Source organism: Panthera leo, chromosome C1 (assembly GCF_018350215.1).
Source record: "Panthera leo isolate Ple1 chromosome C1, P.leo_Ple1_pat1.1, whole genome shotgun sequence".
Taxonomy (NCBI): domain Eukaryota; kingdom Metazoa; phylum Chordata; class Mammalia; order Carnivora; family Felidae; genus Panthera; species Panthera leo.
In genome coordinates, this window is record NC_056686.1 from 175,599,893 (window position 1) to 175,888,250 (window position 288,358).

Genomic DNA, 288,358 nt, shown 5'->3' on the forward strand with positions numbered 1-288,358 from the left:
CTCAGGAAGATCAGGGGCTGGAGCCAGTTCAATCTATCTGATTGTTAAATTTTCTGGACTTTCATAAGCTGGTTTTTAAATATGACCATTATTTAAAATTAATGTATGTAAATTTACCATTAAATAAATTACATTTAAAATAGTCAGTAAGTACTAAAAATTCATCACATCCTAATTTTTTAACTATATTTTACTACTATCTATGCTCTTTGGCTTTTTATATCTATAGTGTGCAACTGCACATTTCTTCCCAACTTTGCATTCAGTGCTGTCATGCTGGTTATATGGAACAAGGTATTAACATTTTTTTTAATTTAGTATTTCAAATGTTAAGTTTAGAAGTTTTGAGACCTGTCAATAGAGATAAGAAAAGTACTGTTTTCCACTGGACCAAAAAAGTGATTACACAGTTAAGGAACTAAGAAGATGGTTGGTGATTTTGTAACCTAATAGAATAGACTCAGAGTTGACTTTTGGGGGCACAAAATGGTAGAAGAATGGTAATTAAAAAAAGAAATGTTTCATGTGTTAATTTTAGCCATTCTGACAGGTGTGAGGTGCTATCTCATTGTGGTTTTGATTTGCATTTCCCTGAAGATGAATGATGTTGAACATCTTTTCATGTGTCTGTTAGCCATGTGGATGTCTTCTTTGGAAAAAAAGTGTCTATTCATGTCTTCTGCCCAGTTCTTAACGGATTATTTATTTTTTGGGTGTTGAGTTTTATAAGTTCTTAGATTCTGGATACTAACCCTTTATCATTTGCAAGTATCGTCTCCCATTCATAGGCTGCCTTTAGTTTTGTTGATTGTTTCCTCTGATGTGTAGAGCTTTTTATCTTGATGAAGTTCCAATAGGTCATTTTTGCTTTTGTTTCCCTTGTCTCCAGACACATGTCTAGGAAGAAGCTGCTATAGCCAATGTCATAGAGGTTGCTGTCTGTGTTCAGGTGTTATACTTAAGTGATGAATCACCAAATTCTACTCCTAAAACTAATATTATACTATATGTTAACCAACTAGAATTTAAATAACAACTTGAAATAAAAAAAGGAGAAAATGAGAAATGATGTGTGACTATACTGATGTGTTCAAAAAGTAGAACATGGTTGTTAAATTTGAAGAAGGTTGGGGCGCCTGGGTGGCGCAGTCGGTTAAGCGTCCGACTTCAGCCAGGTCACGATCTCGCGGTCCGTGAGTTCGAGCCCCGCGTCAGGCTCTGGGCTGATGGCTCGGAGCCTGGAGCCTGTTTCCGATTCTGTGTCTCCCTCTCTCTCTGCCCCTCCCCCGTTCATGCTCTGTCTCTCTCTGTCCCAAAAATAAATAAAAAACGTTGAAAAAAAAAAATTAAAAAAAAAAAAATTTGAAGAAGGTTAACCTGGAAATGGAGGTGATTATAGGTAATAGATTTTTAAATTGTTCATAATGACTATAGTCAAGGCCTAGGATTCCCAAGGTGCCCCAGGGTGTCAAAGTGAACTCACAGGGACATTGTAGGATATTTTCCTTTTTTGAGGAAAATGGTGATACATGACATCTGTTGGGGACATGGCTTGAATTAGTCACTCAAGGTATTCCATTTCAACATTAGGTCACACTATATTTTGTTTGATGATGCTATTTCTTTGCAAAGTTGTTTTTGGTGGTTGCTAGGATAAAGAACAAGTATCTAGTGAAAATCAATGAAGAACAAGAAGAGACCGCACCAGACACCATTCAAGTCAAGATGAAGAATCCAGCTAAAATGCCAATGAATTGCTAAAAGGCAAATGTGATCTAGAATGAGAGTATAGAACCTCTGGAAGCCATAAATACAAGGGAAGTTCACAACCACCAGCACTCACAAGTAAGATTTGATGCAAGGCAAGAGATCTGAGCAAGCATTCCTCATGGTGCAGGCCTGGGGGAAAGACAAAGGCCTAAAGGATGAAACTCCTTGAAAAGAAAAGACAAAACTCAAGAAGAAATATATAATTTGAACAGTCCTATATATATTAAAGAAATTAAAATAATAGTTTTTTTAAACTGTCTAACAAAGAAAACTCCAGGCATAGATAACATCACTGGCAAATTCTACATAGCATTAATAGGAGAAATAATATTAATATTATACAAACTCTTCCAAAATACAGAAAGGAAGGAATACTTCCCAACTGATATTATGAGGCCAGCATTACCTTGATACTAAAATCAGGAAAAAAATACATTGTAAAGAAAATATAGCTTCAGGCCAGCAGCACTCATGAACCTAGTTTTTTTTAATCTTAAAAAAATACTAGTAAATTGCATTAAAAGCATATTAAAAGGTAATACATCATAACCAAGTAGAACTTATCCCAGGGATATAAGACTGGCTTAACATTTAGAAATGTAATTCATCATAACAACAGTCTAAAGAAATACCATATGATCCCCTCAAAGAAAGAATCTGATAAAATTCAATATCCACTCAACAAACTTTCAACTTTCTCAATCTGATAAAAAAAATCTACAAAAATTCCTACAGTTAATATCACATTTAATGGTAAATGACTGACTGTTTCCCCCACTAAGATTAGGAACAAGGCAAAGATGTGTGTTCCCACCACTCCTAGTCAACACCATACTAGAGGTTCTAGCCAGTGCCATAAGACAAGAAAAAGAAATGGGGCACCTGGGTGGCTCAGTCGGTTAAATGTCCAGCTCTTGGTTTTGGCTTAGGTTATGATCTCGCAATTCATAAGTTCAAGCCCCAAATTGCTTTGGATTCTCTCTCTACCTCTCTCTCTCTGTCCCTCGCCTGCTCATTCTGTGTTTCTCTCAAAAAAAAAAAAAAAAAAAGACAAGAAAAAGAAATAAAACTGTTTATTCACAGACAGACAAAATAATTTTCTATGTAAAAAATCCTGAAGTAGCTACAAAAATATTTCTAGAACCAATAAGTGAGTTTAGTAAGGTCAGAAAACACAAGATTAATTTACAAAATCGACCATATTTCCATATACTAGCAATGATCAATTGGAAAGTAAAATATCAACCAAAAACTACCATTTACAATGCCACCAAAAACCATAAAATATCTAGGCATAAATAGGTGCAAAGGTATGAATTGCTAAATAGGTACAAGCTATGTATATGGAAAAACAGAAAATACTGATGACATAAGTAAAAAAGACCTAAGTCAATGGAAATATACACTGTGATTATGGAATTGAAGACTCAATATTGGCAATACGTCAATTCTTAATCTTGTTCAGGATCTATAGATTCAAAGCAATTCTAATCAAAATCCCAGTAGAGGTTTTGGTAAAGATCAACAAGTTGGTTTTAAAATATATATGGAAAAGCAAAGAAATTACAATAGCCAAGACAATGTAAAAAAATTTTTTAACATTTATTTACTATTGAGAGACAGAGCATGAGCATGGGAGGGGCAGAGAGAGGGGGAGACACAGAATCTGAAGCAGGCTCCAGGCTCTGAGCTGTCAGCACAGAGCCCAACACGGGGCTCAAACTCAGAAACCGTGACATCATGACCTGAGCCGAAGTTAGATGCTTAACTGACTGAGCCACCCAGGCAACCCCAAGATGATTTTAATAAAGAAGAATAAAATTAGAGAACTCATCTTATAGCAAGGCCACTTCAAGTCTTGCTGTAGACCTACAGTAATCAAGACAGTGGGACACAAGGAGAAGGTGTAGTGTTTACTCCTGAGCAGCTCTAGGTGTTAGTTTCTGCAACTGTCTTCTGCCACTGATGACTGTTCTTCTCTCTTCCTTTGGGGTAGTAAGAGGGAGAGGATGCAGTCTGAGTGGTTTCTGAAGAAGAAAGAACAGGGTGGTACCAGAGGAAGTATATTTAGATTAATGGAATAAAATTGAGAGTCAGTAATAGATTCACATGTATATGAACAATTGATTTTTTACAAGATTTTAAAGGTAATTCAGAATACAGATAGCTTTCAACAAATGGTACTGGAACATTTGGATATCCATACCAAAAAAAAAAAGAAGAAGCTTGATTCATACTTCATGCCCATTACAAAAAACTGACTCAAAATGAATTATAAGACAAATGTGAAATCTCAAACTATTACATTTCTAGAAAAAATAAGTTGAAAATTGGACTTAATTAAAATTAAGACCTTGAACTCTTTGAAAGACATTTTTAAGAATGAAAAAGTAAACCTTAAACCGGGAGAAACTATTTGCAAATCACATATTTGACACAGGTCTTGTATTCAGAATATATATTAAAAAAAAAAAACACTCAAAACTCAATAATAAGACACATACAACCCAACGTAAAATAAACAAAAGATTAGAGTAGGCACAATACCAAAAAAGATATACAGATGACCTATAAAAATATGGAAAAATATATTGGACATCACTATCCATTAAAGAAATGCAAATTAAACCACAATGGCATACTACCACATACTTATTAGAATTGCTAATAGAAACAATAAATGGCTATAAATAAGTAATAAATGGCTAAAATAAAAAATAATATCAATTGTTGACAAGGATGCTGAGCAAGTGGACTCTCATACATTGCTGGTAAGAACATAAAATGTTACAGCCACTTTGGAAAATGGTTTCTTATAAGGTTAAAGACACAATTACCATATAACCTAGCAAATACAACAACGAAATATTTACTCAAGTGAAATGAAATCTACACTCACACAAAAACCTTTTTGTGAATATTTACAGAAGCTTTATTTGTAATCACCTAAAACTGAAAATAACCCAAATCTCACTCAACTAGCAATACATAAATAAGCTATATTACATTCATACAATGAAATATGACTCATCAATAAAAAAAAACACTTTACTGATACACACAACATCATGAGTAAATCTTAAATGTCTTTTCTAAGTGAAAGAAGGCAGACTCAAAAGACTATATGAACAAGTCCATTTATGGGACATTCTTCAAAGGCAAAACTAGGACAAAAAATAGACAAGTGGTTGCCACAAGCTGGTGATGGAGCGCAGGGAATTCACTAGAGTAAACGAACTTTTGTGTATCTTGATTGAAGTGGTCATATGACTACACACATTTGTTTAAATTCATAGGACAGGCCACTAAAAATTGTAAAATTATACTTTAATTTTTTAATAAAAAAAGTAATGATTGTCTATAGAGTGAGGTGGGAAATAAAATGGAAAAAGCAGGAATAGAAGCAGCTAAACTTCCCTGAATATAACTTGTTTTGTGTATTTACTTTGGAACCATGTAAATTTTTACATAAATATAAACAAAATTTTAGGGGTACCTGAGTGGCTCAGTCAGTTAGGCCTCTGACTTCGGCTCAGGTCATGATCTCATGGTTCGTGAGTTCAAGCTCCATGTCAGGCTCTGTGCTGATAGCTCGGAGCTTGGAGCCTGCTTTGGAGTCTGTGTCTCCCTCTCTCTCTCTCTGTCCCTCCCATGCTCATGCTCTGTCTCTCTCTCTCTCAGAAAAACATTAAAATTTTTTTTAATAAAAAAAATTTATTTTATTATTTTTTAAATATAATTTATTGTCAAATTGGCTTCCATACAAACCCAGTGCTCATCCCAACTAGTGCCCTCCTCAATGCCCATCACCCACTTTCCTCTCTCCCCCAACCCCCATGAACCCTCAGTTTGTTCTCTGTATTAAGAGTCTCTTATGGTTTGCCTTCCTCCATGGGGGAAGGAAAGGGGAAATAAAAAAATTTTAAGTTGCATAAAGCATTATCTAAAAATCTGTCAAGAGAAACTATTTGAAATTACTTTAAAGCATAGTAATTTAACTCTACACATTTAGTGAGATATTCCCCAAAGGCAAATATAACTCATATTGTTGATAATAGTGTTGGTACTTTTATTCTGAGACTATAAGAATAATGAGGTTAAGTTAAAACCCTATAGTCATGAATTAATTTGGGAACTGTATATGTTCACTTTTGGGTTTTTTGCTTCCATGATGCTTGATGCTTCAGAGATAGAGATAGAGATAGAGATAGAGATAGAGATAGAGATAGAGATAGAGATAGAGATAGCGAGAGAGCTAGAGCAAGAGAGAGAGAGAGAGAGAGAGAGAGAGAGATAGGTAGAGATGGAGATATTGAAACTTGTCTTACCAGGTGGCACGTAGGATTGTGTCCTTAGACACAAGATGAACTTAGATGAACTAGGCCCTAAATTACAGAAGAGCTTTTAAAACTCTAATTCCTGGAAAGTTTATTAATAACTTCTCTTTGAGTATTCCACATCCAAGAAAGTTTCAATGTTAGTTTATGTTTCTTCTTTTAATCCAAGTTATAGTTAAAGTAATCCTTTTAGGGAGCTTCATAACAATCTTACAATGACAGTGCTTATTATTATCCTTATTTTGCAGATGAGGAAACTGAGGCACAGAGCTCTTGAAACTTGCTCAATGAATTAGAACTATCTAGTGAATTAGCAAATCAGAACTATCTCAGATTTGGAAGATAGGATTCCGCATTTTTAGACTAGAATTTACTTATCCTGGGGTGTTGAATATTTCCTATTTACATGAAAGAAGAAACAATGAAATGCCATAGGATTTTTGTTAATGCTGTTGCATTCTGTTTAGTTTATCAATCAGAAACAGATAAACTTTTATGATGAGGACCTTTAATCAGAATTTATAATTTTAAGATCAGAAATAACTAAGCATTAAAAGTAAAAAAGGAGAGAGAGAGAGAGATACTGTAGCGCTCAGAAACAGGGGTTATCACTCCAATAAAGGGCTATAAAATATTACCCCAGCTTCAAATATTTGGTTTCAGGAGGATTTAGTTCTCAGTGAGGACACCCTTTTCCTACCAGTTCCTTTCTGGTTCCTTTCTGGTTCTTTCCTTAATATGTAACCTTCTTCATATATCACAAGGGATATAATATTTAAGTTACTATGCTTAGGAAGTTTATGAAATATTTTATGTTTTTCAAAAAAACAAAATTTGTTAATAAAAGAATTCCTGAATTGAATAAATGAAAGAATGGTTCAGGGTCTTATTAGTCTCATGATAGAAATTTTCACGCCAAGCTAAGATGGCAAAGTAGTAGAAGAACCCTAGGCTTGCCTTATCCCTCAAACACAGCTAAGTATCAAATCATCCTCAATACCTATGAAATCCATCTGAAGACTGACAGAACAAACTGCACAACTAGAGAGAGAGAAGAGGCAACATTGTGGAAGGTAGGAAGTGCAGAGAGATATAGTTTGAGGGAGAAACAGATAACAGGTGCTGTGGAGGGGAAGGAGTGCTGGTCACAGATGGGAGAGAGAGAGAGAAAGAGAGAGAGAGAGAGAAAGAGAGAGAAGCCCACAGGGGATGGCACAAGGAAAACACTTCCCCAAAGCCACTGACTAGGAAAATGAAAGGGGTTGATTTTCACGAATTTTTACAACCAGCTTAAACTCCAAAGACTGGAGTTTTAGAAGTCCGTACTGTAGCAGGTGTGGAGGCTGGCAGAGCAGTGCTCCTGTGGAGAAGGAAGGCAAATAGCCCAAGGGGCAGATGACGTGATCTGAGGATCCCCTGGGATGCACTAGGAGAGAGGGCTCCCTCTTCTTGGAGAGCATCTGGGAGAGGTGGCATTGCCTCTCTGAGGACAAAAGAGCTGGCAGGTTCCATTTCCTTCCCCGCCCCTCAGCACAGGTGCACAGACACCTGCGGAGGATGGCTAACCTGTACACTGATCTCTGACTGTGCTTTACTCCAAATCCACCCCCTTGAGCTTTGGTGCGACTGCCTTTCTGGAACAAACCTGCTATTCTGGAACAACAAACCTACTGCAGGGAGAGCCTCCCTCAAAGGATCAGCACAGGCCCCCACAAAACCAGGTTCCTAAAGAATGGAGTTTTAAAACTCAGCTCGCCTGCCTGAGATAGAGCCCAAAGTGCACTGCACTGCTACATGACCAGACAGCCCGGATGCAGGGTGAAGGCAGGGATCTGAGGGAAACCTGGAACACAGGAGGGAAGACTGTTCACTCTTTTGGGAGGGTTTTCGGACAGGGGCAGGTATGACCTCCCCTCTCCGGGGATGAGGGAAGGGGCTGGCATCATTTCTCTCCCCCATCCCTCAACATAAACTAACTTCAGCAAGCAGCACTGGTGGCTTAAACCACTTACATGAAGCCCCGCCCCCCTGCACTCTGCTGTTGCTTCTTTACTAGGACAAGTATGCCTGAGAACCAGAGAAGTGGGGCCCTCCCCTAGAGGACGAGCACAAACCCCCTCTCCACCTCCCAACCTGCACACATCACATCTACTGACAATAGAGTTCTGCAAAGCTTTAGCTCTAGTGGAGATAGTATCACGTCTCTTTTAACAAACAGACCAGAGAACACCTAGTTAAAATTTGCCACACTCTGGCCAAGGTCCAAACATTCCCCAGTGCAGAAAAGGAGAAACTCTGCAGATGACTAACCTGAGGGAAAGAACAGTCAAAACACAGCAGCAGAGTGCACACAGCACACACCAGGGACATTTCCTGAAGCACCAGGCCCTGGACAGTACATTATCTCTTCTTAATATAGCCATTACTCTCAGTAGCAGGAAACATTACAGGTTTTCCTAACACACGGAAGAAGACAGAGACCCAGACAAAATGCCAAGACAGAGGAATTCATCCCAAAAGAAAGAACAAAAAAGGTCACAGCCAGGGAGCTCATCAAGACAGATATAAGTAATATGCCTGATCCAGAATTTATTGTTTTAATTTTATTTTAATGTTTATTCATTTTTGAGAGAGAGAGAGACACAGCATGAGCAGGGTAGGGGCAGAGAGAGAGAGAGAGAGGGAGACACAGAGAATCCAAAGCAGGCTCCAGGCTCCGAGCTATCAGCACAGAGCCCGATGCATGGCTCAAACTCACAGACCATGAGATAATGACCTGAGCCGAAGTCGGTCGCTTAACTGACTGAGCCACTCAGCTGCCCCAACTGATCCAGAATTTAAAGCAAAAATCGTAAGGCAGCTGAGCTTGAGAAAGGCATAGAAGATACCAGGGAGTCCCTTACCACAAAGATAAAAGACCTAAAACCTCATCATGCCAAAATGAAAAATGCAGTAACTGAGATTTGAAACTGACTGAATGTAATTACCAAAAGGATGGAAGAAACATAGGAACCAATAAGTGAAACAAAGATAAAATTATGGAAAATAATGAAGCTAAAAAGAAGAGGGAAAGAAAAATATTAGATCACAAATATGGAGTTGCTAAGGAACTCAGCAACTCCGTAAAGCATAATAATATTTATATCATCGAAGTCCCAGAAGAAGAGAGAAAAAAAGTGGACAGGTTTATTTGAGAAAATTATAGCTGAAAATTTCCTTAATCTGGGGAAGGAAACAGACATCCAAATCCAGGAGGCACAGAGGACCCCATCGAAATCAACAAAAACAGGCCAACAGATGCAGAAAAAGCATTAGAGAAAGTACAGCATCCATTCTTGATAAAAGCTCTCAAGAAAATAAGGATAGGGGAACATACCTCAATATCATAAAAGACATATACTAAAGACCCACAATTAATATCATTCTCAGTGGGGGAAGAACTGAGAGCTTTTCCTCTACAGTCAGGAACAAAACAGGATGTCCATTCTCACCACCACTGTTATTTAACTTAGTACTGGAAGAACTAGCCTCAGCAATCAGACAACAAAATGAAATAAAAGGCATACAAATTAGCAAGGAAGAGTCAAACTTTCACTATTTCCAGATGACACGATACTCTATATAAAAAACCTGAAGGACTCCACCAAAAAATTGCTGGAACTAATACACAAATTCAGTAAAGTCGCATGATACAAAACCAATATACAGAAATCTGTTGCATTTCTATACACCAATAATGAAGCAGTAGAAAGAGAAATAAAAAAATCAATCCCATTTACAACTGCACCCCAAACCATAGGATACCTAGGAATAAACCTAACCTAAGAAGGGAAAGTTCTGTACCTTGTAAACTATAGAACACTTCGGAAAGAAACTGAAGAAGACACAAAGAAATGGAAAAACATTCCATGCTTATGGATTGGAAGAACAAATAGTGTTAAAATGTCTATACTACTCAAAGCAATCTACACATTTAATGCAATCTGTATCAAAATACTACCAGTGTTTTTCACAGAGCTAGAACAAACAATCCTAAAATTTGTATGGAACCACAAAAGACCCCAGACAGCCAAAGCAATCTGGAAAAAGAAAAGCAAAGGTGGAAACATCATGATTCCAGACTTTAAGCTATGTTACAAAGCTGTATTCATCAAGACTATGTTACTGGCGCAAAAACCGACACATAGATCAATGGACAGAATAGAAACCCCAGAAATGGACCCACAACTACATGGTCAACTAATCTTTGACAAAGCAGGAAAGAATATCCAATGGAAAAAATACAGTCTCTTCAACAACTGATGCTGGGAAACTAAACAGCTACATGCTGAAACTGGACCACTTTCTTACACCATACACACAAAGAAATTCAAAATGGGTGAAAGACCTATGTATGAGACAGGAAACCATCAAAATCCTAGCGGAGAATACAGTCAGCAATCTCTTTGACCTCAGCCATAGCAACTTCTTATTAGACATGTCACTGGAGGCAAGGGAATTAAAAGCAAAAATGAACTATTGGGACTACATCAAAATAAAAAGCTTCTGCACTGCAAGGGAAACCATCAACAAAACAAAAAGGCAACCTACTGAATGGGAGAAAATATTTGGAAATGACATATCATATAAAAGGTTACTATCCAAAATATATAAAGAACTTTTACAACTCAACACCCAAAAAACAAATAATCCAATTAAAAATGGGTAGAAGACATGAACAGACATTCTCCAAAGAAGACATTCAGATGGCCAACAGACACATGAAAAGGTACTCAACATCACTCATCATCAGTGAAATACAAATCAAAACTACAATGAGATATCACCTCATATCTGTCAGAATGGCTAAAATCAAAAACACAAGAAACAAGAGGTGTTGGCGAGGATGCAGAGAAAGAGGAAGCCTCTTGTACTGTTGGTGGGAATGTAAACTGGTCCAGCCACTGTGGAAAACAGTGTGCAGGTTCCTCAAAAAATAAAAAAACCCACAACTACCTACAATCCAGCAATTGCACTACTAGGTATTTACCCAAGGGATACAAAAATACAGATTCAAAGGGGTACATGCACCCCGATGTTTATAGCGGCATTAACGACAACAGCCAAACTATGCAAAGAGCCCAAGTATCCATTGACTGATGCATGGATAAAGAAGACGTGGTATGTGTGCATATATATATAATGTGTGCATATATATATATATATATATATATATATATATATATAATATTAGCTATCAAAAAGAATGAAATCTTGCCATTTGTAACAAAGTGGATGGAGCTAGAGCTAGAGTGTATTATGCTAAGCCAAACAAGTCAGTCAGAGAAAGACAAATAGCATATGATTTCACTCATGTGGAATTTAAGAAATGAAACAGGTGAATATGGGGGGGGTGGTCAGAGAAAGAGAAAGGCAACCATAAAACAGACTCTTAACTATAGAGAACAAACTAAGGGTTGCTGGACACGACAGTGGGTGGGGGGTTGGATTAAATGGGTGACAGATATAAAGGAGGGCACCAGTTGTGATGAGCACTGAGTGTTACATGTAAGTGATGAACCACTAAATTCTACTCCTGAAACTAATATTACCTTATATGTTTACTAAGTGAAATTTAAATAAAAACTTGAAATTACATAAAAAAGAAAGTAAACAAAAAGCAAACAAACAGAAAATGCCGAGATAAAAATTTCTTTAGTTGAACTAAACATTTTAATTAAACCATGTGCCTTATAGAAAAAAAGCCCAGTTACGGGCTTACATTCATAGAGAACCCCACCTAGTTATATTTTATCTTCATCTACATGACTCTAAGTAAAATTACAATTAGTTCAAATATTAGTACCAGTGGTATGATCATAATTTCAGTTATTTGAACAACACAGTCTCCCAAGTTCTAACTGCCTGACTTCATACTCTTTCTCCTCCTCCCTCTTTCCCTGTCCCCTATATATATTCTTCTGCAAAAGCCATCCTCTGCCCCTTCTCTTTTTATTATTACTTATTTTGGGGAAAGCGCAAGTGGGAGAGGGGCAGAGAGAGGGGGACAGAGGATCTGAAGCGGGCTCCGCGTTGACAGGCTGACAGCAGTGAGCCTAACGTGGGGCTTGAACTCACAAACCGCAAGATCATGACCCGAGCCAAAGGCGAACACTCAACTTCGCCACCCAGGTGCCCCTACCCCTTCTTTCAAGAGGCCTAAACCACCAGGCTGGACTGCAGTGGCAGCCATACCTATGATGACAGCAGCATCAGCAGTAAGGCTTTAGTCATCCGGAATTTAATCTCAGCCTTGTGTACTCCACTTCCACTATAAACCATTGGGAGCTATGGACACATATCCATGTGTTGTTTTGTTTTGTTTTCCTAGGGCAAGCCAATAACCACAGCATAGCAGCGCTTTTAATACTAAAACAACAGAACCTACAAGCTAACTTGTAAATTGAACTACCTTGAACTAACTTGTTTGCTTGTTTACATTATGATAATACAAACAGAATTTTCCTGGTAGTTGCTTCACAAAGAAAGAAAAAAAAACCAAGGTAGAGTTACATTGTTACCATAAATAAATTTTTAGTACAGCTTTGTAAAACCTTATTATAGCTAATAGTCAGAACTAGGATAAAAATACCCAGCTATGAAGAGCTCTGCATTATAAAGAAGGCATTCTCTACAAATGTGCTTCACTAATACATCATTTAGATTTTATTTGTTCCTGTTGATTCACTCAGATGGACACATTTCTGCATGTTTTAGAAGCACCTAAATGCAAATTTGGTAACAATAAATGCCTAATCACTTTGAGACTCTTTAGATATTATTTCATAACTTTATTTCATTGACTACCATTCACTGTAGTCTAGCTCACAGAGATGGTTATGTTTAACTTTGCTTCTTCATTAATGTGGAACAGAACTTTTTAAGCACATCCTTAGTCTTTCTTAAAAATTTTTTAGGGGCGCCTGGGTGGCGCAGTCGGTTAAGCGTCCGACTTCAGCCAGGTCACGATCTCGCGGTCTGTGAGTTCGAGCCCCGCATCAGGCTCTGGGCTGATGGCTCAGAGCCTGGAGCCTGTTTCCGATTCTGTGTCTCCCTCTCTCTCTGCCCCTCCCCCGTTCATGCTCTGTCTCTCTCTGTCCCAAAAATAAATAAAAAACGTTGAAAAAAAAATTAAAAAAAAATTTTTTTTAATGTTTATTTATTTCTGAGAGAGAGAGAGAGAGAGCACGAGCAGGGGAGGGGCAGAGAGAGAGGAAGACACAGAATCTGAAGCAGACCCCAGGCTCTGAGCTGTCAGCACAGAGCCAACATGTGGATTGAACTCATGAGCTTTGAGATCATGAGCTGAGCTGAAGTCAGATGCTCAACTGACTGGGCCACCCAGGTGCCCCAAGCATATCCTTAGTCTTTGAGAACATGTGAATATGTGACAGAAGTCATGGAAAAAGCTAAGATAATTTTAACCAACCTTTTTCTTAACTGTCAGACAAGTAAAGATGCATGGGCAGTATAAGAAGCATTTTTCACTGGTGTCATTCACAAGCCACACTGACCCCTACCTAGATTGTAAGATAGTATCACTAATAATGAAGTGTTCAGATCCAGTTAATACAAGAGCAGGGCCGAGACCAGAGTGAGGTGTATGAGATACCTAGAGTGGAAAATCTAAAGAGGTGCTCATTGCAGCACCCTGAGAGTGTGTGCATCCTTAAAATCTGCACCTATGTGTCTCATTTGTCTTACTCCAGTCCCTGCCCTACACAAGATCCCCAAAGTGATGTTGGCTGTAGGAACCAAGGGTGCCCGATCTCCACATTCCATAGCTGAAACTAAACTGCAGAACCAATCTTATCTCTGGTAGAAAGGGTTTACTCATCTTCAGCACAGTGCTTGGGAGACTCAGCCATTTCCCTTAAGTGACGGAGATCAGCCTGGTATGCTTTTCAACTAAGCTAAGACACTGCCTCCTCCCCCACCCCCCACAGTGCCTGTATGATAAGACCCAGGAGTCCCCCTTCCAGATACCAGAGCCCTGCTTATAAACACTAGTCCAAGATCTCAGGCCTTGTCACCTTCTGACAGAATTCCTGATGCAACACACCTACTTAGATTACAGTATTACCTCTTCCTTGATTTTACCTCCTTGTTACTTGACTCTAGAGCCTGGTCCAAATCCCACTCCATGCAATTTCCAGTTCTGTCTGCTGCTGAGACCACCCTCTAGGTGGCTGATGTAGGCTTCTTATAAGTCTGTGGCTCGATGTGTCACCTTTCAATTGGCTTCCAGTAACCCTACCCCAGCAGAGTGAACAGAACTATCTATTTATTGTGACAACCAAAAATGCCTCCAGCCTTAGCCCTGTTGAGAATCACTGGAAGTAGAAGATAGGACCTATCTTCAATAAGGAACAGGCCAAGCATTTTGGAACCTGGTTCTTTCCAATCCATTGGTTCATAAATCTTGCTTGTGTCAAATTCCTTTTTGGGAACTTCTCTTTTTATTATTTTTTAGTTTTTGGGAGAGGGTGCATGTGAGGAGTGGAGAGAGGCAAAGGGAGAGAGAGAATCTTTTTTAAAAATTTTTTAACAGTTTTATTCATTTTTTAGAGACAGAGAGACAGAGCACGAGCAGGGGAGAGGCAGAGAGAGGGGGGGACACAGAATCCAAAGCAGGCTCTAGGCTCTGAGCTGTCAGCACAGAGCCCGACGCGGGGCTGGAACCCATGAACCATGAGATCATGACCTGAGCTGAAGTCGGCCACTTAACTGACTGAGCCACCCAGGAGCCCCAGAGAGAGAGAATCTTGATCTTGCTTGTGTCAAATTCATCTAGGGGAACTTCTCTTTTTATTGTTTTTTATTTTTTGAGAGAGAGAGGGGGTGGGGGGAGAGAGTGTATGTGAGCAGTGGAGAGGGGCAGAGGGAGAGAGAGAGAGAATGTTGATCCCCCGGCCCTGGGATCATGACCTGAGCCAAAATCAAGAGTCAGACACTCAACCAACTGATCCACCCGGGCATTCATCTGGGGGAGCTTCTAACTTACCCTTTTAACACACACTTAAATAGTGTTTACTATGTGTCTTAAACTATTTTAAACACCTGACAAACATTAACTCATTCAATCCTCATAACAACCCTTTGAGTTAGGCACTATTATTATTCCCATTCTACAGATTGGGAAACTGAGGCTTGAGGGGTTAATGACTAATTTACCCAAAGTCACACACATCTAATAAATATAAGCCTAAATTCAAGCTCAGCCCTTTGGGTTATAGGGTAAGTGGTAAACACTATGTTATGCAGCAGACAACCATATCCCATTCCTAAAGATTTGTTTCAGTAAATCTAGGGAAAGAACTGAGATATCTGTATGCAATATGAACAAAATTTTGAGGTGACTTTGTATAGTTAGAAGGGCACCCACCTACTAACTGGTGTTTGAGAACCAAAGCACTATTCCACACCTCATTGGGGAGAGACAGAAAGGAGACTTATGTGGCTAGAAATGTGTGTTATAATATACCAAGAAAGCAAAGAAAAACAGTGGTTGGGGGCACTATTCATTCAAAACCTTGGAAGACAAGGTAATAATACACCTCACTTTCATAAAATAGTCAACAGTGAACTATGTATTGTTAAATGGAATAAAATATATTATGAATGTAGCATCAGAAGAAGAGTAGAATAGCATTAATAAACATGAAATTATCTTGTTAAGTAGATACATGACAGCAATGGACTTAAATGAAGGAAGAACAGCCTTGCTGGTTGCATGGTGAGATACAGATAGTCCTGAACCACCAGTCAGGCAAGACAAATGATACCAGGTAACCCCAAAGTGTGATTTTAAGCAATGCAGTAATTATAGCAGCTGAGGGGGGAAATAGACACGACTGGATATATATGAAAAAATAAGATAAAATGTGAAAGAACTTTGAAAGCAGTTTAGCACCATACTAATATAACTATCACCACTTTGTTTAGTGGTATGTCATCTTAAGTGGCCCCCAGGAATAGAACACACACAACAACAACGAAACCAAAACAACAGAAATATCCAAACCAGGCAGAGCCATAAGCAACAATCCACCACCAAAAGGGAGTGAGCAGCTGTAGACCAATCAGCAGTATTTCTGACTACTCAGTATGGAAATAATTGAGTCAAAGAGTAAACTCAAACCTGAACCAGAACTTCTACTCTGCCAGCCACTGCCATAGAAGGTGGAGTACAAAGAAGCCCAATATACTGAGAACTTGGTTCCTAGCATTATAGAAAAGCTTCACTTTTCCCTGCAAGCACAAATTAAAATCACATCCCATGTGTCAGGAAAGGTGTGTTCCCAGGTTCCCACCATCTCGGCTGTATTAAACCCTAAAAGTGTTGGAGAACCAGCCAGGAGGTGAGTTAAAAGAATGCCAAATTTCAGTTTTTAATTAATATAATATTTGGTAATAAAAATTTTAAAAAATATTATCTGGAGCACCTGGGTGGTTCAGTTGGTTAAGTGTCCGACTTTGGCTCAGGTCATGATCTTATGGTCCATGGGTTTGAGCCCCACATCAGGCTCTGTGCTGACAGCTCAGAACCTGGAGCTTGCTTCTTACTCTATGTCTCCCTCTCTCTCTGATCCTCCCCTGCTCATGCTCTGTCTCTCTCTCTCAAAAACAAGCAAACATTAAAAAAATTTAAAAACTATTATCTTGTGAATATGCCCCTTTTTTCCCCTTCCCCTATGTTCATGTTTCATTTCTTAAATTCCACATATGAGTGAAATCATATGGTATTTATATTTCTCTGACTGACTTATTTCACTTAGCATAATACACCTCACCTCCATCCATGTCATTGCAAATGGCAAGATTTCATTCTTTTTGATAGCTGAGTAATATTCCAGTGTGTGTGTGTGTGTGTGTGTACCATATCTCCTTTATGAATTCATTAGTCAATGGCCATTTAGGCTCTTTCCATAATGTGGCCATTGCTCATAATGCTGTTATAAATATCAGGGTGCATGTGCCTCTTCAAATCAAAATTTTTGTATCCTTTGGGTAAATACGTAGTAGTGAAATTGCTGAATCATAGGGTAGTTCTATTTTTCACTTTTTGAGGAAACTCCATACTGTTTTCCAAAGTGGCTGTACCAGTTTCTGTTCCCACCAACAATGCAAGAGGGTTCTCCTTTCTCCACATCCTCACCAACATCTGTTGTTTCCCATGTTGTTAATTTTAGCCATTTTGACAGGTGTGAGGTGCTGTCTCCTCCTGGTTTTGATTTGTATTTCACTGATGATGAATTATGTTGACCATCTTTTCATGTGTCTGTTAGCCATTTGGATGTCTTCTTTGGAAAAGTGTTCATGTCTTCCGCTCATTTCTTAACTAGATTATTTGTTTTTTGGGTGTTGAGTTTGATAAGTTCTTTATAGATTTTGGATACTAACCTTTTATCAGCTATATCATTTGCAAGTATCTTCTCCCATTCTGTAGGCTGCCTTTTAGTTTTGTTGACTGTTTCCTTTGCTGTGCAAAACTTTTTATCTTGATAAGGTCCTAATAGTTCATTTTTGCTTTGTTTTCCTTGCCTCCAGAGACATGTCTAATAAGAAGTCTCTACAGCCAAGGTCAAAGAGGTTGCTGCCTGTGTTCTCCTCTAGGATTTTGATGGTTTCCTGTCTCACATTTAGGTCTTTCACCTATTTTGAATTCATTTTTGTGTATGGTATATGAAAGTAATCCAGCTTCATTCTTTTGCATGTAGCTGTCTAGTTTTCCCAACACCATTTGTTGAAGAGACTGTATTTTTTCCACTGGATATTCTTTCCTGCTTTGTCGAAGATTAGTTGACCATATAGTTGTGGGTCCATTTCTGGGTTTTCTATCCTGTTCCATTGATCTATGTGTCTGTTTTTGTGCCAGTGCCATACCATCTTGATGACTATAGCTTTATAATGTAGCTTGAAGTCTGAAATTTGATGTCTCCAGCTTTGCTTTGCTTTTTCAAGATTGCTTTGGCTATTGACTGAAATTCCACCAAAAAGTTGCTAAAACTGATACACAAATTCAGCAAAGTCACAGGATACAAAATCAATATACAGAAATATATTGCATTTCTATATACACCAATAATGAAGGAGCAGAAAGAGAAATCACACCAAAATCCATAAGATTTACAACTGTACCAAAAACTATAAAATACCTAGGAATAAACCTAACCTAAGAGGTAAATGTTCTGTGCCTTGTAAACTATAGAACACTTAGGAAAGAAATTGAAGAAGACACAAAAGAATGGAAAAACATTCCATGCTCATGGATTGGAAGAACAAATAGTGTTAAAATGTCTATACTACTCAAAGCAATCTACACATTTAATGCAATCTGTATCAAAATACCACCAGCATTTTTCATAGAGCTAGAACAAACAGTCCTAAAATTTGTATGGAACCAGAATTTCTTTAATATAAGACATTATAATGGAATTTATTAATACTCTCCAGAAGTATGAAAACATTTTACACTCAGCAACATAGAAAGGCTATTCTTAAATATAGACACATGTACACATAGAAAGCTTATAGCTTCAGTTTTACATCTCAATCCCAGGTTGAAAGCAAAACAGAAATATAAACCTTCACCAGCCCAGATCTCAAAAAGCAGTTCTATTTCCCAGTGGGCACAAAGTTCTTAATTAATTTGAGCTCACAAAAGACAAAAAGACCAAAAAACTGGATTCTCTTTCATCTCTCTTCTAATAGAGACTAGATCTCCATCATGCAACAGGTATCTTCAAATGTTTATACCATAAACTCAAATTCCCAATCACTGCTGCTACCAATGTATAATAACTTACCAGACATGCATTAATTAGAAACAAAAACAAATTTTAAAAAATCAGTAAAAAGTAAAAGTAGACAGTTAACTTAGTTCTATAACCACTTTGAATTTACTCTAAGAGCCAATAAAAGATACGCCTGGGCCTAAATAACTCTGAGGTGCACTTCCTTAGCCATACAATTTCACTCCCTCGGTTGAATACACATCAGTTGGCATCTCCATGGAAGCTTGAGAGTTCCTATGTTGAAGTATAATTTTCAAATATACAAAATCATGTCTCTCATGCAAGTATAATATGAACATATGTCATATTATTCAATTTTATTCATTTTATTCAATCCAATTAATGAAGGAACATGTCAAAACAACAGAGTTTATTAAAAATTAGGCATATATTAATAAATAAATCATTAACTGCAAAGTTAGATGTAAAACTGATTAATTTCTTACAGAACAATCAATCACAACCTGCAGCATTATCTGGTCCACCAGATAGAAATTATTTGCATCTCTGCCACAAAATTTACAAGTTAACCTCTGCTCCTGCATAATTGTAAAATAGCCCAGTCAATAGAAAATAAAGTTCAGAAAAGATATTAAAGAACACCTCTTAATCTCTTGCCTGTTTACAAGGTTTGGATAATTTTTCTCATAGGAGACACTGTAAATATTGCATGCAACATACTTATACTAAAAATTTATTCATTTATCAGAAATTTATATTTAACTAGGCATCCTATATTTATCTTTTAACCCTAATAAGCAGTTAGCAAAAATTTTACCAAGTCTGTAGGGTTCTGTTGCCAAAAATGTTACCTATTAAATCTATGCCTAGTTTCATATCCTTCTTTGCCTAGATAATAAATAGGAAGTGGTATTTTTACCGCTCTTCTATTCTTTCTATTTACCACTGGGGGGCGCATATAACTCACAATCCACTGGATTCCAGGTCGTGTGATGACCACAGGAGCGTTTCCACGTCGGATCCGCTAGGGGACCGTTCAGATACCACTCACATTTCGCGAACGTCCTAAGCAACTGTGCGCACGCGCACAACTGCTCCCAAGACAGAGCGGGTTTGCGCAGGCGCTCTAGCAAATGCGCAGCCGCTATCGGTAAGACTGATGGGAAAGTGAAAGGAAGGGGGTGGGGGCCGCTGGGAGCGCGCATGCGCTGAATTGGAGCCTGTTGGGTAGTGGGAGCTAGTGGGGTGGCGTATCCTGAGTTCACCGCTCTCTGTGGAGATGCCCAGCCGTGGGTCTCAACCCGAGGACGGCGCTGCGCTGTCCTCTGCAGATAACTCGACCCCGCACAAGGAGGATCTTAGCAGCAAGGTGAGTGTAGGACGAGTCGCGAAGCTTCGGACTGGGCTCTGCTTGACTCCAAAGAAGATCCACCGCGCCACATGGCCCGCCCTCGACTTTGCCCTGAGTCTTAGCACTTGGCAGCCACAGTTAAAGGGAGATCGTGAAATTTGCCCCAAGAGTAGACCCATTTGGCAGTGGGACAGAGGCTTGGTTGAGGTCTTTTCTCTCTACTCTTTGTAAACCATTAGAAATACGGCCCACCCCAGATCCGGATGCTACAGTATTTCCCATCTCAGAAAATGTCACCACTATCCATTCAGTTGTCCATGCCAATAACCTGGAAGCCATTCTTGACGCCCATCACCTACCAGTTCTACTTCTGAAGTTCATTTCAAATAGATCCCTTCATCACAGTGTACGCTCACCATCCTAAACGAGCCATCTTCATCCACCATCGGGAATCTTCCATAGGTTTCCTAACCAGTCTCTCCGCATCCATCCTTACCTTCTTCCTATCTATTCTCCACTGTAGCTAGAGCAATGATCCTGAAACGTGTATCTGATGGTCACTGTTCTACCCAAAAAGGTCGGGGCGGGGGGGGGGGGGGGGGGTTGGGGGGGTGCTAAGCATTGTAAATCTTAACTGCCATAAACAAACAAAATCTTTAAAAATATGCTGGAGATGGGAATGGTTATAGCCATTCAGGTATTAGATGTCCTAGATTTTACTTTAGTTTTGTCCTAAACTAACAGTAACATCTCAGTCAAGTCACTCATCTCTCCGTATCCGTTTCCTTGTTTGAAGTAAAGTGAAATGTATAATGTACACCTGTCATTCCTAAAATGAATGGGGAAGCACTGTTCAAACGTAAGTCTGAAGGTTATACAAATTTGATCTTGGAATTCAACTCAAATCTAGCCAGTTACTACACTGACTGGAGAGACAGAAGGGTACACACCCATAGGGAGTGAATTTTCTTTTTTTTTTTTTTTTAATATATGAAATTTATTGTCAAATTGGTTTCCATACAACACCCAGTGCTTATCCTAAAGATGCCCTCTTCAATACCCATCATCCACCCTCCCCTCCCTCCCACCCCCCATGAACCCTCAGTTTGTTCTCAGTTTTTAAGAGTCTCTTATGCTTTGGCTCTCTCCCACTCTAACCTCTTTTTTTTTTCCTTCCCCTCCCCCATGGGTTTCTGTTACGTTTCTCAGGATCCACATAAGAGTGAAAACATATGGTATCTGTCTTTCTCTGTATGGCTTATTTCACTTAGCATAACACTCTCCAGTTCCATCCATGTTGCTACAAAGGGCCATATTTCATTCTTTCTCATTGCCACATAGTAGGGAGTGAATTTTCAAACCACATACAACTTACTCCAATTACTACCATAGCAAGCCATTTATGCTGATGTGTGACAGATCTGTGAGGTGTGTAAGGTAGGACAGAGTTTATAAAACCTGCTTTTAGAGGCACTGATAACACAATGTAATCAGTCATGTTCACAGTATAACTGCCCTTACTGAAAAGAGTTAGAAATTCACTTCCACTTAGTTGTGCCCTAGGCTACTAATAAAAAGTGAGGCCTAGTTCAGCAGTGCCAGCACTGTGCTAGTCTTTGAAATGTAAAGAGGAATAAAGCCAAGATGGAAAGTGATAACACCTTAACAGCCCCAGGTAGGTCATTTAGTACTGCTTGTTTGTTCTGCATGTGTGGCTGCACTATTTATACATGAATCATGGAAACCATTGATATTTGAGAGGGAAGAAAAGTAGCCTATTCCTTATGACATTTGCTATTTGTAAAAAATAATAATAATAAAAATAAAACATAACTTCAAAAGAAGTCATTAAAAATACTCTTGGTGCTTATTGTCTATTTTAAATAAAAGGTGCAAACTTAGTTTAGTAACTCTGGTCTTTGCATGAATGCTGGTTACCAACACTAAACCCTCTGTCTGGGTTCAGTGAGCTTTCTGACACCTATCAAGTATAATCACTGTTTCCTTTTTCAACTTTCCCCCAGGCGCACCCTCACACACTGCTGTTGGAAAGAATCTATATGTTCACAGACTGCCCACCTGGATAGTCAGTAAATTATAATCCCATATCCCATCTCCAATTTTAAAGGGCCCTCAGTTGAACATACTTGATAGCCTCTGATTTAAGAAGTTTTTCTTTTATTTCAATAGATTAAAGAACAAAAAATTGTTGTGGATGAACTTTCTAACCTGAAGAAGAACAGGGTGAGTTATTAGAGTAATTCTGAATTGTATGTGGGAGAGTTTGATTATATTAACTATATACTAAAGTTACAAGAATTATATCTAAGATTTATATTTACATTAAAATTTGCAAGATGTCAGCATTCTTTTTAGTTACATTGCAAAAGTGAAAAGTGTCCAAGATTTTATACACATACATACTTATATGTTAATTATAGTTGATAATATTTTATTCCCATCATATACAATTCACATAACCTGTGAACCAAAAGGTACTAATTATACAATGTAATCACTAATGGTATTTATTTTATACTTGAATTTGGTGTTTTCTTTTGAAATAAATAACCTTAAAATATATTAAGGAGACTATGCCTTTAAGTGAACGTGGATAGTTGTTGAAAAACAAAAAGGATAAATTGCTTCTCTCTTCCTCACATTTTTTACACAAATCTGCCAAATATTTAACATGGTTATTTAATGACAATTCCATTAATGTATCTATAAACAAGCAAGCTACTGCTTTATGTGTAGTAATACTGTCAAACATTACATTTTAAAGTTCAGGAAGAAATTATTTTGAGCCCTTTAAAATATTTGATACTGACAGGTTGGTTAGCCCTTTCTGATATTGTCACTTAAAGGAATTTTAGAACTTAAGTCACACCTGATACAAACTTTCTAGAGGGCAAGTTGGCAGAGTATATCAAAGCCTTACAACTATGTAGCATTTTGACCCAGTAGTTCCCCTTATAGGAATTGATACTTATGAATCATGGGATTATACAAAGATTTAGTTACAGAGAAATTCATTACAACTTTGATTTCTAAAGTTGGTTATACCTTAAATGTCTAAAACATGAAGACTTAACCAAATAAACTGTAATGTTATACCCATACAATAATGTTGTAAAAGAATGTTTATTGATAACAGAAACTGTTCCCAATATGTTGTTCCTTGATAAAAGCAAGTAATAAATCTGTATTTATAATAAGAGCCTTTTTTGTTCAAGAAAACTGATATGGTATATACAGAAAAAATATTTCACTTCGGTGTTAATGGTAGCAATTTCTAGATGGTAGAATAATGGGTGACTTTTGTTTACCTGTAATTTGCTCAGGTATTGTTCTGAATATATGTTACTGAAGTTCAGGAGTATATACTAAAAGGGTTCAGAGTTTCGACATAACACTTTTTAGATCAAATCATAATATTAGCCTAAATTATGTTTTGCAGAAAGTATATAGGCAGCAACAGAACAGCAACATATTCTTTCTTGCAGACCGAACCGAAATGCTTTCTGAAAGCAAAAGTAAGTTTATTTGGTATATTATATAGAAATGCATGGAAAGTCTTTTCTAGGCTTTCTGTAGAAAATAATAGTAGTGCCTAAATTATATTGTCTATCTGAATGTTTATATCTGAAGATTGGATGGTGATATAGATATAAGTAAGATTAATGCTGTGGTTTGGTTTTCTTCAAGTTAGCCTAAGAGTGTTAGAAAGCTATAATTATTAATGTGTGCTTTAGAATTTTAGATAGATCTAGGTATGAAAATTTTCTACAACTTTCTCCTTTTATGACTTTGAGTGAATTATTTTGGGACTCAAAAGTTTTGTGGGATTTAAACAAGAAACTGAAAAGAGAACCTGGGTGACTCATTTTGGTTAAGCATCCAACTTTGCCTCAGGTCGTGATCTCATGGCCCCTGAGTTCAAGCCTGCGTGGGGCTCTGTGCTGACATCTTGGAGCCTAGAGCCTGCTTTGGATTCTGTCTCCCTCTCTCTGTCTCTCTGCCCCTCTCCCTCACTCTCTTTCTGTCTCTCAAAAATAAATAATAAAAGTTAAAAAAAATTTTAATTAAAAAAATAAATAGGAAGGGATGTATAGAGTTCATAGTCCAGTGCCTAGGCCAAAGTAAGCATTTAATAAATGGAAATTATTTTCCTAAAAGTTAAACATTGTCATCAGAAGCCTGTTGTAAATGATTATTCACACTAACACAGTGCATACACTCAAGTGCTTTGATCTTGGTAAGTAGCCTATGTTCCTCTATGAATTACTAGGTGAAGGTCCAAGAATTTTTATTTTACTTGACGTATCTTCTCCCCTCCCCCCACAGATATATTGGATGAACTGAAAAAAGAATACCAAGAAATAGAAAACTCAGAGAAGACCAAAATCAAGAAATAATATTTTATTTTATCAAGAAATAACTTGATTTCACATAACAATGTGTGGCATTTGCTGTTCTGTAAGCTTTTCTGTTGAGCATTTCAGCAAAGATTTGAAAGGGGATTTACTATATAATCTTAACCGACGGGGACCCAACAGTAGTAAACAGTTGTTAAAGTCTGATGTTAGCTACCAGTGTTTATTTTCTGGTCATGTCCTTCACTTAAGAGGTGTTTTGACTGCCCAGCCTGTGGAAGATGAAAGAGGCAATGTGTTCCTGTGGAATGGAGAAGTCTTTAGTGGCATAAAGGTTGAAGCTGAAGAAAATGATACCCAAGTAATGTTTAATTATCTTTCCTCTTGTAAGACTGAATCTGATATTTTGTCACTCTTCTCAGAAGTCCAGGGTCCTTGGTCTTTTATATATTACCAAGCATCTAGTCATAATTTATGGTTTGGTAGGGATTTTTTTGGTCGCCGTAGCTTGCTTTGGCATTTTAGTAATTTGGGCAAGAGTTTCTGCCTCTCTTCAGTTGGTGCCCAAACATCTGGAGTGGCCAACCAGTGGCAAGAAGTTCCAGCATCTGGAATTTTTAGAATTGATCTCAAGTCTCCTTCCATTTCCGAATCTGTGGTTTTAAAATTGTACCCTTGGAAATGTATTTCTAGGGAGAATGTTATCAAAGAATGTGTTAATAGCCTGACTCAAATTTCAGGAAACTTGCCAACATTTGTATCAGTGGTAGCAAATGAAGCCAAACTCTATCTTAAAGAACCTGTTGTTCCTTTAAATATGACATTGCCACAATCTCCATTTGAGATTCATTGCAGTAACATTGCTAGTGTCCCACCTACCAGGGAAACGCTTCAGGTCTTTCTTACTGATGGACACATGAAGGAAGTAGTTCAGCAGTTCATTGATGTCCTGAGTATCGCAGTGAAGAGACGTGTCTTATGTTTACCTAGGGGTGAAAACCTGACACAAAGTGAGGTTTTGAAAAGTTGTGATAGGAAAGCAAATGTTGCAATCCTGTTTTCTGGGGGTATTGATTCCATGGTTATTGCGGCCCTTGCTGACCATCATGTACCTTTAGATGAACCCATTGACCTTCTTAATGTGGCATTCATGACTAAAGAAAAGACCATACTAACTGGTTTTAACAAAAAGAAGAAAAAACAGAAAAATCATTGTGAAATGCCTTCTGAAGAATCCTCTAAAAATGCTGCTGCTGCTGCTGCTGCTGCTGCTGCTGCTGCTGCTGGTAACGATGATGATAGTTCTGATAAACAATTCAGCGTACCAGATCGTATCTCAGGAAGAATGGGACTGAAGGAACTACAGGCTGCTAACCCTTCCCGGACTTGGAATTTTGTTGAAATTAATGTTTCTCTGGAAGAACTGCAAGAATTAAGAAGAACTCGAATATGCCACCTGGTTCAGCCCTTGGATACAGTGTTGGACGATAGCATTGGCTGTGCAGTCTGGTTTGCTTCTAGAGGAATTGGTTGGTTAGTGACCCAGGACGAAGCAAAATCATATCAGAGCAGCGCAAAGGTATGGCACAGAATGTCTACTCGAAGAATTTCTGAGACCTAATTTTTACCCTTTAAAGCTATTAGCATTTAGATTGCAAGAACATAGCATATTTTAATTGCATTTAATCTGCAATGCAACATAGAAGACTTTTTTAAAAATTGGGCATATTTTACTACTTTATGACTTGCCATGTGTTTTTTGTCTGAAGATGTTATTTTTGAGATAATTTTTTAAGCTTTTCTTTTGTCTTTATCATATGTCATAAATATGGATTTCTGTAAACTGTTACAGGTGGTTCTTACTGGAATCGGTGCTGATGAGCAACTTGCAGGTTATTCTCGTCACCGTGTCCGCTTTCAGACCCATGGAATGGAAGGATTAAATAAGGAAATCGAGATGGAACTGGGTCGAATTTCCTCTAGAAATCTTGGTCGTGATGACAGAGTTATTGGTGATCATGGAAAAGAAGCAAGGTAATTCAGATTAAGTGTTGTGGGTAATTTTGTAAACAAACAAACAAACAAAACATTAGCCTGTGGAGAATTTTAGGTTCCTTTCTTTGGAGACCACTCAAATGAGTAACAGTAGCAACAATAATATGTTGGCTTTATATTACAAACACCGTCAGTCAGAGGGAGAGTGGGGTGGGCGGGGCAGCCAGAAGAGCACTTGTTGTCCAGAGCTCATTCTGTAAGGAATGTCTTGGCATGACTGTTATTAGTACCACAGCGAAAAAGACTATAAAACCGAGGTAGTGAAATGCTGAGAGAAAGTATTTAACGGGTTTGGTTTTGTTGTAAATGTTTACTTTCCTCCCAGCAAGAGCATAGGCCCTACCCCCACGTTTTGCCCTCCAGTGTTAGAGAACCCAGCTTTGTCTCTAGGGACATATATGCATGCTAGATCCATGCTGATGTAAATGCTGGTTCCAGAACTGGATTCCCCTCTGCTATGTGTGTTTTGAACTCAGTTTGGTCATATGTTGCAGGTTACCTAAAACTTGCCAAGAGATCAAGGCATTTACATATGTATACTTTTTTTTTTAATTCAGGGGTTTATTTTTACCTAACAGTATATTTATGGTCGTAGTGAACAAGTGCTTGAGAATAACTTTTTAAATTATTAAGGATAAAGAAAAATGTGTTATAGTTATAAAAAGCATAAGTTTGTTCAAGTGGGTTAATTTATTAAGTGGTAGTTTATTAAAAGGGTACAGCATGCGAGAACAGGGAGTCCAAATCAGCTTTGTGAGAACATCATAATACACCTACTCTAGCACTTCACCATTTCTTACCTCTATTTCAGTTTCTTATATATATTATATAATTTAAATATATACCACAGTATAAAAACTATAAAAATATTTTCCTTTTGAAGGGTGTGTATATTTGAGAGAGAGCAATATTCAGTCCTTTATTTCAGGTAGGTCAGAGAAAAGGGAATTTATTTTATTTAGTAGAACAGTTAATTCTAAAGGCCCCATATGATACCCTCAGGTAAAAGTGCATATGAGGAATGTTTAAACAGCTAATAGAGAATTGTGATTTAACAAATACCCTGATAGTGGGTGGATATAAATAATTTATTACTAAATTATTATACTTTATTTATTATTTATTTATTTATTTATTATGCATTTGGCATGCTGTTAATTCAGCGATCAATTGATTAGATTATGCTATATATAGATTTGCTTTTGCGATTCATTTTTATAAAATATTTCATATGACGAATGCCTTACCTTTTCCAGTCTCTCCTGGAGCTAAGATAAAATTTAATAAAACAGAAACACTACTGTAACAGTATTGCATATTAAGGAATTGGCAGGAGAGTATTAAAGTATTTTAGGGGCGCCTAGATGGCTCAGTAGGTTAACCATCTGACTTCAGCTCAGGTCATGATCTCAGTTCGTGAGTTCAAGCCCCGTGTCAGGCTCTGTGCTGACAGCTCAAAGTCTGGGCCTGCTTCAGATTCTGTGTCTCCCTTTCTCTGTGCCCTTCTTCCACTCATGGTCTATCTTTCTCTGTCTTTCAAAAATGAATAAATGTTAAAAAAAATTTTTTTAGAAAAAAAAAGTAAACAAACAAAACAACACAGAATTTTCTAGGAAATCAGGGAAGCCAAAGGGCAGAAAGTTAGTTTTTTAAATCTAATACTTTATTCTGTTATACTGATTTGTCACCATTTAAATGGGTTGAATGTAATTAAATAATTTTGATACTGTAAGATTTTACCATAAGTAAACGTTTCACAATTTCAGGATTATAGAGTGTTTCTATATTGATCTCATATTCATTCTCTTTTTATATGATAAAGAACAAACACAGATGGAATAATTGACCTAAGACCATACTTGTTTTCAAGGCACTGCTAAAGATTCCTTGTGAAACAATTTGAGATTATTTCTTACCATAGGCCTAATGTATTTATTTTTTCAGGCAAAATTTATTTTGTAGTATATGTATTAAAATTAGTCACATGAAACATTAGTCAGTGTGATTAAATTTTAGGTGTGAAATTGTGTAAATAACCAGAATATTTTTAGTTGAGAAAAATAGTGCCATAAAAAATTAATTTGATGCTATAAATTTTAACATTGAATAAAATGCAAAAGAAATAATCATAACAAATTGGGTTTTTTTATGTAGTGGTTATGTTTATCTGTTTATTTTAGATTTCCTTTCCTGGATGAAAATGTCGTCTCCTTTCTAAATTCCCTACCAGTTTGGGAGAAGGCAAACTTGACTTTGCCCCGTGGAATTGGTGAAAAACTAATTTTGCGTCTTGCAGCAGTGGAACTTGGCTTAACAACCTCTCCTCTTCTGCCGAAACGGGCCATGCAGTTTGGATCCAGAATTGCAAAAATGGAAAAGAATAACGAAAAGGCATCTGATAAATGTGAAAGGCTCCAGGTCATTTCCTTAGAAAACCTTTCTATTGAAAAGGAGATTAAAACATAATATTTCACAATATAAACATTTACTGAATGATGATTATGTAAAAATAAAACACTCAGCTGCTTTATTATTATATAATGTAATGGTTTTAAGGTTCATTACATGAATTTATATTTAACTATATAGCTTAATATAACCAAGTTAGTCAAATTGACGAGAAAAAGAGAATACTTGAAAGAATAGTTGGGATGTTTTAAACTGTGATATCAACATTGCTTTGAGCTCTTACATGGTAATGTCCCACCAGCAACAAAAGAAGGCAGCTTTTACTGACTCTTGTCATGGTAGCTACACCCAGAAATAACTCAATTTGTCATTGTTGTCAGGGGCCTGGCTTAAACAGGGCCTTCTTTGGCAGAAGAGAGAACTCAGGTTTACAGAAGCTAAGCAATTTGCTTGAGATTCACACTCCTGAGCAATACTTGGTACTTCTGTTACATCTCTTTAGGCAGCTCATTTTCTCAGTCAGAACTTGTGACTGTCTTAAGCATTCTCCTGTCCCACACATCTGTGCCTTCCTCTCTTTGCCCCATTCTCAGCTCATGACCTGAGCTTTTCACAGATCAAAGTCATCAGGACAAGAAATGTGTCCATCCACCCATCAAAAAGCTGTGCCTCCACCTGTTTTCTGTATCCCAACCCTTGCGTGTCTCGTCAGCCCCTCTTTTATAGGATCCTTCCTATCAACGTTTAAAGGGGTCTGGTCTAACCAATGTAAAATGCACATACCTAGTTCTATATTTTGCTCTGCTTACCATCTCTTGCCTCCTATCCATACTCCACCCTCTCCACCTTTTCAGCTCCACTCCAGCCTTACATCCACCCACATTAGTCAGTTGTGACCACCATACCAAGGTCACTGGCGTCTATCCCCAATTAGGGCTGACACCCTTTCTGGATCTGTTCAGAGTACTTTGATTCTTTTAATCTTAGTGGGAAAGCAGTTTCAGGATACTGACAAGCAGAAGTCTGTTGGACACTTTCACATGCCCTGAATTTATCCTCTGGTAAATGCAATGTCTAAACCATATTTAAATACTACTTTAATGGCTTTCATCCCTTTACCTGAAGGCAGACAACTTCCAGTATCTATGTGGTCCTGAGCACCAAACGGACATTGCTCTTTATCAGAAGTAGATAAACTAAGAGGTTTGCCTAGCGGCCTAGATTTGAATATAGTAACAATTTTTAATAATAACAATATAGTTCAACACTAAAAACATCTATCATCTATATTGTGATGACTATGTAAGCAGGCACTACTTTATGAGCTTTACATGTATTGATCCAGTTGAATCTGTAGGGAATTTCCAGGTCATCTCCAGCAGAATACTTGTGTGTAGGTGTTTTGTTTTGTTTATTCCTCAGAGGGCCTGATTTCTTTTTAGAACCTTCTTACTACTAAATTCCATAAACCTGGGATGAGGATCTGTGTTAGTCCTTAAACAATTTTTCCCAAGATTTGAAACAGTTGGAACAAACCATCTAGGTACCTGAGCAAAAAAACTTTTAAGTAGAAGAATTTACCTACATTGTTCATAAGTGCAAACATGCAAATCTCTTAAAGAAGCAGTGATTTTTTCACATCCCCTGCCCTGAACAGCAATCATAAATTTTTAGTACTACCTCCATAGCAGCTGAAATAGTGACATGGTTGGACTAAGAAATTCTGCCCCCAAATGTTATAAAACCACCTTGTTGGCAAACTGTGGGAAAGTTGAAGTTATCCCCCTTGAGGTAGCAGCAACAGCCAGTGAAGTTGGGCATTCCCCTAGTCACAAAACACTTCTCTTGGCTTCTGTGACTAATCTTGGTATTCATGACCGCTGTCTCTCTGTTCTTTGGTAACTCCATCCTCTCCACCCAACCTTTAAATATTAAATTTCTCAGGTCTCCCATCCTAGGTTCTGAGCTTTTTTTCTCAGTTCTTTCCCTCAATTTCAGCCACCCCCTTGGCTTTTGTCACCGTAAGACTGCCCAAATGTATGCATCTGCTGCAGGCTGCCGTTCTAACCCGAGTTGTATATCTACAGCATATATGGCATCTCTACTTGGGTTCTCTTACAAATATATCAAGGTCAGTATGTCCACAGCTGAACTCTTAATCTTGCCTTGATCTCCCATTTCTCCTGACAAATTTGGGTGCCACCTGGACAACCACTCTCTTTTTGAACACTCAACCCCCATTCAGTCTGTTGCCACTTCACTATTTCTCGAATCCATCCACAGCACTGCATCTCCGCTGCCACCGCGCTAGTCTGTACCTAGCATCTACTGCCACCAACCCAGCCTAAACTTTGACAATGAAGCTCAGGATCATCAACTCAGCGACCCGGGTGATCTGGCTCTCATCTGCCTCTATGGCCAGTTTTGTGCCCATGTCTCTCTAGTTCTTTACCCAAGGTTTTGTTTGGTTTCTCAAAAAGTTCAACTTTCTTCTCAACTGGATTCTTCATCACCTGTTGTGCCCCGTATCTGGAAAGCTATTTCTCCAACTCCACTTGGATAGCTCTTTTTCATCTTCCGGGCTCAGCTTAAAATATCACTTCCTCTGGGCACCCCTTCCGAGCCCCTGGTCTTGGTTAGCCTTCCTTCATGTGCTATCATTACATCTCACATTATCACCCTGTTTCAAAATACTTGTATGATCATCTGTGTAACTGGAAGCACCTTGAGGTTTTGTGTGTCCTGCCCTCCAGCGGTCTCCAACTCCTGGCACAGTGCCTGGCTCATAATAAACGTTCCATAAATATTTGCTGACTGAAAGAATGATGATGGAGGTAGGATTCCAACTCAGGACTCCTTCGGGGCCTGGAGCCTTCATCTCTGCCACTCTGGTTTTGTGTTTTCACGGAGACAAATCGTGAAAGGGAAAAGTAATGGGGAAGCACGGTGCCCAGGACACGCAGCGGGACTGACTTTTAAAGAAGGGAGGGGCCGGGACACCTGTACGGAAAATTTAGGCAGTGCCGAGTGACCGCCGAGCGGAGGGAGGCCCTACGCGCGGGCGCCCCCTTGAGGCGCGGCCGGGCTATCCTCGCGCCAGAACTGCCGGCTTCCACACGCAGATCTCCCGCTAGAAGCAGAGGACGCCCGGGAGGGTCGACAGAGTGCGCTGGACAAGCAGCCCTCCGCAGGGAGTCTCTTCAGGGAGACTGCCTTCAGATCCCACCCGCAGCGGTTCCCCCCTGCTCTCGCCCACGCGGGGCTCCGGACGGTGGATTCTGGCCCAGGGAGAAGCCATTCGAGACGGCCACCCTCCCTGGCCTCCAGGAATATTCTAAGGACCAGTGTGGACGCAGTCTCCCTCTCCTGGACAAGAAAACAATCATTTCAAAGTAGGTTTCTTCCCTTCCCTTGTCCTTGCCTTTTTCTCGCGTCCATGTGGGCATAGGTCTTGGACAAACCTGGCTTGGCTCTAATTCCGAAGGTATGAAACCATAGGCACATTCTGTAAACTTCCTAGTCTCCATTTCTGCGTCTACCTAGTGGGGATACCAACGCCTATCTCAAAGAGCTGGGTTCTCCAAGTGTCCTGCCCGAATTAGCAGTATCGACATCATCTCTAATCTTTCAGAAACGCAGATTCCCTGGCTCACTCCAACCGACTGAATCAGAAATTCTACAGCAAGTTCCAACAACCTGTTTTAACAAGCCCTAGAGGTTTCGATACAGGCTAAATGTTGAGAATCACTATATAAGAAGGGCCAATTAAATGAAATAAATAAAATACTATGTAGAAAGAACTGGACAAATAGTAGATGCTCAAAAAATAGTGCTTAGGATCATTATTTTTCCAGGAACAGAAAGGCATTTAGTTACATAGAAGCAGAAAGTTAAGCAGGCTCTTCTTGTCTTTCCTTTTCTTTTAAGCAGGTCTTTATTTTCTTGCTTTAAAAAAAAAACAAAACTGAAAACAAAACAAATCTACAAAAAGCCTTCTCCAACAAAAAAGGAATAGATACACAACAGTAGCTTCTCTATCATTTCTTTTTGACATACTTCTTAGTGTCTTTTGACTTCTTTTGAAAAGCAGAATATGATTAATGTTAAAGGCATTTTCTTTTAATGTTTATTTGTTTTGAGAGAGAGAGAGAGAATGCGTGGGAAGGGGCAGAGAGATAATGGAGAGAGAATCCCAAGCAGGCTCTGCTCTGATAGCACAGAGCCCTACATGGGGCTCAATCTCCCAAACCATGAGATCATGACCTGAACAGAAATCAAGAGTAGGATGCTTAACTGAGCCTCGCAGGTGCCTCAAGGTTAAAAGTTTTATTATTTTATTTTAACTCAAATTTCAACTTTCTTATGGTGTAATTAGCTTAAGATTGAAAATTGTAATAGAACTACCATATGACCCAGCAATTCCACCTCTGGGTATTTAACTGCAGAAAAGTAAAACACTAACTCAAAATGATATATGCACCCCCATCTTCACTGTAGCATTATTTACAATAGTCCAGATATGGAGACAACGTAAGTGTCCATCAGGAGATGAATGGATAAAGAAAATGTGGGTAATGTGTACAACAGAATATTCAGCCATAAAAAAGAATGAAATATTGCTATTTGCAACAACATGGATGGACTTTTAGGGCATTATGCTAAATGAAATAAGACAGAAAGACAAATACTGTATGATCTCACTTATATGTAGAATTAAAACACACACACACATACACACACACACACACACAAGTTCATAAATACAGGGAACAGATTGGTGGTTGCCAGAGGAGAGGGTTGGGGGGTAGGTGAAGTTTGAAGGGAGTCAAAAGTACAGATCTCCAATTATAAAATAAATGAGTCATGGGGATGTAATGTAAAGCATGACGACTACAGTTAATACTGCATTGCATATTTGAAAAGTTGTTGAGATAGCAAATCTTAAAAGTAGGTATCACAAAAAACAATTTTGTAACTATGTATGGTGTTGATGTTAGCTAGACATATTGTGATCATTTAAAAATATCTACAAATATTGAATTGTTGTGTTGTAGACCTCAAACTATTATTGTATGACAACTGTACCTCAATTGTTAAAAATGTTATTAAAAAAAGACTGAAAATGTAATGGTTGATCATGAAACAACCTAATAAAGGTGCAGATTTATTTCTTGAGAAATCTAGCTTCATTACCATGACAAATTTCATTGCCTTTTTCTTTTTAGTCATTGCAGAAACTTCAGAAAGGACACCTGCAATTAATTAGAAATGTTAAGATTGCCCAAAAAAGGATTACCTAGATTTGATCAAATTCAAGATGAAGAAACCTACCTGGAAAACTTATCCGTACAGAGAAATGCTTCTGTTTTTTTTGAAAAATATGATCGGAGTGAAGTACAAGAGTTGCTAACTACTGCCTTAGTCAGCTGGTTGTCTGCCAAAGATGATGTCCGCTCTCAGTTGGACATCCCATGTGGAATTATGAGTCAAATGAATAATGTCAGTTTCTCCACTGCAATCCTTCTGACTCCTGTGGACCCTGTTGCCCTCTTAGACTATAGAGAAGTTCATCAAATTATAAGGGAGTTGGCTGTTGGAATTTATTGCTTTAATCAAATTCCCTCAATCAGTTTAGAAGCTAATTATGATCAGAGTTCTTCTTGTCAATTACCACCAGCTTATTATGATACCAGAATTGGGCAAATTCTGATCAATATTGACTACATGCTGAAAGCACTGTGGCATGGAATATACATGCCCAAAGAAAAACGAGCCAGATTCTCTGAATTATGGCGTACTATCATGGACATTGATCCAGATGGGAAGCCTCAAACAAATAAAGATATTTTTGCAGAGTTTAGTGCAGCAGGTAAGAGAATTTAATATGTTTTATTAGAAGTCATCTTTTTAATTTAGTAATTTATCTTTGGCTCAGTTTTACGTATTTAGTCACATTTCTTAAAAGAGATATTTTGAACTCCAAAGAATCTTTTCAATAAACCTTTCATTTTTTTCAATGGCACCAAAATTATGTTTAAGTCTTGCGTCTTTCATCTTAACCTCCAACTTCTGCAGAACAGATCAGATTTCAAATACTTGATAAAGAGTTTTCAGTTTATACCTTTTCTTGACACAGCCTAAGTAGGAAAATCAGTAATAGAGTCAAGAGTAGAATTGGAATGCAATGAGAAAAATCTCTGAACTTGAAAACAAAATGATTGCCAGTTTGGTTAGTCATCTATAATGCCATTTTTGTAAATCTCAAAAATGAATGATATGAAAGTTGAAGTTAAGGATCAATGTGCATCAATGATCTAAGCTTTGGTATTTTAGTAGCATTTGGTTTAGTAAGTATTTTTGGTTCACCTAATTTTTAAATTCCTTCTTTTTTTTTTTATTTTTTAAAATGTGTAGTTATTTTTGAGACCAAGAGAGGCAGGGGGAGGGGGAGAGAGACAGAGCAAGAGGGAGACAGAGTCTGAAGTGGGATCCAGGTTCTGAGCTGTTAGCTCACGAACCTTGAGATCATGAGCTGAACAGAGGTAGGGTGCTTAATGGACTGAGCCACCCAGGCGCCCCTTAAATTCCTTCCTTCTTAGGGCCTGACTTCTCTAAAGCCTGTATATTCACAATAGGTACCACTAAATCCTGTGCATCTCCTCAGCATATGTAAATTTTTTATTCTTAAAAAAAAAAAAAATTCCTGTAAGTTCCTTTGTAGCAGGCCAGATGGAATGGAGAGTAAAATGGAAAATGTGTGCTCCAGACAGTATTCCCAACTACTTTCGCTGATTAAATATATCTAATCATTTTCTAAATAGATTTCCAGTTTGTGGGCACAGGCTTAAAGAGAAGTCTCAATTTAGTTAAAAATGTACTAGAATTTCACTTGACTGGAGGAGAGAGCACAGCAATAGATTTTATATAGATTTTAATCTCATTGGAAACTGGAAAAGGATGACAATTTGTCTTCAGGAATAAAATGTCACTCAGACGCTTCCTTTCTTGACTATTCTGAGAACAAATTTGTTGATTTGTGTATTGCATGTAATTGTCTGCACTTTATGGGGTTGATATTCAAAATATAAGATTTTCAATCTTTATTCAGTGTGTTTTTATACATAATCTTAATATGGCAATAAGTTTCTGCATAACCTTACTAAGGAAGAAAAGAATTAATATTCTCCCCTAATTAGCCAGATTTCCCTTGGCTAAATAGATCTAATAACAGAAGCTTTTAATGGTCAATTAGGTGGAAAAGAACCACTTTTTATCTCTATTGTACATGTAATTGAGGAGAAAATTACCTGAAAAAGACTTTAGTTTGTCAATATAAATCTGGTTACTAAAGCAAATGCCCTGAAAACAAAATTTATTGTTTCTTAGCGTCTCAATAAAATGTGGAAGAATTGTGATCACTTGAATATTTAATACAGTTAATGGTAAGGTAGTTTCATGGAGTTTTCTTATTTTTCCTTCTGTCATTGATAGCTAGATAAAAAATTATACATACACATACAAAATATACATATATATGTTCATAAAGGACTCTAGTTTGATTTATTCGTTTTACAAATATTCACTGAGTTTTTATTTCTAGCTTAGACACAAAAGTAAGTCTGATGTCAGAACAAGTAAACAGGAAGCTTACATACACATAAGCTCCATGAAAAAGAAGACCCTTACCTGCCCTGTTTATCCCTATATGTTTTGTGCCTAAGATAGTCCCTGATACAAAGTAGGCATCAACAGGGGCGCCTGGGTGGCTCGGTCGGTTTAGCGTCAGACTTCGGCTCAGGTCATGATCTCATGGTCTGTGAGTTCGAGCCCCGCGTCAGGCTCTGTGCTGACAGCTCAGAGCCTGGAGCCTGTTTCAGATTCTGTGTCTCCTTCTCTCTCTGCCCCTCCCCTGTTCACGCTCTGTCTCTCTCTGTCTCAAAAATAAATAAACGTTAAAAAAAATTTTTAAAAAAGTAGGCATCAACAGATATTTGTTAAATTGAATTAAATGAATTGAGTTGAATTGAATCAATGAAGAATTAAATGGGAACAGGGGTGTTACACAGCTTGAGGGGATTTCTACCATTACCAGTTGTTCAGATTGGAAATTAAGTCTAGCATGGATGTCCCAGAGGGATTTAATAACTGAACTGAGGGAGCAAGTCCTCAGCAAGCATGTCACAGATAGATAGATCAGCTCAAAGTTTTGACTAAAGTGTCCAATCAGGATGATGTACAATGACTACAATTGGATGGTCATTCCCCAACCACCACATTCAGAACTATACACCACTGAACACTTCTGAATTTGGGCTAAGACTTAAACCACAGAAGTGCTTGTTTGCTACTTATGCTATTTACTGTATCTACCACTGGACTGCTGTGAAGTTCAAGTGCCTAAGAATAAGATTTGCTTGATGGCAGTGAGGCAGCCTGACTCACCTGCTCTGGGTTGGGTTTTCAGAGATGTTTCAGGCTCTGTAGCCTTACTGTACTAGCAAGCAGTACAGTCTCTTGAAGATGGTATTTCTGTGTCTCAAAGGTAGTTTAGATAGCTAATAGCTCTCATTTCCATGCAGGGTAATCAACTTCTGTTGAGAGCAGTCTCCAAGAGTAGTGAGTATAAGGCAGAAATTCTCCTCCTGTGGGCGAGAATTATTCAATCTGTGGCATTGGTGAAGTAAGGACTAATGCCACCTGGCTTGGTGCAGAGTACCATAGGATTGGAGGGTCACTGGCTTCTAAAAGATTATAGCTATAACTGGAACTAACAAATCCCTTCTTGTTGTTCAAGTATTTGAAGTGAGAAGGCTGAAGCAATGAAAAATATTGCCAGTAATAGCTAGTGAATTCCATTCATTTCTGCATTCTCTTGACAGTTCCCTCTTAAAGGACACTGACACTTTGGCATGACGTAGCTGCATTGTTGAAGAGAATATGACATGGTCAAAGTCTTAAAAACATATTTCAGTGTTTTCCTAGAAGTACTATCATTGCTGGTAGTTTACAATCTCCAAGGCTAGATCAGGTAATGTAAATAAATTAAGATGTCATTTTGGTGGTTGATGACACTTCTATCCTGGAAGTTGTCCACTGATCCATTTGCTAATCACTGGAAGACAGCAGGGAACATTGCACAAGCCAGATGATGTTTCTCTGTAATTGAATTGGCCAAGATGTGTCTGGGAAACTAAGTTGCATGGTTTGCCTTTCCTGATCGAGATGATGGCAAGAGCTTTATGAAGAATTTGAGCTCTACAGATGTTAAGGATCAGCAGATATTGATAGTGGTTTCCAATGATGTTTGAGACTTGACAATTCTGACAAAAATTGGGTTTGCTTTTCTTCCCTTTTCACAAAGATTACTTGGAATCATCATTCCCACCTGGCATTTGTCAAGCAAGGCAAGGGCCAGAGCTGAGAGATTTGACTGGTAAAGAAACAACAAGCCCTTTTGAGAGTCACATATTTAGGTGGAAACTTTCATCATAGAAGTCAAATTCTGGAGAGTGATCTGGGTTAGAGGTACATACTAAGGAGTCATTCACATATGAAAGTCTGAGAAGCCTTTGGATCATTTGGTGAGAATATCAATAATAATAAGGGACAAGGCCATGATAGGAGGGAGCATGCGTCCTACTGTGTAATTAAGAACAGAGGGCTTCTGGTTAGTGGATGACAAAATTGACTATATCATGTGACTTCATGGCCCACCACTGGTCTCTTCAGCCCAACTATTGTATCTGAGGCTACCCCAGTAAGGATCCTCTCACAGTGATGCTCCTGGTTAACAGGATCGGAGACAGGTAGGAACATTCTAATCAAGTTGTCGGGGGAGTGGGGGAGCACCCAGAGACTAACTGCCTACATTTTCAGGGATGATATTAAAAATACTTAACCACCAGTACAGCATGATCACTGAGCAATAAGAACAGACATCAGCCATAATGTTGGAGTAGGATCTCAGAGACCTCTTGTTTGTCATAGGTAGCCTTTGCTGGATCATGAAGCTTTCCAGGAGATCCCGGGGGAGGGAGGTATTCAAACAGCTTGGGGCTATAGCAATTCAGTTTACCAAACAATAAGAAAGGGATCAATATTTTTACAACCGATGTGGCCATACTGATACATGTCAGCTAAATATCAGCTCCAGACAGTTCTACTTAATTCTCCTTTCCTGGCTGGGAACCCATGTCTAGACTATTTGTGACTCTGATCCCGTTTTCACTGTATATAACTGAAGCTGGAAACCTTTCCAAATTCAGTCACTCCACCACCATGTGCCCTTGGGGAAAGTACTGTTACGTTAAAGCACTTTGTAATATTGGCTGTCAGGCAATCAAAGATGAGCATCCTACCAAGACGGAGATTTTTTTCTCCCTTACTATGCTTGGGAGTCTGCTGAAGCACCAGCAGCATCAGCATGCTTCAGGCACTGTAACAATGGTGTAGTGCAAACAACGGTATATGACCAAGCAGAATGCACACCAGACCTTTACGGGAACAGGAACAGGTACGGGGTCCCCATCATGCACCACATTTGGAACATCGCTGTGAAATCTTGCACGGCCCAAGTGTCAGACTTGGGGAAAGGAACCCAGACTCTTAGACTGTGGGGCTTTTTATCCTTCATGATCAGGGAAACAGCAGGTCAGAGGCCAGGTACAAAGGCAATGTGTATTAGCCTATATTACCCCCAAATTAGAGCCTGAAATGGGGGCTTAAATCAGGGTAGATTATAGGAAATAAATCTAAGGAACAGAAGTGGGGGGCAGGAAAAGTGAATAGAAAAGGAGGAAACATCAATCCAAGGATGTGCTGCTGAGCTTTCATTAAGATCCATTTTGTAAGAACTCTGAGGAATCCCATAGAATACACTTCAGAATTGTCAGCCCAAGGGAAGGAAGAGGGCAGTGTGTATCCCCTGACTCCCCCTCCTGGATTGGTCAAAGGTTGCTCCCTCACTCTCCAGATTTGTTCTTGCATTGGAATGACCGGATGGGTTCCATCAGAAGTCTAACACAGCAGTGGTAGAGAAGTCCCAGGGTAAAAATAAGAGCCATGTGGTGCATCTGAAGCAAAGCACAGTTACATCTTTGTGAAGCTGGTTAGTGCAACAACAGCTAGAGTGAAAAATACAGTCTGGGAGGAAGTGAGGTAGAAGTGTCTGATAAACAAAGTGACTCATGGAACCTTGGCCCCAGCTCTATCCTCAGTGTTTGAGGTAGAGAGGGAATGCCACTCCTCCACTGACTTGACCAGGAAACTGGGGTCCAAGCCTTGTAGTTGTGGCTATACAAGGGCAAGCTAGCAGCAAGAATTTCTATATCATTCATATTTGGGGAAGTGGCACCTCCTCTCTTGGCATGACTGAGAGACTGAGTTCAAGTCTTGCAACTACCCATGTCACTGCACTCAGAAAACGATAGCAACAGGGGCGCCTGGGTGGCTCAGTCGGTTAAGCGTCCGACTTCAGCTCAGGTCACGATCTCGCGGTCCGCGTGTTCAAGCCCCGCGTCGGGCTCTGGGCTGATGGCTCAGAGCCTGGAGCCTGCTTCCGTTTCTGTGTCTCCCTCTCTCTCTGCCCCTCCCCCGTTCATGCTCTGTCTCTCTCTGTATCAAAAATAAATAAACTTTAAAAAAAAAATTAAAAAAAAAAAAAGAAAACGATAGCAACAGCAATAGAGAAGGAGAATACCAAACTCCTGTCATATTATCTAGTTTTCTGTAGGGGATTTTAATTTTTTGATCTGAATAATTCTTGGATTCTTCAATGTATTACATAAGGTTTGTAGGATGAGAGGAAAGGAAAAACATATTTTTGTGATAGAAAAATGCGGGAGTGACTTTTAGTTGACACACACACACACACACACACACACACACACACAAAAGACCTTGTTTAATACTACAACTGGAAGTGAATTGGGTTTGTTTGTTTTTTTTGTTTTTGTTTTTGTTTTTTTTATGCCTCTGCTTATTCCCTGCCCTTTTATCTGTAATGCCCTCCTCCTGCCACTTTACCTCACCCTTCCCCATTCTTCCCCAGGTCATTGTTTCCCCCTTCTCAAGACTTGATTCAGACACAGCCTCCTCTGTCGTATGCACACTGTATCATTTTGTATTGAAATTACTGATTTCATCTCTGTCTCCTGTATTAGCCCTTAAGCTCCTCCTCAAGAGCACAGAAAAATGTCTTTTTTGTTTTTAAATTCTCAGCACCTTATAGCGTGCTTGCAGATAGTAAACTTTCAATACTTGTGGAAATTAAGTGGTTAATAACAATAGAATGTGAAAGAAAAGGTACTGAAGGAGACTCTTGGGCTTCTAGTTTGAGGAACTGATAGATAAATAGAATGATTAACCATGACAGAGAATGAAAAGAAAAGCAGATTGGGGGGGAGATCAAGGATGAATTTAGTTTGGGAGTGCTTCTGTGACGTTCAGATAAAGATAAGTACTAGGCATTGAAAAAGAATTGAGTTCAGGAGCAAAAAGCAGGGCAGGAGATAAGATTAAATTAGCATAGTATAGAGGTTAAAACAATGGAATCTTGTGTTTCCCCTCCCTGTCCTCCAAATTCAGTTATATCCAATTTTTCTATTAAATCCTTTTTCATTTTCTACATTATTATGACTTTGTACATATCTGATTTGTAGAACATGCTGTGATCACACTTCCTCTAATAACTTTTTATTTTTTGTGACATGCAAAACTGTGTCACTAAAACAAATTAGTTCAGTTTTCCGATTCAGCCCCAAACTTTTGAACAGCAATATCGAACTCCTCTCAGTACAGCGAAATATCAGGTAGCGCAGCAATTCCATTTTTTCCCTTAGCGATGTCTCAGTCCACACCTTCCTTCGTTCTCCTATGTTCGCGTGAACTGACTGGTATTTTTTCCAGGCAATTTCTCTTCCGGTTCTCCAAAATCCTTTCTCCCTTTCTCAACCCTCGCAGCCCTGCCCGCCCGCCCGCCCTCCCGCCTTTCCTCCTCCCCTCCCCCTTTCCGCTCCCAGTCCCAAGTTTCCCAAGTGGAAACACTTGCAATTTGTTCTCATTTAGAAGTGGGGCAGGAACAGGGCTTGCTGACTGCTACCACTGCACTGTACTGATCGGGAAGAAACCCTGCCCCTTCACTGGGCAGCCTCTCCCAAATGTTGTATCAGTAGGTCTTTTCTCTTTGATCCGTCGGTTTCCCGCAGACTCCCGCCTGGAAGGAGGGCGAGACTGGGGCCAGAGGAGGGGGAGGGGCTGAAGATGTCCCCCTTTCAGCGCGCAGACTCACTTTGCCGGGTTTTCAGCTCAGCCTCTCCTCCCGGCTTTCAGCGGTGCTGCTCAGACCTTTTAGAGAGGAGGGGAAGACGAACTGGGAGTTTCACTGCACCAACTCAGACTTCGAACCAATCTTTTTTTTTTTTTTTTTTTTTTTTTCTTTTTGCTGCTGCTGCTGCTGCTTCTGTTTCTGCTCCGGGGGGGGGGGGGGTCTCCCCCTCCCCTCCTCCTCCCCCGTTCTCCCCCTCCCCCCCGTAAATCTGACATGAAGATCTGTTAGAGATTCTACAGGCTTCCAATTTCTAAGCCTTCCTGACTTTCTGTGGGGAGAACTGACTTGCTGCCTGTTGGCTACAAAGTTTTAGGCGTGTCAACAATACTCTGGCTTATGTTTAGATTTTTTTTTAAGCTGTCAGAAATACTTTAATTTCTTTATAATTTCTTAAATTTTGCAAAAAGGAGGTGAATCATAGTGGCCATTTAAAAATCCAAGTGAGGGGTGCCTGGGTGGCTGAGTTGGTTAAGTGTCTGACTCTTGATTTTGGCTCCAGTCATGATCTCGCAGTTCGTGACTTCCAGCTCCGCATTGGGCTCCGCACTTTCGGATCTTCTGTCTCCCTCTGCCTCTCTCTCTGTCCCTCCCTGCGCGGGCTCGCTCTCTCTCTCTCTTCTCTCTTTGAAAAATAAATATTTTTTAAAAATAAAAATAAAAATCTAAGTGTATTCTGCTTTTTTTGGAGGGTTTTTTTTTTAATAGATTTGAGGAAGGAAAAAGAAGAAGGCAAATTGATGTCTCATTTACACGTCTAAAGCATGTATGTTACAAACGCCACATTTTCTGTGAAGTCATTTTGTGATTCTAAGCAGTTTTCTCAAGCTTAGATTAAGGGTAACATTCTAAGTGTAATTGTCTTTAAGAAGACAATTTGGCAGCAAGGAAGTCCTTAATTTCATCATAAATGGGAAGAAAATGTAACAGGAAATTTGTCGTTTATAATAGAGAAAAATCGAGTTTTAATTCTTATTTATTTCATCACGATTAGTTAGCAGGAAAGTTCTTATTGTATATGTTTAGCTTCTGTTATCAGCAAAAACAAGAAATGTGTAATAATATAAGGCTTGGAAAAGCAAATTATACTTTTGGCCAAGTGAGAAACTGATGCCCTGTTTAAAGGGAAATCACATTTTCTTGTTCTTCATTAGTTAACCCTGATTAAATACGGGACTTAGGTTGTTTCCATGGTATGGTGTTTCTTTCCTCCAAAGACAACGGAAATCTATTCTAATTCTACAAGCTTCCATCTTTCTTTACTCTGCTTAGTTAGCACTCATCAACCTGCTTTTCATCTTTAATAATTTTTTTGGCATCTCATCATCACTTTGTCACTTTAGTAGGATTTCAAGATAAAACCCAGTGTTCAATACACTCTATTTATCCAGAAGCCACATATGATGTTTTCACTATCCAAAATTTTTCTTTTTTACTGTTAAGGTTTGGTTGATATTACAAAGGATCCGGACTTTAATGGAATCTATGATGAAGACATGAATGAAGATCCAACATATGATCCCAACAGCCCTGAAGAAAAAGCTGTTTTTATGAAATATGCTGAAAACATTATGCTAAAATTGACATTCAGTACCATACAAGTTCAACAGTGTGAAAATGTTTTTATATTTGAAACAGCCTATTGGCTTACTAATGCTATAAAATGTAATCAGGATTATCTTGATATTTGTACCTATCAGAGACTACAGCAAAGATTATATCTTCAGAAAAAGGTTATTCAAAAACACTTTGAGAAGAAAACAGACCTCAGAAAAGGGATCGGATACCTAAAGTTAATATGTTTTCTGACTCCATTTCTACTGAGTTTGAAAAAGAAGATGAAAGTTCCATATTTAGAGAGTCTGCTTCCACTTTTTTCAGGTAAAAGTATCACCACAGATCAAATATAAAATAATTATATGTGTATTTAATTTATATTTAAATTTATATTTAAATTCAATTTTGTCTGTAGTATTTGAGTCCACTCATGTAACCTAGCTGTAGCCTGTTAGAAAGAAAAAACAAAATTTAATGTCTCCTAAGTAGTTAAAAATATTTGGTATATGTACTTAGTACTTGGTATACATTTATACTAGTTATAAGGGCTATTGGAAGACTTTAAACATGTTCTGAGAAAAATAGGGAAATAGGCCATGTTCATGATGGAACAACACTGTGAATGTATCATATCTGATTCAAATTACTCTATCAATTCAATGTACTTCTTTTCAAAATCCCTATTGTGTTTTTCACGAAAGTTTAGAAATTGATTCTGTAATTAATATGGAGCAGTACAGGATCATGAATGGTCTTACATTTCTGAAAAGGAGCTGAAAACATATTTTAAAACTTTACTAATGTGTCAGCACTATTATACACAAATAAACCAATGTAAGAGAAAAAAGCTGAAATAAGACCATACTTACATGGAATTTGACAGGACTGCAGGGCATACTGTTCTTCCCACGCAGATTTACACACAATTTATATATTTTCATTGGTGCCCAAACGTGTAGGTTTATTATGGCAGGAGAATTATGGGAGGATGTCAGCCATATCTGTAATGTTTTATTACTTAGATTATTGGAAGCAAATATGACTGTTAATAGTTAAATCTAGGAGGTGGTATTAGGGTGTTATATTATTCCTTGTACTTTTCTGTACCTTTTACCTTTCTCAAAATGCATTATATACTTTTCATTAATGAAACCATATTCTGCTAACAAGTCAAAATATTGAACAAATCTAATCCTTACTGGACTTTTAGAAAATTATTTTTTTTTTAATAAATGTTATATGTGGATTTTATTACTTTCCAAAAAAGTGAGCTGGTTTGATTTTTTTTTTTTTTTTTTTTTTTTTTGTCAGTGAGAGATACCCACCTATTTCTCATTAGTGTCTCTTTTTGCCTAAACCAGCTCAGGTTAAGTTTTTATTTATTTAGCCAAAGATTCTCTGAGGCAGAGTTTCAAATCTTTTCTGACAATTGGAGGTAAGATACTAGTCTTAAGCTCACACATAGAATAATGTTTTAACCAGTCTCTTGAAATGTCTGTACAATGAAACTACAGAAAATGCCCAAAATGTATGATATATTTTCATGTTTAAAATATATACTAAGACTATGATTTTATAGACTGTAACTGCCAAGATTTTCAGTTAATATGGAGTTTTCTTCAGTTGGTTTATGTAAATGAGAATCCAGATCTCCAAAATATGATTGTTTATATGCTGTTTTCACTTTTTAAATAAAAGTTTCTTTTTATTTTGGAGATGACAAGGTCAAGACAGAGCGAGAACTGCCTCCATTTATTTATGGGCGAGATTTTAAATGCCAGCATTTTCACTACAAAGAGGATCAATATTTTCATGTTCATGGAGGAATTGAATTTGATATCAGCACACCTTCAGTTGAGAATGCTTTGGAAGACTTTAAGGTTTAAATTATTATTGTTCCTGAAATGGTTTGTCATTTCCCAGCGCTTTTATCTCATTCTCCATCCACAAAGGGTCTCTTGCTGGCACAGGCACTAGGCAGCTCTCCAAATGATTATCTTCCTAACTCACTAGTTTTTTCATACATTATGTAACACACATGAATTAAGTCCAACTATCCTAAGGTAGTATGTGAGGTGTCAGAGATAAAATGACAGATAAGCTAGGTACAGATATCTTCATAGAATTTATAGATCTCAAATGGACTATATTTGCCCTAAAATTGTTGATCAAAGAATACAGTAGAAATCCCTCAACATTCACTGTACACTTTCCTTGAAGAAATCTTCCATTTTCCTTGAAGATTAGTATTAGAACAGAGATCCTCTAGAGTTTAAGAACAATAATTTCATCTAGAATTTAATATAAACATTATACATTTGAATTGTCATTGCTTTTCTACCTTCTTTATATTTTCTTTTGTATTTTTTCCTCCCTCCTGAAGTAGGAACTGGATACATGCAAATATTATTAGGGTTTTATGGGATATTATATTAAAAATTTATCATTTAAGTGTACAAAATTTCATCTAAAATAAGCCATAATTGATGGGGCACCTGGGTGGCTCAGTCAGTTGAGCACCTGACCCTTGATTTTTGGCTCAGGACATAATCCCAGGGTCGTGGGATAGAGCTCATGTCAGGCCCCATGCTGGGTGTGGGGTCTGCTTAAGGTTCTCTCTCTCTCTCTCTCTCTCTCTCTCTCTCTCCCCCCCCACCCCATCCCCAACTTGTGCATCCATGCATTCTCTCTATGTATCAAATTAAAAAGAAAAAGCTATAATTGTTTAGACTTATTTAAAGATATGTTTTTAATAATATAACTCATATTTTAGAATAATTTAGAAAAAATACGGGATTGTGCTGCTAATACATTTGTAGAAGATTTAGGATACAAAGAACATTACTCAATACCAGTCATGGAACTTAACGGAAAAAGGTAAGGAACTTTTCAGTAATTATTCACAGTAGTGACAACCTGTTGAAAGTTACGAGAAAACAAGGAAAGTGTCAAAATGTAAAGGCTAACTTAATACCTCAGCATGGAGATCCTAGCACAATAACGCCTGTGACTGAAATAGAGAGTCAACAAAATAAATAATATATTTATTACTTCATGCACTTTGGTACATTCTGTGTAATAATCTTTAGAGATAGTGATTAGTTCTTATAATTAACATCTTTATTAAATGGGAATGGAGGTGAGGATCAAATCCTATGAGCCTACTGAAAAACAGTGGACTCAGCAAATACCCCTGTAGTTCCATAACAGATATGATTTAAAATCCTCTTCCTCTGCTGGGTCTTGTTACGCCTGCCAATTTTTGAAGCGGTGTGTTTTTCTTAGTTTTGCTAGGATCTTTATGTCTTGTGTTCTTGGGTTTCCATGTCTTGGTTACTGAAGTTTATGGAAAGTAGAGTAGGGGCATTACTATTAGGAGGTAGAGACTTGAGATTTAAAAGCATATAGGAGAGGTTTTTTTGTTTTCTGTTTTTTTAACGCATGGAAGTGGTTTAGAGACCAAGACCAAGTGTGGAACTCTGGAGAATAGCAGCTTTTAAATAGGGAGATGCAGAAGAGAGAACAAAGGAGTTGAGAAGGAATGATATAAGGAGGAGGACCAAGAAAGTACGATAGCATGGAAGCCAAATGGGGAGGAATTTTTAAATATGGAAATAGATTAAAAGCATCAAATTCAACAGAGAAAAAGGCCAAGTCAACTTAAGACTGAAGACAGCACTCTAAATTCGGCAGTGACTTGGGAAGAGGATTAGTTCTGGCTTTAGGCTATGTTTAGTGAGCTGAAGGGTGAAGTTGGGGAGAGTTCATGTGATGTGAAGAAGACAAAGATTACACATTTCTCCAAGATGCATGGTCGTGAGGAAAATAAGAGAAAGGAGGCAAAGGGAGAATCAGGATAAACAATGAAAGGTGGGTCTTTTCATTGAATACTGTCTGGATGCACACATAGTACTAGAGATGAAGTCAAAGACCATGTGGCTAATGACTTCCATGATTTTGGAGGGAATTAAGTAGTAGACCTCATGCCTCTAGAATGGACAGTTGGTGTGGATCTCGCTCAAGAAGGAATCCCTCATTCAGGGATCCAGCAACTGCTGACACATTCCATGTACAACACCTGCCAAAGTAAATAGTATTTCAGAAGCACCTCTGAATAACACTTTATCCCCCCAGGCTCCAGTGACTAGCTGGACACTAATGATCCTGAGGATGCAGGGAGGCAGCTGAGATAAAAGCTGTACTTGGTGAGAGGTTGTTATAGGTAAAGGAGTATGGTTGGCATAAGCCCACTGTCATTGAACAGTAAGAGATCCAGTCAAATTGTTTCAATGGGATACTATAGTAGAATGGTTCTCTAGTTTCTGACTAATGCACAACATTGGTCATCAATGTTGGTGAATTGCAGATAGATGGATTTGAATTTGCAGACTTGCAAAGGCAGCATGAGCTTGTTTCCCAGACCCAGGCAGCATGGAGTAAAAGTAAAAACCACAAGTGGACTAATAATCAGTGTTTTCTTGGTTCCTGTAACAATTACTAGAGAACCTTCAGTTCCATAATATCCACCCCTACATAGTTATTTTAGGAATCTCATATGCCAGTGGATCAGCTCTCAGGTACTGTGAGATATCTTCAGTTTTCCTCTTTCCTGTCTGAGCAATCTGTAATGATCCACTCCTGGGCCCCTGGAGCTCAACAGACCCTCTGAAGGCAACTCAACATTAATGCCATTGTTGTCTCTGACATCATTTCTACTGGTTGTGGATCTGGGGTCACTTCTGGAACTGGCTTCTCCCGATGCCTGCTAAATACCTTGTATCAACTGTGAGGCATGTTGAAGCCAATCCAGTGAAGTAAGTATTTCTTTCCCAATTTTATTGGTTTCAAGGAAGTGCTACCTTGAACTCCTAATAATTTGATGCAAAAACAGCTCTTTTAGTCATTTTGCTAACAGTTCTTTTCTGTGATGTAGGGATCATTTGGTGAATGATTGAAAACATGCCATGTTAAAATCTCCCCTCTTTGATTTTAGGGGCATTGTTAGTGGACTGAGGTCTTGAGTCTTGATGTTCTCTTTCCTCAAAATGGTTTATCTCCTAGGAAACCCCTGGTCCATTATGAAAATAGTGGAAAAATAGTTCCACTGGCCCTCCAGGCATGCCTGAAAACATCTAAATCCTAGATTCATTTTGGTTCAGGTTGGGCCCTCCTACCATACCAGAATCAAAAAGTAGGGGCCACAGTCAGATACCCAGGATTTGGCCATTCCATTAAAGTACAAGAACTCATGAATTATTAAGGTGACAATGACTGGAGCAAAAAGATTAATTTATATCAGTACCAAAATGTCCTATTTTGGGGACAGTATACCAGCATCATGATGTTGCTGTGATTATTAGGAGGCAGGTCAGAAATCAACTTAATGTGACAATGGTGTATCAGGGAAATGTGGTCCTAGAAGCTCCTCAAAAACTGGGTGCAGATTCCCAGGTAGAAGAATCTGAAGGGAGCTGTTATAGTTCCTGCTATAACTAGAGCTAGGGAGCTAGAAGCTCCTCAAAATCTGCAGATTCCCAGGTAGAAGAATCTGAAGGGAGCTGTTTTAAAAGTGAGGCCCCCTTATAGTTCCTGCTAATATCTACACATAGGTTTTGAGTAAGAGCAGTGATATGTCCCTATGCAGTACTTGAATGAATTCTCCCTCAAAGCACTGGCCATCTGGGCTTTCTATGCTTCCATAGAAAGGGGGCCAGTGCAGATAGTGTATCCAATCTTGGGGGGAAGGGGTCACAAAAGTCTGTGGCCAAAGACTTTCTCAGGGTATAGCCACCTTCACCACCTCTTGCTTCTCCAGTTTCTAGGGTAGGATAGCCCCCTGCTGGTTCTGGAAGCTTGATTTGTATTGGATAAGTAAATTGAATTTCTAGAAGAAATCAACCCACATTCCTTTGGTATTTGTTAAATTTATACATCTGTTTCATTGCCTGAGCAGTGATCTAAGAGTACATCACTAAGTACCAGAGCCCCCAAAGGTAGTCAGCAGCTTCTGACCCCATAGCAAGTTACCACAGCCAGAGGCAGCTCCCTGGAGAAGTACATGAAAAGATAGAGGTTGCTGGCACTGGGGCTCTATGATGTGGAGCTGGGCCACTGAGAGACCAAAGGACATCCTTAGTGTGATCTCCTGGGCCTGTATCCATGGAGGCAGTCTTATGAGACTTGGGGTATCTGTTTGTGGTGTCCACTCTTAGCAGCATGTGTGACACCAAGGGAAGGTGAGCTGTTTTCTTCTAGGTATTTAGTTTAGTCATCCAATGTGAATCAAGCATCCGGGTCTGATTCAGACAGCCCCTTAAGGTCCTAGAGCCTATCATTGCTGTGATGTGAAAGCCTTCAAATCTGAGTAAGATTCAGAATACCTGCTCCTCAATTTTAGAAGCAAGTCCCTAGTGATGAAGTTGGCACCTGTACAAGTTGAGGCCCATGGACAGTGACAAGTTCCACCACCTGGACTGGCGCTGTCTCTGCAAGGTGTGGGTAAAGATGGCCTTTAGTTTATATTTTTATGGTCTAGTTTCTCTTGGGGCGAGAAGATGGTAGACAGGAAGAATGACAACCTCAAATAAATGCAAACAGGTCCTCAAACATGCCTTCATCCATGCAGAAGTCTATATTATTCAGAAAACTGAAGTGGAAGTAAAGGTCAAGGAAGAGAGGATATTAGCCTCTGACCAGTTCATAACATAGCATTTCCCTAAGACTTTCTTTTTCAATCAATACAATTTAAACTACATTTTTGTACTTAATTATTATAGAAAAATAAAGTTTAGCTAGCATAGAAAAAAAGTAGCAAATTACTTCAAAGTCAGAAAGATTGATCTTTTTTCTTTATTTTTTTTTTTATAGCTACTATGTGGTCTGTTTTGAACTTGAAACTTTCTATCATCAACTATATAAGACAAAGTGGTGGGGAGCCATAAATGAAATCGTGAATAATCTGAAACCAAAAAGACTTCCACTAACAGATGCTCAATTACATGAGCAATTTAAGAAAAAATTTGGCTTCAAAAAAGCTATGAAATGCAAGGTATTTCAGTAATCATTACATAATTTAGTATAGGAGGCTATTATAGATAATATGTTATTATAGGTAAGTATATGTCTCAAATTTTTATTTTAGGGGTAACTATTGGGTTAAATGAAGTTTTCAATATGAAATAAAAATTCCACATTTTAGCAGCTTAGAAGCCATACAATTCTGGATAATAAATTTCTGGTAGGGTTCCAAAACAATCTGTTAATGAACTGGATTGTGACCAATCTTAATAAAGGTTAGTATTTATTGAGTGCTTATTTTATATGCCAGGCGCTTTATAAATCCTTTTAACAAACTTTTTCAAGGTACTAGTACTACTGTTGTCATTCTGGTTTTACAAATGAGAAATTTGAGGTGCAGCCAGTTAAGGATCTTTCCCAAATTACACAGCTAGTAAATGGCAGAGTCTGGCTTCAGTCCTGGGAACCTAACCTGAGGAACAAAACCTGGCATTCTGAATCAAATCTCTATATCTGTTTCAACAAACCTTGATGCACAGCTTCTGGAACTGATAAATGAAGTGGTGAGCTCACCAGTTTCAAAGGACACACTGGCATTTATTTACCATTTATTTGTTTCAATGTCCATAAATTTAAGAATTGAATAAACTGTTCAATTTTAAAATATTAAGTGGTCAGAATGTTTCAAAGAAGAGTGTAATATTTTTACCTCTCTATTCTGAGAACTAGAACAAAGAAGACAAATTGTATTTCTATAGCTATGTAATTTTAGTTTCTACATTTCTAAATTAGATTGTTCTTAAATCAGAAAAGGAACCCAGGGATCTTCATTTGCTTAAGTATTTCAGGAAGCAAATTTTCCCGTTTTAAGCATCTACAAAGAAGGAGCTATAATTTCTCCCTAAAAAGTGGGGGGTGGGTAACTTCCCAAAAATATTTTTTAAACTTCTCAATGTTTCTTAATAGTTCTGACAACTTTAATCATTGCCCAGTGAGACACTTTCAAATGGAAAGTGAAAATTCTACTATGACTGAGCACCAATCATGTAATTATATCAATACATACTTATTAATTATATATTAGTATTATATTTATTATAAATATATTAATATATGTTTATCATCCTTTTTTTCCTTAAGCCAAAATTTAGGTGTATTTTAAAGAAACTTATTCTGGTGCTCTTAATCCTTTTAGAGCATCCCATTTGGTATGAAGTCTGCTGTTGAAAGAGGATTATCTGCTGTTTTCCATACATTTAGCCGTAAAACCTCAAGCTTGACCATCAATATTTCAGATGAGGCAGGCTATGCCATTTTCCATCATGCTGCTTTACACAACAGAGTTTCTATTATATGTCAACTGTGCAATGCTAGCTTCAACATCAACCAAAGACGCTTTGTTATGTCTAGCCAAGGTACCATAAAGTTTAAAACATCTAAACTGTTTTTCTTTTACCTGCTCCTACTCAGAGTTAAGAAGACATGTTGATTATAGAGCAAGATAAAAATTTGGTATTGTATCTAGAGCATAGTTGAGGTTTGTGTTTCCCTTATTTCAGAGAGGCTCTTTTCTAAGTATCACTTATTGCTCTCTCATATAGTATTATTTATTTCTTTATTGTGTCTCCCTCACTTGAACATAAGCTCTGTAAAAGGCAATGATTTGCTTTACTTTGTTTGCTATGGTATTTGAACGCCTAGAAGAAAGCCTGGCATTGTAGGTGCTCAGGAAGTAGTTGTTGGATGAATGCATGATTGGATGAACACAAGGTAGCATTTGATAATCACTGGCATAATTAAAACACAGTGGTGCACTATAGAAATTCACAGAAAAGGTAGATAAGTAGAGATCCCAGCAGAAGATCCTTTTTTATCCCAGAGTTCTCAAGCAGGGAATAACTTCTTCACAATATATAAACTTAAATAATATTTAATAACAAAAAATTCTTATAATAATAATTGTTTTTAATTAATGGCCCCTTTAAAGCTAACCCTAATTTTGACTTTTAAAAAGCCACTTTTCCTGATTCTTAGATAGGAATATATATATATATATATATATATATATATATATATATATATATATATAAACATATATATAAACATATATATATGTTTATATATATATATATATGTTTATATATATATATTCCTATTCACTGGAATACATTTAACCAGTATAAAAATAATAATGTTGAAAATGAAAGCAGAAGTTCTCTATAACTGAAAAGGGAAATACAGATTAAATATCAGGAATGGCCGATAAGAAAATTGTGATTTTATATTTTATCTTATATTTTATATCTTATATTGTATCTTATGATATTTTATATCTTAAAAAGCTGTGTTATATTTTCACACACCAAAACATGTTCTGCTTTAATCCTATTGGCTACTAATAAATTATGTACTCTTATCAGTATAATTAATATGTTTTCATATTAAGATGCTTCTATTACTTGATTAAAATAGCACAAATTCGGTTAAATTTAAATATAACAAGTAGCTTATTGTTTAAAGATACATAATATTTTAAGCCTTTCTTGGTGTGAAATAAATCTTTGGTAAATTAAAGTCTCTCATTCATCCTGTGACTGCTTGGATTTCCATTTGCTAAGAATTGGATAGATTTTGACATACGGAAAATGTATAACTCTACTGGCAACATCCACATATGATGACTTACCCAACACAAAACTGCACCAACTGTCAGTTTTGACCAGACTCTAGAGACGCAGCATTCCAGGTCTGCTCTGCCATGATGCCGGCTGTGTGCACCAAGCCCAGATGGCTTGACCAAAACCTCCACTCAATCCTGTCGTTGATATCTAAATATAGCAATTTTATTCTTATTCATATGAATCTATTTTGACTAATCTAGGGAACTCATACATGTTAGTAATCATACTTCTGTGTGTATTCCCCTTTAAAACAGAGTCATCAAAAATGGATGTGAAAAAAGAAAGAAATGGTAAGATATAAATAAAATATTTGGTGCATTTGAAAAGGATATTGCATGTATTAAAACTCTTCTATAGTATATAATCTCCAAAATGTTCTGTTACATGAAAATGTCACATAATGATATTTTCTATATATTTTGAAGTCTAAATTTTTTCTACCCATGGTTGTTTATCCATATTCCTCTTAAGTCTTGTTTTTTTTTCTTTTTTCTTTTTTTTACTGTGGAATTTACAGTTACCTCTACTTATTTTTTAAAAATCAATCCCCAAAGTAGTTTTTATGCAAAAAAAAAAAAAAAAAAAAAAAAAGCAGTTAATATTATTTAGATATGCTGCCACCTAGTGACAGTAACAATTTATGAGGACTGAGGAATGAGGCATTCTTGACTGAGGTGAGAGATTTTACCTAAGTAGTTTTTGTTAAATGTTTATTTAGTGTGTGTGTGTGTGGGGGGGGGGGGGGGCGTCTGGTGCTGAGAGAGAGGGAGAGAGAAAGGATCCTAAGCAGGCTTCTCGCTTTCAGCACAGAGCTGGACACAGGGCTCCATCTCACAAACAGATCATGACTGGAGCAGAAATCAAGAGTCAGACACTTAACTGACAGAGTCATTCAACTCAGGTGCCCTTGACCTAAGTATTCAATATGGAAAATCAGAAAAATTTTTAAAGGGTGTACCTTCCATATCTATATCTAAAAGACTATATACCTTCATACTCTATATAGGATAATTCAAGGAGGGTTTTTTTTTTCTTTCAGGTTTTAGGCATGTTTAATAGATCAACGACAACCAACTTCAGCTTGATTTATCCCCAGAATATTCAGCTAGCAACACAATGAACCTGACATGAAAGTGGTGAATCCTAGCATGATTTAGCCATTCTTCCATGTCAAGAGTTTAACATCTTTTTTAAAATTCCAGTATACTTAATGTACAGTGTTATATTAGTTTCAGGTGTACAATACAGTGATTCTACAGTTCTATACTCAGTGCTCATCATGATAAGTGTACTCTTTAGTCTCCATCACCTATTTCACCCATTCCCCACCCCCCACATCCCCTCTGGTAACCACCAGTTTGTTCTGAATATATGAGTCTATCTTTTGTCTCTTTTTTCCTTTGTTTTGTTTCTTAAATTCCACGTATGAGAGAAGTCATATGGTATTTGTGTTTCTCCAATCTACTAATTTCACTTTGCATTGTATCCTCTAAATCCATCCATGTTGTTGCAAATGGCAAGATTTCATTCCTTTTTCTGGCTGAATAGTATTCCATTGTGTATACAGTAAAACCTTGGTTTGCAAACATAATTCATTTTGGAACCATGCTCGTAATCCAAAGCAGTTGTATATAAAAGCAAATTTCCCCATAAGAAATAATGGAAACTCAGATGATTTTTCCACAACCCAAAAATATTCATACAAAAATGATTACAATACTGTAATATAATACAAAATAATAAAGAAAATATAAAATTAACCTGCACTTAGTTTGAAAACCATCGTGGCTGGTGTAAGCGAGATAAGAGAGAGGAAAGTTATTGTGTAGGACAATTTTTACCATCACTAATGGAATCACTGCTATCTATTGACTCAATGAAATCTTTTTCTTTCCATGCAACTTTAACAAGGAACCTATCCAATGACACTTGATTTTGCCTCCTTTGAGAATTTTGTGGAAATGTGACGTTACATTGTTGTTAAACAGATTCATCGCTGGTACTCTTACAGCCTTATTCAGGTGGTGTTTTTCTACATAATTTTGCACTGTTTCCAACACTTTACACATCTCCCTAATCTCATTTGAAGTGAGGGATTCCTCTGCCTTTTTCTCTTCCTCTTCACATGAGATGCAGGCATAGACTTCTTATAAAATCTTACAATTTTGGCCACTCACATACCTCATTCGTACTTTTCGATGATTTCCTTCTTTTTTTTTTAATTTTTTTTAATGTTTATTTATTTTTGAGACAGAGAGAGACAGAGCATGAACAGGGGAGGGGCAGAGAGAGAGGGAGACACAGAATCTGAAACAGGCTCCAGGCTCTGAGCTGTCAGCACAGAGCCCGACGCGGGGCTCGAACTCACGGACCATGAGATCATGACCTGAGCCGAAGTCGGACGCTCAACCAACCAAGCCACCCAGGCGCCCCACGATGATTTCCTTCTTAACTTCCACCACAATCATCTTCTTCTTACAGCCTTTCTTTTCAACATTTTTCCGCACGGGGACCATCGTATATGCTTACACAGATGTTGAATATAGTACAGTATTAATAAACTTGTCATATACTGTATTTAATGTAACTGGCAATAAGGCAGCAGAGGAAAGAGTCTATATCTGCAGGCAGGCTGACCTAGAATGAAGCAAAGTATCCATAAGCTTACTATTGGATGGAAAAGCAAAGGACTGTCCATAGGTGCTTTGAAGTGACAAAAAAATACACTGGTGCCAGTTGTGGGCACCTTCCAATGTTCTGAAAAATCACCGATTTCTGCCAAACACTGCAGCCTGAGACTGAACATCCGAGCATGGGAGATGATCACCCACAATCCCACAGAGGGAGAGAGAGAGAGAGAGAGAACGAGAGAGAACCATTGGCTTAGTTGTGATCATGTGATATTTGACATCACATACTACTCGTATTGCAACACATCACTTGTTTATCAAATTAAAATTTACTAGAAATGTTTGCTTGTCTTGTGGAACACTCACGGAACAAGTTACTCCCAATCCAAGGTTTTACTGTATATGCATACCACATATTCTTTACCCATTCATCTATCAGTGGAGACTTGGGCTGCTTCCATATTTTGGCTATTGTATATAATGCTGCAATAAACATAGGGATGCATGCATACTTTTGAATTAGTGTTTTTGAATTCTTTGGGTAAATACCCTGTAGTGTGATAACTGTATTATATGGTAATTCTATTTTTAATTTTTTGAGGAATGTCCATTGTGGTTTTCATTTGCATTTCCCTCATGATTACTGATGTTGAGCATCTTTTCATGTGTCTTTTGGCCGTCTGTATGTCTTCTTTGGAGAAATATCTGTTCATGTCTTCTGCCCATTTTTAGATTGGATTATTTGTTTTCTTGGTATTAAGTTGTATATGTTCTTTATATATTCTGTATATTAACCCCTAGATGAGGGTTTTCAACCAGACAATAGTTTCTTCAGACAACATAAGCCCCTCCAGAACTTCCCTAATTCTAGTATGTCTTAGGCCAGTGTTTCTCATCCTCAGCACTGTTGACATTGTGAGCTGGATAATTCTTTGTTGTTGGGGGCTTTCCTGTGCACTACCAAATGTTTTGTAGTATCCCTGACTTCTCTACCCACTAAATGCAGCAACCTCCACCCCAGGTCTTACAAACAAAAATGTCATCAGACATTGCAGATGTTGTGGGGAGGGCACTTCATCCTACTATTCTGGGATAAACTTTCAAGTACAAAGGAATCATCCAGGGATCTTGTTAAAATGAAGATTCTGTTTTAGCAGCCTGGGTGGGTGCCAAGATTCAGCATTTCTATTAAACACAATTTCAAGTAGTAAGAGGGGGATATAGGATAGTACTCCTGCCCCTGGATTGTGCTGAAATGTTTTTTGGAGGGAGGTGGAGAGGAGAAGGAGAGGGTGAGTGGGGAGACTTCTGTGTGTGTGTGTGTGTGTGTGTGTGTGTTTAAAAAAACAAAAAAAAATGTTGAGGTCATTTTGATTTTTTTAAGTTTATTTATTTATTTTGAGAGAGAGAGAGAGAGAACAAGCAGGGGAGGGGCAGAGGGAAAGGGAGATAGAGAATCCAAGCAGGCTCTACACCCTCAGCACAGAGCCCCATGTGGGGCTCAAACCCACAAACCATGAGATCATGACCTGAGCTGAAACCAAGAGTCAGATATTTAACCAACTGCACCACCCAGGTGCCCCTTGGTGTTTCTCTTGCTGAGAGCAACCAACAGCCTTTCATTGACTGAAATAAACCAACATATTCTATAGTCCTATGATTAGGTCTCAGTCTTTTGTGAGAGCCTGTGCTCCTGGACTGTGAACTTCACATGTCTTTGTTAGTCCTCTCTCTGACCTTAGCTGTGTCAGGATGGATGAAGAGTGGCTAGAGTTGGGTATTTCCCTTCCCCTAGGTAGGTTAGGCTCTGATAAAACCCAGCAGGTTAGGCTCTGGTATAACAGTTTCTCCTGAGGCCAAGCCTTGTTAAGGAAAATGGAATGCTCTGCTGTATCTCAAAATGGTTCCTTTTTCCCTCCCCCTGCTAGAAGCATGAGGGGATTTTTCTCCAATATCCATTGTGAGATCCTGGTCAAACTCCAGGAGTTAAAACTCACTAAAGCATGGGGGCCTCCTGGGACTGGGGCCCCCAGAGTTTTAAACTCTCAGACTTATCACAATGAGCTGCCAGCAATTCGTCAATTATAGTTCAGATTTCCCTGTTACTGAAACCCAAGTTCAGCTGCCTGCTGCTCGAAAAGCCAATACTTGAGGGGCACCTGGGTGGCTCAGTCGGTTAAGCATCTGACTCTTGGTTTGGGCTGTGTCATGATTTTAGGGCTTGTGAGTTCCAGCCACACATCGGGCTCCATGCTGACAGTATGGAGCCTGCTTGGGATTCTCTCTCTCTCTCTCTCTCTCTCTCTCTCAAAATAAGTAAATAAGCTTAAAGGGAAAAAAAAAAGCCAATACTCAGAGACAGTTTTGATTGAAAAGGAATCTGAGCTTTATTCAGGAGGCCTGCCACTAAGAAAGCAGACTCTTGTCCCCCAAGGCCAACTCTGAGGTTTCTGCCTCACCCAGGGATTTTTTTTTAAGGAGTCTATGGCAGTTAATCAGTAAATCAACTACAATTGTCCATAAAAGTTCTTAATTACACACAGACACAATGGTGTTAGTGACAGATGTTACCTCAGTGCTTGAAGGTTGTGCAAGGTAGTTGTGCAAAGGGGTCTGGTTCCTTACTGCTCAGGGGTTGTACAGGAGGGTCTGATTTCTGTTTTTTGATGTGCAGAAGCCTCTGTTTTTTCTAAGAAAGAATGCATGATCTATAGATTACGAAGAAATGGCAATCACTCACATGGGCTAAGTAAGGATGATTGCTAAAGCTTAAAGACTACTTGGTTGGATGGAAGGGCCCAGGGGGCTTTACTACTCACTGGTTCTTGTGGAAGTTTCTTTTCAGTAAATTTTGATTCTCTGTATCGGCCTGTCCATATCTTCATTTTTGGAGGCAGCGTTTTTGCCCTGAGACCTCACTTCTCTATCAGATCTAAGAAGCGTTGTTGATTTTTCAGTCCGTTTAAACTTTTTACTTGCTCTTAGGACATAGTGATGATTTATGCGCCTTCCATGCCTGACCAGAAACTGGAAGACTAAGCAGTGACCTTAGGTAGATAGATCAGAGCAAATACTGTAGATTACCAAAGGCTGTGATGTAAAGCTTACATGAATAAGGCAGGCCAGAGGTCATTGGAAGTGTCTGAGTTGGGAGAAAACCAGTGCTTCACTGAGGAATTACCATTTAGGCTGAGAAATAGGAGTTAGCTGGACCCTGGTCAGAAAAGCGTGTGGGAGAAGGAAGCTCTCAGACAGCAGGAATAGCCCAAGGTGACTGGATCATTCATCATCCAAATAAGGGAGACTTGAAAATGGAAGAGGCACTGTTAATCATTATGCTCAGGCAACAGGCATAGATGAGTACTTTCCTGGGCAAGCTGGGTCGTGTGGCTGATTACCCCACATTTGAAGAGAAGAAGCAGGCCCAGATGAAGAGAACAAGTTGTGTATGTCATGGGTGTTTTGGGGTGAGGGAGGTAGCTGTTGGTTCAGGTGAATTGGAACCAGTGGATCCTTTTCCTGTATTCATGATCGATGACGTTTTGAAACCTCTGAAGCGTTTTAAGCAAGGAGGTAAAAAGATCAGATTTATATTTTGAAATAATGGATTGGTGAAGGGCAAGAACAAGGTGGGGTACCAGTTGGGCGGCTTGGAGTGGGGAGGTGGTGGCAATAAAGATAAGTTCTAGAGATATTTAGTCTTGGCAATGGACTGGTTATGGAGATGAAATGAGAAGGAGAAACTAAGAAGTCTTTCAGGTGTCTGGTTTGTAGAACTGGCTGGATAGTGATATCCTTCACTGACTTAGGCAGCAGTGAAAGAGGACCAGGTTTGGAGGGGAGTTCAATTCAGAACATGTTAAGTTTGATGTGGTGTGTGGAGACACCTCGTAAGAGGTTAGAGATAAAGATGTGGAGCTTGGAGAAGAAACAAATCTAGAGACATAATCCTGGGAGTCACCGACTTATAGGTGGTAAATGAAGTCACTGCGAAGATAAAAAGGCCAGAGACAGAGCCCTAAGGCTCATGTAGGCATCGGGATAATGAGAACGTCCCAAAGGAGACTCTAAAGGAGTAGCCAGAGAGGTAGGAGAAAAATAGGAGGTTATGGTATCACAAAAGCCAAGGGGGAGAACAAACATTTTAAAGAGGAAGAACCTTACTGTTGAGAGGTAAGATGAGAATTGAAAAACACCCACTGGATTTAGTGACATGGAGGGCTTTTGTGAACATATTTTTCTTTGAATTTCAAAGGATTTTACCTCTTACTACAAAACATTTAAGTAAAATGGAAAATAAACAAGAAATAGCTTATTTGATATCACAAAACTATTTTACACATTGACTGAATTTTTCAAATATTTATTTTCAATGTTATTTATTCTTCATTTATAAAGAAGTACTAATTTTTAATGGTCAGACATCCTGAATTAAAGAAATCTAGAATTGCCTAAAATGATACTTTTTAATGCTTATCTTGCTTATCTTTTATGATATAAAAGCTCCAGATAAGCACTAAAAAGCTCCACAGATGGATATCAAAAAGATATGTTTTTAGATGGACATTTTAGACCTTGACCGCCTAAATAATTGTCCATACATTTTAGGTCCAACACCTCTACACCTGGCTGCACAGGCTTGCTCACTGGAAACAACCATCTGTCTACTCTGTTTCAAAGCTGATTACACGCTTTCTGAAAAAAGAGGTTGGATGCCGATTCACTTTGCTGCTTTCTATGACAATATTGGCATCATCATTGCTCTCTGCAGGAAGGATCCTAGTTTGATAGAAGCAGAGGCGACAGCTGAGTAAGTTATTAAGCATTTGTAAAAACATAAACCTCTGCTTTCATGGCTTGCCCCAAACACTGACAGTAAAAGGAACGGTTGGTATGATCCATGTGAAAGGCTATGTAAGGCTTACCCTCTGGTCCCTATCTTCTTCATCTACCACTTACCTCTACAATGTATAAAGAGAGAACTGCCATTGACCTATCCATGCTATCTGAAAGAATAAGAAGTAAACCCTAGGAAGTTTTTGCTAAACTTTTATTAGTGGTTTGGTTCCACAGAGCAGTTTATCAGGTTATTACTTAGTGCTCTGGAAGAAGCCTGAGACTAAGGAGGAGAAAAGTTGCTCTAAATTGGAATCTACCCAACCAGGAAACAGCACAAGATTATCAAAGGCTGTAGATTACCAGATTATCCAGACCAATGTGGATAGGCCTCAGATAACAGGAGAAACATCTAATGGTATACAGAAGAGAAACACATTAAAAAGAAGAAAATAACTATGGGGGCACCTGGGTGGCTCATTTGGTGGAGCATGTGACTCTTGATCTCGGGGTTGTGAGTTCAAGCTCCACATTGGGTATAGAGATTACTTAAAAATAAAATCTTAAAAAACGTTTTTTTTTTTTAAGAAGAAGAAAATAACTTTGAAATAGAGAAACACCCCAAATACAATTTCACAATTTAGCTTCTGTTTCACAATTCTCTTTCATAATTTAGCAGAGGACCAAACTTTAAGATGGAGGTGTAACTTCTCCTGAAGGGTACATTCTTGGTTATAATTGAAACACAAAGTTATCATTTTGAATCTGAACATGATTTAGGCATAGTTTCATTCAGATATTTCTGGGTCTTCAGATAACCTGGCCATTATGATTAAGTGAAGAAATTAATCCTCCCTCTAGGTTGGGGCAAAGATGTATGTAAAGAAAGCTTTCAGGAAACAATGGTCTCTGGCTAATAGTTTCTCTAAGAGACTCTGGAGAGAGCCATGGAATATAGAGACCCGAATCAGCTCTGCTCAGTCATATTGTGACAATGTCTTTTTTTTTTCAATATATGAAATTTATTGTCAAATTGGTTTCCATACAACACCCAGTGCTCATCCCAAAAGATGCCCTCCTCAATACCCATCACCCACCCTCCCCTCCCTCCCACCCCCCATCAACCCTCAGTTTGTTCTCAGTTTTTAACAGTCTTCTATGCTTGTGACAATGTCTTTGAGTGGAGCGGCATAATGATTAGTGGGTTGTAAAAGCTCAAACAATTGGATATCAGAGGTGGAAGTAAGAAGCTATCTGTGAACATAAGGAAAAAGGAAAGGGTTCATAGAGAGGACAATTACCGAGGTCGGGATCTGTGTGGAGCTAATGAAGAGTGCGACCATGCAGGTGTGTATGAATATGGAGCCCAAATGAAGGTATGACAAGGAACTGAGAGATCAGAACACAGATGGTAATTAGCATGGATGTTAAAGTCACAATCCAAGGGGCATGTTGGTGAGGCAGTTCAGGAGCTAAGATGCTGGAAGAGCACCCTGCAGGGCAGGGGGAATGGCAATATGGAACTGAAAAGAGAAATACAATTTATTGGGTAGTATGCTTTTCATGAGGAAAATCAGAGTGATAGTGTTAAAGTAGAAGTAATCTTTATTCCTACCACTGAATAGGATAAATAAAGCAATAGAACAGTCTTACTGAAGAACAAAAGGGAGAAAGTGAAGAGATGTTTACTCATAAAAGACAAGAGTTTCTCTGGGACCCAGGGAAAATGAGATAGAGGAGAGAGAGAGTTTGGGGGCTAACTGGGCAAAGGTGAAAGAAAGTTCAAGGACAGGCAGCAAGAGAAAGAGGGCTTCACAAAGAGAGAGGCATGGGTATAAGGATAAAAAGTAGGCATGTGACAGTGAAAAGAGAATGAGAGGGAAACTATGTATCGAGACTGTGCTAAGCACCTTATTCATCCCTTACACTAACACTGTGAGCTGAGTGTTGTTATCCTCATTCCTGGACAGATGAAGACAATAACCCAATTTGCTTAAGGTCACACTGCTAGTGAGTAGATCTGTTAAGATACAATCAAAGCCACTGTGACAAACATATCCCAAAATATTGTAGTTTAAACAAGGTACACATGTAACCTTCCTCCTGTTGCTTCTTCACATGTGGCTTCCGTATCCTGATTCAAAATGCCTACTCTTGCTTTCATCGTTATGCCTGTATTTTAGCCATGAAGAGAAACAGAAATGCAAAGTAGTGGCACATTCCTTTTCTCTTTAGGGAATTGCCCAGGTCAGTTCTACTAACATCACATTGGCCAAACTTAGTCATTGGCCAATAGGTATCCATAAAGGAAGCTGGGATGTAATATTTGGCTGGACAGTCATGTGCCCAACCAAAGATCTTCAGTATCTGAGAAGCAGATAGTGAGATTTTTGAGAAAATCTGTTAGTTTCTGCCATGATGAGGAAGCTGGGATTTGAGAACTGGACATGAAGAATAAAGAAGTGGCTTGGAACACTCCCTGGGCTCAGTTTCACTATGTGTACAATGGGTTGATGATACTTGCCTTGCTGTTTCCTTCGCTCATAGAGTTGTAAGGATTAGATGAGGTGGTGTATTCTAAGAACTTTGAGCGTTATCAACTTCTAAACAAATTCTAAGGTGTGATAATTAAGTTGGGAGGAAAAGTAGGGGCAAATACTAAGGACAGCCAAGGCAAGGGAGGCAAATCTATTTATATGTGGAATATGTAGAATAATACCATGTACTGAAGAGAAGGTGATGATATGAATCAATATAAATCAGCCTTCCTCCAACAGCAATGTGGACGGCTTCGCAAGAAGTAAATTTGACACTATACGTGTGCTTAATTATCATAATATGTTCCTTGATTTTTAGGAATCAGTGTACTCCACTGTTGCTTGCTGCCACTTCAGGAGCACTGGACACTATTCAATACCTATTTTCTCTTGGTGCTAACTGGAGAAAAACAGATATTAAAGGAAACAATATAATTCATTTATCAGTGCTAACCTTTCATACAGAGGTTCTCAAGCATATAATAGAGTTAAATATTCCTGAACTTCCGGTTTGGAAAACTTTGGTAGGTGAGTGCACAACACATAATCTCTTTATAAATAAATGTTCTGATTATTATTCAGCTTAATCATTGATACTCTGAAATAGAGCAAATAAAATAATACATGCATCATATTTTAAGCAGTTAAAATAAAAAACTGTTTAGTTAAAAGCAAGAATACAAATAATACTGAACTATATTTTGTGTGTTCAAAAGTACTTTTATTTCTAAATTAAAATCAAAGAATAATAACTCACACTGTACTTTACACAATTATATTTATTTTTATTTTCCAACTTCCTCCAAAAGTCCATCTATCCTCCTTTCTGTCAAAAAAGCAAATTAAAACAAGCAAAAAACAAGGAAAGAGGAAGAAAATTAATTAAAGTGAAGAAAACTCCCTCCAATTTATTCCTTCCTAATTTAAAAGACAGATTCAGGGGCGCCTGGGTGGCTCAGTTGGTTAAGTGTCAGATCCTTGATTTTGGCTCAGGTCCTGATCTCAGGGTGATGAGATCAGGCCCTATATCAGGCTCCATGCTGAGTGTGGAGCCTGCTTAAGATTCTCTCTCTCCCTCTTTCTCTGCCCTTCCCTGGCTTGCATGCGTGTGTGTGCATACTCTAAAATAAAATAAAATAAAATAAAATAAAATAAAATAAAATAAATAAATAAAACATAGATTCAGCAACATTTTCCCTCATATATTGATATATGTTTTATGAAAATTTTTGCTTGAGATGTTGCTCCAGATTTTTGTTTGGTCTAGCCTGAAATATTATAAGCATAAGGGTCTCTAGGCCAATTGAATGCACAAATCTGATTTTACTATCCCTCAAAACCCCACTAAAATTACACAGAGCTTAACTAATAACATCAGCAACAGCAGGAAATAAGCTTTCAAGAGAAAACAGGAAAGGAGAAAATAGCAATAAAATGTTGGAAACAGGCAAGTCTTAGAATTTAGCAGACTAGACAAATCATCCCAAGCTGACAGTGGGAAATCTGAGGACCTCTCAGACTTACACCATAAATCCTCACTAGACACTCTGACTGAGAGCACCAGGCTAGGCCAGAAAGACCGAAAGATGCCAAGGCAGGAATGCTCCTCAACAAACAGGAAACTGGGAGTCTGCACCAAGAGAAAAGCAAAGGTGATTTCAAAGATGACAGCAAATGAAGTCCCCTAATGGAAACTGTGTACCCGGGCCAAAGGCATGTGGGAGGAATTACCTACAGGTACAAAGAAAAACTAGGTAGATGGAATAAAATAAGGTTCCCAAGAAAGACAAAAGTAAGAAAGGAGACAAAACTGTAGTATGCTGCAATGCTAACCTGTGAATAATACCTGCATAGGCATTATAATAAGTATGGAATATTCATTTAACTAAATACTATAAATGTGGGGAAGGGGAGGGAGAGGGGGTGGCAGCAGAGTGGTGGAAGAGCTAACTTCTCATTTACCATAACATGAAGTCAGTCGATGATGTCCAAAATTGACAGAGAAAATGGTCATAGTGTATATAAGCATTTAGAAATATGGAGGTATATTGAAAGTCCAAAGTGGTTATATCTGGAGAGATGAACTCAGAAAAGAGGAGGGTAAAGAGAGACCAGAAAAGGATACTTCTATGTGGCTTCTTCTTGTATGACAGACGTTTAGAAGGATATATGTTTATTTGCATTACCTCCACATGAATTTAGAGTATAAATGCATTTAGGATTTTTTGAAGTTATCTTCTTCATACTCAGGAAATGTATAAAGCTTCCTATGTGCTTTAATAGATATTAAATTTTTATTGACAATAATGTAGTTTACTTTGCCATTCTTGAAAGCTTACGCTTAAATTTTATTGAACAACTGATTTCAGGCAAGAGAGAGGTGTACTGTTTCCCAAGTAAATTTGAACCATATGACCAGTCTATCCAAGTCATTCAGACCAAGTATTAAACATTTCAGAATTTTTCTACTAACTGTATAGATTATAAACCTCAGAGATTATGGGCATTTGCAACCTGTTCAGCACCCCTCAGAAGGCCATGCACAGAGGGAATTTAATGAATGCATTTGGTGTAATAGTCGTTATCTCAACTCACAGCTTCACTTGGCCTATACAGAAGCAGATCAATCATTCCCTTCCCTCTTCTAAAATTACAATATGCGTTTTTCTGTTGAATGCTTACCAGAAATGTTGCAGTGTGAAAGCTATAAACGAAGGATGATGGCTGTGATGTCCTTGGAAGTAATTTGCTTAGCAAATGCTGGATACTGGAAATACATTTTGGATGCAGGTGACGTAAAATCCATTTACTGTCTTTTGCTTACACTATTTTATGTAGAGCTATAATTATATTCAATCGGTTTAAAATCTATTTTTAATTGTAGAGAAAACTTTTTAGTTGATTTTAAGTTTCTATTTTTCTTTTTTCCAAGGTTATTACCTTTACCTGACGATATATGTAAAATTTTTAATTCGAGTATAGTTGACACACAGTGTTACATTAGTTTCAGGTGTACAACATAGTGATTCAACAACTCTATACATTATGCTATACTTACCACAAGTGTAGCTACCGTCTGTCATTGTGCAATGCTATTACAATACCATTGACTAAATTCCCTACGCTGTGGCTTTTATTCCTGTGACATATTCATTCCATAACCGGAAGTCTGTGTCACTCACTCACACCTTTACCATTTTACCCATGTCTCCACCCCCTTCCCCTCTGGGAACCATCAGTTTGGCCTTGTATTTATAGGTCTGATTCTACTTTTTGTTTGTTTTATTTTTTAGATTCTACATATAAGTGAGATCATATGGTATTTGTCTTTCTCTGACAAACTTATATTTTATTTCTCATGTGGAAACTGCACACAATCAAAAAACTATATAAATTCTACTTCTCTAAAACTTTGTAAACTTAAAAATGATACTAAATTACTGTACTACATTTTATATTTACTTTCAATTAGAAATTATCCCTATTCTGTATTTACACAATTTATTTTTTAAATTAAAATGGTGCAGCTGGGATGGCTCAGTCTGTTAAGCGTCTGACTTCAGCTCAGGTCATGATCCCGCGGTTTGTGAGTTCGAGCCCCACGTCGGACTCTGTGCTGACAGCTCAGAGCCTGGAGCCTGCTTTAGATTCTGTGTCTCCCTCTCTCTCTGCTCCTCCCCCAATGCAATCTGTCTCTGTCTCTGTCTCTCAACATTAAAAAAAATAGCAGGGTTTTGTGTATGTGTGTGTGTGTGTGTGTGTGTGTGTGTGTATGTGTGTGTGCTGAGCACCAGGTATTGTATGGAAGTGTTAAATCACTATATTTACAACTGAAACTAACATTACACTCTATATTAACTAACTGGAATTCAGATAAAAACTTTAAAAAATAGCAGTTTTTGTGTCAACCCTGGGTTTGTCACTAGCTCTGCATTTAGAATTTAAGTTAATTGCTCGCCCTCTATAACCCTAATTTCCTTGTTAATCAAATGATTCCTACCTCATTTGGTTGTTTTGAGAATAGCGCTTTCCAATATAACTTTCTGAAATGATGGAAACGTTCTATCTTCATTGTCTAATATGGTATCCACTACTCTAATGTGGATATTGGGCATACATAAGATGCTCCATAAATATTTGTTGAATGAATAAATAAATGAATAAAAAAATTACAAGTAGTACCCTAAAACTAACCGTTAGTATTCCTAAAAACATGTACAAAAATCTGTGTCCAAAAGGTAAACCATAGATAAATAAGTCGTGAGGGAGGTATCATTTCAGGTAGATAAATAAATAAAGCCCTGATTATACAGTTATATTTTCCAACATTTCTTGTGTCTCCAGAGTGTGCTCTTTTCTTTCACAGTGAACTGATATAACAAACATCCGACTGAAGCCAATTTTCTTTTTTCACCATGCCCAGTGATTTCCATCCTTGAACCAATTATAATTAATGAAGCTAAGGTTGCTTTTTACTAGATTCAGCACTTTTTGTTTTTCAGTTGTTTGTAAAAACTATAGGTAAAATATAATAAAATGCTCAAATAATTGTACAAATGCTGCCACACAAATGTAAAGAAATATCCAAAACTGAACTGTATCATGTGGTGGCTCAAAGAATTTATTCATCTATCATTTGAAGCTGAAAATCCATGGTTCCAAGGTGGCTTAGCGTTACCAACATGAAATAATAGGCTTGTGTGCTGTGTGAAAATCAGACGTGTGAACATGAGAGCTGCTTGAATTATGGAAAAGACAGACAGGTGAATTCATATGGTTTCAAATTATAATTTTATAAACATGTTATAGAATTATTTGCTAATTGTTCATATGGCGATGACCACAGCCATTATTTAAATCTTATCATGATAAATTAACTATAAATGGTTACAAATAATTCATGCTTTTTCTTGATTTCTTTATTGCAGGTACAATTCCTGCCTTAATTAATCTATTAAAATGTTCCAAAATAAAATTACAGTGCAAAACAGTTGGATTATTGAGTAATATCTCAACACATGCAAACATAGTGCATGCTATAGTAGAGGCGGGAGGCATTCCAGCTCTGATCAACCTACTGGTTTCTGATGAACCTGAACTACATTCTCGCTGTGCTGTCATTTTATATGACATTGCTCAACTTGAAAACAAGGATGTTATTGCCACATGTGTAAGTTCTTTTCATAGAATATCGTTTTGACTGACATTCCCTGGGTGTCTCAGTCAGTTAAGCATCTGACTTTGGCTCAGTTCATGATCTCATGGTTTGTGAGTTCCAGCCCTGTGTCGGGCTCTGTGCTGACAGCTCAGAGTCTGCAGCCTGCTTCTGTTCTGTGTCTCCTTCTCTCTCTGCTCCTCCCCTGCCTGTGCTCTGTCCCTCTGACTCTCAAAAATAAACAAACATCCAAAAAAATTAAAAAAAAAGAAGCTAGAAAGGTACATACCCATTTATTATGCAGTGGTGAAATTCCCATGAAGAAATCCAATCTCAAAGAAGATGGCAAAGAACAAACCTGCCACAATCCCATGAGTGCTAAAAGTAAACAAGAGCAAGATAGTACCAGAGCAAGCACAGCAAAGGACATGAGCTTCAGCAGAGGTATCCGGGTCCCCTCTTCCTTTCTCCCAAGCAACACAGTAGGCCCCAATGGATGCTATCCACACATTGGGTTTTTGATGTACCTGAAGAACCTCGAGCCTGAGAAACCTATCACTTTGGTAGCAACCAGTAAGCAAACCTGTTGTTTGTGTTATCACCACACCTTTCAAGGTTACCGGCTACATAAAAATCCTGAGGCTTGGCCTAGGTGAAAGAGCTGGCATAGTCTTGATATGCTCCAACATGGGTAGGAATGCAAGAGGCCCAGGGAGGACTGTTTCTCAACAGAAATGATCACCTGAGATAACACAGAAGGCAGGGCAAGGGCCTACTTAGCTCTAGAGTGTGGTTGCTTCTTTTTGTTTATGAGAGGGTATTACAAGAAATCCTACCACTTTGGCTATTTCTGTCCTGGCTGGAAAATGCAGTCCAACTGTACCAGAAAGTTATTTTTTGTGAACACCAAGCAATCTTTGCCATGCTGCATTTCCTCAAATGAAACCCACTATGTTGTGTCTGCTTATGCTTGATTTAAGATCTTTTATGAGATATTTATAAGATTATTTTTATTGTTTTCTTCAGTAGATGCTTCTTCACCATGGATTGAATAATTTAGCATCATAAAATGTACCTTTTTTGTCGAGTGTAATACTTTTTCCCTGAATTCTATATTGTCCAGAATTATGTTTGTGATGTTTCCTTTGCACTCTCATGTTTAATTTGGCTCTGCCCATCCTTTTTAACTTTTCTGAGTCATTTCCTGTTGGTTGGTTTGTTATCTTTGGGAAATATATTGGAAATATAGACACCCCAGACTCACCTCTAGAGTTAGTCTTTACTTATTTAGAATTTATAATCTCCGGTTAATCTAATAATTACCCAGAATTGGGATAAATGTGTCCCTTGAATCAACATATTTAGGTTATGCTTTGCCACTCACTTTGTGTTGAGTGTATGTATTGAGCTCATTTATACTCATTGACATGACATGTTTAATCTTAGTTCTGTCATAGTTTGTTATTACTATCTTTTTAACTTTAATCTATTGTGTGGTCAGTGTTTTCCTTCTCTTTTTATCTTTAAAGTGCAGGATTTACATGTCAACATTCATTACCTGTATTTCCTGGGACTTGATATAACTTTTCAACATGTATATTCATCTTCTTTTATTTTTAGAATGCTTTCCTGAATTCATATCTTTAAGTATTTTTTTCTGTAATATTCTTTTAGTCCATTCACATGAGGACTTTTTGTAAGTTTATTAGATGGCAGATTCTATTCTAGATGTTGGGGTTATAACAGTGAACAAAACAAATAAAACCCCAGTTTCATGGAAATTGTATTCTACTTGGGAGTAGCAAGACCATGAGCAAAGCAAATAAAACAAACATATACGTTAGGTGAAAATAAGTGGTAAGGGGGGCAGTAAAGCAGAGAAAGGGGAGAGGGGAGTGTGGTGAAAAATACTTCAATAAGTATTTGCATTTGAGTGCAGACTTAAAGTAGATGAGAAAGTGTGTCATGTTTTTCTGCTGGAAAGAGTATTCTAGGCTGAAGAAACAAGTGCAAAGTTAATGGAAGTTGGAATGTGCCTGGTATGTTCAAGAAGCAACAAGAAACCAAAAGTAGCTGAGGGGAGAGATACAGGAGATGCTCAGCTGGGTTGGGTAATGGTGGGCCACATCACGGTTGTATGGGCAACTGTCAGACACTGTGCTTTTGTTCTGAGTATGTTAAGCCATTGAATGATTTTGTTCTGGGAAGTTCCATGAAGAGATTTAGATCTACCCTCTATTGAAATAGGTGGGCAAGAGTGGATGTGTCAAGACTAATTCAAAGCTATTATAGTAATCCAGATGACAGATAAAGGTGTCTTGAACCAGGGTAATAAGAGTGAAAATGGTGAGAAGTGATCACATTCTGTATTATATATTTTTTAATGTTTATTTATTTTTGAGAGAGAGAGAGAGAGAGACAGAGAGAGACAGAGTGTGAGCAGGGGAGGGGCAGAGAGAGAGACACACACACACAGAATCTGAAGCAGGCTCCAGGCTCTGAGCTGTCAGCACAGATCTCAATGTGGGGCTTGAACCCAAGAGCTGTGAAATCATGACTTGAGCCAAAGCCGGACGCCCAACCAACTGAGCCACCCAATCGCCCCTACATTCTGTATTATATTTTGAAAGTTAAGTTCACCAGGATCTGTGGGAAAGTTGAAAGATATGGAGGGACCTCAAAGGAGACTAAGAAGGAATGGCCAACAAGGTAGGAAGAAACCTGAAGAATCTGTATCAGCCAAATGAAGAAAGTGTTTCAAAGAGGAAAGAATGATCAATAGTGTCAAAGCTATTGTAAGGTGAAAGTCAAATACTGACCATTGCATTTATTTGCTTGAATTAAATGACCAGCTCTCTTTGGGAATACTAATTATTTGCATATTATATTACCTTTTCCTGCCTTACATAGCTATCATTTTTTCTCTCGTCCTTTTCCACTCATTGTTTCATTTTATTTCATTTTTTTTCCTTAATCCTGTCCTTGTCCCTTGCTATGTTTTTCAGCATTGTTTATTTTTGTGTGGATTAAAGTTTGGCTTTTATATTTCTCCACATCTTTCCTGAGCTTTTCCAGCTCCCATTTCTTCTCCCCTATTTCAAAAATATCTTCCCTGAGCTCTGATGTATCTCCTGTGCACTCTTGTTTTATAGAAGTGATTGTTTCATTAATTTTTTTCATTGATAATAATGTACCACTTTAAGTTAAAATATCATCTATTTTTGTGGAAATATTTTTTTGATGAACATTATCCATTTGTCATAAGTTTTTCTACTTTTTTTCTTAAATATATTTGGACAGATGCTGTTCTAGTTCTGTTTTGATCATTACTCATCTTTGAATTAGGTTAAGTTCTTTCTCGTCCTGCTACTTGCAGGAAGTATATGTGGGAAAGGGTCCAGTTCTAGGCTAGCAAGCATACGACTTATGCCACAGAGTTGTATGCATGGGTTCTTTCAGCTTTACTTTTCCCTAAGCCAAAAGAGACTGGTGCAGGTGCCTCACAATGTAAGATTCTATTTCCTCCACAATGCGGAGTCCATCTCTTCCTTTTTACCTCACCGAGAGTCTACTTCTTCCAAACATATCTTGTCAGTATGATTCCTTGTCAATCCTTGCCTTCCTTCATTTTTGAAACATTATGCCAAATTGACCCAGGAAAGAGCCTGCTTCCATCGTGTATATACCCATTCCTATTATTTCAGACAGGGAATTGTGTATTTCTTTTTCTGCCCTTCAAGGTAAAGGCACTCATTTTGGACAACTGTGGTCTGCCAGCATTTCCCATGGACAGTGGCCATGGGAGATCTCTCTAATTCTTGCTGGTAATTCACACAAACTTATTGTGGCTCAATATTACAGATGTCTCCTAACTTTATTGAAAATGAGGTTACATTTCTGTTTATCTTCCTTAGTATTCTTGCATTATTTCTGTTAGTAGAGAGAAATGCCACCTTTATTCCATTTAAAATTAGGAATTTATATTTAAAAATATTTTGTGTTGCACAAATATAATTACCAATTACCAGCACAATGTTTACAATGGCAAATGTTTCCAAATTGGCAGTGTATTTAGTTGATCTTACTCAATTGCTTTACTTTTTAGACATTTATTAAATGTTACAGTGAACTTGTAGCCTTAACTTATTTTGCTGTAGAGGAGAATATTTTATGCTCAGAGTTAACTGTCATTTAATGTGACATGCCAGTAGAGACATTTGTTTATGGGCAACCATTCTCTCCTATGTAAGCAGATATTTATAGCAAGAAAGATTATAGACTTACGTTTTTAAATAAAGATTGCATAAATCTTAAATAATTCTATTGTAATTAATTTTTTGTTTCCTTATCTTTAGAATGGAATCCCAGCTCTGATAAGTCTCTTGAAGTTAAACATAGAAAATGTGCTAGTAAATGTAATGAACTGTATACGGGTATTATGTATGGGAAATGAACAAAATCAAAGAGCAGTGAGAGACCATAAAGGCATCCAATATCTTATCACATTTCTGAGTTCAGATTCAGGTGAGCCTCGATTTCTATATTAAGTGGCTGGATATACTGAGTGAAGCAAATACAGGTTGGACTTGCCTTATATGAAGACATGTCCTGTTATCTTAGAGTGCATCTAGACATATATAATATAAACTAAACATCTCAAACACTCAAATTCAAACACCAAATTTATAAAAGGAATTGACTCTCAAAGGTATAGTTTTTATAAAAAAAAAAAGTTTAATTGGATTTCTCTATAAATGGAAATACTGGCATAAATAATGAAAATCATGCAGTTAATATGCCCAGGGACTTGAGTAGATGACTCCTTGTATGAATAATACATATATTGATCATTGGAACATTTTATAAGTTACAACAAAAACTTCAGGTTTTCTGTGAGATATTGGTATCAAAATTCAAAGTCATCATGTCTTTAAGCTAATTATCAGACTCTGAAGTACATATCAGTTCTAAGAACATCACAGGCTATGATGTACTGCAGGTACTCTTGCAGGTACTGCAAATGATCTCTTAGGTTCCATAAGTATTGTCTCATTCCAGTGAGCATACACATAACAGGGTAAGCTTCAAATCCATGGTTTTCCCCAAATTTGAGGGGATAAAAAATTGGGGAAAACCTTGTCCTTTTTTTTTTTTTTTTTTAAAGGAAATAGAGCTTCTTGGGGAGCCTGGGTGGCTTAGCTGGTTAAGCATCTGACTCTTGATCTTGGCTCAGGTCATAATCGCAGTGTGTGAGTTTGAGCCCCACATGGGGCTCTGTGCGGACAGTGCCGAACCTGCTTGGGATTCTGTCTCTCCCTCTCTCTCTGCCACTTCCCCACTTGCTCTCTCTCTCTCTCTGTCTCTCTCAAAATAAATAAACTTTAAAAAGCTCTTTTAAAAAAAGTTTATTGAATACACCATAAAGGAGTGGCGGACAGGATAGCAAAGGAGAGACTGTCTGCCAAGCTTGCCCGTTTGTCTTCCTGCTTAGTTTATCATCTTTCTGGTCTAGTTCTCTAGGAGTAAATACAGAAAAAAAATATGGATAAAGGGAAGAAAGAATGGAGAAGAAAATGGATAAAGGGGTTGTTGCAGAAGACTTTCTTTTACTTTAGAGCTTCAAAGTTAAGGAATTATCATCTTCTAAGAACCTCTCTCATATAGGGAAATCATTTGAAAGTCCTTTCCCTTCATCACAAATTCCTAAGGTCATCAGCTTGCCCTCCATCAGTAACTATGCTCTACTTTATCATTTTTAAGAATAGCATTAGAGATTATGTATAGAATCATCCAATCACTATGCACTATGTTGTACATCTGCAACTAATATAACATGGTATGCCAATTATACTTCAATTTAAAAAAGAATAGCATTAAGGAGAGCCAGCTTTTATGCATATTTTAGCCATAGAATTTCTACTTGTTTATAATTACTCTTTAGTTTATTCTTTGTGTTTTATCACCTAAAATTTAAATACAGGGACTACCTTTTCCCTATCCTTTTTCATCTTTCCAACCCCAGATGCTAGAACAAAGCACAAACTGCAGAGAGAATTTGAATGAATAATAAATACATTCATGAAAGAAACCTATAGAAATAAATTGTTGAAATTGTTTCTTTTGGTGCTCTTGCCTTATCTAAATGAAAGTAATTCATCCTACACTATAATCTATATTATCTCCTCATTCCAAGGAAGATAATTTTTGGGAAAAAAAGGAAATTATTTTTTCTCTTTGTTTATAACTTATAAGTACTTCATTTATAATTTTAGTGCTTCAACAAGTAATTCTCCTGACCGTTAGCTGGTTTGGTAAGCTGTAGGGGATCACAAAGGAATTTTGTTAATTCCAATATCCTCTTAAACATTCTCAACCACTCTAAGATCTCATGCATTAAAGTAAAATGGCCCCAAAGCGGAGTCACATGCAGTTTCTTGAGACTATGGATTCATTAACATCTCCTTAGTCTTGACCCCTACCTCCAGGAGTTCCTCAACTTTTGCTGAGTTTGGTTTGTTTTAAGCCTTTGCTTCACCCATCTTTAGCTGCTTATTTCACACTCTTCCACATATGTGTGTGCCTGCATGCATATTCTCATTCCTACAATGCGTCAGATTTCATCTTTTCTGTGGCACACAGTTTTCCTGTTCTGTGCTATGAGGCCACCATGGCAATTGAAATATGTTAACAGAAAGTATACAAAATACTTTTCAACTGCCAACTATCTGAGCAAAACTTAAAGAGCACCTCATCCTTCTTAGAATGATTATTCACACATTTCACTGCAGAAATGTTTTCTCCAGACTCTCCCGGATGTTATGTAATACATAATATATGCACTCATTATCTTCTAAAATCTGAAAATTTCGGAATTCTGTTTGCAAGAGTTTTAGATAAAGATTTCCTCTACCATTAAGCTTCTTGCACCTCTTTTTAAAAAATATTTTAAAAATGTTTACTTATTATTTTTGAGGGAGACAGAGCATGAGTGGGGGTGCGGGGTGGGGCAGAGAGAGAGGGAGACAGACAATCTGAAGCAGGCTCCAGGCTCCAAGCTGTCAGCACAGAGCCAGACGGGGGGCTTGAACCCACGAATTCATGAGATCATGACTTAAGCCAAAGTCAGACACTTAACTGAGCCATCCAGGCACCTCTTCTTGCACCTAACTGTTAAAGTTGGGAGTTCCTTGGGCATCTGTTCTTGGTTTGCTGCTTTTCCTTTTTCTTTTCTTTTTTTTTTCTTTTCTCTTTTCTTTTTTCACACAGCACATTCTCTCAAGCAATTCTATTTACTCTTCAGAATTTTGTTATGGTTAGAATCTATTCTTTCTAGTCCTGTATCCAAATCCCTGACCTCTCCTCTGAGCTTTAGAGCTAGTTTGGATTATTGAGGAGCTAAGACAGCCCTTCTTCCTTTAGAAGAATTGATAATAAACACAGGAATCAAATAGAGATCAAAACTTCAGCCTTATTGCTTGCTTTGAGAAAATAGCAAACAAATAAAAACAGTGCCCAAAAGAACCCAAGGCATGCATTTGCAATGACTCATTTTCCAAGTTAAGAAATTATGTAACTCACTATTCCTTTTATGGGGGAAATGAGTAACATGCCTGAGTGCGATGTGAGAGAAGTAATTTCCACTTTTTGAACTGACATAGCAGTAAGGGGTAAGAGAAAGAATGATCCCCCCACATTCTCTTAATTTTATAACCTATTGGGCTTAACAACATTCCAAGTGTTACTAGAGTGATGTATGTAAAATGCAAATTGATCATATCTTTTCCCTCCTTTATTTTTTTTTAAAGTTTATTTATTTATTTTGAGAGACAGCATGAGTGGGGGAGGCGCAGAGAGAGAGAGGAACACAGAGAATCCTAAGCAGGCTCCACATCATCAGCACAGAGCCTGATATGGGGCTCGAACTCATGAAACTGTAAGATCATGAGCTGAGCTGAAACCAAGAGTCTGACACTTAACTGATTGACTGAGCCACCTGTCCCTCTTTACCTTCCTTTAAGTCATTCCCTAGCTCTTTGTCACCTAGGATAAAGTTCAACTTTCTATCATAGTCTATAAGTCCTTCTAACCTTCCAACTCCAAAGGGAAATGATCTTCCTATCACTCCCTTCCTGTCTTATTTTACTCTAAAGTAGTATGGAACCTATTGATATTTCATACTTCTGGCTTTTGGCTTGCTCCACAAGGTCAAGAACTTTTGTCTTGTTGGTTCATCACTGTTTCCCAGTGCCTAGGACAGTGCCTGGCATATAGTAGTTCCTCAATAAAGTATTTGCTGAAAAAACAAATGACTGAATGATGAAAATATTCATAGCAAAAAGTTAATATATTTGATATAAGTGATATATATAAATTGATATGAACAATAAGGGCTTGCTAGAGAGAGAAAACTAACCCAAATAGTCTATGAAAGAACAAATGCTGGATTGAGTCTGCCTGTTTGGATACAAAAATGACTTCTGTACATTTTTTGACTTTTTGAAACATATGTCTTACATATTAAAACACACACACACACACACACACACACACACTGGATCTATAAGTCTACCAGGGGGAAACTAAAATTGAAACCAAACACAATCAACTGTATTTCAAATTGATGACATAAAGATTTTAAAAGAAGAAAAAATGAATACAAGTGAATTTTGACATAGCACTTCACTATATAGCCTCAGTCTAGGGGAATAAAAAAAACCTGCAAACATATCTTGAATTCTTCTTAGTGGATTTGTATTTCATAGTGATATAGATGAAACAGCTCTGAACTGTTAAAGTATTAAAAGTATTGTAGAAATGAACATGTGAATAAATATGTTGATAGTTTTGGGTTCTCACTGTGAAAAGAACTGTAAGAATGTAGGAAGGCAATAAAGAATCCTGTGAGGTTGGATTGGAATTGGAACATTGGAAATACATACATTTTCCTAATCTTGTCTAGTAAGAGTCTAGAAGAAATGATACTTAAGTAGCAATGAACACATCTAGTACTCAAATCTTGATTTCTTTTTTTTTTTCCAACTTTTTTTTTTTTTTTTTTAATTTATTTTTGGGACAGAGAGAGACAGAGCATGAACGGGGGAGGGGCAGAGAGAGAGGGAGACACAGAATCAGAAGCAGGCTCCAGGCTCCGAGCCATCAGCCCAGAGCCTGACGCGGGGCTCGAACTCACGGACCGCGAGATCGTGACCTGGCTGAAGTCGGACGCTTAACCGACTGCGCCACCCAGGCGCCCCTTTTTTTTTTCAACTTTTTTTTTTTTTTTTTTTTTTTTTTAATTTATCAAATCTTGATTTCTAAGTACCATTCCTCATTAAAAGGAACCAGAACTTCTTGGAAAAATGGTTTATTTCAGGGGTAGAGCAGAGCAGGAATTGGTGAGTCTGAAACATACTGTGACAGAAAGTAAAAAAAAAGTTAAAAAAATGATGGATGTCTATCAATTGTTGCTAAATCTTGAGAGAGTTCTCAGATTTATCCTTGAAACTTTCCTGTAAGTTTTAAAGAGAACAAGTACAACTGGTTAAAAAGCATATATGAAATTGTGTAGTCTCACCAGTAACCAAAAATATGAAATAGGAGATACAATTTTTTGCCTACCAAATTAGCTAAATTTATGTATTTATTCTTAATGATAATATCTATATTTAAAAAGATAAAGCAACATTGAAACGCTCATACTCTGATTATGAAAGGCTAAGATGCAATGGTCAATTTTGGAAAGTAATTTAATGCGATATATTAAATTACTCCAGGAATTCCTGGGACACTATACTAAGGGAAGAAACAGGAAGGAAAAATACCTTATGTGCCAACATTTCTCCTAAACATTGTTTAAAACAGTGAAAAGTTGGAAACACCATGTATTTTTTTTTTTTTTTTTTTTTTTAATGTGAGGTTTTCCTACCACTCAGTGTGCCTGACTGGCTCAGTCAGTTAGGGGTCCGGCTCTTGATTTTGGTTCATGGTTCATAGGATTGAGCCATGTGCTATCAGTCAGAAGCCTGCTTGGGATTGTCTCTCTTCCTTTCTCTCTGCCCCTCTCCCATTCACACTTGTTCTCTCTCAAAATAAATAAATAAACTTAAAAAAATGTGAATGGCTAAGGAAATGTAATACATTCATTAATGAATATTTGGGAGACGATGTTCATAAAGAAAGGGAACATGTTTTACTTGTAAATTAAAATGCAGGATATTGTGCTTATAGTACAACTATATAAAATATGTCCAGAACATTATTTGAATATGTCTTTTCACTTAAAAAGTGAATGAGAATAGGGCACCTGGGTGGCTTAGTTGGTTAAGTGTCCAACTCTTGAACTCTGCTCAGGTCATGATCTCAGGGTTTGTGAGTTCGATCCCCATATCGAACTCTCTCTGCCCCTCCCCTGCTCTCTCTCTCTCTCTTTCTCTCTCTCTCTCAGAATAAATAAGTAGGCTTTTTTAAAAAAAATAAAAGTGAATGAGATTAAACAAAATATTTGTGTTTGGGTGGTGAGAATCTGGATGGTTTTATTTCTATTTTTCTTTATTTTCTAAATTTTTACACACTCTATAAGTTTGATTCTATGAGAATCCAATGATAAGTTGCATTTTTAAAATATTTTTAAAAGATTTATTTAACTGTTCCTTGGATTGATTTGAAGATGTGTTGAAGGCTGTATCTTGTGCAACGATTGCTGAGGTGGCACGTGACAACAGGGAAGTTCAGAACGCTATGGCTTCAGAGGGAGCCATTCCTCCTCTGGTGGCCCTTTTTAAACGGAAACACCTTAGTGTCCAAGTGAAGGGTGCAATGGCTGTGGAATCACTGGCGAGTTACAACCCATGTATACAGAGAGAATTTCTGGAAAAATCATTAAGTAAATATCTTTTAAAACTCCTCAAGGTAGGAATTTTTATGATTACTTGTCATTTTTCTTAGACAAAGTATTCAATATTGACTTTTGTAAAGTGAAAAGAAAACTAAAACCAATTCTAGAATAAACATTTTATAAAACATTCCTACAGTGTTCAATCAATGCTCATTGAAAGAATGGAATATATTTTTTTAATAGGCATTTCAAATAGATGTTAAGGAACAAGGAGCTGTAGCCCTTTGGGCCTTGGCAGGACAAACCCTGAAACAACAGAAGTATATGGCAGAACAGATTGGATACAACTTTATAATAAATATGCTTTTGTCACCATCAGCTAAAATGCAGTATGTTGGTGAGTTCTTTTCTATGCATCCATTTGCACAATGTAAAGCAGCACACTGAAGTGTCGGATGTGTTTCTTTCTTTTCTTTACCAGGAGGTGAAGCAGTCATAGCTCTAAGTAAGGACAGCAGGATGCATCAAAATCAAATATGTGAAGGAAATGGAATTGCACCATTGGTTCGCTTACTAAGGATCAATAAAATAGCTGAAGGCACACTTCTGAGTGTCATCAGAGCAGTGGGGTCCATTTGTATTGGTTTGTAATTATTTCCTCAATTTTTAAAATATCAATAAGATTCTTCCCTTCCTCTCTGTCCCCATTGATAGAGCCTTAAATCATATTTAATTTATTCAAGGATTACCATTTTTTTTATTTCTCCAAGACCTTAATGAGTAAAAGTGGTATAATTAATAATTTTATATCCATTTTTCCCTTTAACTCTGGTTATAAAGGGTAATGAGAACAATGATCCTTGGCTATTTTGAGTTAAAAGAATCTCATTTTTTTTTTTTTTTTTTTTTTGAGTGTAAGAAGAAAACATTTCTTCTTTTGAATCTCAAGAACTGTATGTTTTATACGGATTTTTAATGTTGGGGCACATTTTTCAATTCCAGTCTTTTTCCATAATGATTCTTTCTTTATAAAGTGGCCAGTAGGTCTAGTTGTTCCTTTGATTGCAAAGGAGTTAACCTTTTGGGATATCTGTAAAAGTGCTGTCAGTGGTTGATCAACCAAAAATAAAAAATTTGGGTTCTTTGCTGACCTTCATGAATGTGTGGGGCTGACTGTAGACTGTTTCTTATAGATAAGAAAAAAAGCCCTTTTTTTTTTTTTCTAGTTGATTGTATTTCCTCAAAAAATAGTCTAGCTGAATGAAGAATGTAGGAATTGGTTCCAAAAAGATTTGTTTCTCCTTACTTGAAAAAACTACCTTGCAGAAATTCATTAAACTCCAAGGCAATCAGTCAGACAAAATAATGTGCCTTTTTTCAGTCCAAACCTCTGGTATAAATTATAGATCTTTCTAAAATTTTAATAGATGATAACATATATACAAAGATACCTTGTGTGTGTGCGCGCATGTGCAATTGCTTCTCATTAGTTCACTTCAAAGCTGTCTACATTTGCCATAGACAAAGGATTCTCCAGTAGAACTACAGAAGAAAACTCATTTCAAATTTACTAGTTTAGACTGGTTATACACACACACACACACCTTCTTTTTTCTTCCTTATCATGTTCATGTTTTCTTCTATGGTCTTGAACATATGTAACATATTTAAAATGGCTGTTTTAACTTCTCTGTAACTAGTTCTAGCATCTATATAATCTCTGGGTCTCTTTCTATTGGTTGATTTTTTTTTCTTGATTATGAACCATATTTTCCTACTTATTTACATACCTAGAAAAATTTAAATGTGGGTGTTTAAAGACTTACTGACATAATTTACATACAATAAAATATTTAAATAAAATATATAATAGCATAAAATATAAACATACATTCAACTGGGGGTGTCTGGGTGGCTCAGTTGGTTAAGCATCTGACTCTTGATTTTGACTCAGGTCATGATCTCACAATTTGTGAGATTGAGTGCCACATCAGGCTCCGTGCTGTCAGCACAGAGACTGCTTAGGATTCTTTTTCCCTCTCTCTGCCCTTCCCCTGTGCATGCTCTCTGTCTCAAAATAAATAAACTTAAAAAATACATTAAACTGTACAATTTGATGAATTTTGACATATGCTTTCAGCTGTATATCCATCACCACAATCAAATAAATGAACATAACCATCACCCCCAATGGTTTCATTGTGTACCTTTGTAATCCCTCCCTCTTTATACTCCCATTCCCAGAGAACCACTCATCTGTTTTCTATCATTATAGATTAGTTTGTATTTTCTAGAATTTTATGTAGATGGATATACAGGTATACTTTTTTTCTTGCTTCTTTCACTCAACAGTTATTTTGATATTTATGCATATTATTTTGTATATCAATAGTTCACTTTTATAATGCTGAGTAGTATTCCATTGTATGGTATGATGGATAATTTTATGCCTTATGATATACATACTTATTACCTACCTACCTAACTACCTACATACATATCTTGTTGGTTCTGTTTTTCTGGAAAATCCTGATTAATACAAATGGATATTCTGTGATTTGTTTATCCATGCACCCATTGATGGACATTTAGATTGTTTACAGTTTCTTGCTATTGTAAATAAAACTGCTATGAACATTTGTGTTTAAGTTTTTGTACAGACACAAATATTTTCATTTTTGGGGGGTAAACACCTAAAAGTAGGATTGCTGGATCATATGGGAGGTGTTTGTTTAACTTTTAAACTGCCAGATGGTTTTTCAACATTGTGTTTTAACTTTGCATTCCTCCTAGCAGTGTGTGAGAATCCAGGAGCTTCACATACTCGCCATCACTTACTATTAGGATTTTAGCCATTGTAGTTAGTGGGTGTGCAGTAAATCTCATTGTGGTTTTAACTTGCATTTCCCTAATGATTAGTGATGCAGAACATCTTTTCATGTGCTCATTTGCCATTTGTATATCCTCTTTGGTAAAGTGTCTGTTCAGATATCTTGCCCATTTTAAAAATTGTGATGTCTTATTGAGTTGTAAGCATTCCTTATATATTCTAGATACAAATTCTCTGTTAGATGTACGTTTAGCATATATTTTTCCCAGTCTGGGTGGGTCCTTCCATTTTTGGGACAGGGTCTTTTTTATTTTTTTATTTTTTTTAATGTTCATTTTTGAGAGAGAGAGAGAGAGAGAGAGAGCGAGCATATGTGAGATGGGGGAAGGGCAGAGAGCGAGGGAGACAGAGGATCAGAAGCGGGCTCTGCACTGACAGCACTAACAGCAGAGAGCCTGAAGCAAGGGCTCAAACTCATGAACTGCGAGATCATTACCTGAGCTGAAATCAGACGCTTAACCAACTGAGTCACACAGGTGCCTCTGTAACAGGGTCCTTTGAAGAGCAAAAGTTTTTAATTTTGATTAAGTCCAGTTTATTGATATTGAAAATTTTTTAGTTCATAAGTTTTGTGTTCTCTTTAAGAAACCTCTGCCAAACTCAAGATCATAAAGGCTTTCTGTTCTCCTCTATGTTTAGATGTATGATCCATATAAGTTAATTTTTGCATATGGCTGACATTTATTATTTTTTTTTGCATATGGCTATCCAATTGCTTTAGCCCATTTATTGAAAAGATTATCTTTTCCTCCACTGAATTTTTGTGGGTCTATTTCTGGACTTTTTATTCCATTCTATTTACATATTTGTCTATCTTTATGCTATACTCATTCACTGTCTTAATCATTGGAAGTTTACAGTAAATCTGGAAAGCAGGAAGTATAAGTCCTTCAACTTTGCTATTCTTTTTCAAAGTTGTTTCAAAGTCTCCCAATCCATAAACACAGCATATCTCTCTACTTGCTTAGGTCTTCTTTAATATATCTCAGCAATGATTCCTAGTTTCCAATACACAGTTTTTGTACACATTTTATCTTAGGTATTATTTTTAAGTCATGCATAATAAACTTTGATTGAATGCTGGACATTGTGAGTTGTAAACTGATAGATGCTGGATTTTATGGTCTTCCTGTAAACAGTTAGGTTCTGTTCTGGCATGTGATTATCTTACTTGGGATCAGTTTGATCCTTTTTCAGCTAGCTTTCAAGCTTTGTTAGCACAAGTCTAGAGTAGCCTTTACTCTGGAACTAACTTAACTCCACCATTAGGATGATATAGTTCCAAGGACTCAATTCCTTGTATAATCCCTTGAGTTATGACGTATCTGAACTCTGGCCATAGAGCACAAACCATTCTTAGCCCTGTGTGAGCTGTGAGAATTGTTCAGCTTACTTCTTATAGTGGTTCTTTTCCCAACCTAATGGAGTTTCATCTCATTATTAACATGTGAAAATTCAAAGATTTGAGGGTATTCTTCTTTTCACACCACCATCATTTTATCATAATCATTATTATTAAAGCTATTCATTCTGAGGGGACCTACCTACAGCACCTTAACGCTGGGAAATCTCCCTGCTTACTCCTTTTCCACCTACTCTGAAGTGAGCAATCCCCTTTCTGTGATTCCAGTGTATTTTTCTAAACCTCTGTTAAAGCACTTACCGCATGTATATAGTTGCTTCCCCTATAAACTCCTTGGGGGCAGACATTCTAATTTCTCTTTTTAGTCCTAATTCCTACCTCAATTCCTGGTACATTAGGCATTCAATATCTGTCAGCTGAATCAAGACTATTCATGTGGGGCCCCTGGGTGGCTAAGTCAGTTAAGTGTCTGACTCTTGGTTTCGGCTCAGGTCATGATCTCAGGGTTGTGAGATCTAGCCCTGCATCAGGCGCCATGCTGGGTGGGGAACCTGCTTAAGATTCTCTCTCTCTCATTCTCTCTCTCTCTCACCCTCTTTCCCTCCCTCTACCTTCCCCCCTACTCTGCTCACAAGTGGGCTCTGTCTCTCTAAAAGAAAGAAAGAAAGAAAGAAAGAGAGAGAGAGAGAGAGAGAGAGAAAGAAAGAAAGAAAGAAAGAAAGAAAGAAAGGAAGACAGGGAGGGAGGAAGGAAGGAAGGAAGGGAGAATATTCATGTAATCAGTGTCTGTGTATATTCCTGGGTGGTCAGTGGGGGACTAGGGACAAGGAAACAAACATGTTCTTTGCTCTTTCTATTACCTGCAGTTCCTTCAAACTTCCCCAGATGATATTAAGTAGGTGACTTCCTTCATTGTTAAAAGACAGGTCTGATCTTGTATTTACATTTAAGTATATAAACCCTCAGTATATGTGTTGTGATTTTTGATGGCAAAATAAAAGAATTACAATTATTTATACATGTTCACTAGACAGAGATGACTTTTAAATTGAAATTAGGCCTACAATTTAAAGTATTATGTTATAAAAGGAGACAGTAAGGTTATCTTTTTAGTATGTGTATTTAAGGAATCTAGAATTTTTAACCAGGTGATTTACTCTAGTCATTTTTATAAAAATAATTTTTTATGGAATACAATAGCACCTGTAAAGTACTTTGCAAATAAAAATCTTCAAAAAGTGATAGCTATTATACTCTTATTCCTTGATAGTCTAGCATTCTTATTTCTTTGTTTTGTGACTATTAGAAAAACATCCATACTTCTAATAGTAATTTTTCCATGTTTATTCATTCTGCCTTTTAAAAAAATTAATTCAGGGGGCACCTGGGTGGCTCAGTCCGGTAAGCATCCAACTCTTGATCTCGGCTCAGGTCTTGATCTCAGGTTTATAAGTCTGAGTCCCACATTGGGCTCCATGCAGGGTGTGGTGCCTACTTAAAAAAAAAAAAATTAATTCAGGTAAAATAGTGTTGACACAGCATTTCCTTTTGTAACTTATTAGCCATATTATGCTAGAACACTTTATCAGCCAAATACACCAAGCTATTTTTGACTTTACCATTTCTAAGATAGAAAGAAATATTATCTTATTGACATGTATGTTCTTATAGGTGTTGCCCATACAAGTAATCCCATCAGTCAACAATTTGTTGTAGAGGAAAATGCCTTTCCAGTACTTATTCATTTACTGAGAAATCACCCTTCTCCTAACATTAAGGTATATAAATGGTTTTAATATTTTTTCTGATACAGTAAAAATTAACAGAAATATGACTTTCTGAGAATAAACTGTATCTTCATGCAAGTTCACAAGTATACTAGAAAAATTTAACCTATCCTAAAAGTTTAAAAGAGTTGCTTTATAAATATAGTAGTAAAGATAAAGTAAATTTTATTAAAATATTAAATTTGCAAATAATTAAGTCTTGTGTCCTTACTCATCAAAATTTTATTCCTCAGATATTTGGTTATTCACAGAATTTCTTCCCTACTTCCTCAGATACTGATTGCTAAAACTGGGTGGGGATAATGAGGATATGTGATTTATGTAGCAAAAATTCTCAAATTTAAGTGATTCCTGTCAATGTTAACCATCAAAACAGCCCTACCTCTACCAGTGTGAACATTACAGATATCTTACAAGTTATTTAAGAGTCATTCACTCTTCTATTCACTTCTGGTGAACTGCCTTTAATAAAATGACATTCGCATATATTTAAATCCTTTGGAGATTTATGACATCTAGAGTTGGCCAGGCAGGAAATTATAACAACAAAAAATACATTTTTCTCTTCAAAATTAGGTATGAGTTCTGTTGGAAATGAGAAAACAGAAGTATGTAAGCAAATACAGAATTATTTCTTTTAAGGAAGGTGTTACCAGAAAAGATGTTAGGGGGCACCTGGGTGGCTCAGTCGGTCAAGCGTCCGACTTCAGCTCAGGTCACGATCTCACGGTCCGTGAGTTCGAGCCCTGCGTCGGGCTCTGGGCTGATGGCTCAGAGCCTGGAGCCTGCTTCCGATTCTGTGTCTCCCTCTCTCTCTGCCCCTCCCCCATTTGTGCTCTGTCTCTCTCAGTCTCAAAAATAAATAAACATTAAAAAAAAAAAATTAAAAAAAGAAAAAAAGAAAAGATGTTAGAAGTTATGCAGCTTTTCTGGTTATGAAAGAGATTATTCTATTATAGGAGTTAATTAGGGAAACAGAAGGAAGGACATATTTTTGCAATTTTTTGGCTTGAATTATATGAAAAACTACACTGACTTTCAAAGTACAAATAAATTTCATAAGACCATGGAATTTGCCACATAAAAATACATTATTTTAAAACATGCATTTTCATGTTTTAAACAAAGTTTACTTTTATTGTGTCCATCCATATTTCAGTATATGCTTTCAATGAGTTCTTCAACTTGTTAAAAACATAACATCAATACATTTCAATACTTCAAATAAGATGCTATAGTAAACAAAATACTTTTGAAATAATAAGCATGCTTTTCAAATTCATAACATTTTTCATAGAAGTGCATAATGTAATCTTAAAAAACTTATCTTGAGTCCCGAAAATAAACAAAGTTCATTTACATCCTCCTAAAAGGCTTCAGAATGTGAATTAAATGACCCTGGAACTAGAGCAAAACTATTCTTCAGGACTATTTCCCGGTCTTGGGAATTTTTTCCTTAATTGATAGGCCTTCCATTGAAGCCTTAGAATTCAACGGTCAACAGCTAACAAGCAGTTCAAAAGTTTTTTATTCCAGGCCAGGATTTAAAAAAAAAAAAATCTTTTTTAGATGTGGAAAGGATACAACTATGCACTTAAGATAATACCTCCTCACATTTCCTGCTGGCTCTGGTTGCTCCCCAACCCCCTCTCAAACGGAGCTTTGTGTTGGTGATGGCACACTTAGGAAGGATATTTTCCCAGCTGTTAAAAATTGCTAGGGACATTGCTTCGGACATTGTAAATGCCACTCTATTATTAGAGAATTGGAATCAATGAATTACACAGTTGAATTAGTATATCCCATATAAATGTTTGTATAATGAAATATGTGATTTGATAAACCATGAGTGAAAAATAAACTAATTTCTACATACTTAGGTTGAAGTGGCATTTTCCTTGGCATGCATTGTCCTAGGGAATGATCTGTTACAGAATGAATTACAAGAAAATGAAGGATTTAAGTATGCCGATGTCCTTCATCTTCTTCACTCACAAGATAAGGTAATGCCTTTACAAAATGTTAAAGCTCATGTAGAATGGTTTTTAGACCATATCCTCAAATTATGTCTTTTGCACAGCAATATTTAAATATATTACATAAGAAATGTAAAATCTCTTTGGTAGATCATTAGTTTGTAATAATGAAATAATATTGTTCCATATTTTTCATAGTTGACTTATTTCATCTTTGAAAGGTAGCAATTTTTTTCTTTTTTAATTAATTAATTAATTAATATTTTATTTTTTATTTTTAAAAATTTACATCCAAATTAGCATATAGTGCAACAATGATTTCAGGAGTAGATTCCTTAGTGCCCCTTACCCATTTAGCCCATCTCCCCTTCCACAACCCCTCCCGTAACCCTCAGTTTGTTCTACATATTTATGAGTCTCTTATGTTTTGTACCCCTCCCTGTTTTTATGTTATTTTTGTTTCCCTTCCCTTATGTTCATCTGTTTTGTCTCTTAAAGACCTCATATGAGTGAAGTCATATGGTTTTTGTCTTTCTCTGACTAATTTCACTCAGCAAAATACTCTCCAATTCCATCCATTTCCATTCCATTCAAATTTCTTCACTGGATTATTTGTTTTTTGGGTGTTGAGTTTGATATGTTCTTTATAGATTTTGGATACTAACCCTTTATCTGATATGTCATTTACAAATATCCTCTCCCATTCTGTCGGTTGCCTTTCAGTTTTGCTGATTGTTTCCTTGTTGTGCAGAAGCTTTTTATTTTGATGAGGTCATAGTAGTTCATTTTTGCTTTTGTTTCCCTTGCCTCCGGAGACATGTTGAGTAAGAAGTTGGTATGGCCAAGATCAAAGAGGTTTTTGCCTGCTTTCGTCTCGAGGATTTTGATGGCTTCCTGTCTTATATTGAGGTTTTTCAATCATTTTGCGTTTATTTTTATGTACCACTTGCTGAAGAGACTGTCTTTATTCCATTGGATATTATTTCCTGCTTTGTCAAAGATTAGTTGGCCATACATTTGTGGGTCCATTTCTGGGTTCTCTATTCTGTTCCATTGATCTGAGTGTCTGTTCTTGTGCCAGTACCATACTGTCTTGATGATTACAGCTTTGTAGTATAGCTTGAAGTCTGGGATTGTGATGCCTCCTGCTTTGGTTTTCTTTTTCAAGATTGCTTTGGCTATTCGGGGTCTTGTCTGGTTCCATACAAATTTTAGGATTATTTGTTCTAGCTCTGTGAAGAATGCTGGTGTTATTTTGATAGGCATTGCATTGAATATGTAGATTGATTTGGGTAGTATCGACATTTTAACAATATTTGTTCTTCCTATCCAGGAGCATGGAATCTTTTTCCATTTTTTTTGTGTCTTCTTCAATTTCTTTCATAAGCTTTCTATAGTTTTCAGCATATAGATTTTGGTTAGATTTATTCCTAGGTACTTTATGGTTTTTTTGTGCAACTGTAAATGGGATCAATTCCTTGATTTCTCTTTCTGTCACTTCATTGTTGGTGTATAGGAATGCAACTGATTTCTGTGCGTTGATTTTATATCCTGCAACTTGGCTGAATTCATGAATCAGTTCTAGCAGTTTTTTGGTGTAATCTTTTGGGTTTTCCATATAGAGTATCATGTCATCTGCAAAGAGTGAAAGTTCGACCTCCTCCTGGCCGATCTGTATGCCTTTTATTTGTGTTGTCTGATTGCAGAGGCTGACTTCCAATACTATGTTGAATAACAGTGACGAGAATGGACATCCCTTCCTGACCTTAGGGGGAAAGCTCTCAGTTTTTCCCCATTAAGGATGATATTAGCATTGGGTCATTCATATATGGCGTTTATGATCTCGAGGTATGTTTCTTCTATCCCTACTTTCTTGAGGGTTTTTATCAAGAAAGGCTGCTGTATTTTGTCAAATGCTTTCTAGGCATCTATTGAGAGGATCATATGGTTCTTGTCCTTTCTTTCATTGATGTGATGAATCACTTTAATTGTTTTGCAGATATTGAACCAGCCCTGCATCCCAGGTATAAATCCCACTTGGTCGTGGTGAATAATTTTCTTAATGTATTTTTGGAGCCGGTTGGCTAATATCTTGTTGAGGATTTTGCATCCATGTTCATCAGGGAAATGGGTCTATAGTTCTCCTTTTTAGTGGGGTCTCTGTCTGGTTTTGGAATCAAGGTAATGCTGGCTTCATAGAGTTTGGAAGTTTTCCTTCCATTTCTATTTTTTGGAACACCTTCAAGAGAATAGGTGTTAACTCTTCCTTAAGTGTTTGGTAGAATTCCCCTGGAAAGCCATCTGGCCCTGGACTCTTGTTTTTCGGCAGATTTTTGATTACTAATTCGATTTCCTTACTGGTTATGGGTCTGTTCAAATTTTCTATTTCTTCCTGTTTCAGTTTTTGTAGTGTATATGTTTCTAGGAAGTTATCCATTTCTTCCAGATTACCCATTTTATTGGCATATAATTGCTTACAATATTCTTTTATTATTGTTTTTATTTCTGCTGTGTTGGTTGTGATCTCTCCTCTTTCATTCTTGGTTTTATTCATTTGGGTCCTTTCCTTTTTCTTTTTGATCAAACTGGCTAGTGGTTTATCAATTTTAATTCTTTTAAAGAACCAGCTTCTGATTTCATTGATCTGTTCTACTGTTTGTTTTGTTGTTGTTGTTGTTGTTGTTGTTTATTTGTTTCAATAGCATTAATTTCTGCTCCAATCTTTGTTATTTCCTGTCTTCTGCTGATTTGGGGTTTTATTTGCTGTTCTTTTCCCAGCTCCTTAAGGTGTAAGGTTAGGTTGTGTATCTGAGATCTTTCTTCCTTCTTTAGTAGGGTCTGGATTGCTATATACTTTCCTCTTATGACCTTTGCTGCATCCCAGAGGTTTTAGGTTGTGGTGTTATCATTTTCACTGACTTCCATATACTTTCTAATTTCCTCTTTAACTGCTTGGTTAGCCCATTCATTCTTTAGTAGGATGTTCTTCAGTCTCCAAGTATTTGTTACCTTTCCAAATTTTTTCTTGTGGTTGATTTCGAGTTTCATAGGGGTGTGGTCTGAAAATATGCATGGTATGATCTCGATCTTTTTGTACTTACTTAGGGCTGATTTGTGTCCCAGTATATGGTCTATTCTGGAGAACGTTCCATGTGCACTGGAGAAGAATGTATATTCTGCTGCTTTAGGAGGAAATGTTCTGAATATATGTTAAGTCCATCTGGTCCAGTGTGTCATTCAAAGCCATTGTTTCCTTGTTGATTTTTTGATTAGATATCTGTCCATTGCTGGGAGTGGGGTGCTGAAGTCTCCTACTATTATGGTATTACTACTGATGAGTTTCTTTGTGATTGTGATCAATTGATTTATATATTTGGGTGCTTCCACATTTGGTGGATAAACGTTTACAATTGTTAGGTCTTCTTAGTGGATAGACCCCTTGATTATGATATAATGCCCTTCTGCATCTCTTGATACAGTTGAAAGGTAGCAATTTTAACGCTTAGAGAGCCAATAAACAAATCTCTTCTGTCCTGGACGCATCAAAATTTTTCTTTTTGAAATTTTATGATATTTGAAATGTTATGACCTTTCAACTCTCAGTCACCCACTATTCTAGTGGTGCTTCTCAAACTTTGTGATAAAGGAAAGCCTTCCCCCAGCAATCTGTAATGGGTAGGATAATTAAAACAACAAAAACTTTAAATTTTGCAAAAATAGTAGAGTGTTCTAGCATATCCTTCATCCAGCTTTCCTGGATGTCAACCAGCAATTAACACTGATACCATACTATTAACTAATCTGCAAACTTTATTTAAATTTTGCCAATTTTCCCACCAGTGTCCTTTTTCTGTCCCAGAATGCAATCTAGGATCTCACATTACATCTATTTGTCATGTCCCTTTAGTTTCCTTCAATCTGTGAAACTCAGTCCTTTGTTTTTCATGATTTTACATGTCTTCCATGATTTTGACATTTTTGATGAGTCCACACCAGTTACTTTGTAGAATGCCCTTCAATTTGAGTTATCTGATGTTTTCTCATGATTAAATTGAGGTTATGCATTTTGGCAAGAATACCATAGAAATGATGTGGTCTTCTTCATTCACCTGCCCAGTGCATCATTTCAGGAGGTACATGGTGCTGTTATGTCTTATAACTGGCAATGTTAACTTTGGGTACTTGGTTAAGGTAGTATCTGCCATATTTCTCCACTGTAAAGTCACTGTACTTCCTTTTTTTAATAAGTATCTTAAGGTGAGACATTTTGAGCCTGTGCAAATATTCTGTTTTGCATATTCTCTTGCTCAACAATTTTAGCATCTACTGATGCAGCAATGATTACTGTGGTATTTGGCTAACGACAATTTTTTTGAAAGTTCTCTCTTTTTTTTTTTTTAAATCAAATTTATACTTAAATTCCAGTTAGTTAACATGCAGTGTACTATTAGTTTCAGGTGTACAATGTAGTGATTCATTACTTACGTACAACACCGGTCCTCACTGCAAGTGCCCTCCTTAATCCCTATCATCTACTCAACCCATCTCCCCACCCACTTCCCTTCTCATCACAATCAGTTTGTTCTCTATAGTTAAGAGTCTGTTTCTTGGTTTTCCTCTCTCTTTTATTCCCCTCTATGTTTGTTTTACTTCTTAAATTCCACCTGAGTGAAATCATATGTTATTTGCCTTTCTCTGACTGATTTATTTTGCTTAGCATACTACTTTCTAGCTCCATCCACATCCTTGCAAATGACCAGATTCATTCTTTTTACGGCTGAGTAATATACCATCATATATATACATATTCACCACATCTTTATTCATTCATCAGGCAATGGACATTTGGGATCTTTACATAATTTGGCTATTGTTGATAATGCTGCCATAAACATCTTTCTAGATTTATTAGCTGGTATTTAACTATAAGGAAGAGCTGTTCCTTTTAAATTCGAATTCCCAGTTTTTGTAATCCTGATGTCAACCATTTTGTCGACTGTCATTGGTCCATGGGCCATACTTTGGATACCACTAACCCTAGAGAAATTTGAGAACTTTTGTTGTCTATAGTGCATTTAGCAATTAGGGAAGAAAACTGCCAACTGTCAGTTTTAGATTTGGGAGGAAGAAAAGAGGGTTATGAGGGGAGAAATGAACTCAAAGCATTATTTATTAATATATAGATTTCTACTGTACTGTGGTATATGAAAAAATGGAGATGTGCTGCTGTAATAATATGGGGAATATAGGGTGAGGAGACTGAATTTGTGTCTGACTGACTCTTTAAGCCACCTTTCTTCTCTCTCTGTTCATTCCACATTTTATTCTCATTGCTCATTCCTCAGGGACACCCTTCTCCTTTTTCTTCTACTACTCATTTTGCTCTTAATCATTCTCCTTTTCTTCTCAGCCTGTTCCCACCTGCTTCATTCATTGGACCCTGTTCTTTTGTGTATTCCTAATACTTTTCTTCTTGCTTATGGCCAGGTGACTACTTTGTGTGTACATAATTTTTATTATGGAAAATTTCAAACACATACAGAATAAAAGAGTAGCACAATGAACTTAAATATTCCTATGACCCAGTTTCAGCACTTATCAATTCATGGCCAGTTTTATTTCATCTATATATCCACTTGCTCTTCCTATATTATTTTTCAAGAAAATCTCAGGCATCATATAATTTTATTGGTAAATATTTTAGTATGCACATATAGCACTTTTATGTAATGATTAACACTGAAAGAAGAAAACTTGCTAAGATTAATGGTTCTCTCTGTACTATACTGTTCAAGCAAAATATTAAAAATAAGATTTAGTGATAAAGTTCTATCTTTTGGGTCTTTCTGGAAGATCTACCATACTTGTTCATCTTTGGCAAGTGAACAGACTCTAAGAATTGGCTTTTGCTCTGTTTGCCAAGTCCCAGAAAATTAAAATGTGATTTTTAAATCATCTTTCGTTTCCCTCTTAGGATATAGTACAGAATTTTACAAATGAACTTATTTTGAGAGATGATAGAGACCATCCCACAATGCATAACATGTAATATATAGTATGCTATACAAGGAAGTTTTGACTTATCAAATTCTACTTTGAAATGTTGAAATGAAAATAAAAATATGTTAAAACAAAAAAGTTGAGGGTTAGTGAAATTATGGAATTTCCTATTACTGTTTAGGTATTTATTTGCACAATTATTAACTAACATTCCCTCTGAATATGAAAATTACTTCTCTCTTCTCCCTGAAGCCACAACTTACTTCTCTATTTAATCTGTTCAATGACATCCTGGGTTGACTCTATTACCTGTTTTCCCCAATGATGTCATGTTTTACTCCCAGAGATAAGAATGTAATGTATTTAGATGGGCGAGAATTCAAAATCTATTACCTTGAGTAACATAATAAACGAACTAAGTTAAAGATAATGCATGTGGGGCGCTTGGGTGGCTCAGTCAGTTAAGTGTCTGACTCTTGATTTCAGTTCAGGTCATTGTCTCACCATTCGTGAATTTGAGCTCTGCATCAAGCTTTGCACTAACAGCACAGAGCTTACTTGGGATTCTCTCTCCCTCTCTTTCTGCTGGCTCTCTCTCTCTCTTAAAAATAAATAAAAATAAATAAACCTAAAACCTGCCTTTTTGAGTTAAAAAAAGAAAAAAAGATAACACATGTTTCTCCTGTTTCTAGGATGTTTGTTTAAGAGCAGGCTATGCATTAACCCTTTTTGCCTTCAATAATCGCCTTCAACAATACTTAATATTGGAAAGTGGAATAATGACCATATCAATTTTTGAACCTTTTCTTGAATCAACAATTGAAACTGAGAAGGCAATGGCAGCATTTCAGGTACAAAACTGAAGTTAAAACTTCAAATCCATTAAGTGTCTTTTTAGTCAAAAACTTGAAAATTAGAAAAAATTTTAATCTGGAAAAGTGTTTACTGATTTGTAATATTTGCAGTATTTTTCACACCAGCCCTTTCCACCTCATAAAATCCCTGTTATTTATGAGGATATCTTCATTTTACCAGCACTTTTTGCCTTTGTACCTTATCTGATGCTTATAAGAACCCTGTCAGGTTGATGGGCAGATAGTATTAATTTTTTTTTTTTTTTTTTTTTTTAAATTTTTTTTCAACATTTTTTATTTTATTTTTGGGACAGAGAGAGACAAAGCATGAACGGGGGAGGGGCAGAGAGAGAGGGAGACACAGAATCGGAAACAGGCTCCAGGCTCCGAGCCATCAGCCCAGAGCCTGACGCGGGGCTCGAACTCACGGACCGCAAGATCGTGACCTGGCTGAAGTCGGACGCTTAACCGACTGCGCCACCCAGGCGCCCCTAGTATTAATTTTTATCATCCACATATTACAGGCAGAAAAACATGGTAGTATCCAAGACATGTTTTCTAACTGCAGATCTTTACCTGATCACACTGGTTCTTCAACCCATGACAACTAGATGTATATGGGTTCTTCTTATTCTCTCTCTTCTTTTTCTATCCTATAACATTTAGGAGAAATATTTTCTATGAACCCATACTTCAAGAATGGAAAACCTGCAAATATTGTAGGAAGAATGCAATGGCCTGCCATGTTCACTGCAATAATCAGATAGGGACAAGCAATCTAACTCACACCCCTGCCACTTGCTTTTCTTCTACTGAATAATACCAAATTACCCCTCTAACCTTCCTGAGAAGTAGCCAAAAAACATTAAAGCTTAATTAGAGAAGCCAAATAGAAAACATTCAATGATTCTATGCTTCTTTGTGTTTTCAGATTATTATATTAGCTAAAGTCATTATAGACATGGACCATATTACTTTGTCTGCAAGAGGTATCACTATTTTAGTTGACAGTCTGTATTCAGTTCATTCTACCACTATTGTCTTGACAGGTAAGAAATAACTAGAAGGTAGTTATATAAAACAACTACATAAAACTATTTTCAAAAATAATTTTTTGTAATCTGAGCAATAATAAAATAATAAGCCTGATACTATGTCACATGGTCTGAAGAATGAGCTGGTATAAATCTACATGAACTCCACAGTAAGCCTACATGGAACAATGGGAGTCTACTCTGCACCCCAAAAAGCAGCAGGGTAACTCTGAACATGGCCTTTTTGATTTCTTACTTTTTCAAACCTCTAATTATTTTTTCCAGAAAGAAAATGAGAATTAAACTATGAGCTACCAACAACAAAGTTTACACACTGATTTATGAAAGTAATGGCAGATTTATACTGCTATACTTCTGTCTGGTTTTCTTTTGATCAATTGTTCACATTTTGCTAACATTTAAAGAGTTCCCTTTGTTGCTATGCAATATAGCAAAGCAAAATAGTCCAACAGAGTTCTTGGCACACTTAATGCTAGTTGTGTAACTGTATCTCCTCCAGAGCTAACTTTCAAAATTAATAATAAGCTAATTGACTTGATATATCACTTTTTTTTTTTAAACGTTTATTTATTTTTGAGACAGAGAGAGACAGAGCATGAACAGGGGAGGGGCATAGAGAGAGGGAGACACAGAATCTGAAACAGGCTCCAGGCTCTGAGCTGTCAGCACAGAGCCCGACGCGGGGCTTGAACTCACGGACCGTGAGATCATGACCTGAGCCGAAGTCGGACGCTTAACCGACTGAGCCACCCAGGCGCCCCGATATATCACTCTCAACACAACATGAAACAGTATCAGGATGACAACCATGTGGAGTGACTACTACCAAAAAATAGTTTGTTTGTTTGTTTGTTTTTAACTGAAATGGATCATAGAAGGTAGGAAAGGAAATCATACTTGCTGCCATGGAATTATATTTTTACTTGAGATGGGAGGAAAATTTATGCAAACAAAAACTTTCTGACGGAAACTAGGACAAAAACATGTTTAAAAGAAATTATTAAATACTTTTTATCTAAATAGCATTCTTAATTCAAGTCATAGTAATTCTATGGCTCTGAGAAACAACTGTAGTGGGTTTAAATTTTACTCCACAAACTCTTTTGTGCAAGAAATACCATATTATACTAGCTTTCACATATTGTCTTAGGCTGGTAGGAACTGAAACTCAAAAATTACTGGGCCTTTCTCTGCACTCCACCATCAGAGTCATATGCATCTCCAGAGTCTGGGGTATCTCAAGCAAAGCAGGATATTCAGGCCACAGATATAATGTAAAATAAGTGTTGTGCTAAAGGTCTACGTCAACATGGTTCCCAGAAGAAGCTCCAAAGGCACAGAAGTTTTGCAAAGACTAGGATTTCTGTTGCCAACTGTCCAGTTTTCCTATGTGCACTACATAAGCATTCTCCACTCAAAGCTCCTGTTCCTATCATCTCCTTCTTAGTCTTAGAGTCTCTGACTGCCTCCATTTGTTCCCCATTTCTTGCTCCTCATCTTCAGAGACACCTCTCTTCCTTTGTCCTTTTCACCTAAAATAATGCCTTCTATACACATAGATTTTAAAAATATATAAGCCTGAAAAAAAGATTGTCTTAAGACAATTTTTGCTCCAAGCCATACAACCCATCCCTCCCCATCCTGAAACAATAAATACAAAGGCCTTGGTTTATAAAGAAGGCCAGAAAAAAAAAAAAAATACAAGAACAAAAACCCAATGAATACCTCAATAAAGTATCCATCCACATTTATATGGGTAGATGCCTTTATATATTAAAATTTGTATTGCACTTTTTCCAACACAGCCACAATATTGTGAAACAATATCACATGAATGCTTTAAAAATAAAACACATATTTGAATGAAACGGTTGTAGGCTGGTAGCTGCACATTTATTTTATTACTGAATTACCTTATTTTCAACCCCCAAACATTTGTTTTTATGGCAAAACTTCAATGATTTTAAGTTTAAGTTAGTAATACATTGCTTGGTTTTAAAATACCATTAAGCTCTTAACTCAAAGCAATCTGGACTACAAAGAGGACATACTAACTTTTTATGGTAGTTCAATCATTATGTTCATAGTTATTAAAAAAGTGCTAAACCTCAGGGGTGCCTGGGTGGCTCAGTTGGTTAAGCTTTCAGCTCATGTCATGATCCCATGGCTCATGAGATTGAGCCCCACATCAGGCTCTGCGCTGACAGCAGAGAGCTCTGAGCACAGAGCTACTTGGGATTCTCTCTCTCCCTCCCTCTCTGCCCCTCCCCTGCTCATATGTGCTCTCTCTGTCTCTTAAAATAAATAAATAAACTTAAAAAAATGTAAAAATGCTAAAGCTCAAAACAAAATATATTCTGAAGCCATGGGGATAAAAACCTCTGATTTTCAAAATTCCCCACTCTTAGATAAAGCTAATTAATTTTTACTGTTTGTGACAGAAAACCAAATCACAATTTGGGGGAAAAACTTCCACATTTAATATATACATGCTTTTTCTCAGATCTTCTTCATTAACAGAGATGTCTTGTGACTCAACCCTTTTTAACAATATGTGCAAATGAACAAAAGTACAGTATATCAGTTTATGTCATTTAAATAACACAAGCATTTTTTTTCTTATTTGCAGGAAATTTAATAGCTAGCCTGGCTCATTCTAGAGCTGGTATTCCAGAAGCATTTGCCACATTAGGGACAATCCAACGGCTCTGCTATCATTTGTATTCAGAAAAAGAAGAGGTAAAAACAAAAGTCTTTCTATAATTGAATATTCTAAAAATGTAAGTTGCCTCTCACTTTTGTGGGCTAATTTCTCCACAGGTTAAGTATGTTATATAATAGTTCATGTTACTAATACAAAATTAGAGGAGTTTTCTAGTACAGTATCTGCCATCCACAATTCTGTTCCTACAACATGTGCACATTTAACTTCAATAACTTAAGATTCAATCTACAAATAAGTACACTGATGATATAGAAATTGGTAATTAAAATATTTATAAACTCTCTCACAAAAACTGGTTAGTTACTAACCAGTGATGTCACTAAGTCATTTCTATGATTATTTGGAATGCATGAAAATGGAATCCATTGGCGTTTTCCTTATCTGCCAAACAGGATTAGAGATGACAGTGTGAAGAAGGCTGGGCTGGCTGTAGTAGCGGTTTGCCTCTAAGTATTCCCCTGCACTTCCCCCCTCCAGGTCTAAGGTAGTGTTTCTCCAACTTCAGGGAATATAGGAATTACTTGGAAGACTTGTTACACCATAGATTGCTGGGCTCCATTCCCAGGGTTTCTGATTGAATATATCTCGTATAGGCCCTACAATGTGCATTTCTAACAAGTTCCTAGAAGCTGAAACTGATGGCATAGGGACCATACACTGAGAACCACTGTTCAAGCTATGGAAGTTATATGGGCACATAAAGCAGTCAGATGCCAATGTAGAGAGCAGTATATGAACCCTCTGTTACCTGGGATGTGTGCGGTTTTTGTTCATTCTATGACAGTCCTTAGGCCACCACTAACAGATTTTCTAAGAACTGCCCAGGAATATAATTAATCATATGAGTAACTTAATTACTTCAGGGTCACAGACTGAGGGTATTCCCTTTAAGAAAGGAAAGATCTACTTTTTCTGTTTTTGCCAGTGGAAAATTGAATTGCTTTCCTGAGTGTCTTATTTTAAACTTGTTTTTATCTTATCGTCTCTTATCTGGTTTCCTATTATAATCAACTGAGCTGTTTTGAAAAATTCCAGTGTCCAGACTGCACTCCAAAATAATTAAATCAGATCTTCTAGGGGTGGTACCTAGGCACAAGTAATTTTCATAACTATCAAGGGGATTCCAATGCACAATCAAGACTGAGACCCACTGTCCTACTTCAAACTCAATGGTTCTTACTCTGGCTGCATATTAGAATCACCTGTGGCACTTTTAAAAAACAATACAAATGCCCAGATTCTACCCCCAAGCGAGTCTGATTCAGTTGGTGGGTTTTTGTTGTTGTTTTTAACTGCTGGCAATTCTAAAATGCAGTCAGGACTGAGAACAACTACTAGTAATTAGTGGCAGTGGACATCTCTCTCTCTGAAAACATCGTTGTTATGCGTCCATGTATAGATTGCCATTGGTTGACACACGTTTGTTAAACATAGCTACAAAGACTTTCTTAGGAAATGTTTAATGAGAACATGTGTTAGATGTTTTAGCTCAATGGAGGAACTGTTTCTTCACTTAGGTTCGCACAGCTTGCTCCTGTGCTCTTGGCTACTTAACTTACAACGCAAGTGCTTTCCGCATCCTATTAAAGGAATGCAGAAATAAGCCTAATCAGTTCCTTCGAGTAACAAATAATATCAGCAGAGATGCAAGTATTAACCCAGCATTTCTAAAGGAATTTCAGATGCAACAGCGAGTGGGACTTCCTGCATTAAGGTATTGTGTCTGTATATGTGAAGTTGAAATTATCGATAAAGGAACTTGTAAGAAAGTTTAAGGAAGCTCAAACAAGGGGAACTATTTTTGTGCCTTGTATACCAAGAGATAAACTTCATTCTAAATGTCCACTGCCAAAGCCTGTTTTAATTCTGATTTTGCAACAGAACTTCTTGTGCCGGCATGAACACAACCAGATCTTGGGGATCCTGTTTGGCCAAGATTATTCACATTTCAGAAAGCTTTTTGGGATTCTGGTTGCCTCCAAGTCTGATCCAGGAAGCCATTTTGGGGATATACTTGAGAGATTTGAGCTGACCAGGAATGCCACCATGACCTTGGCATCAGATGGGACTTTGGAACCTGATTCAAAGTTAGGCCAGACTCCCAGGATAGAAACAGCTAAATCAGACTCGGTGACTGGAGTTATGGCAAAGTCTGAAAGGCATTTATTTACTCGGAGGATTTTGCTTCAGTGTTATAGTTTCATTATAGCTTAAGCTTCTGCAAAAGGGAGAGGAGAATCTCCTTAGAATGGGCACATTTTCTTTTCTTTAGTAGATGTAGCTGCATTACAAGTCTCTGCAACTAGCACTATTTATGTGTAGGAAACAGAACTATTCAAGGTACAGTATTAACTCTATAATAATAGAAAAGAATAAGATCCAATACATCATGGTTCTATAAACCAATTTTTAGTACATCTTCATTTTAAGTCTTTGAAAAACTGATAACCCAAAACTGAGTACCTAATTTTATATAATAAGCCAGGGAAATCTAAATTAAATTGCTATAATTGACATTTTTAAAAAAAAAAATTTAATGTTTATTTATTTTTGAGACAGAGAACATGAACGGGGGAGGATTAGAGAAAGGGAGACACAGCATCCAAAGCAGGCTCCAGGCTCTGAGCTGTCAGCACAGAGTCCAACGCAGGGCTCGAACTCACGGACTGTGAGATCATGACCTGAGCCGAAGTCGGATGCTTAACCGACTGAGCCACCCAAGCACCCCTATAATTCACATTGTTAAAAATAATATTTACTGGCTCAAAAATCAATTTAGGATAAATAATGAAAAGTATTATTTTACACAGTCACTCCCCCAACTAGCCTACATAGCAACTTTTTGGGAATTACAAAAAGATGTCCCTTCCTTGGGTACTTTACTGTCATCTACTGGAAAATAGGTGTAAAAACTATACCAATCTACAGTGACCAAGGATGAATGGCAGCCCCTGGAGCTGTGAACACCCAACTTTTAGGATTCTACATGTGCTACCGAAGCGAGCACCCAACTTTTAGGATTGTAAGTAGTGACCAGTGGTCAGTAAACTTGTAAGAATGATTACCAGGTGAGGTGAAGCTAGTAAGCAAATAATAATTACTCTCATAATTAACAGTGTTAAGAACTCTCCTTAGAGTATTTATATGGACTATTCCCTTTAATTTTCATAACAACTCAGTGAATGAGTTTGGTTAAATGAAACTATAGGAAATGTGCTAAAAGATTATTAAAATCAGTTTGGAAACTTTGGGATAGACAACAATACCCTTCCACAAAATATTCCTTGATACCACTACTGGAAAGTACAATGAATGATTGTGGTTGGGATCATGATAGCATTTTTTTGGTGTACATATCCCTTCTCTATTCCCATCCCCCCATCCAGCCCCAAGAGTAGCAGATTAGAAAAGTCTTTGTATATGGAAATTTTGAAATATGGAGACATAATTTTACTGGTGTTAACTGAACCTGTATGGAAACACTCTGAGCCTACATGCTAGCCTAAATGTTACCCTGTAGCCATCAAGTTGGCATATGGACAGACTGAAGCCTATGCCTCATTAAAGTGGACAGAGCAAATGTTCCTCATCAAATTAGCCAGTTATACATTTGTGATAACCACCTTTAATATATTAGCTTTAGGCAAGACTTAAATATTATTACCAAGGAAATTCTGTAACTATGTTACACATACAGGATGATGATTTAAAATAATTGCTTTTAAATCCCCCCCCCCCACACACCCCTATATTAACTAGGTACACCTTGTTTAGCTTGAAACACTTCATTGGTAAACCATTGCTTTGAAAATAAAGTTTAAATTTTGTTGTATTCTTAATACCTAAAATGACCTTTCTCCAACCTATCTTCCATCATATATCTCTAGATACCTTTAATTCCAACCATGCTAGACTACTTAGTATTCTCTGAACATGCCATGCTGTTTTATAGTACTATAATTTTTCATATCCTATTCCCTCTGTCTCATTCATTTGAAGACCTATTTTCTTCAAAACCTAGCTGAAGTGTCTCTTTTCCCATGAAGTTTTCACTGATCACTTCAAGCAGATTTAACGTTCCAAATGTTTGAGTGATAAGTGCGTAAATGAGTGACTGAATATAAAATACCTACAGGTAACATGCATAGTTAGTACAGGTAACATATAAATTAGGCCAATGGGTATGGAATTTATTCCCTGGGTGTACTAAAGTCTTTATATATTCCTAGTTTTTGTGATACATGTTTTCCTTTTAGTCTAGAGAAAAATGGAGGACCATCCATAACTCCTGTCTTTAAGAAAGGTAATTGATTTTTCTTTCATCTCTGAGGTACCTCCTAGACCTGACACTTTACAATTCTGTGTTCCATTTCTAAAAATTCAAACTGTAGAGGTTTACCCCCTAAAAAGTTTACCTGTAAACTCTGCTTTTGTCATTCTGTATACTTAAAATACCTTCCCATTTATAAGACCATGTTAATCATTTCTTTTAAGGCCTTTCCTACTATATCACTTGACATAAATCCTTCTCTGTTTGCTTTTTCTCATAAGCCATGCATAGAAATAGGTCATTATTGAAACAACATGTAAGTATGGCTTAAATTACAATATTTCTATTGTTTTGTTTCATGTACCACTTGTCTGTGGGTTCTTAGGGCAGAGATCACATTTTTTCCACTGATACTCTACAGTTTTATATATATTTGGCAGATGATGGCTGAGTGACTTAGGCCTGTAAAATCAGAGCCCAGATCTTATAAGGTTACTATTAGATATGAAAGAGGGAAAAGAAATTTACTTTTTTATTTCATTTATATACTTAGTGCTTGTTCATGTGTGTTTAGTGTAGGACCAATATCAGCCTTGGTATATTATCCTATAATCAAATGCAAGGATAGAACCATTCAAAAGTCACAATCAGTTTGTAGGTGTCACAAATGGAAAGGGAGAGAAAAAAAGAAAATACAAGGACAAGAGAGAACTTCACTTATTCAGGGAGTTTCTGAGGAAAGCTAGATGTGTGGGGGAGGCTATATTTCTGAATATCATGGGTAGAAGAATATTTTTTGTATAGCTTCTTTAGTGTAAGAGTAATTTACATAAAGGAATAAAGTCAATCCCATTTTTTTCTTCACTTTAATATTGGTTTCTAAATAGCAATCTGTTTACCAATAATGGTCTGATAATGTTTTCACGGGTTTATGATAACATAAGAAAACATAAGGACAATATAGCAAGTTTCTGATAAAGTTAATTTCATTCAATATTAAATGTGTCATTTTGAGATAGCGCCTTTTATAGTTTCTTTTGGGTATTAAAATATCTCTTGTCTTATAAAATTGTGTTGGCATTTGTTCTTTTATTAGTCTCAACTTGGCATAATAACAAGCTGGAACCATATTTTGGCCCCCACAAATTTTTGCACTCTGACATCTACAAGTCTGGAAGCTACTGATCCATTCTCTTATTATGTTTTAGTGATTTGGACAGAATAGAACTATACAGAACCAAGAGCAATGAGAATGTATCTAGGGCTTTTGGGCTCAAGAAAGAGACATTTAATTGTGCCTCTCTCATTTTTAGGGAAAGAGCACCGAAGAAAATTAAAACCTAAAATTCAACCAAGAGATTCTTTGACTTTGATACCTCCTGTAACAAATTTCATGGGACTCTTCAACACAACAAAAAAGACCACTGTTTCTCACAATGTTTTTTCCTTTTCATCTGCAACTTCATCAGATATCACAGAAGTATCAAGACCAAGAATAGTGTTCTTGAGCCAACTAGGGAAACATGTGCAGAAAGCTAATCCAGAGCCTACCGAAGGCTAATAAAAGCATTAGAATGAACGTATAGAAGAATTCCTGAGCAATCTTTTTAATTTTTTTTTTTTTTAAGATTTTAAGTAATCTCTATATCCAACACGGGGCTCAAACTCACCACCCTGAGACCAAGAGTCACATGCTCTACTGACTGAGCCATCCAGATGCCCCCCAATTTTTTTACCTTTAATTTTAATCTAATTCTGGTAAAATACATATAACTGAGTAACAGAGTATTTCAGCAAATTGCCTTTTACCTGTACTATTAGCTAACTTTGGTAAATATGCTTGCCCATATAGAGTTCAACGTTTTTCCCTTCCTTTTCCTTTTCACCTTTTCCCTTCTTTCCCTTCCTTCCTTCCCTCTGGCCAAGTACTTATCGAGAGGCCTACAGATATGGAATGTTTCTAAAAATTGCTTTTTATTTATCTATAGTTTCTCTTATTTATATCATGAACTCAATGTTAACAAGTATGCTTGTATTGAAGCACCTGTAGCAGTTTTGATACTTAAAAATTTTAAGAACTTAGATTATAGATATCCCCATTTTATAATATTTGTGACAGCGGGAAGAAATTTTGGTCAATTTCTTTCCATAGTTTATATGCACTCTGATTGTGTGAGCCACAGGAAATACTGATACTGCTTCTTTGTGAATTCAGGTTCATATGATACAGAATACAAATTTAAATGAAAACTGTGAATTCACAAACTAATAGTTTCTTCTAAATAATATTTACAAACCAATTCTATCATAGCTATACTTCAACAGCAAAGAATGCAAAGTTGTATATTGGCTGTTTCTATATGTTCCCTCATATAAAGTATATTTTTTTATTCTCGAATGGATGATCCAAAAGCAGTATTCTATGATTACAATTCTTAAAAAAAAAAAAAAAAAGGAATTACTTATGGAATTTCCCAAGAAAGAGGTCACCTTAAGGCAGGATTAAAATAAGAAATCTTTTCATTTTCGATTTTTATCCTTACCCCCTATTTTCTGAACAAAGCAAGTCATTGAGTAGAAAGCTAACAACCTGGTCCAGTATGGATGATGTGATATAACTCTTTACTGGTAAAATCTCTCAAAGGACATTAAAATCAGCAGCATCATCTTTATATTCAAAGCACAGTACATTTAGTTACTTTAATCTAGGCAGAAAAAAAGTGATAAACTTGTATAAAGATTCAAAATCAGAGGAAATTATCTAAAAACAAAACCGAAAACCTTTACATTTCATTTACTTTCATTGATTAAATACAATTTCTAAAATAATGGATATAAATATATGTGGTCAACTAAAAAGTACAGTACACACTAGAAGGATTACTTAAAATCTCAGATGGATTTTAAGAAATGTATAGATATCCCAATTGCTCCAGGGAATATACCTAATAACATATATTTTCATAATTAATAACATGCATTCTGTTAGAGTCACCTTTTGTCTTCATTTAGAATTCTCTGATTTGACATGACTTTGACCTGGCTACATTTCTAAAATTTCTCTCTCATTAGTAAAGTTAGGCTAATGTCTCAGCAGGAGTCAAAAAAATAGCTTCTACTGGTAACCACCTTTTTGCCAGGGGTGAGGGTAGGGGCGGGGTACACAGGCAATGGGTGAAATAAGTGAAGGTGATTAAGAGGTACAGACTTCCAATTATAAGATAAATTTGTCATGGGATGAAAAGTACAGCCTAGAGGATATAGTCAATAATACTGTAATAACTTTGCATGGTACAGATGGTACAACTATACTTATCATGGTGTTATAATACATATCGATATTGAATCACTATGTTGTACACCTCAAATTAACATAATATTGTACGTCAATTACAGTTCAATTAAAAATAAATAAATTTAGGGGCACCTGGGTGGCTCAGCTGGTTAAGCGTTCAACTCTTGATTTCGGCTCAGGTCATGATCCTAGGGCTGTGGGATCGAGACCCACGTTGAGGTCTGTGCTGGATATGGAGCCTGCTTAAGATTCTCTCTCTCCCTCTCCCTCTGCCCCTCCCCAACTCACACGTGTGCTCTTAAATAAATAAATACATTTAATAAAATAAAATAAATAGAATATAATGTAAAAAAATAGCTTTTTGTATCCTGATATGAGAAGATAGAAAGATCTAGGCCTGTATAATATGGGGCCAGGATTTAACAGAATCATCGTATATCGTCCAAGGTTTTCTTTCTACCTACCAATAGCAGTACATTCTTCTCCCCACAAGATGTTTTATTTTACTTTTGATAATAAAAAACCTATACTACCATATAAGACTATAACATATTATTTGTCTCTCAGAAGACCAGGTTAAACATCAAATATAAGAAAAGGAATAACATAAGAAAGTCTTGATGAACAATTAATATTATGTATCTTCCACAATTTGATATACAAAAAAAAATCACAACTTAATGTTGAAATCCTACCTTAAGAGATTGTTTGAAAAGCAAAAATCAAATTTTCATTTTTAATCGTGGTACTTTTATGGCAGCTTCTCCAACTTCTTTTGATATATCTACTCCAAGAGGACATCTGCATCACAATCAGATAAATCATATTATTTCAAATATTTGCATCCTGATCTGTCACTATTTGCTTTGAATTCTGACAAACAGTATACATATCTAATGTACAGTTAATCATATGTGATGATGGTTCTTGAATATAAATACAGCAGGAATAATGGGTGAAGAAAAGGCCAGTTCCTTTAACAAGAACTCTAAATTTCATAATTTTTTAAACCACTTTGAGGTATAGTTGACATGTGAAAAGCTATACATCTTTAATGTATACAATTCAATGAGTTTGAGGATTGAGAAGTTTTTGAAAGAAATAGTTCTGCTCTCATACTGTAAATAAATAAAAACTTGAAATAAAACAACAACAACAACAAAATACCTTATAATTCTCTACAAAGCTGAAAGGGTAAAAACAGTTCACCATACAGCTAAAGTCAAATCTACAGCCATTCCTACTTTAGAAATTCTCCAGGTTTTTACTGATTCTTCTTTGAGGTTTCAAAAGCTGGGTTGTTTCTTTTTCCACCTTCCTCCGTCGCTACCGGCAGGAGAGGTCTTAGATCCAACCCTCTTTCTCTGTGCTTTCCCAGTAAATAATTTTGGCCTCAAATTTCTGCTTTTTAGCAACGTTGCCCAACGTAAGGCTTCAACTGGACCCTAATGTGAAAAAAGTCATCACCTCCAGCCTCAACACTGCCACAAGAAGGCAACACTGGATCAGACATTATATTCTACCTGAGGGTAGGCCATCATCACAGGAGATTCCTTCTGACACAACTAATTAAACTCTGTTCGTTTATAGTCTTAATACTCTGTGGTTCATGTAGCAATAGTTATGGACTAAAATACTGAAAAGTTTTAAAACATTAAATGAAATCATGTGGAAAATAGAATTATAGTAGATTATGAAACATAATCATCCTTTACTATTTTTACTATTCCAGAAATAACTTAGACCAGAACTTGATAACTAATTGAAACACTGTGCTATTCTTTGGAACTCTGATTTGGTAGAGGAAATAAGGCTTTCAGAAAGTAGCTATCTCTTGGCCATTTTTCAGCTGCCTGTGGAGGAGCATACTCACAACCCAGTCTCAGGCCTGACTGCTTTTTACACATTTTTCTGAAGTTTCCCAGCATACCAGCTGGTCCTGAGATTGCTTTGATATTGCAAAAGTCCAGGCCATGGACATGGTTTCCATTCTGCTAGTAAATGAGGGTATTCATCATCCCTACCCACCCACCTATTTCTAACCTATGATTTGTCAAAATGTTTATGATTTGATACTGTAGCAAAAATATTTATTAAGAAGAAATTTCATGAAATAATATAATCTTTATTCAGGTACCACCAGAATATTGATGAAAACCTCATATATAAAAGGCTTTGAATTTTATACTGCAACTTGCATAGAGATTATAAACGGTACTACATACTTTGGTTCATAGCGGATGCCTTCTGTGTTGTGTAAAATGCCCAAGCCAGCACGCAATCTTTCAATACCATTCCTAAATAAGAACCATTAAAATAAAATAAATAGACCAGGGTTTAAAGGAAGAAGACTTAACATGATGAAATAGAAATTAATATTTACATAATTATGAGTGAAGCACATATATCCTGTGGCTTACCATGCAATCATAATGCCATTGTCAGTGCACAGTTTGGGAGGAGGACATAACAAAGTGCATTGTGTTGCATTTGTTACAATTTCCAGAGCTTTTCGGATATATAGGTTACTTGCAACGCCTCCAGATACAACCTGAAGGAATTGAGAAGACCCAAATCAACAAATACTACATAAGGATATGAGCCAAACTGTTAGCTAAACCTGGGGAAAATACAAGCATTATACAATAAGAAAATATTACATTTTGATAGGTGGGGAACAGGCAAGTGATATAGCTATATGATAAAAAATTGGAGGAAAAGAAAATCAATAATTTCAATACCAGCATCATTATTATTTTTATACAATTTCTTCTAACATTTTTCTAATTATAATCATAGTACAACAATATGTTAGACCCTGTTGTTTTTACTTATAAGCAATTTTTTCATTTTATATTATTCTTAAAAAGCTATTACCTTTGATATTCACATAATATTCTATTTTGTGAATCTACCATCATTTAAATATTTTCTCATTTTATAAGTTTCAAAAGGATGAATTTTAAGATACAGTTAAACAGGAAGTTTACCAAGGCTTACATGCAGATTTAAATGGATTTCATCAAAGGAACATAAATTTCAAGGAAACTAGCTTATTTTTCTAAAATAACAGTAACAGTTACTGTATTTCATTTCTTATTGCAAACCCACTTTTAAATTCAATAAGAGGCAGCCTTGGAGTTTTTTGCGACACAGTCTGTAAAGATGTCCCATAAAGCTGCCATAGAAGCTGTACGAGAAATGGCTGTTAGTTTTTATTCTGCATAATTTCATTCTGTCAGGGCTAGCACAGGACATAAAGATATCATATTCTATGCACAGGATCAATTAAGTTCCTAGAAGAAAAATAACATACTATAAAGTGTTACTATTATTGTTAGAGGCGATAACAAAACTTACCAGCACTGCATTACTTTGAGATAACAAATCTCTCTGCTTGCAAAACAGAATGGCACGATGTGTTCTTTTTGCAATGTGGCACGCTGTTGTATGCTGTACTGCAGCAGCAATGTGTGCAGCCGAAGACAGGATTTGCCCCTTCTGGATCCCTGCAGAAACATAGGAGTTTTTAGGCACAATCCAGGATTACTTATTTTTCCAACTCTACAAATTAGAAATATACCTTCCTCTTTTTCCTTTTGTGTTATTATCTTATCAATAACATGTTGAAGTCCAGTAAAAGAAAAATCACAATTTTTAGCTCGTTGCATGGGAGGTTTGAAATCAAAATGCAGTTTATTTCCTTGTTTGGCCAAATGTTCTATAGCTTTCCCACCACTCATGGTAGAGCACTCTGGATGTTTTATCAAAGAAAGTCTTCTTGCTACCTTTCAAAAACAAACAAAAATTTTGTAATGAGTCATAAAATGGCACATTTTGAAACCAAAGTGCAAAGGAAATGAAATTTACTAAAACAAAACAAAACTGGATGAATAAGACATGCTATACTTGTACAAATATGGACTATAGCTAGCAAGCCAGTAAAGACAGACTTACTCCTGACAACCTTATCAATAGTGGCCAATCACTGCTTCCCTATCTACTCCTGCTCTTCTACTGGGGATGAAAAATAAGTTTGAAATTCACAATGACCGCTTAATGATAAACTTCAAATATTAGAACCTGCCCATTTCTTCTAATCATTTCTGCTGTTGGCAGCAGGATTTTTGCATATAGCAGTAGGCTCTGTACAATTCAGAAACAAAGAAAAAAGAAACCTGCTTGGTAGTGGTGTCAACAACTGTGATGTTTAATCACAAAACTTTGTGCATCTTTAATGTCTTTATGTTATCTTTATATATCTTATTTCACATTTTTATAGTACTTTACTTGGCAATTTCTTTCACGTCTTTTTTGATTAAAAACATAACTGCATCTGCAAACTATTTGAGCCTTTATGTACTAATCTAAACCTCTTACCATTTTATTAATAATGGGTAAGAATCTTTTATAAAACTATGTACTACTCTTTTTCTTTTTTCTTATTGCATATAAATTTTTTTCAGTCTGTTTATCAGAAATATTTAGATAAATGGTAGTGTAGTGCATCTCTTAATATTTGATTGAAACAGACACCATAACAGAAAAGAGAAATTAATTCTTTAATAATTACCTTGTCAAGCATGTCACCTGGTGCTATGTCCAAAGATTTTCCCAGAAGCAGAAAATCTGAAACTCCTCTAACTAATGCCAATAGACAATGACCTCCAGAAATCAAAAGAACTAAAAAGGGAAATTCTACTTTATTTAATAACCTAATAGTAAGTGCATGAGCCTCCATATGATGAATGGGAATAAAGGGTTTTTTTAATTGGTCTACCAGTTGTAAGCTAAATGATAAGCCTACGCCCAAGCTTAAAGCAAGTCCTGGTTTGACGGTAGTTGCAATTGCTGAGAGTTCACTTGGAGAGACTTTACTGATAGAGAGAGCTTCTTGCACTATTCGTTGAATATTTTCTCTGTGAAGCTGTTGGGCTACTGGAGGAACAATTCCACCTGTTCTGGGGAAAAAACAAACAAACAGCTTTTTGTAATTTTAAGATTGTGAAAATAGACTAAGAAAAGTTTTGTATTAGGGCTGAAGGCATGTTTTCAAATTAATCATTATATAGCTAAAAATGTTAGTCATACATTCAAATATGTGTGCCTTATAATGCAACACAATATAAGAATTCAATATGCAGGGATTAAGGGTGTAATGTCTCTGACTTCAAAATTGTACACAACAGGGGCGCCTGGGTGGCTCAGTCGGTTAAGCGGCTGACTTCGGCTCAGGTCATGATCTCGCGGTCCGTGAGTTCGAGCCCCGCGTCGGGCTCTGTGCTGACAGCTCAGGGCCTGGAGCCTGTTTCAGATTCTGTGTCTCCCTCTCTCTGACCCTCCCCCATTCATGCTCTGTCTCTCTCTGTCTCAAAAATAAACGTTAAAAAAAAATTTAAAAAAAATTGTACACAACAAATTCCTATGGATTTGTTAATATACGGAATCACCAAAATAATCTTAAGAAGCATTCTAATGAAGATGTCTTGAACAAGAAAAGGCCAGGATAAAATTGGATTTTAGAAAAATTATCTCTCTGAAGACAGGGAGATTTTTTTTAAGGTTATTATAAAAGTATTTGTGTAAGATGATTACATCTTATATTATGTGATCATGGGAAGTGAAAGAATGGGGAAGAGAGCCTTGAAAACTGTTAAGTTAGACTGGATATAAGGGGAAAGGGGACCAAGGCATCCAAGATGATTCAGATATCGAGCTGGAATGACTGGGAGAAAAGAAATACTAACAGAGAGAAACATGAAGACAGTTTTGTGAAGAAGGTGAGTTTATTTTTAAACACGTTGCACTTGATTAAGGTCATGGCAGGACAGTAGACAGCTTGCAACCTTGAAATACAGTGTGGGAATCTAGTGCTTAGAGCTGATCATTTTGATTTTTGGTCTATGCAGGACAAACAGTGGATAACCACTCCAAATGTCAAGAGTAAATAAGTAGTTGCTAGAAAAAGTTTGCCAGAATGAGACTGACTTACAATCATAAAGGCAGAGCAATAAAATATAGGGTCTACAAAATATACCTCTAACCTCAAAAAAATCTTTGAATATTTGATGCTGCTAGTTCTAGACATAGAAGTGAAAATCCTAGGGTGCCTGGGTGAGTCAGTCAGGTAAGTGTCTGACTCTTGGTTTCGGCTCAGGTCATGATCTCATGGTTCATGGGATCAAGCGCTGCATTGGGCTCTGTGCTGACAGTATGGAGCTTGCTTGGGATTCTCTCTCTGCCCCTCCCCCACTCTCTCTTGCATGTGCACACTTTCTCTTAAAATAAATAAACTAAAAAAAAAAGAAAGAAAATCATCAGTGAGAACATTCAATTAATATTTATTTAACTGGGATGCCTGGGTGGCTCAGTCAGTTAAGCATCTGACTTCAGCTCAGGTCATGATTTCGTGGTCTATGAGTTCAAGCCCCGCATCTGGCTCTGTGCTGACAGCTCAGAGCCTGGAGCCTGCTTCAGATTCTGTGTCTTCCCCTCTCTCTGCCCCTCCCCCTCATGCTCTGTCTCTCTCTGTCTCCCAAAAATGAATAAACGTTAAAAAAATTTTTTTTAGTTTATTTAACAGTTATAATATGTATCGTGTCAGGTAATGAGGGAAACAAAAGAAACCATCTTATTTCAACACATCCACATAGTAATACTATTTTAATTTTTTTTTTTTTTTTTGCTGGTTGTTTTTAGTTTGTTTGTTTTTAAGTTTATTTATTTTGTTAGAGAGAGATAGAGACAGGGAGAGAGGCAGAGAGAGAATCCCAAGTAAACTCCACGTTGTCAGTGCAGAGCCAGATGTGGGGCTCAAACTCATGAACTCTGAGATCATAACCTGAGCCAAAATCAAGAGTCAGACACTTAACCGACTGAGCCACTCAGGCGCCCCATATTTGCCTCAGTTCTTCAGAGGTACTTTTTCTCTTATATTCTTCAACTCTGTTAATGACATCAAACCTCCTAATCACTTGGGTTTCAGGTTTCATCTTTATCTCCTTTATCTCACTGTCCACATTAAATATATCACCATTCCCAAGTTCAAAAACTCTCATTATCTCAGTCTATTCAAAGTCTACTAACTGCAGTTCCCCCAGACAGATTTTCTGATCCTTGGAGTCTATTCTATATTGTATTACCAGAAAATAAAGCACAATGCTGACCCCATAACTCTCCTACTCAAAAGTGTTTACTTTATTGAAATTTAGGTGATTTAAGGGCAAATCCTCTCCCTCCCACTTCTTTCTTCCTTCTCCCACTTGCTTGCCTCCCTTCCTTTCTGTGCATCTTCTATATATTTTACCTTCAAAGGATTATGCTAGCTAAGGACCAGAGACAAAAGAGATGAATAAGACCATGGCTTTATTCTCAAAAGAATTAATTTGTACACAGTATGGAGAGTAGGTAATTGAGTGACCAAAAAGCTAACAAAGAGGCAGGAAAACCATCTGGCCTCAAAGCTGGAGCCAAATGCTGCCAGGAAACTGTAGGATTTCAATAAATGCAGAGATGAGCTGTGCAGATGGTACCATAGTTTGCTTGCCTGTGTATTCCTCTCAAGTAACCTATGCACTAACTAAACTGAATGTCTGGTATTTTCTCACCTCTTTGCCTTCACTATGATGCTTACTCATACAACAATATTTTTTTCATCTCCATTCATTGAAGGCCTATTTTTCAAGGCCACTAATATCAGATGCAACATATCAGATGCTACTCTGGGTATCAAGGCATGGTATAGTGATTAATACAGACACAGCCCCTGTCACCATAGAGCTTAGAGTCTATTGGGGGAAAGAGTATACATAAGTAAACAAATGTAAAAATTATCAAAAGGATGATGAAGAAGATAAGCAGGGTGAGATAACATGCAATAAACATGGTAGGAGTACCTAATTTAGATAAAGTGGTTAGGAGAGGCCTTTCTGTGCAGTTAACATTTCCACGTTCAAATGTCCAGAACTCTCGGAAATACTGAAAGAACCATGGAACTGGGGCATGGTAGTAACACTTACTGTTTGCACTGGTTTCATACTTTATGCTGTCTTGTACTGTATGTTGTATGTTTCCTTTCAGGTCTATATATGATGAGATTAGGTGAGGCTCTTTGAAGGTAAGGACTTTCTAGTACTTCACCACGCCTTATTAATGCCTGCTGCAGTCCCTTTTACATAGTGTGTAACTCTTAGAGGCCTATTCTGTCTCTTCACATATATTATTTCGATTATGCTCCCCACAATCCTGTAAGGGAAGCATTATCTTTCCCATTTTACAGATATGAAAACATAATCAGAGAGGGTAAGGAACTTGCCTAAAATCAGAGCCAATACCAAGCACCTAATTCATAATTCAAATACAAGTCTGTGATCTCAAAATACCAACCTTTTTCACTACACAGATGTTATAAATTGATGGCCTGAAGGCATATTTTATCTGTTCAGTATTTTAATATAGTTCAAGCTAGCTACTAATTTTAAAAATCTGGAGATATTACAGTTACATTCTGGATTTCCATTTTCTCTAGAAAATTCTGATGATCAAATAACACAGGGCCTACATTTCTGCATGGCAACAATTGGCTGGAGGTGAGTAGTGACCCTCTCCAGATATCTTCCACTTTATATCCAGCCCACTTATCTATATAACCCGACTAGTGGTCCTCTGCAAACAGATGAGTTTATAAACCTTGCACCATTCTGTGGTTTAATACAGTAGTATATTATTTATTTAAGTGTCAACATGAGTTTTATGTATACATGTGAATAGGAATTTTTTTTTTCCAGTGATCAACACAGGTTAGAGGTAGGGTCATACTCTCCAAGGACTTCAGTCGAGACCAAGAAACATACAGGTGAGCAAAAGAAGAGAAATTACTGAGGAGAAATTATGGATAAATATCGGAGTTGGGAATGAGTTTAGTTTTTTTTGGCAACAGGATTAGCTAAAGTTGGACTTTATTGTGGAGAGCCTTAGAAACCAGGTTGAAGGGCTTCAGGTTTTCTACAGCAGTTATTAGAAGTTTTCACACAAAAGAAATGAGCTCTTAAAACTGAGCTTTTATATATACTGAGCTTTTAGAAAAGAATTATTTTATTTTACTTCCCCCCCCCCCCCCACCAAAATTGGGAACTACAAAGATAATGTCTACTTACTTTAAATGAACTTCAGTTTGGGAATGTATTGCTTCTCCCAAAACATTTCCAGTTTCATCCACCACAGCAGCTGCCGTATCATCACAACTGGTTTCAATCCCCAATACTAGTTTATGAAGAAATACGTTTCCAGGACGAAAATTAAAACTTCTTAAAAATTCAAAAATTTCCCTTCTTGATGGTTTAGAAAAAACTCCTGCTGCCTTATTCAATATTAGCATACTTACTCTATAGATAATTCCTGGAAAAGAAATGAAGAAACAATTATTGGGAACGGACATTGCCCACTAACCCATTTAGGTAAGCAAAATTCTAAAAAACTTGATTTATTTTTCAATATAATAATTTTGTAAAATTATAGGAAAGTTTTGGAAAAGTTAGCAAAAATTTTTAAAGGCTGTAGCAACCCATTAATATCAATGACAGTAGGAATGAATATAATGTTCTTTAAGGGGGAAAACAGGGAAGTCAGATATAAAATTTTTTAGTATTACTATCATGCTGTTCTTAGCAAACTATTCATTATTCTTTATAAAACAGCTAATAGTCGCATGGATAGTTATCTGAAAAGTGCTATTTATTGTTTGATAGCTATTAACTAAGATAGAATTGGTTTTAAAAAATAATAAAGGCAAGACAGAACAGATAAAAATAAATGCATTCTATTTCCTGAAAATATCTTTCAAAATAAAATTTGATAATTTAGTTTGAAAACAAGAATTCACATTAAAGACACACATTTTAGTCATCTACTTTGGAAACAAGTGTTCTTATGAAGCTCATCTTAAAAGAACCACTTCTTATCTAAAACAACTGCAACCTAATACCCATTTTATCCATTAATTTCAATTTCTCTAACTCAATCTCCATTTCACCACAAGTTTATCATAAGGATCTCCCCCAAATCCCTTTTCCCCCCTCACATAAAAGCAGTCCATCACTAAAGCACTCTGGTATCTTCACACTTCCAAGTATCTAGTTTCATGACTCTAAATCATCTGTCCTAGAACTTTCTGGATGCTTAAATAGGTCCTTTCCCTACACACTAATGGACAAAATGGGTAAATGAGAGAATATTGGAATTTTTATTGTTCCACTGGGGCAAACGGCATCCAGGGATGAGACTGATGAAAAACCTCGCAGAGGGGAGCTGTGGGGAAGGTAGCACAGAAAGACACACCTGGAGAACTTTGCAGTCACAAAACCCACGCAAGGCTGCCTGTGCTGAGCATTTGTCTTTGGGCCAAGAAGACTCCCAAGTGAACCCAGGGAACTTGGCCAGTACAAATCTCTGTTGTAGGAAGGCGAAGGGCTTCTACTGGAATCCTTCTTCCAGGCACACGAAAGAACCAGTAAGAGAGGGGTGAGCAATTTCACCCACCTTCCTCGTGAATGACAGTAGCTAGTAGAGGCGTCCTTTCCCTAGCAAAGTCAGTCGCTGCGTTATAGCAGGAGGCAGAGACCGACCTTGTCGCCCCGGAAGTGATGTCATCAACACAGTCCCGCGTCTCGTCCCCAGGACTAGCTGCTATAAACCTAGAGGGCGTTACACTTAATTCAGTTAAAAAAAAGTATAAATGCTGTCTTTGTCCAAGATTCAGTGCGTGTACTCACGCGCTTCCCTTAGATTTGTAGTAACAAGACTTTTACAACATCACACGGCTAATGACCGATCTAGCGGAGGCCGAACGCAGATTTGTCTGACTACACAGCATTAAGTTCTAAACACTACGCTACACTAAAAGACAATTTTGTCTGTCTTTGGCTGGAATTTGGACGCCACTGTGAGAAAAGGATGGAGATTATTCGTCATTCCATTTTAGAGGAACTATCATCAAATCTACAAGTTGTGGCCTGAAACAGCTAGTACTTTCAGAAGCAGAGTGGAAAGTAGGGACGACACCAAGGACGTGATTGTACAAGGTTCCGAGGGAACGGAAGCGCTTCTGATCGGATAGTCTAAACCGCTACTCCCGCTTTTTAGAGTAAAAGGTGTGGGGCTAGTCCGTTTTTGTGATTAAAAAGAGGAGGAGGATATGGTACATATTCATTTAACATTAAAAAATTATCCTATTTTCGCAATGCATTGGATGGTTTTTGCTTACTATGTATGCAGAATTCAGAGTAATATGTACTCATATTCTTGGACCTTTTTCAGTCTTTATTATTATTATTATTATTATTATTATTATTATTGGTACGTGAACTTGTTATTTGTATGAATACATTTATCCCAAAAGGCTCTCTTCTTCCCTGCTAGACCTTAAGGTTTTACTAAGCAAGGACTTCATATATGCAAGGTTCGATAGGCTGTCACGTATATCTACATCTTGAATGGCAAGAAGCTCTTGGTATAAAAGAAGTGAATCATGGTTGGGAAGCTACAGTTAGAGTCTAGCAATAAGACACAAATATATATATTCATAATTACCAGAATGTTATTGAGGTTTTTTTTTAGGTGGAACTGATGCTTTCAAAAATTTCACTTATGATAATAGCAGCTAATTAACAATAAAGTGGCACTGTTGTTGTGCCAGGCAGTGTTGCAGATTATCTAATCCTCACTACAATCCGGTGAGGTAGCTACTGTCCTTATTTTATAGATGAGAATTTGATGATTTGCAGGTCACACAGCTAGTAAATGCAAAGCTAAGAAGTTAGGCCATACGGTTCTGGAAACTTGTTTCCTTAATTTCTAGAAGAAAAAATAACCCATATTTTCTCTAGTATATGTGGCTTACCCACAAAAAGGAAAAAAGAAAAATTAAGACCAAAAAGTGAAGAAAAATTAGTTATCCTAATTGCAAATGATTTGTTAGAGGTTATTTTATATGCTGAAACCTAGTCTGAACATAAAAACTTTCACATCTGGCATTTTTTTGCAATTTGAATTATGTTCAGCAAGTGTGTCTCAAAGCCCTCCTTTGCAAGAATGTGTCAGGAGTTATCCCTTTTGTATGTGTTGGAATCACTGGTAGATTCCTCACCCAGGAACTTTTGGCTAGTGTTGAGTCTTAACGCTGCATTATGTGAAACAGCAGAGCTCTAGGACACAGTAGGAAGGAATTTTATTCTTCTGATTGATTTCATGTGAGTAGCAGAAAGAAAAGGCACTTATACTAATACCACATATTTGGCAAGTGAAGGTATACATTTTCCATCTTCTTTATTGTACTAGAGGAAAAATTATTGGTGGAAAGGCATTTATGCTCTCTGAGATCTGAGCTTCCATACAGATCATTTCATAGTTTGAATGCCACTGGTGGACATTCTCAACAAAATATGACCTAACTACTGTAACTTCCACTTGAATCCAGAGTTCCAACTGAATTGAAACATGCTATTTTGTCAGTGCTATTGCCCAAGTTTTCATTTGTAAGCTTTTGAGGAAAATTACATACAGAAGAACCTTTACAATATTCATTTCCTAATTATGTATTACTAAATTGGATTTTATTTTCATTTACCATGTATTTATTGGGTTCTTCCCTTTCAGCTGGGAACTTTATTAGTTGTTGGGGATAAAAGATAAGATTCACTCCCTATCCTCAAGGAACTGAGTCTAATGGCGTAATTACAATACAGCATTATTGTATGCATTGAGAGTGGGAAGTTGCTGGGAGAAGATGGTGTAGCTTGCCACAAATGTATCCACAGCCTAGCAGGACCTGGGTGTGATTACTGGGTTTCAACATCTCATTGTCTTCTAGGCTTGAAATTGGTTTATCAGATCTGGAAATGACTGGACTCTGGGGTGCTGAGTCACATGCTCCCTCTGCTAAGAAATTGTAAAAACCATAACACTAATGTGTTAATGTATGAGAAATGTAATGATGGAGCTAGGTTACCTAAGCTTGCTGGTCCTTACCTTCTCTGTATTGAGCAAATTACAATGAAAGCCAGAATCAAATTACAATCAGATTGTTTGGTAAATATGGAATGAATGCAATAGAAATGAGTTTGGCGCTTCTAATGGTTAATGTTTCAGGCCCGATGCATGTTTCCATTTGAATCACCTGTCTTACATGCTTCATGGGTTGGATTGTGCTAAAAATACGCTGTTATTTGCTTTCTTCCTTTTTAAAGAGCTTTTTTTGTTGAAAAATCTTTGATGTGGAACATTCTTTCATTAATGGTAATACTGTCAATCAGGTCTCATCCTTGGAAGATATTTTGCTTTTTACCTTAGTTGCTTAGCCACTATGCTTATTTTACAAGTTTACTCAGCTGATTTATTTTATTGTGGTGAAATACATGCAACAAAATTTATCATTTTAACTATTTTTAGGTGTACAGTTCAATGGCATTAAGTATAGTCACATTGTTGTGCAACCGTCTTTACCATCCATCTACAAAACTTCATCTTCCCCAACTGAAACTGTACCCATTAACCACGAATTCTCCATTTCCCCTTCTTGCCAGCCCCTGGAAACCACCGTTCTTTCTCTCTGACTACCAAGTACCTCATATAAGTGGATCATACAATATTTGTCCTTTTGTGACTGGCTTATTTCACTTATTAGCATTAATGTCAAGGTTCAGCCAATGTTGTAGCATGTGTCACAATTTCTTTTAAAGTAGACTAATATTCTATTGTTTGTATATACCACATTTTGTTTATCCATTCATCTGTCAATGGTCACTTCGGTTCTTTTCACCTTCTAACTATAGTGAATAATGCTTCTACAGACATGGGTTGTATAAATATCTTTTCAAATCCCTGCTTTCACTTCTCTTGGGTACATATCCAGAATTGGAACTACTGGATCATATGGTAAATCTGTTCAATGTTTTGAGAAATTGCCAGATCCAAACGGTCTCAGTTTTCAAGTGTGTGGGGTATGTATATTTTTGGCAGGGGAGGGAAAGGGTAAATTTTTTTGTTACTCCCATATGTTAAGTGCCATAACAGAAACATAGGATTTGATAATTCATAGGAGGGACCTATGTTTCAAAGCAGAATCACTGTATAAGGTTTTTATGTAGTAGGTGGTATACTGGTATTTTCTCAGAAATGCCAGTTAATCATCTGGCTTTTCTGTTCCCATTTAAGAAATTGTAACATGAATAATGCATGCTTACCTTCTTGATAATATGCTCAAGTTTTTCTTTTTTTTTTTTTTTTTTTTTTTTTTCAGAATCTGAATGTTTTCCAAAAAGTGTTGTCAATAGAAATTTTTTAATACATTATTTGGAAAATCAGAGATTTAAATACTATAAAATTCCTGTCATAAGAAGAGTTCATTGTACAGTACTAATGCAGTTTACTATAGTTCTTATAATTGAGAATTTATTTTTATCAATATAATTATACAGTTAAGAGTGAACATAGTGATAAACTGGCCTATCTGCTAAACTTAGAATTATATAGAACTTCAGTGCTACAGGCTGAGCCACTTCCATAATGATTAGTTGATTATTAACGGCTTAAACGAGTTAAGAAATGGAACTAAACTACTATGCTTAACATAGAATCTGAATATATTTCTACTAAACTGTTTTAGTTATGAAATATTTCAGATTATGAAAGTGTCAAGAATACTATAATCAACTTCTGTGAACCCAACCCTCATTCAAGAGAAAAAACATCACCCAAAGCAGTTGAAGCGTTCTGTATGCTATTTACCTAAGATATTCAGTATTCTAAATTTGAGTTTATAATTCTCCTGTGTTCATTTGAAGTGAAATGAAAAATTTTAAACCCCAAATATCAAACTACCTGCTGAATCATTTTTAAGTGGAACTGAAATTGTGGACTAAAATAAAAACCTGAGGCCTTTCATAGCTCTTCTTTTTGACATTAGGCAAAATGAAGGTTTATCTTTGCTATTCTCTTACCTACCTTCTTTCCCTGCCCAGTGCTACTCCAAACTCGCTTCTAGATTGTTTTACTTAGACCTGTCTTCCCAGTACTGCACCTGTTTACATTTTCTACATCAACATGTAATATCCATGAAAGTAATTTTAAAATTACTTTTATATCTGTCCTATGAGAAGGATTACAAAACTGCCCTAGTCTATACTGGGTTGCTGTATTTGTCTTCTTCAGGATTAGTATGAGAGTATTCTGGCATCATATTTACTGGTAACATATTAATAAAGAAGATATAGGAGAAATATATTGCATGGCAGTCAAGATTCAACTTGAGCTAGACAAGATAAATTAACAGGTTAAAACCTAACAAGATGGGGTTCCACAGGAAAAAGAAATCTTAGACTTGGCTTAATAAATCCATTAAGTATGTGAAGGGAAAGCCATCATTTAATGATACTACATGTTGGAGAGTTGAGGTTTTCGTGACTGTAAGGTGAATCAGTGGTATGTGGCTGTCAAAATAGCTAAAGTATGAAGTTATATTAAAAAGGGGGGGGGGGCGCCTGGGTGGCTCAGTCGGTTAAGCGTCCGACTTGGGCTCAGGTCATGATCTCGCAGTCCGTGGGTTCGAGCCCTGCATCGGGCTCTGTGCTGACAGCTCAGAGCCTGGAGCCTGTTTCAGATTCTGTGTCTCCCTCTTTCCCTGACCCTCCCCTGTTCATGCTCTCTCTCTCAAAAATAAATAAATGTTAAAAAAAAATTAAAAAAAAAAAAAGGGCAGGGGGAGGAAGAGAATCCAGAATACGGAAAGAGGTACTGTTGTAGTGACACCACATCTTATCACCTCCTGTAGTTAGCTCTAGTGCCATATAATAATGAACTGCAACTCAGAACAGCATTACCAGGATAGCAGGAGAAATTTGAAACAGTATCAGTTGGAAAATGGTGAAGGCTCTGGTAATGTTTTTTCAGTGCTTCTGATAACAGTTTAAAAGTTAAACAATTGGGGGTGCCTGGGTGGCGCAGTCGGTTAAGCGTCCGACTTCAGCCAGGTCATGATCTCGCGGTCCGTGAGTTCGAGCCCCGCGTCAGGCTCTGGGCTGATGGCTCGGAGCCTGGAGCCTGTTTCCGATTCTGTGTCTCCCTCTCTCTCTGCCCCTCCCCCGTTCATGCTCTGTCTCTCTCTGTCCCAAAAATAAATAAAAAACGTTGAAAAAAAAAAAAAACCAAAATTATATAAGTAATTGAATAAATAAATGGAGAAGGGAAAAATCTTCCTTACAGAATCCAATAAATAAATGTAGGGGAAATGAGGTAAATAGAAAATCACCATGGAACTCCACAGTAATAGATGTTGCAGGAAACATTCATCAATGAACGCTGAAATTAGTGGTACTTCTGAGCTCATGCATATTTAGAAACTGCCACCGTTTCCTGACTTGAAATTAGGAGCAATTACAGCATTAGCAGTTAGTTTTGTTCCAAATAACAAGTCATTATGGAATTTTTTTTAAAAAGTTTGTTTTTTATATTAAACTGTTTAAACTTGTGAAATTGGGAAGTTTGCATATTTAACACAACCATTCACCTAGTGTTAAGACCAAAAAAGCATATCCCAAATTTGACCACTACTCACCACTTCATCAGCCATTCCCCTAGTCTGAGCTACCTGTTGTATGTAGTAGTTTGCCAACTATTCCTCCTGCTTCCTATTCCTTTACACTCTATTCTCAACATTAGCCAGTAACCTTTAAAATAAAATCAGATCCCTTTAATCTCTAATATAAAACCATCCAATGCCCTTGTCAAGCTTAGAAAAAATTTGCTTATAACCTTGGTCAATACAGCCCTATATGATCTGACCCACACCTACTTCTCTGACCTCATTTGTTAGCATTCTCATCCTCCTTGTTTATCACTCCTTGCTAGTCCCAGTGGCTGTCTTGTTTTTCCTTAAAAACACACCCTTATTCCTGCCCCAGAGCTTTTAATATTATCATTACCTACACTGGGAAGCCTCTTTCCCCAGATGTTTGTACTGCTTGCTCCTTTAGGTCAGTAAGCTCTGTGTCTAAATATCACCTTACGAACATTAGGGAAGACCTTTCTGAGGTAGACTCCCCTGCCTTTCACCTGCTTAATTTTTTTCCCATGGCATTTATCACTACATGAAATGATATGTATTTTTGACTCATTTATTATGTTCTCCAATTTGAATATAAGCTTATTAAGGGAAAAGATTTTAATAAGCTTATATTCAAATTGGAGAACATATAATAAATGAGTCAAAAATAATGTCTTGCTTGCAAACTGTATCCACAATACCTAAAACAATACCCACAACAGAGTGGGCCCTCTGAATAAATATTTTTAAAACATTATAGGATGAAGAGTGGGGGAAGCAGAAGGCCTGCATTAACAGAAGATTTCTATCTCTGAAGTCTGTGCAAAAAGTAAGCCTTTTGAGGTAAACTTTAAAATGAAGAAAAAGAGGAGCACCTAGGTGGCTCAGTTGGTTAAACACCCAACTTTGGCTCAGGTCATGATCTCACGGTTCACGAGTTTGAGCCCCGTGTCGGGCTCTGTGCTGACACCTCAGAGACTGGAGCCTGCTTCAGCTTTTGTGTCTCCCTCTCTCTCTCTCTCCTGCTCGCACTCTGTCTCTTTTTCTCAAAAATAAATAAACATGAAAAAAAATTAAAATGAAGAAAAACAAAGCAACATTTTTAACTACCTTAATGAAATTCAGTTGCTTAAACACAACTTGAAAAATGTGACATTGCTGACTGAATTTGGAGATTTACAATAATCTTACACCAAAGAAGTTTTATTCAAGTATAGATTACTAACTAAAAAATACATGGGTAAAAGACAAACATACAAACGCATATCATACAATGGAGTTCTAAACTCAATACTTTTGAAATACAAAACAATGATCATTACCCCCATAAGTCAGTTTATTGAAACAAATTGATTTTTCAGTTGGTCTATAACTCGTCACTCAGTTTTGTTTACATACGTTACTGGATATTTCAGTCTCATCCCATATCAGAACTTTGGTTTTGACATGTTTACTTCTCAAAGTAGTATGCAGTTATTTTTTGCAACTAATTAATATCAATTATAGGAAGCTTCTCTAAGTCACAAGAATTCAATATGGTTGCTGTTTTGGAAAGAGTTACCACTTTGGGTTATCTACACCAAGACCCATGAACTGAAAGGCCAAACATTAATGAGCAAAATATGGGGAGTGAGAGCAGGGAGACTAAGGAAAGATGTTTTCTTTTGCTGTAGACCTGCTAAAGAAGACTCCATTATTTACTATGGTACTACTGCTAGAGAAGCAGTTTCTGCCAGACCACAGGTTGGCTATATAGTTGTCCACTTTATGTTTCCTTTTCTAAATAACAGCAGACTTTAACAATTAGATTGATCAACCAAATAAGCAGAGACCTCTAAATTACCATATGCTCTAACTGTGTGAAATAAATTATTTTCTTAATTGGTTTAGCAGCCTTGTGTCTGGAAAGGCAACAAAACCCATTCTGTTCCAAAATTAGAAGGTTGATTCAGAGGCTGTTTGTAAGATGCCTAGCTATCTTCTGTCACCAGTCATGAAGGTGGACCTTCATGAACTCATTAACTAATAAATGTAACTCATTAATTAATAAATGTAAAAATGACCTCAATCTATCAACACAATGTTGAGCCAGCAAAAGCAAAAAAAGTACAATCATAAGGTAAGGATTGGATTGTATAAAACAAGAGAGAAATATCCTCCTCTACAACACAAGAGGAACATGTATGGTAATAAAAACAATCTATAATAAACTTATAAAGAGATGATTCTGGTTTACAGGTTAAGTCTGCTTAAACTGACCATGACTGAATGATTGGAAATTTTCTTCTCCTAACATAATGCCCATTCATTATAAGCTAAGCTGGTCTTGTTTTCTTATAAATCTCTCATTTCTTTGAATTCATCTACTAATCCTTCAGTGTACAGCCATTTAACTTATAAGCTGGGCCTGCCCAGCCTGCCTATAACACCTCTCTTCAGAAAGATACCAGATGCATTAAACAGAGGCATCTTCTAGTAAATACCTGCACTTCAAAACAGCATGTGAAGAACCAGCAACTGGCCCTTCAATTTAAATACTTCTCATTTCACAATATCACGGAAACAGTGCAGTTTACTAACCACTCCTTCCTTACAGAAAATTCAGTAGCTGTAAAAATTTTCTGTTCCATTTCAAAACATTTCAATACTTATTAATTCCAAAGATCCGAACACCATGTAGCTGTGGCATTTTGGGAATTAGTACACTCAGGAGAGAAGCTGTGTTTAGGATGAAGTGAGTTGGATCATACTTCGTATAGAAACTTGCCAGAAAATATCTGTAGAAATAAAAGTTAAAATATATATAACATCTAAAAATGAAATTACTTAGAATTTATTAAAAAATTTAAAGGTAAAAAAAGCCACTGAAACATAAATACCTAAAAACAGGACCACTTTTGAGCACTAAAACAGGAGGCACCAGATGGGGGTCTAAATTTATTCGGGATTTAAAATTTTATTTAATGGAGGCATATATGCACATTTTGCATTTCTGCAATCATGTGAAATGCATTTAAAAGAATGTGTTTGCTACTTAGCATCCTTTAAAGAAGGGTTTAACTCTTCTTTAAACTAGGGTTCGTATACTCTGAAATTTCAGGTACAGTTTTGTATTTATGTGTATGTTTCTGAAGAGAAGATCCAGACCCAAAGCATCTATCAGAGTCTCAAAGGGTTTGTGACCCACCAAAAGGTTAAAAACTACTGCTATAAAGTTGTGAAAAATGGGGTGTTAGTAGATTAATACAATTCAGTATCTTTGAAAGAAAACAAGTACTTGGTTGCCTTTTTTTGATGTTTATTGTAGCCAAACAGGTTGATAACCAGTTTAACTGGAAATCTGGAAAACACTGTTGTAACATTCCAGCTGTTTTGCTCTAACTGACCATATGTACACATTCAAAGACATCCAATATCTAAGAATTTGTTTTAACAAGCCTAAGCTACCTTTAGGACCATAAAGCATCAAGTCAGAATGTCTAGTTTTACCCAAGTGCACATCAGAGTGCAGACACATCATTTGGACACTGAGAATATCCTAATATAGACAGGATTTAAGAATAAAACATTGGGGCATCTGGGTGGCTCAGTCGGTTAAGCGTCCGACTTCAGCTCAGGTCATGATCCCGCGGTCCGTGAGTTCGAGCCCCACATCGGGCTCTGTGCTGACAGCTCAGTGCCTGGAGCCTGCTTCAGATTCTGTGTTTCCATCTCTCTCTGCCCCTCCCCCTTCATGCTCTTTCTCTCTCAAAAATAAACATTAAAATAATAATAATAAAAAATTAAAAAGAATAAAACATCATACTTTACTTGATCACGACTAAGAAGTTAGTCTATGTATGGGTGTTTGTCTAATTGGTACTTTTAGAGTACACAGTAAAGTATTCTAATAGCCTTTCCTCTAAGTATGGTCATTAATTTCTAGTAAGAGGAGATAAATTATCTTGTGTAATATGGTTAGAAAAGAATAGCTATTTTGAAGTATAACTAAAAACATCACACAGAGCTGTATACATCATTTTCAGAGCCATCTATATTGAGAAATTCTATAATCTTCCACCTATTTCACAAACTATAATCAGAAAATTCTTCAAGAATAAACCATATTCTTCAATCTTTAGTTTAAACCCTTTCTTCCAGCTTTCGTATATTTGAAGACTGTGTTTATACTTCCTACCACTTGCATTTAGTAAGCTCATTTGATTTCCTATAATCAATATGGGTTAACCCATAACTTGACGTGTTGGAAATAAGTATTTTTGGAATGGCTCCTCCTCATCATACTGTAGCATATATTGTATGCATCATACTGTCCCCTTTGTCGTTTAATAGAAACTAATTTTATGTGTAAATTATATGAAAATTACAGGTTCTTACAAAAACCTAGACAACCCTCTGAGGGGATGCTAAACCGAGGTGGGAGTCATGTAATAGCATTTATATGCCGAAGTATATACTGGAAAGAGACGTGTATTAGGCACTAGAAGTTTAGGATTTCATCTGGGCTCTTGACTCCAACCAGTTGCAAGATCTGGAACAAGGTAATGCATTTGAGTCTGTTCTTTTATCCAAAAATTTGGGATAACACTGCATATCCTACCTACCTGACAAATGATCAAATAAGAAAACGTGAAAGCACTCTGAAAAGTATCAGTGCTATATAGATGGCTTTAGTGTTGTTTCTTCAGTTATATAAGGAATTTAATCACAGAATATTTGAAATCATACCTGTGGGTCAAAAATATATTTTTAGAAATATGGATGTTGTACACAGGTACATCTTAGTTGACAATTTTGTGATAGCTGTTATTGAAAATTCAGTATACATGTCAGGCTTTTTACATTAATTATAATGCAATCCTCAACATTTTACAGATGAGGAAATGAGGCTTCAAAGAAATGGCCAAAAGTCACAAAGCTAGAAAGCAGTCCAAATTTAGGGCTGTTTGAATAACTATTATTCCTGTTACTGTGTTTATCTTTGTTAGATCATACAAATCATTTCTCTTTTGACATTAATTTTATATAGGGCTCAAACAAAAATTTAAAAAATTTCCTCAAAGTCCTAACAACATAAAAAAAAAAAAAAAAAACTACCACTTTATGATCAATTTATTCTTTTCATTTAAAAATGCCTTCCTTTTCCTGAAATCTACCTTCCCTAAGTCTCAGTTTAAGGAATCCTAATTTAGTCTCCAAGGAGTCTTTCCACTTACTCCAGACTGCACTGATTCTAAATCATGGATATGTTATTATATATGAGCTATATGGTATACAGTGTTTGCTTAAAGTAGATGTAAAACATCCATTGTATGCATGCAACAATACTGAGTGTGGAATTCAAAGCAATCTACACATTTATAAATTCTTTGCAGAAATAAAACATTTATAATAACAGAAATAATGCAAACTGGCATAAATAAGGGATGTGTAATAACTACTAAAGGAGTTCAAAACAGGCATTATTTCTTAAGGTTGGGTGCTAAGGAGAAGACCGCATGAGAAGGCAGAATTTAAATACTGAAAGAAGAGTAAGATAAATTAAGAACGGAGAAGGTATTTCAGGTAGGAGAAATGATTTGAACAAAGGCATAGAAATAGGACTATGCACGAAGCATTAAAAAAAAAATGCTGCTTAGAAGAGCTTGACCAGGTGGGAGTTGGGTGGGGGTAAAATATTCACATAAAGGAAAAATAAGGTAGGAACCATTTTGTGGAGGGCCCTGAATGTCAGGCAATAGGAGGAAATTTAAGGTTAAATGCTTTACAGGCAGATATTATCTCATTTATTTCTTAAGGCATCCAATTGAATTATGTAGTATTGGCTAGAATTTTATCGATAAGCAAACCAAGTAGGTGGTGCGATAAACAGGATTCAACCCAGGTCTGTCCTATGATGAAAGCCTAACTTCTTTTATCTATAAACTATACAGCAATCTCTCCCAAGGAGCTTGAACATCCAAACTGGGGGAGGTGGGTGGTCAATGAAATTCATCTGAAATCACCCAAATCCTTGGTTAGGGTGATTAATCTAATAGTGGAATATAAAATAAGATTATGCATTTAGCTTTCTTGTAAGCAACTTAAGGATACGAACTACAACATATTTGATCTGTGTATCCTAGGTCTAAACATACTGATGAGCACATTATTGTTGTTGTCTCCATGTATTACTGACTGACGTAAAAACAGTTTATCACCAGCTTGTTAAATTTTGCCTGTATTTTATGCTCTGAGTTAGCTATTTATTGGTAGAGGTTTCAACAAATATTCTAACTGAAATTCAACCTAATAAAAGGACAGCTTCCTCTTATCCAATCTTCTTCATACCTAAAAATTTCCATCACTTACAGAATTATTGGAGAAATTGTGAAAAACTTCCGTGAAGATGTAAACTGTACTCCATAGTCCAGCTGTTCCCAATGAGTTAGGAGCCGTGCTTTACCCTGGTCAGGAGTTTCAAAAGGTGTTCCTTTTACTGCATGCAAAAATACATACATCCCCTGAAAAACAAGCAATATCAAACATAAAATTAGTACTTGTCAGTAAGCATTAAGATAGTTCCATACTGCTTATGGCAGCATGGGTGATTTAACTTAACAGTTCAAGTTTTAAGCTTTCATACTATTTGTGAAAGACCAGTTTCTTCATAGTAAAATAAAACTTTCAGGGGCATATAAAAAATCTTTGGTGAAAACCAGTAAAAGGTCAACCAAAAAAGTAACCTGTTTTCATCTCCTATTAAATTGAAATGCACACACACAAAAAATGAGGATAGCTTTACATCATTACATTTAGATTTTCTAATTCCCTTCTTATTAGGAAATAGGATTATCTTATCCTTGATGTATAGGAATGTTCAGTGTCACATTAGTAAATCTGATGATACTTCTAAAATGACAAAAACATACAAATTGGTAAATAATAATAAACAAAATTTCTGTATCAGGGGAAAATGGGTTTGATAATACTTAATATTAGGACTGTGTTTGTCTCAATGGTTTTCTTCTAAAGCGAGAAAGATGGTTATGTAGTAAGAATAATTTTCAACTCAATTTGCTTTTAAAATCACCACTGTGCCCCAATGGAGTTTCTTTTGTAGTTGTGTTTTTTGTTTTTGTTTTGTTTTCTTTTTTAAAGTAAAAAGTCTTACTAAAAGCCATTCTGTTCAGGGATATGTTTGAACATCTAATTTTGTGATTAGGTAAAAACCAATATATACTAGATTTGGTTTCCTTGAGATTATGATATCCATTCAGATCACTAGTAGTACTACATTGCAGGATCACTGTCTGAGGCACCAGTAACAGAATATTCCTGCCTAAATATTATCATAAAACAGTTTTTCCCACTAGAAGTCATAACGAGGTACCATTTTTTTCTATTTCAACTTTCAATAAATGTATGGGAAGAAAAGAAAAACTTGTGATTTGAAATTTTATATTATTAACTAGGTTAAGACAGCCCTCCTTCTCAAAGCTTAGCCTACTTACTAGTTATTCCACTAGGCAATTACAAAGTTGTTTGGCTGCAATAACACCTAAACTATATAGAAACACTCATGTTCAAATGGATTAACTCAACAAATTTATCAAGTGGCTTATGTGTATAGGACACAGGACATGTATGCATTTTATGAAATTGAGTAAAACATGTCCACAGTCTTGAAAAAAACTCAATCTTCTAAGAGACAATGAGAAAAAAAAAAAGATATGCATAAGCAATTAGAATGTAGATCAGAAATTGCTATCACAGGTACAATCAGAGTATTCAGCAAATACAAAAGAGGGAAAGGTTCCTTGTTGCTGAGGCAAAAGCTGTGATGCTACCTTGTCAGCTACCTCATTCTTGAAGGTTCAGCTCAAATGACAATCCTTAATGAGGCCCTCCTCGTTAGTAGCCTATGTGCTTGTATAGAATTTTATTGAAAATACTTTATTTATAGCACAACATATTGCTGGAATTGTTTATATGTTTATTTTTCCATTAGCCTGAATACCTCAGGAACAAGGGCTGGTATATAGCAAGTATTAGACATTAAGCCAAGATGAAGGTAAGCTAAGGGATATTTATTCTGTAAGCACAAAGAAACCATATTCACATGGGCTTTACGGGAGACAATAAAACAGAAATTACACGCTTTTACATTCTGAAGAGTATGTGACCCAAAAGGCAAAGACTGTGTTTTTTCTAACCAGGGATAACAACCAGGTCTACTTTCCCATTTAAAAGCATTCAGAATATATTTCACATTTTTAATTGGTTTAAAGTGGGCTATCTTCAAAAGAAACTTAAATTTGGAGTCATGTAATTGCTTACATCTATGGCTGGTACTTAGGTCTTTAGTGTGGTGAACTAATAAGTCAGAAGTTTGCCTCCCTACGTGTTGTCAATTACCATGTGGCCATATATTGTGTTTTAATATCAGTTAGCCAATTGAAAACATAGGGCGGGGGAGGGGGTGACTTCTAAAGTACATTTAATACATGTCTCATTGGAGAAGAGAAAATTACATGACAATACAGACTAATTAATTCAGCAAACATTTACATAAGTCTTTAGAGATATGGAAAATAAAAAGATAAATTCCTAATTATAAAACTATGATAAATAAAGGATAAAAGAATGTAGGATGGGAGTTTTGTAGTTTTCTGGAGGTGATATTTGAGTAGTTTTCCTGCACCAAGAATCAGCCTGGCAGAGGGGGATGGAGGAAGGGGTATTAAAATAGTGGAAAAAGAGCCTAAGCCAAAGCAAAAAAAGGTGAAAGCAAGATCATTTTCATTATTGTTAGAGAAAAATTCCTGTTTGGAGATGGGCTGATATAAGATTGAGTCCTTTTCTTGCCTCTATACTATTCAACTGGTCTTATATGCCACATAATAAACTTGTTATTTTATTATGAATGTAATGGGGAATCATAAAAGGACTTAAGAGCATGACTTAAGCATATATGCATTTTAAAAATAACTGTGCCAACTTGGAATGGAGGAGAGTAGAATAGAAGAACATCAAGGAGACCATTTGATCTACTGGAGTAATCCACCTGAGAAAAAAGTAAGGGTATAAATTACAGTAATATCTGTGGGGACCAAGTTGAGAGACAGTAAAGCAGAACAGACAGGTCTTTGACTATATGGATATGGAAGATAAAGGAAAAGCAGTTAACCTAAAACTAGAGTGACCATATATCCTAGTTGGCACGGATGGTCCTGATTTATACCTATTTTCTTGGATTAGTTATTACTAGAGTTCCCTTTTACTCTCAAAACAGACTCAGTTTCGATAATACATTATATGAATCACTTTACCTTTGAAGCTATCTGGCTTGACTTATTGGGCATACAGTGGGGCCTTTAGATTAGATAAGGAATAAAGCCAGAGGAACGGGTCATGAGTGGTAAGAGATCAGGAATGAGTTCAATTTATATTTGTTTGTTCTAGGGTAGAAACCGAAAATATGGATAGATGAAATACCCTAGGCACAATACATAGAATAAAAAGAGATGAAAAAACGAACCTTGGAGACAGCAATATTTAGGAGACGAAAATAGAAGACTGTACAAGAAACAAAAAAGGAAAAATCAGAAGTATCTAGGAAAAAGTGATCCCATGGAAGCCAAAGGAAAGGAATTCTAGTAAAAGATATAATTCTTGTCAAATATTTCAGAGAAGTTGCTACTTAAAATTAGTGTTTGCCCTATCAAAGTCCATTGCATAAAATGTACTAAATGGACATTCACTTATTTTTACCACATTATCCTGTCCTCCTCCAGTCAAATTCAAATACTCTTCAGAAGACAGGGAATAAAGAAATACATAGTTAATCTGGATTCAATTAAAAATTTGAATTAATTGTATTTCTCCCCTTTCATTCTGCTTTCATAGGCTGTTAAAGATAAGAAAAGTCACCATCAGTTGTTCTTTTTTTAAACAGATAATTTCCAGGGCTGCGTCATATGGTCAATAGAGTCAACTGAATCTCTGATACTTTGTAGAGCTATCCTATAGTACAGAAGACCCACAGTCAACATGAAGAAGCTAAGGCACTATAAGATCCTCAATAACGTATGATTAAGCTCAAAATTTCTATACTGAACCAGGAAAGTATATTTAAACAATTTAGAAAAGTTTCTAACAAGGATTGAAACCGAAGATGTTTATTAGACTCCAGTTAATCAAAAACCATAACTTCTTCTGAAGCATTCTCTTTAATACTATAGTAGCCTGAATTACAGTATCTTGGAAGTGTTGCTAAAATGGCCTATTTTCTAGATCCTATGAAACCAAAAGGAGAAAAAAAGGCTTAGAGAAAGGGCCAATGTTTAAATATAAAGAATTAATAGATAACCCTATCTATCCCATATTAGATATGGATATCTTCAAAATTATCATATATGCTAAAAATTACTGAACTGTACACTTTTAAGTCAGCAAATTTTATGTTACATACATTAAAAATTATACCTCAATAAAACTTTTAAACTAAGTGGTGTTTTTCTTTTTTTTAATTTTGTGGTAGAAAAACAAAAATTTTTTTAATGTTTATTTATTTTTGAGAAACAGAGAGACAGTGCGAGGAGAAGGGCAGAGAGAGAGAGAGGGAGACAAAGAATCTGAAGCAGGCTCCAGGTTCTGAGCTGTCAGCACTGGGCCCAATGTGGGGCTCAAACCCACAAACTGTGAGAGCATGACCTGAGCTGAAATCGGAAGCTCAACCGACTGGGCCACCCAGGCGCCCCATGTTTTTCTTTTCTTTAACATAAAGATTTAAGCTTTTAGCAAATTGTTTTTAAATACACATAACATAAAATATATCATCTTAATCATTTTTAAGTGTACAGTTCAGTGGCATTAAGTACATTCACACTGTTATGCAACTATCACCACCATCTATCTCTAGAACTCTTTTCATCTTGCAAAACTGAAACTGTACTCATTAAACAGCAACTCCCCATTTCTTTCTCCCTCAGCCCCCGGTAAGCACTAAAGCATAGGCTTTTAACCGCTTTATATAAGGTGAAATTCTTACCAGATTATGTATCACATTTGTCAAGGTCCAAGCAACAGGAACACTGAAGAAGGGAATACTAAGTAGAACAATATGAAGCAAGCCAACTCCCAAGGCATATGTCAGCCACATACCCCGGCTGTTCATTACACGGGTATTTGGATTCACCTCACTGTGGGCAACTCCAACATTCATGTTTGCTCTGCAGGAAAGCAATGAAATGAATCAACACTGACAGAACTGGAAACTTAAATACTCTACTCTCACATGACAAAATAAGTGTGTTACTAGGATCATTTTCCTCTGGTTGTTCTGAAATAAAATAAACACGCTCACCAAAACATGCTATTTGCAGATCTGCTAATAAAAGCAGTAAATAATTTTTAAATCTGACTTCATGATAAGACTAACAACTTATTTTTACAGTTCTTATTGATAAAATAAGCAATTAAAATCCCTTTCCTAAAGCTTGTCTTCTAGCATGCTGGTTTTACTAAATGAAGTAACGGACAGGAAAACTCAACTGAAAGAAAACCTACATTTTCTTATGAGACCAAAGTGAAAGCTCAGGAGCTAAACATACCAACAGAAAAGACCAATATAAAAAAAAAGGACCAAATCTGCAGCATTATTTATAACAGCCAAAATATGGAACCAACCCAAGTGTCTATCCACAGATGAATGTATAGAGAAGATGTGATGTATGTATATAATAGAATATTACTCAGCCATAAAAGAGAATGAAATCTTGTCATTTGCAACAACATTGATGAACCTAGACAATATACTGCTAAGTGAAATAAGTCAGAGAATGACAAATACCATATGGTTTCACTTATATGTGGAATTTAAGAAACAAAACACACACACACACACACACACACAACCAAAAAAAAGACATATAAACACAGAGAACAAACTGGTGGTGGTTGCCAGAGAGGAGGTTTGTGGGGAGATGGATGAAATAAATAGAGGGGATTAAAAGAAAACTTATTTTGATGATCACTGAGAAATGTACAGAATTGTTAAATCATTATATTGTACACTGAAACTAAATAGAAAACTGTATGTTAATTACACACTTGAATTAAAGATGACAAAAAAACAAGTAAAGTAGATGCAGCTAGTCTATTATGAGTAGCCAGACTCTTACATATAATGTAATGTTGTTTCCAAAAAGAGTGGTCAGGTTCAATTCACTTCTTTTTAAATACTGAACCTGGGAGGAACATAATGTGGTGAAAAATTTATATGGTCAAGGGATAAAGCTTGTTTCTGTCCCCTGGTACAGTAAGGTTACAACAGTGATTCTTTCCTCCTTTAACTTGTCAACTCTCCTTAAATTTTAGTGTTTTTTTTCTTTCGTTTTCTAAGTTTTTCCCTTTATTGCATTCAAGTGGAACACCAAAGGAGAAATGGATTACTGGTTCCCAGTTAATTTAATGCTGGCATTTGCTTGGTTCTAAGAATCCCTTGAACAAAGTATAACTGTCTTGAAGAACACCTATCATCCCAGTAAAAACCAACCAGTGAGACTGAAAGGGGGACATGGTGAAAGTATATTTGGAACAGCTGATTTAGAAATAAATGAACCCTTTCCGTAACAGAGTTGGCACTGAGAGAGGAATTTCCCATAACTGCATGCAACAAGTGTTGCCAGAGTAAAATGCCTCATTCTCTTTCCAAAGATCTATGGAAAACGCACGCATCAAGGTTTATGGTGATGAAAGTTGGTTGCACTAAAGAAGCTAAAGTCTCAAATTTACGTGTGTAAATACTTCTTCTAACCTAAACACATCTACTTTGCATCGCACATTATTTTCATGAGCTATAGGTTATATTTAAAAGATACCACAACTCAAGATACTTTTCCATTTTTCTACAGGATGGAGGGGGAAAAAATAAAGCTCGAAAAAGGCTTAAAATTTATATCTAGCCTGGAAGGCAAAGCTGGTGTGGTACGGACCCTACCCCGGTTCACAAAATCTTTGCAAGAAGGCAGCCGCGCCACTTCAGGACAAAGACTTCCGACATTGTCTGCCTACGCGAGTGCCCCGAGGGCTGCGACCCGCTAGGACCCTCTTGGGGACTCCATCGCCAGCCAGACAACCACGGGCAGCTTTCCCCGAATGCTGGAGCGCCTGGCCAGTGAAAGCTCAGCAAAAGCCGCTGCTGCTACCCCCGCAGGGCCTCCTCCACCCTCCCCGTCCTTCTCAGAGCTACACATCCCGCCAGTACCACGGCAAGACGACGAGAATGTGGGGGCAAGCCTCGGTGGCCACTAGACCCGCACGGCCAGACTGGGAGCCCCGGACGCAACCGTAGTTCACTCTCTCCCCTCAAGCCTACCCTGGCCGGCTAGCAGCTCCCTACCTAGCAGCACATCCCCTACAGCCGTTCTTGACCACTCACCCGCCGCCCTACTCCTGGCGGCCAGCTGGGAGCAGAACTAGCTCCGCGGCGACGGCGTCTCTCCCAAGCCGAATGCCAATGATCAACCCCAGCGCAGCGCAGCGCAGCTTGCGGAAGCTTTCAGAGCCGAACGCGCCGTCAGGGGATTGGCCGCGGACAGCGCCAATCCCACGTTCCTCGGGAAGGGCGGGACTAAGTGCTGCGCGCCTAGGGCCCACCCCGCCGTGCACGCTGGGGGCGAGTCCGAGATCCTTGAGGCTGGGCCCTTGAACCTTGCGGGGCGCTGTCAGGTCCGACGGTGGATGGTAATTACCTGCCTCCCGCGAGCAAGAAGGTAGTGTTGTGTGACTAACGGGCATTCATTCTTATCTTCTCGTAGTCTCGGGAGTCCCTTCTCAACTTGTCCCGGTCGGCGTGCAAGCGCCACTGGCCGCCGTGTGCCCTCCTCCCCTCCACCAACAGAGGGGCGGGAAGCGGCCCAAAGCCAGGCTCTTGGGCGCGCACGCGTGGAGGGCGGTCTTTGAGCAGGTCTGGGCTAGCTAATGTCTGGTGTGGCCATTCCTGACCAAACCGTGTTTAGGCCTTTGTTGCAGCCCATTTCCCAGATCCTTCTGAGTGCAGGACTTAAAGTTGTCTGCCAGGCAGACATTTTAGCCCCGGACAGCCTTTACTCGTGAGTGTGGTTTAGGTTGTATGTTGTGGCGTCCTACAGCTGAGGCAAGCAAACTCTCACTTAACCATGGTTTTTACTGGTGTCATTCTGGGTGTATCCACACGCTGAAGACAGGCACTTGTAATGCCTGCTGAGGAAATGTGAATTTCAAAAATTTATCTTATTTGAGAACGGAGAGGAAACGTTAAGATTATTTGAAATCATCTCTGACGGCGAATTTCATTACCTCGTCAGTTCACAAAGTTTGTGATTTGTATTCCTGAAGTAACTTTCAGTAATATTTCAAAATTAGTGTAAAAGAAGGTTGGTTATAGCTATGTATGTGTCTTGCATTTCTATTGGTTCTATGAAACTATTGGGTTATATTTATTATGGTTCTTTTTCCACTTTAGTTTTTCCTTGTTTTTAAAAATGTGTATTTATTTTTTTTGAGAGAGCTGTAGGGGGTGGGGGCGGGGGAAGGGAGCCGAGAGAGGAAAATGCCAAGCAGGCTCCATGCTCAGTGCAGAGCCCCACGCTGGCCAGATCCCAATCCAGTGAGATGATGATCAGAGCTGAAATCAAGAGTTGGAGGACAAACTGACTGAGACCCCAGGTGCCCTACATTTATCATGTTTTCAAAGTAAATTATTTCACTGTGTTTCCCTAAAGCCTATTAAGTTCTCTGCTTCTTTTTTAGGTACTTTGTTGTCCTTAAATGACTTTCCTGGAAGTACTTTCAGGAGTGTTTGATTTCCTTCCCATCAAATATGGAAGACTGATTCCTGATAATTTCACACATTCTATGCTGTGATGTAAGCCTGACTGCAACTCTTTCACTTTTCAGAATGTGTCATTTAGCATATATACAGTGGAATGCTGGCTGTGTTCAACAGGTTATGCTAAGGATATGAGATTAATATAAAATCTCTGTCCTCAGAGAACTCTGAGCCAGGAGGAAGAGACAGAAAAACAATGGTTAGAATAGCCTATGATGAGTTTCCGTTAGCTCTAAGGAAAAGGTGCTATGGGAGTACAAAGAAATGCCTAATCTGTTCAGTGGGAGAGGGTTGATGTTGGAGTGGTTAAGAAGGGCTTCCTTGAGGAGGTGATACTTGAACTAAATCTGGAAGGATGATTAGAAGTCATTCGTATAGAAAGGGAACCTTGTGAGCTAAGGAACCAGTGAGTGCCACCACATTAAGAGAGACAGGTTGTGCAGTATGACAGGCTTACTGTGCATTTGTAGAACAGTGGGATGAGGTTAGAAAGATAAAGGTCCAGCTAAGGATTTTGGACCTTACCTGGTTAGCAGTTGGAACTCTTTTTTTTTTTTTTTTTTTTTTTTAATTAAAAAAAATTTTTTTTTAAATGTTTATTTATTTTTGAAAGACAGAGACAGAATGCGAGTGGGTTAGGGGCAGAGAGAGAGAGAGAGGGAGACACAGAATCCGAAGCAGGCTCCAGGCTCCGAGGTGTCAGCATAGAGCCCAACTCAGGGCTCAAACTCATGAGCTGGGAGATCATGACCTGAGCCGAAGTTGGATGCTCAACCGACTGAGCCACCCAGGCGCCCCAGCAGTTGGAACTCTTTATAAAATTTTAAGTAGGGTAGCAACATGATGAAATTTAAATATAGAAAGAACCCTATCATTGGTTGAGATTGAGGCAGAATATCAATAAGGTGGTTATTGCAGTGCATTAGGAGAGAAATGTTTAAGGGCTAAACAGAGGTCATAGGTATAGAGAGGACTAGTATGAGAAATATTTAGGTAGTAGAATAGATAGGACTGAGTGGCAGAATATAGAAAAAGTAGAATTTTTAGGATGATTTCAGGATTTTTAATTTTTCCATGTGAGAGTGGATGAGCTGAGCATTGCCTTTGAGTGAAACATGCCAAGATATGCAGGTGTGTATCCATCACAGACTAGTTTTGTGATCATGAATCTTCTGATCTTGTTCTTATAAAACTTTCAAATTTCATTTGTGATAGAGGAATGATAGGGTTGTTGTAAGGACTAATGGGAATTATGTGGGTGTGTGTGTGTATGTATATAGATATATACATATATATACATATCTATATGAAATTGCTTATGGTAGCTGTTTTTATTACCAAATATGGGAAGAGAGTTTTTTTTTTAATATATGAAATTTATTGTCAAATTTGTTTCCATACAACACCCAGTGCTCATCCCAAAAGATGCCCTCTTCAATGCCCATCACCTACCCTCCCCTCCCTCCCACCCCCCACCAACCCTCAGTTTGTTCTCAGTTTTTAAGAGTCTCTTATGCTTTAGCTCTCTCCCACTCTAACCTCTTTTTTTTTTCTTCCCCTCCCCCATGGGTTTCTGTTAAGTTTCTCAGGATCCACATAAGAGTGAAAACATATGGTATCTGTCTTTCTCTGTATGGCTTATTTCACTTAGCATCACACTCTCCAGTTCCATCCACGTTGCTACAAAGGGCCATATTTCATTCTTTCTCATTGCCACATAGTACTCCATTGTGTATATAAACCACAATTTCTTTATCCATTCATCAGTTGATGGACACCTAGGCTTTTTCCACAATTTGGCTATTGTTGAGAGTGCTGCTATAAACATTGGGGTACAAGTGCCCCTATGCATCAGTACTCCTGTATCCCTTGGGTAAATTCCTAGCAGTGCTATTGCTGGGTCATGGGGTAGGTCTATTTTTAATTTTTTGAGGAACCTCCACACTGTTTTCCAGAGTGGCTGCACCAGTTTGCATTCCCACCAACAGTGCAAGAGGGTTCCCGTTTCTCCACATCCTCGCCAGCATCTATAGTCTCTTGATTTGTTCATTTTAGCCACTCTGACTGGCGTGAGGTGATATCTGAGTGTGGTTTTGATTTGTATTTCCCTGATGAGGAGTGACGTTGAGCATCTTTTCATGTGCCTGTTGGCCATCTGGGTGTCTTCTTTAGAGAAGTGTCTATTCATGTTTTCTGCCCATTTCTTCACTGGATTATTTGTTTTTCGGGTGTGGAGTTTGGTGAGCTCTTTATAGATTTTGGATACTAGCCCTTTGTCCGATATGTCATTTGCAAATATCTTTTCCCATTCCATTAGTTGCCTTTTAGTTTTGTTGGTTGTTTCCTTTGCTGTGCAGAAGCTTTTTATCTTCATAAGGTCTATGGGAAGATAGTTAATTAGAGAAGGATCTGAGGTCAATTTGGGACATGTTATCTAAATGATGATATTTAGAAAGTTCTTGGAAATAAAGTCCTTCAGTCCAGAAAAAAGTCTGATTAGGAGATACGGGTGAGGTAGGGGATGATATGGAAGCCAGTTAAAACAGAGTGTGACTTGCTAGGAAGGAGGACACTTTTCCTAATGTTTACATTGGCTTGCTGATCGAATTGTTCTTTGTGGCCCTTGATTAGTATTCTTCCAAGTGCTTGCTGTGAGTGAAGTACTATGATTGTTCTGTGCTGCATCCAGAAATACATAATATATGATTACCTGCATTCAGAAGTTGTACAGGTCAAGACAGGTGTGATAAACATCCCATGAGTGATGCAAGTCAAGTTCTTTAAGAATGTAGGGGGAGGAAAGGATCATTCTTGGTTGAGTGATCAGAAGGGACCATGTTACAAATGACTTTGGAACTGAGTCTAGATTGATAGATAGGATGACACTAGGAAGTAGAGATGCAAATAATGGGATTGATGGCAAAAGAAGATTGAGGTTTTTGACTTGAGTCACTAAGAACAGTGTGTTACTAAGAGAAACAGCAAAGTGAAGTAGAGGGCATGGGCAGGGGTGCAGGATGATAAATTCTGTTTTACAAGTACTTATCTTGAGGTCACTTTGACACTGATTATTAGAAAAGGCTGTTTTGGGGGTGCCTGGGTGTATCAGTCAGTTAAGCATCAGACTTTTTATTTTGGCTCAGGTCATGATCTCACTGGTCATGAGTTTGAGCCCCATGTTAGGCTCTGTGCTGACAGCGAGGTGCCTGCTTAGGATTCTCTCCCTCTTCGTCTCTCTCTGCTCCTCCCCTGCTCACTCTCGTTCTCTCTCTCCCCCTCAAAATAAATAAGCTTAAAGAAAAAAAAATGGCTGTTTTAATGTGGGAAGAGAAGAGAGATCTCTGTTGTGGTTATAGATTTAGATGTTTGGCATCTTAAAGAAACAAGATAATCATTGGGGTAATAGGGTTGAGGTAAGAATTTTTTTGCTTTTGCTTTGAAGGTCAAGATGCCTGTGGGAGGACTGGATAAAGAAAGTAGATGAAAGTTCTTAGGAGGAAGAGACATTGACTTGGGAGTTAGAGAAGTAGAGTATGGGCAAAGGTGTAAACATTTTTAAGAAACCAGAGGACATAGTGGGGTGGAGGAGGTAAGATGTGTGTGAAGATAGAAGAGTGCATTCTGTGGTCTGCCTTGACCTCAGTAAACTGGAAGATTGGGATGAAATTAGGGACTTGGGGAGAAAAATAGTAAATTTTGTAAGACAGATTGTAGAGAATGAGGCAAAGATGCTGAGGATTAATAAGATTTCCCAGAAAGAGTAAAAGGTGAGGTGATGCTAAAGTTATACCCCAAAGTTTGATTTGTTTTTCTTAGATCCTTGGGATTCTCAAAGTAAAGTAGAAGACCTCTTGAACCCAAGCCTGACCTGATTCCAGGCCATGGATTAACCTCTGTGGAAGTAAGGATTCGAAGGTGAGGGTAGGGACAGTATTCATTTAGGTGTTTGGAGGAACTCAATGTAGTCCAAGTATCCTGGGATCTTTAAAATGTGTATGTGAAACGTTGTAATAAGTTGTATTCATTATCTTATTTACTTCTCACCAAAACCATATATTATTATCCTCTCCATTTCTATAGATTAGGTGATTGAGTTCTAGATTTTAATTTTATTAGCATACGAGCTAGGATATAACGAAAGTAGTGTGATTTCAGAGCCTGCTCTGTTAACCACTACTCTGTATGTCTCTGTCCAATAGAACTATAATGTATGCCATGTATAATTTTAGATGTTCTCATAATCCTATTAAAACAAATTTTAAAAATGAAGTTAATTTTAATACTGAGGTAAGCCAGTATATTCAGAACATCATTTTATCTTAAGGTCCATATAAGAACTTAATAAAAGTGTATATTGTATATGTTTTTTTTATATTGAGTTTGAAACCCAGATTGTATTAGAATATTTTAATTTGGAGTAGCCACATTTCAAGTGCTCAGTAGTCACATTTGCCTAGTGGCTACCATGTTGAATAGTGCGGCTCTATATCCTCAGACCTGTGTCCAGTCAGAACCTTGGGTAGAGTGCAGAGGGTGCCTTTTGCTATGATAGCACTAATTTGTCTGAATGGTATGAGAGTGGAGTGGCCTAACTGTCCACACTGTTTTCCAGACTAGAATAGCCTCCCAGCCCTTGAGAGCCACAAAAAAAATTGAGAGATGGTTGTTTACAAAGCCACTCTCCCTAAAACTATGTACCCCAAAACTAAATCAAATATGCAGCTTAATTAGAAGTTAATTGTTAGTATTAAAAATTCCCATCATTCCATTCCATAATGACCCCATATCACAATACTGTACATTTTCTGTAGCCTTGTCATTTACAGAAAACTTCATATAGCTTGCTTATTTGATCCTCACAACAAACCAGTGAGACACTATCCCCATTGATACAGGTAATGAATTGATTTTATACAGAAAGGTAAGTGATTTGTTTCAGTTAACATGTAATAAAGATGAACCTCCAAACACGTTTTTTAAAGACTCCAATCTGGTATGTTTTTCTGCTGTGCTAATCAGATTTGCCTTGTACAAAGCATAATATAGTTCTATTTATTAACGGTGATCAGTTAATATTGCTCAGAACTCAGTATGTTGGCCTCTTCCCATAAATGCATCCCCTAAATTCCTATGTAATTGTTCTAGTGGCTACTCTCCATTTCTTGTTTACCTATTCTTTACGTGACTGTGCTGTTTATGTTTTAATTTGCCTGAGAAAGGATCCTAAATGGATATCTTTTTATTTTGTTTGGCATTGCTGGCATTGCTTTTGTTTAGATTTAGATTCCATAGGATCAAATCATGTGAGCAAGTGAATCATGGTAAATTAAAGAAGTACCTAGGGTTCCCCTCTTTCCCATTTTTGGGTCTTGCAATAGAAGAATTGCACTCTTTCAAGTTAGTGTTTTTTCTTTTCCTGAAATCTCTTCTGAAATTAAGCATTAAGGCAGATGCAAACCTTACTCCCTGTATGCTTTACATATGGGATTTCCATATGAGGTTTTTTTTGTTTCTTTGTTTGAAAGGGTTTTATTAGACAAAGGGTTTTTTAAATTTACTTAAAAATTTTTTTAGTGAGTAGGGGACAGCGGCAGAGTGGGGAAGAGAGAATCTCAAGCAGGTTCCATGCTCAGTGTGGACCTTGATAAGGGGCTCAATCTCACGAGCCTGTGATCATGACCTGAGCTGAAATTAAGAGTCAGGCACTCAACTAACTGAGCCACTCAGGTGCCCCTAGACAAAGGCTTTTTTAGCTAAAACATTTAGTGGCAAAGAGATTTTGGATATATAGGTTCGACTGCACGTAAAGGACCTTGAATGCCAGCATAGAGATTGGAGCTTTGTCTTGGAAAGCTCCATGATTGGAATGATGTTTTAGGCACGGTAGTATAGAAGATAGCTATCTGATATGTCTGAGATCTGAGTAGTTTATATTAATGGTAATGCTAGGGTCTAGGCACCCTAATTGCAATAGAGCTCAGTAACTGAAAAAGGCATTGGACTCATCATAATGTATAGATGATTAATGAGGTTTGAGAATGCCATTAAGGCTTATGACTGACTGATGTCACCCACATTCCAAGGATCCACCTGGTCATTCCTAGCTTTGTAGATCATATACTACACGCATTATAGCACAATTCTTCTTATTGTTGTTTAATTATTACCGTAGTGTGATATACTAGCTAACTTCTCTGTGCCTCAGTCTTGTAAGATGGAGGTGAGATTTCTATTTTAAAGAATATTGTAAGAAATAAATGATTTAATACCGTGTGCTTAAAATAGAACCTGGCATACTGGGAAGTTCAGTAAATGTGAGCTGCTATTAATTATTGTTACTATCAGATCTGTTAGGAATGTTTAATAATGTTTATTTTTATAACTTACATTTTATCTTTAGCTACTCTGCTAAAAGCTAGAATGAAACAGTTGCCTGCAGCAACAGTGCGCCTCCTTTCAAGTTCTCAGATAATCACTTCAGTGGTCAGTGTTGTGAAAGAGCTCATTGAAAACTCCTTGGATGCAGGTGCCACAAGCATAGATGTTAAACTGGTGAGTGTCCCTGAAAAGCCAAATACCTTTAAAGCAAAAAAGGGCTGGGCAGATGAGTTCTCCTTACAGCTGTTATCTTTCTCTTTCTATGTATTAGTGAATTATTCTTAGGACATTGCATGTTTTACTTTCTTAAGAGTAAATTCTTAAAAATAAACTTTAACTTAAGTCAATATTACAGTAACACTAAAGGAAATTTTAAAAGAAAAGTTATTCTTTAGGACTCTATCACCAAAAACATGAATCTAATTTGTCCGTATTTTCTACTATTATTCTTTGGTTATGCTTGGTTATTTACTTGTTTTATGCTCATTTGCATTTTATCTTTTCCTCAAACCTAATTTCAAAACTATTTCCCTTGTGTCATAGTTGTCACATTAAAAAATTTTAAGTGCTATATATTAAATCATGAGTTAATATGACTTACGATATTGATTTATTACAATTAGTTTGCATGTCTATCTCCCTTATTATAAACTACTAGCTCATAGAGGTAAGGTATATATTTTTTCATTTTTTGTGTGCTTCATACCTGGCCAGTGCCTGGTACATAATGGTGAATAAATTGTTTGAGTGAATGTAGGAATACATTTTTATAATCTTCTAATTATCAGGTATTTACAGTTAGTATGACAGCATAAGAAATGATACTGATAAAAATCTTTATAGCAAAGACTTTCCTTTTTTCATATATGTATATGTACATATATATATTATAGTTTGTATGTGAACTACATATACATGTAGTTGTAATTGCTCCTTATAAAAACTCTGAATTATCTACTACTATACCTGTTTTACAAGTAATTAAGGTTCTGAGAACTTTTCCCAAAGTCCTATAATTAGTAAGTAGTGAATCAGATTGCAGTTCAGATCTTTCTTTATTTATTTTTGAGAGACAGAGCACTAGTGGGGGAGGGGCAGAGAGAGAGAGAGAGACAGACAGACAGACAGACAGAATCCAAAGCAGGCTCCAGGCTCTGAGTTGTCAGCACAGAGCCCAACGTGGGGCTCGAACTCACAAACTGTGAGATCGTGACCTGAGCCGAAGTTGGACGCTCAACCGACTGAGCCATCCAGGTGCCCCAAACCTGTATTTGTTTTCAACAATATACAGTTGGCCCTTGAATAACACAGGTTTGAACTGCATGAGTCCACTTTGATGTGGATTTTTTATTTGATAAATATAGTACAGTACCGCAAATATATTTTCTTTTCCTTACGATTTTAATAACATTGTCTTTTTCTGAATTTACTTTATTGTAAGAATATATAGCATATACTATATGTAACATACAAAATGTGTGTTAATTGACTTTTTGTGTTATTGGTGAAGCTGCTAGTCAATATGAGGCTATTAAGAGGAGGCTGGGAACATGGCGGAGTAAGAGGACCCTAAGCTCACCTAGTTCCACAGATACAACTAGGTAACACTCACATCAGTGTAAATAACCCGGAACAGACTTGAAGGCTGGCAAAACAAACTCCACAGCTAAAGAGAAGTGGTAGACAAGAGGCCACATCAAAGAGGGTAGGAAGAGCAGAGACGTGGTGGGGAGTGCTCCATGGAGGGGAGAGAACTGCAGATATGAAGAGGGAGGAGAAATAGACTATATTGCACTAGGCAACCTGCATGGGGAAGATGAAGCCCCAAATATGTGGCTTTGAAAGCCAGAGGGGCCGAATTCCATGAATTCTTAAAGCCAGCAGGACCTAAAGCATGGAATTTTAAAAAGCCACATTCTGGGAGAGCCTGGATAACAATAGGAAGTGGAGTCCCTGCCCTTAAAGAGAGCACAACCAACAGCTCTTGGAGTTACAGCATAGAAACAGCAGTTTGAAAATGGGAGGGAGAGTAGTTTACTCATTTCAGAGCATGTCCCAGACAGCAGGGATCACTGTGGGTCTCCTCCCGGAAAAAAGGAATGGGCAGATACCATTTCTCTCCCATATGCCCCAGTGTAAACACATGGCCACATGTGAGAACCAGCGTGGCACTGACACTACCTAACTTGCTTACCCCATGGCCCCTGCCCCAACACTGCACTTCAGCAGATCCACACTTCCCAGTCACATATGCCTCAGTTCTGGCATTTTGAGTCCCCTCTCCCAGAAGACCAGAGCAAACCTTCCCAACACTGTATCTTCCAGCCTATGCACTATGTGGGGCTTCAGTCTAGCAGCGGCAGCAGGTCTTGTTTTGCAAGCAGACAAGCACTCATCTTGTTAAAACTGTGTGCCCCACGGCAGCCAGGGACCAAATAGTGCCCACAACAGTCAAGGAGAGTCTCCGCAGGGTACTGCAGCAAAGGAAAAAGCAGCCAGGATACAACAGCAGGCCCAACACACATAGGAGACACTCCTGAAGTGACACGTTCTGGTGAATAGGGGACACTGCACTGTGGTTGACTTTCCTAACACACAGAAACAGACACAGAGAGCTAGACACAATGAAGAGACAGGATATATGTACTGAATGAAAGAGCAAGGCCAAACCACAGGAAGAAACCTCGGAGAAACAGATACAAGTAATATGCCTGATAGAGAATTTAAAGTAATGATCATAAAGATACTGGACTTGAGAAAAGAGTGGAGGACATCAGTGAGGTCCTTAACAAAGAGAGAAAAAAAGAACCAGCTATAAATAACACAGTAAATGAAGTTTAAGAAACAATAGATTGAATAATAGCAGGCTAGAGGATGCAGAGGAGCAAATTAGCAACCTGGAGCACAGAATCTTAGAAAGTAATCAAGCCAAACGGTGAGAGAAAAAATTATTCAAAATGAGAATGGACTTAGAGAAGTCAGTGACTCCATCAAGCATAATATTTGTACTATAGGGATCCCAGAAGAAGAGAAAAGGGGGAAGAAAATATATTTGAAGAAATAATAGCTGAAAATGTCCTTAATCTGGGAAAGGAAACAGAGGTCCACATGCAGGAGGCACAGAGATCCCTCAACAAAATCAACCCAAGGAGGCATACATAAAGACATATAGTAATTAAAATGGCAAAAAGTAGTGATAGAGAATTTTAAAAGCAGTAAGAGAAGCCAGTTCCATATAAGGGAAACCCCATAAGGCTATCAGCAGGTTTGTCAGTAGAAACTTGGCAGGCCAGAAGAGAGTGGCATGATATAGTCAAAGTGCTGAAAGGAAAAAACCTACAGCCAAGAGTACTCTATTCATCAAGGCAATCATTCAGAACAGGAGAGAGAGAGTTTCCCCATTCAGAATAGGAGAGAGAAAAAGGAATTCATGACCACTAAACCAACCCTCATAAGAAATGTTAAAGGGGATGGGGCACCTGGGTGGCTCAGTCGGTTGAGCAGCCGACTTCGGCTCAGGTCACGATCTCACGGTCCATGTGTTTGAGCCCTGCATCGGGCCCCTGTGCTGACAGCTCAGAGCCTGGAGCCTGTTTCAGATTCTGTGTCTCCCTCTCTCTGACCCTCCCCCGTTCATGCTCTGTCTCTCTCTGTCTCAAAAATAAATAAACGTTAAAAAAAATTTTTTTTTAATAAAAAAAAAAAATGTTAAAGGGGAGTCTTTGAGTGGAAAGGGAAGAGCAAAAGTAGGAGTAAAAAAATTGAGAAGCACTAAAGCAGTAAAAATAAGTATGTCTTTAAAAATTGGTCAAGAGTGGGGCGCCTGGGTGGCTCAGCCGGTTGGGCAGCTGACTTCAGCTTACGTCATGATCTCACAGCTTGTGAGCTCGAGCTCCACATGGGGCTCTGTGCTGACAGCTCAGAGCCTGGAGCCTGCTTCAGATTCTGTGTCTCTCTGCCTCTCTGCCCCACCCCCGCTCGCATTCTGTCTTTCAAAAATAAATAAACATTTAAATAAAAATAAAATAAAAATCAGTCAAGAGATTCACAAAAGGATGTAAAATATGGCACCATATACCTAAAACATTTGGAGAGAGAAGAAATGGTTCAGACTTAAGTGACCATCAGTCAGCTTAATATAGACTGCTATATGCAAAAACCCAAAAAGTCAGTAATAAAAGTGCAAAAAATAAAGAGAAAAGAATCCAGGTATATAATTTTAAAGAAAGCCAGCAAACCTTGAAAGAGAGCAAGAGAAGAAAGTATCAGAGAACTACAAAAACAGCCACAAAACAAGTAACAAAATGGCAATAAATATCAATAATTACTTTGAATATAAATGGACTAAATGTTCAAATCAAAAGATGTAGGGTGACGGAATTGATAAAAACCCAAGACCAGTCTATTTTCTGCCAACAAGAGACTCATTTCAGATCTAAAAACATCTGCAGATTGGAAGTGGGGGATGGAGAAACATATTTCATGTATATGATGTCAAAAGAAAGCAGGGGTAGCAATGATTTATGTCGGACAAAATAGACTTTAAAACCAAGACAGTAACAAGAGACAAGGGCACCCTATAACTGTAAAGAGGACAATCCAGCAAGAAGGTGTAACAACTGTAAATATTTACGCACCCAACATAGCACTTAAATGAGTAAAATAGTTAAAAAGAAACAGGAACTAATTGATAGTAATAAAATAACATAGAGGACTTTAACACTTCACTTACATCAGTGGACAGATAATCTAGGAAAATCAACAGGGAAACAGTAGCTTTGAATGACACACTGGACCAGATGGATTTAACAGATATATTTAGGACAGTCCATTCTAAAACAGCAGAATAGACTTTCTTTTCATATTCCATCCTAAAACAGCAGAATACACTTTCTTTTCAAGTGCTCATCACACATTCTCCAGAATGGATCACATATTACGCCACAAGACAAGTGTCAACATTCAGAAAGAACAAAGTCATACCATGCATCTTTTCTGACCATAATGAAACCAAATAAACACAAAGAATCTGGAAAGAGCACAAATACATAGAAGTTAAATAACATGCTACCAAACAATGAATAGGTCAGCCAAGAAATCAAAGAAATTAAAAAAAAAAAACAAAAAAAAACCAGGGAGACAAATGAAAATGCAGCAGTCTAAAATCTTTGGGATGCAGCAAAAGTGGATCTAAGATGGAAGTTTATAGCAATACAGGCTTACCTCAAGAAGCAAGAAAAATTTCAAACAACCTAACCTTATACCTAAAGGAGCTAGAAAAAGAACAAACAAAACCCAAAATGAGTAGAAGAAAGGAGATATAAAGATTAGAGCAGAAATAAATGACACAAACTAAAAAAGTAATAAAATGTCAGTTTAGGAGCTGGTTTTTAGAAAGGATCAAAAAGATTGGTAAGCCTCTAGTTAGACTCATCAAAAAAGAAAAAAAAAAGAAATAAAATCACAAATGAAGAGAAATAACCAACACCACAGAAATACAATTAGAATATTATGAAAAAGTATATGCCAACAAATTGTAGAACCTAGAAGAAACATAAATTCCTAGAAATTTATGAACTACCAAAAACTGCAAAAAGGAAGATATAAAAAATTTGAATAGACTGATTACCAGCAGTGAAATTGAATCAGTAATCAAAAAACTCCCAACAGACAAAAATTGCAAATGAACTGGCTTTACAGGGGAATTCTTCTAAACATTTTAGGAGTTAATACCTACTCTCAAACTATTCCACAAAAATAGAGGAAGGAAAACTTCCAAATTTATTGTATGAGGTCAGCATTACCCCGTCACCAAAGCCAGATAAAGACATCACAATTAAAGAGAACTGCAAGCCATAATCTCTGATGAACATAGATGCCAAAATCCTCAACAAAATATTAGCAAAGAGAATCCAACAGTACATTTAAAAAAATCATTCACCATGGGAGATGCCTGGGTAGTTCAGTTGGTTAAGCATCTGACTTCAGCTCAGGTCATGATCTCCACTTTGTGAGTTCAAGCACCACATCAGGCTATCTGCTGCTGTCAGCACAGAGCCCACTTTGGATCCTCTGTCCCTCTCTGCCCCTTACCTGACCTCAAGAATAAATAAACATTAAAAAAAACTTTTTTTAATGTTTTATTTATTTTTGAGACAGAGAGAGACAGAGCATGAGCAGGGGAGGGGCAGAGAGAGAGGAGACACAGAATCTGAAGCAGGCTCCAGGCTCTGAGCTGTCAGCACACAGTCCAACCCGGGGCTTGAACTCACAAACCGTGAGATCATAACCTGAGCCAAAGTTGGAAGCCCAACCGACTGAGCCACCCAGGCGCACCCCCCCCCTTTATTATTTTTATTTTTTTTTAATGTTTTATTTATTTTTGAGACAGAGAGTATGAGCAGGGGAGGGGCAACATTTAAAAAATTTATTCACCATGATCAAGTGGGATTTATTCTTGGGTTGCAAGGGTTTTTCAATATTTGAGAATCAGTCAATGTGATAAATAATGAGAGGATAAAAACCGTATTATTTCAATAGATGCAGGAAAAGTATTTGACAAAATACAATATCCATTCATGATAAAAGCCTTCAACAACAACAACAAACCATCACTAGAGTAGGTTTAGACAGAACATAACTCAATATAATACCACTGACATAGTAATGGAGAAGAACTGAGAGCTTTTCCCCTAAGGTCAGGAACAAGACAAGGATGTCCACTCTCACCACCTTTATTCACATGTTGCTGGAAGTCCTAGGTATCAGACAATAGGTAGTCAGACAACAGAAAATAATAAAAGGCATCCAAATTGGTAAAGAGGAAATAAAACTTTCACAATTTGCAGATGACATACTATATTTTAAAAACCCTAAAGACTCCTCCAAAAACTGCTAGAACTAGAACTACCATAAATGAATTCAGTAAAGTCACACAATACAAAATCAACATACAGAAATCTGTTTCACTTCTGTATACTAATAATGAAGTAGCAGAAAGAGAAATTTCAAAAAATCCCATCTACAACCGCACCTAAAATAATAAGGTACCTAAGAATAAAGTTAACCAAGGAAGTGAAAGATCTATACTCTGAAAACTATAAACTCTGTTGGAAGAAATGGAAGACATGAAGAAGTGGAGAGACAGTCCATGTTTATGGGTTAGGAGAACAAATGTTAAAATGTTCATGCTACCCAAAACAATCTACAAATTTAATACAATCCCCATCAAAATAACAACACCATTTTTCACAGAACGGGAATAAACAGTCCTAAAATTTGTATGGAATCACAAAGACCCTGAATAGCCAAAGCAGTCTTGAAAAAGAAATACAAAACTGGAAGGATCACAATCCCAAAGTTTCAAGTTATATTACAAAGCTGTAGTAATCAAAACACTATGGTACCAGTACAAAAATAGACACATAGATCAATAAAACAGAACAGAAAATCCAGAAGTAAACCCATAATTTTATGGTTAATTAATCTTCCACAAAGGAAGCAAGAAAAATGCAATGGGAAAAAGACAGTCTCTTCAATAAATAGTGCTGGGAAAACTGGACAGCTACATGCGAAAGAAACTGCACCACTTTCTTAAACCATAAATTCAAAAATGGATTAAAGATCTAAATGTGAGACCTGAAACCATAAACTCTTGTAAGAGCACACAAAGTCAGACATAATTTGTCAGACTTTGGCTGTAACATTTTTCTAGATACATCTTATCAGACCAGTGAAGTAAAAGCAAAAATAAGCTATTAGCACAACATCATAATAAAAAGCTTCTGCACAGCAAAGAAAACAATAAAACTAGAAGGCAACCCACCAAATGGGTGAAGGTATTTGCAAATGGCATATCCAAAATGTATAGAGAACTGCTACAACTCAACACCAAAACCCCAAATAATCCAATTAAAAAATAGAATACATGAACATTTTTCCAAAGAAGAAGTACAGATGACTAACAAACATGAAATGATGTTCAGCATCATCGGAGAAACTCAAATCAAAACTGCAATGAGAGATCACCTCACACCTGTTAGAATGGCTAAAATCACCAACACAAGAAGCAAAGTGTTGAAGGTGTGGAGAAAAAGGAACCCTCTTGCACTCTTGGTGGGAATGCAGACTGGTGCAGGCACTGTGGAAAACAATATTGAGGTTCATCAAAAAGTTAAAAATAGGACTACCCTATGATAAAATAGGTGAAGGGGATTAACAGCACACTTGTCTTGATGAGCACCAAGTAATAGATGAAAGTACTGAATCACTACATTGTACACTTGAACATATAATGCTATGTTAACTCTGCTAGAATTAAAAATTTTTTAAAAAATAGGCTATTAAGTTCTTGAGAAGTCAAAAATTATACATGGATTTTTGACAATGTGGGAGTCAGCACCCCTAATTCTTGTGTTCAAGGGTCAACGTATTGTAACCTTTATAAACATGGAAAATATTTATTAAACCCAAAGAAAGGCAATTTATGTTTTTTAAGGTATTTTGTATACTATAGTGACTGATTCGATTAGAATACAATTGATAATAAATAGGATTAGATAATTATATTTGACATATTTCACTCCTGAATCTTAGGCAGACATACTTTGTTCTTAAAGCTCTCTGGAAGAAAAGCACGTTTTTAAAAGTAGTGTTAGGCAGCCTACAGAAGTCTTCTGATAAAAGTAAAGTACACATTTTTATCTGGCTGTATATTTTAGTATCTTGATATTTACCAGTTTCTGCTTTGTAGAGTTTTAAAATAAATGACTGTGTTGCTGTACATGATAAGACTTGTTTTATTATGATTTCATACAATAATAACTATCCTGACTAGGAATGTTTTCATAATTAAAGTTGATCTTATTTTAAAAATTTAAACAGATCTTTGTATTATTTTACTCACATGTCTGGAGTTGTATTTGTATTGCAAGATTAGTTTTCTGTAGTTAATGATTTTTCTATAAAATGAAGCAGCCAAACTGTTTCTAGGATGTTAATTGTGGATTGAGAGAGATGAGGAACTAATTCTTAAGGGTCTCCCTCCAACACCTGACATCTAATTTACCTAAAAAGTACTTACACAGTATTACTTAAATTCAGGTTATTAAAAAACTGTATTATTTTAAAATACTAGAGTGATTGTAATTGCAGGAAGATCTCTATAGGGATTTAGATTTTGTTTTTGAACCTTTTTTTAAATGTTTATTTTAATTTATTTTGAGAGGGGGTGGGGGGCAGAGAAAGGGAGAGAGACAGAATCCCGAGCTGCTGCATCATGGGGCTCGAACTTGCAAACTGAAATCATGACCTGAGCTGAGATCAAGAGTCATACACTTAACCAGCTGAGCCACTCAGGTGTCCCTAGATTTTGTTTTTGTTATGTATGCATACTTTTAGTATTAGCCTACAAATACTAAGCTATGAATTGAGTTGGGGTTTTTTTCCTCATTTTTCAAGTAAAGAACTCACAGAGATTGCCAAATTTAATGTATTTTCTCAGCATTTTTCTGTTCAGTGACTATTTGCAAAAAGAACTTTAGAAAGTTATACTAAATATTTAAAATTCTTATGAAAGCAGTAAATAGTTAAAGGGAGAAAGTATTGAAAAGTATTAAAAGGTTGAATAAGGATAATTGCTAGACTCTTGGTGGGTAGAATCAGCTGCTGTTTTTGAAGGTGATAGTATTCAGTTTTGTTTTTTTGAGAGATTATATATGCAAAAGCATATATAATTTAGTAGAATTTTCTTAGTCAAGTTTAAATGTAAATTTAAACACAAACATCCAATGGTGCTGAAATACTTCAAGGGAACTGACTTCTTTATTTTACAATTAGACTGACTTCTTTATTTTACAATTGAATCTGAGTTCAGGGAAAACAAGGGGCTTCCCCATTGTACCATAGTTAGGAATTGATAGAGTTAACAATTTGAACTCTTACTTTCTTAATATTAAGATTCCACAAAAGGTAAATAAATGACACAACTGTTTCTCTTATGTTGCTTTCTGTTTCTGTGACAACAGTTTACTGTATGTACTAAAAGTATTCTTTAACTTTTTATAGGAGAACTATGGATTTGATAAAATTGAGGTGCGAGACAATGGTGAGGGTATCAAGGCCACTGATGCACCTGTAATGGCAATGAAATACTACACTTCAAAAATAAATAGTCATGAAGATCTTGAAAATTTGACAACTTACGGTTTTCGTGGAGAAGCATTGGGGTCAATTTGTTGTGTAGCTGAGGTAAGGTAATTTATATTGACTTTTTTAGTGATTTCACACTCAGAATGGTAGCATTAAGAGAAAACTAACCCAGGATTTGGCAGAGTGTAGTTTTTTTTTATTGTAGTAGAATATACATAACATAAAATTTACCATTTAAGCCATTTTTAAGTGTACAGTTCAGTGATTTTAAGCATGTGTAGCCATCATTGCCATCCATTTCCAGAACTTTGACATCACTCCAAACTAAAACTCTGTGCCCATTTAATGGTTAGTCCCCATTGTCCTTCTCCACCTCCAATCCCTTGTAACCACTATCCTACTTTCTGTCTCCATGAATTTGACTAATGGAGTCATATAATATTTGACCTTTTGTGTCTGGCTTATTTCATTTAGCAAAATGTCTTCTACATCTTATAACATGTATTGGAATTTTATTTCTTCTTAAGGCTGAATGATCCTCTGTGGTATGTTTAAATCATGTTTTTGTTTATCCTTTTATTTGTTGATGGACATTTGGGTTATTTCCACCTTTTGGCCATTGTGAATAATGCTACTGTGAATGTGGGTGTGCAAATGTCTGTTGAAGTCCCTGCTTTCACTTCTTTTGAGTAAAAATCCAGAAGTGGAATTGCTGTATCATGGTAATTCTGTCTGATCTTTTGAGGAAAGGCAAAGTGTGTTTTGCAACGTTAATATTTTGTTTTAAGTTTATTTATTTTGAGAGAGAGCACATGTGCAAGTAGACGAGGGGCAGAGAGAGAAATCTAAGCAGGGCTCGAATTCATGAACTGTGAGATCGTGACCTGAGCTGAAATCCAGAGTCAGACGCTTAACGGACTGAGCCACCCAGGAAGTACTACAATGTTAATGTTTATAAAAAGAAAAAGTACTTTAATGACCCATTAACTTTGAAAAAATGTATTAAAATTAAACCACTATCTTAATTATAAGCTCTTCTTAGAGATTTTACTGTAGTAAAGTTCATTGTGAATCTCTAAGAGTGGTAGCTTTATAGTAGTTACATTTCCCTATGCGTACTTGACTATGAAATCCTTTTATTGGTGAGCATTTCACTGTTTTGTTGTTATTGTACTGTGGAACCCACTCTGGAAATACCTCTCTAGTAAATACAGATAGATTGATTCTAGAGATGTGAATTGACTTGTTCTAAACCCTAGCTAATCAGAGGCAGACTGGATCCCAGGACTTTGCTCTCCTGATCCTGGTTGGGTGCTTTCAATGTTGGTAACCCCTCATTTCAGTGCCTTAGCAACTTGTTTGCGTAGTACCATTTATACTTCTCTGCCTCTGCACTAGATTTCATAACTAGTTTGTGGCAAAACCTATCTAAAACTTTGATTTGTTCATTTCCATGTGTCTCACTTACATTTGATCACACTACTCTGTACTAGGTTCTTTGTGCTCTACTGTTACTCTGTATGTCAGGCTCTGTTTTATAGTGTGATGGTATGTTTCCCATGTGTGCTCACTGGCTGTGTATCCCTCCATTTGTGCTTTGGCTTGTAGACTCTATTTGGGTGAGAATGCTCAGGTACAATTAAATGATAGGACTTTGTACCTCTTGTCCCAGAAAAGTGTCATGTATATGAGATAATGTTGCTCTCTTGTCATCCATTCTTTGGGCATCTGTTAGGTAGCCAGCCTCATCTCCCTGGCAGTCATATAATCTCCATGCTTATTGTGGTCTTCCCTTTTTCCTTTTGCCCTTAGAGTGCTGGCATAGTGTAGATTTTCTCCATTTTTTTATGAAGAGTCCCAGCACAGTATCTACTTTTCTCTTTGACTTTGGGGCTCTGTAAAGTGATACCTAACTAACAAAGAAAAATTGTGGGTAGAGGACAAGGTAGAGTTTAAAGTGGGAGAGTTTACTCTTCTAGTACTAGGGGTAAGACTAGGGGCCCTTGTGTGTTAGAATCTAGATGTTCACACATTGGTAGAGGAGAAAAGGCCTTGTCCTTCCTTACGTGCATTCTGCTTAAAACCTTTATCCAAAACACTTTATTTAGAGTTCACTGAGTCTCCAAATATATTTTAGGGAAGAGCAACTAGAGGGTACAACTAACTGGACATTGCCCTTCTTCCTCCCTAGAGACTGTATCTGGGAACCTATAGCCCTGGGATCTTGTAGAAAGTGTTTGTTTCTAGAATGGGGTCAGATTTGTATCGGGGAACCTCTCAAACTCCCAGTACTAGCACATACTATTGTTTGAGCTTTTGGTAGCTATTTTAGAAATCATACAATTTATTTGAAAACATAATTATTTGATTTTTTAGCTGTTGTCCAAACGTGGTAGTCTTTAAGGTGTATTTTGGCAGAGTATTGTTGAATAATATACAGCTTTTCTGGGTTTTTAAAAATTAATTGATTTTTTTATTTGAGTATAGCTGATGACATTAGTTTCGGGTATGCAGCATAGTGATTTGACAAGTTTATAAATCATGTTGTCTTCACTACAACTATAGCTAACATGTCTTAATATATCGCTATTACAGTATCATTGACTATATTCCTTATGCTGTGCCTTTTATTCCCCATGACTTAATCATTCCATAATCGAAAGCCATTATCTCCTTTCACTCAGAGGTGGAATCTAAGGGATAAAAAAACCCACAAATGAATAAACAGAAAAAAAAGGCATTTCTGTATTTCCTATAAGATATATATAACTTTTTAGAACTGAAATTGGTTATTATCAGCTTTGTCTACTAGGTGGCAGCACTATACTTAGTCTTTTAAAATACATGGTAATAAGCCATATGATTTACTCAAATCTTTACTGTAGTTCTGATTTTAAATGGCAGTTTTGCAAGTCTGTGTCCAGTGGTGTTCTCTATTTTGTTTCTTTTTTTGATGACTTAGGCCCACTTGATATCCAAGTTTGTCATTTTGTCTTTTGTTTCATTTTTGATGCATTTTAATGCCTTGAGTATAAATACTTGAAGTAATTTGTATACCAAAATTACAAGAGAAATAAAGGAATTGTCCAACTATCAGCATAATCTAAAACTGTAAACTTTTTAAAAATTATATTCAGTTTACACATTGTAATGTCAGGTGTTTATTTTATAGAATATTAACAGCATTTTATGTAAATCTCTTTTCTTGTAAATCTTTGGGAAACCCTCACATAGGTATGTGTGTGTATTTTACATACTCCAGGGCAAGGTATATACTATGATCAGCACCCCTGAAGGTTCTCTCATTCCCTGTCCCAGTTAGTATTTCTCAGAGGTAATAGTTGTTATGACCTCTGTCAACAAAGATTAGTTCTACCTGTTCTTGAACTTGATCTAAATGAAATCTTACAGTATATATTATTTTGTCACAGATGTTTTGATGATGATTTGAGCTTGTTTCTGAAAGCCAAAGCATCACCAAAAAATCTAGAACTGGAAGGGATCTTGGTAGTAGTAGTGGCCCCTGGTTCACTGGCAGATCCCCCATGACAGGACTGAAAACTCACCCCTCTAGCTGCCAAGCATTGGTAACTGAATGCTCAAAGCTGTGTCTCTCTCTGGCGATTGCCCTTACCTCATTTGTACAGCGGTAACTTACCCATATTGTGCAGGGCAACCTGCATCCAGTGACTGACTAATGAGGGGTTATAAAGATTCTATTCCAATTTAGAACAACTCTGCCATGCTATCTCTGGTCCAGAGTGGCTACCCCCCCCACCTCCCATCAGGGTCAGCCAAGTCCTTGTTTGTGACTACAGAGCCCCACTTCTTTTTCTGTCCTGCCCTCACAGCTGATCATCTCTGGAGCACCCCCAGTGAACTTCCTGCTCACTAGTCTCTGTCTCAGTCTGCTTCATGAGTAGCCACCCTAAAATGTAGGTCTTCTATGGATCTGTCTTCTCATATTATTGATAAGGAAACTGAGGTCTTATGTAGCCAAATGCTAGGTCTTCTTACTCCAACTTCAAAATATAGTCTAATAATCAGTCAGTTACTGTTTCATTGTGTGTTGTTTGCAGGGTGCTTTGCTAAGTAGTTCACTTTAGAAGAACTGTGCACAGTGCAGTAAATGGAATATGAAAATTGTGACCTATTTAGGGACATATAATGTGTCCATGGCAAAGCCAAGAATTCATTTCCAATATCATGTCTCCCAGTACTGAATTTTCCACAGTAGGTCATGCTTCCGTCTTACTAGCATGGTTAGAGAGGTATCTATTAGTTTAAAATTACTTCATATTAAAATAATAAATATATCCAGGCCTGCAGTGGTAGGCTCAGTAGATGGTCTCAAGGAGTAGTCAAGTTGAAACTTACGTGAAAGGATTCTGAACAGTATTTCAGAAATACAGAAAGTAATATATGCTTGTTAAGGTCAATTAGATTTAAAAAATTGTTATTCAGGATTTATTGTTATTAATTATTAATGAGTGCTTCTTGGAGAAAAAAGCTTACTTTTTAAATGTAATGAGTATTCTTTACCACTCAGAAAGAATTGAAGTTTTATGTATAGAAGTTGCATGTTTATTTTTAAAGGCTCCAATTTATTTTGAAAATCTTTGGACAGAGATTATAGTTACATAATAAAAATTAGCAATTTGGTTATTTTATCTGCCAGATTAACTGATGCAGACAATTTTAAAGTAATAAAGATGTAAATTATCTCAGGCTCAGTAGATTGATAATTTGTATCTGGAATATAGTTTTGTCACACTATTAAATGGCCATCACCGAAAATTCTGATTGTTGAAAGTATTCTTATTAAAGATGTTAATAATTTTAGTTACAAAAACAAAATTAAGTAGGTTTTTAGCAAAATTGGAGGAATTTAAAACATATCTTATTCTATATTCTTTATTGACACACTTTAAAAGAATGGGCAGTTTTCCTAATTTGTCAATTTTATTTTTTTTTTAATTTTTTTTTTTTTTTTTTTACGTTTATTTTTGAGACAGAGAGAGACAGAGCATGAACGGGGGAGGGGCAGACAGAGAGGGAGACACAGAATCGGAAGCAGGCTCCAGGCTCTGAGCCATCAGCCCAGAGCCCGACGCGGGACTCGAACTCACGGTCTGTGAGATCATGACCTGAGCTGAAGTCGGACGCTTAACCGACCAAGCCACCCAGGCGCCCCCTAATTTGTCAATTTTAAAATGACTTCCAGTCTTAGAATTAAACAGTCCAAAGGAGTAAACCATTGTTTTTATACCTTCAGAGTATCCTGTTGGCATTTAAAAATGTAATTACGCTTGATAAATCCATGATGAATGTATCAGTTACTGACACAAATTGATACGGTTTTCTTTAAAATCTTGAAATTTATTGTTGTTTGTAGAGCAATAATTTGGAGATACTTGTTTTCTTCAGTGTTAAATTCCTGGTACTGATTAAAAAAGCATACTGACTAAAATGAGCTAGAGGTAGTGAAAATTCTGTTTTGAGCTGTTCATAAAATTTTTTGTGAAGACTTTGTATATATTCTTATCACATAATAAAACACATAATAAAAGATTTTATTTCTTTTTAGGTAGATATTTTATATATTTATTAAAAAATGATCTTTTTCCTTTCCAGAGAAATGTTTAAGAAAGTTATACATTTTTTGAACCGGATTTTAAGTGGAGGCTAAGTTACACTTCAGTTTTAGGAGAAATACAGAACAGTTTTGTTTTCTTAAAATCAAAACAAACTCAATGAAAAGTCAGAACCCTAATTCTCAAGTGTTTGCATAAGAGACTTGGCCAAAGGCATAAAGCAGGTTAACTTTTCTGAGAGTCGTGTGAGGATAATGATTTGAGAGTCAATTGAAATAATACCTATTAAAGTATCTTTAATACGGTCATGTGCCATACAAATGAAAGTTACTTTCAGTCTGGACTTGAATGTGAAAAGTAGTATGTACCTTTATCATAAAGTTGATAATATCATCATACTTGCTCATTTTCTTGTTGACAAGCAGTATTTCACCCTTTCAAAGTTTATGCAGACAACTCAACATTTTTGGGAAATCCTTTCTAAAGTTTAACAGACATTCCTACATAAATTCCTTCTATTTCTCACAAAAGGTCTTTATTCTGTAGCCTAAGTTCATTATTTTCTCTTGTTTATCCCTCTGAAGAACTAACAGAGGTGCCATAACCACTAATGTTTATGGATTCATTCCTCCATTTTTTAATTAGTTACAATGTGCTGGGTATTACTCTGATCTACCAAGTTTATTTTACACAATTTTGTGATGAGATGACATCATGTGTGGGTTTGTTTTTTAAAATTTCATTAAACCTCCATGGCTCAAAAGGGGCAGAATGAGAAGCTATGTCATTCTGTTTTAAAGATGAAGGTTGGGACTTCCTTAATTGTGGGCCCCCATAGCTGTAAAAAGGTAGGAGGAAGCTGCTAGCATCATTTTGATGTTTTCTGCCTCCTGTTCCACAGTGTAGATAGAGTACCTTTCATGTTCTTTAGAGCCATGGTGACAGAGCTGTAATTAAAATAGGCACAGGAACTTTTGAAGAGTAGGGTAGGTATCCTGCTTTCTAAAGTGTAGCCTCCTCACAGGTAATAGAACTCTGTTCTAAGGAGAAAAGCCAGGGCCAAGATTTTCCTATTGCTAGTCTCCCTCAGTGAAGTATCTGGGAGAAGGTTATGAAGTCAGAGCTCTTATATTAGTGTACAACTATGCATAGGCAGGCAGACTCGCAGAAAGAAAGACATTTCAGTGATCCAGGCAAAATTGATATTTCAGCTGAATCATGACCATTTACCTTAGTTTTCAGACTCCTGTGTCTGTGCCAAGGTGTTCATCCAAAAATCAGCAAAAAATAAAAATAAAAAATAGGAACAAACTTTAACATAATTGTCTTAAATGAATTTTTGTCAAGAAAGGTTTTTTTGCATGAATTGACAGGATGTATCCTAAAGTTTTAATTGAGTTTTATCTAAAACATTGAGAAAACTTATGCTTATCTAAAGTTTAGATGCTTTTATGAATTCTGTGAATTTTAACTTTGTATTAGTATTATATGATTTTTGAAACTCAGTAACTAGACCAAAAAGACAGTTTTTCATAACTGATAGCCAATATAATCTGTAAGGTTCTCTGAGAACTCTTAAAACTTTACCTTTTAAAATAAACTTCTCCTTTTAAAATTCTTTAAATAAATTTTAGTTCTTCCCTTGACACCACTATATTCATTCTGCCATAGTTCATTAGTGTCTCTAGTAAGAAGCACAAGTAAAAATTTGTAATATTAGAGATGCATCTGATGGTGGAGTTACTGCAGGTTCAAATATGTTAACTGCTGCAGAGCTAACACATTCTAAGCCTGTGCCTGGTCCAAAAAAAGGTTTGCTGTCCAGGACACAGGGTCATATGAAATGAACTCTTGAAATACAGTTCCTTCCTCTGAGGAGCACATTGTATTTAACGAATTTGTGAAACATGCTAACCTGTGTTGTCCTTCACTGTCTTTAGCAGTGAATTGTGAAGCATTTCCTATCAAGATAAATTTTCACAGTACCCTTACACATTCTAATTCAAAAAAATTAATATTGGAAAACAATAGTGTATTTTTTTTTTACTTTAATACAAATGTTACATTTATGACCAGTAAGGTCCTATTTTACTTTTTAGCACATCAGTTTATTCATCTAAGTTGGGGTATTTTGCTATTAACTAATATGTTTAAAGGATGAACAAGTTAATATTTATAAAATGCTTTGAAAGTAGTTAAAACAAAAATCCATATAACCTTGTGGAGTATTAGTATCATTTTCATCTTATCATTGCACTTCCTTAAAGATGATAGAGTAATCATTTATTCAGGACCATCTAACAAGCCACTGGCTTAATTAGTACTAGAACTCAGAGTTCTAGGACTACTTTTGCTTAATAACACCACCTTTAGGTCAGGTGGCTAGCTCTTTGGAGAATAGAAATAGAATTCAGTTGACCTTGGCATTTTTGAAAAATGGTTAAATGTAGAATTGTTTTTACAGGGACAATCATAGAGTAATTAAATTAAGAGACAGGAAAGAAATTTTCTGTACTCTTTGTTTTTAAACAGAGTTTATTAGAGAAAATCACTACTGGACAAAATAGAGTTGGGGATGTAGCAGGGAAGATTAAAATTGGTTATCAGGAAAACTTTTAAAGTTATACAACTTTTGAACCACGGAATATAATTTTGGAAGAAGTAGAAGAATCACTTAAGGTTATACAGAGGCTCACAACTTTGATTTAGGTGTATGTTTTTGGAAAACAGCTTAAGGCAGTGCTTCTGGTAAGGAATTTTATGGACATTACCCTTAGAGTCTAATAGATTCTAATATTGTGAGCTAGAGAAGCTGTGTGTGTGTGTGTGTGTGTGTGTGTTTGTGCACGTAATGGTGACTCTGCTATTCCCTGCCTGGTATCTACGTGTTTTATAGCCATATGGCCTGCTGTAAATTAGTGCATGTTTAGGGCAGGGTGTCAGAACCATCAAATCCAATGTAGATCCAACTGGACCTAGATGAGTTCCAGCAGTGGAGCTGGATCTTTGTGGCTTCTTTCTTAAATATAAGTTTCAGATAACTCTCCTGAGTTCACAGATGGCCAAGAAAGATTGCTCCCAATTTTGGATCATTATTGCTCACAAAAAGTGTAAGGAGGGCATCCTTTTCTGAATCCATTGTGCTTTCCTGAAGAAATATGCCCACTCCCTGCCTGTTATTTTCTGACAGTGGAATGGTTTTCTATTGTCATGCTCTCCCACTAATCTCACAGAGTAGGTAAACAGAAAGCCAAGGGTGAGGGTAGCTCAGAAGAATGCAGACATTCTTAAATTTATATTTATGTGACTATAACACCTTAGGAAATATTTTCATGCTCAGTGAAATCCTTTCTTACACATAAATGTCTTAGTGCTAATATCTTCTTCATTTAACAAAAAAATTACATTTAAATAGTTCAGGTTTTAAGCATTTAAACTACATTTAAATTACATTTAAATAGCTTGGTTTTAAGAAAAAATTGTCCACAAATATACGTGTGTATGATTTATATTTTTTTATTCTTTTGAACCATTACCTTGAAATACAGAAGTGCAGTTTTATACAGATTATAAAAAGAACGATCATTTTACAAAAGGCTTTTTCACATTACCAACAAATTTATGGAAATTGTCTTTTAAAAAGCAAGTTTCCCAGAGTGCCTGGGTAGCTCAGTCATTTGAGCGTTCGACTCCTCATTTTGGCTCAGGTCATGATCTCACGGTTTGTGAAATTGAACCCTGCATTGGGCTCTGCACTGACAGTGCAGAGCCTGCTTGGGATTCTTTCCCTCCCTCTCTTTCTGCCCCTCCCTTGCTCGTGTGCTCTCTCTCTCCCTCTCAAAGTAAATAAACAAAAAGAAGTTTCCCTAATGCAGTTACAGTATTTGATTTTACAGATGTAAGTCATATAATACAAATAGCCATTTCAGTCATATATACAAATAACCAGTACATTTCAGATGTATAGATTTGTGTATGAGTATTTTAGTTAAAGTTAAATACTCAAAAATCAGTAATTTGCCACATAAAAAATATAAAGTAGCCTACTATTTAAAAAAAAAATTTTTTTTTTAATGTTTATTTTTGAGAGAGAGACAGAATGGGAGCAGGAGAGGGGCAGAGAGAAAGGGAGACACAGAATCTGAAGCAGGCTCCAGGCTTTGAACTGTCAGCACAGAGCCTGACGCAGGGCTCGAACTCCCAAACCTTGAGATCATGATCTGAGCTGAAGTCGGATGCTTAATCGACTGAGCCACCCAGGCGCCCCTAACTTTAATTTTTCTTTTTTTTAATTTTAAAGAGGGAGAGGGAGACTGCAAGTGCAAGCAGGGGAGAGGGGCAGAGGGAGAAAGAGAGCTGGAATCTTCAGCAGGCTCCACACTGAGTATGGAGCCCAACATGGGGCTCGATCTCACAAACTGAGATCATGACCTGAGCTGAAATCAAGAGTTAGATGCTTAACCAACTGAGCCACTCAGGTGCCCCAAACTTTTTTTCAATCTTAAGTAAATGTATAATCATTTTAAATTTAATTTGATAATGAGTCCACTGTAAAATCTAAAATCATAATTTTATTAGTTTTTTTATATTCCAGGTTTTGATTACAACAAGGACAGCTTCTGATAATTTTAGCACCCAGTATGTTTTGGATGGCAGCGGCCACATAATTTCTCAAAAACCTTCACATCTTGGTCAAGGTAAGAGAGTAGCTTTGTAGTTTTGCCTTTTCTTTCTTGTTTATTTTGTTTTTTTCTTGTTTATTTTTTTAAAAATTGTTACACCTCAAAATCAGATGCATTACTTCAGGTTTGCTCATGATAAAGGGTAGTTAACTTCCAAGTGAATATTCAACCCCTACTTTAGTCACCAATCTCTTAAATACTTAGTTTTCTAAAGAGAGACTGTTAAAAGACTATGGAGAGTATAGACATTTTAACAGTATTTGTTCTTCCAATCTTGAGTATGGAATGTTTTGCTATTTCTTTGTGTCTTCTTTAATTTCTTTCATAAGCTTTCTATAGTTTTCAGTATACAGATCTTTTATGTCTTTGGTTAGGTTTATTCCTGGGTATCTTATTGTTTTTGGTGCAGTTGTAAATGGGATCAATTCCTTGATTCCTTTTTCTGATGCTTTATTATTGGTATATAGAAATGTAATCGATTTCTGCACGTTGATCTTATATCCTATGACTTTACTGAATTCACGTATCAGTTCTAGCAATTTTTTGGTGGAGTCTTTTGGGTTATCCATATAGAGTATCATGTCATCTGTTAAGAGTGAAAGTTTGACTTCTTTTTCAGCTTGTATGCCTTTTATTTCTTTCTGTTGTCTGATTGCTGAGGCTAGGGCTCACAGTACTGTGTTGAACAACAGTGGTGAGAATGGACATCCCTGTTGTGTTCCTGACCTTAGGGGGAAAGCTCTCAGGTTTTTCCCCATTGAGGATGATATTAGCTGTGGAACAAACTGAGGATTGCTGGAGGGGAGGTGTTTGATAAGATGGGCTAAATGGGTGATGGACTTTAAGAAGGGCATTTGTTGGGATGAGCACTGAGTATTATATGTAAAAGATGAATCACTGGGTTCTCCTGAAACCAATACTACACTGTATACTAACTAACTTGAATTTAAATAAATTAATTTTTAAAAACAGACTATGGACAAAAACATGGATTAGTTACTCTTCTGTTAAAACTGTAAGAGCAATTATTTTGCTATTGTTGGATCACTTAGTGTCCTCTTAATATGTGAAGGATATTTTATTGAAATGCCTAAAACATTATTGATTTGGTAATTGTAATATACCATATAATTAAGATTCTATGATTAAATAATTAAAATATATCTGTTCATGGAAAACTTGAAATGTATGTGCAAATAAATAGAATAATGTACCCATCACTCAGTTGCAACAACTCTTAGCTCATTGCTAATGTTACTTCATCTAATAATATTGCTCTATTAATTATTATTACAGTTCTTTCGTGTTTTATACACTTAAGTAATTTTATTACATTTTAGTTGACATCTTATGTTTTTATGTTCCTTTACTGTCCACTTACAACAAAAAAGAAAAGCTCTTCAGGCTTGAGTTTCATGTATCTCCTTTAATTGTTTCCATACCGCTAACTTCCGGTAATGAGTGTTTAAAGTTGAGAGAATGTTGAAGGTATGACCTCTTTAGTCATGTTCAAAAGAATTATTTGATCTGAAAGGATTTGTTGCTGTTTGCCCTTCTTTTCCAATTGAATTATAAATTCATTTTTTAATTTTGTGGTCCCTCATTGTAATTTATTGAAGTACTATATTTTTTCTTTAGTTTCTTCCCTCTAATTTTAATATTAAATTATTAGATCTATCTTTTTTTTTTTTTTTTTTAATTTTTTTTTAACGTTTATTTATTTTTGAGACAGAGAGAGACAGAGCATGAACGGGGGAGGGTCAGAGAGAGGGAGACACAGAATCTGAAACAGGCCCCAGGCTCTGAGCTGTCAGCACAGAGCCCGACGCGGGGCTTGAACTCACGGACCGCGAGATCATGACCTGAGCCAAAGTCGGACGCTTAACCGACCGAGCCACCCAGGTGCCCCTAGATCTATCTTTTTAATAATTACCATCTTTTTTCATTAAAATATATTTATTATGTCTTAATACTGATACCAAATTCACTTTTTCTCTTATTTTTTAATCTTCAAATTGCTGATTAATTTGCATATTAAGAATTTATATTTTTATATCCACACAAAGGAAAGAGTCAGTTGGAACTTCTAAGAAAACACTTTTTTTTGGCATTTACTCAGTTAATAAAAATGAGCTCATCTTGTAGCTGTTTAATTTGATGTATGATAATATTGTACATATTTTACTTAAAAATAATAGACTGTGATTCTTTTTCTTTTTTATGTACTGAAGGTTACAAAGGAGAAGGCTTTTTTTTTTTTTTAGTATAGTCCCTTTCCAGAAATGTTCTGACCCCAATTCTGAGGAGTTCAAATTAGGAGGCCATTAGGACATATTTGGGTGGCTCTCCAGTAGAGTACTTTGAAGTAATCTAGTCACCTTATAAAACTTAAATGTATTTATTTTTATCTTAGTAGTAGCCAGTCTAATCTGGATGGCCTGTTGCTCTGCATCACTCATACTTCTCATGCTTTTCTGTGTTCATCACCATGGGAACTATGAAATAGCAATACTTAAATATGGAATCCTTCTGATCTCTGCCCATTTGTTGATTGATTTTTCTTTTCTTGCTGACCCAAGTCTTCTACTTTGAGTGAGACTAGGTATGCATATTAAGGAACTTCTGTAGTCAGTAAATGAACCTTATTTTCTTTAGCATATTCCTTTTATCTTAAGAAACAACATACTTGGAAGGTCAGTAGTTGTGAAACTAGTAATTGCCTTTCATGATACATTTTTATCTCCTAGTTATAGTTGGTTGGCTAGGAAAACAACAAAGAATCAAGCTCTTACTTTTAAATTTCTGTAGATGGACATATTATAGAAATCTACAAGCACTTTTAAAAGCTTTTTACATTTATATTGCCTTAGTGCTGATAGTTTTTGAGTGATTGGATCACAGACTCACATTTCACTACCAGCTGTCATTCAACTTCCATTTAAATATTTTCTGTGTAAGATAAAACTACAGTACAACCATCCTAATTAGTACCTGTGCATTTAGGGTTCTTGTAGATAAATTTCTGCAGTGGTGTGAACATCCTTGCTTCACAGTTACTCTTCATATCATCTGATCAGAAGATGACACCTAACTGTAGGTGCAAAATCTTTTTTAGACACTGGAAAATTTGTTACCCCTTTAATTTTTTTTTTTTTTTTAACATTTATTCATTTTTGAGAGAGAGACAGAGTGTGAGTAGGGGAGGGGCCCAGAGAAAGGGAGACAAAGGATCTGAAGTAGCTCCAGGCTCCGAGCTGTCAGCACAGAGCTGGACATGGGGCTGGAACTCAGTGAGATCATGACCTGAGCTGAAGTCAGACGCTTAACCAACTGAGCCACCCAGGCACCCCTGTTACCCCTTTAAAAACCATATTTAAGATGTTTAAAAATAGTTTACTGGAGATTTCAATTCTGGTTTTTCTGGGTGTAGGTATTCGTTTTGTGGATTAATTTAGCCCTTTAAAATGATGTATGTGCTTAATAGCGTGTCATTTTAAATTACCCTTCTGTTCACTTCTGTTTTAAGACACTTAAAAATTTATAAGAAATGTAAAAATAATTTTAAATTATCTTACAATAACTTACTAAATTATTTGTTGTAATCATATCTTTTTTCTGTTATTACTTCCATTTCCTTTACCCTAGATAATCAGTAGTAAGCTTTCTAAATTGATTTACCCTCCTGGCAAATTCTTTTAACATATCCTAGTACTTCTGCCGTAGGAATTTCTCAGGTATCAAAAATAGTATATTTAAAGTACTCTGATCAGGGTCATTCCTTTCCTTACCCTGTTACTAGAGTAGAGCATCGTGTTCTTTGTAAATCCCTGTTAAGTATGATTGTGCATGCATCGGAAGATTTTTTTCATCTTGAGACTGAAACTTTATTCATTAAATAGTTTTTAAAAAGTTTGATATATTCAAGCAACCATACCTCTTTACATTAGGAATATAAATAGCTAGCTGCCTTTATAAGTGGCATAACATAGGGTCATGTAAAAATATAACAGGGAACATATTATAGGATTGCAGTTTAATTCTGGTGTTTGTAGAATGTGCTAAAGTTAGAGAGCTGAGCAGTTCTCTTGTAAAATATGATAGTATACTAGGGCCTCCTCCCTATTGGCCAATATTACTTGGTACTTTTTTTAAGGATACACATTTCATTTAGAATCAACATAGTTTTCCATCATTAAGTTTTATTCAAACATATATAATTCTTGGCTTATTGTTAAATCTCAGTTTGCTCTAAGAGAACATTTTTAACTGCTGAAGCAATAATTTATCAGTTAATATATGGATTAATTATAGTGTGGTCTTTCACATATAACATATTTAAAAATCAACAAGTACCTTTTCGTACATTTGTATTTTGCTTTATTGATTTCTGCCTGCCTTCCTTCTCACTATCTGTCCACAGATACACAGATATACCCAGATATACTGTCACCACAGCTACAGTACATGCTATTATATTTGTCACAGGCTAGTGGAGAACACAGATGAGTTAAAGGAACTCACAGAGTAGTGGAGAACACAGATGACTAAGTAATGACAGTAAAAAGAAGCCACCAGCTGCCTAGAGGAAGGTTAGGGAGTTTTTCAGAAAAGTTATCATTTGAGTTTGAAGATGGTAGGTAAGAAGGGGTGGGGGTTTAACCTTGTAGCAAGAGAAGAAAGATGAAGAGGAAAAGCACCAATTGAAGAACTATGTCACAAAGAAGACAAATACCATATGATTTCACTCATATGTGGAATTTAAGAAACAAAACAGATGAACATGGGGAGAAAAAAGAGAGGCAAACCATAAAACAGACTCCTAATTATGAAGAACGAATGAGGGTTGCTGGAAGGGAGGTGGGCAGGGGGATGAAATGGGTGAAGGGTATTAAGGAAGGCACTTGTGATGAGCACTGGGTGTGGTATGTAAGAGATGAATTACCAAATCCTGTACCTGAAACTAATATTACACTGTATTTTAGCTAAATAAAATTTAATAAAAACTTGGAGGGCAAAAAAGGAAGTTAAATGAGTTAGGTTCAAGAGAAAGATGAGTAGACAAGAAAAGTACTTGCATCCCTGGGAGCATTAACTGAGTCTGGGGGCATAGGTGCGCAAAGGAACAAGTCTGCCATGAACAAGGCATCTTTTATGGCCCTAGGAGGAACCAGCTGAACTTCTTTAACAGCCATATGTAAGCTGACATGAGATATTGGAGGATGGGATCCTCAGACAGAGTTGGTTCACCTCAGATGCCAGATCTCATCAGGACTTACGCTTAGTAAGCAGTGATAAAGAAAATTAGGACTGAGCTAGAGAGACAAAGTTTTGCAGTGCTAGAGATCCCAAAACCTTGCTAGAAGAAAAGACCCCATTCCATCTTTAAGACATTTGAAACGAGAAGTGAACTAGAGCTAAATAAAGGGGCAGCTCAGCTCCAACCCAGATACATTCCTAATTATATTGAAGAGATTCTCTCTTTAGCTACTTGACAGAGGAAATAAAGTGCCTTCTCTGGGGGAAAATATCTACTTACGTATCTATTTTTCTTTCATTTACTTATGTATCTATGCAATGTCTGGCAAAAATAAAAATATTAAGAAACAAAGGAAAATGGGATCTATAAGAGAAAAAAATAGTTGATATAAGAAAACAAACATGACCTCATATTTGAATTAGCAGACAAGAACTTAAAACAACTATGTTAAAGAATTTAGAGGAAAAGATGGTCAAAATTGCTAAAAAAACAATTTCAGCAGAGAAATGGAACTCTAAAAAAGAACCAAGTGAAATTTCTAAAACTGAAAGTAAAAGTTTATTTCTTATAACCAGCAGTGAGCCACTGAACCTTTTTAGGTAGAGGGTGAATGTCATGGTATTTATAAAATTAATTAGAACACTGTAACTCCTACCATAAACTATGTCTTATTATAAGAAATGTTATCTTGAACTAAGTTTTGAAGGAGGGAAAGGGACTTGACATAGATTTGAAACAGATTTTTAGGATAGAACAGGCCTAAAAGACTTACACAATATTGGCAGTAAGAGGGAGAGGGAAGAATCAGTTAAATCTAGAGTATCTGCCTTTGGAAACTGTTGGATGTTAGTGTTATATGAGAAAGAGGATTAAGTGTAAGTATCAGACGTAAGAAGGAAAAGAATGAGTTCAGGTCTGGGTGTGGTTGATTTGAGGTGGCTTTGGGACATTCAGGTGATACTGAGTGAGCGTTTATTTATAACTTGAATGCTGTCAGTTTCATATGTATATCTTTAGTAAATTCTAAGATGTGTGTTTTCTCTCATTTTGACGTCTCTAAAAACAGGTCGTGGCTTGTAATTAATGGCCTCCCCAAATCCTTTTTGGATGGGAAGTTTTGTGCATTATTGATAATTCATGTGTTGATTGCAAGAATAAACAACAGTTTCATATTTTTTTTTGCAAAACAACAAATGCTTTGTGAGACCTAAAAAGAGAATATAGCCACAAGTGAAAAAAGCTGGGTTAAGTTCAAAAGGTTTGCTATCACATGCCAGGCACTGAAATTGAAGACACAAGAGGAAATTGCCATATCAGTGAGGATAGATAAAAGAAATATCTAAGCAGTGAGAGGCTGGTGTGGACCAATTCATGTATTGCACAGGACTGTTGTTAAGGCATTGTATCATGAATTATTTGGCATATATTTTCTTTTTCAGAGATTCATAAAAGTATAGTGTTTCTTATAACTTTGATCAAGAATCATTGGCATACATGTAGTAGTTGAAACTTTGGGCGTGGAGGAAATATCTAGAAAGAACATAGAGTGAAATGAGAAAAAGGCATAAGAGGTCTCTGATGATAGGGTCTGATACACTCTGCTCTGAGTGTGTCCTTTGTTTAGCAGGAAGGCAGAGTGCATACCTGTTGTGATTGCTGGGCATGTGCACTCCTTGATCTCTGTCAACTTCACCTCGATGTGAATTTGGTAGTAGCCTGTTTACTTTCCTAAGGCAGAAAATGTAGCACCACAGTGTTACAAGTGAGAAATACCATGGTGTTCCAAGGACTTTAATTCTGTGTGTGAAGGTGACATGTTAAATTTAGGCCAAAAAAATACCTACCTAAAAATGGAGGAAAGCAAAAAAAAATTTTAATTAAATTGTTAGTAACGTAATATGCTGATGAACTTACCTGATCAAGAGAAAAGAAGCAGGAAAACATCAAATGTGAGCAAAATAGAAATACAGCTTTTCCCTTGTTTTTTTTTTTTTTTTCCCCTCAAAGATCTTTTTTTCCTAAGATAAAAAAAGTTGTATATATTTATAAAATAAAGTTTCAAAAATTATAAAAACACCATGTGTTCCTTATAACTAAGAAAACAGTCCAAACAAATTTGGGGTTTATTCTTATTACCACATTTGTATTTTTTTCTTCTATGCATTCATTTCTGTGCATGCATTTCTATTTGTTATTCAAAACTTTTTTGTTAAATGCCTGTAGGTTATTAGTCATTGAGGTGCTGGGGCTGTAATGTCATACATGGTACATAATCATTTGCTCTTATGCTTCTTGTTGTATTCTAAAAGGGGAGGTGGACACAAATTTTTTCAAATATTGATAATTTCTAGGAAGAAATAAAACATGGTTTCACTTTGGGAGAACCAGTCTTTGATAGGGCATTCAGGGATGGATTCTTTAAAGAGGTGATACTTAGGTTAGGATCTGAAAGTTGATAAAGGAGTTAGCCATGCAAAAGGTAGTAGGGGAAACACCATATGCAAAAGTTCTGAGGTGCAAATAAGTATGATGTGTTGGAGGACACACCAGAAGGAGAACATTGGTAGGAAAGGAACTTGCCATAGTCAAGAATATATAGGTCCATATAAGCTTTAGCCCTTTTCATTCCCAACCCCTTTACTCCAGTTATCCAGTGTTATTAATAATAGTGTAAAACAGTTTCATGCTACTGTTAGGCCCTCCCCTACATCTCTTTCATTTCAATAATTCCTATTTCACAGTTACATTGCAAATGCCATCCATGTTGCCATATTATGTTTACATTTGGCTAAAACTCTTTGCTTATCAATTTTATTTTCTCATCTTCTTCTGTCATAAAATTTCTATTTTGATATAATTCTCATTTGGCTAGTGCTCATCCACCACTGTTTTAATAAAATGTACTTGGGGAATGAACTTCTGAATCCTTGCAGTGTCTTCATTTTATCCTTATACATAGCCCTACTGGGTGTAAGTTTCTTAATTACCCCTCAATCATTTGTAGATTGTCTTCTAGTGTTATAGTTAAGAAATTTGATGCTAGCATTTCCTCATAAGGAACTTACTATCTCTGAAAGTTTCTAAAATTTTTTCCTTGCCCTTAAATTAATCCTAAAATTTAGGATTTCCAGTGGAAGTGTGGTGTCTCTTTCTCCATATATACATACACACACACACACACACACACACACACACACACACACACACACAAATATTCCTGCTTGTAGTAAGCTCTTGAAATTTGTACTAAAGACTTTAACTCAAGAAAATTTTCTTCTGTTTAGTTAAACCTGTATTTGTTTCTTTTTCTCTTCCTGGAACTCCTGATTTTATGCTAGGGTTTCTAAGTCTTATATTTTCCTCATGATTGCCATTCTGTTTTGTTCTTTTTTGTGAGCGGTAGGTCAAAGATTGACCTATTGCAGCAACTTTTAGCCTTTCTGACTTTCGTTCACATAGTACATTTTAATCATACAAATCTAATCAAAGCAAAAAATTCTTGATGCAGTATATACTCTTACTATGTGTGATGCACTCTATTTTCTGCTCTTGTTTAGTATATTCTAGACTTTATTTAATTTTAAAAAAATACTAGTTGCTATATATACTAAATCAGTGATTCTCAATCAAGGACAGTTTTCCTCCCAAGAGACATTTGGCATTGTGTGGAGACATTTTTATTGTCATGACTGAGTTGGATACTGCTGGCATCTAATGGGTAGAGGCCGAAGATACAATTACACATCCTACAATGCACAGGACAGCCCCCTCAACAAATGTCAGTAATGCCAAGTTGAAAACTGTACACTAAATTGATTTTTTTACTTCTCAGTGCTTTGTTTCTCAACCCTGGCAGTACAGCCATTAGAATCACATGAGAGGATTGATTTACTAAGTTGAGATTAGCTCATGACTGGTAGTTTTAAAAGTTCCTCAATGTTTAAAAAACAAAGATTTATGGTATAGTAATGAGAAAATATCCAGGCCTAATTGTGTGTGTGTGTGTGTGTGTGTGTGTGTGTGTGTGTGTGTGTGTGTGTTTAACAAAAGCTGGTTATTAATCTGATATGTAAGCATTATAATATTTATACTTTAATTCAACTTTTTAGTTACTACACTAGTAAAAAGAAAATCTTTGTGTTAGATTATACTGTGTTTTGAATATTTGTTGTTCAGAAGATGAAATTAAACCAGACAATTAGACATTATTTCAGATAAGAATTTTTAGTGTAGTAATTAAGGTTATCACATTTGCTATATTTTAGCCTTATACCACCTATATATTGTATTTTAAGGTGCAGACTAAGCATCATTCCAGGTGGTTTGAATATCAGCAAATTATTAAGATACTGCATTCTGGTGAGCCCATGTTTCTGTGTGGTGGTAGAAATCAGATTATTCTTGTTTAGATCACACAGAAGAGATAATACTTAGCCAAGTCAGTCCAGTTACAAATAGAGGAGTCTAGCAGAGGATCAGAATAAGTTGCAAAGTTGAGCCACCTTGGGTTCCCGGAGTTGGGAGAGGACTGGCCTTCAGTGATAGAAGGGGTTGAATATATTGTATACAGATTTGAAGATGTGTGAAGTTCTTTTCACATCTAAATGTGCTTTCCTCTTATCTGCCAACAGGTACAACTGTAACTGCTTTAAGATTGTTTAAGAATCTACCGGTAAGAAAGCAGTTTTACTCAACTGCTAAAAAATGTAAAGATGAAATAAAAAAGATCCAGGATCTCCTCATAAGCTATGGTATACTTAAACCTGACTTAAGGATTGTTTTTATACATAACAAGGTAAGTATTATTATGTTTCTATAAGATTTTTCGGTATATGATATTATAAAGGCACAATTTTATCAAAATCAGATATGTAAAGTCTTCTTGCAAAAATTTGTCCACATTTGTTTAGTTTATTATATAAAGAACCTCTTTACTTTCTTATCTGACATCTAAATGAAATCTGATTGAACCTTTCATAATTTCTGAGATCAGGGATTTTGCCAGTAGACATCCAAGAAATATTTGAGTGCTACCTAAATATGCAGATGTATAAGACTTGTTCTTTTCCTTTAAGGAGTTCACAATTTAGTGACATTTTTCACCTTCTATTACAAACTGTTTCTCCTTTGGAAGAGTTTTTTTTGTTTTTTAAAGGAAACTACCTCATTTCTTCCCAGTTTTCAAGTGAGGCTGATTAAGAAATTCTTGTTGCTTGATGAATCTTGATAGAATGAAAGGTATTTTCTGATTATTCTGTTTTTCATAAAATTCCACATGTGCACTTGAATATTTAAGAGAGGAAAGCAGAAGTATGGAAACCCAATGGGGAGTTGAGAGTTAACATTTATTGAGGCCCTACACAATGCTACATCATATCCTAGGTACATTAAACTCCTATGATCCACAGCAACAACTGAGTGAAGTAGACATATCAATTTACCATTGTCCTCTGGACTGAACTCAAGAGAGGTTTAATACTTTGCTCTGTGTTGCACAGCTAGTAAATTGTTGAGATGGGATTTGAAACTTAACATGCCTACAGACTGCAGGCTATTTCCACTCTGCTGTCTTGTCTTTTCATTTTAATACCTTTTGTATATATAGTTCTTTTCCAGGTTTCAGAACACTTACTAATAACTTTGTAAGTTAAGCAGCATTATTTCTATTTGTAGGAGGAACTTAAAGCTCAGAGTAATCAAAGAAATTGTTATATACTTTACAGTAATTAGTAGTACTGGGGTCAGAATCCTTTTTCATCCAGCATTCTTTCTATTCTGTGTTTTTTTACTTGTTATTAAGATGATTCTGTCTTAAACCAAACCATGGTGGAATATTTATGATCAAAATCTTTGGTCATTTAAAAAAAAACAGAAAAGAAAGAAAAACATTAAGATTAGTCAGCCACCTATTCCTGCTACCATAGAACTCAACCACATGATACCTTGAGATCTCTTCCTGCTCTACCATGCTGTGATTCCTCAGGATGTTGATAGATGGAGGCTCATCCCGGTAGTATAAATAACCCTATGACCTCTTTATCCAAAGGACATTTAGCAATTAAAAGCTGAATATACCCAAGTTAAGAAAAGATCAAGGACAGAAGAAAGTGATTGGGAAGGGAAAACATATGAAAAAGGTAAAATATGAAGATAGGAACTTCTTTTTTTTAAAGAAAAGCAACAATAAGAAAATAGAATAAAACAAGATTTCTGCCTCATGTAATAGAAATGAGTATTTAAAGTCAAATATATATTTTCTAAGTTTTGGATAAGTTTATATTATTTTCCAACCACTGTACGATCACCAGTACAGGCATTATCTTTTGAGAATGGAAGGTAGTATTTTATAATATGCTGCATTTTATTATTTTTTGAGGACAGCACATCTGAACTTACATTGAATAAACACAAGTCCCTTGATAGCCTTCAGTAATTTCAGATTCAGTTCAAATCCTAAAGAGTATGCTGAGAGTATTTTACCATGAAAATAATGTGAGATTATCAAAAATCTTACAGTAAAATTAAGTATTAGTATTATTACACAAGATCAAGGACTGAATTAGAACAAGCACTCTGTCTTCAAGCTTCCTTCTCTTAGTACAAATTATTGTGCCACTTTTTTCTTTCTTAGTAGTGCTGTTGTGCCTCAAATGCTGAAATATATTGTTAAACCTCCCAGAATGGCAGTGGCACATATCATAAATCTCTTTGAACATTGAGTCCTGCTCTCCTCTTAGCCTTTTTCTTTTAAACATGTTTATCATTATTTATGTGCTTTTCAGAAGAATTTTTTGCCTCTGCTTGAAATTTAAAAATGACTATATTGACATCTTTTCTTGAAATTTTTTTCTGCTTTATAAACAAACAATCATATTGCACATAATATGAGAAGTACTATTGCTATTTTGACATCTTGGATTAGATAGTGTTCCTTCTTTTTATGAAGGTTTAACCTGCCAAGACATTCTTTGAATACTGATAATGTTGATGTTCTTGCCAGTATGGTTATGTTAGAAAGAGGTATTTTTCTTCTTTCATCACCATGTTCCTTGAAAGCATATTGAATAATGAGACAGCCAAAGGGAAATAATTTACAAGTGGATTCAGTGACTTTATTTAAAGTAGATATTATTTGGAGAAATGTTAGAGCCATTCCTTAAACAAGCACTATAGTCTTCAGCTTTAGTTGTAATAACTGAATTCCTGTGAAGTCCTGCTGTGTATATTTTCATTTATAATGTAGTTATTTCCTAGAACTAAAAAATTTTCTCAGTGTGATTATATGAAACCAATTTAGTATTCTAGCTCTTTCATATATGCATGAATAGTTCTGTAGACGACTAGTTTAGAATATAATGTTAAATTGTGATTTCAAATAAGGGGTACTTTCATATTTCATGGTTGTTGGTTTTTGTGGATGTTTTCTTCTGACTAAAATACTATTTATGGTTGTAAAAATTGTTTTGAATTGAATTTTGTTTTGATAATTAGAGGCCCTCAGTATTGAAAAGCTGAATTGGATTATCATTGATACGAGAAGGTTTTAACTGTTACAAGAGAATAGTAATTTAAGGAGTGACTTTCCATCTACCTACCCTACCTCCATGTCACATTAGTCTAAAAGCTTATTGGGATCAGTTTATTTTTAAGGTCTGGAAGAATGATGACACAGCTTTGAAGAGTTGAATATCTCTGGCATCAGTCAATCTGGGAAGAGGCAGGACCTTAGCTGGAAACAGAAACCCAGAAAACTGGCCATAGAGATTTGGTAGTGTGTGTAGTGGCTTCCTCTCTTGACATAGTTTTCTGGGTCGCTAGGAGGGTACTCTTTTGTGGTGGTGGCTGAAGATGTAGGAGGAAGGGGGTGACCAAGAATGAGAAAGAAGGGACATGTTTATTAGATTATAAACTGAAGATTAAAAAGTAGTAGTTTATAATATGTATCCCCAACATTCATGATATTCTCTTTGTTCATTGTATTATTATTTTTTTTTTTTTGCAACTCTTAGCCTTTTACACAAATATTGTTAAATGTCTCAGTTTTGTTTCAGCTGTACTATATGAGGAATCAAGAAAAAGTCCACAGTTGGGCCAGTATTACCCACATCCCAAGCAAGGTTATGGAGGCAGTATAGTCAACAGGAAATTCCAGTTCAAGACTGTAGTTCAAATGCCCTTTCCTTAAATTCCCTTTCTTTTTTCTAGTTCCAACTTTGAAAGTTTGAGTGGGTTTTGTTTTTTGTTTTGTTTTGTTTTTAATTAATGAAGGTGGAGGTCCATTCAGATATAGTTTTCAGGTTAGCTTGAGGTTGATTATCAGTCTTGATTGGTTGGTTGGGATTTTTTGGTGATATTGTGTTTTGTTTTGTTTTTTTGCTGCCTGCAAATTAATGATAACTAAATTCTTTAAATGGTTCTGTTTTTTTCTTTATTATATTCTTTTACTTTTCACCTAGTTTCTGTTAACTATTATATAGAAAAGATGAAAGACATACATAAGTCACATTTTATAGTAGTTTTTTTTAAGCTTATTTATTATTTTTATTTTTAATTTATTTATATTGAGAGAGAGAGAGAGCACACACACACACACACACACACACACACACACACACATGAGTGGAAAGGGGCAGAGAGAGAAGGAAACAGGGAATCCCAAGCAGACTCCGTGCTGTCAGCACAGAGCCCAACACAGGGCTTGATCTCACGAACCGTTAAGATCAGGACCAGAGCCGAAATCAGTAGTCAGATATTCAATGGAATGAGTCACCCAGGCACCCCTACTGTAGTTTATTTTTTATCTCGATGTTTATCCATACTATCCATATTGAAGGAATCTCTGAATTCTTCCCCTATCCCCAGCAAGACATAGTTATTCTTCGTCTTCTGTAACATTATTTACATATTTCTATTATGTCATTTTTGCTTTGTTGGCAATGATTTGTGTACTGTCTTTCCTTCTCAGCAGACTCTTGTGGGAGGGAGAACTGCATCTAATTCATATTCCCCTTAATACTCAGTGCATAGCACACAGTAAAATACTAAATGAAATACATGGTGCTAAAATCAAAATCACATAAATTTATAAAACTCCAGTTTTGAACACTCTGGCCTCTTTCAGAACAGGTGTCACTGGAGAATCCAATAGGATGAATCCTCAAAAAAGGATTCATTTTATAAATATGAGGATTCATCCTTTTAGATTCTTCAGTGACCTCTTAGATATTTACAGAGTATATTCTCACTTGTATTCATATATACTGTTCTAGTCTCTTTTCTTGGCATGTAAGTCATTGATATGTCTTCATTAGAACTAGTTAGGAAATACATGAAGATTGCATGGAGGGACAGTGAGAGGGAAACACTTGACAGGGACATAGTCTTTAAGTTATCAATTTAATATATTTTGTTTCTATTAACTTAGTTAAATGGAACTATATGATTATTCCTTTACAAATTCTCTAACCAAATACATCTTACAGTTACTATTTATCCTAATACGTTTCTCTACTTCAAAACAGTAGATTTCTCTTCTGATCAGTAATTTCCAGAGAATTCTGCACAAATCTAGCTTTTTGAGCTTAGGCCAGTAAAAGTTGATCACATGATCTCTAAGGCCCTTTTCAACTCTAAACCTCTTTGATTTTTAAGGATGTCTACATAAATCTTAAGCACTTCATTTCTTAAAAAATTAGAGCTTCACATTTCCATCACTTAGAAGTTCTAAGAAGGTGATTTATATATCAAATCACAAAATATAAGCATTTATGCCTCCTAGATTTTTAGGTCTTTACATCTAGAAAAGACCACTGAAAATCTTTTTTGTCCTGTCTTAAACCTTTTAGCAAATAGAGTATTTTTATCCCTATCCCTTCCCATTTTATCTTCACGTGACCATGTGAGTGGATTGCCTAATAACTTAAATGTTTAATGTAGCATAAGATGAGCTAAAGTTCAATTCTCTTAGCTCTTAATGCAATATTTATTCTCCTTTGCTATAGCTTTTCCACAGCTACTAGATACAGAGCTTTGAGTATGTGCTATGGAATAATTATGTGATAGCCTATGGAATAATTACATGGTAGGAGTTTACAGAATAAGTGAGGAAGATGTGAAAGTGTATGAACGTTTAAATAGATGAAAAGAATAATGAAAAGTTACTGATTATCAAATGATATTGGTAAATACTATGAAAAGGGAAAGGTTACTTCAGGCTAGAATAGTCAAGGAAGACTTCATGGTGGATGTATTTTGATCTGTATCTTTCTGTGGATGTTTAACAAATGTCTTGGCTGGACTGGAGCTGATGCTGGTGTAGATCAGTGTGTGTGGAGATAGGTCTGACCCCCATGAACAAGAGTTCTTTCTTGCTCTGAATAGATAAAATGTCACTTTACCTGTAACAAAATGTTTAGAGAACTTACCTAAAGCCTAAGAGCTTCATGAAAATCAACTTAAAACCTCTTTATAGCTGGAATTCAGTTCCATACTAAATGTAGATGGTGAGGCAGGAGAGGGTCAGCAGAATTTCTGAAAAAACCCTATGAGTAAGTGAAGGTATCTGATCTGGACAGAAAGCAAAATTTCTCCTTAGGTTTTTTTATTGATAGGAGCCAGATGAGAGCCCAGAGCAGTGAGGTGTAGATGTCCATTGGTAGTTACCAACAGGGAATCTTTAAGACCATCTCTCTCTCCTCCATGCTTTTATCTGTATGTGTCAGATGGTATTTCCAGAACTCTCAATCCTGGCAAGACCTCTCTAGTCTTTCCCTTAAGAGTCAAAGTCTTGCAACTGTGAAGTGCTTTGGGACTGCCAGCCCTAATCTCATCATGTTTCTATTCCCTTTTATGTCAATCAACTCAAGAAGGCTGAGTCTCTCAACTCATTCTTTATCACCCTGGACTCTTTTTCTCATCCAAATCATTTGTCTCTTACACATCCCCATGTCCTGAAATGTCCCATTTCATGATTAGTCACAAGTAAAATCCTCTGTGTCCTTAGCCTTTTCTTGCTCTGGAATCTGACTTTCCCTGAGAACACTATATCCTCTGCAGCCCTTTCAAATGGTGACTGATTTCTCTCATCTGTTTCTCACTGCCTTGTTCCTCATTGCAACTTCCAGACCATTCCTTTTTCTCTCCAACCCAAAATCTCATTCAGATTTTAATTTCATGTCTTTAGATCCCTAGATCACTATCACTCTGTGATTTCAGTATCCTCATAGTCCTTTCTAGCTTCTCAAATTTTTTACCTTTTCTCCAGTGATTGTTCTTTCCACCCTACTGTAGCTATTAAATCAGTGGCTATACCATAGACTTTGTTATTGCCAAAAACCACTTCCTCCATAATTTCATTGTTAAGTATTTCACTCTCTGACCATGACCTCCTGTGTCCCCAGCTTATTCCATCCAGCAACCTTCAGACTCTACTGGATCCATTGATCCTACCATCTTTTAATTGTTTTTTATCCATTTTTTCCTCATTTCTCTGCTTAAATTATAAGGTCCATAATTACCATGCTGTCCTTGGGTACTCCCTTAGTTTCTTGCTTCTCTCTCACTGAACTGTGCTTGTTTGACTAACCAAATCCTGGTGAAAGCCATCTTTTTGTCCTCTTGGTGCCTGAACAAAGCTGAATGTTGTAGAAGAAAATACACACCCATCATGACTTTAAATTCATGATCACTAATTTTAGTGCTGCCTGGCAGTCATACTGTGTTTCTCTAGTGCATTTTTCTCTCCTGATCTCCTACATCAGTGCTTTAAACAGACTGTAATGTGTATGTAGATCACCTGGGATTTCAGGATGCAGATTCTGATTTAGTAAGTTAGAAAGGGCCTGAGATTGTACATTCTCAACAAGCCTCCAAATGATGTGGTTGCTGCTGTCCATGAACTACACATTGATTGGCAAGGTCCCAAATGGCCATTTCATCTATCCTGTCCTCAGACAGCCAACACCTTCTTTTCCATCTTTACTGTCATCTGACCTTACATCCTATTTTAGTGAGAAAATTGAGGCAATCAGGAAAGGACTTCCACAAATCTATCCACCTATCTGCAGCTGTGTCCATACATCAGCCTTCCCTTCCATCCCTATGGATGTACTCCCCACGTTCCTAGGAAAAGCTGACTTGGGCACCTCTTCTAGAAATAGTTGTCTTTATTCATTTTCTCCAGTTACTGTCCTCCCATTCTCTCTTGAACCTATTTTCTCTCAGTTTTTCTCTACCACTCTCCCAAAACTGCTCTTGTCAGGGACCATTTACCTCCACATTGCTAAATCCAGTAGTCACTTGTCAGTCCTTATCTTAGTTAGCATTTGCCACAGTTGATCTTCCCATCCTTGAAACACTTTTTAACTTGGCTTCTAAGTCTGCACAACTTGTTTTTTTCCTATCTCTCTTTCTACATCAGTCCTCTAGTTGCATTTCATATCCTAACTTCTAAACTTTTAGTGTCCTACAATTTACTCTCTTGTATATATGTGTGTGTGTATATATACACATTTTCATAGTGTTCTTATTCAAATGACTTTACATATCATTTATCCATTGATGACTCCTAAATTTTTATCTCCATTCTATAACTCTCCCCTGAACTCCAAACTCCGATTACCACCCAGAAATCCTCTGTGTATTTGGTAATGATAATTTGACACATTTAACTTGTCAAAAACTGAGCTTTGTATCTCCTCTTCTGGAACTTTTTCCACAGCCTTTCCCATCAATATATGAGAATTCTGTATTTCTAGGTGGCAAACCAAATGCCTTAAGATTATCCTTGACTATTGATTCTCTTTCACTTTGATTCAAGAGTAAATTCTGTAGGCCTGCCTTCAAAATATATGTAAAACCTAACCAGATTTCACTATGTCAGTGACTACCACTGTGGTTCAAGCCACCATCATCTCTCACCTGGGTTTTTTTAATAGTATCCTAATTGGATCTCTCCACTTCCTTCTTTGCTGTTTTAAGTCTGTTTACTGCCCAATAACTAGAGTGATTCTGTAAAAATGTAAGTCAGATCATGCAACTCCTCTTTAATGAGTTTCCATATCAGAGTAAAATCAAAGCCTTTGTAAATGGCCTATCAATTTTACATCTAGGTCAGTAAACTTTGTTTAAAAAAAAGAATTATATAGTAAATATTTTGGGGTTTGGGGGCTATACAGTCTCTTACAACTCTTCAGCTTTGCCTTTGTAGCATGAAAGCAGCCACAGACTGGAAAACTTCAAAAGGAAAATTTAAAGGCAATCAGCCCCTTGGCCTGTAGTTTGCTTTCCTTTTGTAGATGATCTGATTCACCATTTCATCTGATGTCATTTATTTCTTTCCTCTTACTCACTTTGTTTCAGTTGAACTAGCCTCCTTGTTGTTCCCTGAACTTGTTAGTCATACTTCCAATTCAGGACCTTTGTGTTTGTAGTTCCTTTGCCTAGAACATTTTTGTATACATTTGGCTCAATCTCATCTTTTAAAACTTCTCAGGCTTTCTTTAGCCACCCTAAAATTGCAGTCATTTCCCCTGTCCCACACACATTTTCCTGCTCTATTTTTCTTCTTAAAACTCATAACCATCTAATATGCTATATATTGTACTTATCTTGATTTATTGTCTTTCTCTTCTCTAGAATATAATTTCCATGAGAGGAAAGGTGTTTTACTACTGTCTCACTGCTGTACTCCTAGAGCCTACAGTAGTATATCATGTAGGTGCTCAAAAAAAATAGGTGGTAAATGAATGTAATCAAGGGTTCAGAGCATGGAGGACAGGAGTGCTCCATCACATGAGTGGCACTAGTGCATACTAAATTGTGAATGTAGGTAGTTAAGCACTTATGATACAGGCTGATGAGGTCACTAAAGATTAAAGACAACAACTGGAACAGAGAGGTAGCAAAATAGCAAGTATCGGCTCTTAGACCTGAAACACTTCCTTTTCCTTCTGGGGAACTCATAGAAAGTCTGAGAAAAGGGAGGGTTGACTTTGGTCTCTAGGCGATGTGGATATTATTGAAGTAGACACAACCTGTAGTGAAGTAGACACAACTTGTAATTTCATCTAGGACCCCCCCCCACCCCCCGCCCCAGGTGGGTGAGTCTATATTATAGAATTTGCTAATATGGATAAATGGATCAAGTCATTCTAGGTAGAGAAATAGTGTGAAGATAAAAGGTATAGGTAGGTAAGTACAGAGCACATTTAGAGGCATTTAAATCAGTTTAGGTGAGTCAGGTATTTTATATAGAGAAATAGAGGAAGATAGATAAGTGAAAGATAATTTGAGGCTAGATTATAAAAGAATATAAAAAGAATATAAAAGAATGCTAGGCTGAATCTTTTTTGTTTCTTTTTAATAGAAAATTGGGAATAGGGAAATGATCCTGCCAAACATTAGTTTGGCAGTAGTGTGCAGGAAAGAATTGTAGGAGGCTTTGAGCAGTAAGTGTTACAGCTTTAAGCTGTAACAAAAGTCCAGGCACCTTGGGCCTGAATAAGGATAAATACATTGACAAAGAAAGCAAATGGGTGTCTGTGATATCAATTATAAGGAAGAATCAATGAGACTGGTTGACTGCATGTGGAAAATGAACACAAAAGATCTGAGGGTATCTGATTTATTTAATTTACATGCCTAGGAAAATGATAATGCTACATCCCTTTTATATCCCTGGATGGGTGTATCTGACTTTCACTTTTAATATGTAGTTACCTTCATGTATTACTCTGACATAATTTTGATTTCACTTTAAAAAGAATCTAATACAAACAAAAAATGAGGTTTTGAAGTGAAGTTATTGTTACCTCATCAATAAAGGTTTTGGTAACTAGTCAATTAAGAAAGGAAAGTTAATCATCTCCAAGTTGGATGTTAGTTGCTAGCTTTAAACCTTACTGCTTGTTTTTTTTTTTTTTTTTTTAAGTGTTTTTTTATTTTTGAGACAGAGACAGAGCATGAGCAGGGGAGGGGCAGAGAGAGAGTGAGACACAGAATCTGAAGCAGGCTCCAGGCTTTGAGCTGTCAGCACAGAGCCCGATGCGGGGCTCGAGCTCACAAACCGCGAGATCATGACCTGAGCCGAAGTCAGACGCTCAACCGACTGAGCCACCCAGGTGCCCCAGAACTTACTGCTTGTTTTTAAAAAGAGGCACAAGGGGCACCTGGGTGCTCAGTTGGTTAAGCCTCCAACTGTTGATTTTGGCTCAGGTCATGACCTCACGGTTGTGAGATCAAGCCCCGTGTTGCACTGTGTTATGGGCATGGATCCTGCTTAAGATATTTTCTCTCTCTCTCTCTCTCTCTCTCTCTCCCTCTCCCTGTCTCTCCCTCTCCCTGTCTCTCCCTGTCTCTCCCTCTCCCCCCTACCTGTCCCACCCCTATGCGGGCATACAATTTCTCTCTCCCTCTCTCTCTCAAAAAAAAGGCATAAAATTAGAAAATAAGGTTATCTATCACCAGGACATTTGCCTGAATAAAACAGGATGCTTGGGAAGAGAAGTACCATCAGGGAAACACCAGGAGCCAGCTGATGGGAGTATTAGAAGCTCAGAATCTCTGGATTTGGTGTTTATCTCTTTCTTTCTAAGCATTATTTTGTCAAGAACACTTAACATGAGAGCTACCTCTTAATCTTTTTAGTATACAGTGCAATATTGTTGACTAGAGGTACAATGTTACACAGCAGATCTTTAGAACTTAATTGTGTTTAACTGAAATTTGATGCCCATTCATTAGTAACTCCCTATTTTCCCCTCCCCCCCAACCCCTGGATAACTACCATTCCATTCTTTGATTTAATGAACTTAACTATTTTAAATGCCTCATATAAGCAGAATCATGTATTTGTCTTTCTGTGACTGGCTTATTTCACTTGGCATAATATCCCCAAGAATCCTCCATGTTGTCACATATTACAGAATTTCCTTTTTTAAGGCTGAATAATATTCTATCAAATGGATATACTACATTTTCTTTAACCATTGATCTGTCAGTGGACATTTAAGTTGTTTCCACATCCTGGCTGTTGTATGTAATACTGCAGTGAATGTGAGTGCTAATATCACTTTCAGAGCCTGCTTTCAATTCCTTTGAATAAATACTCTGTCATGAGATTGGATTCCTAGAACATATAGTAGTTCTGTTTTAATATTTTGAGGTACCTCCATACTATTTCCATAGTATTTGCATCCTCATGAATAGTATACAAGGGTTCCAGTTTTTCCACATCTTCCTCAATATTTATCTTTTCAGTTTTTGATAATAGCCATCCTGACAGGTGTGAGGTGATACCTCATTGTGGTTTTAATTTGCATTTACCTGATGATTAGTGAGATTGAGCATTTTTTCACATATCTGATGGCCTTTTATATTTTCTTCTTTGGAGAAATGTCTGTTCAAGGTCTTCACCCATTTTTTTGTTGGTATTAGTGTTTTTGTTAGGGAGTTGTAGGAGTGCCTTACATACTTTGGAGATTAATCATTAGATATATAGTTTGTACATGTTTTCTACCATTCCATGGGTTGCCTTTTCATTCTGTTGATAGCTTCCTTAGCTGTGCAGAAGCATTTTAGTTTGATTAGTCCCTCTTGTCTGTTTTTCTTTGTTGCTTGTGCTTTTGGTGTAATATCAAAGAAATCATTGCCAAGATCAGCATCATGAAGATTTTCTCCTGTCTTCTCTTTTAGGAGTTTTACAATTTTTGGTCTTATATTTAAGTCTTTAATTCATTTTAAATTGATTTCTGTGTATAATGTAAGATAAGGGTCCAACTTCGTTCTTTCGTATATGGATATCATTTTTCCAGCCCTGTTGGTTGAAGAGACTCTCCTTTCTGCATTGTGTGTTCTTGACACCCTCATCAGATATCAGTTGACCATATATGCATGGATTTATTTCTGGGCTTTCTACTCTTTTCCATCTGCCTTTATGATTGTCTTTATGCCAGTACCATACTGTTGTGTTTACTGTAGTAATATATTTTGAAAGTAGGTAGTGTGATGTCTCCAGTTTTGTTCTTTACCTCTGGATTGATTTGACTGTTTGTGGTCTTTTGTGGTTCCATGAGTTTTAGAATTGTGTTTTTCTATTTCTATAAAGAATGACATTAGGATTTTTGGTAGGAATTGCATTGAATTTGTAGAGTGCTTTGGGTAATATGGACATTTTAATAATACTAAATCTTCTGATCCATGAACACAGGATGCCTTCCCATTTGTCATCTTTAATTTTTTTTGTCAGTGTTTTGTAGTTCTCAGCCTACAAGTCTTTCACCTTTTAAATTTATTCCTAAGTATTTTTTTCCTTTTTGGTGCTCTTGTAAATGGTATTGCTTTTCTAATTCTTTTTCAGATAGCTCATTGCTAGTGGATAGGAACGTAGCTGGTTTTGTATGTTGATTTTGTATCTCGCAACTTTACTGAATTTATTAGTTCTAAGTTTTTTTTTAATATGATATTTTTGTTATTTTGAGAGAGAGAAAGAGCAGAGGAGAGGCAAAGAGAAAGGGAGAGAGAATTCCAAGTAGGCTCTGTGCTGTCAGTGCAGAGCCCAGCATGGGTCTCAAACCCATGAACCATGAGATCATGACCTGGGCTGAAATGCTAACCCAACTGACCCACTTACGTACCCCCTAACAGGTTTTTGATGGAGTCTTCAGGGTTTTCTATGTATAGGATCATGTCGTCTGCAAACATGGACAATTTTACTTCTTCCTTTCTGGTTTGGATGCCTTTTATTTCTTTTTCTTGCCTAATTGCTTTAGCCAGGACTTTAAGTTGTATGATGAATAGAAGTGGCAGAAACAGGCATCCTTGTCTTGTTCCTGATCTCAAAAAAAAAAACAAACAAACTTTTAGTTTTTTACCATGGAGTGTAATGGCTGCTATGGGATTTTCATAGATGGCTTTTATTATGTTGAGGTACTTTCCTCCTATTCCTAGTTTATTAAATTTTTAATCATGAAATGATGTTGAGTTCTATCAAATGCTTTTTCTGCACCTGTTGAGACAATCATGCAATTTTTATCCTTTATTTTGTTAATATACTGTATCAAAAAAACCAACTCTTAGGTTTTTTTTCTGCTGTTTTTCTATTTTCTCTTTAATTTATTTCTGCTCTGTTCTAATCTTTATTTCCTTCCTTCTGCTAACTTTGCTCTTAGTTTATTGTTTTTCTAGCTCCTTCAGGTGCTAGAAAAGTTGGTTGGTTGGGCTAGTTAGGTTGTTTATTTGACATCTTTCTTTTTTAATGTGTTATTGCTCTGGATAAACTGTACTGCTTTTACTGCATCCCATAAGTTTTGGTACATTGTCTTTCATTTACCTTAAAGTATTTTCTGATATTCTTGTGTCTTTGACTCAGTGGTTGTTTAGGAGTGTGTTATTTAATTTCCACATACTGTGACTTTTCTACTTTTCTTCCTGTTGATTTCTAGTTTCATTCCATTGTGGTCAGAAAAAATTCCTTGATATGTTTCAGTCTGCCTAAATTTGTTAAGACTTGTTTTGTCTTAACACTTGATCTGTCCTGGAGAAAGATCCATGTGACCTTGAGAAGATGATGTATTCTGCTGTTGAGTGGATTGTTCTGTATAGGTCTGTTAGGTCTGTTTGGTCTGTAATGTTCAGGTCTTCTATTTCCTTATTGATCTTCTGTCTGGATTTTCTATTCATTATTGGTCTTTATCTGCAAAGAGACCTAGAGAACCATGTGGAGGATGGAGTTGCATTGCAGACGAGATGGTTGGGATAGCTTCACTTAGAAGTATCAGCAAGTTTGGAGAAGAAATATCTCATGAAAAATCAATTGTAATAGAAAAGGTATTCTATTCAGTGAGAATAAAGAGGAAAAGCTGAAATCAAATAGTTACAAAGCAAAAGCAACTTGATTTGCACATAACCTTTTCTGTAAAGTTAAATATGGATGGAAGTGATGGTTCAGGGTTCCAAGATGAAAGCGCTTTCAGAAAGGCTAATCTGAAAGATTATTAGAAAAACATTTCTAATAAGATTAATCAAATCTTGGAAATAATCCTCCTTGTTTTAAAGACCACAAAGAGTGTCTACAATCTTCCTTTGAAAGTTATGTAAAGATTAATTTCATGTTTTTAAATTTTTATTTAACTTTTTGAAAAATCCTATCTTTACAGGGTTCAAAAACCAAAAAATAACAAGAAAAGGTACAGTGAAAAAATTACTCTTAATTAGCTCCTATAAGCCTCCCCTCCCATAGGTGAAGTTACTGGTACTAATTTCTTTGTAATCTTCAGGAAAAATTCTTATGTATACTCTATTTCAAAAAATGAATATAAAATAAGAGACATTGAAGCTGAGTAAAAGTAAGGATAAGAGATACTAAATTCAGACTTGTGTTGAATAAATTTTACTCTTCCTATTTTAGTCTGTGGGTACTTAGCAAGAATCAAGTCATATGAATGTTTATGATGTTAATACAATGTGATATTCTTTTAGCAGTAGTGATAATTATATTGGAAGTAGTTAAAGCTTTTTTAAAGAAATTCAGATGGGAACTTATTAGTATATCTGTGCATATTATCTGTTTCAAAGGTTTGATTGCAGTCTAGGCCAATATGTATACTTTTTATTTCATATTCTAGAATGAGTCACCTTTGGTCAGGCAGTGTTAGTAGCAATGCATTTTTTAGTTAATTGTACATCACCTGTGTGCAGCCTCCTTTTTCCTGCTATTGCAAATTGACTTCACAGTTGAGGCTTACTACTTTAATACTGAGTATCTCATCTAATCACTTCCTTCAAATAGTGTATGTCAATGAAATAGGAAGAGTGACAAGATATATTTGGCTAATGTCAATCAATTACTTAATGTGCATGTAATAATATATTTTTTATTGAGGTGTTTTTGCACTGTCATCGTACTGACTAGAGTCAGATTCTTACTTGGCACATCCAGATGCTCCAACTTTGTGTGACCTAGATAGAAAACATATGGGGGTATGTGTGTGTATTTTTAGCACATGTTAAGCTTTCAGCCTTAGGGCAAAATATATGCAAAACTTCAAGAAGTGAAAAGAAAATCTCTTTTAGAAAAGAATACAGGATTGATGAAATGGTGGAGAAAACTAAACTAAAAACTATTTGCTGTAGAAAATACAGTATTTAAAAATTGAGTTTCTTTAAAAACAAAGATCCTTAATTTTTAATTACCACATTTAAAAAATTTTTCATCCATTGTTTTCACAATGGGTTCTTTTTTTTGAAAATGAATTTTACTTTGCCTAAGTTGAAGTGAAGATTTAATTTGTTGGCAGACCTCTTTATCATTTATTGCTATCCCAACTGTAACTCATTTAGAAAATGCTCCTAAATTAGCCCCATTGATCTGATGCAATAATCGCCTACTGTGAAATGTTGTTCCAGAACTACTAGCCATGTTCACTTTAAGAAAAGAAATTCTACATTTAATGATTCTTATGTTTGATAGCTTTTTTAGAACCCATTTCTTCAAGTGATCTTTTTGCAATCCTGTGCACTAGCTATTTATCAGGTCAGGCAGTGAAATAACATGTTTGGATTAATCAGCAGCTAAGATTTATATCTTTAGGCATCACCTGAGGCAGCACTCTAATACAAACTAAAATAATATATTTACATTAGAAGTATTACAAGTTTTATGTGTATTCAGTGCAGGAAATTTAGAAATCTTAAAACATTAATTTTCTTGAAATATTTTCTTGACTACTTTTTAAAACATCTTTACATGTATATATCAGAGATGTAGCTTTAAAGAGAGAAACTTTTTGTGAATAAATTGTTATTGCTCAACTGTTCCTTGTTTAGAGTAACTTGTGATATGGAAAGTTTGAAGCAGGGGCACTTCATTCCCGTACATTATTCAGAACTTTACCTACTTTCTGTTATTTTGAATATTCCTTAAAACACCAGCTAATAGCTGGCTTAAAATAACAGCTATAATTCAGAAAGCCAGCAGGGGCACTGGGGTGGCTCAGTTGTTTAAGCGGCCGACTCTTAATGTCAGCTCAGGTCATGATCTCACAGTTTGTGAGTTGGAGCCCCGCAACAGGCTCTGCACAGACAGCCTGCTTGGATTCTCTCTCTCCCTCTCTCTCTCTGCCCCTCCTCTGCTCTCTCTCTCTCTCTCAAAAATGAATAAAGAAACATTAAAAAAAAAAAGAAAAAGAATCCAGCAGTTCTTTGTCTTTTTACGTGCAAACATACAGGAAATGTAAAGATTGCAGTCTGGCATTTCCTCAAAAAATAGTTACCATATTACCCAGCAATTTCAGTTCTAGGAACATACCCAAGAGAAATGGAAACGTATTTCACACAAAAACTTGCACATGAATGTTCATATCCACATCATTCATAATAGCCAAAAGGTAGAAATAATCCAAACATATATCATCCAGTGAAAGGATAGTTGAAAAATATATCCATACAATGGAATATTACTTAATCATTAAAAAAGGAAGGAGAGTGCCACCTGGATGGCTCAGTTGATTAAGTGTCTGACTCTTGATTTCAACTCAGGTCATCGTTTCATGGTTTGTGAGATTGAGCCCCATGCTGGGCTCTGCTCTGCAGTGGGTATGGAACCTGCTTAAAATTCTCTCTCCCTCTCCCCCTAATCCTCCCCCCATTCCCTATTGACAAATCTCATGTGATCTAGGGAAAAATCTCACAGACATCTAAAGCCAAACATCGTGAAATCTCCTTCAAAACAACAACAACAGGGGGGCACTGGTACAACATGGATAAGCCTTGAAAATGTTACATTAAGTGAAAGAAACCACTCACAAAAAACTATGTATTGTATGATTCCATTTATATGAAAAACCCCAAGTAGGCAAATTTATAGAGACAGAAGGTAAATTAGTGATCACCTTGGGTAAAGGTGGCAGAGAATGGAGGGTGTTAATGGGTACAGGGTTTCTCTTTGGAATGATAAAATTGTTCTAAAATTAGTTGTGATAGTTGCATAACCTTGTAAATATACTGAAAACCATTGTCTTATACACTTAAAATGGGAGAATTTGTATGATTTATGAATTGTATCTCAATAAAAGTGTAATATTTAAAAAATGAAAGAAAAATAGAGGTTCCTTTGGATTTCCTAAAGTAAATTAGTAAACAAAGACTATAATTTCTTTCCTTTTTTTTTTTTTAAGCCCCCACACCCAGCATGGAGCTTAACTTGGGGCTTGAACTCACTACCCTGAGTTCAAGACCTGAGCTGAGATCGTGAGTCGGATGCTTAACCTACTGAACCATCCAGGTGCCCCAAAGACTATAATTTCTAACCCATGTAGTGAGATGACAACCCACAGTCTTAATTTTTAAAAATGAAGAAGTAGTTTTCAATTCCACTCAGGTTACTTTTCTCTAGAAAAATGTATTCTACAAATGTTCACTCCTTCAACAAATTGTTTGTTGTGCCCTATTGGGTATATGACAGTGTTCTTGATACCAGGGACACCATTACATTCCTGATTCTTCTTTTCTTCCTCTCCACATGCAGTCACCAAGTCACATTAAGTCTATTTCATGTCCTTTAGTTTATCCGTGTTCTCTTCCCCTCTTAGCAATATGTGTGGTTCTATTACCTAGACCAGTCTCAACCACAGTATTAATATTAGTAAAATACCAGAGATTGCAATTGTTTTACCTTAAAAAAAAAAAACTAGAGGAATAATCCTGTAAATGTCATTTTCACTAACTTGTATTCCACTTTGTTTTTTGGTAAGTGGAAGAAAAATTGGTAGCTTTACAGCTAGTGTGCCAGGAATCACACACAGTCCTCAGGGCTTAATGGGAATATTTTATGAATGTGGACTTCATCAATTTTGCATGTCCTCAGTATAAGTTGAGACACTTTGAGTTGGATTAATACAATCACATTTTTAAAAATCCATATTACTTTAGTTTCAGTTCTCAATAAATCATTGTTATAAAAGATCATTTTGATTTAAATACAATTTACCTATTACATAAATTTAAGATATATACAGCATGTTATGGGGCACCTAGGTGGCTCAGTTGGTTGAGCATCTGACTTCGGCTCAGGTCATGATCTCACGGTCTGTGGGTCAAGCCCCGCATCGGGCTCTGTGCTGACAGCTCAGAGCCTGGAGCCTGCTTTGGATTCTGTGTCTCCCTCTCTCTCTCTCTCTGCCCCTCCCCCACTTGTGGTCTGTCTGTCTCTCTCTCAAAAATAAAATGTAAAAAAAAATTTTTTTTAATTAAAAAGAAAGATGTACAGCATGTTAAATGATACATTTATATATTGTAATATAGTTACCATTGTAGCAATAATAAGTATTTCTGTCATATTACATAATTTTCTTTAGTGGTTGGGATAATTAGGTTCTGCTCTCATAATAAGTTTAATGATTATTATGCAATACTGTTGTCAGTATTTGCTATATTATGCATTAGATCTCTAGGACTTATTTACTACTTGTTGCAAGTTTGTACCTTTAAACAACATCTGTCCTATTTCCCCATCCCCTAGTAACTACCATTTTATTCTCTGATTTCTACAAGTTTGTCTTTACATTCCATATATGAATGATATCATACAGTATTTATCTTTGTCTGACTTCTCTCACTTAACATAATGTCCTTAAAATCCAAAGATCTTTTTCTGATATCTATGTGTGATCAGGCATTTTCCCAACTAGATGTGTTTCTCCAGTGACTCTGCATTGCATGTAAGATAAACTATAAACTTGCTTCCATGATATGATAGTTCATTCAGGATCTTGCTCCTTTCTGTCCAGCTTCCATCCCCAGCAAAGGCATATTCTCTATGCTTCCATGTGTTGCATGTGCCCTTCTGTCTGTCAGCATTGCCCTTCCCATGATTTGTGGATGGCCAGCTCCTTTCAGGTCTCACTGCACATGCATTTGGCTCTGTGAAGTAGACCTAGGTTTCTTCTACAATGCCTCCTCTGTGTTTTGTAATAGCAGTTTTTATAATGCATTATAATTTTTATTTATTTTTATTTAATTTACATCAAAGTTAGTTAGCATATAGTGCAATAATGATTTCAGGAGTGGAATGCAGTGATTCACCCCCTACGTATAACACCCATTGCTCATCCCAACAAGTGTCTTCTTCTATGCCTCTTGTCCACAACCCCTCCAGCAACCCTCAGTTCTCTGTATTTAAGAGTCTCTTATGTTTTGTCCCCCTCCCTGTTTTTATATCATTTTTGCTTCCCTTCTCCTGTGTTCATCTGTTTTGTATTTAAATTCCACATATGAGTGAAGTCATATGATACTTGTCTTTGACTAATTTCACTTAGCATAATACCCTCTAGTTCCATCCACATAGTTGCAAATGGCAAGATTTCATTCTTTTTGATTGCCGAGTAATACTCCCTTTTTTTTTTTAAATTTTTTTTTAACGTTTATTTATTTTTGAGACAGAGAGAGACAGAGCATGAACGGGGGAGGATCAGAGAGAGAGGGAGACACAGAATCCGAAACAGGCTCCAGGCTCTGAGCGGTCAGCACAGAGCCCGACGCGGGGCTCGAACTCACGGACCGCGAGATCGTGACCTGAGCCGAAGTCGGCCACTTAACCGACTGAGCCACCCAGGCGCCCCTACTCCATTTTATACATATACCACATCTTCTTTATCCAGTCATCTGTTGATGGACATTTGGGCTCTTTCCATACTTTGGCTATTGTTGAGAGCACTGCTACAAACATTGGGGTGCATGTGTCCCTTCGAAACAGCACACCTTTATCCTTTGGATAAATACCTAGTAGTGTAATTGCTGGGTCGTTGGGTAGTTCTATTTTTAATTTTTTGAGGAACCTCCATACTGTTTTCCAGAATGGCTGCATCAGTTTGCATTCCCACCAGCAGTGCAAAAGAGATCTTCTTTCTCTGCATCCTCACCAACATCTGTTGTTGCCAGAGTTGTTAACGTTAGCCATTCTGACAGATGTAAGGTGTTATCTCATTGTGGTTTTGATTTGTATTTCCCAGATGATGAGTGATGTTGAGCATTTTTTTCATGTGTCTGTTAGCCATATGGATGTCTTATTTTGAACAGTGTCTGTTCATGTCTTTTGCCCATTTCTTCACTGAATTCTTTGTTTTTCAGGTGTTGAGTTTTGTAAGTTCTTTATAGATTTTGGATACTAACCTTTTATCTGATATGTCATTTGCAAATATCTTCTCCCATTCCGTTGGTTGCCTTTTAGTTTTGCTGATTGTTTCTTTCGCTGTGCAGAAGCTTTTTATTTTGATGAGGTCCCAATAGTTCATTTTTGCTTTTGTTTCCCTTTCCTCCAGAGATGTGTTGAGTAAGAAGTTGCTGTGGCCGAAGTCAAAGAGGTTTTTGCCTGCTTTCTCCTCGAGGATTTTGATGACTTCCTGTTTTATTTTTAGGTCTTTCATCCATTTTGAGTTTATTTTTGTGTATGGTGTAAGAAAATGGTCCAGGTTCATTCTGCATTTGGCTGTCCAGTTTCCCCAACACCATTTGCTGAAGAGACTGTCTTTATTCCATTGGGTATTCTTTCCAGCTTTGTCAAAGATTAGTTGGCCATATGTTTGTGGGTCCATTTCTGGGTTCTCTATTCTGTTCCATCGATCTGAGTGTCTGTTTCTGTGCCACTATATACTGTCTTGATGATTATAGCTTTGTAATACAGCTTGAAATCCAGAATTGTGATGCCTCCAGCTTTGGTTTTCTTTTTCAGGATTGCTTTGGCTTTTCTGATCCCATACAAATTTTAGGATTGTTTGTTCTAGCTCTGTGAAGAATGCTGGTGTTGTTTTCATAGGTATGGCATTAAATATGTAGATTGCTTTGGGTAGTATTGACATTTTAACAATATTTGTTCTTCCAATCCATGAGCATGGAATATTTTTCCTTTGTGTGTGTGTGTGTGTGTGTGTGTGTGTGTGTGTGTCTTCTTAAGTTTCTTTTATAAGCTTTCTACAGTTTTCAGTGTATAGATTTTTCACCTCTTTGGTTAGGTTTATTTGTAGGTATTTTATGAGTTTTGGTGCAATTGTAAATGGGATCAATTCTTTGAATTCTCCTTCTGTTGCTTCATTATTGGTGTATAGAAATGCAACTGATTTCTGTGCATTGATTTTATATCCTACAACTTTGCTGAATTCATGAATCAATTCTAGCTCAGTTTTTTGGTAGAATCTTTTGGGTTTTCTGTATAGAATATCATGTCATCTGCGAAGAGTGCAAGTTTGACTTCCTCCTTGCCAGTTTGGGTATCTTTTATTCCTTTGTGTTGTCTGATTGCTGAGGCTAAGACTTCCAATACTGTATTGAATAACAGTGGTATGAGTGGACATCCCTGTCATGTTCCTGACCTAAGGGGGAAGCTGTCAGTTTTTCCCCATTGAGGATGATATTAGCAGTGGGTCTCTCATATATGGCTTCTGTGATCTTGAGGTATGATCCTTCTATCCCTACTTTCTTGAGGGTTTTTATCAAGAAAGGATGCTGTATTTTGTTGAATGCTTTCTCTGCATCTATTGAGAGGATCATGTGGTTCTTACTCTTTATTTTATTAACGCAATATATCACATTGATTTGCAGACATTAAACCAACCTTGCATCCCAGGTATAAGTCCCACTTGATTGTGGTGAATAATTCTTTTAATGTACTGTTGGATCTGGTTAGCTAGTATCTTGTTGAGAATTTTTGCATTCATGTTCATCAGGGAAATTGGTCTATAGTTCTCCTTTTTAGTGGGGTCCTTGTCTGGTTTTGGAATCAAGGTAATGCTGGCCTCATAGAATGAGTTTGAAGTTTTCCTTCCATTTCTATTTTCTGGAACAGCTTCAAAAGAATAGGTGTTAACTCTTCTTTAAATGTTTGAGAATTCCCCTGGAAAACCATCCAGCCCTGGATTTTTGTTTTTTGGGAGGTATTATGCATTATAATTATTTTAATATTTTGTTTTCCTTTTATATTTTTAGCTTGTTGAGAGCCAGTTCCTTATCCTTTCATCTTTGTATTCCCAGCTTTTAGCATGGAATCTGGTATGAAGTTAATGCTCAGTAAATATTTGCTGAAAAAATTCAAAATCAGTTTCTCTAATTAATTGGGATAAGTATATATTGTATGTAATGAAATTAAAGATTAAAAATGTTCTTGTGATTCTTCATCCCATGTTTCCTGGAGCAGTGACAGTTTTAAATAGTCCAGTGTATTGTCCTTTAAGTATAAATGTAGTTACCAAGACATAATTTTTTATTTAGAAATATACACATTAAACCTATACCTCAGTTTTTAATTGTTTACTATTTTTTAATACTTAGATTTCATGTAGTTTGTATATTTTTTTCTAATTCAGGTCACTTTCAAAGCAATACATAATAGTGAGATGTTGAAATTTAGGATGGAGCAATACCTAAATTGTCTTCCTCATTCTGTCATTTTGCTGTGCACTTTGGGCCTAATTACTGCACATCTATATTTATATGTATATTAATGAATGAAAATTATTGGAAATTTAGAAATCCTTAGGTATAAGGCTCTGTTATAATAAGATTAAGGTTGGTACTGACAGCTGTAGTCTGAAAAATACTGTGATTTTAGGATTATAGGATAGTAGTTCCCTATCTTTTTGGATTTCATTATTCTGGTATGTGTTCTTTTTTGGGGGGGGACCCCAATTATTTACCTTTAAGTGAATAGATTAAAAATAATTTTGGTTTGAGAATACATTAATACCCTCAAGTTAATTAGACAGATAGTTATCACATAGCCATGGAGGGTAATTATACATGAAAATGCATTTCTCTTTAAGAATTCCCAATTAGGGTCTGGCATTGGCTCTAGCTTATTACTGTTTTTAACTAGAGAGGGGAGGGATGTTAGCAAAGTAAAAACAGTGAGTTTGTAGCCATAAAAGTTGGGTATAAATCATGGTTCCATGACCTGCTATCTAAGTTTCTTTGGGTAAATCAGTCAGTGTCAGCTTCAGTTTCCTCATTTACATAATGAGATAATAATACCTACATGAAATAGTTGTGAAAATTAACAGTAGTTTCTATGATAGTAGTGTCAATTAAGTTTTTCCTAAATCATAACTCCTGTTGAATTAGTATTAATAAAACGCTAGGAATAAGTTTTTCCTGTTAAATATCAGGTAGTTTGTCTTATTGAGTACTACCTGTGTTTTCCCAAGCAGGTTTGTCTTTAAGATTCTAAAAACAGTGCTTTACAGATGATAAACATCAACATGCAGAGTCAGTGCTAATTGTTATATCCAGAAGAGCACTTTCCTTCATTACTATCCCCTAACCTGCCAGTTAGAGGACAACATGAATCTATTTACTTCACCTTTCATTTTAGTATATATAATATTGTTAGTACTTAAAACTGCCTGTGTAAGTTCCTGGTCATGTTAAGGAGCTTGTTTGGCCAGTCAGAAGGTCTCTCTTTTGGTCAAGTCAGAACCTCTCTTTCTCTCTCTCTCTCTCTCTCTCTCAAGCCTTCTCTGCAATCAGATATTTAAATCGGTATGTTTTCACTCACAACCAGTAACTTTTCTACATTACAGGGGAAAAAAAAAAATAGAACAAAGAGGAACTTATCAATCTCCAGTCATTGAATCTATAAACCTACCTGTGTGTGACCCATTCTTCTTCATTGCTTCTGATTCAAGTGTGTCATAATAAGACCCACCCTTGATCCACACTTGCCTCGATTATTCCTCTGCTTTCAGTTTATAGCCAAACTGTCTAAATGTTTATTTATTTTGATAGAGAATGAGAGAGAGTGTATGCACGAGTGGGGGGGGGGGTGGGCAGAGAGAGAGAGAGAGACAGAGAATCCCAACAGGCTCCACGCTGTCAGTGCAGAGCCTGACATGGGACTCAGTCTCTTGAGCTGTAAGATCGTGACCTGAGCTGAAATCAAGAGGTGGACACTTAACCAACTGAGCCACCCAGAAACCCCTACAGCCAAACTTTCTGAAATACTATCTAGGTTCATCTTTTTTTTTTTAATGTCCTCACTTTAATCACTATCCAGCCATTGAAATTTGGCTTTATTTACTCTCCTTTCCTGGAACTGATTGCTAAATCCTGTGGCCACATCTTTGCATACTCTTGACATTGGACTCTTGACATTGGTCAAATATGACTACTTTCTTCTTAAAAATTTTTCTTGTTCTGTGTACCATACTGTTTGGTAGCTCTTCCTGCCTTTGTGGCCACTCCTTTTCAGTCTGTTTTTCCTCTGCAGGTCCCTTGAATGTTAATGTTTTCTCCTAGCCCCTTTACACATTTTTCTCAGGATTTAGGAAGTGCCATGTAAATATTTGTTGAGTGAACAACTTATGACTGTATTGATGGTCTCCAGAGATTTGACTATAATTGGATCTTGTTAACTGAAGAAATTGCAGTATATCATACCTGATGGTGCACTTCACAGTCAAACTTTGGTCGGTCTCTCGGGACCATGATTCTTTTAAACTACCCTACTACATATTTGCAGTGGAAAAAATCTGGGCTCGTTATTCAGCTTTTATGTCTGTGAGGTTCACTTAGCTTTTTGTAAGTGTTCTGTATATAAAAGGTAATTACAAAGACAATTTTATTTTATTTCATTTTTTTAATATGAAATTTATTGTCAGATTGGTTTCCATACAACACCTAGTGCTCATCCCAACAGGTGCCCTCCTCAGTGCCCATCACCCACTTTCCCCTCCCTCCCATCAAACCTCAGTTTATTCTCAGTTTTTAAGAGTGTCTTATGGTTTGCCTCCATCCCTCGCTAACTTTTTTTTTTCCCCTTCCCCTCCCCCATGGTCTTCTGTTAAGTTTCTCAGGATCCACATAAGAGTGAAAACATGGTATCTATCTTTCTCTGTAATGACTTATTTCACTTAGCATCACACTCTCCAGTTCCATCCACGTTGCTACAAAAGGCCATATTTCATTCTTTCTCATTGCCAAATAGTATTCCATTGTATATATAAACCACAACTTCTTTATCCATTCATCAGTTGACATTTAGGCTCTTCCCATAATTTGGCTATTGTTGAAAGTGCTGCTATAAACATTGGGGTACAAGTGCCCCTATGCATCAGCACTCCTGTGTGCCTTGGGTAAATTCCTAGCAGTATTATTGCTGGGTCATAGAGTAGATCTATTTTTAATTTTTTGAGGAACCTCCACACTGTTTTCCAGAGTGACTGCACCAATTTGCATTCCCACCAACAGTGCAGGAGGGTTCCCATTTCTCCACATCCTCGCCAGCATCTGTAGTCTCCTGATTTGTTCATTTTGGCCAATCTGACTGGCGTGAGGTGATATCTGAGTGTGGTTTTGATTTGTATTTCCCTAATGAGGAGTGACATTGAGCATTTGTTCTTGTGCCTGTTGGCCATCTGGATGTCTTCTTTAGAGAAGTGTCTATTCATGTTTTCTGCTCATTTCTTCACTGGATTATTTGGTTTTTGGGTGTGGAGTTTGGTGAGTTCCTTACAGATTTTAGATACTAGCCCTTTGTCCGATATGTCATTTGCAAATATCTTTTCCCATTCCATTGGTTGCCTTTTAGTTTTGTTGGTTGTTTCCTTTGCTTTGCAGAAGCTTTTTATTTTCATGAGGTCCCAATAGTTCATTTTTGGTATTAAGTCCCTTGCCTTTGGAGATGTGTCAAGTAAGAAATTGCCTTGGCTGAGGTCAGAGAGGTTTTTTCCTGCTTTCTCCTCTAGGGTTTTGATGGTTTCCTGTCTCACATTCAGGCCCTTTATCCATTTTGAGTTTATTTTGTGAATGGTGTAAGAAAGTGATCTAGTTTCATCCTTCTGTATGTTGCTGTCCAGTTCTCCCAGCACCATTTGTTAAAGAGATTGTCTTTTTTCCATTGGATGTTCTTTCCTGGTTTGTCAAAGATTAGTTGTCCATACTTTTGTGGGTTCAGTTCTGGAGTCTCTGTTCTATTCCATTGGTCTATGTGTCTGTTTTTGTGCCAGTACCATGCTGTCTTGATGATTACAGCTTTGTGGTAGAGGCTAAAGCCTGGGATTGTGATACCTCCTGCTTTGGTGGTCTTCTTCAGTATTACTTCGGCTATTCGGGGTCTTTTGTGGTTCCATACAAATTTTAGGACTGCTTGGGGTGCCTGGGTGGCTCAGTCGGTTAAGCGTCCGACTTCAGCTCAGGTCACGATCTCACGGTCCGTGAGTTCGAGCCCCGCGTCAGACTCTGGGCTGATGGCTCAGAGCCTGGAGCCTGCTTCCGATTCTGTGTCTCCCTCTCTCTCTGACCCTCCCCCGTTCATGCTCTGTCTCGCTCTCTCTCTGTCTCAAAAATAAATAAACGTTAAAAAAAAAAAAATTTAGGACTGCTTGTTCTAGCCTCAAGAAGAATGCTGGTGCAATTTTGATAGGGATTGCATTGAACGTGTAGATTGCTTTGGGTAGTATTGACATTTTAACAATATTATTCTTCCAATCCATGAGCACAGACTGTTTTTCCATTTCTTTGTATCTTCTTCAGTTTTCTTCATAAGCTTTCTATAGTTTTCAACATACAGATCTTTTACCTCTTTGGTTAGGTTTATTCCGGGTAGTTTATGCTTCTTGGTACAATTGTGAATGGGATCAGTTTCTTTATTTGTATTTCTGTTGCTTCATTATTAGTGTATAAGAATGCACCTGATTTCTGTACGTTAATTTTGTATCCTGCGACTTTGCTGAATTCATGTATCAGTTCTAGCAGACTTTTGGTGGAGTCTGTCAGGTTTTCCATGTATAATATCATGTCATCTGCAAAAAGTGAAAGCTTGACTTCATCTTTGCCAAATTTGATGCCTTTGATTTCATTTTGTTGTCTGATTGCTGATGCTAGAATTTCCAACAGTACATTAAACAACAGCGGTGAGAGTGGACATCCCTGTCATGTTCCTGATCTCTGGGGAAAAGTTCTCAGTTTTTCCCCATTGAGGATGATATTAGCTGTGGGCTTTTCATTAGAAAGGGAAGGGAAACTTCCAGGCTTATTTTATGAAGCCAGCATTAGTTTGATTCCCAAACCAGACAGAGACCCAGCAAAAAAAGAGAACTATAGGCCAATATCCCTGATGAATATGGATGCAAAAATTCTCAACAAGATGCTAGCAAATCGAATTCAACAGCATATAAAAAAAATTATTCACCGTGATCAAGTGGGATTCATTCCTGGGCTGCAGGGCTAGTTCAATATTTGCAAATCAACCAATGTGATACATCACATTAATAAAAGAAAAGATAAGAACTATATGATCCTGTCAATCGATGCAGAAAAAGCATTTGACAAAATTCAGCATCCTTTCTTAATAAAAACCCTGGAGAAAGTCGGGATAGAAGTAACATAGAAAGATAATTTTATTTTATTTTATTTTTTTTATTTAAAAAAAATTTTTTTAACATTTATTCTTGAGACAGAGACAGAGCATGAACAGGGGAGGGGCAGAGAGAGAGGAAGACCCAGAATCTGAAACAGCCACCCGGCTCTGAGCCGTCAGCACAGAGCCCGACGTGGGGCTCAAACCCACAAACTGTGAGATCATGACCTGAGCTGAAGTTGGACGCTTAACTGACTGAGCCACCCAGGCGCCCCAAAGATAATTTTAAAGAGCATGCATTATCTCAAATTTTTATAGGAGTTTATTTACAGAAATCATTTAGCTTAACAATTTAAATGTACTTTGAATTATATATTCTAAAGTTTAGGATTAGGTACTGGCCTTTGTGTTTGCCTACATTGTATATTTTCATCTTTCAACAATTCTGGGAGATAAATATTGTTAGTCATCTTGTAGAGAGAACACCGAGGTTAGGGGAAGTTAAATAGATTTTATGCTGTAACATATACAGTTACTAAAATTCAGAACCAGAGTTCTGACTGACTGTATAGCCCATGCTTCTCTTCTAAATGATATTAAAAATACAAGCTGGGGATGAATGCTAAATACAGAAATAAATGGTGTAGTACTTGAGTTTAGTAAATCTAAATTGTATTCAAAGTTGTCTGTGTCTTTTGTCCTTAGGCGGTTATTTGGCAGAAAACTAGAGTATCTGATCATAAGATGGCTCTCATGTCTGTTCTGGGGACTGCTGTTATGGGCAACATGGAATCCTTTCAGTACCATTGTGAAGAATCTCAGGTATACAACAAAGTGTTCTTTAATAATTCTGGTTTACCAATGAAACTCAATTATTTTTCTTCTGGGGAGTTGAGGTGGCAATAAGTTCTTGTAACATTTTACTTAAATATATGTATAGGTAAAAAAAGAACATAACATTTACAGCTTATATTTAACCCTCTCTCCCTATCCCTACTTCCTGTTTTTATCTTTGTATTTGTTTTTAATTTTAAGCATTGTGGTTCCATTATTTTTTTTATAATGATTTTCAATTGAGTATCTTATCTGTTTACATTTCAGTATTAAAGAAGAGTTGAGTTCTCTTACCTTTGTTTTCCCTTTCCTATTCTAAATAGATTCTGCATCTTTCTTTTCTTGATCTCTAGCTTCAGACAGTGCTTTTTGAGTTCTTATAATGTTAGATGAGGTTACAAACACTCCAACTCTTACTTGCTCTTCCCTCTCTCAATTGTGTCCACTCTACTTTTATGTTGTCAAGCAATTTGTTTTCTTTTATAACCATTTTTAAGTTTTCCATCTTTTGTTTGAAAATTGATTCTAAAAGTTGAAAACTTATATGGAGTATATTACTATGGCTACAAATAATTTACATTGTAAAGCCTAGTATTGTTCTAGGATCACATTTCTTAAGAATCCACGTTATATATCCATGCCATACAAATGAGACTATTTCTATTGTCCCAATTAAATAGAATATCCTTTCTTGTTGTCCTATTTATTGCTCAAAATGTCATGTTTTTCTTTGCTTTATCTGTGAACTCTTATATAGTTTCTTGTTTTCTTGCTGGAGTTTCTAAGATCTGGGTTTTTTCCCTTTTTTAAGTGAAGAAACTTTTCTTCATCTTGTCAGCAATAAAATCCAGCACTTTTACTTACTCCAACTATAGCTAGAGTTCCATTTTTTTTTTTAAATAATTAGATTTAGAACCCAATTTCTTATTTGGACTGATCACATATCAGGCATTCTGCACAGATCTTATCCTGGAATGGAATTTTTTTTCATAGGAGTACTAGTTGTTTCCACTATTTCTTATATCCCATGCCTTTTTCTTTCTTAGTCTTTGTTATCATTTTTCTCATATACATCTTTTTTTTTTTTTTTTTTTTTAAATTTTTTTTTTTTTTTCAACGTTTTTTATTTATTTTTGGGACAGAGAGAGACAGAGCATGAACGGGGGAGGGGCAGAGAGAGAGGGAGACACAGAATCGGAAACAGGCTCCAGGCTCCGAGCCATCAGCCCAGAGCCTGACGCGGGGCTCGAACTCACGGACCGCGAGATCGTGACCTGGCTGAAGTCGGACGCTTAACCGACTGCGCCACCCAGGCGCCCCTCTCATATACATCTTTAGTTAACTTCCACAGAAAGGGGATATGAGAGGTAGACTTTTATATACAAGAATGACTTTATTTTGTACTTCTCTTGATAGTCTGGTAGAGGTAGAATTCTAGGTTGAAAATAAGTTTTTTTTTATGTTTTTTTTTTTTTTCAATATATGAAGTTTATTGTCAAATTGGTTTCCATAACACCCAGTATTCATCCCAAAAGGTGCCCTCCTCAATACCCATCACCCACCCTCCCCTCCCTCCCACTCCCCATCAACCCTCAGTTTGTTCTCAGTTTTTAAGAGTCTCTTATGCTTTGGCTCTCTTCCACTCTAACCTCTTTTTTTTTTTTCCTTCCCCTCCCCCATGGGTTTCTGTTAAGTTTCTCAGCATCCACATAAGAGTGAAACCATATGGTATCTGTCTTTCTCTGTATGGCTTATTTCACTCAGCATAACACTCTTCAGTTCCATCCATGTTGTTACAAAAGGCCATATTTCATTCTTTCTCATTGCCACGTAGTACTCCATTGTGTATATAAACCACAATTTCTTTATCCATTCATCAGTTGATGGACATTTAGTCTCTTTCCATAATTTGGCTATTGTTGAGAGTGCTGCTATAAACATTGGGGTACAAGTGCCCCTATGCATCAGCACTCCTGTATCCCTTGGGTAAATTCCTAGCCGTGCTATTGCTGGGTCATAGGGTAGGTCTATTTTTAATTTTTTGAGGAACCTCCACACTGTTTTCCAGAGTGGCTGCACCAGTTTGCATTCCCACCAACAGTGCAAAAGGGTTCCCGTTTCTCCACATCCTCGCCAGCATCTATAGTCCCCTGATTTGTTCATTTTGGCCACTCTGACTGGTGTGAGGTGATATCTGAGTGTGGTTTTGATTTGTATTTCCCTGATGAGGAGCGACGTTGAGCATCTTTTCATGTGCCTGTTGGCCATCCGGATGTCTTCTTTAGAGAAGTGTCTATTCATGTTTTCTGCCCATTTCTTCACTGGGTTATTTGTTTTTCGGGTGTGGAGTTTGGTGAGCTCTTTATAGATTTTGGATACTAGCCCTTTGTCCGATATGTCATTTGCAAATATCTTTTCCCATTCCATTGGTTGCCTTTTAGTTTTGTTGGTTGTTTCCTTTGCTGTGCAGAAGCTTTTTATTTTCACAAGGTCCCAGTAGTTCATTTTTGCTTTTAATTCCCTTGCCTTTGGGGATGTGTCAAGTAAGAGATTGCTACGGCTGAGGTCAGAGAGGTCTTTTCCTGCTTTCTCCTCTAGGGTTTTGATAGTTTCCTCACATTCAGGTCCTTTATCCATTTTGAGTTTATTTTTGTGAATGGTGTGAGAAAGTGGTCTAGTTTCAATCTTCTGCATGTTGCTGTCCAGTTCTCCCAGCCCCATTTGTTAAAGAGACTTTTTTCCATTGGATGTTCTTTCCTGCTTTGTCAAAGATTAGTTGGCCATACGTTTGTGGGTCTAGTTCTGGGGTTTCTATTCTATTCCATTGGTCTATGTGTCTGTTTTTGTGCCAATACCATGCTGTCTTGATGATTACAGCTTTGTAGTAGAGGCTAAAGTCTGGGATTGTGATGCCTCCTGCTTTGGTGGTCTTCTTCAATATTACTTTGGCTATTCGGGGCCTTTTGTGGTTCCATATGAATTTTAGGATTGCTTGTTCTAGTTTCGAGAAGAATGCTGGTGCAATTTTGATTGGGATCGCATTGAATGTGTAGATAGCTTTGGGTGGTATTGACATTTTGACAATATTTATTCTTCCAATCCATGAGCACGAAATGTCTTTCCATTTCTTTATATCTTCTTCAATTTCCTTCATAAGCTTTCTATAGTTTTCAGCATACAGATCTTTTACATCTTTGGTTAGATTTATTCCTAGGTATTTTATGCTTCTTGGTGCAATTGTGAATGGGATCAGTTTCTTTCTTTTTTTTTTTTTTTTTAATTTTTTTTTTAACGTTTTTTTAAATTTATTTTTGAGACAGAGAGAGACAGAGCATGAACAGGGGAAGGGCAGAGGGGAGACACAGAATCTGAAGCAGGCTCCAGGCTCTGAGCCATCAGCCCAGAGCCCGACGCGGGGCTTGAACTCACGGACCGGGAGATCGTGACCTGAGCTGAAGTCGGACACTTAACCGACTGAGCCACTCAGGTGCCCCGGGATCAGTTTCTTTATTTGTCTTTCTGTTGTTTCATTATTAGTGTATAAGAATGCAACTGATTTCTGTACATTGATTTTGTATCCTGCAACTTTGCTAAATTCATGTATCAGTTCTAGCAGAGAAAATAAGTTTAAAGGCATTTAATGTCTTTGACCATTCACTGTGGCTGATGGGAAGATGTATGCATTCCAATTCTTTCTTTCTAGCTGATCTGTATTTTTTTTTTTTTTCTGAACGTTTTTTAGGATCTTTGTGTTCAGTTTTTTAAGCATGTCTATAGATGTGTCTTTTATTACTCATTTGCTTTTTATGCTGAACACTTGGTTTGAGACTTCTTGAGTCTGAATACTCCTATATCTTTTTCAGCTCTGGGTTATATACTTCTAGCTGTCATAACTTTGATAATTTTTCTCTTTTTTTTGAGAGACAGAGCATGAGTGGGGGAGGGGCAGAGAGAGAGAGGGAGACACAGAATCCAAAGCAGGCTCCAGGCTCTGAGCTCTCAGCACAGAGCCTGACACGGGGCTCAAACCACAAGCTGTGAGATCGTGACCTGACCCGAAGTCAGGCGCTGAACCAACTGAGCCACTCAGGCACCTCGATAATTTTTGTCTTTTAATTAAACTCCTTATTATTGATTTAGGACTTCCTCTTATTTTTCTCTTACTATTTTTCTCAGGTTTTCATCTTTTTTCTGTAAGTTTTTGGAGATGTCTGACCCTCTCTTGCCCCTTCTGAATATTTTGAAACCTTTATGTTTAATTTCCAAGAGCATTTTTAAATCTACCGTTTTTTCACAACTTCTTACTGTTTTGTGGATACAAAATCTTGAATCTTTAGAGATGCTAAGTTTTGTTTCTATTTTAAAGTTGTTTCTTAAACTATCTATTGCTTAGGAGGTCAATTTTGTTTTGCTTTTCAGGTCTTTTACCTCCAAGCCATCTTTTTGTGTGAATAAGAAATCTAATTGGGAACTCAGTGTTTGTGGCTAGACTTATTGACTATTAGGCTTTACTTGACTATTAATTAATCAAGATCCTGTTCCTGCTCCCAGACTCTGGGGGAGTCACAAATACCATCATGGGGTGGGGGCTTACCCCACTGCACTCATACTCACTGTTGTAGTTCTCAGGAAATTCATTTCATTTCTTTCCCTTCCCTTCCCCCTCCATCCTTTCTTCTTCTTTTTCTTTTTTTTTTCCTTTCTAGCACAAAATTAGATCAGTTGTCCTTATTCAGTGTCTTTATAGAAGAGTCTATAATTATTCTTAGTTTCTCTACAGAAGAGTCTATAAAATAGAATCTGTTTGTTTTTGCTGGTCTGTTGACCTTAAACCTGAAGGCTCTCTGTTGTGCTAGGCAGTTGGTTTCTCTGTTCTATTCTTCTTTTTTCATAATTTGTTGAAATCTCTTTTCTACTACTAGTTCTTCTATTTTTCTTGCAGTATTGAGTTCTTAATTATTATCATTTTATTAGCCTTAGGTGGGAGTTTATACTCAGTTAATGTTCTCTGCCTGAGGAACAATTCAGGCCATCCTTACCGGCCAGCTATAGTACCTGGAGCATGGCCATGATCTGACATGTGTTCTGTTTTTCAGAGCTCCCTTAATAGTTGTTCAGTGGTTTCAATATAACCTAGTGCCACCTTAGTCTGGTTATGGTGGCTGACTTGGGATAGTAAAGGTACTGTCTTGGGCTAGTAAATTCCCCTGTGTTCCTCGTGGCTTCGTGGAACTTTGTTGTTGACACTGGTAACCCAGGAAGCTTATGACAGGAGATCCAGACTCCAGGTCTTTGGTATTGTGCTCTAGAGATTCTAGCTGCCATAGTTTGGTCTGAAGACCAGCAGCATTGGCGTTACTTGTATGCTTGTTAGAAGTGAAGGATCTCTGGCCTCGTCCCAGAATACTGAATCAGGACATGCATTTTAACAAGGTTCCCAGGTGCACATTCAAGTATGAAAAACAGATTTAGACCTTGGTCAGTTATGATTTCATGTGTGATTGGAACTATCCCATTAGTTTTGCAATTGAGAATTTTTTCCCCTGATCTGTATTGAGATGTATTGCCATATCTGTGCTTGCCCATTGTTTTTTTTAATTTTCTCTTTTTTTTAATTCTCTCTTTTTTTTTTTTTTTAAGTTTATTTATTCTTGAGAGATAGAGACAGAGCATGAGCAGGGGAGGGGCAGAGTGAGAGGAGGAGACACAGAATCCGAAGTAAGCTCCAGGCTCTGAGCTGTCAGCACAGAGTCCGACACCGGGCTCGAACCCACGAACCGTGAGATCATGACCTGAGCCAAAGTCAGACGCTTAACTGACTGAGCCACCCAGGCGCCCCTTAATTTTCTCTTGAGATAGAATTGTGTGAGGACTGCTGGTAATCCATCTTGGATATCAAAACTTTTGCTACACCTTCATGTGGTTATTCTTGCATGGAGGAATAGGGTAATTTAGAAAGCATGTGTTGCTGAATCGTTCCAGTTCCATGAGTTGTCAGAATAATAACCTTTTAAGTGTGTCTCTAGTGAGTGATCATCTAACCAAATCCCTGTTCTATTTGTGTACTGCGTATTTAAATAGGTGCTATATTTATGTTGCCAGTAGCCACCCATCACCACTCCATGCTTCCTGGGCTTGTAAGGAGGGTTGTCCTATATCAGAGTTTCTTTGGCCTCTTCTCATTCCTGCCCAAAATCAATCTTAAGTTGCTTGTCAACTGCTAATAGTTGTCCCCCCTCACCTCACTTCTATCCCATTACATACCTTCAAGTTGTGACACTTACCACCAAGGCCCCTTCACTGTACTGGGATGGCAAACACATTGGTCATTGGGAACCTTGGGTATAGAGAATCTTTATATATCTCTTCCTACAATGTTGAAGGTCCGTTTCTTAACTACAGCCACTCCATGTTGTACAGTCTCTTAATTATGGGTGGTTATCCCAGCTATACTGCTGCTGTGGTAGCATTTATTAGGAGTTTCCCAGTGTGGCTTTGTTGGCTTAAGGGAGCTCCTAAAGCTTTATTTTGTTTCATGTTTGTTTTTTGGCATCTGTCTTCTCTGGATATTTTTTATCTCTGCATTGTTCCATGCCAAGTTCTTGGTGAATTCCTCAGTGCTGTCTGATTTTTATTCCCAAATCTGTGTATTTCCAGGATTTAGAATTTATTCATTTTCCTCTTCTCTTTTAAACTTAATTATAACTGTGGGGTTCCTGGGTGGCTCAGTCGGTTGAGCATCTGACTTCGGCTCAGGTCATGATCTCGAGTCTGTGAGTTCGAGCCCCACATTGGGATCTGTGCTGACAGCTCAGAGCCTGGACCCTGCTTCAGATTCTGTGTCTCCCTTTCTCTTTGACACCCCCGCTGCTTGTGCTCTATCTCTCTCTGTCTTTCAAAAATGAATAAGTATTTTTAAAAATAAAAAAAAAAAAAAAAGACTTGAGCTGAGATCAAAAGTTGGACGCTTTTGATACCTGGATGGTACCCCTGCTTTTTCTTCACTCTTAAAAGTATGGTACACATACTAATTTCAAAGTTCTTTTCATATTGCTGTACTGTTTCTACTTTCGTGGGAGAATGTTCTTTCATTCTCTGCTGTTTTATATGCTTTGAAATTTTAATTTGCACAGTCATCATGAATGCAAGTTTATTGTTTTTGTTATTTTGTTTTTACCCACTCGACCTTCTTCCTCCCTGTGGTTTGGCAGATACCACCAACCTCCAGGCCCCATTTTAAAACCAGGTAGTTCATGTCTTTCATCCTGCCAAGATTTTACAGACCTCTTTTCCTAGCTGACTTGGCTTAGCTTTATTTTTTGATTTTGGAGTTATCCACACTCTTTCCTATAATCCTTGCAAGCAGCTCCACAAACCGTGGTCACAGTATTTTTAAGCATTTTTGAAGGGGCGAAAGGGAGGTGTCTCAGCAGCCCATTTCATATGGAAAGACTGATTTTGATCTCTTGCCTTGTATGTATTTTCTGTCCCTGTTTCCACATCAGAATTTAAATTCTAACTGGCATAAATGGTTTCTTTCTTAAGTTGAGATATAGTTGACATATAACATTATATTAGTTTCAAGTGTACAACAAAATACGTATGTATTACAAAATGATCACCACAGTAAGTCTAGTTACATCCATTACTACACATAGTTACAAAAATTTTTTTTTTCTGACAGCTGGTTTGTGATCCTAGAGCACATAGGGCTTTTGATTTCAGCCATCACTTTCTGTTATGGTTTGCATCCATAACATCTTTGTATTTGTCTTACTTTTAAATGGTTCAGTCTTTTGAAATTTTTGTATAAGTTGATTTTATCTATCACTGCTATATATTTGCATTTGTGATGGGGTGGGGAGAAGGGAGTTCCTTCATGAACTTATTCCAGTGTCCTGAGCAGAAATACTTAAATTATTACTTTAGAAATAGAACTCCTTGGTGTTCTTGAGGCTTACTGAAAGAGGAGACTACTGTTAGGACACCAGTCAGGGTTACTTGAACAGAATCAGAGTAGAGGAAAGGAGATAGGTTTGACAGATTGGATAGGTGGCAGGGCTCATTATCATGCTAAGGGAATATAGGAGAAACCAGTTGTGCAGCAGGAAAGCAATGGGGTGAAGTATTTTATCAAGTTTTGAATGTGGTGAGATTGAGAAGATTTTTGTGACAGCTAGTTAAAAATAGAAAGCATTTGGGGGTGAAAGAAATACAGGCTGTACATCTTTATCTTAGTATCGCTGGTGTATCTATATAGATGTGAATGATATTACTTGGAGAGTAGAGACCAAGAAAAAAGGCTCTGATGATAGAACTCAGGCCCATCATCATTTATAGGCGGTAAGCAAAGGGAGAGAAATCAGCAAACCAGACTAAGAGGAAGTGTTGGGGGGAAGCAGAAAGATGAAAAGAGAAGGCTGAAGCAGAGTGATGTTTCCCAAATTAAAGAATTATGGTGTCAAGATCTGCAGAGAGTCAAAAAGTGGACTGAGTGTCCATTGGAGATGTAGTAGTAGCCAGATTATAGGAGGTTGGAGATGAGGGTAAAGAGGGAGAGGTCTACAGTTGAAGAGTAATCAGGGGAGAAGTATTTATGTTTTGCTTTTCTTTTTCTTTTTTTTTGCTTTCTAGGTTGAGGAATACTTAGGCAGAGAGTCCTGTATAGTCAGATTTTTTATTTGGTTGCACTGATTTGGTCTAACAGTCATTCTTTTTCCATAAACTACCATGATTTTCATTTTTGGAGCACTTTAAGACTACTCTTTGATTTTACTTTTTTGTATAACTTAAATAATACTTCGTTAGTTCTTAAGGTTATCCTAAGCCATTTTTAAAGCTCAGTATTTGGTAATAATAATAATTATTCAGTGGACAGCTAAGATGGTATAAAAATAAAACATTAGTAATATCACCAGTTTTTTCTTCATTTTATTTTTTATTCTTACCTATTTGGGGAAGGTTTTTTTGTTTTAAGTCCACAAACCCAGTAAGTCTTTCAGAGACTAAACAGGTGCTTTCTGATGCTCAGCAGGTACTTAAAGAAGGGTCTCAAGTTACCTGGTATATGATACAACCATTTATAAATGCTGTGAAGTTTTACAGTTAATTAAGTAGTATTTTGTAATGGATTATCCAGCTTTATTAATTTATTTTTTAAATTGGCACAGTTTGGCACTGTGACAGTAATGCACTTAGTGTTCTAAAATTGGTAATGCAGCTCCTTAAACACTTACTTCCAAGGGTAGGGATAGCCATAGACTTAGATGGCAGCCTACTCACTATGTTAGTGAAGAGCCTCATGGTTTCTGCTTACCTAAAAATAGCATCTCCACTGACAGTCTCACTTTCCTAAACCTAAGCTGAAATTTTACTATTAGTGGGTTTTTTTTAAACAGGTTAATATAAATACATCTGTTACTAGTTGTTCCATATAAGAGAGTATAGGGCTTGTATTTTAAATAACTTGACCAAGGTCCCGTAGTTAGTAGTGGAGCTGGGATTTAAATCATGTCAGTCTGGCTCTATCCTGTATTCTTAACAATTCTCTATATTATCTTTAAAGGTAAAAAGTAGGAGCATTTTCCTTGCCTTCTATCTCCTCAATCTCTCTCTTCTCTCTGGTATTTTTTTTCTAGGATCCTTCATCATTTTCTGTCTCCTCTTCATACATTTGTAAAATAGAGAAAGCATAAAAATAATTGGTTTGATTGTAGATAGGTTCTCTAAACAAGAATGGAAATAAAGTATTGCAATCAGTGTCAAAGAGTAAAAGACGTTTTTTAATTGAGAAATGAAAACTCAGATTGACTTCACAGCCCACTCAGAATAAAGATATAAACCAGTCACTTCTCTACATGAAGAGCTGGCTAAAAAGGACAAATAGCTAAAAGAAAGTCACAATATGAAGAATTTTTAAATGTTAAAAGAAATTTTTAAAAGTCTAAAGAAGATAGGGTTGAACAGAGATCAGTATTTATGCTGTATGTCTGTGACAGTAAGGCATATGCTCATTCATGAAGCTTTTATGAATGCTAATTTTTCCTTAAAATAGAGTTGTAGAAAGAGAGACTGAGAACATCAATGTAATATATGCTTCAGTATTTCATTTAAGGTTAATGTTCAAGGCATGGTTATCAGCAAGTATATAACTCTTGAGACCATAAGATGAAAATCCATTTTGTTTTTTTATATCTCTTATATATAGCCAGACCCCTGGAACCACAGTCATTGTTGACAATGCACATTAATTCTGTAATTATTTATTATAATTGCAGATTTATCTAAGTGGATTTCTTCCAAAGCAAGATGCAGACCACTCTTTTACAAGTCTTTCAACCCCAGAAAGGAGTTTTATCTTTATAAACAGTCGACCAATACATCAAAAAGACATATTAAAGGTAATCTACTTTGGGAAAAAAATATTGCTTGGAATCAGAAATGAAAACTAGCTCTGTCATTTGTCAGCTTATTATGAGGACTACTTCTAAGGATTTGCTCTAAAATATAAGGAAAAGAAAAAGAGATACAGTAATATTTTTTAAGCATTGTGCTAGGTGTCTTACATAGGACTTCACAACAATTCTGTGATGAACTGTTATCCTTATTTATAGTGAAGAAACTGAAATGTTAGTGACTTTTGTAGCCCACTGTAGCCAGGAAGTAACAGAGTTTGGATTTGAAGCCTGGATTTTGATAACATCCATGACACTATGATCTTTTAACCATGAGGCCAGTTACATTGAATATTTGTACTTCCTAATGAATATACTTGTATTTCATGCAAGTTCAAGGGCTCTAAATGAGTATTACCATTTAGATACTGCTTTTCCTAACAAGAAGTTACATCCACTCAGTTTCTCAGCTGACTATACTTCTTTTGGTTGTATTTAAGGATGGCAATACTATCCTTATATACATGGTATTTTTATTTCTAGCTAATCCGACATTATTACAATCTGAAGTGCCTAAAGGAATCCACTCGTTTGTATCCCATTTTCTTTCTGAAAATTGATGTTCCTACAGCTGATGTGGATGTAAATTTAACACCAGATAAAAGTCAAGTATTATTACAGAATAAGGTAATTTTGGATAATTTTTTAAAATTTATGTTATTTATAATCTTATGCAGCTCTAACCATTTTCATGTGTGAGAGTTTTTATGTATTTTTAAATATTTTAAATCTAACTTATTTATTATTTTTATAATTTTCTGTAACATTTGTTAATTTATATTTTTAGGAATCTGTTTTAATTGCTCTTGAAAATCTGATGACGACTTGTTACGGATCACTACCTGGTACAAATGAAAATAATAAAACAGATGTTTCCTCAGCTGACATGGTTGTTAGTAATACAACAGAAACAGATGTGCTTTTTAATAAGATGGAATCATCTGGAAATAATTATCCAAATGTTGATACTTCAGCCATTCCTTTCCAAAATGACGTGCATAATGATAAATCTGGGAAAAACACTAATTATTGTTTAAGTCATCAGCTACATGTTGATGACCATTATGATGATCATTTTAATAGTGAAAATTCTAACATTGATAAGAACACTAGAAATACATTTCAGGAGATCCCAGTGAATAATTTATCATGTGAGGATGCTCAGAAGGAATGTAGTGAAATTTGTTTTGTAGATTCTGTTAAGCACACCCAATCAGAAAATGGCAATAAAAGCAATAGAGATGAGAGTGGGAACAATAAGGAAGCAGCAGGTCCTGAGAAGTCTTTGGAAATCTGTGCAGATGACTGGAGCAAGGGAAATACACTTAAAAATTCAATGGGAGAAAACATTGAACCCGTGAAAATTTTAGTGCCTCAAGAAAGTTCAGCGTGTAAATTAAGTAATAATACTTCTCCAAGCCCTGAACAAAAGAATCTCAGTGAAGGTTCCTGTAACAAAAAATCAAATGTGGTAGACAACAAATCTGGACAGCTTACAGCTTATGATTTAATTAGCAATCGAGTAATCAAGAAACCCATGTCAGCAAGTGCCCTTTTTGTTCAAGATCATCGTGCTCAGTTTCTCACAGAAAAGCTGGAGGATGCAACAGTACAAACTGAAGAACTGTGGAAGACATTGAGTGAAGAGGAAAAACTGAAGTAAGTTTCCAGAGCTTGCATGTGACCTGATGCTGAGATATTTCCATTCTATATGACTCACTGGGTTAAAAAAAAAAAAATTAAACTTCTTATTTATGGAAAAGCAGAATGGAAAATACCTTTTGGTTTGGCTAGAGTACCTATTTTGGCATCACTTTTTTAAATTTAGAGGTTTTTAGTTTTTTGTTTTGTTTTTTGTTTTTGGTACAAGCCTTAACTACTGTCTTATTATTGAAATTTGAAGTTCAAGGTTTTCCATTCTTCTTAATTTAAAACTACTGTTTTCTTCTGTTTCTTATTTTATCTTAAACAATCTTTCTATGACAGGATTTTCTCTTTTTAAAGCTTATGCATTAAAACAGCTATAGCAGTGGCGGTTTTAAGAAATATCTTGACCATTCCCCTTTTTAAATTGGTCTTCAAAATATGTAACACAGTATAAAAATTACAATATTTTTGCAGATTCGGTTTAGTGCGGTTAATGCTATCCCTCTTCAGTATAACTCAAGGATTCCTTCTAAAATCTTTTATTTATTCGTTGGCAACTAATAAACTATGGTGAGTTTTTTGGTAGGTAAATAGGTGGTTTGATCTGTCTTTGATTAAAATAACTACATATTACGTGCCATCTTTAGATCAGATGATCTAAATAAATATCATAAAATAATATGATGAGTGTTTATAGTTGACTGAGGGCACTTACTATAAATACAAAGTACTAGGTCTTAAGTGATCTAGCCCACCAGAAAATGAAAGAGTGGAATTATACTTCCAATTATGTATTCTTATTTGGGGCATATCAATATTACATGAAACATCTGGAAAACAATTTAAATGCAACTTACCATTTAGATTGACAAATTACGTGGATACTAGATCAGTTTTTTGTTTTGTTTTTTTTACTTTTTCATTAACTTATTCAATCTTACACACCCTCAATTTAAAAGAATAATCATTAACACCAGTAGGCAAAGCCTCCATAAATTATCTTCTCTCTTTACTTTTTATTTATTTTTTCTTTCTTTTTTGGTGGGGATGGTTGTATTTTTCTTTTCCCAGACATACACAAAAATAGACTAAGCAGACAATGAACCCATACCTTGTTTCACGAACCATCATCTTGTGGTCAGTTTCATCTGTACCTCTATGCACTTCACTTTTCCTTTTTACCATTATTATTCTGAAGCACATCCTAGGATAGTATCATATATTTCATAAACATTTTAGCATGTATAATAAGATACTCTTATTTTAAATATAGCCCTACTACAGTCATGATAATTTTTAAAACAAGAATTGCTTAATATCCTCAAATATTCAGTGTTTGGATTTCTGATTACTTCATAAATATCAAATTTTTAAGTTTGTTTATTTAAATCAGGCTGCAAATAAGGTTCACACATTGTGATTGTCTTTAGTTTTATCTAAGTGATACAGGCACTTTAAAGATCAGTGCATTTAACTTTTAGTACAGCAGGCCCACAAAAGTTGAATTGCATTGACCAGCAGAGAGATGATGAGTTGAGTATTATCTGAGAATAGGGAAAAAAAGGCATAGATGCTTCCCTTTCCTGGAAGGTAGTGACAGTATAACAGCTTAGAATAGCCATTCCCTTACAACCCAACAGCAGGTATTATTCCTGTTGACTTTTGGGGAGTGTGTGTCACCATTGTTTCTTTTTGTAGGCCTCAAGGTAGAAGATTATGGTTAATAGAACTCATCTAAAAATATGTTTATCATCAGACAGTATTCTCGAATCCAGTATCTTCTCTGTCTTACTGCCATCAGGTAGACAAAAGAGGCAGTGTTGGTCAAGAGCAGACCTCTGGAACTACACCAGGTTTTAATTTGAGTTTCTTTCTCTGCTGACTTTTTCTAAAAATGTGTGGGCAGTATCTCTTGGGTTGTTGGAAGGATTAAATAAGATTTTGTGTGTTAAAGAAAAATGGCACATAGTAAATAATTGTTCATGATCTTACTCAGTTTTTAACCTGTGAACAGAAAACTTGTTACTGACAATATTTTTCACTTGCTTAATCAAGATTAATTTGGAGGCCAGAAATAGAAGAAAATACAGGTATTTTGGAATCAGAGAGCTACAGTGTGTCACAAAATGTTGTGTTAGAATCTTCCAGGGCCAGGGGTTTTGGGACCATGAGGGCTGTGTCCAAAATTATGATTAGTGAGAAAGTAGAGCAAAAATGAGATCACACTCAGCAATCACAGTAACTACCACTTTTTTGTAGTATTTACTTTGGAATTCTTTGCGTGATCCTAAATTCTGTAAGAAGTGCTAAGGGATATCAGAGTAGACTCCTCTTCTATGGATAAGAGACTTCTATGGACTTTCCATCTATCCTCCCTTCATTTTTTGTCCTATTCCTTCTGTTTCTTTCCCTTCTTCTTCTCTTCCTCCTTTCCCTTCCCTTCTTTTTCTTATTGTTTCTTTCCCTTACTTCTTCCTTCTCTTCCTCCTTTCCCTTTTCCCTTCCTTTTCCCTTCTCCTTTTCTTCTTCCTCCTTCCCTCCTTTCCTTCCTGTCTTCAGTTAGAGTATTTATTAAAGACATTCTGCATACAAGGACCTATGTACTCTAGCTAATCATTTCAGATACAGTGATAAATAAAATATACTTTCTCCTAAATGATGCAGTATAGTGAGGAAGACACAAACTAACAGTAATCATAGAAGACAATGAGTTTTAAAATAAACACAAGGAGTTATGAAAATACTTAGCAGTTGGACTTAATGTCATCTACGAGACAGGAAATGAATGATTCCCTGAATAGAAATTAATCAGAAAGGTGTAGGGAATTTTCTAGATAAAATGGTACATAAGGCTCAGAAGCTAGAAGGAAAGTAGTGTTATTGAGGAAATAAAAGATGCCACTTTGACAAGAACAGAATATGAGAGAGTATAGTAAAGTAAGTGGAGGGAAGGCAGGCCAGATTATGGAAGGTTCTGTAAGCCATAACAGAGTTTGATAAGGTCTAGGATCAGGGTTTTTCTGCTGAGAGCATAGGACAGACTTTGGAGTAGGGGTACTTCATTTTTTAGTTCTTCCTTTCTGGATATATTTTCCTTTGCTTTCTTTTCCTTTCCTTTCTTCTCCTTTCATTTCTAAATATGAATTAGAAACCATATTTAGACCATGTGCCCTGTCACTGGGGTTTCAGTCAATTGATGTTAATTTGAACTTTTCATTTATAGTAACTATGAACATATTTTTACCTAAAATAAAAAATAATATTTAGTTGGAGTATTGAAGATGATATACATAATTACAGGTAACCTGTAGTTACAAAAACATTTGAATTGATTACTGGTCAAATCAGAATTAATATTTTCCATTCAGGTTACTGAATCCCTTAATGACAGTAAGTCAAAGGTAGCAGCTGTTTTTACTTAACATTTACTTAATATTCCTTTGGACATAGCTTTTTATATTTCCCAAGGAACTAATTAAATTGACTTCTTGAGTAAATCACAAGATTAGTACCATATGTGAAAATTTGCACATTATAATTAATTACAAATGGTGACCTTCATCTTGAACTCATTTTTCACTGTAAGGGAAAAATCTTGCATTCGAATATCCAAGAGCTAAAAATACTTATTTTTATAGTACTTATTGAAAATAAACTGTCAAAAATTGTGTGTTTTGTATAGCTAATCCAGAACTTCAGATTCTAAGTAGAAGTAGGAGAAAATTAGGTACAAAATTTTATGAGTATAGCCTGGTAAGTAACCAGAGATAATTTTTTTTTAATCTAGTTTACAGCGAAACAAGGTCTTTCTTAACTTCCTATCCAGCTAACATTCCTGCATTTAACAAACATGTACTGAGTACAAACTGCACGATATGTTGTAGTCTCTTATCTCTTAGTCTCACCTTTAACATTTAATATAGTTCTCCCAAAATATCATTACTTGCTAACACATATCTAAATTTCTCCTTTAAAATGTTTCATGTATATTACCTACAATAGAACTTAGTTTCTTAAGAGTTACTTAAGATTAGAAATAATGTTAATTTTCCAGTCTCAAATTTAAAACTGCATTTAAAATTTTTTTAGTAAAGTTGCTTAAATAATTACCAACCTGTAGTCAGTCATGTTCCCCCATTCATTATAAGATGTATTTCTTGATAGAAAATGATAGCAAACATTTGTAATCCTTTACTGTGGTGCCAAGCATTACTTTGTAAGTACTCGACACATTGTAACTCATTTTATTGCTCACATCAAAACTGTAAAGTAGATGTAGGTTAATTATATATTACAGGCAATTATCCTGAGGCACAGAAAAATTAAATAATTTGCGTAGGTTTACAGAGCTACCAAGTGGCAGAACCAGACCAGAGAGTCTGTCTCCAGGGTCTGTGCTCTTGACTATTACACTTTGCTGGACACCAAAGTTCAGTTTGGTCTGGGTATGCATTAGAATCACCTATGGAGCCTTTTTTTTTTTTTTTTTTAAATATGGAACGCTTCACGAATTTGCGTGTCATCCTTGCGCAGGGGCCATGCTAATCTTCTCTGTATAGTTCCAATTTTAGTATATGTGCTGCCGAAGCAAGCACCCATGGAGCCTTTTAAAAACAGTGCTGTTCAACCTCAACCTAGGCCTGGACAATTAGAAAATCTGAGAGTAGGACTCTGGCATCTCATTTTTTTAGGAAAGGGTTATATAATCACAATGTTAGGCTGCCTTTGATTTGCTCTAGAAGTTTCATTTTATTCCTGCTATCATTAACCACCCCCCCCCCCGCCAAAAAAAAAGATCTCTAGACATTTTACCCAGTATAATTTTAAAATATTCATTATCTTGTACCTTTGAAATGAACTAAATTAAATGGTTTGGATGTGTTGAGTTTATTTGAATTTATTTTTTCACTGATGACTCTAAAATGAGAAACAAATAGCAACTGAAAAAATTAATATTTAAGTATGAATCATTATAAATTTAATCATAAAATTTTTATTTTGCATGCTATCATAGTGACTTTTAATTTTACTAGTATCTATTTAGTACATGGAGTATTAAAGTGTATGCATTTTCTTACATAGTGCTCAGGGAATTGTTTATTCCATGTTGATATTACAGTAAATGTGTAAGGAACTCTTCAGATGTAGAATTGACTATTTTATTTAGTTACATCTTTAAAAAAATTGTTTTAATGTTTATTTTATATTTTGAGAGAGAGAGAGCATGAGCAGGGGAGGAGGGACACAGAGAGCAGGAGACACAGAATCTGAAACAGGCTCCAGGCTCTGAGCTGTCAGCCCAGAGCACAACATGGGGCTTGACACAAACCATGAAATCATGACCTGAGCCGAAGGTGGATGCTTAACCAACTGAGCCACCCAGGCACCCCCTAAAAAAAACTTTTTTTAGAGAGTAAGAGAGAGAGAGAGAGGGAGAACAACGAGGAGGGGGGCAGAGGGAGAGACAGACAGACAGAATCTTAAGTAGGCTCCATGGTCAGCGCAGAGCCTGATGGAAGACTTGTACCGGCGACCCTGCGATCATGACCTGAGCCAAGATCAGGTGTCAGACGTTCAATTGACTGAGCCACCCAGAAGCCCTGAGAATCATATTAGAAGATCCTTTTTCTTTTTTACCTACATAGTTACCATTTTTGGGGGCTCATCATTTTTTCCTATAGATCAGAATTTCTATCTGGTATCAGCCCTTAACAGTGCAATTATTGTTGGCAAAAGATTCTAAGCTTTTATCTGAAAATGTTTGTATCATCTTCATTTCGAAAGACCTTTGGCTTTGTAGCATTGAAATCTGTGTTCTGTTGGCACTTAAAAGATGTTATTCACTGTCATTTGGCTTTACATTGCTTCTGATGAGAATTTATATCCCATCTTTTGTGGTATTCTTTTTTGTATTGTCTTTTTTTCCCCCTCTCAGTGCTTTCAGAATTTTGTGTTTATCTTTGGTTCTGAGCAATTTCATTTTCATATGCCTAGCTGTGGACTTTGTATTTATTCTGCTTGGGGTTCACTGACCTTTTTGGATCTGTAAAAGGTTTCATTTATATAAATTACAACATCCATGCTATAATTTCTTCAATTTTTTTTCCCTCACTATTACGGTTTTTATCTGGGACTCCCAATTACATATATGTGAGGTTGTTGTGCCATAGGCCACTGAGATTTTTTTTTTTTTTAATCTTCATTATTTCTTTCCATTGTTCAGATTGGATCATTTCTACTAATCTGTCTTCAAGTTTGCTAACCCTTCTTTTGCCATCCCTGATCTGCTAAGCCTACCCAGGGAATTTTTCATTTCAAATACTGTATTTTTTAGTTCTAGAATTTCCATTTCCATTTGGTTCTTTGTAACGTCCCTTCTCTGTTTAGATTCCCCTTCTTTTCTCTCATTATGATCTTCTTTTGCCCTAAGTCCTTAAATATTTATTAAAACCTATTTTTAAAAAAATTTTTTTCTTTTTTGCAAATTCCAACATCTGAGTGAATGATCTTGAGGTTGGTTTTACTGACCACTTTTTCTCTTGACTGTGACTCTCATTTTCTCGTCTTATTGCTTGAATGGTAACTTTTGATTATATAATGGACGTTGTGGGTGATCTGTTGAAGAAACTGTAGGTTTTGTTATCTTCTTCTGAAACGTATTCATGTTTTTTTCTACCAAGCATTTAAATTACTGACAGATCATGTTGAGCTTGTGGAGGCTGTTTTATATATCCTTAGAGTGTTTAAATTTCCCCCTTAATCCTAGGGCAAATCCTAGCTTCCTTAGTTCTAAGACATAATTTTTTCCTTACCCTGGCCCTACTCCAGTTTTAATTTAAAATCCAAAGTGTTTACTAAGCTATCTAATTATGTAGAATTCAAACTCGAAACTCCATTTACCCTGGAGTAAAATCTAAAATCTCTTTTTAGCTCATTTAACATTCTAGCAGTTGTTTTCCTCTGGGTTGCCACAAACGGGATTTTCTCCTTCAATTTCCATTTGTTTTGGAAGCAAGGAACTCTGTTCTGGTGATTCAAGCTAATAAGAGTGCAACTTATAATATTATGTGATATAAAAATAAATAATAAAAATCATAAAAAATTTTTTTAAAGTGCAGCTTATTTCTTGAGTTTTTGCCACTTCCCCTTAATGCTGGGGGCTGTCTTCTGTGTAACATCTGTATAAATATGGATATCTTTTTTTTTTTTTAACTTTATTTTGGGAAATAGAGAAAGCATAAGCTGGGGAGGGGCAGAGAGAGAGAATCCCAAGCAGGCTCCCCACTTGCAGAGCCCAACATGAGGCTCAAACCCCAAACCATGAGATCATGACCTGAGTCAAAGTTGGACACTTGACCAATTGAGCCACCCAGGCACCCCTGGATCTCTTTTTTCAAATGTCAAATTTATTCCAATATCTGCCTGTTTTTGGTTGCTCTTCATGCCTATTTTAAATAGTTGTTTTCTGTATTTTGTGCAGAGTTTATCATAGTTATGTATGGGAGGGTTAGTCCAATAGAAGTTCTTTCATCATTATCAGATTTAGAATACCAGATCTTTACTTTTTATAAAATTTACTTCAGATGATTAATATATTCCTGATTATGGCCTCATTAGTTATATTTTATCTTTATTCATAGATATGAAGAGAAGGCTACTAAAGATTTGGAACGATACAATAAGCAAATCAAGAGAGCCATTGAACAAGAGTCACAAATATCATTAAAAGATGGCAGAAAAAAGATAAAGCCCACCAGTGCATGGCATTTGGCACAGAAGCACAAATTGAAAACTTCATTATCGAATCAGCCAAAACTTGAAGACCTTTTTCAGTGCCAAATTGAAAAAAGAAAGAACCAAAATGTTAAAATAGTTCAGATCCCCTTTTCTATGGAAAACTTAAAAAAAAATTTTGAGAAACATAAATTTGACTTAGAAGAGAAGGACGAATTTTGCTTGATCCACAATCTCAAGTTTCCTGATGGGTGGCTAATTACATCCAAAACAGAGGTAATGTTATTAAATCCTTACAGAGTAGAAGAAGCCCTCCTATTTAAAAGACTTATTGAGAATCATAAACTTCCTGCAGAGCCACTGGAAAAGCCCATTATATTAACAGAGAGGTATGGTGAAATAATATAATTCTTTTTTTTAACTCTCAAAACATTTATCAATCCATACTAGATTAGAAATTGAAAGTAACAAGTTGGAAGTGTTTCTAGTAGGGAAAAGTTTCCTAGTAGGGAAAAGATTTATTTAAAGAAATCTTTTTAAAATTTGATTTTCTAATCTTTAATGGAATTGTTTTTAAATTACTAATTTTAGAGTATGCTAGATAGTTTACTTCTGCAATTAATAAATAACCTCAATTCTTCTGTACACAGTGACTTTCCTAAGGGTAATTTTGAAGTTAGGTTGCCATGACTCTCTTTCATTGTACACTCTTCTAACATTTTAAACATATACCAAAATTGAATTATACAATGAATGCCTTGATGAACAATTATCAAGATTTTCCCACATTTGTCTACTTATCCTTTCAAATATATATGTATGCTGTGTGTATATGTATGTGTGTTGTGTGTGTGTGTACATACATATTTTCTTTCCTAAGTATTTTTTAGACAGTTCCCACCCAAACATCTTTCAGTATCTTTCTCTTAAAAATGACTTACCTAAAGGGCTTTGGAAAGAGACAAGGGATGATCAGCTGCTTTCTTTGGCCTCTGCAAAGACATGATAACTGGCTGGAATGGTCATGCTTTGTATGTACTGCTCAAAACAGTACATAACAGGTATCCAGCATCGAGAGGAGACCAATACCCCTGTTCAGGATCCAGTCTCCCTTCTCTACTTACACTTTCTCCTTCCCCTTCTTAGCTGTATGCATGGCTGCCCAGTCAGAGAATATGTTTCCAAACTCTGTCTCTTTGAGCCCAGGTAATTGAACTGGACCATTGAGATATGAATAGACATGTTTACAAGTTCCGTGTTATTGTCTTCCAGACAAAGCCAAAAAAATATAAAAATGACTTACCTAACTACAGTTCCTATCTTTCACAATATTAATTCCTTGAAAGCGTTCTTCATGGTCTCAAAATGTATTTTTTTATAGTTTTTTTTTTTTTAATTTTTTTTAATGCTTATTTATTTTGAGAGAGAAAGACAGTGTGAGTGGGGGAGGGGCAGAGAGAGAAGGAAACAGAATCTGAAGCAGGCTCCAGGCTCCAAGCATAGAGCCCAACACAGGGCTCCAACTCACTAACTGCAAGATCGTGCCCTGAGCCGAAGTCAGACACCCAACTGACTGAGCCACCCAAACACCCCTGTTTTTTATAGTTTTTAATTTATCAAGTTTAATTTTTATCTAAACAAGGTCCAGCCATCACATTTTGTTATGTCTCTTAAATCTCTTCTAAATATCACACCATTAACTTATTGTTGATAACAGTCATTTGTTCATTAGAATATCCTGTTATCTCAGTTTGACCCTTTGCTTCTTAAGGTGGTGTTTAACTTGTTTCTCCCTCTCCCATATTTAAACAGAAGACAGCTCGAGAGGATTGAATAGATTTAAATTATCCTTTTTAGTATCACAGTTCAATAGATTGTGCTATGTGCTTTGTATTTCATCACATCAAAAGGCACTTATCACTGGGTTCAGCCATTGACAGCCTACTCTTATACCTTAAAATTCCCTATCAACCTTTCCATTTAATGGATTCATCCATTGATGATTGTTTCCTGAACTGATTTTATTATACTTTGCAAAATGGGGTATTTCCCTTTTATCCTACATGAGCAAAGTATTTTCTGTAAAAGAGACTAATAACTATTAACATTTGCCTTTTTTATATTTAATACTTCTTTTTTAGTCTGACACAGGAGAGAATCTTATGTATGATAAAGGAGATTAAAAACCTGAAATTAGAAAGATATTGAGGATTTGTTCTCTAGGACACATCACTAGGTAATTGTTTCAGAACTCCCAAGAATAAATTACAACAAAATCTTTTATACAATATATTAAAACGCTTGTGTTAAAAACCCTGCCACCAGAATAAAAAATAGGGCCAGGACACAGGAAAACATTTGTCCCAAGGCTACCTTTTTAATTAAGGCAATGGTAATCACATTCACTAAAATCCAGCATAGTATTCTTTCGTAGTAGAATCCTTTTGTAGTATTCTTTTAAGATTGGCTTAGGAAACTGTTGAAGAATTAGAAAAAGAATTAATACAGATTTGGGGTATATTAAACAGTTCAGAAATCTGATCGTACTTTCTCTTTTCTCCCCTTAAAAAGAGCTAGAGTGTATCTGAAATTTTAAACTTGATTGCTTTTCTAAATGGTATTTGTGAACTTTCATTTAAAGTTCAAAATTCATTTTGTGTGCTTGTACAAATTATATGTTTTAAAAAATATTTTCCTGTTACATTCTGTTTTTCAAAACCAAATACATTAAAAATTATTTTTGGAGGCCCATACTACCCTGAAAAAAAGCTTTCTTATTTGAACATGAACTGCAACAAAGCTGAATTCAAAATTGTTTTCACCCTTCTTATCAAATGTGACATCCCCACCACAATGAATGTAAGTTTTTCATAACTGTGTCAAAGACAGGGTAGTTATGGGCTGGGCTTAGTTTTCTCACTATGGTTCTTTTTTTTTTTTTTTTTTTATGTTTATTTTTTGAGAGCGAGAGAGAGAGAGAGCCAGAGCTCGAGCAGGGGAGGGGCAGAGAGAGAGGGAGACACAGAATCCAAAGCAGGCTCCAGGCTCTGAGCTGTCAGCACAGAGCCTAACACGGGGCTCAGACCCAGGAGCTGTGAGATCATGACCTGAGCCGAAGTCAGCTGCTCAACCGACTGAGCCACCCAGGCACCCCTCTCACTATGGTTGTAATGCAGGAATGGAGTAATTTAGATTTCTATAAATAAAAAATAAGAGCTCAATAATAGCAATAACAATGGCTAATGTTTGTTGAGGACTTATAAGAGCTTTACTAAACCCTTTGATTTTCACAACAACCTTATGATACAATAATATAGCTATGGCATTATTTATAAAGTTTTCAATTATATGATTTGAGAGAGCACAGTTTTTGATTTCACATTTAGTTTGTCATGTTCTGAAAGATAGAAACTGTCTTTTATGACTAGTCTTCCTCCTTTCTGTTCACTGTATACAGTAGGTCTTCTAAAGATACAGAAATGTAAAAAAATAAAGTTTCTTACAGGGTTAGGGGTTAGTTATATCTTTGTATTTTGGTTACTGATGATTTTTAGAGGGCCCTTGGGTTAACTTTTTCCCATAAATCCTCTTATTTAATTTTACATATTTAATAAGTTAAAAGACCATTAATTTCTTTTTCAGTCTTTTTAATGGATCTCATTACTTAGAGATTTTATGTAAAATGACCACAGATGATCAGAGACACAGTGGATCAACTTACCTGTCTGATCCTCGTCTTACAGCAAATGGTTTCAAGATAAAATTAATACCAGGTATGATAATGTGATTTAATATTTCCTGACTTGGAAATAAGTCTTGTTCCAGAAGTTACATTTGAGTTTCATAATGTACATATCATGGTATATTTTTATTTCATGAAAAGTACAGCATCAGCTATGTATGTAAAAAGTCATATTTCAAAAAGGTCACTTCTGTTGGAAACAAGCAACCTTGGCATCTCTTTCAGTATATTACCTGGCATTTGTGTTTTCATAACTAATTGAGTAGTTTCATTGTAATGTTTGACCTCTTTTGTCACAAAATGCAAACTGCCTACTTTGTTTAAATTATTTAACACTCCTTTAGATGGGAAAGATATACATAGTATATTGGAAAGGTCTAACAAAAGTGGACCTTACAAAAGTGTAATGTTTGACCTCTTTTGTCACAAAATGCAAACTGCCTACTTTGTTTAAATTATTTAATACTCCTTTAGATGGGAAAGATATACATAGTATATTGGAAAGGTCTAACAAAAGTGGACCTCTCTTACCTTTTTAAAAGGATTTTTACTTGTTTTGCCAGTTGGGTTTGTAACATCAGCAATCTTACTATTTGGAGAGTGAGTGATTTGATTCCATTGCTTTGCTAAAAAGACTGTGATAAAACTATTTACTTTGTATGGCAATTCACTGGGTGGAGAGAAAAGTAAATCCTTCTGGCTAGGAGACTTCAGTTTTCCTGGTTGGCCCTTTCTCTCTTCTTTCATAGCTTCCATATTTAACTCTTTTCTGCCCTAACTTCCTATGTTGGTCTTGTCCTACTACTTTCCCTTCATCTGGTATCAGAGGTGCTGCGTAGAGTCATACCACTGCCCCCTCTCCTGTTTGTCCCTAAAGCTGTCATGACCAAGGTGTAGAAAAATAAAGTTCAACCAAAACAGTGTTGAAAATTTTTACAGGAATGTTTTACTGAGACATAAAAAGAAAATAAGTAAAAACAATGTACAAAACTATGAAATTAGATATATACAGAAAATGTTTTGGTGCAACAAACTTTAACTTCATTGACTTTTGCAGTTTTAGGAACACCTACCGTGAAATTTCTTACCTTCTACCTCAGTCTGGATATTTAGATTTGGAGTGAAAAGCTAGTCCAAATCTCAACTCTGCCATTTAAAGGGTTTTCTTGGGAAAGTCATTTGGCCTCAATATTTTCTCATTATAACAACTAATAATTATTGAATAATTATAATGTACAGGGCACGATTCTAAATATAAACGTATTAATTTAATCTTCCTAATAGCCCTATGAAGTATGTTCTATTGCTGTCTCCATTTTATAGATGGAAAAATCAAGGCACAACGAAGTTTGCTTAAGGATACACGGTTAGTGGTAGAACAAGGATTTAAACCCAAGCATCTTTATAGGCTACCTTTTAACTAATTTATTATATTGCTTCTTTTAAAGTGGAGATATTGGGGCGCCTGGGTGGCTCAGTCGGTTAAGCATCCGACTTCAGCTCAGGTCACGATCTCGCGGTCTGCGAGTTCAAGCCCCGCGTCCGTCCCTGGGCTGATGGCTCAGAGCCTGGAGCCTGCTTCCGATTCTGTGTCTCCCTCTCTCTCTGCCCCTCCCCCGTTCATGCTCTGTCTCTCTCTGTCTCAAGAATGAATAAAAATGTTAAAAAAATAAATAAAGTGGAGATATTTACTTTATAAAGTAGTTAGCACTTAACTAGGTACTTACAGAAATCAATACGCATAGTATTTGACAGTGGTAGGTGTTTGAATATTCTCTTTTCTTCCCATCTTCCAGTACCCCTTTCTGAAAGGACTTGTCCTCATTTCTTTTAGTCATAGAAATCTTTCTTCCTTGGGACCCCTAACATCTTTTTAATTTATTTGAAGTGTGAAGCTAGGGGTGTGTGTATGTATATATGTAGTTAAATATTTTTTTCTTAATCTATTTTTCTGATTAACAATGTGGTATTGCTGGCAGGTGCCATTTTTTTTTTTTTTTCATGAAAGATGTTATCACAGCAATTTTTTTTTTTTTTTTTTTTTTTTTGCATTTCTCATCCCTGAATGCAGCCAAATCAACACCAAACACCAAGCCATCTTGCACACCTATAAAACTGATTTGAGGATTAACACAGCAATCTGCACAACTTGAACCACAGAATTCCGCAGGTTCACAGCAATTTTTTTTTAAGTTAGGATAGCTAACTTTTTATTTTTTTATTTTTGAGTTACCCAGTAAGTTTCTATCTGACAGATGCTTTCAGCTCTTAGCTTTGTGGAAGTGTTTTTTAAGGCCTTTGGAATACCAGGTACCTTGCATGGCACCAGAGATAAAAATGAATAAGACTTATCTGCAAACTGACTTGATTTGATTAGAATTAACTTTACTTAGATTGTCATCAGCATTATTTATCTTACCAATAACAAACACATCAGATTAAAAACTCTCATGTTCTTTTCTTTTTTAAGCCCTTTTTTTCCCTTCATTAATTTTTATGTCATGTTTTCCTAAAGACCACTTTTTTTTTAGAGTTTGTTGTCTTAGACTAACTTTGGATAAACAGTTTGCCAGTTGTCAGAAAACATCGTTGAATAAAGACATTTAAAAAAGAGGAAGAATAATACATCTGGCTTTGAGGGAAGGTTCTGAATGTGACCCTAAGAATTTTGCTTGTTAATGGGAATAGCGTTTTGTTTTACATCAACAAGAATTCCATATTTTAGGAGGTGGAAACTTGTCGGGGCACCTGGGTGGCTCAGTTGGTTAAGCATCCATCTGACTCTTGATTTCAGCTCAGGTTATGATCTCACAACTCGTGGGTTTGAGTCCCAAGATGGGCTAAGTTTCCTATATCTGAATGTTTCAAATCTAGAAATTAAAATATTGCTTAATTTCCTCATCTGTTGCCAAAAACTTTATTCACATCCACAAGTAATTGTGTGAAATGTGTATTATTTTCCAGGGCAAATGTAGTAAGTATTAGACTTTTCAGTCTAATCATAGCATAAAAAGTACAGAACCAGCATAGTGAAGTCTCTTAGCTGATGTTTTTGTAATTTACTTATCTGTATATATGTGTAAAAATATGTGAACTAGAATATTCTGCTTCTTCCTCTTTGCCTACCTAAACCCTGTATCAAGTCCCATTTAAATTCCCCTTTTATTTCCCTTCATTCAACTCTTGTGTTTTATCCCTTAATGTTTAATTATAGATATTCTTCTGTTACTCTATAGTTGTTTCCAAGGAGGAACATAGGATGCCTCCTCTATTATACCACCACTGCATCTTATCCAGGTCAAGGAACTGATCTGTAACTGGAAACAGATTGGGTATAGGATCACTGACATCTCAGGATCTGAAACTCTTCAAGCTATATCACTCCTTTTTTTTTTCATCTATTGATAGCTACCACTTATCCAACATTGGACTGTCTCATTTTCTTTACTTCTAGCTAACCATGGTATGAAATTCAATATTAACAGTGTTACACAGAGCCAAAGAAGACAATCTCTGCTATTTTGCAGCATTTTAAAATGCATTCTAAAGCCAAATTTGATCCTTTGGAATTTATATTGTTATGGGTATTTTACCCCATTATATATCCAATCTAGTTTTTAGTTTTATTTTAATCACTAAATTAAAGTAGTTTAATAAATAATGTCAGCTTTAAATATTGTTTCACTAAAATATTTTAAAACATTTAAAACATTAGTATTTCATTTTCTCAAGTTAGTGATATATTAATAAGTTAGTATAGTGGTAATCATTTGTAATATATAAGTGTATCAAGTCAATACTTTGTAAACCATAAATTTGTATAGTGTTTATCAATTATATCTCAATAAAGTTGGAAAAAATAAATTACTATGAATATTTTTATAATTAAGTTAAAATAGTCACAGAGATAATTCAGGCCTTTAAGCTAGATATTAACCTAATAGAATAGAATTTGAACAGCAACAGTTGTTAAAACACTTAAATCAATTTTATTTTAATAAATATCATGGGACTCCATTTTCTCTCCAAAGTAGGAAGTGTTCTACACAAATGGAGAGAACAGAAGTGCAATAACAGAGATACAAAGCACATGTGGTGTCTATGAGCACTTATGACTTAATGTGAAATCCTATGGGAAATTATCATTTGTTCTCCAACTAAGGAACAAAACTTTGTCCTGACTATATTAAATTCTAAGGAAGGTTCACTAAATGTTTTCACAGTGATTTTGTTTTTAATAGGCATTTTCTGGAATATAATTCAAACAAAACTAACTATATCTACATGTGGTTTTATTTATTTTTCTTTTAGGTGTTTCCATTGCTGAAGACTACTTGGAAATAGAAGAAATGGCTAATTGTCTCCCATTCTATGGAGTGATGGACTTAAAAGAAATTCTTAATGCCATATTAAACAAAAATGCAAAGGAAGTTTATGAATGTAGACCTCGTAAAGTGATAAGTTATTTGGAGGTATGCATTATTAGATTATGTAGGTTGTTTAGGTTTTAAGATACTTAACTGTTTATCAATAAAATAGTAAACATTCAAAAATAGTAAAGTTTCTATTAGGTCTATTATATGTTTGCAAGAAGAAATACTACCAAAAAAAGAAAACTTCATTAAAAGTTTGACATCATAAACTGGTTGTAGTAAACTCTATCATGGATCCTTACCATAACATTATTTCCTGAGTACATATTGAGGAAGAGCCCTATGAATGACACCCTTTATAGTGATGGTTTTTCTGAGGTTTTTTGTTTGTTTGTTTTTGTTTTTTGTTTGGAGTAGTTTTTCTGATTTTTAAGAAAGGATTCAAAATTTCTCCACTTTTACACCAAATACCTGTCTATAAAGGATTTTAAGCCCTGATCTCTTCAAAAGCAAAAAGGGAGAGTAAGTGAAAGATGTAGATTATTGAATAAATGGAAATTTTAGTTTTTTAGGAATATTTACCACAAATAAGAAATAAAACAGTGGGTTAAAAAATGAATTCTAAAGTAATAGAGGATGGAAGAAGCTTATAAGGTTTTAAATGTTCAAGTATATGATAGTAGTGGGAAAACAATAGTGATTGTCTGTGTTTGAAGTTCTGTCCCTTAAGTTTGGTATTTTAAAAACAAACCTGAATGTAAATAAAATCTGTTTTCTCCCTTTTAAAAAAAAAATGGGCCATTTTTGGTTAGACTTTTACCATGGTGTGTGCCCATTGCATTCTGAGGGTCAGACTTTTGGAAAGTCCACTTTTTACCCTTTCTGAAGATTGTATTCAATAGTATTCAGTGAGTCCTTCAAGAGCTTTGCCTTGTGGAACTTCCTAGCCTATTGTGGGAGCAATTTAACACGGATAGTTTCTAATGGCTTCAAAGGAATCTTTTCTTACGAAAGAGGTAGTATAAACTTAAACGAAGGTTGAAGGAGTTGAGGGGCATGTTTTGGGTATTGAAGAACCATGTGGAAAGAAATACGATTTCAAAAATAACAAAAATGGTTGGATATTTAGATATAAATATTTTTACTAATATTATACTTCTCATTACATTGAGGCAATTGTGGATTGATTGTTAAGGAAGAGAGCCTGGGAAAAAAAGAACTTCCATAAGATCTACAGGCATATTAACATTTAAGGTCAAGCTGAATAAGATGAATCAGAAATAAAAGATAGGAGAATAAAAGAAAAACCAAACAGAGGTACATATAAAAGTTAAGGAACGAAAGAAATTTAAAAATGAGTAATTAGTATCATATTCTCTATAGGGTAATAGTTGCTAGAAGACCATCGGGTATGGCTGCTAGATAGCAGTAATAATAGAAAAATAGTCAGGAGAAGACTTGCCAATGGCCGAACAGTGGAGCAGTGGTTAAAAAGTGTAGGCTGCAAGTCACATGGTGTTAAAAAAAGAGAGATTAGCTTGTCTGTGTTTCTGTGTTGTTGATGGGAAAGACTGACATAAAAGATTAGAGAGCGGATGTTCCAAAAGAGGCAGGAAGGAAGATGGGATAAAAGATATAAGCTTTAGAAAGGAGAAACTGTTCTCTTAAGAGCAGAAGAGAGGGAAAATAAAAGTAAAAATATTTTGAGGTAAACTTGAGAGAAGTGATGTATGTGATCCATGTGGGAAAGGAGTAGGAAAAGTTATCTGCTGAGAGTGAAGAGGCTGGGGAGGCATTGGGGATTTGATTGTAGTAGAGAATATCTGAAAATAAGAGTTGTAGGTACTGTAAGAGAAGGTTGATTAGAGAAGAATAAGATGTCCAAATGGCATTGAGGACTCATAAGAGTTAACACTGGTATTGGATCCAGCCAGGACAGTTTGGAAATTTTCTAACAGTGCTTGGTACAATTTATCCAGCTGTAGCAATTAGCAAGATGAATATGTAGAACAAGGGGGTGAGTGAGCAAATTTGAACCCATAGTGTATATACAAGAAACTGTGTTATGTCCTAGAGGAATAAATATGGTTCCTAGAGGAATCTAAAGATGAATTAGGTTCTAGTAGGAATCAAAAATGAATGCAGGAAGCTGGAGATAATATCAATGTCTCACTAACTATTCAGGACCTTAAGTAGGGAAAGATAAGAAAGGTGCTGGTGAGGCAGAAAATTAAGGAGGGATTGAGGAGATTACAGGTCAAATTAAAGAAAAGAATAGGTTTAGTTAGAAAGGAATAGGATGGTTGGAAAGATAAAGGGAAGAGGGTGTGTGGTTGCAGAGAATAATATTAGGCTCACCTTCTTTGAAAAAAAAAATTTAATGTTTATTTTTGAGAGAGAGAGAAAGAGTGTGAGATGAGGAGGGGCAGAGAGAAGAGGGAGACACAGAATCCAAAGCAGGCTCCACGCTCCAAACTGCCAGCCAGACTCAGGGCTCAAACCCATGAGCCTTGAGATCATGACCTGAGCTGAAGTTGGACGCTTAATCAGCTGAGCTACCCAGGTACCCTTAGGCTCAAGTTCTTTGAAGTACAAGAATTTTTTTTTAATAAATCTTAAAATAAGCTAGCTTTGCTAATACTATTTACCCCTAAACGCTCAGTTTTTCCTATCTCAGAAAACAGCATCACCATACTGAAAATGCAAACATTATCCTTGGGTCTATATCCATCATAACTAGTCCACCAGCAAGTCTTGACTCTACCTCCTGCTCGTGTCAGGAGTCTTTAAACCTCCTTCCATCTCCACTGCTATCACCCTTGTCAAAGACTCACCAGGACTGTAGTAATTGCCTGCAAGACTGCTTCTCTTCTTGACCTGCCTCAAACCATACTTCACAGAACAGCAAAACTGATTGTTTTAAAATGTGAAGCAAATATTAGGCTCTTGCTTTAAAACCCCCTGGTTATTTCCCTGTGCATTCATCCTGTCCTAAAGGGTGATCTGGCCCCTACTTAACTCCCTTTCTTGTTTCCCTTTTCTACTTAGTAACTATGCTACACCCACAGTGACCATTCAGTTCTTTCTGTTACTTCTGCCTGAAATGCTTTTCTTACCCCATGATCTTTGCATTATTTCTTATTTAAATTGAAACTTAAATGTCACCTTGAAGAAGCTTTCCCTAACCACACAATCACTCTCTATCTTGTTGCCCAGTTTAATTTTGCACACTATTACTTACTGAAATTTTGTCTTTTTATGTTTTGTTTCTCTGCACTAGAATAGAATATAAATTTCACAAGAACAAGGATGTTGTTTGTCTTATTCTTCTCTATGTGTAGAACCTACAATAATGACTAACATAATTTGTGCTTCATGTGTAAATGAGTAATAAAAAGAATATAATCAATTTTCTGCCTTCTCTCTTGCCAGAAATAACAGGTTTTCTGCTTCAGGGTGTATCATGGTAAAATGTATGGCTTTCTCTTCACAGGGAGAAGCAGTGCGTCTTTCTAGACAGTTGCCGATGTACTTGTCAAAAGAGGACATCCAAGACATTATGTACAGAATGAAGCACGAATTTGGAAATGAAATTAAAGGGTGTGTTCATGGTCGCCCATTTTTTCATCATTTAATCCATATTCCAGAAGCTACCTAATTAAATATGTTTAAGAAATTTGTTCCTATTAAAATTGATAATAAAACGAGTCAGTTTTAAACCATCTTTGTATTATCATGTATTAAATGGTTATTTTATAAGTGAGGATTTACTGACTTGCATATTGAAAAAGGATTCAAAAACTGGAAAACTTAAATAAACTAACATTGACTGTTCATTTTATTCTGAAGAACCAGCTGTCATAATAATTATTGGTTGTAAACCCCGAACTCCAAATACCTAGTATTCTTGGGTGGTTGATTTACTAAGGGCTGTGGACTAAATCATGTCCCTAAAATTTATATGTTGAAGTCCTAACCCCTAGTGTGATGGTATTTGGAAATAGGGTCTTTTAGGAGGTAATTAGGTTTAGATGAAGTCATAAGAGTAAGGGCCCTCATGGTAGGATTAGTGCCCTTATAAGAAGAGACACCAGAGCTTTTGCTCACCCTCTCCTTTTCTCCTACCAACCCCCATGTGAAGATACAGTGAGAAGGTGGCCCTTCATGATCCAGTAATAGAGATCTCACCACAAACCATGCTGACACCTTGATCTTGGACTTCTAGCCTCTAGAACTGTGAGAAAATAAATGTTGTGCTTTTAAGCCACCAGTCTGTGGTATTTTGTTATGGCAGCCTGAGTGGACTTTTACACTGGGTCGGTCCCATGCAGAGAGAAATGACACAGACTGAGCTGGCATATCTGACAGAAGTTATCAGTGTTGTTTAAAGTATGATGGGGAGACAGGGAGTGGGAGAAAGTGAGAAAATGAAGTTTAGAGGAAAAGAAGTTTAGCTTTCAAAATCCTGCCATTTACCTCTATTTTGGGGTAACAGTTTAGAAATTGCTGTCTCTTAAATGGAAATTATTGGGTTTGGGGGTCAACATTTGTCAGAGAACATGGGAAGATCCAGAGATTTAACAAAATTTAGGTTAACGTTATTGTGTTTGTGTCCTTTCAAAAACTAGATCCCCCAGTGCACCAAAACACTTAATTTGCAAAAAGTTCGTTTTATAAAGTAAAATGTCCTATACTGGATACATTATCTCCGTATTCCATATCATCTCAAGTTTAAATTTTTTTTTTTAATTTTTAAAAAATTTTTTTTAACGTTTATGTATTTTTTTTAGACAGAGACAGAGCATGAATGGGGTGGGTCAGCGAGAGAGGGAGACACAGAATCCGAAACAGGCTCCAGGCTCCCAGCTGTCGGCACAGAGCCCGACGTGGGCCTCGAACTCACAGACCATGAGATAATGACCTGAGCCAAAGTCGGAAGCTCAACCGATTGAGCCACCCAGGTGCCCCTAAAAAACTTTTTTTTAATTTTTTTTTTTTTTTTTTTTTTTTGAGAGAGAGAGGAGACACAAAGCAGGCTCCAGGCTCTGAGCGGTCAGCACAGAGCCAGGTGCGGGGCTCCAACTCACAAACCGTAAGATCATGACCTGAGCTGAAGTCAGACGCTTAACCAATGGAGCCACCCAGGCGCCCCAAAAAGTTTTAAATTTTTTTTTAAATTATTTTTCTAAGCAAAGATCACAAAGACCTTGCCTCATGTTTTATTCTATATATATATTTTTAACCTTTTATTTATTTTTGAGACAGGAAGAGACAGAGCATGAACAGGGGAGGGTCAGAGAGAAGGAGACACAGAATCCAAAACAGGCTCCAGGCTCTGAGCTGTCAGCACAGAGCCCGACGCGGGGCTCGAACTCACAGACCACGAGATCATGACCTGAGCCGAAGTCGGCTGCTCAACCGACTGAGCCACCCAGGCGCCCCAAGAAGTTTTAAATTCTTAAGACCCTTGTGTTAAGAGGTACAAATTGTGATACCCTAGAAATCTACCTGTAGACGGTCCTTTTTTCCTGCCAGCACAGTCCTCTTACCAATAACCTAAATAGTATGTATTTTTTCCATTACCTCCTTTCAAAGTTTGGGGCCCCTCTCTAGGAGACATTTCTGGTAGTAATCTTTTTTTTTTTTAATTTTTTTAAATTTTTTAACCTTTATTGATCTTTGAGACAGAGAGCATGAACGGGGGGAGGTTCAGAGAGAGAGGGAGACACAGAATCTGAAACAGGCTCCAGGCTCTGAGCTGTTAGCACAGAGCCTGACGCAGGGCTCGAACTCACGGACTGTGAGATCATGACCTGAGCTGAAGTCGACGCTCAACCGACTGAGCCACCCAGGCGCCCCGGTAGTAATCCTTTTTAAATTTTTTTTTGTTTTTAACGTTTTATTTATTTTTGAGACAGAGAGAGGCAGAGCATGAACGGGGGAGGGGCAAAGAGAGAGGGAGACAGAATCGGAAGCAGGCTCCAGGCTCCAGAGCCATCAACCCAGAGCCCGACGCGGGGCTCGAACTCACGGACCGCGAGATCGTGACCTGAGCTGAAGTCGGACGCTTAACCGACTGAGCCACCCAGGCGCCCCAGTAATCCTTTTTGAAAACACTGGGTAAATTGAAGAAAGAGAGAAGCCTACAGAGACATAAAAGATGAAATTTGCATCATACATTTGTACCAGCAAATGTATGTAAGCAAAATTTAGTACTCATTTTGTAGCTGATAACAGTCGGTTGTTGCAAAAGGTCCTACAATGGCCTCTAAAACAAAGCTTTTTCTTTGCACTTATGGGTCATGCCCGATGAGACTAGTAGTAATGACGGCAGGTATTTATTACCTATTTGCTAGATACACTACGCACTTACCTTGTATGATCTCATTTAATCTTCACAACAAATTTAAGATTGTAAGTACTATTGAGACTCTAATCCTACCACTATTACACATCCTGCCATGAGAAATGGCCCTCAAGAGTCATTAGGGACAACAAAAACATAAGGGGTAAAATGAAAACTACAAAACATTTCCTGGCGCCGCTGTAAGGAATGCTACATCACCTTTGGGCTGCAACGCTTTCTCAGCGAGTCTGGTGGGTGGGATCGCGGTTGGTCCAGAAGAGGCCCCTTCTCTGGGCATCTTAGGAGTCTGCGGAAGCCCCGCCCCAACGCACTGCCGGGCTTCCTTCCCCATCCCCCACAAGCCCTTGCGGCTGCCGTGGCCCCACCGGACAAAATGGCGGGAGCGGGTGGCAGCGACGGCCAAGCCCTGGCTCCCAGGATGGAGGTAACGGCTGATGCATTTTGGTCAGCTGGCGCTAGGCATTACGAGCAAGGGGAGGAGATCTAGAGAGAAAGAAAAGCCCACCCCAAATTGCCCATTTTTCTCACTAGCTTGCGGTTTGGCCGGGGAGAGGGACGACCCTCAGGGAGTGAATTCTTAAAGTGCTCTTGAGACCCAAGGGCTTAGTTTAAGATCCCACCCATAGCTGGAGCGCAGAAGTGACGCCAAAGCCATGCAGAGGCGAGGCTTGCAGGCCTCTCTTGCTTGGCCCTTTTGCTTTGAGGGTAGCCACGCGTGGTCCGGCAGTGCCTACGACGTTTAGTTTAACCTGAAAAATGTTAGGCCCTAATTCAGATGGACAGGTTTTTGTTGTTATTTTCACTGGCTATTTGATTCTCTGATCTTATGCACATTTTCTGCCTAGAAATTGGCAACTATCTCACCAGCAGCCTGCATTTCTTAAGTAAAAATGTAAATATGACCTATTTATTGGGCCCCCAAATTTTGACCCACTAACTTAAAAACCAAAGTTGCCGGGCAAATTAAAATACCAATAATATTAAGGTATTTAAATGAATTAGACTTATTCTTGGAATTGGAGCGTTCTAGATTGACTATGGCAAACCAGTGTTGGTGGATTCATAGTTAATAAAAAGAATCTTTGAGGTGGTCTAATCCAACCCAATTTTGCAGACAAATAATTAAATGATTTGCCTGAGTGTCCACAGATAATCTAGTACTGTACTAGTTCTACCTCAAATGTCATTACCATAAACAAAACAAAGAAAGGTAAGTAGTGAAAGAAAAAATAAATTTGTACTGCAAAGCCAAATAAAAACTGATTTGATATTGTCAATTACTTCCTATCATAAGCATCAATAATTAAGAATTAACTGTTACCTTGGTCTAGATCTGTTGGTTGATCTCAACCTAAACTTAAAAATTTTTTAATATTCTAAACCTTTACTGTTTCCAGTAATACTAACAACACACCACTTAACTCTCACCACTATTGCCTTGAGATTGTTTTCTCTGCTTATTTTTTATTACACTTTATTACTCCTTAAACCACTACAGATTCATGTAAGGATACTTTCTCTAGTTTTTAAACTCCTGTCCCAGTGGTTATCAAATTTGAGCCATACAAATTGGAACCACTACCCTATCGTATATCAGAGCTCTCCCAACAATCTCAAGTTCATTCCTTTTAGCTCCTTATTTTTTCATCTCTGTAGTAAAGATGTTGAACTTGACCCCCAAGTACACAATCATTTCTAACATTCTATGATTTTGTTTCTTTCTATGTTGTCTTGAATGTTCATTAGCAGGACCTGGAATAACCTTGCTGCAGTTATTTAATTGAGTTAATCCCTGTGTTACTACTGACCATATTTAAGTACCTCTGAACTAGCCCACTTTTTCCATAAAATATTTTAAATTAATCAGTGGCAGGGGTGAGTGGAATAGATTTCTTCCACCCTACTCAAAGTGGACTAGAAATCACTCAACAAATTCCTCCATCTCTAATTGTATATTCATTTCCTTGTTTTTTCAATAACATTTACCAAGTGTCATGCTCAGTGCTGAAAAGAGAAGACATTCTTTGCCCTCTAGAGGAGAAAAACTATTGCAATCTAATATGATGAATGTTAGGAGGATATGTAGTATATACTACAGGAGTTTAAAGGGGCACCCATTTCAACTTGGAGAAACTAGTAAGCTGAGCCTTGATAAAGAATTAGCTGGGAGAAGAAAGAAAAGAAGGGTATTTCAGGCAGACGGTACAGCATGTGCCAGTGCATTGGTGAATGCAAGGAATTCTACATCATTGGATCTTGAGGAGTAAATGGAGATTTGATTAGAATAATAGGCAGTACCTTGATCATAAAGGGTCTGAGGCCTCTAAGGATTTGGGAAATTTTATCATAAGTGTTGTGAAAATCCATTAAAATTTCAGAGCGGGTAAGTACACAGTAAGGTTCAGAAGACTTTAGCCAAGTTAAAACCAGATAGAGCAAGTTAGCGGGCTACTTCAGAATTCAGACAATGTGAGTGATCCAAATGAAAAGAGATAAAGGTTCTGTGGAGGCTAACAGAGTCTATTTGACAGGTATTAGGCCCTCATAGCCTTGTGGGGGTTTTCAGTTTGCCCCCACATGGGATGATACCATAATAGAATTAAAGTGGAAAAGAAGTCTCTCATTTGGCTAATTTATGGTGATAACATTACTAGAAGAATGGAGGCTCCTTTGGCTTTCCTTCCTACACTAAGAAGAGTAATTTCAGCTAATCGTTCTGAGTTTCTCACGGACTAGGAAAATCATTCAGTATCTTATAAAAAGGAAAAAAATTTTTTAATGTTTTATTTATTTATTTATTTATTTATTTATTTTTTCAACGTTTATTTATTTTTGGGACAGAGAGAGACAGAGCATGAACGGGGGAGGGACAGAGAGAGAGGGAGACACAGAATCGGAAACAGGCTCCAGGCTCTGAGCCATCAGCCCAGAGCCTGACGCGGGGCTCGAACTCACGGACCGTGAGATCGTGACCTGGCTGAAGTCGGACGCTTAACCGACTGCGCCACCCAGGCGCCCCAATGTTTTATTTATTTTTGAGAGCAGAAGAAAGAATGGGAGCAGGGGAGGGAAAGAGAGAGGGGGAGACGCAAAATCCGAAGCAGGCTCCAGGCTCTAAGCTGTCAGCACAGAGCCTGATGCAGGGACTAAAACTCACGAGCTGTGAGATCATGACCTGAGCCAAAGTCGGATGCTTAACCAAATGAGCCACCCAGGCACCCCCCTTTTTAAAAAAATTATTAGATCAGGTGTTTAAGTTGTAATCTAGGCTTGTATCTGGGGCCTTTTGGAAATCAACCTAAAGTTTCTAGTTGTTCCTTAAATAGTTTTACTTATAAAGGACTTCAATAATTCAAATATAATTTCCTAGAAAATGTACGTTCAGATGATTAGCAAAACAAAATAATAGTTGTCAAATTTAAAATTATATGTCATGCTGAACTGATTTGATTTTGAAGAACTCTCTCATAGGCATTTTATGTTTTATAATTTAGATCATAGAAATGAGTGATGAGTTAAGAAGCAAGCAAGAAATTGTGAATGGATTGAATATATTTTTTGGAAGAAAATGGTATGTTTTCAAAAGTTTATTCCTTTAAAAGACATTTTTGGTTTTAAATTTGCTTTCATTTTATCTAAAGATGTTGATAAATAACAGCAAGTTAACTTGCAGGACAATGATCCTATTCTGCCCCAAAATATATTTTAAGTAATTCACTAATAATAATATCAAAAAACATTTCTGTGTGTCTTTATATATAAATAGCTAAATGTACATAAGTTCCTTATTACCTATTTTTAAGTTCCTTGCACTTTTTTGGATCTGTCTCCTTAGCTTCCCTAATTACATAAAAAGAACTATCATAGATCAAACATTTTCCCACATGCATAGTGACGATCCTTGATGTCCCACATAAAAAGTAAGATTCCCCTCCATACATGTAGTTTCTAATTTGTCAAAGATTTTTTATAGGCACAATCAGATTGTAGCTATTTTTTCCACTTAAAACCAAAATTGAATGTACAGCACTTCTCTGCTTCCAAAGTTGGAAGAAGGATACTTCATATTTTCTAGATTTCTTCAGATGAGAAGTTTGAGGATGCCCTGTATATACTAGTGTAAGAGTATGGCCCCAAGTCAACACTTCTCAAAACTTTATTGTGCATTTGAATCTTTTGGACATCTTCCTAAAATTCATGTCTGATTCAGTAGTTCTGGAGTAGGATCTGATATTCTGACATTTCTACTGGCTCAGATAGTCTGGAGTAGGATCTGATATTCTGCATTTCTCACATTTCTATTTGTTAACACAATTTATGTGCACTGGGTTAAGAGTGCATATAATCCTTTGGCTAAATGCTAGATTCTTGAAATAGAATACAGATACATTTTTTAATACAAACATATACTGAAAATCAAATAATCAGAATTATGACTCTGTTTATGGTTCTCTATTCTCAATTTCCATTGGGAAGTTAGATTTAGATTTTCTTACGGGACATCATTCTTTATTTAAGAAGTTGGACTTCTATATTCTCAGAAATGTTACTGAGGTAGCTGGCTCCAAAATGGCCCCCATCAATTCTTACCTTCTTGTACCCACAAGCCATTCCCCCATTAAGAGGTGAAGAATGTTCCTCCACTTCTTTGAATCTGAGCTAGTTTATGATTACTTTGGCCATTAGATTATAAGTGACACTATATGCCTTCTAAGACGAAGTCATAGAAGCTTCGTAGCTTTCCTGCAGGCTTGCTTGAAACAGCTTCCCTGGGGAACTCAGAAGAAGTCATTCTTTCTACGTTGAGTCTGTTTTAGAAAACACAAACTAGCCAGGTGGAGAAAAGATGCTTGACTACTTTTTTCCCAGTTGTTGAACCATCCTAAGCTCAGGTGTCAGACATTGAGGGAAGATGCCTTCAGATGTCTCTAGCCTCAGCTATCATCTGTTTACAACTATATGAAACACCCCCAGTGAGAACTGCCCAGCTGAGCTCTTCAGCCCTCAGAACCACAAAAGATAAATTGTTAAACCACTAAGTTTTGAGGTGGTTTTTAAAATTTTTTTAATGTTTATTTCTTTTGAGGGAGAGAGAGACAGAGTGCTAGCAGGGGAGGGGCAGAGAGACAGAGAGACACAAAATCTGAAGCAGGCTCCAGACTGAGCTGTCAGCACAGAGCCCGCGTGGGACTGGAACTCATGAAATGTGAGATCCTGACCTGAGCCTAAGTCAGACACTTAGCCGACTGAGCCACCCAAGTGCCCCTGAAGTGGTTTATTATACAGAGACAGAACACTTATATTATGCCAGTTTGAGGAGACTTATTATTAAAATGTTCTGTTGATCTTTCAGAAAATGATCAATATAGGAGTTGCAAATTCATCTGAAATTTTCATACAAAATATTGTAGTCTTTTTTAATATAAATTTATTTATGAAATATCTGGCGTTTTAATTTCTTCTCATAAAAATGTTCTAGCATTAAGGAATTTATATTTATGTTTTGTGATCATGCTTTTGAGATTGGAGATAATACTACTTTTGAGAATTATTTAAATATCTGATTTTCAGCTCTTCCATATATCATGAGAATTTTCCATTTTCACCTGTCCATGTTGTCACCTATCCATGGGATCAAACTATGAGTGAGAAAAAGATTAATATTGTTTACTGAATATTAACTTTTCTTTTTTCTTTGATTCATGCTATGATTTGTCTATATATTGCTCTCCACAATAGTTTCTTAAAGGAATCTCCTTTGGGCACTTTACCACTTTCATAAAGAATGATTTTAGTGACATTTTAAAATTTATTCACTCACTCCATTTTTATCAGACATCTGTCATAAACCATCTTAGGGAATTCAAGACCCAGAGGGAGTCAAAATTAAATAAAACATAATCTCTGCCTTTAGGAAGATTTAGTCTATTAAAAGAGAATAGTCCACAAATAACTATTAGAATCAGTATTTTTGAATGAGAGGAATAAAAATGCAGGGAAGTTCAGAATAAATGAAAATCACATCAGTAAGGGTGATCAGCTTCACAAAGAAAATTGCACAGCTGGGCTGTGGGCTGGGAATTTATCTTGTAGGCATGGTTTTTTGTTTGCTTTATTTTTTCCCACTTCTCACTTCTAATGAAATATTTTCACATTCTTTCATCATGGGTTATATTATGTTGAGTATACTTTTAACATAATTTTTATTCCATTTATTTAAATTTTAAAAAAGCACCCATTTTTCCAACTCCCCACCACTAGCCTCTACAACCACCAATTTGCAATCTGTACCTATTAGTTTTTTAGATTCCACATATAAGAGATCACATGGTATTTATCATTCTCTGACTTATTTCACTTAGCATAATACCTTCTAGTTCCGTCCATGTTATTACAACTGACAAATGTTACAAACGTTTTTTATGGCTAAATAATATTCCATTATATATATAAACCACAATTTTTTTATCCATTCATTCATTAGTAGACACTTAGGTTGCTTACATATTTTGGCTTGGTAAATAATGCTACAGTGAACATGGGGGTGCATATATCTTTTCAAATAAGAGTTTTATTTTTGAGGGGATATATACCCAGAATAGGGATTGTTGGACCATATGGTAATTATATTTTTAATTTTTTGAGGAATCTCTATACTGTTTGCATGTGGTTGTACCAATTTACATTCCCATCAGCAGTGCACAAGGGTCCCCTTCTCTCCACATCCTTGCCTACACTTGTTATTTCTTGTCTTTTTGACAACAGCTATTCTAATAGGTGTGAGGTGATATCTCATTGTGGTTTTTATTTGCATTTCCCTGATGATTAATGGTGTTGAGCATCTTTTCATGTACACGTGAGCATCTGTATGTCTTCTTTGGAAAAATGTCTGTTCAGATACCCTGCCCATTTTTTAATTGGTTTGTTTGCTTTTTAAAGGAAAAAAAATTGGAACAGGAAAGAAAAGGTGACTTGAACACTGTTTATTTCCAAAAAGGACTTGCAATGATTACCATTAAAGAACAGATAAAATGAGATCAAAACCATTAACATAGATGAAGACATTCAAATTAAATAGTAAAGGAAAAAGAAAGTGAAAGAATACAGAAAAGACAAGATGAAAATGCTCTCTGGGTGGAGAGCACAGCCAGAGTCAATAGGAAGAAAGGAAGAGGCCCTCGGGTTGGAGGGAACCTGTATTGTTTGATCACTGCCAAAGTTCTTCCCTTTCTCCTCCTCACCCATACCTTATAGGTAGGACTCTGCACTAATAATTAATCCCAGTGCCTGGACATCCTTCAGCTGGCCAAAATCTCCTGTGTGTGTGTGTGTGTGTGTGTGTGTGTGTGTGTGTGTGTGTGTGTGTTTTCCAAAACAGTGAGGTAAACTCTAAACCCTAGCACTTATTTTGTTTGCCATTTATTTAATGCTTAGTATACTTAGTATTAAAGTCACTTAGTATTGTAATTTTTCTTGGGTATAATTTTATCTCTGCTTATCTTTATCACCTAGCATGGTGCCTAACCCACAAAACAATCTATAATTATCTGTATATTTGAATGATGACATTTTATTTAGCACACTCTCCCTTTAATTTCAAATCTGGAGGTATTGACAAACCAATACTATTCTTACTCCCCATCCAAAGGAGAGTCCTAGGAAATAAGATTAGAGGTTCATTTGGAAGCAAATTTTGAAGGGCCTTGAATATCAGGCTAAATATTTTCAACTTTAGTAAGAGCAGCTAAAAATTTTTAAGCAGGGAAGTAACATAATCAGAACTGTGTGTTAAGAATATTAATTTAAAACATGTTGAAAATGAATTGGAATGGATAAGAATAGAGATGAGGTTAGTTGAAAAAAATCACACTGCAAAATTCCATTTACATTATATCTTAAGTGTCTTAGTAATCTCATGTTCATTGTGTTCATTCAACATAGAAGAAGTTTCTTTAGAAGAGCTTGAAGAATTTGACATTCTTGAGGTATAAAAATACATTATTCAAAACTTAAATTCAATCAAAGTAAATTTTAAGGCATATATTTTTATTTTGTATTTTTCAGTTCTAAATGATTTTTTTTTCAAAACTTTATTTTATTTTTTTTTAGTAATCTCTATACCCAATGTGGAGCTTGAACTCATGACCCGAGGTCAAGAGTTGCATGCTCTTCTGACTGAGCCAGCCAGGGACCCCTTCATTTTTCAGTTCTAATATTTGCCAGTAAAATGTGTTCATTAGTGACTCTGGATGATGATCAAACCATACTTAACAAGAATGTCGAGTTCATGGTGCACATGGACAAAAAGATGCTTTAAATTCATTTAATTTACCTTGATTTTCATAATAGCAAATTTCTGATGTTTTGCCTGGGGGAAATGTATATTTTATTATCCTTCTCTATAGCCTTCTGGGCTCCATATTCTTATTGTAGTCTCTATACTTTCTCCTGCGTTCTACAGAGGCCTGAATATTTCCAGATCACCTCTTGTTTGTTCTTTTCTTTCCCAACTACCAATTATACTTACTCTCTCTTAATTTGGTTGATCTTGGCCAATTGTTAAAAAGAATTAGGTTGAAAGGGACTTGTATCAATGTGAATGATATAAAGATACATTCTATCATAACGGGAGAAAAACTATGGTGTGGATGACTAGGATATTTGGATTTTAAAATGAATCAGTTGCCCTGAAATTAATCTCTATAAATAATTGAATTTCAGGCAATTTAGGGATATACATTTTGGGAGAGAATTGCATACTCTCATATACATGTTAACCCTGATCCTAATATGCATTTTTCTTTTCCCCAAAGGAGGAAGAAACAGAAACTATAAGTGAAGATGGTAGTTCAAAAGAAGCACATGATATGTCAGTGAAATACACAAATTTCTTTAAAATCTATAACTTTTATTCAAATATAAGACATATATGTCCTATATTTACGAATCACCAGTAGAGTAGAATGTGGGCCTTTGAGTTGGAAAGCTTCAGGTTTAAATTCCAGCTTTATCTTTTATTAGCTCTGTTACTGTAGACTATTCAACTTCTATGTGTATCCTCTGTGTTGTATGGGGAAAATAATTTACTTTGCCAAGTTTTGTAAAGACAAAATAAGGGAAATGTAAAGCAACTAGTACAATACCTAGGACATAGTAGATACTCAGTGAATATGAGTTCACATCCCTTATTCTTTTGTCCTATTTCTTAAGGGAATATAACAGTTAAAAACCAAAGCATTTTATTTATTTTTTGCCTGCTTGCCTTGCCCTTCCTTCCTTCCTTCCTTCCTTCCTTCCTTCCTTCCTTCCTTTTTTTAAAAAGTATTTTAAAAATGCTTAATCTTTCACTGTGCACCGAAGTATAACAAATGTATATCATTTTTGGTAAGTAACTCATCATGACAGTATCTTAGAGTCAGAAACCATTAATGATTAGATGCCGACAATAATTTGATAGTATGAATTTACAGTTAATTTTCTACTAAGCTAATGAAAGAGAGCTCCTGTGTAGTTAAAAATAATTTATATTTTCATTGAAGTTTGCTGTACTATATGGATATTTTTGGTCTGATTATTCCTAACTCTTCAAAGAAAAGAAGAGAACATTTTGAAGGTCCATTTCAAGCATCTCTGGAAATGTATTGAATTTCTTTATCTTTTTCTTCTCAAATTTTTCTCTTACTGATAACTCCATTTTAGAAACAGATTGCATCAACTCTCAATGACATAAAGTATCTTTCTAAGCCAGATCTGAAACCACTGTCACTGTAATAACCTACTTGGGGTGCATAAGTTTTATATATTTCCGGGAGCAAATCGACAATTCATGAAAGCTCTTCTTCCAGCTTCTCCGTATTTTGAATAAGCAGATCATCTTTATTTCAACAAAATGCTTTAATTGGGTGACAGTATTGAAGAATTTAAAAGTTACATGTAACCTAGAGATTGTACCAAATCTTTTGAACTCAGAATGGAATGAAGTAGAAAAGTGAGAGTAGGGACTAAAGCTCTCCAAGGGTTCAGGGTAATAATAAAATAGTTAAAATTAATTCAAAACTTATATTTACTAGATACTATTCTAAGCCCTTTGCATATGTTTTTTTTTTTTAAGATTTATTTATTTTAGAGAGAGCACAAGCAGGGAAGGGGCACAGAGAGAGGGGGACAGAAGATCCAAAGCGGACTCTGCACTGACAGCAGCGAGCCTCATGTGGGGCTCAAACTCACAAACCATGAGATCATGACCTGAGCTGAAGTTAGACGCTCAACCAACTGATCCTCCCAGGCACTCCAAGCCCTTTATATATGTTAACTCATTTAGAGAACTAGACATTGCCTGAATTGTAAGTACAGCTTTTAGGTGATTTGAAGTGAAAATGAGGACTGCTTAAAAAGAAAAAAAAAAAAGAGGCATCCCCACAAACATATTTTTCCATCTGTTTCCATCTTTTCTCTCACATACACATTATATATACTTCATTTTATATGTTGTCTTCTCCATCTTTCTTGTGTGCCCACACGCTTCTCTGTTCACATGTTTTGTCTTATGTATATATATGCTTTTAGCACACATGCATCTGTATACATATAATCACTATTGCACACTGCGCTCAATCTCCCAAGTCAGGAATATGGCAGCTGTTTTAACATCTCCATGATCGTCTTGTCCATTCTACCTCCAAAAAGCTCTTGAATTGCTTCACTCATCAAAACTACTGTCCTAGTCCAAACTCTAATCACTTTTGGCCTCAACCATATTAAAAGACCTCTTTTTTTCTTTAGTCCTACCTACTTATTCATATTTCCTGTTGCTACCAAAGACTCTCAAATACAAATCTAATCAAACCATTCTTCTTGCTTATAATCATTGTTATAAATCAAAATTCTTAGTATGATGTATCAAGCACGTCATAGCCTGGCTTCTATATTTTCAGTTCATTTCCAATCATTTTTTTCTCTTCTACCCCAAGTTTTGACATGCTAAATTGCTTGACATTTTCTAAAATACTCCTTGGTTTTCCTGCTTTTCTACACATTCCTCTCTTTAGAATATGTCTCCCAACTTTCTGCTACCTGCTACCTCCTGCTCCACTCTATCCCAGGTCAGTTCAGAGTCACCCATCAAACTTTGATTTATCCTGCAACACTCAAAATTAATGTTAATTCTTGAGAATTAATTCTTGATCTTCTTGAGCAAATTGAGCATTCTCTCCCTATTATGTTTTCATAGCATCTTGTACCTATTTTACCATCCTTGCCACCTCACCTATTTTCACATTATACACTTCTTTATATATAGTTCCTCTCTCTGAATATATATTTCCTCCTTTTTTACATGACCTTCCTTTTTTTCCTACTGTATAAAAATATATAGGTTTCTAAATACATCAATATTGTTTACATGTATAATTTTATAATATATAAGATAAAAATTATGTGTCCATCATCCCTGCCAAATTTTGACACCTGAAGGACAAGCCCTATTTTGTTTTTATCTTTAGAGCCTTTAAAACATCCTGGTACACTGGAATCACTAAATGAAATTTATTTATTTATTTTACAGTTATTTGTTAAGGGCTTTTATATACCAGGAGTGTTTTAGATGCTAAGAAATAGAGAACAAACCACACCAAAGCTCTGGCCTTCAGAGACTTTATACTCTATGCTTAATGATCGTCTTAATCAATTGATGTAAACTTCCTAAACCCACATCTTCAAGTACAGAAAATATACAATTACTAAGCAGAGATTTTAGTGAAGTCATTTACTTATGTCACTTTACAAATTAGTCTGAATTATTATATTCTAAATGTTAATCTGAATTAATGCTATTCCATTTTTTTAATAGTGTAAGAACACCTCAAAAAGTGTCCCTCAGGAGTATCTCATCAATGACAGATGAAGAGGTTAGGATTAAATTAACTAAGAAATTTGTCAACTTTAGTAACTAAATGAAAAAAAGTAAAATTTTACCACTAATTAATTATTAATAACATATTAATGATTTTATTAATAATTAGTGTTATAAGAATTTAAGCTACTCTTCTGACATTTTTTTAGAATCTCAGGTAATTTCCTTTTTTTATGTGTTTGTGTATTTGTAAACATACTGTCTGTGTCACAAAATGAGAACAGCCTTAAGCTGTATGTATATACAGTTGAGACAGGGATTATTTACTACTGCGTTGTGGTGCCTCAAGGAGGCTGCCAGAAGTTCTCTTCAACTTCATATTTATTTATGAGTTAATTCAAACATACCAGAATATAATAGACTTTTATGCTCACCATTTAGGCTTAATCAAGTTAGCCGTATTTTCTTTAAATTCAAGGATCTAAAGTGTGGTCCTTGGCCTAGCAGCATTAGCATATCACCTGGGAGTTTATTAGAAATGCAGAATCTCAGCCTACCCCCCATTCCCAACCTATTGAATCACAATTCTGTGTTTTAACAAAATTCCTTAGCTATTTGAAACTTTGCTGTAAATCCTTTTTTTTTTTAACTTTTTAAATTATTTTTCAACGTTTATTTATTATTGAGAGACAGAGAGACACAGAGCATGAGCAGGGGAGGGGCCAAGAGATGGAGAGACACAGAATCTGAAGCAGGCTCCAGGTTCTGAGCTGTCAGCACAGAGCCCAATGCGGGGCTCGAACTCACAAACCACAAGATCATGACCTGAGCTGAAGTCGGATGCTTTAACCAAGTCGGACGCTTACCCGACTGAGCCACCCAGACTCCCTGTAAACCCTTTTTTAAAAAAGGTTTATTTAATTTTGAGAGAGAGAGAGAGTGCGGGAGGTGCAGAGAGGTCAGGGGCAGAGGATACAAAGCGGGCTCCATGCTGTCAGCGCAGAGCCCAATGCAGGGCTCAGACTCAGAACTGTGACATCATGACTTGAGCCAAAGTGAGACGCTCAGCTGACTGAGCCACCCAGGTGTCTCTTCTGTAAATCCTTTTTAAAAGGAAGATATAGTTTTGTTGATGGTTTCCTTTGCAGTGCAGAAGCTTTTTATCTTCATGAGGTCCCAATAGTTCATTTTTGGTTTTAATTCCCTTGCCTTTGGAGATGTGTCAAGTTAAGAAATTGCTGCGGCTGAGGTCAGAGAGGCTTTTTCCTGCTTTCTCCTCTAGGGTTTCGATGGTTTCCTGTCTCACATTCAGGTCCTTCATCCATTTTGAGTTTATTTTTGTGAATGGTGTAAGAAAGTGGTCTGGTTTCATTCTTCTGCAAGTTGCTGTCCAGTTCTCCCAGCACCATTTGTTAAAGAGATTGTCTTTTTTCCATTGGATATTCTTTCCTGCTTTGTCAAAGATTAGTTAGCCATACTTTTGTGGGTTCAGTTCTGGAGTCTGTTCTATTCCATTGGTCTATGTGTCTGTTTTTGTGCTGATACCATGCTGTCTTGATGATTACAGCTTTGTAGTAGAGGCTAAAGCCTGGGATTGTGATGCCTCCCGCTTTGGTCTTCTTCTTCAATATTACTTTGGCTATTCAGGGTCTTCTGTGGTTTCATACAAATTTTAGGACTGCTTGTTCTAGCCTCGAGAAGAAAGCTTGATAGGGATTGCATTGAACGTGTAGATTGCTTTGGGTAGTATTGACATTTTAACAATATTATTCTTCCAATCCATGAGCACAGAATGTTTTTCCATTTCTTTATATCTTCTTCAATTTCCTTCATAAGCTTTCTATAGTTTTCAGCATACAGATCTTTTACCTCTTTGGTTAGGTTTATTCCCAGGTAGTTTATGATTCTTGGTGCAATTGTGAATGGGATCAGTTTCTTTATTTGTCTTTCTATTGCTTCATTATTAGCCTATAAGAATGCAACTGATTTCTGTACATTAATTTTGTATCCTGCGACTTTGCTGAATTCATGTATCAGTTCTAGCAGACTTGGTGGAGCCTGTCGGGTTTTCTATGTATAATATCATGTCATCTGCAAAAAGTGAAAGCTTGACTTCATCTTTGCCAAATTTGATGCCTTTGACTTCATTTTGTTGTCTGATTGCTGATGCTAGAACTTCTAACACTACATTAAACAACAGCGGTGAGAGTGGACATCCCTGTTGTGTTCCTGATCTCAGGGGGAAAGTTCTCAGTTTTTCCCCATTGAGGATGATACTAGCTTTGGGCTTTTCATAAATGGCTTTTATGATGTTTCAGTATGTTCCTTCTATCCCGACTTCCTCGAGGGTTTTTATTAAGAAAGGATGCTGAATTTTGTCAAATGCTTTTTCTGCATCAATGACAAGATCATATGGTTCTTATCTTTTCTTTTATTAATGTGATGCATCACATTGATTGATTTGCGAATATTGAACCAGCCCTGCAGCCCAGGAATGAATCCCACTTGATCATGGTGAATAATTCTTTTTATATGCTATTGAATTTGATTTGCTAGTATCTTGTTGAGAATTTTTGCATCCATATTCATCAGGGATATTGGCCTGTAGTTCTCTTTTTTTGCTTGGTCTCTGTCTGGTTTGGGAATCAAAAAAAGATATTTGCAAATGATATTTCAGACAAAGGGCTAGTATCCAAAATCTATAAGGAACTCACCAAACTCCACACCTAAAAACCAAATAATCCAGTGAAGAAATGGGCAGAAGACATGAATAGACACTTCTCTAAAGAAGACATCCAGATGGCCAACAGGCACAGGAACAGATGCTCAACGTCACTCCTCGTCAGGGAAATACGAATCAAAACCACACTCAGATACCACCTCACGCCAGTCAGAGTGGCTAAAATGAACAAATCAGGAGACTGTAGATGCTGGCAAGGATGTGGAGAAACAGGAATCGTCTTGCACTGTTGGTGGGACTGCAGACTGGTACAGCTACTGTGGAAAACAGTGTGGAGGTTCCTCAAAAAATTAAAAATAGATCTACCCTATGACCCAGCAATAGCACTGCTAGGAATTTACCCAAGGGATACAGGAGTGCTGATGCATAGGGGCACTTGTACCCCAATGTTTACAGCAGCACTCTCAACAATAGCCAAATTATGGAAAGAGCCTAAATGTCCATCAACTGATGAATGGATAAAGAAGTTGTGGTTTGTATATACAGTGGAGTACTATTTGGCAATGAGAAAGAATGAAATATGGCCTTTTGTAGCAATGTGGATGGGACTGGAGAGTTAAGTTATGCTAAGTGAAATAAGTCATACAGGGAAAGACAGATACCATATGTTTTCACTCTTACGTGGATCCTGAGAAACTTTAAGCCATGGGGGAGGGGAAGGGAAAAAAAGGGAGGGAGGGAGGGAGGGAGGCAAACCATAAGAGACTCTTAAAGACAGAGAATAAACTGAGAGTTGATGGGGGGTGAGAGGGAGGGGAAAGTGGGTGATGGGCATTGAGGAGGGAACCTGTTGGGACGAGCACTGGGTGTTGTATGGAAACCAATTTGACAATAAGTTTCATATTTAAAAAAAGAGGAAGATATATATCCAGCAAAACTTGCTCCCCTCCCATGCTATTCACTTCCCTCTCTCACAACAGGTAATAACTATTTTTTTTTAATTTTTTTTTTTTAACGTTTATTTATTTTTGAGACAGAGAGAGACAGAGCATGAACAGGGGAGGGTCAGAGAGAGGGAGACACAGAATCTGAAACAGGCTCCAGGCTCTGAGCTGTCAGCACAGAGCCCGACGCGGGGCTCAAACTCACGGACCGTGAGATCATGACCTGAGCCGAAGTCGGACGCTCAACTGACCAAGCCACCCAGGCGCCCTGGTAATAACTATTCTAAAGTTGATATGTATCCTTTTTGTCCATAGTTTAAATTTTTATCACATAGTTTGTATCACTAATTACACACATGCACACAGACTTTTTAAACTTTATATAATATATAAATGCAGAGTTTTTTCTGCAACTTTTTTCACTTGAACGGTATTTTTGAAGTTTATCCATGTCAGTCAGGAAATTCTTACTTGCCCCAGTGTTAACAAGATTTTCTCTCATGTTTTCTTTCAACAGTTCTACTTTGTTTTTCATACTTGTTAGAGTCACCAGAAATTAAAAAGATGATTTTATTGAGGGTATTGCAGGAGTGACAACATTCATTAGGAACATCTCAAATGAAGGGGACCTGAATTTTATAAAGGCAGGTAAACAAGGAAGTTATAGTCACTGAGGAAGGGTAGAAGTGGGTCATATCTAGCAATAAGTTAGAACAGAGTGATCTTTTGTAGTTAATTGGTTCTGGAAACACAAAAAAGGTGGAGGGATTTTTCAACTACCACTCCTTTCAGAGAACACAGGGTTCAGCTAAAGTTCAACATTGCCATACTTAAGAATTGAGTTCATCTAGAATTTATTTTGTATGTATTCAAATATTTTTTATCGTACAGATTATCAGTTTTCAGTTACCCTAATGATATTTATTACTGAGGTATATCCTACCTCCACTGATTTTTGAATTCCCTATTCTATTTCATTGGTTTTGTTTGTCTTAGAGTTAATACACAGTTTTTAATTATTATAGCTTTAGAAAATAAATGTTATAAATGTTCTTGAAAAGAACATCCATTTGTTGAGTGCGGATTTATATACACACACATACACACACACTACATACACCCTTTCATTAGATCAGCTGAGGCTTGTTAATTGTATTAACACAAACATGCATGAACTTTTGTTTTTTTGTTAGATATTGAGTACTGAAAGAGAATGTTAAAATGTTTTACTGTGATTGTGGATGTTTTTACTTTTGGTTCCAGTGGAAGGTTTTGTTTGTTTGTTTTGTACTAATTTGAAAGTTACACTCTGGTTTTGTTTTGGTTTTATCCCCATTAAGTGCCTAGGGACCATGCACATTTAGATATTTAGTAAACCATGTATATGACTTGGAGCAGAGGATGTAGCTGAAAATGCAGACTTGAAATAACTGTCGTGTAAGTGAAGCCTCTGGTGTACATAAGTTACTCAAAGAGCATACTGAGAGGAAGAAAATTTAGAACTACATTTATTTATACATTTATTTAGAACATAAGAATGGAATCCTGAGCAACACTAATATTTTAAGGAACAGGATGAGCCCATCTATATTGTTGAGATGAGGCAACCAAAAAAAAAAAAAAATGTTGCAGAGGCAGGGGAGATCAAGCAACAGTCATCCCAAAAGCCAAGGGAAATGATAACTTCAGGAAGAAGGGTAAAATCAGTATTAAATGCTTAGGAGAGGTCAAATAAGACAAGGATTGCAGAATATCCCTTAGTTTTAATAGGTTAGAGACCATTGGTGAACTTAGCAGGAGTACTTTCAGTAGACCAGAAAGAATGTATATCTTATTTTAGAGGGTTGACAAGTTCATGAGAAAAGAAGAGTGTACACCTGAAGCATAATATAATGAGGATAGAGTGTGTTAGCCAAAGTAGGACACGAAGCCAAGTGAGAATTTTTGTTTTAAATATACTAAAAAAAAAACAAACAAACAAAAAAAAAAACCCACCCTTTGAACATGTTTATATATTAGGAAAGAGGCATAGAGAAGAATGTGTAAAAGTACAGAAGAGAGGGAATCATTAACAGAATAAGATAGACATAGGATCCAGCAGGATAGGAGGAAATAAAGATAGGAACTGATGGAGGGAATGGAGCATTAGGACCACTTTCTAGTGGAGGTGAGGTACACACCTTAGCTCTTTTTAATTGCAGAGTGATATACATCATCCAGTACCTTTAATTTTGGGAAACATTTTAACTGCTGGTAGAAGAAAAACAGATTTCATCTTTTCTTCATTTTCTTCATGTCTGTCTAGCTTCTTGTGAGTACTTGAAACTATTTCTCACTGCAAGGAATGGAGACTTCCCTTTAGACCTCAATCATTTAGTGTTCCAAGAAATTTGGATATTCTTCTCATAGACCATGATTCAGTGTGCCCATGTACATGAAAGTTACATTAGTTTTGGAGGATACCATTTACTGATTTTTCTTTGTCGAGAACTGGGGCATGGAGATATATATATATATCCCTGCTTCTGAAGGGTTAAAGATCTTCTGAGCTGCCAGTGTATTATCATCACCTATTTTTCATGTCAGGATGATCTGGGATTTCCTTGGAGACTTTTTTCTTTTTCCTTTGTCCTTTTTTTTTTTTTTTTTTTTTTTTTTTTTAAGTAGGCTCCATGCCCACTGTGGGCCCCAGTTCAGGGCTTGAATCACAACCCTGAGATCAAGACCTGAGCTGAGACCAAGAGTCAGACACTTAACTGACTGAGCCACCCAGGTACTCCACTTGGAGACTTTTAATTCAAAGAATTTATAGGATTCTGTAATGTATCTACATTGTATCTACAGTGTCAGTTTTGCATAATTGTTCCACCTTTTCCAATTTGAATTTTTTTTTAATATGGCAAGGAAAAGGAAGCAGAGCAGAAGCTTATCTATGTTGTTTTATCTAGGTCAACTTCCTCAGAGTTACATATCATTTGAAATAAACAGGTCTTTTTTGTTCACTTCCTGCTCTAAGCATATCTAAAAAGTTTCTTACATTGCCTCGATAGTTTTCATAAATCAGTTCTCATTCTGGGCTGACTTCAAAGACTCAGTTTTTACAGATTAGTAGTATCACTGCTGTAAATCTGAGCAGTTTACAAAGTACTTTCATATGAATGAGCTTAATCATTCTGTTTTATGTTCATTTCTGTCCTTCATATAGATTCTTGGAAAATATTAAGTCATATGTTTCCTGAGCCATGACATTATTATTTTTATTGAGATCATTGGTGACTATATTGTCAGAAATAGGGTAATAAGTGGATTTTTTGCATCCACTCTTTTTTTTTTTTTATCTATAATTGTTCAAGGGTCTTTGACCATGGATTCAAACCTATTTGTACAATAATTTTGAAATATTTTTTTTCTATGGTCCAAGCTGTGTGTTTTCCTTTGTTTGGCTATTGCCCTTTCTCAACCCTGGTATCTGTGAATCTACTGTCTCTCTTTTTTATTCATCTGTTACCCCATTGTCTATCACCTTCATTCTCTCTCTCCTTTATAACCTGTTATTATAAAAGCATTATCTGTATTTGCTTCTCTCCTTTTTACCTCCTGTTTGTTTTTTAGATTAATTTGTGTAAGTGTTGCTATTCATTTTAGAGAAGGTGAAAAATTCAAAACCAAAAGGGAAAAGGTTACCTAAATTCCTACCCAGGCCCAATTTCTGTTCTTTTAAAAGGTCTTTTTTTTTTTTTTTTTGTATGCACATAGACAGCATTCATGAAATTAAAATAATATTAAACATGGGGGTCTATGTCTTGCTTCCCTGATCAGTAATCATGAACACACTGTCGTATCAGTAAATATGTGTTGCCATTTCAGTTACCAGTTCAGTAAATATGTGTTTACCATATCAGTAAAGATTTGTGTTACCATTTAAATCATAGCATAGTATATCATATAGATTTGTGTGAACTTATTTAAACAATATCGAATTGTTGCATTTTTGTTTGCTTCCAGTTATTTCTCTCCATTATAAACAATGCAGCCCACAAACTTTTTTATAAAAATATGTGCCTATTTATTTGCTTAGGATAAATTTGTAAGATGTGCAATTTTACACCTAAGAATATGACTATTTTAAAAAGATGTTTTATACGTTACCACATTTACTCCCAGAAAAGATGGTAGTAGTTAACTCTCACATCAGCAGTAATTGTCAGTGGAGATTTTACCACACCTTTGCCAATGCCAGTTATCTTTGCTCATCAGGCAAGTAAAATATCTTGCTGTTATTTTAGTATGCATTTTATTGATTACTAGTGAATATGAAATATTTTTGTATGTTAATTGAGCATTCTGTGTCTTCTTTTGTGAATGCCCTGTTCTGTTTTTTACCAATTTCTTTTTCTATTTAGAGTACCAGTAGTTTTATTATTTCTAAAACTACTCTGCTGGAGAGAGTAAAACTTTGTTCTATTTTGTTGAAAATAATATTACCAGTTTATTATTTGTATTTAACTTGATGGTAGTATATTTTGCCACAGAGATGTTTTAGGGTTTTATGTAATCAAATATTTTAGAGGCTTTTTAAAATTTTTTTCCCTTGGTATTCTAACAAAAATAATCACAATTAAAAATTATATAAATGTATATTATTTTTTTTCTGCTACTTTTACATTATTAATGAAAGTCTTTATGAAAATTCATTTGGTATGAGAAATGACATGGATATCTACTTTTCTTTTCTAAAATGTTAGCCATTTGTCTCTTAATAATTCATGTTTACCTGAAATGCCTAGATCATATACTAAATTATTATGCACTCAAGCATATTAGCTCTATATCCTTGATTAAGTTACTTAACCTCTGCGCTTTTTTTATCCATAAAATGGAGATAATAAATTTTTTTCAAGAGCTAAATATGTCATTAAATCAAATGTAAATATGAATAAGACATATATACCATTTAACACATTGATTAACTCATACTATATGCCCAATAAATGAGTTATTATTTTTGGTTAACGTAGTTGAGTCTATTTTGTTATCAGATCTAAACTTTTTATAATTATTGCAATATGAGAAATTTTAATATATGGTAGGCCAAATTTCCCATCTTTATGATTCTTTGAAGTCTAAGAGATTATATTCATCTTAATCTATGAAAATTGTATATTTCTTTACTATTCTCTACATATTATATAGATATCTGACTATTCTAAATACTGTTCTTAATTATTTTATCTGTTGTTTTTCCTGAGAATTATTACTAGGAATATTGTCTTTAGTTATCTTTTGTTTCCAATGTAACTACAGTTTCTTAAACTTATAAAATATTTTATTCATTTTCAGAGACTTAATATGAGAATTAAGAAGTTTGGTATAATTACAAATGAAGAATTCAGAAAACCACCAGAAAATTCTTGGTAATTCCTGCCTTTATAATCTAAAAAGTCTTTTTTTTAATGCAAAATCTGAAATACTTGCTACATGACAGTTGCATAGTTAGAAATTTCTCAAAAAGCTTTTCTTTATTTTTTCCTTAAAGCTTTGGATTCAATATGTCAACTGGTATGTACTGTCCCTATTAAAAGTGAGTGCTTTCAAAATGTTAAAGTAGACATGTGTAGGACATAAACACAATTTATAAGTAATAGGTATCAGAATTATCTTTTTCTTCGGTCAGCCATGGAAAGTCCATACTTTGGTGTTCAACTTTTGCTATCTCTTTTTTTCATGACCCAAAATTTTTGTTTGAATTTAGTCAGTAGGGAAGACCAACAATAGGAAGGATATCAGTTTTCCTGCACATCTTAGCAGCACATATTCTCTTCCCTTTTCCTTGTTCAAGTGCATTAAATAAAAATGATTCTTTGTTAATTATCTCTTAAGGAGTTGATAAGATAAACTGAAGAGAAAGAAACTAATAATTGGGGAATGAGGAAGGAAGGAAATAGCATGGTTTAATAGAATTATATTAGAAGGTACTGTAAAGTAGGTTTTTTTAAGGATCTTGAGTATAAGAAAAACTGGAAGTGTAAACTATAGAGGAAATATTTATAAATGGAAGGTCAGCAAATAAAAGTTGAGCAAGATAGCTGCATATGTTACATAACTATATATTGTGTTGCATAATTTTCTTTGAAAGATATAAAAACTTTACATACAGAATATATTACTGGGTTTAATTTTAATTATTGTGGGAGGTTATATAGGATAAGTTTAATCCAAAATAATAGAAGAGGGATGCCTGGGTCGCTTAGATGGTTAAGCATCCGCCTCTTGATCTTGGCTCAGGTCGTGATCTCACAGTTCCTGAGATTGCATCCAGTTCTGTGCTGACAGCACAAATCCTGCTTGGGATTCTCTTCCCCTCTCCCTTACCTTCCCCTGCTTGTACTCACTCTCTCTCTCAAAATAAAAAAATAAACAATAATAATATTAACAATATGGAAAATAATATGATTGCATTTATTAACTTATATTAAACACATTTATAAATTAAATTTCTAACCACAAGTCATAGATAGCTGAATTATTATTAAAATACTGCACAATAATTTGTATACATAGCAATAATTCTTAGAGCAAGGGAAGATCTTGAAGAGAAGTTTCTATCATTTAAGGAAAATTAAGTTTTTTTATTGTAATTTGTATTAAGTATATCTCATTCATTATATTTTAATTCTTTGAGAATTGATAGTTAACATCACCATTAGAGTCAGTAAATATTTGAATGCCTTTTATGTGTAAACATTAGATTAATTCAAATTTTTAGATCATTCTATATTGGAAAAAGAGATGATACATTGCCTGTTAGGACACACTTCAGATAATAAGTGATGAGACTGATAATGCATATTATTTATAGAAAGTAAACTTAGCATTTTAGAGTCATTCTTAATATGTAAAAATTTTAATTTACAAGTAATATATATAAGTGAAAAGATTATTCAAGATTTGCTTTCTTTGATTTCTGTACACTTTTTAGTAACTCTTGTATAGTTTCAAATAGGTTCAACTATATATTTTGATTAAATGGTGGTTAGTATCTGCATTAGGCAATACATGAAAAAATCATGAATTCTGTTTTCTTACATTTATACAGTGCTAGATGCCTTACAAATTGCCATCATATACATTTTTGTGTAATTCTCACAGATATACTATAGGTCATTACTCTGTTTTGCAGACGAAGCACAGCATGTTGGAAGTGACTAACCCAAGGTTTTTCCCGGCAGATCTCTTTTCTCTTGATTCACCTCCCTTCCCACCATGCTAACATTCTGCAGAGTTGTTTACAAAATTATGGTTACATTTATACTTTGTTATAAGGACAAGTTATTTGTTTCTTTTAGTCATCTCTGAATATATGAAAGTTGTTAACACAGAATGGGAAAAGATTACCTAACTGGATTCCTTAATGAGAAATGCAAAAACAATTTACTAGTGAGTCATCTTGGCCATGTTGAGGCCAGAACCTGTTTTTTAGAGTCACTTTTGGGAAAAGATATTTGAAAATAAGGAATGGTTTTCTAAATGATGGTGCAGTTATTAACATTAGTAGACTTTGGCATTTAATCCTTGCATTTACACAAACTACCCTGAGAGAAAATATGGCACAGAAGAAATGATTTTGTATACTACAAAGGACACTGTTTAGAGTGAAAAGACCTGTGTTCAAATCATGGCTCCGGTGCTTTCTAGTTCATTGACCTAAAGAAAGTCATTTGTCCTCTTTGAACCTTAGTTTCTTACTTAAAAAAACGAATACTGCTATCATCTGATAGGATTGTCCAGGTGAAACAAGATCATATATGTCAAAACACTATATAGGGTTGTTTTTTTTTTCATTTATTGCTTCTAAAAACTATACTTCTGTGACTCTGTCATTTTTCTCTCCAAAAGGATGAGATTAAAACTCCTCTCTGATTTTAAAACTCTATCACCAATAAGTAAGATTTACAAATAAAGAAATTCAGGAATAAAATTTTCACCTAAAAGAAAGTTTGGTAAAGTGTTTGATAAGAGTAAGATACAATTATGTCATAATTTATTTGTCTTCTAAATCTGGATTTTTAGTCTTGTGAAGCTAAGGACTACTGCAGTTGTATTTCCTAAGAAGTTGATGGTTTGTTGTAAGTACACCGTGACTCAGGTTTCCATTTGTCTCCGTGCTTAGAGAAATATTTTGAACTGTATTATTTATTTTAGAAGTGTGAAAATGAAGACATTTACCTAGCTCAGGGGCTGAATGAATAAAGGATATAGCAAGAATCATGCATTTGTCATAAGACTGATATTCACAATTCCCATACCTGCCACACAATAAAATCTGAAACTCGACATAATGGGAAAAAAATCCTGTAGCACATAAGGTAATTTTAGATTCTTCTAGTGAAAGAAAATTCTTATCTTTTGTCTTTAATATCTATAGTCTACAATTAAAAAACCTTGAATCCTTGACCACTATTAAAATTTTAGGTATTTATTATGTTAAAAGTGCTTCCATCCCAGTCTATGGTCAGTTGATAATTATCTGTTTAATTGAATCAGTACTGTGTATGAATTTCCAAGCTCTCATCAGCTGTGGGAAATTGTGCTTCAGTGACTTTCATTCAGCATCTGCTTGAACAAATGTGGATTTGAATAAGTCCTCTCTAGCATTTACATTCAACTTTAGGAAGAGAGAATTTTAGAGCAAAATTTGAAAATTTCTTTCCAGTATAAGGGAGGACTTTACACAGACAGATGCCCCAAGGAAGGAAGGTAGCAATTTGGTTTGCCTTTTATATTAAATTTAGAGTGGTATGTTTTTGTCCAATTTGAACTGGATTGCAGGTAAGAGTGAACAGAGTGAAAGAATGAATAACATTTTTCACTTGTTTTGATTCAGGTCTTCATGGGAGAGTTTGCATTTTACTTGAAATATGCATTCTAGACCATTAGATTTTTGTATTTCTTTCAACATATTTATCAAGCATTGAATATGTTAGGAATTATGTGAGTGCACTCATGCATATACTATTCCGAGTCATTCTTTGAATGTGAAATTATTCTCATTTTTAAAGGGAGGAAATGAATATTTAAGAGAGAAATTAGTCTAAGAAACAACTGGTTAGTATCATATAAGTCATTTGAATTTATCTTTCAACTCTGTGTGTTTCTTAATTTTTGCAAACATGAAACTTTTTAAGTTATAAAATTAATTCCAGTTCACTGTAGAAAATTTGAAGAATGCCGAATACAACAGAAAAATACACATAAAAAGAAATAGAAAATTTGAACAGATGGATGGATAACCAGCAAAGAAAATGAATCATTGATTAAAAATAAAAAATCCTAACACACAAACGTCCAGGACCAGATGACTTCACAGGCAAATTCTACCAAAAAGAGTTAATACTCTTTTTAAGTTTGTCTAACAAATAGAAAAGGAAGGAAAACTTTCAAATCCATTGTATGAGGCCAAACTTACCTTGATATCAAAACCAGATAAAGACACCACAAAAGAGAACTACGGACCAGTATCCCTGATGAATATAGATGGAAAAATCCTCAACAAAATACTGGCAAACCATGTTCAACAATACACTTAAAAAAGTCATTCACCACTATCAAATGGGACTCATTCCTGGGTTGTAAGGATGGTTTAGTATTCTCAAATCAATCGACGTGATACATCAATTGCATCAATATGAGAAAGGAGGGGCGACTGGGTGGCTAGGTCAGTTGGGCGTCTGACTCCTGATTTCTGCTTGGGTCGTGATCTCATGGTTCATGAGATCAAGCCCCACACTAGGCTTGTGCTGACCATGTGGAGCCTCCTTGGGATTCTCTCCCTCTCTCTCTGCCCTTCCCCCATGTGTGTGTTCTCTCACTTTCTTTCTCTCTCTCTCAAATAATAAAGTTTAAAAAAAAAAGAAAGAAAGGGTAAGAACCATGTGATCATTTCAGCAGATGCAGAAAAAGCTTTTGACAAAGTACAACATCCATTCATGATAAAAAAAAAAAAAAAAAAGAAAAACACTCAACAAAGTAGGTTTAGAGGAAACATACCTCACATAAGGCCATACATAAAAAACCTGCAGCTAACATCATCCTTAATGAGAAAAAACAGAGCTTTTCCCCTAAGGTCAGCAATAAGACACGGTTGTCCACTCTCACCATTTTTATTCAACATAGTTCTAGTAGACCCAGCCACAGTAATCAGATAACAAAAAGAAATAAAAGGCATACAAATTGGTAAGGAAGAAGTAAAACTTGCCCTATTTGCAGATGACATAATATACACAGAAAACCTAAAGACCACAAGAAAACTAGAGCTGATAAGTGAATTCAGTAGAGTTGCTCAATACAAAATCAGTGTATAGAAATCTATTGCCAATAGATTTATTACCAATAATGAAAAAGAAGAAAGAGAAATTAAGAAAATAATCCCCTTTATAATTGCACCAAAAATAATAAACCTAGCCAAAGGAATAAACCTAACTAAAGAAGTCAAAACCCTGTATTCTGAAAGTAATAAAACATTAATGAAAGAAATTGAAGATAACACAAAGAAATGGAAAGATATTCCATGCTCATGGATTAGAAAAACAAATACTATTAAAATGTCTATACTATACCCAAAGCAATCTTCTGATTTAATGCAATCCCTATCAGAAATCCAACAGGAGATATAGCTGAGAAGATGGCAGTGTAGGAGGACGCTGGGCTCACCTCGTCCTGCTGATTGCTTAGATTCCACCCACATCTGCCTGAATAACCCAGAAAATCGCCAGAAGTCTAGCAGAACGGACTCTCCGGAGCCAAGCGTAGACAAGAGGCCCACAGAAGAGGATAGGAAGGGCAGAGAGGCAGTGCATGCTACAAGGACTGGCAGGAGGGAGCCGGGGCAGTGGAGGGGCAGCCCGCCAGGCAAGCCAGAGACCCGAAAGTCTGGCTTGCGAAAGCGGAGGGGCCAGACTCCGTGAGTTCTGACAGCCAGTGGGACTAACATCTGGAATGTTAAAAGTCAACAGCTCTGCTCTCAGAGAGCAGGGAGGGCAAGAGGACACCGGAAGGGAGGGTTGTTGAGTCCCAAAAGGACAGAGATTGATGGGGGAACAAAGGCGCTGGCAAGTGCCATTTCCCTCTCCCATCCCCCAGCCAAAATTCCAAAGGGAACCAGTTCCTGTCACCGAATTTGCTTGCACCGTGCAAACGCCCAACGCTGTGCTTCTGTGGATCCATCCCTCCAATGGGCCTGCTTCCCTCCTGGTGCTGCAGGGCCCCTCCCACAGGGGACCACCAGTGGCAAAGCTAGCTCTAAGCCTGCCTTTCCCGCCCCTGTGCACCTTGCGGATCCACCCCATCTAATACACCCTTAGCCACATCCCATCAAAGCAGCACCACAAGCCTGGCAGTGTGCAAGCAGCCCCGACAGGGGCCACACCACTCCACAGTGAGTCCTGCCCCTGGGAGAGGGGGAGATAAGGTACACACGAGTCTGACTGTGGCCCCAGAGGTGGGCTGGGGGCAGATATTGGGTCTGACTGCGGCCCCGCCCACCAACACACGTTTCTCCAGACAGCACAGGGGAAGTGCCCTGCAGTTTGGAGCTACTGCAGGGACCACCCAAAATGACAAAACGGAAGAATTCTCCTCAAAAGAAACTCCAGGAAGTAGCGACAGCTAACAAATTGATCAAAAACGATTTAAGCAATATAATGGAACAGGAATTTAAAATAATAGTCATAAAATTAATCGCTGGGCTTGAAAAAAGCATAGAGGACAGCAGAGAATCTATTGCTACAGAGATCAAGGGACTAAAAAATAGTCATGAGGAACTAAAATATGCTATAAATGAGGTTCAAAATAAAATGGAGGCATCCATAGCACAGATTGAAGAGGCAGACACTAGGTGAATTAGAAGATAAAATTATGGAAAAAGAGGAAGCTGAGAAAAAGATTAAAAAAATCGAAGAGTATGAGGGGAGAATTAGAGAACTAAATGATGCAATCAAACGGAACAATATCCGTATCATAGGAATTCCAGAAGAGAGAAAGGGGCTGAAGGTGTACTTGAACAAATCATAGCTGAGAAATTCCCTGATCTGGGGGAAGGACACAGGCATTGAAATCCAAGAGGCACAGAGAACTTCCTTCAGATGTAATTTGAATCGATCTTCAGCATGACATATCATAGTGAAACTGGCAAAATACAAGGATAAAGAGAGAATTCTGAAAGCAGCTAGGGGTAAATAGGTCCTAACATACAAAGGTAGACACATAAGGGTAGTCGCAGACCTATCTACTGAAACTTGGCAGGCCAGAAAAGAATGGCAGGAAATCTTCAATGTGATGAACAGAAAAAATATGCAGCCAAGAATCCTTTATCCAGCAAGTCTGTCATTCAGAATAGAAGGAGAGATAAAGGTTTTCCCAAACAAACAAAAACTGAAGGAATTCATCACCACTAAACCAGCCCTACAAGAGATCCTAAGGGGGACTCCGTGAGTAAAACGTTGCAAGGACCACAAAGTACCAGAGACATCACTACAAGCCCGAAACCTACAGACATCACAATGACTCTAAACCTATATCTTTCTATAATAACACTGTAAATGGACTAAATGCTCCAACCAAAAGACAAGACCCATCTATTTTCTGTCTACAAGAGACTCATTTTAGACCTGAGGAGACCTTCAGATTGAAAGTGAGGGGATGGAGAACTATCTATCATGCTACTGGAAGTCAAAAGAAAGCTGGAGTAGCCATACTCAGACAAACTAGACTTTAAAGGCTGTAACAAGAGATGAAGAAGGACATTGTATCATAATCAAGGGGTCTATAGACCAAGAAGAAATTAAATAATAAGTTCTTTTTCAAAGAACTTTTTCCTATTTCAAGATCAAATATAAAAATATTTTCTTTGTGTGTTTTTTTCTTTTGGGGTTTTTACGTCTGTCATTCACTTATTCCCCAAGTCTTCCCAAGTGTCTAAATTGCTTTTCAGTACATTTACACATATTATGTAATCTATCATTTTTATTTTCTTAAAGTTACCTCACTGGAGGCTTCTGACCTGCTGTACTTTGAATTGGTCATTCTCTATGCCTCATACCCAGCTGTTTCCCAGGGATCTAACATCATCTGGGGCTTCATTTTACATCTCTCTGGAGTTCAGTCTAGTTTCATGAATTCCAATGTCTTTCTCTTTCCTGTTTTCTACCTTTTTTAGTGAGGCATGTCCTCCAGTCATTTCTTGAGAAATGGTACATAAGAAAGTTTTTCAGATCTCCCATGCCTGAAATCACTTACATCTGATTGCTTTTACTCAGCAGGATATAGAATTCTAGTATGGAAAAAAAAAATTCTCACAGAACTTTAAAGGCATTACTTTTTTTTTTTTGTCTTAGCTTTTAGTGGTGTTGTCTGAAGCCATTTTAAGTCTTAATCGTTTTTGTATCTGACTTGTTTATTCTCTCTTGAAACTTGTAGGACCTTTTCTTTATCCTAACTATTCTGGAATTTCCTGATAATGTGTCTTGGTGAGGATTTGATTTTATCATTGTGCTGAGCACTCCATGTGCCTTTTCAGTTTTAAATTTATGTTCTTTAGTCTGAGATATTTCCTTATTTTTTAGTTGGTTTCTTTCTGTGTGTATTCTCTTAAATTTGTTTTATGAAATTTTTCTTCAATTGATGTATACATTGATAGATAATGCATGCACACATATACACATGTGCATATATATGGATAATTTTCTGTCTTTTTGCCTTTATGCCGTATTTTCTAAATTTTCTCAACTTTATTTTCCAACTTTAAAAAGATTTGTGCTAATCTATTATTAATATCAACTGTTCATATCCAAATTTTTCAAATAATTTATGAACATTTTTAAACATATAGAAAAACTGAAAGAACAGTACTATGATTACCCATATTCTCACCTTCTTGACTTACAGTTTTTAACATTTGCCATATTTATCCACATTTGTATTTTTTTTCTAAACTATTTGAAAGATGTAATCCTCATGACACTTGATCTTGAAGTACTTCAAGATGTGTCTCCTAATAGAATGCATTTCCTAGAAATAAGAACATTATTCAAAAATAAAATTGGTGTCACATGTAAGAAAATTAATATAAATGTCTTAAATCACCGATTATCCATCCATATTCAGATTTTCCCAATCCAAAAATGTCTTGTGGAACTGATTTTTTAGGATTCATATCCAGTTAGATTCATTTATTGCATTGGCTGTTTTATCTTAGTTTCATTTCATATTGAACAGTTCTCTCATTTTTTTATATGGCTTTGCCCTTTTAAGGAGACCAAGAAAGTTGTCTTGAGGAAAGAATTATATCCTGGATTTGTTTGTTTTCTCTTGGTTTTCTTCTACTTGTTCTATGCTTTGTATTTCTAAGGTCAAATAATTTGATTAGATTCAGGTTAAATCGTTTTGGCAAGAATACTTCATAGGTGATACTGGGTATTTCATCTTACATATAGCAAAAGGGTGTAATACCAGGTTGTTCCACTTGATGCTAAGTTTGATCGTTTCGTGAAGGTGGTGACTACTTGACCTCATCATTGTAAAGATAGCCTTTCCCTTTGAAATTAGTGAGTAATCTGTGGGAAGATACTTTGGTATTGTGCAAATATTCCTAAATGGGTTATTACACTGGAGGTTACAGACTGGCAATTTCTTTTTTTTTCTTTGAGACAGAGCGCGCATGAGCAAGGAGGAGGGGCAGGAGGATGAGAGAGAGAGAGAGAGAGAGAGAGAGAGAGAGAGAGAGAGAATCTTAAGTAGACTCCATGCTCAGTGTGTAGCCTGACATGGGGCTCAATCCCATAACCGTGGGATCATGATCTGAGCCAATAGCAAGAGTCAGATGCTCAACTGGCTGAGCCACCCAGGTGCCCCCAGAATAGCAATTTCTAATTGGATTGTTCTTTTTATATTTATTAGCTGATTTCTTTTATTTCTGTAAGGTAGAGCTCTCCCTCATCAGCTAGGGTAAAAAAAAAAACAGGATGAATGTCTAATTCTGGAACATTTACCAATTTTCACTATAAAAGTCATATGATATTTCTCTTCTATGGTGGCAGATGAGGGGTTTTTTCTTCCTTTCCCTTTAACTGGTACTATGGATTCTTGAATGTTTATTAATTTAGTATCTTAGCGCCAACCACAAATACTCTTTTAAACTAAAATGGTCCCAAACCTAGCCATTAAAAGTCCTTTCAAGCTGGTTTTATGTCCTTCTGACATGTCCTGTTATATAGTCTTTGAGCACATCACTGTTTTTTCACATATATGATGCCCAGGCTCATCTTGTACTTCCCTCGCCCCTGTAAATCAGCCATGTTTCCTGGTTCTTTTTGTTCAGAATGGCATATGGAACCTCATGGCAGGTGTTTTAGATGTACTCCTTCACTGGGATGATCTTAATAATTTTTGACTTCCTGAGTGGCAAGGATGGATAGAGATACATACCACCCATGTCTTTTTTTAAAAAAAAAAACTCTTGAGTTCAAATAAATAATTTCTAACTCAACTAAAATATTTCAGGGTTTTATTTTACTGCTTTGTTTTCATATTTAATTTTTTTCTTACCCTAAAAATATGAGTTCTTGTAACATAACATATTATTTTGTTTTATTTTACAATGTATGTAAAATTACTTTTAGAAGTCAATACCAAGGTTATTGCCAACTGTGAAAGTGCTGATGGAAATTTAAGACTTTTTCACATGTTTTGTTTATATCTAAAAGAAAGTCAGTATTGTAAGAATATTTGATATGACTTTTGTGTGGTTTTACGGGTGGTTTTGTAACAGAGTTTGGGATTTTTTGTTTTTGTTTTTTTGCTTCAATTTGCTTTCAGTTTCACAGTTTAATTTTATTTTAAGCTATATAAAACATTTTTTTAATATTCAAAGTCAAAACCTAAATTAAAAATATATTTAAAGAAGTCTTCCATTCCCTCCCCTCCACCATCCCATTCTTATAGACATTGTTATAGAGAATCATTTTTATTAGTTTTGTATATTTCCATTGTTTCTCTTTGCAAAAATACCCAAATACATATATACATATGTGTAATTTATTCCTACTTGCTGAGTAAAAGGCAGCATATTTTATTCACTTGATTTTTCACCTTGATTTTTTTAATTGAAGTATAATATACATACAATATTAGTTTCAAGTGTACAACTTATTGACTCAGTAATTCTGTACATTGCTCACCATGATAAGTGTAGTCACCATTTGTCACCATACATTATTATAATAATTTTGAGTGTATTTTCTATGCTGTATTTTTCATCTCCATGACTTCTTTATTTTATAACTGCAAGTTTGTACCTCTTACTCCCCTTTACTTATTTCACCCATCCCTCCATCCAGCTCCCCTCTGGCAACCACTAGTTTCTTCTCTGTATTTGAAAGAAAGTTTTGGGGGCACCTGGGTGGCTCAGTCAGTTAGGCATCCAACTCTTGGTTTTGGCTCAGGTCATGATCTTACAGTTCATGGGTTCGAGCCCCACATCAGGCTCCATGTTGACAGTGTGGGGCTTGCTTGGGATTCTCTCTCTTTCCTCCTCTCTCTACCCCTCCCCTGCTCACAGTCTCTCTCTTTCTCTCAAAATAAATAAAAAATAGCTTTTAAAAAAGAGTGTTTTTGTTGTTGTTTCTTTGTTCATTTATTTTGTTTTTAGATTCCTCATATAAGTGAAATTAAATAGTATTTGTCTGTCTTTATTTGACTTATTTCCCTTATTATAATATCCTTAATCCATGTTGTCTTAAAGGATAAGATCTCATGTTTTTAATGGCTAAGGAATATGTGTGTGTGTGTCTGTGTGTTTACCACATCTTCATTATCCATTCATTGACACTTGGGTTGCTTGCATCCTTGGCTATTGTAGCTAATGCTACAATAAACATAGGAATATATATATGTCTTTTTGAATTAGTGTTTTTTCCCCCTTTGGGTAAATACCTCATAGTGGAATTACTGGATTATATGATATTTCTGTTTTTAATTTTTTGAGAAACCTCCATAGTGTTTTCCACAGTGGCTCTACCAATTTACATTCCCACCCATGGTGAACAAGTGTTTCTCTTTCTCCACATCCTTACCAACACTAGTTATTCTTTGTCTTTTTGATTCTAGTCATTCTGACAGGTATAAGGTAATATCTCATTGTAGTCCTGATTTACATTTCCCTGATGAGTAGTGATAGTGAGCATCTTTTAATGTGCCTGTGAGGAATGCCTGGGTGGCTCAGTCACTTGAGCATCCGACTTCGGCTCAGGTCATGATCTCACAGTTTTGAGTTTGAGCCCCGCATGAGGTTCTGTGCTGACAGCTCGGAGCCTAGAGCCTGCTTCTGATTCTGTGTCTCCCTCCCTCTCTCTGCCCCTCCCTCACTCATGCTCTGTCTCTCTCTGTCTCAGAAATAAATAAACATTAAAAAAAATTTAATGTGCCTGTTGGGTCATCTGTATATGTTCTTTGGAAAAATGTCTATTCAGGTCCTATGCCCATTTTTTTAATTGGGTCATTTGTATTTTTGATGTTGAGTTGTAGAAGTTCTTTGTGTTTTGGGATATTAGTCATTTATCAGATATATCTTTTGCGAGTATTTTCTCCCATTTTGTAGATTGTCTTTTCATTTGTTGATGGTCTCCTTTGCTGTGCAAAAGCTTTTCATTTTGGTTTAGTCCCAGTAGTTTATTCTTGCTTTTGTTTCCCTTGCCTGAGGAGACACCTAGAAAAATGTTGCAAAGGACTACATCAAAGAAATTACTGCCTATATTTTTTCTAAAAGTTTTGTGGCTTTAGGTCTCACATTTAGGTCTTTAATCCATTTTGAATTTATTTTCATGTATGGTATAAGAAAATGGTCCAATTTCATTCTTTTGCATGTAGCTATCCAGTTTTCCCAACACCATTTATTAAAGACATTGTCTTTTCCCCACTGTATATTCTTGCCTTCTTTGTCATATATAGTTGACCATATAATCATAGGCTTATTTCTGGGCTCTCTATGTGTTCCATTGATCTATGTGTGTGTTTTTGTTACAGTATCATATTCTTTTGATTATTATAGCTTTCTAGTATATCTTGAAATCTGGGATTGTGATGCCTCCAGTTTTGTTCCTTTTTCTCAAGATTGCTTTGGGTATTCAGGGTATTTTATGGTTCTATACAAATGTTAGTTTTTATTCTAGTTCTGTAAAGAATGTTGTTGGTATTTTGATGTACATTGCTTTGAATATAGCTTGCTTTGTGTAGTATATTTTAACAGTATTCTTCCAATCTATTAGTGTGGATTATTATTCAATTTGTGTCATCTTTCATTGATATTTTACAATTTTCAAAGTACAAGTCTTTCATCTCCTTGGTTAAGTTATTCCTAGGTATTTTATTCTTTTGGGGGCAGTTGCAAATGGGATTGTTTTCTTAATTTCTCTTTCTGCTGCGTCATTATTAGTGTATAGAAAGGCAATAAAATTCTATTAATTTTGTATCCTGTGACTTTACTGAATTCATTTATTAGTTCTAATAGTTTTTTGGTGGTCTTTAGGATTTTCTATGCATAATATCATGTCATCTGCAAATAGTGACTGTTTTACTTACTTTTTACCAGTAAGGATTATTTTCTCTTTACATTTATTTATTTATTTTGAGAGAGAGTGTGTACAAGTGGAGGAGGGGCAGAGAGAAAACCCCAACAGGCTCTGCACTGTCAGCACAGAGCCTAATGTAGGGCTTGAACTCATAAACTACACAATCATGACCTGAGCTGAAACCAAGAGTTGGATGCTTAACCGACTGAGCCACCCAGGTGCCCCAGTATGGATTCTTTTTATTTCTTTTTCTTGTTTGATTGCTGAAAGTAGGACTTCCCGTATTAAGTTGAATAAAAGTGGCGAGGGTAGACATCCATGTCTTATTTTTGATCTTAAAGGAAAAGGTTTAAGTTTTTTACCATTGAGGATGATGTTAGCTGTGAGGTTTTCATATATGACGTCTATGTTGAGGTGTGTTCCATCTAGACCCACGTTATTGAGATGAATGGATGTTATATTTGGTAAGTGCTTTCTTTTAATGTGACATATCACATCAATTGATTTGTGAATATTAAACCACCTTTGCATCCCTAGAATAAATCCAGTTGATTATGGTGAATTTTTTTTTTTTTAATGTTTTGTTGACTTTGGTTTGCTAGTATTTTGTTGAGGATTTTTGCATCTTTGTTCATTAGAGATATCAGCCCATAGTTTTCTTTTTTCATAGCATCTTTGGTTTCGGTATCAGGGTAATGCTGGCTTTGTAGAATGAGTTTGGAAGTTTTCCTTCCTCTTCTATTTGTGGAATAGTTAGAGAAGAGTAGGTATTAACTCTTTTAAATGTTTGGTAGAATTCACCTGTGAAACCATGTGGTCCTGGATTTTTTTATTATTGGTAGTTTTTTTTTTTTTTTTTTTTTTTTATTTTTGGGACAGAGAGAGACAGAGCATGAACGGGGGAGGGGCAGAGAGAGAGGGAGACACAGAATCGGAAACAGGCTCCAGGCTCCGAGCCATCAGCCCAGGGCCTGACGCGGGGCTCGAACTCAGGGACCGCGAGATCGTGACCTGGCTGAAGTCGGACGCTTAACCGACTGCGCCACCCAGGCGCCCCTATTGGTAGTTTTTTAATTGCCAATTCAATTTCATTTCTTACAATCACTTCAAAATTATTTCTTATAATCTGTTCAAATTTTCTATTTCTTCCTGTTTCACTTTTGGAAGATCTGTTTTTAGGAATTTATTCATTTCCTTTAGATTGTCCAATTTGTTGGCATTTATCTATAGCAATCTCTTAAAATTCTTTGTATTTCTGTGGTGTCAGTTGTTCTTTTTCCATTTCTGATTTTATTTATTTGAGTTTTCTCTTTTTTTTCTTGATGAGTTATGCTAAAAGTTTATCAATTTTGCTTATCTTTTCAAAGAACCAGCTTCTTGTTTCATTGATCTTTTCTTTCTTTTTTTTTTTAGTCTTTCATTTATTTCTGTTGTAATATTTATTATTCCCTCCTTCTAGTAGCTTTGGGCTTTGTTCTTTTTCTCTAGCTTTTTTAAGTATAAGACTAGGTTTATTTGAGCTTTTTTTTTGTTTCTTGAGACAAGCTTGTATTGCATCTTGCTTTTTTTCATTTAACAATATATCATGGAAATGGCTCCAAATTAGCACATCGTTTCCTCACTCTATTTTTATGGCTGCATATTATTATATCGAGATTTTACAGTTTATTCAACTAGTACCCTAATATGTTTATTTGTATTGCTCTGGTCTTTGTTATTACAAATAATGCCTTAATGAATAACTTTGTGCCTATGTCATTTTTTACTGGTGGAGATGTATATCAGGATGGATCCTTGAAATAGGAACACTGGGTCAAAGGGTAAATACATTTAAAATTTTGTTAGATCTAGCCAAACCCTACCAATAGGGGTTCTACCATTTTGCACTTCCATCAATAATAAATGAATGAGCGTCTTTCTTCATAGGCAATTTGAGTTCTTTTGAAGGTTTCATATCCCTTTGTTCCTTCTGAGTTCCTCTTTTAGTTTGCAGTTCAGTCTTTTATGTTAGTGTCTTTTCTCAGATGTCTTCTTATCCTTGGCTGCCTGTTTATACTAAGAATAAGACACATTAAATAGCTGGTTGGGTGGGACTTGTTTATTGAAGGCTTCGTTAAATGGTTATTTGACAACTGTTCCTTTGTGGACCAGGCCAGAATTCAGGTCTTTTCTTTGGGCTGGTCATATTCCCAAGGAAGAATAGTTTGATTTCCTTCTTAAAGGGTAAACCTGGCTACCAGCATTTTGGAAATCCAGTTTCCAATATAAGAGATCTTTATATTCAGTTTGGGTGATAGTGTTTTGGTGAGGAGAAGAGGGGATAATAATATCTTAGAAGAGCATCTGTACCATCTTATACTTAAATTATTTTGTATAAAAGATTGAAACCAGGTGGCAGCATGGTTTCTCTCTATCTCCAGTCTTTTAGCAATATTGGGGATATAACTTGTGAATCTCCTTGACAATATGATATTGCTAATGGGTGAATTTAAATAATTACATTTATGGGGCACTTGGGTGGCTCAGTAGACTAAGTGTCTGACTTTGGCTCAGGTCACAGTCTCGCAGTTTGTGAATTTGAGCCCCGCACTGGGCCCTGTGCTGACAACTCAGAACCTGGAGCCTGCTTCAGATTCTGTGTCTCCCTCTCTCTCTGCCCCTCCCCTGTTTATGCGGTCTCTTTCTCTTTTTCAAAACTAGATAAACATTTAAAATTTTTTTAAATAAATAAAAAATAAATAATTACAAAAAATAATAAATAATTATTGGGATTACTGATGTATTTGGACATATTGCCATTATCTTATTTTATGCTTTTTGTTTTGCGTGTGTGTGTGTGTGTGTGTGTGTGTGTGTTTTCTTTCTCTCAATTAATGCTTTCTGCTTAAAAGAATTAAGTTTACTTTCCCTTTTTCAGTTTCCCTTAGTTTGGAAGCTATGGACTTTATTTCTGTTTTTTGTTTGGTTGTTGTTCTTGGTGTTTGTTGTTTTTTTATTTTTAATGGTTACCTTTAAATGTTTAAAATATATCCTGGACTATAAATTTTTTTAACAAAATTAGTCAACATCTCTCCTCCCCCTGAATTACATAAATTTAACTTTACCCATAGAGCCCCCAAGGCTGTTTCTTGTTAAAATATTTTATCTAGCATTTGTTTCAGTATTTTAACACAAAACTTAGTAATGTTATATCAGTTGTTAAATTAACCAACATTTTATCAGCTTCTGTGTTTACCATTCATACTTACAACTGTCTTTTTGTCTCATTTTATTTCAATTTTTGTTTTTTTCTTCAAATTTGATTATCTTGATTGAAACTTTAATCTACAAAAATAAATAGACAAAAATAGCAAGTATAGCAGGAGTAGTAGGGCCAAGTAATAATAACATAGTTTCAGTAGATAAGATAATATATTAATAACATGGGATTAAACAGATATCAATGGAATGAAATTGGTGACTCAGATTTAACCTACGAGAATGAAAAAGCAAGTGCTATAAATCATTGGTGAAGTAATGATTTATTCAGAACCATATTCAGGCATTACATTATTAATTTGGACAAAAAAGCTTAGAATCCTATCTCATACTGTGCTTCAAAGTTCTGGGTGTACATTATATATATATATATATATATATATATATATATATATATATATATATAATGTCAAACTAGAGCAAAACTAGTAGAAAATAAAAATGTATATCAGACTTCTAAGAGGACTTTTTAAGTATAAGAGTTATTGGTTGAAGTGAACAGGTAATATATAAGTATACCTTTAAAATCAAAGGGTATATGAATGTGAAAATGTTTGGAAAAACATAAAGCCTTAGAGATACAAATTATTTATGAGTTGTAGGTAGTATATATAGTGATTAGAGGTGAGGCTTCGAAAGCAAATATGACAGTTACCTGCTCTGCAAAGTCGGAGTGCCCTTCCCATTAACTAACACACTGTGCAAAATTTGTTCAATAAATGTCCATTGAATGTATTTTGAATGAGTCTGTCTGAGGCAGTTTCTTCATTGGTATGGTGACCACGTATTGTAGTTTTCCTAGAACACCTGTATTCCAAGCATAACTATGCCTTTTGCCTTTATTCTGAGAAATGTACCAATTTTTTCAGTTAATCTCATGGTTCCCTTATTTATAAATTTTGGAAAATTCCAGTCTTGCAGAGATGACCTAAAGGTTACAAATAATCCAGGTAAAGACTTATATACACAGCACTTGGCACACATAGATAGTGCTCAATAATGATAGCTACTGTAAGGAACAGCTTAGAATGCTTATGTAAATATTGATGTATTTCTTCCAGTTTTTATTTTTATTTATTTATTCTTTTTTTAATTGAAATCCAAGTTAGTTAACATATAGTGTAATAATGATTTCAGGAATAGAATTTAGCAATTCATCACACAACATTCAGTACTCATCCCAACAGGTGCCCTCCTTAATGCCCATCGTCCATTTAACCCATCCCCCCATCTTCCAGTTTTTAAAATTGGATCCACTATCTGACAATATTTAATATCATTTGATATCTGAATTATCTTTTATTTTTAGGCCAAGAAGTCAATATCGACATGGTAAGCAATGATATTTATATACAAAAAATTATTGATATTAATGGTTATTAATATGTTTTGTATGTACCTCAAACCCTTTATGAAAGCTACTGATTTCAATAGTGATAGTTATAAAACTTTTACATTTAGAGTTGTGTTAAAGGTGTTTTTTCATGTATAAAAATGTTTTCTGTGACACGGGTCCAATGTCTAGCTAGAACAAATATGTTTTGCTTTAGCTCTATGTTTGAATTAGCCCCCTATGAATAAATTATTCTGAAATTGGGCATATTTTGAGTTTAGCTTTCTGATACAAATTTTATTCATTTAAGAACTTATCATTTGAAATGGATAGGGCATTTACCTTTGAATTATGAAATTTTGCTAAATAAATATTACAGGGGCGCCTGGGTGACTCAGTGGGTTTAACATCTGACTTCAGCTCAGGTCATGATCCCACAGCTCATGTTTCGAGCCCTGTATCTGGCTCTGGAGCCTGCTCAGAGCCTGGAGCCTGCTTTGGATTCTGTCTCCATCTCTCTGCACCTCCCCGCACTTGCTGTCTCTCTCAAAAATAAGCATTCAAAAAATAATCAATATACAAATGAAAGCTATTTTAATGACTTAAAAATTTTTTTAAGGTTTATTTACTTTTGAGACAGAGAGAGAGACAGAGACAGAGCATGAACAGGGGAGGGGCAGAGAGAGAGGGAGACACAGAATCTGAAGCAGGCTCCAGGCTCTGAGCTGTTAGCACAGAGCCTGATGCGTGGCTCACACTCAGGAACCATGAGATCATGACCTGGACTGAAGTGGGAGTCTTAACCAACTTAGCCACCCAGGTGCCCCTATTTTAATGACTTTAGAACATTAGAGGCACTGTTTACATAAAAGCCATGGTAATTTATAACCTCTACTTTTTATATAGGGAATGTTTGAGAATAAGAGAATGTTTTTGGTAACTAATTTTAACAAGGTTAAAGTTAACAGTTGCAGCCTTATCCCAGCATTGGTTACAGTGTATTTCTTTATTGTTTTTTGTTTGTTTGTTTGCTTGTTTGTTTTGGCTTCATAGTATCACAAAAGTCTTGATTCACAGTGTTGTTACACTCACCTGAATACTCTCTTAAAAGTGGACCTAGGCAGGCCAATTTGAATTTAAGCCAATAGCTCCATAGTGAACTATACTTTCCCAAATTGTACTATCATAAGAATTTGAAATGTATTCAGAAATCACCAAACAAAAAAAGTTTACTCCAAGGTCTGTATCTGTTCCCTCCATCTGTCTGTTGATCTCTCTCTTAATCTATCTCTATTCCCTCCCTTTGACACCCAGACTAATGCATTGATGATCTTTCAGTTTGTGCAATAAATATGTCATATACGACATCTGAGTTTATATTTTTAATTGCTTTTTTAAAAGTTTTTTTTTTAGTTTTATTTATGTATTTTGAAAGAGAGAGACAGCATGAGTGGAGGAGGGGTAGAGAGAGAGGGAGAGAGAAAATCCCAAGCGGGTTCCATGCTGTCAGCACAGAGCCTGATGTGGGGCTCAAACTCCCAAAACCATGAGATCATGGCCTGAGCTGAAACTGAGAGCTGGATGCTTAACCGACTGAGCCACCTAAGCACCCCTAAAGTTTTTATTGAAATTTCACTTAGTTAAGACATAGTGTAATATTAATTTCAAGTGTACAATATAGTGATTCCACAATTCCGTACAACACCTGGTGCTCATTACAAGTGCCCTCCTATATCCCCATAACCTCTTTCACCCAGCCCCTCACCCACCTCCCCTCTGGTAACCATCAGTGTGTTCTCTTTAATTAAGAGTCTGTCTCTTGGTTTATCTCTCTCTCTCTCTGTCCCTTTGCTGATTTGTTTTGTTTCTTAAATTCCACATATGAGTGAAATCATGTGGTATTTGTCTTTCTCTGACTTATTTCGCTTAGCATAACTCTGTAGCTCCATCCATGTCATTACAACCACCTTACTAATTTAAAAAATTAAGGATATACTTTATGAAGAATCACAGGTATTAATATAGAAAAATTTTAGTGGAGGCTGATCTGTTTTGAATTGTAAAAGCATTATATATTGGAGCGCTTAGGTGGCTCATTGGTTAAGTGTCCGACTTCAGCGCAGGTCATGATCTCATGGTTCATGAGTTCGAGCCCCGCATCAGGCTCTGTGCTGACAGCTCAGAGCCTGGAGCCTGCTTCGGATTCTGTGTCTCCCTCTCTCTCTGTTCCTCCTCCGCTCATGCTCTGTCTCTCTCTCTCAAAAATAAACATTAAAAAAAATTTTAAGGCATTATATATTAACAAGTATGTAAGAACATAAACACATTTTCACTTAATTTTGGCCATGTATCACCATCAGGGCAAGATATTTTACATCAACCAAACTTTTAGCCACACTAGCATACTATGTTCATGACTTTATTCATTGTTCTGTCTACAGAAGTAATAAAGGCTCAGTATTTATCCACAATATATGCTTTGGTCAGAAGAATCGTTATGACAGTATTTGGAGCAGCACTGGCACAAAACAGGCCCTTAGAAAGGCCCTTAGAAAGCTACTAAATACCTGTCAGGACACCTCAGCTTATTTTGGTACTACAGGTTGGTAATGGGGAGGCATTACTCTGTGATCAGCAGACCACTCCACGTCAAGAAGTTGATGATTATAAAAATATTTACATAAGTGCATCATAATAGCAACCCTATAGTTTTGTTGTTGAGTTATGTCATGCCTTCTCTTATTTAATGTCATGCCTGGGGCGCCTGGGTGGCGCAGTCGGTTGAGCGGCCGACTTCAGCCAGGTCACGATCTCACGGTCCGTGAGTTCGAGCCCCGCGTCGGGCTCTGGGCTGATGGCTCAGAGCCTGGAGCCTGTTTCCGATTCTGTGTCTCCCTCTTTCTCTGTCCCTCCCCCGTTCATGCTCTGTCTCTCTCTGTCCCAAAAATAAATAAAAAAAAAAAAAATTAAAAAAAAAAAAAAATGTCATGCCTTATTTTTTTTTCTTTTATTTAAATCCTAGTTAGTTAACATATAGTGTAATAATGGTTTCAGGAGTAGAATTTAGTGATTCATCACTTACATATAACACCCAGTGCTCATCCCAACAAGTGCCCTCCTTAATGCCCACCACCCATTTAGCTCATCCCCTCTCCCAATACCCCTCCAACAATCCTCAGTTTGTTCTATCTAAGAGTCTTTTATGGTTTGTCTTCCTCTCTGTTTTTATTTTATATGATTTTTTTAACCTGGAAAAATTCAAATGACACAGTCATAGAACAATTTGAAAATCCCTTTTGATTTTTAGTAGGTAATATTTTCACCTATTCTGATACTGTATACTTAACAGTGAAATTTTAGTTCTTTAAAATTCACTTATTTACTACTAAAAATAGTTCTCTTTGGATTAATATGTATCAGTAGTCTGTTATATTTATGAGTGTCTTATTTTATTTAATTATAATAATTAAAGCATAATTAAATTTCCTTTACTGTTAATCAGTATTTAATTTAATCAATATTCAAATCAGAAACTAAATTGCTAATATGGGAGCAAATAAAGCTATTTATTTAAATTTTCAGTGAAAACAAAGACACGGCTTTTGTTTTGGGATATAAAACAAGGTGATATGTAACATATGTAAGTTTTTGAATGGTACTTATAAGCAGTATTTTGTAATTTACTCTTTTCACTAAAGATTGGAGGTAATCTGACATAAACTATATGTACCTCAATCTCTGTTTCCTTTTTAAGCACTGTTCACATCTCAAGTAAAGGCAGAATTAATTCCATGCGTTTAAGTTAAGGTTCTAATATACCCTTCCAAAATGAAGTCTTCTATGTATTACTCTACATGGATTTATATACTGATGCAAACTTTTGAGTCTTTGAAAAACAGAGAATGAATGGGAGGAAGAATTTACTTCATCTGAAGAAATAATGGCATAGTAAGTAGACGGAAAGCACACTAGTTAGACTTAATAATGCTCTCAGAATTTACAATGGATAACCACATCATAGTTTTAGAAATAACAATCAATACTTAGGGATATTTTAAAAGAAATTGTATAGAACAAGGAAGTTGAGCTTTGCTAGTCTTAACATACCATTTTATTAGAACCTAGTTGAACATCTGATTCTAATTATGTATTTGTAACTAATTTGGGAGCAAATATATTAGTTTTTAAGATTGAAGTAGGAGATACATGCAGTAAGATTATTAAATTATGAAAGAGATTTAGAGAATTTATTGATTTCTTACCATCCTGAAATTTTTCAAGCCACAGCTGTAACTCACTACTTGATTGTTAGGTGAAGTGCAGTGGCTACTCAAGTGCTATGTAATGTAACCCCATGCCGGGATCTCATGATTCTCCCCATACCTATACCTAATGTAGAAATTTGACTAAATTTATACGATATGGCTTTTTAAAATGCAGTAGTTTTTCATTGTTAGAAACACTCATTCTGTAATTTCTTTAAAGGCTAATTCTTTTTAAGGCATTGAACTGTCATTCCTACTGTCTTTAATGAATTGACAAGTGATTTTGTTAGAGACAAAATGGTGTTAGGTCACCTAACTGCTTTAGCAAGTACTTTAAAATCTCAGTTTTCTTAAGGGAGGCTCTATTTGATTCTTTCCTCTCATAGTTTTTCTTTTATATCTATATCAGTTGCTTCTTTTATTAACACAAATTGGTCGGTCCACAATTCCTTATGAACATAATAAGACTGCAAAATAAATATTAGAATATAATAATTAAAATTATTAAAATTAAACAATTTAACATAATCTTGTATGAGAAAGAAATTTAAAAATTCTTTAAGGTCTACATTGTGCTTTTGTATTTAGTATACCACAGCATATACTTCTATGAAATTCCAAATAATAAAACCCTTTCTTGATAAATATGATAAAGATTAAGATAGCTTGGATAAATCATTATATACAGTAACTAAATTTATGAAGACTGAGAGCCTTATGAAATGTATATAAACAACTCCCGAATATCATTATCATATGATTTGGATTATTGACTATATACTTTGATTTATTTTACAAATCAGAAAATCCCGTGGTATGTTTCTACGGTAACATGATTTTACCACATTATAGACAGAGTTAAGCTTTGTTAGATTCTGCAGTAAAATTGATGTTTTTCTGTATTCTTTTGATGTAAAACTTTGCTTCCTGTGTTTCTTTTCAAAACTTAAGCAGCAAACTAATAGAATTTTCACTGAGCATAACTTGTTTCCAGAAGGACCATAAAGCAGTTGTAACTAAATGACCTGACTGAGGACACTTTATGGCAAAGCTGTAGAGTATTTTGTTTAAATTTGTAACTTAGCTAACAAGGAAACAGAACTATTGGGGAAAGAGCTGAAGTCTTTATATAATCTTAAATAATTAAAATGTATATATCTTACATGTTTTTCCTTAGGTGTATATCTCAAAATATAGACATAGTCTCAAGGACTCTCTTAAGTATTTGTAAATGTTAGTGAACCTCTTTTTCTGAAGCTAATTTGACAAATGTCTTTATTTTAGGAAAAGAAAAGAAAGAGATTGGAATGCTTTGGACTTCTTTGATATCCTACCTTAACATTTCCTCTCCAAGTTTTATATATTAAAGTAAATATAATAACCAAATTAAAATATTTCAGTGTTCTTTCTTATCACCAATACGTTAGTATTTTCATTGACCTTGATTTTGTGATTGTCCCATAATGTCACCGTTATAATTTATAAAATCTAAAAATTAATTATCCATGTTTATTAAATTCCTAGAATAAAGTTAGTTCTTTTACTTGAGATATTTTAAGTTGATTGTGGCATATGATGTTTTAAAAACGAGCAAACAAAAAAATAAAAAAACTATTTGGTTAATGTTATGTGGTATTCACAAACTTTGGTTACTCTGACTTGCTTTAGGTGAGTGATTATTGAGAATTTATTATAAAAATACTGAACTTCCTTATGTGGCCTTGGATTAAATATATATGGCTACAGATTAGCTGAATACTTGTCAAAATAAATTATAAGCTCAAGCTTCATTATCATTTGTAGTTTAAACATAACAAATCTGATACAGTGTTACTTCATAATTTTGATGCTCTTTGCAGTAAATTTGATATAGAACAGTTGCTAAAGAAACCCTGTTCAGATGTGTGACCATTTTTATGGAAAACATCTGGGGTAATTATAATTAGTTCAGGATGTGTATTGTTTAAAAATAATCTTGAATTCATGAAGAAAGAAGTGTATCTTTTCCACAATGACTAGAATGATCCAAGTTAGTATAAGAAATTCTCTAAGTTATTGGTAGCTGTTCTTACAGTATAATTTTAGAGTATTCCAAAAGGAAATGAGGAGTAACTTTTATGTAAAATGCCAAATTGGCACTTTACACCTGTTAGTGTGTTTCGTTTAGAACAGCTGTGTCTTTTATTATCAGTAAACAGATGCAGAAAGTAATGGAATGTTTTAAAGCAATATGTTAATCCTGTCTTCCACTACTGAACTGTCTCACAATATAGTGATTAAATATTGACTGTGCAGCTGTTACTTACAATTATAGAATTTCTTAGTTAATTTCTCCTTCCCAGGCCCAAATGAGATCTAATTTCTAATCTTAAAGTATTCATAATGTAGTTTGTTTATCACAATTTGATTTCTAAAGATCAGTTCAGTTTGACTGTTAAGGAGACTGATTCATAGATTCATATGTTTATAAAATTCTTACTCTCTCTCTGAATTGACTAATATTCTAGGTAGCATAAATAATTTTTAAAAGTTTTTCTAAATAAATTGTTGAATATGAAGATGATTATTAAATAAGTAGCAATTTTTTTAAATTTTATGCTTGAAAATTGCCATCAATAAGCTAAAAAGGAAATTATGGTTCTTTTATCAGATATAAATGGAGCAGAGTACATAATACTTTCTTAGAATAATGACGATATTCATGCAAAATCACCCTGAAAATTATTTCAGTTCTAGTGACCCTTTTGTGGTTTGTGTTTTAATCCTTACATCTCACCTTGTCAGAAAAGATATTTTAGATGCCACAGTAGTAATTATCACTTTTATACTTAAGCAGTTGTATTAGGTAAGATTGTTTTATTATTATTAATAACATTAATTTTACTCTTAATATCTGAAAGTATTTATTTATGCAAAGAACTTTATATATATTATGTATTCTTGCCACTTTTTGTAGATGAGGAAATTCTACTGTAGAGATATGATGTAAATTGATCAAATCTTACAGCTGGGAAGTGGTGGAGACTGGATTTAAACCCAGGCATTTTCACCCTCAGGCCTCTTGTTCTTAACAACTTTGCATTTTGCCTGCCTTTAGCATCTAACACTAGCATTATATAGAAGGGAAATTATGTGCAAAGTAAACTTTGGTTCCTTTCTTTGAAGCCACTCTGTGTGTACTCCAAAGTGATAGTTATCTCATTTAGTCCTCTTGCCTAAAAAGAAGACATAACTAAAACATGCATGGAAAGAGGAAGAGTTCCAGTTTTTGGTTTCTTACCACACGATGACTGTGTCAGTGCTAGTGAACATCATGAGGAGTGTCACAGGTATTGTGACATAGTCTACACTAGAAAAGATTTACAAATACCTCCTTATGATTTTACTCTAATTGGGCTAGTTTGTGAAGACAACTCCAACAATCTGATCCCCTTCCCAAAAAGGAAACTTTATTTGGTTCAAGAGATTTTAAAAAGCAGCATGATATAATTTATACCTATGTTATATTATTTATGCCTTACCCCAGAAGTATCAGCTATTATTAAACTTTATTAAATGACTGTTCCCTGTGAGATATTATTACTAACCACTTCTATACTTGTAGTTTATTTTTGTCATTTGTCGTAAGAAGTACCCCATATTATAGTATGAAGAAACCGACACTCACTCAGTGGACTTAAATTAATTGGTCAAGATCAAGGCTAGCAAATGGTGTTTGTATGCAGTTGATTAAAAAAAAAAAAAGTCTAGAAATCTAAAAGTGTCCCGCTAATTACTTTTGTAGAGAGTTTTAAGATTTCCATTTCTAACAGATGGTTACTTCAATGTAGTTTCCCTTGACACTGATGAGAATGCTTATAAGATTAACTAGGATCAGCAATGTCATGAGGTATTGCTGGAAGAAACTTAATATAATAGAGGCCCATTATAAGGTGGTTTTTAAGGGGAAAAATCTTCTTGCATAAAAGTCTGAAATATGAGAAGAAGCGTAGACATATCTTTTTGCCTACAAGACTATGAAATACCATTTTTTATGTTGTCAGTTTTAAATGAATATTTTACATATTTTGCTAAATTTAATCAGTTATGCTATATTCAACATTGGTATTTTATTCAAATTATTTTTTATTTGTCTCCATCAAAATTAATTATCCAACACAGAGAATAAAATATAAACAATAAAATTATCATTTCATATAGTACAAAGATTTCTTAGGCAGAAGTATTTTGTCGTTTGGTTTTTTTTCTTATTTCTTGAAGTGAACATTTATTTTGAGATAATTGTAGATTTACATGTAGTTTTAAGTAATAATACTACCAGAGAGTGTAACTTTTACCCAGTTCCCATCAATTATAGCATGTTGAGAAACTATATAGTACAATATCCTACCTAGAACAATTGATGTTAAAACAGTCAAGATACAGAACATTTCCATCACTATAAGGATCCCTCATGTTAACCTGACACAGCCACAGCTACTTCGTTTCCCACCGCCTTCCCGTAACCCTACAACAAACAGCTAATCTGTTCTCCATTTCTGCAGTTTTGTCATTTAAAGAATGTTATATAAATGGAATCATACAGTATGTAACCTTTTGGGAATGTTCCCTCCCCCCCCAACACACACACACAGCATAACCCAGCATCCGGATTCATCCAGAGAGTTGTTGCATGTATCAGTAGTTTGTTACTTTTTATGGCTGACTAGTATTCCATAATATGGATGTGCCACTGTGATTGTTTAACCTTTCGCCCATTGAAGGACGTCTGGGTTGTTTCCAAAACAATGTAAAATCTGGTTTATTCAATGGCACTGAAGTTTTATAGCTTTATATTTTACACTGAAACCCATGATTGATTTTGATTTAATTTTTGTATGAGGTGTGAAACTTAGATAAATTCTTTTCTGGTGGGAGTCAGGGGGTGTTAATGGACACCAAATTGGTCCAGCATCATTTGTTGAAACAGCTATCTTTGCTTCATGGAATTGTTTTTACATTTTAGTCAAAAATCAGTTGTGCACATTTGTATGGTGTGTTTCTTGGTTCTTATTTGTATTCCATTGATCTATCTGTGTATCCCTTATCTAATATCATAACGTCCTGATTACTGTGTCTATATAATGCCTTGAAAATGGGCATTCTATTCCTCTCACTTTATTTTTACAAAGTTGTTTTAGTTTTTCTAGTTTCTTTACTCTTCATAAAAATTTTAGAATAATCTCACCTATATCTATAAAAATTCCTGCTGGGATTTTTGATAGGAACTGAATTAAGTTTGAATATCAGTGTGGAGACTATTGAAATCGCTGCTATATTGTGTCTTCTAATACATGAATACAGTGTGTTTCTGCATTTATTTAGGATTTTTATCTCATCACCATTTTGTATTTTCAGCATGCAAGTACTGTATTCTTGTTAGATTTATAACTTGTTAGGTTTATACATTTTTCTTGAATGGTTATAAAAGGTACTGTACTTTTCACATTTTGTGTCTATGTGATTATCTCTAGTATATAGTAGTACAGTTGGTTTTTGTGTGTTTATCTTATATCCTGCAACCTTGCTGAAATTATTCTGGAAGTTTTTTGTGGATTCCTTGGGCTTTTCTATGTAGACAATCATATCATCTGGAAATAGAGACAGTTTTCTTTCTTTTTAGTTTCTGTGCATTTTGTTTTTTCTACCATTCCACCGGCTATGTTAAATAGAAGTAGTGTAGAGAAGACATTGCTTTACTTGTTCCCTGTCTTAGGGATTTCTCACTGTTTCTCCCTTCTGTTTTATCATTGACTGTAATGTGGGCTGTAGGTTTTTGTATATATTCTGTCAAGTTGAAGAAGCTCCTTCTATTCTCATTTTTCTGAGTTTTTTTAAATTATAAAATGAGTATTGAATTTTGCCAGATGTTTTTTATGCATTGACCATTATGATCTAGTGATTTTTCTTTATCTTGTTAATAATGAAGGAGTAAATTGATTTTCAAATATTGAACCAGACTTGTATCCCTGGAATAAACCCCATTGATCATAGAGAAAAAAACCTTTTTATATATTGCTGAATTCTATTTACTAATACTTTAAGGATGTTTGCATCTATACTCATGAGGCATAGTGGTCTGTAGTTTTCTTTCAATATACTGTTTTTTTATTTTGGTGTCAGGCTATTATTAACTTCATTAAATAAATTGTGAAGTGTTCCATCCTCTTCTCTTTTCTGGAAAAGGTTGTGCAGAGTTTGTGTCAATTCTTATTTAAACATTTGGTAGACTCCTGCGCCAGGAGATTTATTACATTTGGAGTTTTTTAAATGATGGGTTATTCAGTCTAAGGTAATTATGATTATGTTGGATATTATCTATTTCATATTATGAGTTATGGTAGTTTGCGTTTTTTGAGATATTGCACCATTTTATCCAAATTGTCAGGTTTGTGTGGGCAGGGTTCTTTGTGATATTTTCTTATTATCCTTTTGATGCTTGCAGGTCTGTTATGACATCACTATTTCATTTTGGATATTGGTAATTTTTGTCTTTGTCTATTTTGTCTATTTTTGCTTTGTCAGTTTTGTAAGAGGTTAGTCAGTTCTATTGTTCTTTTTGAAGAACCAGCTCACAATTTCATTCATTTTTCTCTATAGGTTTTCAACTTTTTATATCATTGATTTCTTATCTTTATTATATCCTTCCTTCTGCTTGCTTTGGATTTATGTTGATTTTTTTCTGGGATCTTGAAGTGAGAACAGATTATTGATAAGAGACTTTTCATATAAATATATTTAATGGGTAAAATTTTTGCTTTCAGTACCTTTTTATCTGAGTCATGCATATTTTGATGTGTTTTATTCCCACTTCATTCAGTTCAATGTATTTTTTTAAATTATGTTCAGACTTGTCTTTGACTTATGGATTATTTAGGAGTATGTTTTGTTGTTTGTAGGTGTTTGAAGATATTCCCATTATCCTTCTGATATTTGATTTCTAGTTAGATTCCATGGTGATCAGAGAACATACTCTATTATATTTCAATTATTTAAATTTGTTGAGGTTTGTTTTACAGCCCAAGGTATAGTCTATGTTGGTATATGTTCTATGGGCATTTGAATGGAGTGTGTATTCTACTTTTAGGAGTGGAGTATTCTGTAAATGTTTGTTAGATCTTGTTTATTGATTGTGTTGTTCAGATCTTATATCATTCCTAATTTTCTGTCTAGTTCTATCAATTCTTGAGAGAGGGGTATTGGAATCTCCAACTGTAATTGTGGGTTGTCTATTTCCTCTATTCTATCAGTTTTTACCTCAAATATTGCAGCTTTGCTGTTTGGTGTGTACACATTTCAGATTGCTATATTGTCTTAATGGATTGACTCTTTTTCATCATATAATGTCACTGTTTGTATCTAGTAATTTTCTGCAGTCTACTAGAGCCACACTTGCTTTCTATTGATTTATGTTTGCATTATAAGTATTTTCTATCCTTTTATTTTCATCCTGATTATATTACTATATTTAAAGTCATATTTCTTTATATATATATATATATATATATATATATATATATATATATATATATATACACACACACATATACACATATATATACACTTTTTTTTTGAGAGAGAGAGATCACATGCATGTGTGCAAGTAGGGGAGGGGAAGAGAGAGAGGGAGGGAGAGAATCTTAAGCAGGCTTCATGCTCAGTGCAGAGCCTGATGTGGAGCTCAGTCTTACAAACCTGAGTTCATGACCTGAGCTGAAATCAAGAGTTGGATGCTTAACCAACTAAGCCATCCTGGCACCCCTGAAGTTAAATTTGTTTTAGACAGCCACTGTCTAATTATGAATATATTGGGCCTAAGTCTGCCTCTTTTTTCTGTTTAATGTGTTTTTTCATTTTTATTTTATTTTCTCTGATTTTCTCTAGGTCACCTGAACATTTTTTAGAATTTTGATTTATCTTTAGTGTTTTTGAGTTTCTCTTTGTATAGTTTTTTAGAGGTTGCTCTAGCTGTTGCTGTACACACACACACACCCAACTGCTCTTGTCATTTTACCAGTTCAAGTATAGAAGCTTTATTTCCCTTCTGTTATTTTATCTTTTCCCATTTATAATATAATTGTTTGAAGTATTGCTCTACATACATTTAGAGACATAGTAGTTAATATGATAATTTTTACTTCAGCTGTCAAATATAATTTAGAAACTCAAGAAGAGAAGTAAAGCATAGTGTATTTACCCATATTTTTTTGCTCACTGTATTCTTTCTTCCTTCTTGATATTCCAAGATTTCTTCTTTTATTATTCCCTTTTTGTTTAGAGGATTTCCTGTAGCTTTTTTATACAGTGGGTCTGTTGATGACAAATTCTGCTAGTTTTTCTTCATCTAGGAATGTTTTGATTAATCTGTCATTCCTGAAGGAATTTTAATGGATATAGAATTTTGGGTTAACAGCTCTTTACTTGTAGCTCTTGAAAAATGTTATCCCACTTCCCTCTAGCCTCCATGGTTTCTAATGAAAAATCTACTGT

The 288,358-nt window shown here is 36.2% G+C and overlaps 5 protein-coding genes, 2 long non-coding RNA genes, 1 other non-coding gene and 1 pseudogene across 23 annotated transcripts; 4 read left to right on the plus strand and 5 right to left on the minus strand.

Moving 5' to 3' along the window:
- The first annotated feature begins 3,612 nt into the window (after positions 1-3,612).
- On the plus strand, positions 3,613-3,795 carry LOC122228878 (annotated as a pseudogene).
- Positions 3,796-20,098: 16,303 nt separating this feature from the next.
- On the plus strand, positions 20,099-24,679 carry ASDURF (ASNSD1 upstream open reading frame). Its single transcript, XM_042949440.1, has 4 exons — positions 20,099-20,273; positions 22,446-22,499; positions 23,716-23,791; positions 24,603-24,679. Exons 1-4 carry the CDS (start codon positions 20,184-20,186, stop codon positions 24,671-24,673), a joined length of 291 nt encoding a protein of 96 aa, XP_042805374.1. The 5' UTR covers positions 20,099-20,183; the 3' UTR covers positions 24,674-24,679.
- LOC122226384 lies at positions 24,663-31,695 on the minus strand. The gene is made up of 2 exons (XR_006205605.1): positions 31,609-31,695; positions 24,663-26,618 (listed from the first exon to the last, which is right to left on the minus strand). It is a non-coding gene; the product is annotated as an uncharacterized LOC122226384 (long non-coding RNA).
- Positions 31,696-31,801: 106 nt separating this feature from the next.
- On the plus strand, positions 31,802-104,213 carry ANKAR (ankyrin and armadillo repeat containing). 8 transcript variants are annotated; one of them, XM_042949429.1, is made up of 24 exons: positions 31,802-32,487; positions 34,321-34,964; positions 43,863-44,300; positions 45,693-45,856; positions 46,750-46,853; positions 50,844-51,024; positions 52,189-52,408; positions 53,929-53,964; positions 60,913-61,114; positions 63,997-64,205; positions 66,363-66,467; positions 68,606-68,847; positions 73,188-73,356; positions 79,499-79,740; positions 79,910-80,063; positions 80,148-80,309; positions 85,591-85,697; positions 87,587-87,709; positions 94,375-94,533; positions 95,468-95,585; positions 98,221-98,330; positions 99,834-100,030; positions 102,573-102,619; positions 103,900-104,213. In XM_042949429.1, exons 2-24 carry the CDS (start codon positions 34,364-34,366, stop codon positions 104,145-104,147), a joined length of 4,338 nt encoding a protein of 1,445 aa, XP_042805363.1. In that variant the 5' UTR covers positions 31,802-32,487; positions 34,321-34,363; the 3' UTR covers positions 104,148-104,213. The 8 variants fall into 8 exon arrangements, with proteins under 8 accessions (XP_042805363.1, XP_042805364.1, XP_042805368.1 ...); XM_042949430.1 differs by lacking the exon at positions 80,148-80,309; XM_042949434.1 differs by lacking the exon at positions 34,321-34,964.
- OSGEPL1 (O-sialoglycoprotein endopeptidase like 1) lies at positions 85,379-116,701 on the minus strand. 2 transcript variants are annotated; one of them, XM_042949438.1, is made up of 9 exons: positions 116,217-116,698; positions 115,037-115,277; positions 110,455-110,842; positions 109,465-109,669; positions 109,242-109,390; positions 108,302-108,432; positions 108,107-108,178; positions 106,577-106,682; positions 85,379-85,413 (listed from the first exon to the last, which is right to left on the minus strand). In XM_042949438.1, exons 2-8 carry the CDS (start codon positions 115,255-115,257, stop codon positions 106,604-106,606), a joined length of 1,245 nt encoding a protein of 414 aa, XP_042805372.1. In that variant the 5' UTR covers positions 115,258-115,277; positions 116,217-116,698; the 3' UTR covers positions 85,379-85,413; positions 106,577-106,603. The 2 variants fall into 2 exon arrangements, with proteins under 2 accessions (XP_042805372.1, XP_042805373.1); XM_042949439.1 differs by lacking the exons at positions 85,379-85,413; positions 108,107-108,178 and having other exon boundaries at positions 106,624-106,682; positions 116,217-116,701.
- A 6,828-nt stretch (positions 116,702-123,529) lies between these two features.
- Positions 123,530-136,289, minus strand: ORMDL1 (ORMDL sphingolipid biosynthesis regulator 1). 4 transcript variants are annotated; one of them, XR_006205606.1, is made up of 5 exons: positions 135,899-136,000; positions 133,508-133,688; positions 128,827-128,978; positions 127,080-127,203; positions 125,173-125,252 (listed from the first exon to the last, which is right to left on the minus strand). XR_006205606.1 is itself a non-coding variant. In XM_042949459.1 (4 exons), the coding sequence occupies exons 2-4, from the start codon at positions 133,679-133,681 to the stop codon at positions 125,117-125,119; spliced, it is 462 nt and encodes a 153-aa protein (XP_042805393.1). In that variant the 5' UTR covers positions 133,682-133,688; positions 136,212-136,289; the 3' UTR covers positions 123,530-125,116. The 4 variants fall into 4 exon arrangements, 3 of the variants coding, with proteins under 3 accessions (XP_042805393.1, XP_042805392.1, XP_042805391.1); XM_042949459.1 differs by lacking the exons at positions 127,080-127,203; positions 135,899-136,000 and adding an exon at positions 136,212-136,289 and having other exon boundaries at positions 123,530-125,252; XM_042949458.1 differs by lacking the exon at positions 127,080-127,203 and having other exon boundaries at positions 123,530-125,252; positions 135,860-135,946.
- PMS1 (PMS1 homolog 1, mismatch repair system component) lies at positions 136,150-234,233 on the plus strand. Of its 5 annotated transcripts, XM_042949443.1 has the most exons (16): positions 136,150-136,232; positions 137,251-137,365; positions 141,146-141,244; positions 142,141-142,224; positions 143,730-143,881; positions 153,773-153,955; positions 164,045-164,147; positions 174,021-174,184; positions 202,433-202,549; positions 212,839-212,961; positions 213,499-213,642; positions 213,803-214,674; positions 222,303-222,785; positions 226,039-226,169; positions 230,450-230,610; positions 234,005-234,233. In XM_042949443.1, the coding sequence occupies exons 5-16, from the start codon at positions 143,750-143,752 to the stop codon at positions 234,167-234,169; spliced, it is 2,778 nt and encodes a 925-aa protein (XP_042805377.1). In that variant the 5' UTR covers positions 136,150-136,232; positions 137,251-137,365; positions 141,146-141,244; positions 142,141-142,224; positions 143,730-143,749; the 3' UTR covers positions 234,170-234,233. The 5 variants fall into 5 exon arrangements, with proteins under 5 accessions (XP_042805377.1, XP_042805375.1, XP_042805378.1 ...); XM_042949441.1 differs by lacking the exon at positions 142,141-142,224; XM_042949444.1 differs by lacking the exons at positions 142,141-142,224; positions 222,303-222,785.
- LOC122226395 lies at positions 211,856-237,230 on the minus strand. The gene is made up of 3 exons (XR_006205609.1): positions 237,077-237,230; positions 215,774-215,866; positions 211,856-212,286 (listed from the first exon to the last, which is right to left on the minus strand). It is a non-coding gene; the product is annotated as an uncharacterized LOC122226395 (long non-coding RNA).
- On the minus strand, positions 219,151-219,257 carry LOC122228912. The gene has a single exon (XR_006206799.1). It is a non-coding gene; the product is annotated as a U6 spliceosomal RNA (small nuclear RNA).
- Positions 237,231-288,358: the final 51,128 nt, after the last annotated feature.

Excerpts from the sequence above, each read along its gene's own strand:
- ASDURF (XM_042949440.1), top strand. The coding sequence starts at position 20,184 with ATGCCCAGCCGTGGGTCTCAACCCGAGGACGGCGCTGCGCTGTCCTCT. Across the intron at positions 20,274-22,445 it reads AGGAGGATCTTAGCAGCAAG|ATTAAAGAACAAAAAATTGT; the intron begins GTGAGTGTAGGA and ends TTATTTCAATAG. Across the intron at positions 22,500-23,715 it reads CTAACCTGAAGAAGAACAGG|AAAGTATATAGGCAGCAACA; the intron begins GTGAGTTATTAG and ends TATGTTTTGCAG.
- ANKAR (XM_042949429.1), top strand. The coding sequence starts at position 34,364 with ATGTTAAGATTGCCCAAAAAAGGATTACCTAGATTTGATCAAATTCAA. Across the intron at positions 61,115-63,996 it reads GAAGCAGAGGCGACAGCTGA|GAATCAGTGTACTCCACTGT; the intron begins GTAAGTTATTAA and ends CTTGATTTTTAG. Across the intron at positions 73,357-79,498 it reads ATTTCTGAGTTCAGATTCAG|ATGTGTTGAAGGCTGTATCT; the intron begins GTGAGCCTCGAT and ends ATTGATTTGAAG.
- OSGEPL1 (XM_042949438.1), bottom strand. The coding sequence starts at position 115,257 with ATGCTAATATTGAATAAGGCAGCAGGAGTTTTTTCTAAACCATCAAGA. Across the intron at positions 110,843-115,036 it reads CAAACTGAAGTTCATTTAAA|AACAGGTGGAATTGTTCCTC; the intron begins GTAAGTAGACAT and ends TTTTTTCCCCAG. Across the intron at positions 108,179-108,301 it reads AATGGCATTATGATTGCATG|GAATGGTATTGAAAGATTGC; the intron begins GTAAGCCACAGG and ends GTTCTTATTTAG.
- ORMDL1 (XM_042949459.1), bottom strand. The coding sequence starts at position 133,681 with ATGAATGTTGGAGTTGCCCACAGTGAGGTGAATCCAAATACCCGTGTA. Across the intron at positions 128,979-133,507 it reads CAAATGTGATACATAATCTG|GGGATGTATGTATTTTTGCA; the intron begins GTAAGAATTTCA and ends CTTGTTTTTCAG. Across the intron at positions 125,253-128,826 it reads ACAATTTCTCCAATAATTCT|ATATTTTCTGGCAAGTTTCT; the intron begins GTAAGTGATGGA and ends TTATTTCTACAG.
- PMS1 (XM_042949443.1), top strand. The coding sequence starts at position 143,750 with ATGAAACAGTTGCCTGCAGCAACAGTGCGCCTCCTTTCAAGTTCTCAG. Across the intron at positions 202,550-212,838 it reads ACCATTGTGAAGAATCTCAG|ATTTATCTAAGTGGATTTCT; the intron begins GTATACAACAAA and ends TTATAATTGCAG. Across the intron at positions 226,170-230,449 it reads CAAGATAAAATTAATACCAG|GTGTTTCCATTGCTGAAGAC; the intron begins GTATGATAATGT and ends TTTTTCTTTTAG.